The sequence below is a fragment of the Leopardus geoffroyi genome, chromosome X (genome assembly GCF_018350155.1).
Source record: "Leopardus geoffroyi isolate Oge1 chromosome X, O.geoffroyi_Oge1_pat1.0, whole genome shotgun sequence".
NCBI classification, from domain to species: Eukaryota; Metazoa; Chordata; class Mammalia; order Carnivora; family Felidae; genus Leopardus; species Leopardus geoffroyi.
In genome coordinates, this window is record NC_059343.1 from 33,900,725 (window position 1) to 34,189,082 (window position 288,358).

General features: G+C 41.9%; 2 protein-coding genes across 5 annotated transcripts; one reads left to right on the plus strand and one right to left on the minus strand.

Annotated features, from left to right (window-relative positions):
• Positions 1–38,738: 38,738 nt before the first annotated feature.
• Positions 38,739–106,798, minus strand: LOC123595313 (ferritin light chain-like). 3 transcript variants are annotated; one of them, XM_045472875.1, is made up of 4 exons: positions 106,614–106,798; positions 100,257–100,335; positions 39,765–40,136; positions 38,739–39,118 (listed from the first exon to the last, which is right to left on the minus strand). In XM_045472875.1, exons 1-4 carry the CDS (start codon positions 106,668–106,670, stop codon positions 39,099–39,101), a joined length of 528 nt encoding a protein of 175 aa, XP_045328831.1. In that variant the 5' UTR covers positions 106,671–106,798; the 3' UTR covers positions 38,739–39,098. The 3 variants fall into 3 exon arrangements, with proteins under 3 accessions (XP_045328831.1, XP_045328833.1, XP_045328832.1); XM_045472877.1 differs by having other exon boundaries at positions 106,610–106,797; XM_045472876.1 differs by lacking the exons at positions 100,257–100,335; positions 106,614–106,798 and having other exon boundaries at positions 39,765–40,346.
• Positions 106,799–106,916: 118 nt separating this feature from the next.
• TSPAN7 (tetraspanin 7) lies at positions 106,917–232,452 on the plus strand. Of its 2 annotated transcripts, XM_045472873.1 has the most exons (8): positions 106,918–107,042; positions 207,868–208,056; positions 212,029–212,103; positions 214,449–214,544; positions 216,153–216,308; positions 222,212–222,295; positions 231,135–231,210; positions 231,475–232,452. In XM_045472873.1, the coding sequence occupies exons 1-7, from the start codon at positions 106,962–106,964 to the stop codon at positions 231,201–231,203; spliced, it is 750 nt and encodes a 249-aa protein (XP_045328829.1). In that variant the 5' UTR covers positions 106,918–106,961; the 3' UTR covers positions 231,204–231,210; positions 231,475–232,452. The 2 variants fall into 2 exon arrangements, with proteins under 2 accessions (XP_045328830.1, XP_045328829.1); XM_045472874.1 differs by lacking the exon at positions 222,212–222,295 and having other exon boundaries at positions 106,917–107,042.
• The last annotated feature ends 55,906 nt before the right edge of the window (positions 232,453–288,358 follow it).

The following is a 288,358-nucleotide window of genomic DNA, read 5'->3' on the forward strand; positions in this document are numbered from 1 at the left end:
ATAATGGCAGTAGGGAAGAATACTTCCCACTTGGGTACCTCTTGGTATGCTCTTACTCAAGTATAACTATGAACGGGCAAGTGTAGCAATTCTAGCTTCAGAAAAGTATGATTCCCAAAGGCATAGATATCTCAGGAGTGAAAGTTTTGGTTATACTATCAAGTAAAGCCAAAGACCTAGAGAGATGATAATTGAGGGTGAGAGAAATTTAGAATAGACAGTAAAGGAGAGAGATGATGAAATCTAATTGGAGCTCCAAGACCAACTGTAACAACAGTGGTTACAATTTGCCCCACTAACCCTATTTTTCTGTGTTTTCCCCTCAGGAAAAGAAGCCCATGATAACCATGGAGGATCTGTTCCCTGAATTTGTGGGAGGTAGATCTGTGCAGCACAAGAAGTAGACAAGCAGCCATAAGAATGCCCCTTTTAGACCTCTGACTGTCAGGAGTGTAATTGACCCTATCACCCAGTGGCTCCCAGCCAGTGAATGAGTATAGTAGGAATACAAAGGCATGCATGTTCCTGGCAGATGTAGGATTCCTATGACAGGCCAACTTTGGCTCAAGGACTCCTGGAGAGCCTTGTTGAACTCTCTGAAAACTGCACTGAAGTCTAAGACACTTTCACCTAACCTTTCTTCCCTTCCTCTCTCCTCGATAGGGGGTCAGATCAGATATCCTCAGTCTGACAGCTCTCCTAGCCTCCCTTTTTCTGCTCTCCCCACTCATATTCCCTCACAAGCCTTTCTCTCAATAAATCTCTTACACAGCTAATCCCACCTTAGAGAACTTGAATCAACATAGCTTTCATCAGATACTCAAAATTTTTGTGACCTAAAAAAGGTTATGACCCATATGTCTGATGATGAGTTTGCATTCTGGCCTTAGAAGAACCAGGAACAGGATTTGGAAGAGTCCTTGACTCAGATCAATGGTCTCATTCTTGCCATGTCAAGGTGAGTAAGATTGTGCTGATGCATCTGGGAAGATGAGTCAACACTAGGAATAAATTTAGGCCCAAGAGTGATTTCTCTTCTCTTTGGCTGGGCAGGTCACCCTTCCAACAGAGTCAGCCTTATTGTATAAACTACAGGGATTCAGTGGAATGTCACAAAAGCAATTAAACTAGAGAAATAGTCTGCTTTAAATTTACTTATTAAAATAATATATTAAAGAGAATAAAATCCTTCCCAAATCATCCAACTAGCAATGCTATCAGTCATTCCAAGAACTTGAAATGTACTACGAACACAATGGCTTTCTCCATCTTGAAAAATGCAGTGATGAGGGAAGATGATCACAAACTATTTCCGGAGAAAATTAAATACATACATTTTAGGTTTTAGACAGTTAGCTTTTTTATAAAATGTGTGCTCCCCAACCATACGTGAGCTTTCTCCATGACATTAATTGTGTTTTGCTGGCAGGGAAGGGGACAATGTCTACTTAATAGATCTGTTACCCATGGGGGAGTGTTTCACAGTCTGGCAACATCCTCTTCTCTTATTTGTGACAAGACTGATTCAGAGTATGCTTCCCTGACCCATTTATTCATGGGTATGTTATCAAGAATAATCTTAGGCTTTCTAGTTCACAGCATAATAAAAAACAAATGAACCCAAGCAAAATTCATACTCTGATTTCTGTCCCACTCTTGTCCTGCTAATATTTCCTGGGTCTTTGCTCCTCAAAACAGCAAAATAAAAACTTTATTTTCAAAGATTTCAGTCTGAAATCTCTTCGGATGTCAGTCCAACTTAAAGTAGCTGAGAGTATGACTCTTCTAGGGTAACGTGGAGGAGAGGAGAGGCTGAAGATGGGGTCTAGGACATAGGTGGAGTGGAATCTTTTTCAAAGCACAAAAAGTCCCGGAGTGCCCAGGTGGCTCAGTTGGTTAAACATCCGACTCTTGGTTTCAGCTCACTTCATGATCTCATGGTTCGTGAGTTCAAGCCCTGTGTCAAGCTCTGCACTGACAGCGTGCAGCCTGCTTGGGATTCTCTCTCCCCTGCCCCTCACCGCCCCTGTCCTGTTCATTCATTCATTCTCTCTCTCTCTTTCTCTGTCAATAAACTTAAAAAGAAAAACATTCCACAAAGCACAAAGAGTCCCAAACGACCCTTCCTCAAGAATAATGTCACCGGGGGGGGGGAGCATCCTGGGGTTCACAGAAGGATATTAGGATGAAGAGACTGCTGGAGTGTCAGTAGCTTGATCCATAGCTGATCTAGTTGCCAAAATCATCTGGGCATTCTCTTAGGGACAAAAACACACCGGAGGTACGTGCCATCTCTGCAATTTAATTAATCAGAAGACCCAATTCACCAAGTGACCCTAGTGGAAGCATCCAATCTCTGGCACCTAAGATCATCCATTTGTAGACTAAGACTAAGATGATGTTACTTATCTCTTCCTTATTCCATAGTTTCTCATGAAAAGGAAAGATACCTTGATTTTAATTCAATCAGGTTATAATGGCCAAAACAAAGTGTCAAACATGATTCACGGGAGTCGTTCAACATTAACTATGTTGGCTTTGTATTCACCAAAACAAACTTAGTATCCCTACCAAAATACTACTAGTATTTTTCACAGAATTAGAGAAAATAAGCCTAAAATTTGCATGAAACCACAGAAGACCCTGAATAGCCAAAGCAATCTTAAGAAAGAAGAACAAAACTGCATGTATTACAATCCCAGATATTACAAAGGGGTAGTTACCAGAACAGTAATGATACTGGCACAAAAATGGATGCAAAGATCAATGGAACAGAATAGAAAACCCAGAAACAAACTCATACTTATATCGTCAATTAATCTGTGACAAAGGAGGAAAAAATATCTCTTCAATAAATGGTGTTTGAAAAACTGGACAGCTACATGCAAAAGAATAAAACTGGACCATTTTCTTACTATATACACAAAATAAACTCAAAATAAATTAAATATCTAAATGTGAGACCAAAAACCATAAAACTCTTCAAAGAAAACATAGGCAGTAGTCTCTTTGACATCAGCAACATTTTTCTAGTTATGTCTCTTCAAACAAAGGAATAAAGACAATAATAAACTATTAGGACTCAACCAAAATAAAAAGCTTTTGCACAGTGAAGGAAACTATCAACAAAACCAAAAGGCAACCTACTCAATGGGAGAAGATAGTTGCAAATGATATATCTGCTAAGGCATTAATATCCAAAATATATAAAGAACTCATACACCTCACCAAAAGAACCCTGAATAATCTAATTTAAAAGTGGGCAGAGGACCTGAATAGACATTTTTCCAAAGAAGACATGCGGATGGCCAATAGACACATGACAAGATGCTCAGCATCACTAATCATCAGTGAAATGCAAATCAAAACCACAATGAGCTATGACCTCAGACCTGTCAGAATGGTTAAAGTAAAAAATGCAAGAAATAACAAGTGCTGGCAAGGGTGTGGAAAAAAACAAACCCTTGTGTACTGTTGATAGGTATGCAAATTGGTGCGACCACTATGGAAAACAGTATGAAGTTTCCTTGAAGAGCTAAAACTAGAATTACCATATAATCCAGCAATTCCACTACTGGGTATTTACCCAAATAAAATGAAAGCACTAATTCAAAGCAGTATATGCACCCCTATGTAGCATTATTTACAACAGCCAAGATATGGAAGCAACCCAAGTGTCCACAGATAAATAAATGGATAAAGAAGATGTGGTGTATATACACAATGGAACATTACTTAGCCATAAGAAAGAATAAAAGCTTGCCTTTTTGCAACAACATGGGTGGATCTACAGGGTATAATGCTAAATGAAATAAGTCAGAGAAAGACAAATACCATATGATTTCACTCATATGTGGAATTTAAACAAAACAAATGAACAAAGCAAAAAAGAGACAAACAAAAAACCAGACTCTTAAGTATAGAGAACAAACTGGTAGTTGCCAGAGGGAGGTTGGTGGAGGGATGGGTGAAATAGGTGAAGGAGATTAAGAGTACCGTTATTGTGGTGAACACTAATGTATAGAATTGTCAAATCATTATATTGTACACCTGAAATTATTACACCTTACTATAACACTGTATGTTAATTATACTTGAAATACACACACACACACGCGCGCGTGCGCAATAAAGCAGTGCTACTGAAAATGTGCTTTATGGACCAGAATTGGTCCCTGGCCTGTGAACTCTTTTGTAACCAGTCTGCAACAAGTACACAAACTCAGAATATGTATTTATAATCTTTTATAGAAATTTAACATTGCCATATTTTTTAAATTGCTAACATTTATTAATTTTTGAGAGACAGAGAGAGACAGAGTGCAAGAGGGGTGGGGTAGAGAGAGGGAGACACAGAATCCAAAGCAGGCTCCAGGCTCTGAGATGTCAGCACAGAGCCCAATGTGGGGCTCGAATTCACGAACTGTGAGATCATGATCTGAGCCGAAGCCAGACACTTAACCGACTGAGCCACCCAGGCGTCCCATCATTGCCATATTTTTTAAGTTCATGACCACTGTACTCATCTTGTTGAACAGGGAAAGACAAGACTGGGTGCTGAGCTTGCTGGGATGAGTCGTATATAGTATGAACTGTATACTTGTGCTGGGCAGCAATACACAAAAATAAAAAGCTGACATCTTACCATAGAGGGTTTGAGAAGCACTGCTCTAAATCAGGAGTTGGCAAACTAAGGTCTGTGAGTCAAAAGCTACTGGTCATCTACCTGGTTTATATAACTGTTACTAAACAAGCCTTGTCCATTCGTTTACTTATTATTTATCCTGCTTTCATCCTACAGAGGCAGACTTGAGTACTTGTAGCATAGAATTATGGCCGTCAAAGCTTAACAAATTTGCTATATGATCCTTTAAAGAAAAGGTTCACTGATCCTTCCTCTAAAGCTATATATATATAATGAATTTTATTTGACTATAATCAACACAAAGAAATGCATTTTACTACAGAAACAAGTAGACATATAGATATCTATGTATCTGAGACAAAAGTTTTACAAACAATATTCACTCACACTACATTTGATGCAGTCTTATATGTGTATTCTGTTCTGCTCTGCTCTATTTTTAAACGTTTATTTATTCTGAGAGAGAGACAGCAAGCACACAAGCAAGGGAGGGGCAGAGAGAAAGGGAGAGAGAGAGTCCCAAGCAGCCTCCACGTTGTCAGCACAGAGCCTGACATAGGGCTTGATCTCACAAACCAGGAGATCATGACCTGAGCCAAACTCAAGAGTCAGATGCATAAGTGACTGAGCCATCCAGTTGCCTCTGCTCTATTTTATTTTAAAAACATTGGATGCACATAACAAATTAATAATACAACCCATTATAGATTTTCACCCATAATTTGAAAATTACTGCTTGAAATCCCATAGCACGTGCCTGGCACAAAGATGGCACATAGAAAACATTTACTGAATAGTTCATTGGTATTTACTCATATCAGAGTTATTTTTCCTCCAGGTCATATCGGGTTTACTGATATTTGGTAGGATCTCCAACTTCTAAGTTCTCCCTCGTACCACAGGATGCAAAGCCTGGAAACTATGTTCCCGATTCCTTTGACCCAGTTAGATTTTGCTATTACAGAAATTGAAGGTGGAACTAAGGAGGAGCTCTTATTCCCTAACAGCAGGCACATGGGTATCAACAGATGCAGTAAGCATAGGATTCTGCCACGCTTCCAGTCATCCACCTGAGAATTATTCTCTCCAGTGCGACAGTCAGTGTTACCTGATTTCATGTACATTGTTGGTTCATTAACATTGAACTAATGGCCAAAGCACTGTAACTCATGCCTGAATGAAATTTATCCAACACGGGTATTTTCCCCATAAAGCACATCACAGCCTTCTTGCACTTAGAAACACTAGCCAGAACTTCAACACTATGCTTGAGGGCTATTTTAAACCACAAAATCACTGACAGAAGCACAGAAATGGGGAAAACATGGCATTACATGGCATTATATAGTCTCTTTATAGTATGCGATCTGAAACAAGAAGGCAGAGCATTGCCATGTTCAACCTCAGCTAGGAACATGCACGCCGAGCGAGCAACTTAATATTTTCACTGCTCTGCACATGTCTGTGAAAGACAGCAAATGCACCACCAGAATTCATTTTGGTGTTACAAATAAATTTTAGTGAGTAGGCAACTTCTTTAAATTTTTTAATGTTTATTTGTTTTTGAGAGAGAGACAGAGACAGAGAGAGAAGGAGACCCAGAATCCAAAGCAGGCTCCAGGCTCTGAGCTGTCAGCACAGAACCCGATGGGGGCCTGAACTCACAAACTGTGAAATCATGACCTGAGCCGAAGTCAGACCCTTAACCGACTGAGCTGCCCAGGCGCCCCATGAGCAGGCAAATTCCTAAATGTGGAATCATGAATCCATTTGTGAATTATGAATATCAACTATATATTATGGTCACACTAGTTATTAAGTGACAAAAATAATTAGGTCTTTTCATGGATAGTAAGAGCAAGAGCTCTGGAAGAATTAGTTGGAGAGGAAAAAAGATTTGGAAGTTGGACAAGATTTTGTTGAAGAAGATTGTTTAAAATCAACTTAAAGGAACTGCAAGGGGCCAGACAAATTAGATTTGTTACAGGGTTTATCTTTCTCTAGAGCCCCAGGAGCTCAGGATTCTAACCAAATCTTGACTCTTACCATAGATGTTTTAGTCTGCCAGTTGGCAGATGGGATGAACAACAGGGTCACTACAGCCTTCATTCTGAAGACTTTATTGGAATTCACTGCAACATGAACCTGCTTCTTACTGGTTTTCAAAATGAGGGAGAACTTGAGAAATCCTGAATTCTGGGAGCATCCTTATGAAGTCTGATCTTTTGTTCAGGTCTATTAAAGAATTAGACTGGTGCCTCTGGTTCTACTCTCCACTTCTCTCCATCCTGCTGTCTGCCCTAGGAGCCAACTTTTATAGACTGCATCAACAATCTCCTTTGTCCTCTGGGTCCTGGTTATCCAATGATAGACACCCATAGATCATAGAATGGTAAGGGAGTAAAGTCAAGGTATTTATCCCTCTGATTGCTTCCCTGCTGAGTTGGCCCAGGTTGACAGTGGTTACATTTCATTATCCAAAGGGCACGGCTGCCATTAGGTGGCCTTCTCTTGCAGCTCCAGCTCTCTGTTTAGGTTCCAGGAACTGCTCTCTTTACCCCTCTAGGCCTAGGGTTAATGGTCCCCTGCTCATACAAATTCTTGAGTACTTCATTATTTTGTGTTGGTTTTCTTTAAATTTTTAAAAGTTTTTATTTATTTTGAGAAAGAGAGAGAGAGAGAGAGAAAGAGAGATCACATGCACACACACTAGAGCAGGAGAGGGGCAGAGAGAGAGGATAGAGAGAATCCTAAGCAGTCTCCCACTGTTAGTGTGGAGTCGGACGCAGGGCTTGAACCCACGAACTGTGAGATCATGACCTGAGCTAAAATCAAGAGCTGGATGTTTAACTGACTGAGCCACCTAGGTACCCCTGTGTTGGTTTTCTTTAACCATGCCCACACCTCAGTAAATAGTCCTTTCATTAAATTATCCTCATTATCTTTTTTGGTCTGTATGACAATAAGGTCATATTGTTTCCTTCTGTGACTTGATTGATGACAGTGGGTTCAGGTGCTGTCAGCCTGAGCCTTCCATTGTCAAGGTCCCTGTTGACTTCCACCTAATGATTTCTTACAACTTTGTAAGATCGTGGGTAATTATATATTTGGTGTGCTTCATTATTCTTTCCGATGCTCAAATTGTCCCATATTTCACCAGCAGGAACCTTTTTGTCATGACTCCAATATACTTTGATAGTTTCTTTGCTTTCTAGAACAACATGATGTCTCTGAGTCCTTTTATACATTCCTGCCCCAGACTTGGAACCAAACATTACTCTAAGGAACTCTGATTCCTTTTTGTGGAAAATGCTATTTAGAGATCATAAATGGAATTTTAGGGGTCCTCATTCCTACTGGGTTTTCATTGCTCCTATACTTTTTCAGTGAACAGAATTAGGAAATAGATGCATTTGTAGAAAGCGAAACACAAATCATGAGTTTATACTGCCATTTCCAAGTAAAATCTAAGGTTACAGGGGTCTTAACTTGATTTTATATTTGTATCCCTTTTCTCTTACAGTGAAAGTATTTATTTGTAATTAACATAATTAATAATTTGATTTACACTATTTCACATATCATTGTCCCCCAAACAACAATAGTTTAAAAAATAAGTCTATTGAGTGCAGTATAAGATTTCTTTGGGGGGTTATTTGGTCTTTAGAATATATCCCTCAAGGAATGTAGAAGAAATGCATTTTAAGTCACTTGAAATATTTCTGCGGTTAAGCTACCATATTAATCTATAACTAAGTTCCATCATTAAAGTTTGTTTTATATTTTTGAGGTGCTTGCTTTTTATTTTAATTTAATTTTTGTTTTTCTTCGTATAAAAAAAATCTATGATCCCAAAGTCAAAATGATAGAATAAGGTACATTCAGAGAGTTCTAGCTTCCATCGTGGTTCTTGCTCATATATTCCCTCCCTCCTCCTGTAAGCAAAATTCTTCATTAGTCCCTTCACTGAGGGGCATTTGGGTTATTTCCATTCTTTTTGCTATTGCATAGAGTGATAAAAGGAGCACTTTTTTTTAATCATGTCAACTTGTGTTTTTGTTAGATCTAGAAGTGGGACTGCTTGTACAAAGGGTAAGTGCATATGTAATTTTTTAGAGATGTTAGAAATTCTTCTCCAAAGGAACTGCATTTCCAATAGCTCCATAATGAGAGTGTCTGTTTCCCCACAGCCACACCAATGGAGTATGTTGTCAAATCCTGAAAGTTTTTGCTCCTCTCACAGGTGAAAATAGTATCTCAGTGTAGTTTTAATTTTCATTTCTCTTATATGATCAAGGTAGAGCATCTTTGCATACACTCGGGGGCATTTGCATATCTATTTGTGTGTGTGTGTGTGTGTGTGTGTGTGTGTGTGTGTGTGTGTATGTCTTTTTGAGAGAGGAGAGATATGGATGCTCTTTAAATTACATAACACGTGTGTCTTAAATTAGGTTGCCCAGAGGTAGACCTTGAGACAAGGATTCATGTGTAAGTGAATTGTTAGGAGGTACTTCCATTAGACACATGGAGAAATAGGACAAGGAAGGAAAGGAGGCCAAGCCAGGGTGTGATAGCAAGCAAAATTCCAAGGAATATTTCTTTGGGTCAATCTCAGAGGGGAGTTATGGAGACAGTATAAAACACATCTAAGAATTGTCCCCATCTGGGGGCAAGGTTGCTATAATATTAATTCTCCTCACTGTTAGTTACTGGGTAAGTGCTACACTCAGGGGATATAGCTTCCCAGGCACTTCCAGCTTTCCATGTCTCCAAGCATATCTAGCTCCAGCTGCCTAAGGGTAGTCCGCCAAATAAGAGTGTTAGCTGCGAGTGCTGGGAACAAAAGACTACATAGGGACAGAAAGCATGAAAATCGTAAATGGATTGGAGGAATTATGGGCAGAGCACGGGAAGTATCTGCTTCAGTGATCACCCATCCCACATTTGGGGGGGGGGGTGAGCACTGTACAAAAGGGACACTTATCAGGCATGATTTCAAAATCAACACTGGTGCCTATGATAAATGAGAGAGCATTGCTGCCATTTTATTTACTTGATTTGCCTTCATAACTGTTGGCTAATAACATGTGGTAAAAGAAAAACACAGTGTATTTTGTACACCCAGTTTTCCCTAGTCACACAGTGTTGAGTCAGGTGGCTCCTGTGAGGCTGCCTTAGAACTTCCACAGACACCTAAGCTAATTCCTTTGTGTGAAATCAACACTTAGACCTGTGTTGGAATTAAACCAGGGTCCCCCTGACAATAGCATGAGAAATAAACAGAGCCTTGTTTTCCAAGCTAATGAGAGCAAACAGCTCTATCCCAGGTGGCCTTCCTTAGAGGTTTTGCAACTGTATGATAATCATACACAGGCCAGAGGTACAGTTCAACAATCCTGAATGAGAAGAGAAACCAGAAAAGGAATAGAACAAAATGTCTTGCTTGACACTATCTAGTGTATTAATCTGTGGCAAGAAGTTTACTGACAAAGCAAACAGAGTTTACCTATTAGGACTCTGACGCTGGACTCCATGTTTTGATTTGCAGGAGGATATAAAGAGCTGTGAGGTCTCAACATCGCAGAGAGCAGAGAGCTGTTCCTAGTTTCATCTATTTTCTTAAAGCTTAAAATTAGTGAGTGGGAACATAGTAATGGACCCACAGTGTAATTTCTCCACATCCATTTTTTTTCCTTGTCAATTCTAACGTTGAACCTAGGTCAATTTTAGGGTTCCTAATTTGTCTCAATTTGCCTGGACTTTCCTGGTTTTAGCACCGAAAGCCCTAAGTCCAGAGTAATGTCTCAGTACAGAGTAGAAGGGGATAGCTGGTCACTCTAGCAATTTCTTGAATAATTTGGGTTACACTGAGGGTTTAAAACTGGGATTCTCAAATTTAAAGCACATCCAAACTCCTCTGGATAACTTGGTAACATGCTGATTCTGATTCAAAAGGTCTGGGGTGGGGCCTGGGAGTCTGCATTTCCAGTTCCCAGGTGTGGCTGATACTACTGGTCTACAAGTGGACCACACTGAATGGCAAGGGTCGAGAGCAGGCAAAATATTGATGCTGAAGTTTTGCTACAAATCTCCAACGTTGGGAGAAATTTTAGTTCATCTCTGCTTTTAACTTAAGGAAAGAAAAGTGTGTGATAATGTTATTCCTTTATGAATATTTGTAATAAGGAGAAAGAAGTTAATTTATTTTCCCATAGTGTAGTTGTGTCTATGAAAAACAGTTTAAAGGAAGGGTGTTCAACTTACAACAAAGCAACCTTTAACTGATACAAACATTAGAGATGATGGTTGTTGCTCTACTTTTTGTGCTGTACTATTCACCTTCTATTTAGTTCTGTTTTTTGGATTTTTAACAAATTTTAAACATGATATTTTCAGATAATTTTAATTTCATTAACATATCTGTGTTGCCCATTCCTATCACAACCACATGTGGGTACCACCTGTACCTTCAAATGGAGTTGTATATTTTTAAAGTGATTTCCTTATTCTTACTTTACGGGGACACATTTCTTAATAAATCATATACATTTCATATATAAGGTAGGAAAGTGCTTAATAAGGATTATTCCTAGATTTATTTCATCAACTCCTTATCTAAAACTTCATTTATGTACTTTTATTTGGGCACACTTCCCAATGAGAAATCTCCTTTGAACAACACACTTCATTGATGCCATAAGACAGCTTTGATTACGGGAAATAAAAGCTTATTTTGAGGATTCCTAAATATCACAGCAGCAGGGCTTGCTGTTATTAATCTCCACTTCCATCACTGACATGATAACCAATACCTAAATCTATACCATGCTCTTCCAATGAATTGTCTAGAATTATTTCTTGCCAGCTTTCTCAATTATACGGTAGTCACTGTTAGTCATATTTGGTCAAGTTTCTATTTATTTTAGGAGAGGAGTCATAGAAAACCTCAAGCATTATTAGTCCTATCACAGTTAAGAGATATACTCTCAAACCCACCAACTTTATTGGATTTCTAAATCTATTAATGGTTAGTAATTGTGTGTGTGTGTGTGTGTGTGTGTACTAACACGTGTACAAGTATAGTGAAGTAAAAATACACACTACTCTGATTTATTTCACTTAGCATAATACATTCTAGTTCCATCTATGTTGTTGAAAATGGTAAGATACCATATGATTTCACTTATATGTGGAATTTAAGAAGCAAAACAGATGAGCATAGGGGAATAGAAGGAAAAGTAAGATAGAAACAGAGAGGAGGCAAACCATAACAGACTCTTAAATACAAAGAACAAACTGAGGGTTGCTGGAGGGGAGGTGAGTGGGAGGATGGGCTAAATGGGTGATGGGCATCAAGGTGGGCCCTTGCTGGGATGAGCATTGGGGGTTATATATAAGTGATGAATCACGGGGTTCTAATCCTGAATACAACACTGTATGTTAACTAAGTTGAATTTAAACACATAAACTTTTAAAAATAAATTTTTAATTTTTTTAAAAAATAACTTTTGTCTATAGTAAGATAAGCCCAAATAAGTTTATTTTAATTTTAAAAATTTATACTCTACCTTGTACTAGAAATGACTTAACATAACTTGCATGTGTGCATTTCAACACAAATAAAATAGCAACCATTAAAAATGGGGTGAAAAATAAAATATATCAGAGGATAAAGTGAAACTAGGTAAATGCAGAAGATGCCATAATATTCACATCTACCATTTAAGTTTCTAGAATAAGATACAATAGTGTCAAAGAGATAAAAGCAAGGCAACTAACCTAGATCTCGCACAGGACTAGTTCAATATAATATTTCATCTTGTTCCGCTGGCATCGGTGCCAAAAACCAACTGTTTGTCCTAAGAAAATGAAACTCCTCAACCAACTAAATTGACATGCTGTTTACACCCACTAAAATGTACCTATTTTAAGTATATATTTTGATTAGTTTTGACAAATTTACAAACCTGTAAATCACAATCAAGATGCAAACATTTCCAAAAGCCCTAAACACTCCCTTGTGCCCCATTCTAGTAGAGCCTCGGCACCTCTAGGTCTGGACAACTACCGATCTGCTTTCTGTTAATATGGATTAGATTTGCCTTTTGTAATATGTCACATAAATGAAATCGTAGAATACGTGTTCTTTTGAGTTGGACTTCTTCCCTTCAGCATAATATCGCTCAGATTCAGCCATGCTTTTACATGTATCAAAAGCCCACTTCTTTTTATTACCGAACAGTATTCTATAGTGGGGATATATGTTTTGTTTATCCATTCACTAGTTGATAGACAAAATGCTGTAAGAAAAGGATATATGAAACAAACAAAACTGTACACCTGTCACTTTCGCTTTATGAATAACAGAAGATACAACGAGAGTAGGATTCTTGCTAAAATATTCTTTAACTCAACAACTAAACTTCTGCCTCATTTTCTCTCTCTAGGCCTGTTGCTCTTCTAATAATCAATACTTTCATTATACAAATGTAAAATACTTTAGATTTATGTAAATTGTCACTGGCAGAAATCAAAGCATGCCATATTGATCAACTTTGGCTCACATATCATCCCTGAGTGGCAGGCAGATGGCAGAATCTATTATCCTCCCTCAATTGAAAAGGAAACTTCTGGAAGTAAACTAATATTTTGGGCTGTAACAGAAATTTGGGACCAAAACCAGGTCCACAATATTGAGTTCCCAAGCCCAAAATTATTCCTCTACTCTCTTCCTGCACCTGAAATGTCAACTGAGAAAAGAGGCAGAACTGAAATCAAACAAAAGCATTTATTTGGGGTCTCATAACTGCAATTCAGGAGCACAGATTTGGGTGGCACCCCAAATTGTGTCCTACTAGGGACACAAAACCCAAAAGTCAGTTTTTAAAGACAAAAGAGAATGTTTGTATATGCTGCTTACAAAGAATTCTGATTGGTGTTGGTGGCAGAAAACTAGTCTTGCTTAAATATAATTGGTTGCTAAGGCTGTCACTAAGCAAATGTCTGTTACCATAGCAAGTTGCAGGTGTTTGTGCAGGGTCCTTGGAATATCTGCAGTTTGACCCAGTTCGAAAGTTCATGGTTCCACCCAGTGAGGACGAGCATAAAGCCCACATCCTTAATGGCCTCCTGGCTCCATCTTTAAACCCCACGGACAGAAGTGATTCCATTTAATTTCACCTTATACATTATCCTGAAAGGGGTGAGGGATTGGACTGAACAGGTGAGGCATGGCCCCCTTCCCCTCATCCTTACTCCAATCACCTCTTCTCACTTCAACCCAAGCACTGGTCTTTAACTTGTTTTATCTACTGAATTACCATGTAAGATTTCATATGCTAAAATGGTTCTCAGGTGAAAAAAAATTGAAAACCCATTGAACCAAATCATCCTAGGAAAATAAGGATTCTATTTTTTTTACTTTTTTTTTTAAAAAGATCTTTATTTATTTTTGAGAGAGAGACAGAGTGTAAGCAGGGGAGGAGCAGAGAGAGAGAGGGAGACACAGAATCCGAAGCAGGCTCCAGGCGCTGAGCTGTTGGCACAGAGCCCAACGCGGGGCTCGAACTCACAAACCGTGAGATCATGACCTGAGCTGAAGTCGGAAGCTCAACCGACTGAGCCACCCAGGAGCCCCTAGGATTCTATTTTAAAATACAAACTCTCAGTGATAATCATAATGCCTTCCACTTATGTGATACTTCTACTTCTTTAAAGACCTTGCACAGACATTTCATTTGGGCAGAAGAACAACGTTAATCAATAAAGGCAATCAATTAAGAGTATGCATTCACAAATGTGTTAAGTCCAGTTAACATTTAATTATCTTTGTTAATAAGAAATGAACGCAGTATGTGCATGCAAAATCCACACACAAACTAAAAACTTAATTAGAACAAGTAGTTTCTAACGTCTTTCTCATTAAACTTTGCCTGGAAGTCTTCTAAAGAGTATCCACAGTCCTCCCCCCACCCCACCCCCCACACAAAAGGCAATGTATGTGGGTTTCATTTCCTGTCTCTCCTGCAAGAGTGCAGTGGTGGTGAAGTGCAAGAAGAATCTTGGGAAAGCAGAATTTTTTAAACCCTCAAAAATGACTTTCCAAAAACTGATTGCCAAATCATTTGACATGTAAAGGCATGTTTTTTTAAAAGTGACTTAAAAGTCTTCCAACAGGCAAGTATTAAAACCTCAACAACAGCATGGCTTAACTTTGGGCCATTACTGAGACCAAGAGGAGAGGCAGGCCATAGCAAGAGCAGAGTAACAACTGATTCCAATTTGCCTGGACAGTTACAATTAACAACCATTGTCCTGGCATACCTGTTAATAGCTCCTTCTTCCACTCTCACAAGTGTCCTGATGTGGATAAATTCTACGGTTACCCTAGCTATAAGGAAATACCTAGTGCTAAGCACGAATGATGCAAGTGGGGACATTCCCTACGTTTTTTTTTTTCTATTTCTCCTTCCCCAAAAGATGCTCACACTGACATCAAGCATGATCTAAATTACAGATACAATGAGACTTCCTCTCCCTCCTATTCATTTCCACCATCGATTCGCAGCCCTGTGTATTTGCTGGAATTATTAAAAATACTGATGCTGGAGAAACATCTTGGAAACTAAATCAGTATCACTGGAGGCGGGCCTAGTCACCATTACTGTCTCAATGCTTCTCGGATAATTTTAATGTGCAACCAGGGTTGAGAACCACTAATTCTGACAGATATCAAGCAATTATTTCTATTACAAGGCACCTGAGAATCTCAGTGATGTTTGAAACTTATTATCTTCTTCGGGAAGAAGGATGCCCATGCCCACCACTCTTAACCAAGGACCATAGTTCACTCTCCTTTGCTCCATCCTCTGGGTGGCCAAAGGTCCTGTTCATTCTTGTTATTCTCTGTTCACAAAAGAATAAATCATTCTACTTTTTCCTCCGAAATCTTCAATGCCTGCAGTGACAACATAACAAAGCTTGAATTGTAAAAGTCCAAATGAAGAGCCGTTTCCCCTGAGATAAAGCTCCTGAAGTAATAAGTGATAAAAGCATTTGAAGGGAACTTCAAGTTGGCCACTCATTATTTGACGGAACCTCTGACATTCTGAAAGCCTAGCAACTGAAGCTAGGTGGCAGTCCTGCTTAGGCAATTAAAGACGACACCATTAAGACAATTAGAAAGAAGATCCACACAGACAAAACCAAAAAGAAGTTACCACTGATCTAACACCAGCATGGGATCAACAGGGCAAAATGAACTTGCTAACACCGTGCCTTTAAATATAATCTTCCTTATCAAAGTTGGAAATTTTCCCTAAAACTGTGGACAACTCTTGAATTTTGGGGATGCTTCTCAATATTCTCCATAACTTTTTTACATTCCAGTTTTCTGAAGATGCCCTCTCAGGCACCATCGCTCAGGCATGTCTCTACAAATGGACACTGGCTGGTACTTTATCTTCTATAAAATGAAATAATGTGAAGAGATTATGGAGAATATTGAGAAGCATCTGAAATGGTAAGGTACGTCATAGACAGCCAAAGCAGTGGCAAAATGTGATTGTTTTAAAAGAACATTACCTGTATGTCTATAAAGATGTTTACCAAAATATGAATAGCACTTATCTCTAGGTGGAAGGACATTTTTATGTTCTTCCTTGTGCTTTTCTGCCTTGTTTAACTTGTTTTATAATAAGCACGTTTCCTTTTATCCTGAAAGTTCACTGTTTTTATGAGTCATAATGTCCTTTAGCTCACCAATGTCCATTAGTGATTAGATAATTAGCAGATCATGACTGCTTTCTGTCATGTTTATTTTCAGCCCAAGGCCTGCTTTACTTTAATTGATGGCTCCCCTAATTAGAGTTGTTAATGGATGATGCCAGTGTGTGTTCATCCCAGACAATCAATAGATTGTGCTTGTACTCACTCTAATTTGGAAAGCTAACCAGAAGTTGATGTTTTTGTTTACTTGCTGTTGTTTTGAGGACTGCCCAATACGTGGCTAGGGTATATTGAGTTGTGTAAATTTTACACATCCTAAAGTGTTTAACAAGCTGTTTTCCAGAGCACATGTAATTTTAGAAATTAAAAAACAAACTGTTGTATCAAAACTAAGATCTCAAAAATATTTTGTGATTCTTCTAAACACATATGCATTTAGTTATTTGAGTTAAGCACAGTACATTAAGAAGTACAGTTGGGAATACAGCTGATAGGAATGCCTGATCAACCTTTCTCAAAAATAATGCTTTGATGTATAACCAGATGTTGAGTTGTATTTTTCTGTTGCCCCGGCATTACAGCTAAGGCCCAAGGTTGATGACAAAAGGCTAATTAGTATCCTAAATCTAAGTTCATCAAGCCATCTACAGTTGGGGCTAGCCACACCCAAGCAAAGAATATAAACTGGCGATGTAAAAACAGACACTGTCATCACCCACCCTACCCCATCCTTCTCCTAGTCAATATAAAGGGAAAACTCGGGGAAGAGCCCATGGGCCTTTAGTCTATGAAAAATAAGCTGTTTTGACCCTTCACCATTACCATACACCCTTTCTCTGGGTTAGGGCAGGATACTTCCCTTTTTCAAAGCCAAGGTGGGGGCTTCAAGAGAGTTATTTATAAAGTTATAGATGATTTCTAGAAAAGGAGACTGGAATTTCACTCTCTTAGTGGATGTCTCCTTAGCCAGAAGATTTGTTGAACTGTTGTGTACTATCAGAGGAGGGAAATGAGAATTGGGAGGAGATGGAAAGTTAGGGGACTACCAATAGAGTCTATCAAGCAGGAACAAACTCCATTTAAGTTCATGTTTCCAGAGAGGAATAAAAGATGGATTCCACACAGACAGAAAGAAGACGAAACTGGGAGTTCTTGTCCTACAGCATGGAAGGAAAGAGGCTTGGCTGCTAAAGAAACTATCTAGAATGTAGCCCAGAGACAGGAGATAAAACCTATAAAGGAAAGATTAAAAGACAAGGAGGAAAATAACTAAAGAGATCATGGGTGAGAATTTTCTAGAATTGTTGAAAAACACTAAATCTCATTATTAAGTCTTAATAAATCCCAACAGGATAAATAAAAGGAAATCCACACCTTCATATGTTCTAGTGAAACTATGGATTAACAAAAACAGAGAAAATATCAAAATCAGGCAAAGAGAAAAGGCTAATAATCACTTATAAAGGAATGGCTATTAGATCAATAGCCACAAGTGAAGTCAGAAGGCAATAAAATAATATCTTTAATATTCTGAGGGTTAATAACTGTCAAGTTAGAATTTTGTACCCACAGAAACTATATGTCACAAGAGCACACTTTACACACCGTATGTTAGCCAATTTGACAATAAATTATACTAATAAAAAGAAACTATATTTCAAGAATACAGATAAAGTAAAAAGATATTTTTAAGCAAAAATTAAAAGGTTTTTATCAACAGATCCTCATTAAAGTAAATCCTAAAGGACTGTCATTCAAGCAAAAGAAAATAATCTCAGATGTGAAATCTAAAATGAAAGAAGGAAAGATAATGAGTAAGATCCAAATTGAATATACAAAATAATAAAACCAATTCAATATATAAAATAATAAGACAAGTGAATATATATAGATAGTAATATCTAACATTTAAGCACATAGGGAAGCTGAGAAAGAGGAGATGCACCTCAGTTCGTTTGATGACTACAGACGTAGTCAATATATACTCATGATCATACCACTCAGCAAACTCAAGATAAAAGGGACATTCTCTAACCTGATAAAGGACAGCTATGAATATTGATAGCAATTATTGCACTTAATGGTGGCAAAATGAAGGGATTACCATTAATATGAGAAAAAAAAGACAAGGGAGACTTATTACCACTTCTAGTCAACATTCTACTGGACATCATAGCCAGTGCAATAAAACCAAGAAAAATATTTTAATGTACAGGAATTGAAAAGGAAGAAAAAGCTGGCTTGATGGCAGATGATGTGATTATCTGTGTAGAAAAGCTGACATAATTTATAACTTATTAGGGTGAAGAAGAGTTTAGCAGGTTTCCTAAATTAAAAAAAAGTATAAAAGTCAATTGCATTTTTACAAACAATCAACAATCTGTTAGAAGATGTATCTCCTCTACTTCTTGAGTCTTGTTAGGAATTTTATTGCTTTGTTTCCGTATTTTACAGTTGCAGTCTACCATCTTACTTTAGTCTGAAGTTAGTGCCTAGTGCCAGTTCACTTGCCATAAAATCCCCATTCATCTTTTGAGGAAATTTCTTATTTTAGTTTCATCAAGAAGATTTCAAAGGACTGTATTTCCTGAATTCTTGTATATCTGAAAATATTTATCTGTTGGCTCTATACCTGCACAAAATTTTAGATGGTTATAATCGTCTCAGGATTCTTTTTCCTTTACAAGTTTAGAGACATTACTGTACTTACTATTTTCTAGGACTGAATATTACTGTGTAAAAGTCAGAAGCTGGGCGTGTGGGTGGCTCAGTCAGTTGAGCGTCTGACTTCGGCTCAGTCACGATCTCGTGGTTGGTGAGTTCGAGCCCTGCATCAGGCTCTGTACTGACAGCTCAGAGCCTGGAGCCTACTTTGGATTCTGTGTCTTCCCCTCTCTCTGCCTTTCCCCTGCTTGCACTCTGTCTCTCTATCAAAAATAAATAAACATTAAAATTTTTTTTAAAAAATAAATAAAAGTCAGAAGTCAACCTGATTTGTTTCCCTTGTAGCTGGCTTTATCTTTATGCTTTAAGGCTAAGAGGACACCTCTTCATTTCTGAGGTCTACAAAATTTGCTAGGATACGTTTTGTTCTTGCCCACTCTATCAGTCAGGGTCCAGTCATTAAAAGAGACCTCATACTAGGTACTTCAATAGAGGGGATTTAATACAGGGAAATTTTCACAGGTGTGAGAGAGCTGACACAACAAAAGGAGAATGCTGGGGGAACCCAGAGATAATACCTGCAGGAAACAGCTATCCCTTCTAAGACTGAGAAAACAAAGGGAAGTCATGATCAGAATCTAGAAGCTTGGAGGAGGGGACTCCAATCCCCAAGGAAAGGGTGCTGCCTAGCTGGTGCTGTCACTTCAGGAATTTGAAGAGACCATGCATAGCTGAACTTCAGACCTCTGAAGAGTGTGCACTCTGCTGCTGTTATCTCAAAGGAACAAGACCAGTCAGTTATGTGGATGCCAAAAGAAGCTGGAAACAGGAACCAATAAAGTACCTTTGCTGGGTCTATGCAATGGAGAGTATCATGCAAATAGAAGGAAAGATGTCCCCTATTCCTGCCCCCTTTTGGCAGAGCCTAACAAGGAACAAGCTGGCAAATGCAAAATGTAATTTGCAGAGCTCTGGCCACAGCATCACCAAGTGGAAAACAGAAGGGTATATTTGGAGCTGTGAGATTAATAACTGGCATGCTCATTAAATGTCAACTTTTCCTGGGATACAGTATGCCATCCCCATCAATATATTCAAAACTCCTTTATTTCAGCAATGTTTTCTTAATTTCAATTTGTGAATTTTTTTATTCCATTGTTTGGTCCTTAGGTTTTCTTCTTGTGGGCTACCGATCGGTGAAAAGAAACCCCCTCATGCAATTATCATATGGTTAAGTTAATTCCCAGTTTGCTAACCATAACATATATAAATCTAGCAGGAGGAAAGTGGCTACACAGGGCAGCGTGGCTTTGCACATCTTACAGAGGTCACCGCCACCACCCCAAACACTAAGCCCAAACACAGGGAAACATAGGTGCCATTGTCACTGTCTGCACAGGGTAGGGCCTTGCTGCCTTTAAGAAGCTTAATTCCATGTTTGCCATCCAGGACGAAACTCTAAAAAAATACTCATAATTTCACAGAGATAGTTTCACTTCCTTCTTTCCCAGACCCATTTTAGAACCACAAAGCCCTTCTCCTGGGGTCTGAGAAAAGAAATCCAAACAATAGAAACAAAAATATATGGGAGATAAAAATAATGTGGGCACTAGTTTTAAGATTCTTTCATTTCTTATTCTATATACAGCTTTTGACCAACAGATTCCTCCTCAAATCCTTACCTTTAGAGGTATCAAGAGTGACTACCACATAAAATTCAATTGAAAGATATTTTACCTGTGTGCTAATGTAACCTTTAGTTAACACAGAAACCAAAGATTAGATGTGGAAAATGCATTTTGTTTTAGGGTGATTGCTTTCCTCCATAATGATGAGTGTGGTGGGTGGGTTTGTGAGCTTTCACTGCTAGTCAGGCATCCGCTATTCCTCACCCCGATACAGTCATCTTTTGCAAATTACTCTCCCAAATGGCAAGCTTCATCTGAAATTAGACACTTTACTAGAGACATTTGAGTAACGATTTGAAAGATTATAAGCTTAAAGGGAATGGTGGAGGGGTGGGGGGAAATAACTACACCAACCATAGGAAGCTGTAATGAACGGCTTTAAACCTGACCTGTGCCTGCAAGGACAGGAAGAATACTTCTTTTCTCTTGACCTCAATCTCTTCTGGTGACACTTTAGATCTAGCTCCATCAATTTATACTTTTAATTACTCCGTTTTACTGTTCCTTCCCTTTGCTTACATTTTTAGGTCTACCCAGTATTAAAAATAATTATATCCTACCTCCCACAAGCTGCCAAACTTGCTGCAATCAAACTTCTTGAAAAAAATTTCTCATAACCTGCTTATTGCTTATCTCCTTGAAGTGTGGATTCCAGTTTTGCCACCCCACGAAAACCACTCACCAGTGTCACAGATGGCTTGCTAGCTGTCAATCTCATTGCTGTATCCTTTTCCCTGTTCCTCTCCATCTCTCTCCATCTTGTCATGTTGCTCTCCTGTAGTCTTCCTCTTCTCCTAACTTTTATGACAGAAGCATTTTGGTTCTACTTCTGGATGCTGTCTTCTGCACTTTCTTCCTCCTCTTGCTCTTAAAGGCTTTCTAGGACTTGTCATTTTTCTCTTGAGCCTTGATGAGCTCATCAATGTCTGTGGTCTCACCTTACGAAAACTACAGCTCAATTCAGTTATTTCCTTAAGCTCTATTCCTATGTTCAGAACTTCGTCATGGACGTCACTCCCTGGATAATTCAACAACATCTCAAACTCAGCAGATCCAAAGGTAAATTTGTTACGTTCTCCCACAAATTATCTCCTTTCCCAAAGGCTGGAAGCCTGTTCTTTGTTCCTCACTACATCTAATCGAGTACGAAATCTGTAAGCTCTCTGCAACATTTGCATGTGCCCCTTACACTCCATCTTTTTTTTTAATCTTCTTCTTCTCAATTTACCTTTTTAATTTGAGTATAGTGGACACATAATGTTACATTAACTCCAAGTGTGCAACTTAGCGATTTGACAAGTTTATACATTATGCTATGGTCACCACAAGTGACCATCTGTCCCATTATGCCATTGTTACAATATTATTGACTGTATTCCTTATACTCTGCTTTCTATTCCTATGACTTATTCATTCCATAATGAAAGGCCTGTATCTCCCCCTCCCTTTCACCCAGCGCCCCCACCCCTCTCCCTTTTGGCAACCATCAGTGTGTTCTCTGTATTTATAGGTCTGATTCTGCTTTTTCTTTGTTTACTCATTTTTTTATATTCCAAATCTGAAGTATTCAAAATAGTATAGTCCTGGCACAAAAATAGACACACAGATCAATAGAACAGAATAGAGAAACTAGAAATAAACCTACACTTATATGGTCAATTAATCTATGACAAAGGAGGCAAGAATATACAATGGGGAAAAGACAGTCTTCAATAAATGGTGCTGGGAAAACTGGATAGCTAAATCCAAAAGGATGACATTGGACTACTTTCTAACACTCTATACGCCATTCTTAACACCACTGCTCTGCTCCTAACCCTCACAATCACTCATGTTGTCTTTTGTAATAATCTTCTAATTTCCTTCCCCTACCCTTCCTTTCTCACTCCAATCCATCATAGTCAGCAAGGTCAAATTAATTTCCAAAACTAGAGCAATGGTCATTTACTTGCTTAAAAACCTTCAATAGCTCCCTAGTTCCTTCTCAATTACGTGCAAATTTATCATCCTTACATTCATGCTTCATCTATGCTTGGCTTTCCCTCCTCTACTCCTATTATACATTCCAAGAAAACTGAATTACTTGCTGTTCCCTATACCTCTCCCTAGGTTCTCCATACCTTGGTTCATACCACTTCCCTCATCTCTGCTTATAAAATCTTGACCAATACTCAATATCATTTTGGATGCTTTCTCGTCTATCTTCTCTTGTAAAGACTTGGTTGAAAATTCTTCCAAGACCCAATCTGAAACTTCAATTACACCAATTATTACATCTTGCAACTGATTATAGATTTCTGTGAACTTGATTTATCTCTCTACTCAGACTAGAAGCTTCATTTTTTAATTGGGTAATATATTGGACAATATCAGTGATCACTTTTTGCCATTTTACTATTATGTGCCCTCTCTCCACCAACATCAGTGTTCTTTAAATGGCCAGGCCAGCACCTGTGGTGGCTCTTCTTTAGAGAGTTGTCCTCAGGCTACTGGAGCTACTTTACCCACAAGGTCAGAGGGCTAGTGCTGGGAGTTTCCATCCTCCCACTGTACCCTGAGGTGGGTGGTTGTCACCCAGTGGATATAGATCATAGCAGTATGAAAGCACAGCTGCCTGACCTCAAGATGATATAACCAGGAAGGCCAACTCACACTAAGGGTTCCCTGCAGGATCAGGCTGAAGTTCCCCCTTGTAGGATCTTTGCTAAGATTCCACCTTTGCTTGCCTTCTTCTCCTTCTCTGCTCCCTGACCCATCTGCTTGCCTCTTAGGATGCTGCTAGGCAACCCTGGCTAAGACAAGTAACATTTTCGAGTACCTGCCACATGCCAGGAACCATGCTAAATGTGCATGTAAATAATTTCATTTAAATTTAACCCTCACAATCCCTCTGAAAGCTAAGTACTATTATTCTTCTGAATTCACAGAGGAGGAAACTAAAGTTCAAGAAGTAACTTTTCCAAGGCTATATAGCCAGTGAGTGGCAATATCAGAAATACAAACAAGGAATCAGAGGCAGCTCAGTCACTTTGCTTTCCTCCTTCCAAAACTGTCAAATGGAAGAGAGCTATCTAAGATGGCTCCCCATGATTCCTCCTTCCTGGTATTCACACCCATATCAATCCCCTCCCCCTCAATGTGAACTGGACCTAGTGATTTGCCTCTAAGAAATATAATATGGCAAAAGTGATAGATGACACTTTCATGATTAGTTATATAAGTCTGTGACTTCCCTTTTGCTAACAGACGCTCTCGCTGGCTTTAATGAGGCAAGCTCTCACACTGGGGAGGCCCATGTGGCAGGGAATTCAATGTGCCCTCCATCAAGAACCAGCAAGGAACTGAAGCCCTCGGTCCAAACACCTGCAAGAAACTGAATCTTGCTGACAGCCACAGGAGTGAGCTCAGGAGTGAATTCTTCCCCAGGGACACTACAGCGACAGTCCACATCTTGACTGCAATTCATGAGAGATCCTAAGCCAGAGGGCTTAGCTAAGCTGGGCCTGGATTCCTGGCTCCCAGAAACTGGGAGACAATACATGTGTGGTATTTTAAAAAGTTTAAAAAGACCTGCTGCCTGGAAAGCAGAGAAGGAGTCAGTCTTGTTATTTTGTGTAATACTTGCAACTTCTGTCTCAGCAACCAAAAGAAATGCTAACGGATAATCTATCAACTGGGGTGACTTTACAGTCCAAAAAACTTAGCTAGGTGGCAAAGCTTACGGTGGTGGCAATAAAGTGCTTGAAAGGCATTAGCTTTCCAGTGTGACTGGTACTTGGTATCCTCAGAACCAAGTAAACAACGAATAAATTATGACTGAGGATGTGGTAAAGCATTTTTTTAATGCATCCAAAGTAAGAGTTTGGTTTTGGGCTTATTGCAATCAATTAATCAATCAATAAGGGACAATGCAAATCAGGCACGAGCTGGCTCATTGCATAATAAGTTATGTTCAGCATCTCCCAGTCATCATCATGTTTTCTAACATGTGCCTCTCTCTGCCCCTGCCTCTCCACCCACATATAGCACAGTTGTCATGTAAATGGATAGCAGCCAAGGATGCTTTCTCCTACTCTTTATTCCCCGTGTTGCCAGGGGATGAAAGACTAAAACTCAGAAAAGACAGAAGTAAAATTGAAAAATACGCAGCCCTCCAACTTTCACAGCAAGGAGAGGTAATAAAACGTAATGGATGACACTGAGGCACAGCCAGCCACTACACGATGGCAGGAATAGAAAAAGTCCGGAAGATAAAGGCAATTGCATAATAGCCCGCAGGGAAAAATACACACCTTGTCCACAATTCTCTTCATCTTTCTAAGTGGTTCGACAACAACTGTCCTGATTTGCCTGAGATTTGCCTGATTTGCCTTGTTCTCTTTAGCACTGAATGTCCTGTGTCCCAGGAAACAGCTCAGTTACTGGCAAACCAGACTGGTTGGTCACCCTAGCAACAACCATTAATTCCCAAAGGGCTCTGCTCCCATTGACATTTGCTTTTTAATTGGGAAGGGAGGTCAATATAAAGCAATTTTCTTCAACTTCCTCTTTGAAAGCTGTAAGTATTCTACTCGCAGGGCTTATTTTTTAAGGCAGTGCCACAAATTCTATTTCTTACACTAAAGAGTGATAACAACATTGGAAAGATATTTTTACCGATCTCACCCAGGTGAAGTACTTGAACTGAATTGTGTGTGTGTGTGTGTAGGGGGGTGTTATAAGGGGGTGGATTTGGAAGACAGAAACAGAAATAATGGATTAAGAATACATTTAAATTATCAGTATATTATTGATGGAATCACGTGGCTGAATACAAAGTTAATTATGTTGGTAGTCACTCTTCATCCCTAGAGATCTGGGCCTTACGATGTAAATTGTATAGCCAGAAGCTATCTCAGAGGTAATCCAATTCAAACCTCTACTGCTGAGATAGCCTTCAAGGAAGCCTAAACTTGTATTTTGCTGCCTGTTACTGACACTGGTTTGGGTAGATCCTAACAGGTGTTCTATGATAAAAGGGTTCCTTGGTCACAAAAGTTTGGGAAATATCAAGGTAAGCAGTATCAACTCAGTTCCTTGATGGCAGAAGTTTTCTAGGCATTTTATATGCTCACAGTGACTCTCATTAAAAAATATACATTAGAATCACCTGGGGAACTTTTAAAAACTACAGATGCTCGGGCCCCACCCAGATCTAGGGAATAAGAGGGAAAAAACATCTCTCTCTGGATAGTTCTGATGTTCACCTAGTTAAGAATCACTGGCTAATGCATACTGTCAATTTACAAGAGTAACAAAATATCTGCAATATTGGCCGTCACAATATTTTCCTAGCTGTGTCTCCTCAGGCAAGGGAAACAAAAGCAAAAATAAACTACTGGCACTCCACCAAAATAAAAAGCTTTTGCACAGCAGAGGAAACCATCAACAAAATGAAAAGGCAACCTACTGAATTGGAGAAGATTCTCACAAATTATATACACAATAAGAGGTTAATATCAAAAAATATATGAGGAATTTATACAGCTCAACACCAAAAAAGCAAATAATCTGATTGAAAATGGGCAGAGGACCTGAACAGATATTTTTCCAAAGAAGACATACAGGTGGCCAACAGACACATGAAAAGATGTTCAAAATCACTGATCATCAGGGAAATGCAAATCAAAACTGCAATAAGATATCACCTTACACCTGTCAGAATGGCTAGTACCAAAAAGATAAGAAATAACAAGTGTTGGCGAGGATGCGGAGGAAAGCAAACACTTGTGCCCTATTGGTAGGAATGTAAATTGGTGCAGCCACTGTGGAAAATCATTTGAAGGGTTTTCTAAAAATTAAAAATAGAAATACCATGTGATCCAGTAATTCCACTACTATTTATACAAAGGAAAAAAAAACACTAATTTGAAAAGATATATGAAGTCCTGTTTATCGCAGCATTATTTACAATAAACAAGATATGGAAGTAATCCAGTTGTCCATTTATAGAGGAATGAATAAAGAAAATGTGGTGTGTGTGTGTGTGTGTGTGTGTGTGTGTGTGTGTGTGTAAAATTAAATATTACTCGGCCAGAAAAAAGGATGGGATCTTGCCATTTGCAACAACACATATGAAACTAGAGAGTATTATGCTAAGTGAAATAAGTCAGACAAAGAAAAATACCATTTCACACATATACGGAACCTAAAAAGCAAATGAACAAACAAAAAGGAACAGACTCTTACATCTTAGATATGGAGAACTGGCGGTTGCCAGAGGGGTGGAGGGGTGGGAGAATGGACAAAATAGGTAAAGGCAAGTGGGAGGAATAGGCCTCTAGTTATGGAATGAGAAAGTCACAGGGATAAAGGGTACAGCATAAGGAACACAGTCAAAGATATTATAATTGTGTTGTATGGTGACAGAAGGTAGCCACACTTATGGCAAGTATACCATAATACGGAATTGTTGAACCATGTTGTATACCTGAAACAGTATAGTTGTGTGTCAATCATACTTCGATAAAAATAAATAGGAATAACAAAAAATAGAAACAGGAAAAATATCTGTAATATATTCTGATTTGAATTATATATATACTTATATATTTTCCTCCCTCTCTCCCTCCTTCTGTCCCTCCCTTCTTCTTTTCTTCCTCTCTTTCTTTTCATTTTGGTCTTGGGAAATACTGATTTACATTCTGAGGTTTTGTTTGATCAATTATTCTAAAAGAAGAAAACAGAAAATTATAATGATATCTGTAAAGAGAATTATTACTTATTTAAAAGCAGACTATCTTATACTTTATTTAACTCTTTAATGTGAAATTTTAAAAACATATAGGAAAGTTCTTAAGAAGAGCAGTATAATGAACTCCCCTTATACTGTCACAAAGTTTCAACAGTTATCAACACATGGCCATCTTGATTCATATATGCCCTAAACCACTTCTCCCCTCTCCCCACCACTAGATTTTTTTGAAGCAAATCCCAGATAATCATATTATTTTATTCATAAGTATTTCAAAAAATATCTTTAAGAGAAAAGAATTATTTTATTTTATTTTATTTTATTTTATTTTATTTTTACTTTAAGAAAGAGAGCTTGAGTCGGGGAGAGGGGCAAAAGGAGAGGGAGAGAGAATCCATGCTCAGCGTGGAGCCCGACATAGCGCTCAATCCCACAACCCTGAAATCATGACCTGAGCTGAAATCAACAGTCGGACCCTTAACTGACTGAGCCACCCAGGCGCCCCAGAATTCTTTTAATTGCAATATCACTCTCATATAAAAAATGAACAATTCTGTAACACTATTGAATAGTCAGTATGCAAACTTATAAGTTAACTTAAGATGAATTGACACGTTAGTGACAATAAATTTTTCTAACCCAGAACACAGTATGTCTTTTTATTTGTTCATGTGTATTTTTGTGTTTTTCAGAAGTGTGTTATAATTTTTTTTCATATAGGCTTTGGACTTTTTTTTATTTTATTTTTTAAAATTTACATCCAAATTAGTTAGCATATAGTGAAACAATGATTTCAGTAGATTCCTTAATGCCCCTTACCCATTTAGCCCATCCCCCCTCCCACAACCCCTCCAGTAACCCTCAGCTTGTTCTCCATATTTATGAGTCTCTTATGTTTTGTCCCCCCTCCCTGTTCTTTATATTGTTTTTGTTTCCCTTCCCTTATGTTCATCTGTTTTGTCTCTTAAAGTCTTCATATGAGTGAAGTCATATGATTTTTGTCTTTCTCTAATTTCACTTAGCATAATACCCTCCAGTTCCATCCACGTAGATGCAAATTGCAAGATTTCATTCTTCTTGATTATCAAGTAATACTCCATTGTATATATATACCACATCTTCTTTATCCATTCATCCATCGATGGACATTTGGGCTCTTTCCATACTTTGGCTATTGTTGATAGTGCTCCTATAAACATGGGGGTGCATGTGTCCCTTCGAAACAGCACACCTGTATCCCGTGGATAAATGCCTAGTAGTGCCATTGCTGGGTCTAGGGTAGTTCTATTTTTAGTTTTTTGAGGAATCTCCATACTGTTTTCCAGAGTGGCTGCACCAGCTTGTACTGCCACCAACAATGCAAAAGAGATCCTCTTTCCCCGCAACCTTGCCAACATCTGTTGTTTAGGCTTTGGACTTTTTAAAAATAAAGTTTTGCCTAGGTATTCTAGTTTATTTATTTTGGCTTATTCTCTGTTTTTATTTTCTTATTTGAGTAGTTGACACACGTTACATTAGTTTCAGGTGATATAGGCTTCCAGTTATTATTTGCTGTTTTAAATGGGGTCTTCCCTTCCGTTATATTTTCTCACTCATTACCATTGTTATATTTCAAGTTTATTAATTTTCATCAACTTTATTAAGGTATAATTTACAGGCAACAACATGCACATATTTTAAGTGTATAGTTCAATGAGTTTTAACAAAAGTTTATGCCCATTTACCATTCCCATGATTGATTTTTATATGGTGATTTTATAACCTGGTAATTTACTAAATTTGATTTTTAACATATATTTTAAAAGCTCTTACTAATGTTTGGCCAGTCACTTTAAAAGGCTTCATATTCCAATTTCTTATTTTTGTTTTACTTCTCATTCTATCGCATCATGCCACAAAGATGTTCCAGTCAATGCTGTTACAGGAGCAGATTTAACGGCAAATTTTGACTGCTCCTAGAGATTTAAATTGTTTTTACAGGCCTAAAGAAACACGATCCTCTTTGCAACAGGTGTCATGCTAAATACAAGTTTACTGATGTAACCAGCTAATAATAATTGGAATGTGAGCTGACTCAAGAATAGAAATCCGGCTCGTTAATATTTGCTTCAGAGAAATAGGCTCAAATGTTCTTCTCAAGTCTCAGTGTGTCCATGACCTGGATGTTTAGAGGAATAAATTTATACTTGATTCCAGTACTAATGTTGTCATTAGAGAATTCCAAGTGACCGCTGTCTGGAAAAATGTGTTTACCCAGCCCCAGCTGTTGTATTTATGAATATTTAGGAAGTGACAGTGACTGGTAATGGTCTCAGTGCCCCCTCCCACATGTGACAATTTATCTGAAAGCTGAAAGGCAGCCAACTCGCTTGCCAAGCTGAGACCAGAAGAGCAGCATTTCTGCATGGCGGTCAGGGCTTTCCAGGCTGAGTGTTTCCTGGAGCCGTCACACTGCAAGGATAGACTGTTACCTAGGGGCAAGGTAATGAGCAATAGAGAGAGCAAGGGAGTCGGGGAAGAAGAGTGAGGCATGCTGGTTGGAGGATAAAAGTAGAAAATAATGCAATTGTCCAGAAGTTCCTAGAGCCAATAGAGACTGTAACACATGAGTTATTCCTTTACTTTTGTCTTAGTTTGTAGTTGTGAAGAAGTAGACCTTGAGCAAAGGTTTGGGTACAAGCAGTTTATTGAGAGAAGAGGTGAGATCGCCAGAAGCACGGCGAAGGAAGGAAGGACAATCAATAAAATGTGTGTAACTGAAAGGGTTACTGCTGTGGGAAACCCAGGGCTCAATTCACTGGGTACTTCCTGAGATACTTTGTAAAACATGTCTCAGAATTGTGCTACTGAACACTGAGGACACTGAGATATTTGTGTGCTAATTTCCATCTCTTACCGGTTCAAGGTCGCTATGAGGGAAGGGGTGAGAGTTAACGCTTGGGCCCTTCTGAACACTCCCACATACAGACCAAACAGAGTGCCCTTTGGCAAGGGGTTGTATGGGAATTATTTGCAAGCAATTTCCAGGGTAGACAAAAGGATGTGGGTGTTATAATTCTATATCACTTGTGATTGTTTTTTTATGTGTGAGTTTCATTTCACCAACGGGAATGTAAACTCTTTGAATGCACGGGCTGCAGCTTCTATTTGTATTGCTTTCTCCATAAATTCTGGCGAGTTCTGTGCTACAGTGAAATAAAATCCACTAAGCCCACCATGACCTGGGGTTGTCCAGACTCCCTCTCCAGACTTTTCTTTGTGGTCTACTTTCTCATTTCAAGCACTCGAGTCATTCCATTTACCTCAAGTGCCTAGAATAGCTCTTATTCCCTTGTCAACACTGATCATCTTTCAAGATGAGCTAAGTTACTCTTCTTTCATAAAAATATTCCACGTTCCACCCAAGTAGAGTAATCCTGCCCTATTTTGCAAACCACTACCTGGCTCTCACCTCTACTATACAACTTATCATGTTGTACTGAAGTAATATTTTTATATGTTAGTCTTGACTACCAGAGTATGAGTTCATTGAGAAAGTAAACTGTGTCACACATTTCGTTATCTGCAGCACTTAGCTCAGTGCCTGGCATAGAGTAAATGCTCAACAAATATTTTTTGAATGAGTAAATGAACATGACCAATAAATACTTCTTGATTATGTGAAACAAGAGGCTGGACATACCTGCTTTGGACACTTCTAATAATATCTCTCAAATATCTGTAGATTTAATACAGAATATTCCCCCAGAATATTGTGCCATTGCCCTTCAGGCAATGATGACCAAGACCACATCTGTAGTACTGGCACAAAAATAGACACATAGGTCAGTGGAACACGATAGAGACACAGAAATAAACCGATGCTTATATGGTCAATTAATCTATGACAAAGGAGGCAAGAGTATATAATGGAGAAAAGACAGCCTTTCCAATACATGGCGCTGGGAAAACTGGGCAGCTACATGCAGAAGAATGAAACTGGACCACTTTCTAACACCATACATAAAAATAAACTCAAAATGGACTGAAGACCTAAATGTAAGACCTGAAACCATAAAACTCCTACTAAAAGAAAATATAGGCAATAGTCTCTTCGATGTTGGCCTTAGCAAATATATTTATGGATATGTCTCCTGAGGCAAGAGAAAGAAACAAAAGCAAAAATAAACTAGCAAAAATAAACTAGCAGCAATGGAAACTATCAGCAAAATGAAAAGTCAATGTACTGAATAGGGAAAGATAACTGCAAATGATAAATCTGCTAATGGGTTAATATCCAAAATATACAAAGAACTTATACAACTCAACACCAAAACACCAAAAAAAAAAAAAAAAGAATAATCCAGTTTAAAAATGTACAGAAGACCTGAATAGACATTTTTCCAGAGAAGACATCCAGATGGCCAATAGACACATGAAAAGATGCTCAACATCACTGATCATCAGGGAAATGCAAATCAAAACCACAATAAGATATCACCTTATACCCATCAGAATGACTAGACTCAAAAAGACAGGAAATAAGTGTAAGCAAGGATGTGGAGAAAAAGGAATCCCTTTTCTGTTGAGTGTTGCAAAACCCCATGCACAATGCAAACTGGTGTGACCACTGTGGAAAACAGCATAGAGGTTCCTCAAAATTTAAGAACAGAAATACCATGTGATCCAGTAATTCCACTGCTGAGTATTTACCCAAAGAAAGTCAAAACGCTAGTTTGAAAAGCTATACGCACCCTAACGTTCATTCCAGCACCATTTACAATAGCTAAGATATGGAAGCAACCTCAGTGTCCATTGACAGATGGATGGATAGAGAAGATGTGGTGTATACATACACACACTGAAATATTACTCAGTCATAAAAAGAACGAGGTGTTGCCATTTATGACAACATGGATGGACCCAGAGGGTATTATCCTAAGTGAAATAAGTAAGACAGAGAAAGACAAACACCATATGACTTCATTGTGGAACCTAAAAACAGACAAAGAAAAACAGAAACAGACTTATAAATAAAAAGGAACTGGTGCTTGCCAGAGGGGAGGGGGGTGGGAGGATAAGCAAAATAGGTAAAGGGGATTAATTAAGAGATACAAATTTCCAGTTATAAAATAAGTAATTCATGGGGATTAAAAGTATAGCATAGGGAATATAGTCAATAATATGTTAATAGTGTTGTTTGGTGACAGATGGTAACTATACCTATTATGGTGAGCACTGCGTAATGTATAGAATTATTATCATTAGTGTGCCTGAAACAAATACGACATTGTATATCAACTATAAACAATATTTTTTTAAGTTAAAAAAGAACACACCTGTAGTTAAGCAAGCTGGAATTTTACTCACTGCAGAGAGAGAACACACATCATGAGGGCCTTTGGGGTATTTCAATAAGGATATATTTGAAAGAAACTATGCTAGGATTTGGGCTTTTGACAGATGATTTTTGGGAGTGACCCAGAAAGCAAAGATTTGCTCTAGATTAGATGCTGTCAGAAAGCAAGGGCAATGCTATGATATTTTGTGAGAAGTATGGTGACTGATTTGGTCTGTGCTTAGGCAAAATTATGAAATGACCTCATTTTGTTTCATTTTATCATGATCTCAGAGTAACTCTGAGTTTGGTAGTCTGTGAGATTGTTTATGTCCAACACGACAAAACAGCCTGGCTGGGAACATCATTTGACCAGCTTGTAATAATATTGAGGTCTAGTTATAAACATCAGATAAGTTTTGAACGTCAGCGAATGCCCTTTTTTTGTGTGATGATGAGTGGAAAGGCAGGCCCAAAAGAAAGGTTGTAAGTGCAGGTGCTGAGAGTATTCACGAGTGTGGAATGAGAGTTGAAAAGAAGGGAATAAAAATGAAAGCCAAACTGAATCTTCCATCCTGTTGTGTGACCTTTCAGGTTGACAGGAGTTTTAAATCCTGAAGCTCTGCATAGTATTAAAAGGCATATAATAGCTGAAAGGAAGAATTTTTTCATCAGAAAAGCAAGTCATACAGATTCTCCTTTGAAAAAATAAAACTGTAAGGTCTGAAAAATTAAAATATTTAATCCAGCAGCAGTATCACTTGTGTAGTGATAAAAGAGTAGGATTTTCTTTTCGTTGCCTCCTTGTTTCGGCCACTCTCTTAAAAAAAATTGTTGACATCCTTTTTGGGGATGAGGAATAGATAAAAAATCTGTAAGTATGTAATTTATATTCAGGAAGAAGAAAACAACTTGGAACTTTCTGGTAGTTAAATTGTTTCTGAAGCCCTGTGACTAGAAATCTAAGTTCACAGGGTCATTTGAAAGCCATTACAATATTTATTCAACAAATTATTTTTGAACAGTAGTTATAGGTCTAAATCATCTGTGACTGATATCTTTTGTGGAATGAATTTTTATTAGATAGAATTTCAAACTTACAGAAACACTGCAACATCAGTTCACCCTTCATACAGACTCGCCAGTTGCTTTTCTTAACTATATGCAAGTTGGAGAAATTGTGCCCAGCTACCCCTAAATACTTTAGTGAGTGTCTTCTAAAAGGAAAAATATTCTGCAACCTAACCACCATGCAACTATCCAACTCAGGAAATTTAATGTTGATGTAAAACCATTATCGAATTAAAATGTTATAAATTGCCTTAATGTCCTTCATAGTTTTTTTTTTTCCCTACACAGATCCAATCCAGGATCATGCATTTAGTTGTTACACTTTGTGGTCTTCTTTAACCTGGGATAATTCCTTGGTCTTTCTCTGTCTTTCTTGACCTTCACACTTTTGAGAATTACAGGCAAGTTGCTTTGTATAATGCCCCTCAGTTTGGATCTGTCTGATGGTCTCTCATTATTAGATTCAGGGTAGGAATTTTTAGCAGGAATATGTGCTTGATTTTAAATCCCAGAATAGTCCCCTCTGCCCACATCTCCCACACTTTGATCGGACACCATACACAGTTGGGGGAACTTTGAGGTCTCCTGGTGAAATATAGACCTTTTCTCGGCTTCCTCTTATGATCCCTAATTTAGCCATCAGAAATGCTAAAATCCTGAGGAGGATGTCTGCTTTTTAAAGAATTTATACTCAGTTGAAACCTTATATTAATTCCAAATTCTTTCTTAATGTGTGGCCCCCTTCCTAATTCCCTATGTATTAGCACCTGCTTCATTATTATTGTGAAGAAAAAACTATTCATTGAGGTGGATAAATGGCTTATGGAGATAAATAACATGACATGAATGTAATAAAAATGTTTCCCTCTTGTAAAATAAATGGCCTTTTTTAAAGTTTATTTATTAATTTTGAGAGAGAGAGTGTGTGCGTGTGTGTGTGTGTGTGTGTGTGTGTGTGAGTGTGAGTGAGTGGGGGAGGGGCAAAGAGAAAGGGAGAGAGAGAATCTAAAGCAGCTCCACAGTGTCAGTACAGAGCCCAACACAGGGCTCCACAGGGCTCGACGTGGTGCTCTTTGCGGGGTTCAACATGGGGCTTGATCCTACGACCCTGGGACCTGAGCCGAAATCAAGAGTAGGGCACTTAGCCAACTGAGCCACACAGGTGCCCCTAAATAAGTAGCATTTTTAACCAAACCCTTTAAGACCGTACATCTTTCTGGAGAGAAACAGTCAACTGCACAGTAGTCCCCCCCCCCCCCACATACACACAAAACAGAGCTTTAAACAGGCCCTAAATAAAGAAGTTCAAGGCTTCAGTGATGCCTGGAGTTTGACTGTGCCTATTCAGTCTCTGCTCCCTCATGCTGAATATCCAAGGCTGCCATGAAATGGAAGGAGGAGGATGTGTGGGTGAAGAGTGGGCAGAGAAGACTCCCAAGAATTGGAAACTATGCGAAGAGTAGCAGCCAGCAGCTAATTAGTTTCAGCTCTGAAATGACCCCTTTGTGTGGCTTGTCCTTCCTGAGAGAAAGGTTAAAATGCTGTCATGCCTGCTTTTAGCAGTGTGGTAATTAAAACAATTAATCCCAGGTTCTAAATAAGGTGGCTTTGCTTATTTGGCTGAAGAGAGAATGGTCTTCCTTCATTTTTTCCCGCTCCTACTCACTGAACATCACGTTCAAGAAATAAGCAAATACCTATATTATACTTCTACACATAGGGCCTATTTAGAGGGAGGAATGATCATTAAGGAAGATTCTAGAATCTAAAGTTATCTATTTTCCTAATACTGAGAAGCAAACTTATTTTGAGATGTTCCTATCATAGCTCTTTACTAAGCTCTGCTGGGATATAAAGTCAGTTGATAAAGATAGCTAATAATTATTGTGCATTTACCATGTGCTGAGTCACAATGTAGAGATTTTACATGGTTTATCCTATTTAATCCTCCCTAAAATCTGTGAGTTGGATGGTATTATCCTTATTGTGATCATGTCCAGTTTATTAGATGAGGAAGCTGGGACCAAGAAAAGTGAAGAGATTAGACCATGACGAGTTAGAGTAGAGGCAGGATTTGAACACAGGCAGGCAGTCTGGCCCAGAGGCCATTGCTCAACCACCATGCTATCTGTATTTCAGATTCCAACTTGCCTACAGTCTAGTGGGTACCATAAGACAATGAAGACAAGATGAATCCATGCCAAATGAGTGGATTAGGCTCATCAGGGAAGATTTCACAGAACAAGGTAGATTTAAACAAGGCTGAAAGGTAGAATGAGTTTGATTTTGGTTAAGAGGGGTATGAAGGGCCTTCCAGGTAAGGGGAGCCACATGACAACTTCAAGTACTGGGACAACAAACTGAATACTTGGGCCAAGGCAGAGAGCTCCTGCAGTCATTTGCAGGAGACCTTTATCTCCTAGGCCTCACACTTCTATAAAAGAGAGGTAACATCCACTCTGGTCCCTAACAGGGAACTCTGAGAGACTAATGTCTATGAAGTGCACATTGGCTGTAGTTCAGGCTGACTGCAATGGCAAGGCAATAGAGCCTGCCATGTCCTTCCCACTTCCCTTGGGCAATAAGCATTGCCCTGGGTTCCAGTCTTCATGGGGTTATCAGAAAAGGCTGAGCCTGCCTCTGGTTGGTCCATCCTGGTTTCTGCTCTTTGTTTCAGCTTCACTTCCTGGAACTACTAGCTGGTTGAAATTAATTCAGGGTGTGGCAGTACGAAGCCCTAACACACTCTCCAATTTGGTTTCATCACCAGTAAAGCTATCTGGATTTCCATCTGACTTCTTATGTCTGTTGTAAGTGATCAGAACTTGGATGAAAGATGAACAGCTGGTACTCCCCAAACTTCCAACAACAGGGAAGTGGTAGAAAATTCCATTTAAAAGATAGATTAGACATTGTAGACCAAGGAGAGCCTTGAAGGTTGGTATAAGGAATTTTTTTAAGTTTATTTATTTATTTTGAGAGAGACATGGAGTACAAGTCGGGGAGGGGCAGAGAGAAGGTAAGACAGAATCCCAAGCAGGCTTTACACCATCAGTGCAGAGCCTGATGCAGGGCTCAAACTCACAGAACTGTGAGATCATGACCTAAGCCGAGATCTAGAGTTGGACACGTAACTGACTGAGCCACCCAGGCGCCCCTGGTATAAGGAATTTAGTCACAGCCTGTAGGAATTATTTACTATAACTCTCTGTGAAAGTGTGCGTGCACGCGTGCGCACACACACAAACACACACACACACACACACACACACACACACACACACACACACACAGTGGTTAGCCATAAAGGAAATCACTGTGGGACCTGAGTCCAAAATAATCTCTAGAGCTTTAATGTCATCAACTCCCCACTTCCCCGCAAATTTGCTAAGAACCTTAAGTCATTTTTAAAAGCCAAACTAAGAGTACAAACTTCCAGTTATAAGATGAATAATATCTGAGGGTCTAATATATGGTGACAATAGTTAACGATACTGTGTTGTATACTTAAAATATGTCAAGAGTGTATATCTTAAGTTTTATCACAAAAAGGTAACTGTGATGTGCTGAACGTATTCATTAATTTGACTGTGGTAATAATTTCACAATGTAAATGTATATCAAATTACCATGTTGTACACTTTAAATATATTATAATTTTAGTTGTCAATTTTACCTCAATAAAACAGTAAAAACAAAACAAAAAAATAAAAGCCAAACTAATATGTTGTCCATACGTCTTCGAATGATTTGTTTGCCCCACCAGTTGCTGTTTTTCAAGAATTAGGTGATGCCCAAGGAACATTTCAGCCTATTTGGGAGACTTTAATAAAGCTTTCTTGTACAGCCCCATTATTGACGTTAAAAGACACTAATAAATAATGACAAATATAATGTCATTATTTGGAAATTTATGCTTGCATCTTTCTTCCCAAACAATCTACCTTAAATTATAGTCTGTCAATTGATCTCACAATATTAGGTGATTTTTTTCTCAATCATTTAAAAAATTTTTAAAAACACTTATTTTGAGAGAGAGAACACGAGCAGGGGAGGGGCAGAGAGAGGGAGAGAGAATCCCAAGTGGGGTCCACACTGTCAGCGCAGAGCCCGATGTAGGGCTTAAACTCACAAACTGTGAGATCATGACCTGAAATCAGTTGAGTCGGACATTCAACCGGCTAAGTCACCCAGGCACCCCTTTTTTTCCTCATTTTGATTTATGTGTTTGAGTGCCAATGTGAAAATAATTTTGATTGAAAGTATATATTTTAAGTACAGAGATCTGAGTTTTAATCCAAATCTGAAAATTGTTAACTGCTTCCTTCCATCTCTTACTGGCGACTACCAGCAAATGGGCAGAATTCCTTTCTCCAGGAATAACTTTTCCAGTACATTCCTTTTCATTATCAAAAGGCTTTGCATGAAAACAGGAAGATATGGTTTTCTCCTTAACTGAGAAAAACACTTGTCCCAATCTCTGTAAAATGTTCTTCCTATGCCTCTGACCCTTGGACGATAAAAGCAATGATAGTATGACTTTGGTCTTCCTGCTCCAGGAAGGAAAGTTGCTGTAGGAAGAGAATTGACTTTTTTTCACTTCTGTGGCTTGAGAACAAGTTATAACTCCAGTTTTTCAAAGTGCATGGAAAATAATACACAATTATTAGATTGCTATCTGTCGGACTATAGATTTAGTGGAAAGGAACCCACCAGAAAAATCCAATGTATTTTTAAAAGAATGCTACATTTTACTGCTTCTCCTTCCTTTGGCTTCTGGAATTTAACCTCCATCTGACCCATCTCCATTCTAATAGTGTAGAGCCACTTTGGCTCTATTAGTACTTCCTTAAAGTTATCTTCTTTTTTCTGTTACATGAACTGCACAGCCAGTTTTTCAATCAGCATTTTTAAAGTTTATTTATCTATTTACACACAACCTTGTTCTAGAAATGGTTTAAGGTGGCTTAAAAGAAACCATAAAATATACCAAGAAATTAGTGACAGAAGAGGCAGAAATGAAGCTTCTGTAGAAATGCTTATACAATCCTACTCATTGACACCGGGTGGACCACAAATTTGGCTCTAAGCTTTCTCACAGGCAGTCAGAAAAGGAAACTTAATCATTTGCAGTGTCCACAAAACAAAAACAAATCAATTACCCAGGCAAAGAACTGTTATTTGCAATACTGAGACCAGAAAGAAATTTCTCTTGAGAGGCTTCATAGACAGGGTCAGTGTATGATGTCATCATCAGTATTCTCGGTAGCAACCTAATTGAAAACATAAAAGATAAATTTCACAGGGCTTTTCTTATTATCTTCAACATAACAGATGGCATCACAGCAACTTGAAAACCGAGAAAGCCATTTTATCAGGAGTTTGAGGGTTGGGGGTGAGCACAAGGTACTCATATCTCCCCTCTGCTAGGCAAAAACAAAGGTAAATTTTAGAACAACGGGATCTAATCCAGTACCAAGAATGGTTTCAGAGAAATTCTAAAACCTCTAAATTTGTATGCATTTTATGAATAGGTAAGTTCGTTTTTCTTAACAGAGAAACCATCGTGTATCAGATCCTCAATGCACACAAGCAATTCACAAAAGCTAGGTACAATTTCTAGAAAACCTAGAGGATTAATCACGCTACCTTTCTCCTATTCTTCACATGTTTCCCCACAGCCTAGCTTTCCTCCCCACCTCCCACTCCTGCAAAAAGTACCTTTTTTGTTTCCATTTGATCTCACAGCATAGGCAAGCTTGTCAGCATGGTTAAAAAGCTGCGTTCTGGCTGAAGAAAGAAGCTCGAGCAGACATCTTGACGCTGGGTAAATGCAGACGGGTTCCTCAAAGGCTGCTGGGCACTGCACGGGAGGCTCCAAGTTGTGCTGCGGGGTGAGCTTTTTGAAGAGATACTTGCCCAGCCCGGCCTGAGGGCCAGCCAGCCTGCGGAGGTTGGTGAGGTGGTCGCCCATCTTCTTGATGACTTTCATCTCCTCCTCTAGGAAGTGGCTTTTGAGGAGGTCACAGAGACCGGGATCTCCGTTGGCGGCACCCAGGGCATGCAGATCCAAAAGGGCCTGGTTCAGGTTCTTCTCCAAGGCCATGGCGGCTTCCATGGCGTCCACGCTGCCACGCCACCCATCTTGGGACAGCTCTTGCCAGTCCTGAAGGAAGGGGCAGCCGCTCCACTGGTTTCGCATCTTAAAGAGACGGTTGGCGCCCTCACGCTCCTCCTCAGCTAACTCTTGGAAGAAGCGGCCCATGCCCTTCGGAGCTACATCGTTGCCTCCTTCAAAATAGAAGCGAAGAGAGAGGTAGGTGTAGGAGGCCCGCAGATGCAGGTTCACCAGGCGCTGGAGTGCAGCCTCCATCTGGGCGGAATAATTCTGCTGGATCTGGGTGCTCATGGTTGGTGAGCCGTGAGGAGCGAAGCGTAAAATATGGTGCTTGCGGGTCTTGGAAGCACGGGAGAGCAAAGAGGATTTCGCCGGAAGTTGTAACTGAAAGGGAGGGCCTAGAGGTGAGAGGTTGGCAGGAATAGGAGGAGGTAGGGAAGGGCTGGGGCTACCCAGTCTGTTCAATCCGATAGACAGTTCTAGAGGGCTGCAGGGTGAACTCTAAGTCTAGTTTTTGATAAGAGTTTAATTCTTTCTTTCCTAATTATTAGAAAGGAGTTTTTACCTCTCATTTTGCCCCGTTTCTTACTTACAAGATGAGGTAAGAACGTTCAAGGTTAAGAATGTTAAGTATCGATAGTGAAATGCCTCCAGTCTTCATTTGTGACTTAAAACTCCCTTGTTTCTTATTTTATAGAGTCTATAGGAATTTATCGTTTCCTGCTCCTAAAGCCTCGTTTACAGGGTGACTATTAGTTCCAGTTTGCCCAGAGCAGTCTTGTTGTCCTGGTGCAATTATTAATAGTTTCCCCTAATAAATAAATAAAATAGCATCCCCGTTCACACTCAAAAGGGTCCTTGTTTGGAATATACATTACATGGTCACCTTACTTATTATTATTAAGAAGGTCAAAATCTACACTATCGAATGAGAAATGGATGAGCTTCTAAGACATTGAATTTGGACATAATTCATTTCCACTTTATTAATTAATCATACCAGTAAGAATCCCATCATAAATTTTCTACTAGTCAGGCTTCATTTTTTCATGTGTTGATGCATTTATTCCTTCTAATAGAAGATCTACTGGATACCGTTTATGTGCCAGGTGTTTTGTTAGGTACTGGTGGCTTCTTGTGATTCCCCAGATATTCCACCGTTAACTTAAACATGTCATGTGAAAGGGAAGTAAAGATGAAAGTGTAGACTTATAAATCCTACCACAATAGAAAATAATCCATACAGGATGAGTTAGCTATTCTCAGTTGGAAGATGAGGGTAGAACTAGATGATCTCATAGGGTCTCTTCCAGGTTTGTGATTTCATGTTTAGCATTTTGTTTTCCTAAATACCACTTGCCTGGGGCTGTTTCACAATTAGAACACTTTAATGTGTTTTCTGTCAAACAGGAAGGCATATGCTATTCAGGATAAACAATATTTGAACCCAGAGAGGAAAGTTTGCACTCAACCTTGGACCTACTTCTAAATGAAAATAAAAATTCATTCTCTTGCAGCTACTTTCTTTTTTTAAAATATTTTTTAATGTTTATTTTTGAGACACCCACACACACACACAGAGGCAGAGAAAGAGGGAGACACAGAATCTGAAGCAGGCTCCAGGCTCTGAGCTGTCAGCACAGAGCCCGACACGGGGCTCAAACTCACAAATGGTGAGATCATGGCCTGAGCCGAAGTCGGATGCCCAACCGTCCAACCCACTGAGCCACCCAGTCTTTTGCAGCTACTTTCAACTTTTATTTTCTATGTTGCTGGAAACTGACATGTTAAAATTTCAAAAAGAGATCTGCAGTCTCCATTCACTGCTGAAGCCAAAATATGGGCATATATCCTGTAAATTGTAAATTTTTTTCACGGAAGGTTGTGCCCAAAAGTATTCTCATACTGCATTTGGAATCTGCAAAAACTGTTAGAATTCAGGAATAGCACATTTTTCAACCCTGGGGGGAACGGGGTAAAACGGAAGTAGTTGTGCAGCCTTTCTAGTCTTGGTTCTAGAGCAAAAAGAGGAGGCTGGAGGTTAGGAGGGAGGGGAAAAACGAAAATTCAAACCCAAGAACAATCCTCACATATACCCAAATAGGAAAGAAATTATACAAGATGGAATACCCTCCAAATGATTGCAAAGAAAATGTTCATTTTTTACCCTGTGCATTAACCCTTAGTCATCATATTGACCTTGTAATAAAAAATGCTGGGCTTAGAGAAAACTTCAGCATATAACATATTATCTGTATTATAACATGTCAGGCTCATTTAATATATTTCAATTTCCTATACATTTATTTGTTCTTCTTGGAAAAGAAAAATGTCTACATAAACCTTCTCAGATGAGATCATTTTCTGCCTTATGCACAATTTGACAAATACTTCCCTCATCATGTTAGAGAGAAGACAGTCAGTGTTGGAACTGTGCTGTGATAGGTGGTCAAGCACATAATTGTCAGAAGCAAGTCAACGTGTGCTCAAATCCCAGCTTTGCCACTTACTATGAGTGTGACCTTAGGCAGGTAGCATAAGCTCTTTGAGCCTTAGCTTGCTTTCTTGCCTATAAAATAGGACTGTTAATATCTCACAAGTATACCACAAGGATTAAATTATATAATACATGAGAAAACATTGCCAAACAAGTAGAAAGCACTTAAAATAGTGCTGTATCATTAATGAATTTTGCAGTAAAATTTTGGGGATCCTCTCAAACCCTGGTAAGTATCAGATTCATATCCCAATAGGTTTTTGATCCAAGCGTCCTCGCTGCAGACCTGTTTGGCTGAATCACTCTTCTCAGTGGCAATGTCCTTTTAAGTATGAAAGCACAGAGGCACAGCCTTGGGTGCCAAAGAGCCAATTCATTTAAAACACGAACAAAACCAGCTTTTCTTACTTCCCATGCCTAAGTGAGATTCAGCAACACCTCTTGAGGTCCTTTGTGGCTCTCTTAGCCGTGGAGGGAAGGGGAGCAATGCCTAGGCAGCAGAAGTCTCTTCATTTTCTCATTTCTCCAGCCCAAGATCATCATCCACTGTAGCAAGAAACATCTAATGAACACCTACTTTATAGGAGAGGTAAGATTATGGAACATCCCGTGTGAATAATAAATTCATCTCCTCTCTCATTCCAATGTAGACTTTGTGGAATGCTTATGTCTTGAGTCAGATTCCTCAGAAACAGACCTTGAAATGAGGATTCCTGTGCAAGTGATTTATTGGGAAAGTGCTCCCAGGGGAGACCAAAAGAGAGTGCAGAAAGCAGCACAGAGAAAGAAAGGAGGCCAAGAAGCAAGGTTGCAATTTCAGGAAAAGTCTGAGCTTCCTAATAATCTCAAGGCTTATTAGCTTTGGAGTGTAAATGACACTTAGTGTTTATTTCAACATGGGGCAAGGCAACTGGATTTTCATAGTCCTGTCCATTGGCTATGGGGATCCCCAGAGAAATATAAATTCCCATGGTCTTTACACAGGTGAAACAACTCCAGTATCTCAAGGGACAGCCAAAGGTCACAGGTGCCAGTCATTAGCAGAAAAGCACACCAGAACTGGGTGCTGAGCACACCAAACTGCCAAAAGGGATCCGATAGTATTTGAGCAGGGCATGTACAGTATCCACCACCAGCCTGCTTCTCTACTTGACCTTGGAAGGTACCGGAGTACAGTGGAAATGAGAAACCCCAATTTGTACATTTTTTTTTAATTTTTTTTTCAACGTTTATTTATTTTTGGGACAGAGAGAGACAGAGCATGAACAGGGGAGGGGCAGAGAGAGAGGGAGACAGAATCGGAAACAGGCTCCAGGCTCTGAGCCATCAGCCCAGAGCCCGACGCGGGGCTCGAACTCACGGACCGCGAGATCGTGACCTGGCTGAAGTCGGAGGCTTAACCGACTGCGCCACCCAGGCGCCCCCCAATTTGTACATTTTTACCATGAATTCAATGGATAAAATAAAGACTTTATACTGTATGTATACCTCTTTGCTACTTCTATTTACAGGGAATATAGGGGTTTTAGAGTCTACATCTGAAATCTCTTCTGGCATCACTGAAAATCTGTAACTCTCTTCAGGTGTCTCATTTTCACATATTCAAGGCCCAAATAGACCCAAAGCTCCAGCTAAGAAACTGTTTGCATCTTTTATCAGGCCCTCTACTGTAATTGACAGCACTCCCTATATTGGAACCGCATATTGATTTGTTTAATAGCTGCACAGAAGTACTTAAAAGTGAAAACATCCCTAACAACGCAGAAACTGACAGGCTGTGAAATGGCTGCTTAAGAACTTGTCATCCAAACTGAACTCACATGAAAACTGATGTTAAAAAACAGCAAAATGGTCTCTGTTGCTTGTCATTTTTCTAAAAGGAACTGTAAGGGGTACAATTTAGTTCTAAGCTGTTCATTTACTTTAGACAAGGGACAGCTTGACACCAGGCACAGTTATAAAATGAAGAGTTTCTAATTTTTCTCTCCCACAACACGCGCATGCACACACGCGCGCACGCACACAGTCTCCTCCTCATTCCACCTGTAACCCCCACTAAACCCTGAAGCACACTGAGAAGCTTGTCCACAGCCTAGCCCAACAGGTCTACCTTGCAAAACCTACCCTCCCTGTACTTCCTATGGGTACCTCAAACAAGCAGTGGTTCTCAGCCAGGGCTGATTTTGTCCCCCAGAAGACATTTGGCAATGTCTGGAGACATTGTTGGTTGTCATAATTAGGGGGAAGGAACTACTGGCATCTAGTGGGTGCAGGCCTTTGTGATGCTATGAAACTTTCTACAATGCCCCAAACATTCTACAGCAACCTGCAAGAAATTATGCAGCCCAAAATATCAGTAGTGCCGAGGATGAGAAACTCCGTGCTAATGGGTAAATAATGTTGGTGTCTTAGTTTGGGTTACCCTAAAAGCAGAACCTGAGATAAGAATCTGAGTACAATGAGTTCATTTAAGAGGTGATCCCTGAAAACATCAGCAGGCATTAAGGTAAATGAGACAAGGAAAAGGAAGAAAACCAATAATGGCTGTGTTAAACAACAGGTTACTCCTATAGGCAGCTAGCACTCAGTCCTACTGGGGAACTCTGGGGGACTATATGAGGCATGCTTTGGGGTTATCCTGAACAAGAACAAGGAAGCTGGAATATTTATCTTCATATCTTATCTGTTATTAGCTGAGGACTGAGGATATTAACTTTCTTGTACTTCCAGACTACTCTTTGAGAACCAAAAGAATGCCCTCTCAGGTAGAGAGTTTGTGAGCTTGTGGCAAGAGCCCATGGACATGTATGGGAATGGTGAGTGCTGAGTGAGTATGGACAGGGGACCAATGATGTATGCTGGGGTTGGTCGTCCAAGAAAACACTCATGGGAATATATCTTCAGTTGCTTTTTCTGAGGATAATGCTTTAGCCAAAAACATAATTCTAATCATGACCACAGTAGGTGTCCCAGATGACAAGCAAGAGTGACATGTTTTAGAGAGATCTTATTAGAACATGTGGTCGGAAGGACTCTTAGAAGCCATGTGTTCCAGCTCTGTACCAACGCATGCATCTCCTTAGAAACATCTCTGGCAAATAACCATCTAGTCTTTGCTTGAACACACCCAGGTTACCAGGAACACAGTAGCTCATGAGGGATACCCATTCTATGTTCAAGAGAGTCACTGGGGAGCCAAGCAGACCTGAGTCTTGAACCTGACTATTCCATTTTTTTCATTTTTTTTAATGTTTATTTGCTTTTGAGAGAGAGAGAGAGAGAGACAGAGCATGAGTGGGGGAGGAACGGAGAGAGAGGGAGACACAGAATCCAAAGCAGGCTCCAGGCTCTGAGCTGTCAGCACAGAGCCTGATGTGGGGCTCAAACCCACGAACTGCGAGATCATGACCTGAGCCGAAGTCAGACGCTTAACCGACTGAGCCACCCAGGTGCCCCAGAACCTGACTCTTCTATTCAATGGCTGTGTAACTTTGGGCAAGTTACTTAACCTCTCTGAGTCTTATTCTCTTTAGCTATAAAACACCAGTAATATTATCTACCTCTTAAGATTATTGTGAAGATTAAACAAGAGAATACAAGGAATTTTTTAAAGGATTATTTATTTATTTGAGAGAGAGAATGGGAGAGAGGAAAAGAGAGAGAGAGAGAGAGAGGGAGAGAGAGAGAGAGAGAAATGTCAGGGCAGAGAGCCCGATGTAGGGCTGGAATTCACGAACCCGTGAGATCATGACTGGGCCACCCAGGAGCCCCAAATACAAGGAATTCAATACAACTTCTGACACATAGTACGTGCTAAATAAACATTAGCTGCCTTCACTCCTTTTCCTTCTCCATCCTCTCAAATCTCTTGTGTCAGCTCTTTGTCTCACAATAAGTTTGATCCTTTCATTCTGGTTCTGGCTTCCAAAAAAATATAAAATAAGTTAATGCCACCTTTCCATTAATCTAAGACCCTCCTTCTCCACTGAAATGGGCCTGGCTTCTTCCACCACTCCTCATGCCACCTGGCTCTGTGGGCCTCTACTCTCTGGTCACTCTCCAAAAGCAAGTGGAGTCCCCCCAAGGAGACAGCTTCAACCACATGGTTTACCTGGGATGAAATACACTTGAAGATCACATCCTTTTAATTTTGATGCATGTAGATCAAAAAGGGCTCTTTATGAAATAGTGTTCTCTTTTAACATAAAGAACAGAATCTGTCTAGTCAGGAAAGCAAGGCAGGAAATGATTTGCTCTTTCCTTATCATGCTCCATTTTAACTCTCTTACAAATGTTTCTTCCAACCTGTACTTGCCCTTTAGCCTCCGTGATAAAAAGTACTTTGTTACTTTTTAAAAGTAAAATTTTAATGTTTCATAGAAAGAAACAAGATTCATATTCCAAATAAGATGTGGCATCATATTTCAGAAGGGCTGGCAAGTCGGCCCTTCGTGGCTGCCAAGAAGTGGGTTGAACAGACCCAGCTTGAGCTGGAAAGAACATCCAGCCTTGAAATCCGAAGTGGCAACTTTTGCAGTACTACTCTCCCTTTCCCTGCTTGAAGTCCCTCAATGCTCCTTCTGGTCCCGCTGACATCTGGCTGGAGAAGAGAGTCACCCAGCAAGAGATTGTGCTTTTCATTACCTATAACATGATCTCATTTTTGTAAAGATATGTGTGTATATGTATATGTGTGTGTGTGTAAAGACAGATAGCAAAATATTAGCAGTGGTCTGTATCTTTGTGTGACCAATTTTTTACTTTTTCATTTCTCTATCATCTGATTTGGGGGCGATGAGAATATACTGAAATTTATTTCAGAAAAATCAGGGAAAAAGACCTGTTTCTATCTTCAAAGAAAAGCAAAATTTTGCTCTCCTGTCTCAAGTAGGTCATATGATCTCGGTCCACAGAGCAATGAATAGGACTCAGTGTCATCTCCTGAAGCCAGAGCTAGCCTGATGCATAGCATTCTCCAGCCTGGTAGGTACCCAGGTACTTTGCAACTGAGAAATTAAAATTCAGGAAAATGAAGGGCTTCTCTCTCATGCCCCCTCCCCTATTCCCTTGGGGCCTCAGTGGTACTCCTTCTACCCCCTACTAATCACCAACAACCCGAGGTTCAGTCTGGGGACTGGGAAAAAAGGAAACTCCCTCCTGGGGCTGACCTGGCTCATTGGGCAGGGATGCTGCCTTATATTTCCTCCTCATTCCCTGCTGGGCCTGGCAGTCTGATTGACGCAAAGGATCACAGATTCTCAGGGGTGATGATTCCTCAGAGGTCATTTGATCCCAGTCCTTATCCCCATTGTCAATGCTTGATAATTACCTGATCATTAACAAGTTAAATGTGGCTACTGGTCACTTTGGCTACTCAAGAGGTTTGAGCCCAAGAGTCAAGTGTGCCCAATTCACTCAGACACCATCCCCAGCCAGTCCCCTCTGCCAATGGTCTAGGAATACAAAGACATGACTCGGCACTTATGCCCCCGTGAATGGGACAGGAGAAGGGGCCACTGACCCATGGTGGGAACAGCACCAACAACAGGTCCCATTTACAGCTTCTGGAACTGGCAATGGCTGTATGTTTGGCATCAGTGCAAACCTCCCCTCCCATGATCCCTCTGCCCCCTCCTCAGGGTGTATGCATGGGGCTGCAGGCCAAAACACAGCACTGTTCAGCAGTTCGAGATAACGAAATATCTATCTGGGCCTGACTCTCTATATAAGCACCAGATGGTAATGATTAAAATTAAATTAAATTAATGTTTGACAGTCCGTGAAGGGCATAAATTGCATGGTGTGCTGGTTGTCCAATCTGTCATCTTGTTTCCCTTGGCTCAGGTCAACAAACAACAGCTGAAAGCTGCCTCTCTGGGTCAAACAGTAGCTTATTTCTCTGCTATGGAAATGGCTGCTCAGTTTACTAAGTTGAAGGCTCCTATGCCGCCAAAACCGTGATTAAGACTCCTTAAAAGGCAGAGAATTCTGTCTTCTCCCTACAGTCTCCAGCAACCATCTCCCAAACACGCCATAATGGCAATCATTGGTTAGAATTCAGAAACAGGGAAATCTGAACCTGGCCTAAGAGCAAAACCATTGCCAAAATCACAAAGCAATCTCCAGCTCTAATGACGGCCTTCTACACGCACATGGTTTCTAGAGCATGTGGGCAGTGCTGATATATTATCAAATTGCAAAAGAATCCATGGTATTACGTTTTAAAATCACCCATCTACCAAGTACTCCCTTCCAAAGAACTTTCCAATTCAGACTTTTGCTCCTTCCCCCTGTGTTATTCAGGAATCGCTGTTCCAATATTTACACTGTCTTTCTTCCTACGTACAACCAAAGTCCCACTTCAACCTTTGTACTTTTGCACAAGAACTTTAACGGAAGTTTCAAAATGTTTAGCATATATTCTTTGGTGGCAAGGATTTGTTTCTCTATGTGTCAGCCAAATAGAACAAGCAAATGAGGCACGCACAAGGCGGTGGAAGCCGGTTTGTACCACCCAGATGGCCCTTCAGGAATCAAACACTTATCTCCCCAGCTACCTGGTGCACCGCTGGCGGGCGGCCCTCAGCTGTCAGCCCACTTTGGAGATTGCTTCTGTTGAAGACAACTGCCTCACCAAAGATCTCATCTCCTTCTGAGGGCAGCTCACGTATCCCAACTCGGGACAGCTCTTAGGATCCTTCTTTCCCTGCTATTTTGTCTGCCTGGGCTTGTGATCCAGGTTATTGCCTGGGTCCTCCCACTTCATTCAGGTCTCTGCCCAAATGTCACTTCATCAGAAAGGCTTCTCCTGATCGTTTTTTCCCAAAGTAGCACACACTCCGCCCTTCTCCACAGCCCCACCTCCATAGCGTACTGTGCCTTTACTGTGCTTTTGTTTTCTTCACAACTCTTTCCTCTACCTGATGTTATTTCGATATTTATCTATTATTTGGTTTATCGTCTCCCCACTGGAATATAAGCTCTATGATGTCTGGGACTTTAGCTGTTTTGTTCATTTCTTTATCTCTACTATTTAGAAAAAGTGCCTAGCACATATATAAAGGATAAATACTTGTATTATTTTGCTCAGTAAATATTTGTTAATCAATGAATGAATGATTAGTCTCCTAATATCTTAGTGACTTCCTAGTATTTACACTGCCTAGCTCTCTCCCTCCACATCCTGAGAATCAGACTCCTGCCAGGGAAGCATAATAGTCAAGAACATAGGCTTTGGCATTAGGCTGACTTACTCCCGTAGTTCATACACGATTACATACCTCTTTAACATTTAGTAATTTTTGAGAGAGAGAGAAAGTATGTGTGCATGAGCAGGGGAGGGGCAGAAGAGAGAAGGAGACAGAGAATCCCAAGCAGGCTCTGCACTGAGAGTGGAGAACCCGATGTGGGGCTCAAACTCAAGAATCATGAAATCATGACCTGAACGGAAGTCAGATGCTTCACCAACTGAACCACCCAGGCGCCCCGCGATTACCTAGCCCTTAAGCTGTGTCAGGCATTGCTCTCGACACTTTAATATTAATGTATTTAAGGCTCACAACAGCCATAAGAGTAGGTATTATTACTATTCCCTTTTTACTGATGAAGATATTGAGCAATAGAGAGGTTAAGTACTTGCCCCAAGTCACACATGTAATAAGAGTCAGAATTTGAACCCAGAAAGTCTGTCTCCCAAATCTGCCACTTAACCAACTGTGTAATTTTGAGTAAGTTCCTCTCTGAATCAGTTTCTTTGCCCATAAAAATAGAGATAATAATGCCTACCACACAGAGTTGTAACCAAGAAATGAGGTGTGTAAAGTGCATAGCAGGGTTCCTGATTCACACAAATACTTAATAAAGGGTAAGTGTTATCATTTTCCCCCTGCATCCCAACAGACTGCATGGACTTCCAAGTGTCACCCCCACTGGACTTTTGTTTCATTTTGGATGCCCTATATTGACCCTTGCTGAAGGTCTTGGATAATATATATCCACTCACTATTCTAATGCTCCATGGACAGCCCCAGCCTCTGTCACCTCCTCCCTCGACTCCACCATAGCTTGCCTTACCCCTGTAGACAGACCTAGGTCCAGGTCCAGAACACTTTGCTAATGTACTGCCTTGTCAGATCCCAGAATAAAATGATTGTTTGAGGCAGAGGCAACAAAATTCACGTGGTATAACTTGCCTTTGACAGCTAGCCTTACAGTTCTCTGGGGTTCCCACTACCCAGTATAATCACTCAGATGGGTCACAGCCCAAATTTGATCAGGTGTAGTAGCCACTTTCACGTTTTTCCCAGACCTCTCTTCAAACAACTCCTTATTGTCACAGCTGCTAGGAGTCCTCATGGCAGACAACTCTTAGCTCTCAGTCACTTCAGGGGTTGCCTCAAAGGCAGTTTCCTTGATGACCTTCTGAGGCTGTCGATATCCAGTGACAAATCAATGTAGGGATATAAATTCCTACCATTTTGGCCCAAATGAGGACAACTCTAAAGGGCCATTGGAACTCCAGAGCTACTTGTGGGTCAGCCGAGGCTACTGTTGGGCCTGCATCACAGCTCAGCTTCTCCCTGTGCCCACTCCTGCTTGCTTTTTCTCCTTTTCCCAGGAGCTGATAACAAGGGCATGCCCTGATAAGCATCCTGCCTCCTGTGCTCTATCTCAGAGTCAGCTTCCCAGGAAGCCCAGCCTATAACACAAGACCTAGTCAATTCACTCATACTATTGTCATGGTCTCTGGATTCTTCCAGAAACTATTAAACCCAGGAAACAAAATGGCCTCCTAGGATTACATCTCCCTGGCCAAATCCCCAACCCATCCCCATTGTTTTTCACTTTTTCTCAAAGGCACGTCTACTCTAGCCTGCCTGCTTACACAAGCATATAAATGAAGCCAGAAAAATGATCTTCCCTGATGCCTATTAATCAATTTCTTGCCTACTGTTCATTGCCTCAGCTCAGGGCTTCTCTTTCCTCAAGGAAATGAGACAGATGATCATGGGCTGCCACACAACACTGGTTCTTTACTTTGACCTCTTGAGTCCTAGAAGGATTTATCAGCAAACAACAAGCTCATTTAACTATAAGTCAGAAGCAGACAAAGAGTCAGTCATTAAGGGAATATAAACAACTAGGTGTTTTACCCATTGTGTAAAGCTGATATATTTATAAATATGCCCTTGGGCAAGGGTCAGCCTCAATGATAGCCCCTTTGGAAGTAACAAATCCCAAACCACTTATTTGTTATGTCTATAGATGACATTTTGATCTGAGTAATCATTAAAATATCTGTACTTTTAATGGCCTATAAAATCTTAACATGCTTCCCTATACCAGATTTCCCACAGTGCAACTGGATGAACCTCATAGCTTCCATTTGATCTTCAAGAATAGATAAATCACTGCTCTATTTAAGTGAGCAGCGCTGTGTTTGATAAGTTTCATGAAGTATAAAAATGCGGCAGCATATAAATGGGTTTTTTTTTAAGATTTTCTGTGGGAAGATATTTTATGTCAGTAAGTAGGTCTTCCTAAGTAAATCCTTTGCTCTCACAGCGTGCAGCCTAATTCTTACAAGGGAATTAAAAGAATACTTGATAGTCTATTGGTTTCTCATGTTAGTTTTTGTTTTATTATGTCCCTTTGGAAATACTGTTTCGTTTTGATCTAAGACTCTGTCTAGATATCCAAAATGTAGCTAGTATTATTAGGCAGGCATGGATACTGATCAATATTCTGTCCTTTATAGTGAACGGTGATATGATTGATGCTGACCTCAATCTGTATGGACAATTACAGCTGTAAAAACAGATGCTATTCTCCCAGGCCCATCCCAGCCATATGTTTTGATTCATGGTGCTGGGCACTTGGCAGAGATGGGCATTTTGTGTAAGTCAGACTCTGATACCCCTGGACTATCTGAAGATTATTTTTAAAAAGTTATGATTCACTGCTGGTGGGGCTAGCTGCCTGTGTTGCCTCCTAGGATTCTACAATTCCTATGGCTCATGCTCTGAGATTTTGCTTTTGTGCCCCAGACACTTATAACAACCTTATTTCAGGCTCCCCATAAAGTAGTTACTTGGATCACTGGAACAGTGAACTCATAGAGACTTTTAAAAAAATATCTGGTATTTTAAAAATCATGGTTGTGAACATCACTATAGGGGAAACTAGTGCAGTTTAACGTCTTCCTATGGGAGCTTCAGATTTATTGGGGGAGACCAATGAAAACAGAATGACGTCTGCCATCATCGAAATAGGTTGGATTGAATGATCACTCACATAACCTGAAAGTGAATCATGGGGGTCCTTGTTAAAATGCAGTTCCCATCACAGATCAATTGAATAAGAACCTCTGGTTTGGTATTGATATCTGAATCTTTAACAAGCTCTCCAAGTGATTCTCATGCACACTAAATGTTAAGAACCATCGCCCCAGAGATGGATTTCAGCCTAGGCATGTTTCCTGCACTGCCACCATTAGTTAGTGGCTCTCTGTGTTTTGGAAGGAAATGGAAGCCTTCAGTGACAATTATCATCAAAATGTGCAATTAATCACTAAAATGATGATGTTTCTGCCCCACCCAGAGCCCCTTTACCAGTATAGTGTACCCATTCTCGGTTGCTGACTCCATCTTACCCAGAACCAAGATTGGCTCTATTTATTTGCTACTTAGCAGCTGTAAGTGTTAGCTGCTAACAGCTCACAGCTGCACTCTTCTCTGGAGAATTGTTCTAAACTGATAGGAGCCACCTCATCCAGAGATGCCTCAGAGGGAACATACCTACCAACACAGCAAATGACTGACTAATATGAAGGAACAAAAGACCAAATCCTTTGCCTCAAGGGAGACCACTCTGTGATATATCTTTGCTCTGAATCCTCCATAAAATCAGGGTGATGCTAGACTTCTGTTGAATCCACTTCTTTGCTTAGTCTCTTCTGCCATTCCTGCTTCCTTCATGTCCTTCCTTGGTGGTTCCTCCCGAGAACACTCCCTCAAGAGAATCCCTGTCTCATTCTCTGCTTCTAGGTTACTCTACTTAAGTATTGTTATTCAGAAGTTGAGGAGGCTTTTCCAAGAGGAAAAAGTTATAGAAATAACAAAAGAGGTTCTGTGAATAAATACACAGATATATATATGAAACAAATAGGAGATTCTGGTTCTAAGTAAAAGGGGGTAACTTTTTACCTAAGTAAAAGGGGGTAAAAGATATACAGGGTAACACTCTGTATATCCCACTCAATGCAGCTATAAAACCTGGAAAGAATGCATAAGGCAGCTAGTTGAGGACACTGAAAAGTCCACAGTAGCATGCAGACTGGGAAAGAGAACAGACCAGAATCCAAAGTACTACCAAACTGGTGAAGAGTTTGTTTATTTTTCCTCTGCTATCCCTGGCTTAGACTCAAGGCAGACCAAAACCTAGAAATGGGAACTAGGGCATGGACAAAAAGAGCTCCAGGAGAAGCCCACTAGTTTTGTCTGGAAAAGGAGGAAGAAGGTCTCTTGATGTTTAGAGAGAGTGGGGGAAATCTCTCAGGCTTCCCGCCACCTTTTCTCTGTTCTCTTGCACTTGAGGAAATCCTAGAGTAGCAGCAGCAACAGTAGAGACAGCACCAGCAATGGGGGCCTATAGATGCCCAAAACTCTGAGGGAGGAGAACCATTATGACTGATCAGAAGACCTGTGTCCCAAGAGGATGTGGCCAATTCCCATTGCTGTTTTTCTCTCTCTTCCCTCCTGCTGCTTGGTCTTAGACATAGGTACAACTGTGAGAAATGCACAGCACAGCATAGTAGCCCAAAGCCCATCTTCCCTGGGTTAGAGCCTGGAAGGTGAGCCCCAGGGAGGAAAAAGGAATGGGGAAATGTTGAAGAGGGTAGAACTTAGGAGAACCAACCCATAAAATTGTTTATTAGTGCCTAAGCTCAGTCTTTAGTTGTGTGTATATGAATCTGACCCAAAACAATACAACAAAGATTTTGAGAACTGAATTATGGGCTAGAACACTGCCCAGATCACAGACTGGCCACTGGGTGGCCACACATGAGATAGAGTCGAATAGTGCTGCAAAGGCTTTGAAACTGAACTGACGTTGGAAACACAACCCACAGATGGCTGGTTGGAATGTCTGGTTTGAACTCAAACCAATCATCTGTTAAAAATATCTACATTCCCCATAAGATTTAAACAATACCCAGAAACTCATAATGCAGATCTCCCAAAATATCCAGGAAAAAATCTAAAATTACTCATATTGCAAGGAACCAGGAAAAATCTCAACTCACACCAATGCCAAGATGACATGTTGGGATTATCAGACAAAAACTTTAAAGCAATATTATTAACATGTTCTAAGAAATAAAGGAGAACACCCTTGAAATAAATGGAAATATAGAAAGTCTCAGCAGGGAAATAAAATATATAAAGAGATATCAAATGGAGGTTTGAACTGAAAAATACGATAACCAAAATAAAAAATTCACAAGACGGGCTCAAAAGGAAAATGAACATAATAGAAGAAACAGTGAATTTATTGGTATATTAATAGAAATAATCCAACCTAAACAACAGGGAGAAAAATATTGAAAAAAATAATAAGCATCGCCTCAGGGGCCTATAGGATAATACCAAAGGTTTAACATGTCATTGGAATACCAAAGGGAAATGAGAAAGAGTATACCATAGAAAAACTACTTGAGGAAATAGTGGTTAAAACCTTCCCCAAAGTGGCATAAGACATAAACCTACAGACTTAAGAAGTTCAATGAATCTCAAATAGTATAAACCCAAAGAAATTACAGACACATCATAATCAAACTGCTAAAAAATAAATACAAAGTCTGGAGAGCAGTCAGAGAAAATGATTTTTGTGATAAGTGTCTAACCTTTTTTTTTGCATATGGATGTCAGTTTCTCCGGCATCATTTGTTAAATAGACTATTTTTGCTCCGTTGTATTGCCTCTGTTCTCTTATCAAAGATTAGTGGACTATATTTATGGAGGTCTATTTCTGAGTTCTTTATTCTGGTCACTTGATCTATTTGTCTATTTGTCCACCAAAACCACACTGTCTTGATACTGCAGCCTTAAAGTAAGTCTTGAAGTCAAGCTGCACCAGTCCTCCGATTTTGTTCCCCTTCAATATTTTGTTGGTTATTCTGAGTCTTTTGCCTCTCCATATAAATATTTAGAATCAGTTTGTCAATATCCATGAATTAACTTACTGCAATTTTGATTGGTACTGTGTTGAATCTATAGATCAACAGATTGGAAAGAACTTACATCCTGACGTTATTGAGTCTTTATCCATGAACATGGAATATCACCCATTTATTTAGTTCTTCAATTTCATTCATTAAAGTTTTGTAGTTCTCCCCATACAGCTCTTATATATGTTTTGTTAGGATTTATTCATTTTGGGGGGTGCTAATGTAAATGGTATTGTGGTTTTAATTTCAAATTCCACCTGTTCATTGCTGGTATATAGGAAAGTGAGTAACTTTTATGTATTAACTTTGTGTCCTGAAATCTTCCTATAATTGTGTATTCGCTCTAGGAGGTATTTGTTGATTCTTTTGGATTTTCTACATAGCCGATCATGTCATTTTTAAACAAACACAATTTTATTTTTCCTTCTTAGCCTGTGTACCATTTATTTAGCTTTCTCATGTTATTGCATTAGCTAGAACTTCAGGCACAATGTTGAAAAGGAGTGGTAAAAGGGGGGACATCCTAGCCTTGTACCTGATCTTACTGAGAAATATCCAAGTTTCTCACCATTAAGTATGTTCGCTGTAAATTTTTTGTACATAGTCTTTATCAAGTTGAGAAAGCTCTCCTCTGTTCTTAGTTAACTGACAGTTTTTATCATAAATTGGTGTTGGAATCTGTCAAATACTTTTTCTATATCTATTGATATAATCATGTGATTTTTCTTTTATTAGTTAATTGATATAATGGATCACATTAGTTGATTTTTGAATGGTGAACCCGCCTTGCACCACTGAACTAAATCCCACTTAGTCATGGTGTATAATCTTTTTATACTTTGTTGGATTTGATTTACCAATATTTTGTTGAGGAGTTATGAATCTACGTTCGTGAGAGATATTTAGTTTTCTTATAATTTATTTGTCTAGTTTGGATATTAAAATAATACTGGTCTCATAAAATGAGTTAGGAAGTATTCCCTCTGCTTCTATTCTGTGAAAGAGATTATAGAGAATTGGTATAATTTCCTCCTTAAATGTTTGGTATAACTCACCATTAAACCCATCTGGGCCTGGTGCTTTCTGTTTTGAAAGGTTACTCATAATTGATTCAATTTCTTTAATACATATAGGCCAATTCAGATGATGTGATTCTTCTTGTGTGAATTGTGGCAGATTGTTTTTCAAGGAATTGGTGCATTTCATCTAAGTTATCAAATTTGTGAACAGAGTTGTTAACCTTTTAATTTCCATGGGATCTGTAGTAATGTCCCTGTTTCATTTCTGATATTAGTAATTTGTGTCTTTTCCCCTTTTTCCTTAGTCAGCCTGGCTAGGGGTTTATTGATTTTATTAATCTTGTCAAAGAACTAACTTTGGTTTTTGTTGATTTTATCTATTGATTTCCTGTTTTCAATTTCCTTGATTTCTGCTTTAATTCTTAACATTTACTTTATTTTTTAAAGTTTATTTATTTTGGGGGGGGGGAGAGAGAGAGAGAGAAAGCAGGGAAGGGGCAGAGTGAGGGAGAGATAGAATCCCAAGCAAGTTCCACTCTAGCTTAGAGCCTGACACAGGGCTCAAACCCATGAACCGTGAGATCATGACCTGAGCCAAGATCAAGGGTTGGATGCATAACCAACTGAGCCACACAGGCACTCCTTAACATTTATTTTATTCTGCTTACTTTGGATTTAATTTTTTCTTCTTTTTCTAGTTTCCTAAGATGGAAACTTAGATGATTGATTTTAGATCTCTTTTTTTCTAATATATGTATTCAATGCTATACATTTCACTTTAAGCACTGCTTTCAATGCATCCCACAAACTTTGATAAATTGTGTTTTCATTCTCGTTTAGTTTAAAATATTTGTTATTTCTCTTCTGATTTCTACTATGGCCCATGTGTTATTTAGAAGTATGTTGTTTAATATCCATGCATTTGGGGATTTTCCAATTTTCTTTCTGTTATTGGTTTCTAGTTCAATTCCACTGTGATCTAAAAAAAGACATTGTATGATTTGTATTCTTTTAAATTTGTTAAGGTATGTTTTGGGCCCATAATGTGGTATATCTTGGTGAATGTTCCATGTAAGCTTGAGAGAAATGTGTATTCGGCTGTTGTTGGATGAAGTAGGCTATAGACATCAATAATATCCAGTTTATTGCTAGTGCTGCTGGGTTCAACTATGTCCTTATTGATTTTCTGCATATTGGATCTATCCATCCTGATAGGGCGGTGTGGAAGTCTACAACTGTAATAGTGGATTCAACTATTTCTCCTTACAGTTCTGTTTTTGCTTCATGGTAAAAAACTTGACTTCAAAGAGAACAGTTTGAAGCTCTGGTTAAGCACATACATGCTAAGAACTGTTATGCCTTCTTGGAGAATTGACCACCTTATCATTATATAATGCCTTTCTTTATTCCTGATAATTTTCATTACTTAGTAGTTTGCTCTGTCTTAAATTAATATAGCTACTCCTGTTTACCTTTTTAGAAATATTTATTTTTGGGAGAGCACAAACAGGGATGGGGCACAGAGGGGAGACAGAGGATCCAAAGTGGGCTCTGCACTGACAGTCTGACGGCAATAAGTCTAATGTGGGGCTTGAACTCACAAACTGTGAGATTGTGATCTGAGCCAAAGCCAGACGCTCAACCTGAGCCACCCAGGTGCCTTCCTCCTTTCTTTTGATTAGCGTTAGCATGGTATTTTTCCCCACTATTTACATTTTTTATTATTGAAGTATATTTATTATAAACAGTGTTAGTTTCAGATGTACAACATAGTGATCTGACAATTCTACACATTATCTTATGTTTCCATCATGAGCATAGTTACCCATCTGTCACCATACAATGCTATTGCATATTACTGACTATATTCCCTATGCTGTACTTTTCACCTCTGTGACTTATTTGTAAGAAGTCTGTAACTCTTAATCCTCTTCATTTATTTCATCCATTCCCCCTAATCCTCACCCCTCTGACAACCATCTTTATTCTCTGTATTTATGAGTCTTGTTTCTGCTTTATTTTTTAGATTCTACATATAAGTGAAATCATATGGTATTTGTCTTTATCTGACTTATTTCATTTAGCACAATAGCTTTTACATCCATCCATGTTGTCACAAATGGTGAGATAGCATTCTTTTATAGTTAAGTAATGTTCCATTGTATGTGTGTGTGTACACACACACACACACACACACACATTTCTTTTTTTTTTCTTTTTAATTTTTTTTAACGTTTATTTATTATTGAGAGACAGAGAGACACAGAGCGTGAGCAGGGGAGGGGTAGAGAGAGGGGGAGACATAGAATCTGAAGTAGGCTCCAGGCTCTGAGCTGTCAGCACAGAGCCTGATGCAGGGCTCGAACTCACAAACTGCGAGATCATGACCTGAGCCAAAGTCGGTCGCTCAACCAACTGAGCCACCCAGGCACCCCAAAACATTTCTTTATCCATTCATCTACTGATGGATACTTAGGTTGCTTCCATAATTGGCTATTGTAAATAATGCTACAATAAGTACAGGAGAGCAAGTATCTTTTCAAATTAGTGTTTTCATTTTCTCTGGGTAAATACCCAGTAGTGGAATTACTGGATCATATCATAATTCTATTTTTAATTTTCTGAGGAACCTCCATACCATTTTCCACAGTGGCTGCCCCAATTTATATTCCCATCAACAGTGTAGGAGGATTCCCTTTATTCCACATCCTCACCAACACTTGTTATTTCTTGTCTTTTTGATTCTAGCCATTCTGACAAGTGTGAGGTGGTATCTCATTGTGATTTTGATTTGCATTTCCATGATGATTATGGCTATATGTTTTCTTTGGAAATATTTCTATTCAGTTCCTCTGCTCATTTTTAAATTGGATTATTCTTTTTGTGGATGTGTTGAGTTGTATAAGTTCTTTATATATTTTGGATATTAATTCCTTAGCAGATTTATCATTTTCCAATATCCTCTCCCATTCAGTAGTTTCCCTATTTATTGTGTTGATGGTTTTCTTCATTGTGCAAAGGCTTTTTATTTTGGTGTAGTCCCAATAGTTTTTGTTTTTCCTTCCCTTGCTTGAGGAGACAAATCCATAAAGATGTTGCTTAGGCTAATGTCACAGTTATTATTGCCTATATTTTCATGACCTTTTTGTGTTCAGGTCCCACACTTAGATCTTTAATCCATTTTAAGGTTTTTTTTTGTATATGGTTTAAGAGAGTGGCCCAGTTTCATTCTTTTTCATGTAGTTGTCCAGTTTTCCCAATGCCATTTACTGAAGAGAATGTCTTTTTCCCATTGTATATTCTTGCATCCTTTGTTATAGATTAATTGACCATAAAGATGTGGGTTTATTTCTGGGCTCTCTATTCTGTTCCATTGATTTATGTGTCCATTTTGTGACAGTACTATATTGTTTTATTATAGCTTTGTAGTGTATCTTGAAATTTGAGACTGTGATGCCTCTAGCTTTGTTCTTCTTTCTCATGATAGCTTTGGTTATTTTGGGTCTTTTGTGGTTCCATATAAATGTTAGGATTATATGTCCTATTTCTCTGAAAAATACTATTAGCATAGGGATTGTATTGAATCTGTAGATTGTTTTGGGTAGTATGAACATTTTAACAATGTTAATTCTTCCAGTCCATGAGCATGGTGTATTTTTCCATTTGTTTGTGTCATCTTCAACTTCTTTCCTCAATGTTTTATAGTTTTTAGAGTGCAGATCTTTCACTTCTTTGGTTAAATTTATTCCTAGATATTCTATTCTTTTTTGGTATAATTATAATTGGGATTGTTTTATTAGACCTAATGAATGAATTTGGTAAAGTTGCCAAATATGAAATCCATATACAGAAATATGTTGAATTTCTATACACTAATAATGAAGTCTCAGAAAGAAATTAAGAAAAACACTCCACTGTTTGCTTTTTAATCTATATATGTCTTTATATTTAAAGATTTCTCATAGAAAACATAGTTTTCATGTTTTTGATCTACCCTTATAGTCTCTGTTAATGGTACATTTAGACCACTGAATTTAAAATGATTATTGATATAGCTGGATTAATGTTTATCATATTCATTACTGTTTTCTATATGTTGCCGTTGCTCCTATGATTGTCTTCCACTCTTTTTCTACCTTTTGTGGTTTTAATTGAGATTTTACATGATTTTATTTTCTCCCCTTTCTTAGCGTATGTTACACGTATTTAACTTTTATTAGTGGTTGCCCTAGAGTTTGCAATATGTGTTTACATCTAATCCAATTCCTCTTTCACTGTACCACTGTAACCTCTGTAACACTACAATGGTCATGTAAGTACTTTATAATAACAAAATAATCCTAATTCCTTCCTCCCATAACTCGTAGTATTGCTGTCATTAATTTCACTTACATATAAGCATACGTAAGCATATATACACACACACATATACATATACATGCAGATAAGTATACATCATTGAATACATTGTTGGCGTTATTATATTGAACAAACTGTTATCTGTTAGATGAATTAAGAATAAGAAAAATAAAAAAATATTTTATCTTCATTTATTGCTTCTTTGATACTCTTCCTATCTTTATGTAGATCTGAGTTTCTGACACATGTTATTTTCCTTCTTTCAAAGAACTTCTTTAACATTTCTTGCAGGAAAGGTCTACTGGCAACAAATTCCCTCAATCTTTGTTTGAGAAAGTTTTTATTTACCCTGTACTTCTGAAAGATAATTTTTCATGGTATAAAACTCTAGGTTGGTGTTTTTCTTTTGTCTCAACACTTTAAATATTTCATTTCTCTCTCTTCTTGCTCACATGGCTTCTGAGAAGTTGGATGTTAATTCTTAACTTTGTTCCTCTATTAGGTAAAATGTTTTGCGCTTCTGGCTTCTCCAGAACTTTATCTTTATCTTTGATATTTTTTTCAATTTGAAAATGATATGCCAAGTTGTATGGTACTGTGTTTTTTGTTTTGTTTTGTTTGTATTTATCCTGCTTGATGTTCTCCGAGCTTCATGGATCCGTGGTTTGGTGTCTGACACTAATTTGGAAAAATTCTAAGTCACAATATTTCAATATCTCTTTTGTTCTCTTCTCTGGGTTTTCTGGCATTACCATTACTAGTATGTTACCTTTTTTGTAGTTGTCCCACATTCCTTGGATATTCTATTCTGTTTTTAGTCTTTATTCTCTTTGATTTTTGGTTTTCAGGCATTCCGTTGATATATCATCTGGCTCACAGATTTTTTTCTCAGTTGTGTCCAGTCTACTAATAGGCCCATCAAAGGCATTCTTCATTTCTGTAATAATGTCTTTTATCTCTTGAATTTCTTTTTGGTTCTTTTTTTAAGATTTCCATTTATCTGCTTACAATGCCCATCTGTTCTTACATGCTGTCTACTTTATCCATTAAGGCCCTTAGCATATTAATCACAGTTGTTTGAAATTCCCAGTCTAATAATTTCAAAACCTCTGTTATGTCTGGTTCTGATGCTTGCTATGTCTTTTCAAACTATTTGTTTTGCCTTTTGGTGTGTCTTATAAGTTTATTTTTTGATAGTCAGATATGATGCACCAGATAAAGGGAACTACTGTAATAGGTATTTAGTAATGTGGTGGTGAAGTGTGGGAAAAGGGAAAGCATTCTATGACCTATGATTAGGTCAGTCTTTTAGTGAGCCTGTGCCTCTGGACTATAAACTTCACAAATATTTCTCAGTTTTTTTTCTCCCCTCCTGGGTGGGACAGGATGGCGAAAGTGTTCTGGAGTTGGGTATTTCACTTCTTCTGCTCAGTCAGGGTCTGAATTAATTCGTTTCCCTTGAGGATAGGCCTGGTTAAGAACAGCATGTTCTAGCACATTTCAAAATGGTTCCTTTTCCCGTTCCACTATTGGAAGCTTGAGGGGATTTTTCTCCGGTATTTACTTTAGGAACGTGGTTGAGCTTCTGGAGGTAAGTCTCACAATACTGTAGGATTTCCCCCATGAGTGGGTCCCTCTAGGGTTTTTAACTCTCAGAGTTTTCAACACTGAACCTTTAGCAATTTGTCAATTACAATTCAGATCTCCCTACCCCAGCACTGGTCCCTACCATGGTTTCTCCAAGTTAGTCTCTGTTCTAGTAAGCTGTAAATCCCTTTATTTGCCTTTCTGTCTCCAATGTTTGGGACAGTAGCTTGTCCTATATCCTTCCTTCTCTTATGGATCCAAGAAGAGGTGATTTTCCAGTCTGTTCAGGTTTTTACTTGTTAGAATTGAGTGGTGACTTCCAAGCCACTTACATGTGAAACTGGAAACCAAAAGTCCCTTGCCAGCAGAAAGTTTCTGAAAGAATTGCTAAAAAGAAGTTCTTCACACAGAAAGAAACTTGGAACTAGAAATGAAAGAGCAACCAAGTGGTAAATATCTGGGTAAACAGAATATCCTCTCCTACTGAGTTCTTTAAAATACATTTGATAAAGCAAAATTTATCACATTTTTCGATGTGTTTTTGATGAGTTTTCTGATTTTTCTGATGAAGTTTTTGATATATGTAGATATGCTACAAAAATGCAACTACAATATAAAGGGTAAAGGGACCTATATGGTGCTAATATCTTTCCACTTAAAATACTAAAATATTGATTCTGAACAGACTGAAAAGTTGCATATATTATAATCTATAGAACAAACATTAAAAATACTATATAAAGAGAGTAAAAAACACAAGAGAAAAAATAAAATAGAATATTAAAACATGTTCAAATAATCCAAAAAGAGGCAGAAAAAGGAAAACAAATAAAAAACAGAGGGAACAATCACGAAACAATAAAATAGTGAGCCTAAATGCAAACATCAATAATTACATTAAGTGTAAATGTAAAAGTAAGAAATTGTCAGAATGGATGAAAAAAATAAAAAGACCTGAGTGTATGCTATCTACAAGAGACTCATTTCAAATATAATGATGTAGGTATACTAAAAGTAAAAAATATTAACTTTTATGCAAATACGCAAATACTAATAAGTGGAAAGATGGAGTGACTAGTAAGAACTACAATAGACATTTTGGCAAAGTGGCACAATCCTAAATCAAAGCTACTTGTCACCAATAATTCCTTAATAAATTATTTCCATTCTTTTCTTGGGAAAATTGTGATTCATCTCACCCAGAGACTTTCCAAGCTTCTAGATGCTAAAAAGCTGCCAACCTTTAGCTGGACAGCTTTTTTGAATTTTCACGGGTTTGAAATTAGAATCTTGCTGACTGCTCTAATCTAATGCTCACTGTAAGAACACAAGACATAACATCTTTCTCCTTCACTTTCCCAGTTAGGTGCAAGGCAATTTTCCCGACAGATCTCTATTTCCTCTAACCAGAATAGATCTTTTTGTTTTTTATTTTCATTTTACCTCCTCTGTAGTACAAAGCTTCACACTTCAAAACTATAAGAAAACTAGGTGGCCATATAACTAACATCACTTGCCTGGAGTCTCATTTGTCAGTTAAGAAACTTATAGCACTTGAGGTGGCTGGGTGGCTCAGTTGGCTAAGTGTCTGACTTCAACTCAGGTCAGGATCTCATAGCTTGTGAATTCAAGACCTGTGTCAGGCTCGGTGCTGACAGTTCAGAGACTGGAGCCTGCTTTGGTTTCTGTGTTTCCCTCTCTCTTTCTCTTTATCTCTCTCTCTCTCAAAAATAAATAAGCATTAACAATATTTTTAAAAACAAGAAACTTATGACACTTGTTGTGATGAGCACTGGGTATTATATGTAAGTGATGAATCACTAAATTCTACACGTGAAACCAATTTTACTATATATGTTAACTAGAAATTAAATAAAAATTGAATTCAAAAATGAAAAGTTGGCCACAAGTAAGTAGATACTATTGTGAAACCTTCTTTTGTAAGAATCATTATTCAGAAGGATAATTTTCTAACATTTCTGTCATATCACACATAAAAAGTGGTAATATTTGTGATGTTGTGGGATAAGTAGGAGGACAGTGCTCATGCCCAGCAATTGGCTGGAGCCATTTAGTTCCTCTAGGATGCACTGAGCTGTCCTGAAGGCTGTAGGGAACCAACACGCTGGCACATCTATAAATCGTTTGTGGAGGCTGCAGTCAGGAGGAGGGCACTATTGTAGCATAAAATGCAGAATCTTGCCATAGCAATCCTTGTGGACTTCCCTTTTGAGTTTCCATAATCCTCGGTGTAATTGTACTTAATCTCTTTTACTTTTTAAATACTTCAAAAAATTGTAAGTAAAAGAGAACATTAAATAATGTTACACAGTGATTTCTTCACACTTGAAAAAATCAGTACAAAGCTATGTATGCTAACTTCCCATGGGAATGATGGGCAGAGAAATGATAGGGATTTTGGACTGGTTTCCTAAATTCTGGAATATTACAGATCCTTTCTGATTTTAGTTTTCTGTTATATAATGGAGATAATAACACATATGTGATATGACTTGTGAATATTAAGATGAGACACCTTATGAAATGTGCTTAGCATAGTGCCTGGCACATAGTGGGTACTCAATGAATACAGTTAGCTTCCTCCTCATTTTCATTCCCTAGAGTAATTTTTGCTAAAGAAATTGAAAGTAAAGAGATATGTCAGCTTTGAAGTCTCTCAGAAGGCTTTGTGGAGGGTTATGTAATGATCTTGGCCTTGAGGGGAAGCTGAGATTTGATGGGCAGTGAAAAAGAAGAAAGGCCTCCCAGGTCCTGGTAATAAGATGGTATGGAGATAATCTTTGAAGTCTCAGGCAGCCAAAGGTAGGATTAATGAATAAAGAATACTTGGTAAGTAGAAGAGATATTGATTTGGAACCTAGCCTCAAGGAAACACAATGAAAAAGTCTTACTTGTGTGGGTGTGAGAGTTGATTCAGGTTAGCCCATGACTACATGGTGAAGTAGGCAAAATTTTCCTCCAGTGCTTTTCCTAAATGACTTTGCTCTTTTCTTCTCTTTCAGCATCACTTCTTCCAAGGACTCCATTATACTACTTATGCTCAACTATCACCTATTTGGGAAGAAAGTGGGCTAAAAATATCTAATTCATACTAAAGAGTTTCTGATCTAATAGGTTAACCCTTCTAGTTCATCAGAATTTTAAAAGAGAGTCTTGGATTGCCTTATGATTAATCAAGAGAAAAGCTCTCCAGTGATTGAATTTCCTGAGTAGGGAAGATATTTTTGATTATAGAGGCTACCCACTCAAATCATACCACAAAGATAACTTCCCACTCCATCTATGGGTGATAAGGACCCTAATTAGTAGACCTGGGTATGCACAGTCTAGACATAATCATGCCTTAATATCAACATTTTAAATGAGGCTCTAGAAGAATTTGTCTGAATTACGCCTGAGTGTCAGGGCTGAACAGTCAGGAGAAACACTACAGGGATTCCTGGATGAGCAGTCCAGGGTACAGAGAAATGGAAGAGCAAGCAAGTGAGAAAAACCAAGACCCAAAGTAACAGTATTAAATCCAAAGGGGGCAGATACATGATTGCCAAGCATCCTCCAAGCTTTTGGAGTTAGGGGAGGTGGGGTTCAAAATAAGAACTGGCCAGGAACAGCTGTTGAGTTCAAGGGGTTATAGTGACCAGTCTATCCATAACATCCATGGCTCATGTTTCTTATTCAGAGACTGCTAGCTGTGACTGCCCACTGGATTAGTTTGAAAGGTTAAAGGCAGAGTGAGTATAAAGGATGCAGCAAAGGACCTGTGATGCTATGGGAAATTTTTAAATAACTATTAGAGAGGAATTGGTAGCTATTAAAATACAGAAGCTATGAAGCTATTAGAATACAGAAGTTATGGAACATGCATCTAGAGGAGGTAGTAAAATCACAATTTAAAGACTCATTAGACACCCATTCATTTTTAAGACAGGATTTAAGAAAAATAATGAGATCTATCTTGTGGTAGTGCTGAGATATGAGCTAAATGACCCACGAGAGGTCTCTTCAAACCCGAGAGATTCTGTTTAAACGTTAGAATCCACCTGCTGTAATGGAAATTAAATCCAATAAGCATTCTCCTCGGAAAAACATTGCTTTATATGAGCAATGCTCTATTTGCTCTTCTATTTCTTTCGTTTCATCCCTTCCAAATTAAAAACTGGCTCAAACCTATCTCCAAAGTAATTTTCTTGATATTAACCCCTAAGAACAGGATTCATAGCCTAATATACCAAGAATGGCAAATAGACTTCATTTTGATAGAGGTTTCCTGAACTTTGTGTTGAGAAATATTTTGAAGCTGCATTCAGAGGGCTCTGTCTGATTAGCAATGCCTGCCCTGCAGGAAGAAGGGATTAGAGTGTGCTTACCAGGTGTTTGCTACTCCTGCAATATAACAACCCAAGGAGTATTTATAATTAAAAGCAATAAAAAGATAATCTAATATTTTAATATTCCGAAGCATATATGATCTCACAGGTATCAATGAGATTTGGTGCAGGGTATAATGGACTCCTTCCAAGTACTGTATATGGAAATAAGGGGCTAGTTATTGTTCAAAAGAAAAGATCCAGCAGAAGAGGAAAAGGCATGCACCAAGAGTAAACTTTTTGCAAAACCACTAGCCTAAGGCTGGAACCCTAAGAAAAACATGTAGGTATGATTTAAAGAGAAGAAACAGAACTTGTATTTTTATGGCCATATAGTACACTGCTTGGCCTAATGGAGGACACAGATAAAATTCTCCTAATATTGATCACAAAAGTGATTTTATAGGCATAGAGCTGAACTGTAATTGTCATCCATTTCCAGAGCCATCTTGTTAATCACATAGCCATACTGCCTAAACTCGGCTGGAACCCGCCCCTTGCAATACTTAATAACTTGTATTTGACAGTCCAACCTACTCAGCTGCCTAATGGCCTTCAGGGTCCAGAAGGTAAATCTTGCTGGTAAAATCATTTCGGTTTCCTCAGGAGCTCTTTCAGGGGATTCAACCCAGAATTTCTCAGTCCCGGAGTCAACCCTCATATCCCCGCTCCACCATCTAAAATCGTGGAGACTGTATGTGGTTCTGGTGGCTATGGTCATGTGGAAGGCTCCCAGCCCAGCATGGGCCTTGCATTTTTCCATCCTCCAATCTGCTTTACCTGAGATTAGTCACAAGGGGTGTCTGTGGTAGTTGGGGGTGAGGGGCCAGGGGGAAATGAGGGGATATTGCTTGAAATATTATTGGAACTCAAAGATTTATTAAATGAATAGTTGCATGAATGAATGAATGAATGAATGAATGAATGAATGAATGGAATTTGGGGGACCACCTTAAATAATGGGAGGAAAAGTGCCTTCTAGCCTTGGAAAAAAAGATATAGCAAGTCAGAAAAATAAAACCAGGCCACTGTAGATAAGACTGGTGCTTTCCTATCCTACTATCACCAACCATCCTCCATCTAAGACAGGAAAACTGAGATATCTTTGCACAGGAGAATTCTCTGTCAGTGGGAGAATCCCATGACCAAAAGGTTAACCTTCAAAATAACAGGGGGAAGTTTATGCAGACTTAATTTGGCAGCACTTAATCTTGGAGTTCTCCAACATGTATAGTATGGAATAAGAGGGCAATGCACAACATCATTAAAGTGTACTGCATGTTCTAACTTTGAACCTGGGCTAGGACAAATAGACTTTTTTCTCTTTAACAATATACTGGTATGTTAAGAGAAAACAATTTCTAAATCTCCAGAGCCTTTAACAACTTCATTTGAGGAAACAACTGTGCTTAGTTTTAGTGACTATAGATGAACTTGAAATTGTTTCTGAAGAAGTTGATTCTGTTTTCAATTTAATGTGTTCTGAATTGTTCGTTTTGGATTTTAAGCTATGCTGCTATTGTCACTTTTATTATTATTTTTTTTTATGTTTATTTTTGAGAGCGACAGAGACAAAATGCGAGTGGGTTGGGGCAGAGAGAGAGAGAGGCACAGAATCTGAAGCAGGCTCCAGGCTCTGAGCTGTCAGCACAGAGCCCGATGCAAGGCTTGTACTCACGAGCTGTGAGATCATAACCTGAGCCAAAGTCGGACGCTCAACCGACTGAGCTACCCAGCCACCCCACTATTGTCACTTTTAAAGAGAGGGAGACTTTGGTGGTGTTTGACCATCTAAGTAAATTAGTGCATAAGGCTGTATGTATAGGCTTCATTTAAAAAGCAACTGGGGCACCTGGGTGGCTCAGTCGGTTAAGCATCCAACTTTGGCTCGGGTCATGATCTCACGGTTCATGAGTATGAGCCTGAAGTCAGGCTTTGTGCTGACAGCTCAGAGCCTGGAGCCTGCTTCGGATTCTGTGTCTCCCTGTCTCTCTGCCCCTCCCCCACTTGCTCTGTCTCTCTCTCAAAAATAAATAAACATTAAAAATTTTTAAAAAGCAACTGTGCAGAAGGCATACAGTCTTAAAAATAAGTGGTGTTTATAATCTGGCACCAGAACAAATTTTGCCTTGGCAAATGCCAATTTTGCTTTACAATTACTTGGGCAATGCTTCTGTCTTTTGCCTCCATTTCAGCTATTTATATGCAAAATATTGTTAAAAGTGAAATTAAATATGTACTTAGCCTCTTCTTAGGTTTTGATTATCATTCTAACTGAAATAACTATCTACTTGGTGAAGTTATATGGAAGAAAAGGGCATTCTCAGCTCCACCTTACTCATCATAACGGACTGCTGTCAACTGAAAAAACATACTTCATACCACCAGCCCTGCTCTACAGAGGGAGCATGTTTTGAATCTAATGCTTTAAGTAGGAGAAATATGAAATCATGTCATCTGGTAATGAGAATGAATTTTCATAGAATTCAGAATACCTGGATATTCTGTAAGGCAGGCTATGTAAGTGCCGGAAAATTAAAGCCCTCATGTCCTAATGGATGGGAACTGGATAAGGACACCGGCTCTCAAGCCTCTCAGGTGGGATAACTCTGAGGTGCATGTCTGCGTCATGGTTAGCAAACGACTTCTGCAAAGGGTCAGATGGTAAATATTTTAGACTTTGCAGCCACATGGCCTGTGTTGCAGCTATTCAATTCTGCTGTTGCAGAGTGAAAGCAACCATAAACAATTCAGAGATGAATGATCGCGGCTGTTACAATAAAATTTTATTTATGGATGCTGAAATTTGAATTTCACATAATTTTTATGTGACACGATTTTTATGACTATTAAAAAACATAAAAGCCATTCTTAGCTCACAGGCTCGGTAAAACCAGGCTGCATCTGGCCCACAGGTTGTAGTGTGCCAACTCCTGTTCTGCATTACCTTTTGAAGTTTCCCTCGGGATTCCACAGTGGTATCTTACTACAAAATTCACCCTTTATTGCTTGCCTTATCTTCCTTGTCTTGCTTCCGCTTTCACCTGCCAGTATTCCTGGGAATAACCTCCCAAATAAGCTGCTTGAACTTGGATACTCGTCTTGAGGTTCTGTTTCTGGGAGAAACAAAACTGAACACAACCAGCTTGGCTGATTCATCGCTGAAATGAACGTTCATGGCTTTGGCACCATGAAGACCCCCAGGAAGACTCCTGCCTCGGAGTATATTTAAGAAAAGGCTCTTTTCATTATATTCTCAGACCGACAGTGCAGTGCATTAAAAATGTATAACCTTTGCCATTCCAGTCTTGTGACTTGTACCCGAGATAAAACCAGGAGTGTTAACACCTGCAATGAGCCCAAGGCAGCCATTTCATCTTGGATCCGTGGCTTTCAAACCCTCATGCTGGGCTTATCAGCAGTGAGGACATCAAGGTGCTTCACAGCAGCATGTGTTGGTGAGTCAGAGTCAGCTGAACCATGTAACAGTCCATAGGAATCCAGGGGTCTTGGGTGTGATAATAACCACTGTAGCAATCTCTGGAGCCATGGGGACTTATGAAATGGGTTTCCTCCCCAAAGCTCCTTGGAAACAACCAAAGGACTGAATTATTTCTAGATCAAGAATAGCAGGTGAGTAGATGGGGCATTCATTTTTTTCTTGGTCCCATTTTGCTCATTTTAGGCAGTAATTTCTTTCTTTGCAAATTGAAAAAGCTTTCCTCACCCTGTTCTATGCTATTCCAGATGGCTATACCCTCTCAACCTGGCAGGTGCCTGCCTGTTGGCGTGAGGCTATGAACTTACTAAGTATGACATTTTCAGATCTTCAGACACAAATGAAGCAATGTAGATTCTTTTATTAATGACAGGCTTCTCTAATAAAAGGACAGGACATGGCATGTGCACTATAAAGAAATCATGAAGTTATGTCTGGCTCTAAAGTGCCAGGGACCTGTGCATCGCCTAAAAATTGATTAATAGACACTGATTTCCTCTAGTCCTACTTGGTATGCAACATACAACAAAAATATAATTGTAAACTTAAAAGAAAAAAGCTGACATTCTAGAACTAGCTCTGGGGTGTTTGTGAGTTCTAACAAAACCCTTCAAAAATGTGTTTTAATTGGGTTTCCATTAGTAAGTCTAATCCATTGGGATTCCCTAATGACTGAGGTAAGTCTTAATTCCCTTTCATCATTATTTTCTCTCTTTCAGTTCAAAATAGAAAGGAAGAAGTTCTCTTTATTAAGATGTGAATTTTAAATTGTGCTTCAGTCCAGCAAAGTAAGCTATCACTGGTTCTTTCTGAGCCTAACCCTCTGGAGGGCTTCATTTTAAAATTCAAATACAGGGAGATTATTTATCAGTGTGGTTTTGGCAGTAACATAATTGCCCCTTGAAGAAAACAAATTGGCAGGCTTGCAAAAGAGGAAGTGATTTTTATTTATTTATTTATTTTGTATGGGAATTAGGTTCTGCAAACAAATGCCTCTGACTACTGGGGCTTAAAAAATGCTGTATGGTGTTCCAATGAAAAAGCAACATGAAGCCAATGAATGCCCATGGTCTCATGGTGTGGGAAGTGTAGCCATGGTAATAAAAACCAAAGTGCCAGGGAGTAGCAAACCAATGCCCAGATCCATAAGCCAGCTGAAATTTCTACCCTAGGCTCCGCATTCCTGCTTGAAAAACACCTCCTTCTTGATCAGATACACAAAGGCATATGTCTCTGTGGTATAGCAGGATGCAGCTATGGTAGAGTAGAGAGTCAACTGGCTCAGGTATGGAGTATCCGGGTTATCTTCCTGCTTATAACAGTCTCTGGGTCCATATGCTGCAGGCAGAGGAGGAGGAGAGAAGGGAGCTATTTCTTCACATCAGCCAGCGTTGCAGCTCTGGCAGTTTTTCATCAATTTGCATACCCAGGAACAGCAGGTATATTTCAGAAGCATATGGATCACTGCCCCACCTCCCCAACACACACGTACCTCCACCTAGGTCTCCCTCCAGGCCCACTCTATCATATACCTTCCCATCTGCTTTTGGATGCCGAAAAATTCACAACTAAGGATTTATTCCTTGGATATAAGGCCTTGTTTCTTAGTAATGTGTATATATAATCCTGGGATGAATAACACCTTAACTCCTTAGCTTTTGAATTTAAACCAACCCACCATGTTCACTGAAATTAACTCCTTCAAAACAGTCAGAAAATTAAATTGAATAAGCTCTATTGATCACTTACACTTTACTGAATACGGGTAGGGAAAGGATTAGGCAAAGAAAGATTTAAAAAGGGGGACACTGTGGGACCTCCATAATGATCAGGTCAATGGAAATGAAAACTGCCATTGTTCCATTCAATCCAACCTCTCATTGCCACAAAGAAAGATGATTCTACACAGATGTTTATTCTTTATACTTCCTAAGGTATATTTTTTCTGTGAATGAAATATCTAATAAAGTACATTTTAAAAATAAGATTCAGATGAAATACCCTGTTTGGGAATGTGGAAATGAAATTCATCAGCAAATTCTTCATAATTTAATCTATTTGGCCAGTAGAGATATTGTTACATGGCATGTCTCCAAGTCCCCAAGCTTATTTATATCACTTTGCTATCCTCATAACATCTGTGCTCTTAGGAGAGTAGGAATATATTTAAGCGAATACTTTTCTGTTCAGATGGGAGGAGATGCATAAAAACATGGAATTGTAAGAACTGTCATATCGTGATAGTGTAGGGAATATAAAACGTTCATCAACAGTTGCTTAGAGCATAACTTGGAGGACAAATTTGGTAATTTTATCAAAATGTCTCACTGACAGAATTTAATGTAGTGGTACTTTTTCCAGAAATTTATTGTATAGGACCACCCTAACAGACAAGGGAACCAAGGTATAAGATATATGGGAGATACAAGGATATTCATCATAACATTGCAAATGTGGCAAACGCTGGAAAAATTTTAAATGTTTGTTAGTGGGCTAAAGAAATCATGGTTTATTTGCATAGTAGAATGATACACAACCACTAAAAAGAATTAAGTAAATTTATATGTACTGATATAGAAAGGCACCCAAGATACTTCATGAAGTAAACTGTAATGCATACTATCATACATATATTTTTCACAAGGCAAAATGGACAGGCACCTATTTATGCGGTTACCTCTGAGGAGAAGGATGTTGCCAGGGGAAATTTTTACTTATCACTTCCTAGTTCTGAACGGTTTGAATTTTCTTTTTGGAAGTGACAATTCATTACATGTATAAAATAATAATATCAAAACAAAGACAAATTAAAAAGGGAAAATGATGAAAGTGAATTGTCCTCTTGGGAACATTCCTAGATACCATTTGGGCCTACATTCTTTCTTTGATGGTGGCCATACTAGATTAGAAAGAGGTCAGAATTGCCTTCCCTAGTGTGCCCTTAACAGGTTATAGATCTGCCACCACAAAGTAACACCTCTCCTATTAGAATCAGTATAAATTGCTCATAGTGCTTCTTGGGGGTAACAAGTTTCATAAATTCATTGCCCCTACCTCACACCCCTATCAGGGGTGCTGAGGGGAGAGGCCTCTAAATTTAGTTCTTTCCATCTTCAAGAGCTGCTGTAAGGTTTGACAAATAAGTTGGTGTTCATCCCTCCATGTTTCTCACTCTATCTCTTATGCAACCTTGCAGAAGAATAAGAAATCTTTTAATCTGCCTTCAATAGGGGGACTCCCTATTTTCCCAGTCATCTTAGCTCCCCTTCTCTGGGCACTTTTCAGCTCCACCATGAATTTTTTGGAGAGGTTTCAGAATCAGAATTGCAAATGGTTTTCTCAGCATGGTTGTGCAGGGATCTCATACGGTGTTACCTGTTTTGTTTCCTCTGCCTTCTTTCCTGATCATCCCACTGCCTGGCCAGCCTTTTGGAACAAGCTCTCCCCACTCCATTTAGCCATTCTTTTCCCTCTGCAAGATACCAAACCTCCAAGATGAAAATGGAAAAAGTTCAGATGTTTCTAAATAATGGAATTCCAGAATAGAATTCAACAGGTCATTAGATATAATCTTGTCCAAACCTCCCATTTTATAAGTGGGGGAAACTGAGGCCCAGAGAGGATAAGCAAGGACTCCAAATCAAATCTCCCAACTTCCATGCCAGCCCTCTCTCCATTTCAGCTGTGTGCAGGAGAGATATTGGAAATATTTAATAGCTGTATATAACTCAGGCACCAGGCTGAAGACCCACCCGAGTGCTGAGGTAGGGTCCTGAAGGCACCCTGCTGTGGTGGACAATAGCTCTTTATTTGCCTGATCAAGGAATGGTTTGTGGGTCTCTAGGGGATGGACAGAGGTTACTGGACTGGTGGATAGGGGGCTTGTGGAGCACACAGCAGCATCTCTTCACCAACCAATAAAGAATTATTTCAGTATAGTGACTGGGACAGTCATCCAAGTGTGTCGCAGTTGTGGGGCATTTGTGTCTATATGGTTCTTTGGTCTAATTTAGATAAAACTTAGGTATGTATTTGTCTTCGTTGCAGTGCTCTGATGTGTAAAGACTCAGTCTCTGCAAAGCGATACGCTGTAAATCTTTCAAAATATAGGCATCAAGAAAATAACTTCCAGGTACTCTGAACAATACACATAATTAACCAAAATCTAAGGGTCTCACACATCCAGCAGCATTAGAGCACTGCAGCCTTTCAGTGTCACTCAAAGATGAAATATTTAAATTGCAAAACAGACACATCCGCACAGAAATGTGAGTGCTCTAAAAATGTATGAGCTGATGCTTATCTGTCTTCAAGGAAAAATGAGTCACAGCAATGTTTCCCTCTGTGCAACTGATTTTAAATTGTGATTTATGCGGTTTAAGAGCAGCTAAGTAGCCCTTGTCAGTAAGACTATCACAAGATTGTTTGATGGAGACCACTTTGTACAAATTACCTAATCAATTCAATTCCCTATCCTCAGAGCAGAAGAATAGGGAATACCCAACCCCAGGAACGGGTGGGGGTGTGTGCATGCAGATGCTCTTTGTTCTCTCACTCAGCGTTCCTCTCTGCAGCTCCTCGGGAGGCACTACACAAGACACGGTGTACATGAAAGCTAAACAATAGGATGTGCAGGAATGTTCCCCCTAAGAAGCCCACCGAAGACCCCCCACCCCTAACGTCTCTCCCATAGCTTGAAATCCTGACATTCCATTTGTCTCTGGCAGTGCCCAAATAAACAAAATGATTCCCGATAAGCCAGAGATACTTACATCTCTTGTAAGTTTCTCCCCTGTGGGAAAATGGGACCTAGGTTCTTCCCCAAATTTATTTTCTCATCTATACATTTAACGGGTTTCAAAAATATCAAAAGTTAAATCACACTTAGTCATACTTTTAAAGAAATAGTCTGTATTAAAAATAAAAAGACTAGATGAATAGAGGTATGGAAGAGGCTTGACATAATATCTGTTGGATGTTGAATGAAAAATTAATCAATATGTTTGTCAATTATACCTCAATATACAATTTACAAATTAACTCCCAGGAACTTGCATATTTGAACTAGGGATTTCTGATACCAAATTTTGCATCCTATAGGATACAGAAAAACAAAACCATACTACATGCACACACACATACACACACACGAGCACATGCACGAAAGGGATTTGTTACAGGGATGCAACCTCACATAATTGTGGAAGCTAGTTAATCAGTCTCTGTAAGATGGTTGTGTTTGCTTCTGATGCTGAAGCTTAAAGTGCACAGAGTGGGCAGTGGGTGAAGGGAAGATGGATATGCAGTGACAGAAAGCAAGAATGAGCTGGAACCCACAAGCACGAGCTGAAGACCTCAAGGAGGGGCTGAAAAACCGTCAGTTTGTGCCTCTAACCTTAATGTAATGGCTTCCCTGTAGAAGCTAGGGACCCTTCATCACCGAACTAAGCTCACACAGCTAGCCCAGGGATAGAAGCAGCTGAGGGAAGAATTAGAGGAGGGTGGAGCAGCAGAAAGCCCAGCTGCTGTGTCACTGCAGTAACAGATCAGTGATGATGTGTGTGAGCTACAGAGTAGCTGCTGTTATCTTCTTCCCTCAAAATCTCATAACAATCTCTCTTTTGGCCCACCATAACCAGGAACGTATAAGAAAGGGGTTTCTGAAATATGTCATTCAGCCTAGCAAAGTTGACGCATTGCAAAGGCCCCATACTAGTCACTGTACTCGGGGAGAGGACAGAAGTGTTAACAGATTTCTGAGTATCTAATAAATAGAAATGAAGGTATTTTTCCAGCAGGGCAGAGAAGAGGGCAAGGGCACTGCAAGGAGAGGAAAGAAGGTATATATTTGGTTAGTCACCCTCCCTCCTTCCATTCGTTAAAAATGTGTACTGTGATGTTGGAACTCCTATATCAAGAGATGTGGTCTACGTTCCCTCCCCTTAAATCTGGGAAGGACTGTGACTATGGCAAAAATGATGCTGCATGGCTTCCGAAGCTAGTTCAGAAAGGGTACTGAATTTCCACTAAGCTCTCCATCTCTCTGGAGGTTCTTATCATCAACTCAATCCCCATGTTATGAGAATGCCCAACCCACACGAAGACATCATGTGTAGATGTTCTAGTTGACATCTCCAGCTCTGATCTCAATACCAACCAACCAGCATCAATCTTTATATATATGAGCCTTCAAATAATTTGTGCCCCCAGTCTTTAAGTACTGCCCCCCAAATTGATGTCAAAATGAGGAAGATGAGCCATCCCCACTGACTCTCGCTCAAACTACAGATTTGTGAGCAAAATAAATGCTGTCATTATTTCAAGCCACCACGTTTTGGGGTAATTTGTTACACAGCCATAGTAACTGAAACAGGTTCTTTCCTGATAGGGTATATAATGACTAATACATAGTTATATGGAATCATACACAATTACCTAAATCATTTTTCTATAGTATTAAACCCACTGACTTGAAGCTAAATTTTTAATTAACACTTTTGTATAAATAATGGTATGTTTTCAACCTTTTATGTTGAAGTAATTGTATATTTGCATGAAATTATAAGAAATAATACACACAGATTGGATATACTCTTCATCTAGTTTCCCCTAATGGTGGTAGCATCTTACCTAATTAGGGTACGATATCACAACCAGGAAATTCACATTGATACAATTTACCAATTTTATTCTGGTTTCACCAGTTTTATACACAGTCGTGTGTGTGTGTGTGTGTGTGTGTGTGTGTGTGTGTGTTTAGTTCTAGGCAATTTTATCACATGTAGTTTCATATGATGACCATCACAGACAAGATCCAGAAAAATTCCATCACAAGGATCTCGTAAGAACCCTTTATAGCTACAGCCACCTCCCTCCCACCATTACCAATACTCCTAATCCCTGGCAACCACTAATCTATTCTCCATATCCATGACTTTTTCATTTCAAGAATGTTATATAAATGAAATCATACAGTATGTAAACTTTTGAGACTACCTTTTTTTTTTTTTTTTTTTACTCAGCATAATTCCCTGGAAATCCATCCAAGTTGTTGTGCATATCAGTATCTCATTCCTTTTTATAGCTGAGCAGTATTTCATGATATGGATGATGTCCCAGAGCTGTTTAAGCATGTACTCAATAAGGAACAATTGGGTTGTTTTCTGCTTAGAGATATTATGAATAAAGCTCTGTGAATATTCGTGTACAGCTTTTGTGTGAAAACGAATTTTCATTTCTCTCACACAAGAGTGAAATTGGTGGGTTGTATGGTAAGCACAATGTTTAGTTTTGTAAGAAACTGTCACACTTTTTTCCAAAGTAGCTGTACCATACATTCCCATCAGCAATGTATAAGTGATCCAGTTTCCTCTGTATCCTCACTAGCATTTGGTGATATCACTGTTTTGAACTTCAGCCATTCTGATGGGTGTAGAGTGATACAGTGATATATTTTGTAATATGATTAGACCAGATGCGCATAAACTCTGTGTGTATCTAACTCTTCTTGCTTACACCAGGGGTATTATATTCTTCAGGGTCTCTAGGCCTAGTGCCTGCTAAGAAACTGCTCACTCTTGTCAAATGTTGGGAGGCCCTCTTTTTTTTTTTTTTTTTTTACTATCACCTCTTTCCCCTTGACCATCCTCTTTGAAATAGAGAAGTGAATGAGTTACTTGGGGTGTATAACTAATGGCTGGCTTTACTTTCTTAGAAGTACAATCATTCCTAATATACATGCAGAGGCAAAATACATTGCTTTGTTCCAAAAAAATATTTAAATAAATCTTCTACAACAATATCCCTTAATGAGGAATGAGGAATTCAAGACAAAGAAAGATAAGGACAGAGAAAAGATGAAATCTGGAATAAAATTAAATATATAAAATGCATAAAGTCTTTTTCCATTGAGTCACAAATTTGTGCATTTGTAGAGTTAAGAGGGTGATGTGGTGAGTTATTTAGTTCATAACAGTCATTAAGAGATACTAAACCAGGGGCGCCTGGGTGGCGCAGTCGGTTAAGCGTCCGACTTCAGCCAGGTCACGATCTCGCGGTCTGTGAGTTCGAGCCCCGCGTCAGGCTTTGGGCTGATGGCTCAGAGCCTGGAGCCTGTTTCTGATTCTGTGTCTCCCTCTCTCTCTGCCCCTCCCCCGTTCATGCTCTGTCTCTCTCTGTCCCCAAAATAAATAAACGTTGAAAAAAAAAATTAAAGAGATACTAAACCAGTTGTGAGCGAAGCAGATTGGGAATAAGCCAATACGGAGTGGGGCAATGGAGCTGTGCTAAAGTGAAAAGTGCATGTCCAGTCTAAGAGGGCGGCCACTTCTCAGCGTTAGCTGATATTGCCATGAGGAAAGAGTAGACCCAATGTTTCCAGATTTTCCAATTTTTTAAGAGCCTACAAGGTCAGATGTGTAGGGAGTTGTCTCCTGATTTTTAATGTACTAACAACTCTATCGGTTAAAATACTAGCTGAACAAAATGCTTTTGTGATCCAGAGTTGGCCTACCACTGCCAACTGAAAACCTCTGGCCTGGAAAAGTAGACAGGGACATCTTATGCAAGGCAATCCTTACAAATATGACCTCTCTCAACTTAGCTTTGGGTAAATATTGAACATCACTGGGCTGGTGGTTATGCTGACATGTGTACAAAATACAGACTGTCTGTGTTGGTCAAGTGTGGTGTCACACGCTTTCATAGTTAGTCAACAATAATAAAAAAGTAACCAAAGACTTGAACAGGCACTTCACAAAAGATATCTGAATTGCCAATAAGCATAGCAAAAGGTGTTCAACATCATTAATCATTAGGGAAATACAAATTAAAATGACAATGAGATAAAACTATATACCCACCAGAATAAAAAAATATCAAAAACACTGGGTGTGGGTAAAGATGTAGAGCAACTGGAACTCTCCAACATTGCTGACAGGAATGCAGAATTTTACATCCTTGTTGTTTCTATTAAAATGTATTATATTGCTTCTTCGTGACCAGCAATTCCATTTCTAAGTATATATTAGCCAAGAGAAAGGAATGCATAAATTCATAGAAAGACTTCTATAAGAATGTTGAAAGTAGCTTTATTCAGGCTATCTATTCACTGAAAATATTCCAACAACAGTCCATCAATAGGCAAATGGATAAAAAACTCCATGGCATATTCATACAATTAATGAGCAATAAAAGGAACTCATTAAGATGCATCCAACAACATAGACTAATCTAAAAAAAACCACAGTAGGTTGAGTGAAAGGAGCCTTACACAAAAGGCTGCATATATGAGTCCATTTATATGGCATTGGAGAGCAAGAAAACTTATGGTAATTTAAAAACTGGTTGTCTCCATGGGTGGAGGAATTGACTACAAAGGAAAGTAAAGGATGGTTCTGGGAGATGTAAGTGTTCTGCATCATTTTTTTTTTCAACGTTTATTTATTTTTGGGACAGAGAGAGACAGAGCATGAACGGGGGAGGGGCAGAGAGAGAGGGAGACACAGAATCGGAAACAGGCTCCAGGCTCTGAGCCATCAGCCCAGAGCCTGATGCAGGGCTCGAACTCACGGACCGCGAGATCGCGACCTGGCTGAAGTCGGACGCTTAACCGACTGCGCCACCCAGGCGCCCCATAAGTGTTCTGCATCTTGAGCTGGGTGACAGTTACATGATACATACATTTGTTAAAGTTCTCCAAACTGTATATATAAGATGCTTGAATCTTGATGTATGTAAATTATACCTCAGTAGTGTACTAAAATAAGAGCTCAGTTCTGATAGAAAAGCTGTAGAAGTGCACTTCCAGCCTGGTCCAACTAACCCATGCAGCTTCATACAGGGAAAAAATGTCAGCCTCCATATTGGCATGTTATACTTGGGTGCCTCTGCTGGGCCAATTCCACACAGAGGTGGTAAAGCACACATACAGAATGACTGAAAGGGAAAATCTTTCTTTCCCAAGACAATACCCATCATACAGAGAGACAGCACATGCTAGCGGTTAAGAAAATGGCTTTGAAGTCAAATAGCATAGATTCAAATCCTGGATCCCCCAAATATTAGCTGGGTGACCTGGAACAAATTAGTTCACTGTTCTGAGCCTCTTATTTCACATCTATAAAATGGGCACAATAATGCCTTCTTCAAAGTGTTGCCATGGGGGTTTTTGTAAAGTGCTTACCTAGCACAATGACACACATAGCCAAGTATTCAAAAAATGGTAGCATTTTACTTGATAGTCTTAGGAGAACCAAATACCTGAACATTTAATCTTCAAGGCTTGTCTACTGCCTTCTTCCTAAAGATCTTTTCACCATCCTAAGACTCCTAGGAAGAGTAACACACCAAGCTCTTAACAGTGCAAGTTACCTTTGGTAAGAAATGGCTTCCTCAGATTCAAGAAGGGTGGGTAGGTTGTAAAGTAATTTACTTGGAGGTAGATGTAGGAAAAGCCCTGCTAAAGGAGAATGTGTCATTTAGGATTCCCTGTTTACAAGTAACTGAAACAAACTCTGATTAAATTGAAGGCAAAAGATTAGAAAGGCATGCTGGGGAGCCTGCAGAAATCAAGGTCACTCTCTAGGCCTAGGGCACAGAATCAAAAATCACCAACTCAATGCAAGAAATGACTAATCAATGCAGGACCTCTGTTTCTGGGCATCAATTGCTCAAGATTCAAAGTCTTAGGAGAGACATCATATTAGCCAAGTTCAGGTCAAATTCTCCATGCTGGCTCTTAAAGTGGCCAAGGCAAGGGACAACTGAATGCCTTTGACTTCCAAAGGGGGAGGCAAGAATCTGGCATTATGTCACACCTCTTGGTGTGACCACCCTAATGAGAGACAAATATTCCCCAAAATAAAACTGGACAACTCTTGGAAAATAGCAGCTGATACCGGGCAGCTGAAAACAATAAATATCTACCAGAAAGAACACAGGGCAGAGCAGTGGAGGGCAGAGAAGGCCCTTTTCCCCCTTCTCAGCTGCTTCTTAATTAGCTGTATTTGGAACTTAATGACCTTTTCAGTGATTCCATTATTAAATTCATCTCAACAACAGCTCTGATCGGCACAGAGGGACCATCCATTTATCTCCTCATTAGTGACCTGTTCTGTATCTCATTGTATTTCTTAAAAGTCTAAGTGCTTTCTGTGAAGGTCAGCAAAAAGCCTAGAACAAATACTGAAGAGTGTCATTTTGTGGTACATATTTTCATACATATAAAAGTTAAAAGATTAGGGTGACTTTTTGCACAAATCAGAGGAAAGCAACTGTACTAGCAAGATATACACAGTAATCATCAGAAGATGGAAATATGGAGAAACTGACTTTTCAGTTCATGTCAATGTTACCAGAATAAACATTTCATTTTCACAGAAATATTACTTTGGCATTGCCCATTCTGGCCTGCTAGCGAAGGAGCCCAAAATATAAATTTGATAATTGTAGTATAACTAAAGCTTATTTTATTTTTTTTAATTTTTTAATGCTTATTTTTGAGAGAGAGAGAGAGAGAGACAGAGTGTGAGTGGGGGAAGGGCAGAGAGAGAGAAAGGGAGACACAGAATCAGAAGCAGGCTCCAGGCTCTGAGCTGTCAGCACAGAGCCTGATGCGGGGCTTGAACTCAAGAACCTTGAGATCATGACCTGAGCTGAAGTCAGATGCTTAACTGACTGAGCCACCCAGGCGCCCCTAAAGCTTATTTTAATTTAAAAAATTTCCCCAGTCTTTCCTATATGCATTTTCCACAGCTTGAAAGAAACCATGTACTGCCATGCTAAAATATTTATTTTATGTTCAATAACTTTATCACCAAAGTTTTTAAAATTTAGTTAATGTGTGTTTTATTAAGTATTTGTAAATGTTGACAATGGCCTTTTTAATTTTGACTGTTATAATGGCATAGCTTGCTGACTCAGCTTGGAATCATTTGACCCTGTCAACCAGTTCCAAATATACTTCAGCTCCTTAGGCATCTTTACTTAGTAAAATCCTTGTTTTTACTATGACACCAAACTGAACAAAATAGTATTTTCATATTGTACCACAAAACAACTCTGTATTCAGTGTTGAACTTTTTAACTAAATTTTCAATTTAATTAGTAATAATCCCATTTTTTCCCTTTGACAGAGTGAACTTCTAAAAACTTTACTTTGATTCCCTGAATTGAGTGAAATAAAATTGAACCATCATTGATATGAGCAGATTTTCCATTTTAAGCTTCCAATATCACTGATATAAAACTGGCCTCACTTAATTCTTTTAGCATTTCTTCTACTAACGGAGCTAACACAATAACATGTATCATTTCATTTTTAATATGTGTAAATGAAAACTTAGAATGAAATGAATGACATTAATTTAGTAAAATGAATATTTGATCTAAATGAAAAGTGATGTCTTACAGAGTGATATATAAATACATCTTCTGAAGATGCACATGTTAAACAGATGTCCTCAGGCCCAGGCTTCTTAAATAAAGTATTAAGTCTCAAAATAGATATTTATGTATCCCACAGATTCATATCCCTGGATTTTATACAGTCCATTATATTATATTGGCTCCCAAGGTGAATGGTAAATGTCTTCAAAAATTTTGTGCAAATTATATACCCATGATCAACTTTCTTGACAAATGGAAATTCAGTAGTTCATTGTCATTAATAATCATGAATTTCATTTTTTAAGCCTATTGGAACTAAAAGGGTTCATTGCAAAATAAAAAGATTACTAAACAGTATAAAATAGTTGTTTATTAGCATCATACAATAAATGACAAAATTACTATATGAGAGTCAAGCTAATCTCTCTATTGGGTTTGGCAAACTACTACCTATAAGCCAAATCCAGCTCATGACCTATTTGTAGAAATAAAGTTTTATTGGTGCACAGACTCGTTGATTAATGAGTGTTGTCTATGGTTGAAACAGGCACCACATGACCCACAAAGCCTAAAATATTTACTATCTGGCCCTTTAAAGAAAATATTTGCCAACCTTTGCTCTATATGTAACACAGCAAGGCTGGTCAGCTTCTATTTCCTGTACATATTTTATACGCACCTAACCCAGGGTTTCTCCACCTTGGGACTATTTATATTTGGGGCTGGATACTTGTTTGTTGGGAAAGAGGGGGCCATTCTTTGCACTGTGGGAGGTTTAGCAAAATCCTTGATCTCTACTCTCTAGATGCCTCCCATTTGCAACAACCAAAAATGTCTACAAGACATTGTCAAATATCCTCTGGTGGGCAAAATCACCCGCAATTGAGAATCACTGACCTAAACTATAAGTTCTCTCTGATCCCACCAATTAGGACCTGACAGTTTCGTGCATCTTGCAGGCTGTGGCTTAATACATAACAACAGACTGGTACTTCATGTGGCCAGCCAGGGCAAAGCAGTGTCAAATACTTTCCCCACTACTTTCCAAGGCCAGTGGGCGTTAGTTGTTTCTCTTCACTGATGAAGCACACTTCATCAAATCATTAAGTGCCCTGCATTCTGTCTTTGGAAAGAGCACATTAGTTACTTTGTGTCTAGAAAAGGTCAGGAAATGAGCACTGGGTTACTGCTAACCGTTTTCAGTTCCAAGTATGTGTTACACTGAGCACTTGGTTCACTGCCTATATATCTCACCCACTACTAGAGAAGGTTATGGCACAAGCACTAGGTATAAAGTTTCAAACTGTGAACTGAGTGAAAGAATAGGCAATGCATAACAAATCCACTACAAAATTCCTATTTTCTTATCTTTGGATTCCTTCACTTGTATTGCACCAAGAAACTTTTAGCATCTTGACTTCATTTACCCTGGCCCCCTTACTGAGTTCAACTGAACAAACCATTGGAATCACTTCTGGCATCTTAAGCTAGCACAGTGAAATCAGAATCTCCTTATAAGAGCTTCCTAAATAATGAATTTAGACTGATCTAGTGTTTTGTTCTGCCTTCCTTCCTATGGCATTCACTGAATCTATTGTGATAACACAACATACATTAGTAAACTCACAATTTGCCAACTGGAGCTAGCTTTGGTGTGACAAAACTCAGAAGCAGTTATCTAAGAAGTCAAAAGAAATTTTCTATCCTTTTAAAGGCAATTTTCTCGGGGCGCCTGGGTGGCTCAGTCAGTTAAGTGTCCAACTTTGGCTCAGGTCATGATTTCGCCGTCTGAGGGTTTGAGCCCCGCGTTGGGCTCTGTGCTGACAGCTCAGAGCCTGGAGTCTGCTTCAGATTCTGTGTCTCCCTTTCTCTCTGCCCCTCCCCCGCTCGTGCTTTGCCCCCCCCCCCCAACTTAAATAAACATTAAAATTTTAAACAAACAAACAAACAAACATTTTTAAAAAATTAAAGGCAATGCTCTCAGCAAGGTTGTTACAGAGTCTTCAAGGAATGAACAGCTTCATCAACCAGGAGAGGAAGGAAGGCTCTGTGGGGTTTGGAGTACTTAGTTATCTGCATTCTACATGTCTCCATTCCAATTCTGGGGATCCTACTCTCTCCAAACACAAATATAACTTTTATGTAAAATATCTAGTAAACCAATGTTTTTTATACAGCAGCCTAAGAATAAAAATTTGAGTTTTGTTTGAGCTGTCTCAGCCTAGAGGCAGCATGCAATGAGATTCTTTGAATAAAATCATCAAAATGCCACAAATTTCTGCTTTTGCCTTGCTCTTTTCTTTCTTTATATTGGCAAGCTCAGCTAGAAGAGACTGACACTATAAAGTTTGAATTCCTTAGGCCTTTCATATCATTCTAGTCCAACTGCCCCTATCGCCCTTAGAACCTTATCCCAAATGAGCATGTTATTCCTAGTGAGCAAAGATAATAATTTAATTGGCTTTTGTTGTTGTTGTTCTTGATCAATGCATGTCTTGGACTAACCCAGTGCCAGTGGTTTTCAGAGATATCAATGACAATTAAAAGAGATAATTAACCTGACATTTCCTTTTTTCTCCTGAGGATCTGTTACCTGCAGCCACTTCCTATATGACTTTCTTGATCAAGTTGACTATTAAGCAGAAAAGTCACTCATTAACGCTTCGAGAAATTGCTCGGAGGGCTAGAAGCTAAACTTCCCGGAACAGAACTCAAAACCATACCGCAAGACAGACTTGAAAAACTACTGCCACCAATCACTAGAGGAAGTCCTCATGGCTGCTATCCTGAAGCCAGATCTAAGGCAGGCACTCAAGTTGCCAGCCACCAAGAAACTACCATCATTGCCACTACTATTCGTTAGACACCGCTCCAGATGAAATGGAAGCATCACAGACTGCTCACTTATAAACCGACGTTCACATCAGATTGACAGGGTCTAGGTCACACTCCTGTATACTAGATGCAAGTGGGGCTGTGAATTTGAGGTTTTACCCCTATGTTGGAGGACCTGGACTCAGGTATGGGGATTTCCTTTTTCTGTTTATTTACTGGTGTGTAATATACCATCCAAAAATTTAGTGGCTCAAAGCAACAACATTTATTTTGCTCACAAATCTGCAATTTGGGCAAGGTTTACAGGGGGCAGTTAGTCTGTTTGGCTCAGTGTAACTGGGGGCTAGAATCGCCAGCAGCTCATTCATTTACATGTCCAGTGACATGTAAAGCCAGTGACATGAAAGCCAGGCTGGCTTTCAGGCTGTGAATTTACCTGAGGCCATTGACCACATACCTAACATAAGGTCCTCTCCACTAAGAACCAAACTACTTACTCCTACACAGCTTACTTTCTAAACTAAACTGACTTCACTATTCCATTATATTTGTTAACATGACTTTAATATTCTAGTAGGCTGTTGTCCAAGAAGATAAATTTGCAAATAAAATTATTGTTCTTTATAGGAACTTTCTGAAAGACCTATCACTCTTCAATAGAAGAGTTTATATACGCCTCCAGCCTCAAAATGTTCACCTTGTTGTGACCACCAATCCTATGATTCTTACCCAAACCTAGTCAAGCCCCTATAGTGAAAGACCCACTTTAGACCAACTCTCATAATATATCACTAAATATACTGTCTTCCCTGTCTGAGACTCTCAGATTCCATTAGGTAGTGTTTTAAGCAACATGCTCAGCTTTGTCTCATCAATGTGTTGTTCTGGTGGTATTTGGGAAGCCAGAATTTGACACTATGGGGCCTGGGCTTCTTAACAACATAATGATTAGGTTTCAAAGGTGAGCATCGCAAAAGAGAGAGCTATGTAGAAGTGGCATGGCTTTTAATAATCCAAGGTCAGAAGCATCATTTCATTATTATTTTTTTTTTTTTTTACAGAGAGAGTGTGTATGCATGCAAGCAGAGAAGAGGGGCAGAGGGAGAGAAAGAATCTTAAGCAGACTCCACGCTAAGTGTGGAGCCCAATGTGGGGCTCCATCCCATGACCCTGAGATCATGACCTGAGCCAAAATCAAGAGTTAAGATGCTCAACTAACTGAGCCACCCAGATGCCCCCATTTCTGCCACATTCTAGTCAATGAGGTAATCACAAATCCTCACCTATGTTCAAATAAAAGGGGATTAGTCTTTCCCTTTTGATGGGAGGGATTACAAATTTTCAGATAGGTTTTAAACCATCACATTCCCCAACTATTCAAAGACTATCCAAAAGCTAATGGTCAGCTATGAATATGAGAACTATGATGGATACCCTCTACAAAAGGTGTCCACCAAAATATTGACAATGTTTAGGTTAGGGAATAGAATTACAGAAGGATGTTTCCTGCATATATTTTCTGAACATTCATCAAGGAACACATATTCCTTAATTTCAAACTAAGATATACAAACATATCCTCAAATCTAAGTTTGATACTTAAAAAAATGCAGGATAAAAAATCAGAAAGAATACCTGTCACCTAAAGTTTAAAAACATTTTAATGGCTTTATTGAGATATGACTTTATATCATAAAATTCACTTGTTTTAAGTATACAATTAAGTGCTTTTTAGTAAATTTATAGTTTGTAACCACCACCAAATTCCAATTTTAAGATATTCCCATCACCCCAAGAAGACCCCTCCTTTTAGTTAATCCCACTTTTAGTCAATCTCCATCCTCCCTACTCCCAGCCCCAGGCAACCACTACACAATTTGTCTCTCTATGGATTTGCCAATTCTTGTACAATATGTAGTCTTTATGTTTGGCTACTTTCCCTTCACAAAGAGTTTTTGAGGTTCATCAATGTTATAGAATGTATCAGTCCTTTGTTCTTTTTTATTGCTGTATAAAATTCCATTGTACGGATATGCCACAATTTGTTCATTTGTTGTGCAGAAGGGCATTTGGATTGTTTCTGGTTTTTAACTATTATAAATAATGTTGCTACTAACATTCACATATGTCTTTGTGTGAACATCGGTTTCATTTTTCTTGGGTAGATACCCAGGAGGATTGCTGGATCATATGGAAAATGTGTGTTTCCCCTTTTAAGATACTGCCAAACTTTTTCCAAAGTTGCTGTACCATTTAATATACCCATCTGTATTAAGTTCTCATTTCTCCATATCTTCCCCAACACTTTTTCATGTCTGTTGCTGATTGTAGCCATTCTTGTGGATGTAGGGTAGTGTCTCATTTTGCTTCTTATTTGCATTTCCCTAATGACTAATGATATTGAGCATCTTTTCATGTGCTTATTATCCAGTTATATGTCTTTTTTGATGAAGTATCTATTCAAGTACTTTCCTCATTTTTAATCATGTGTCTTGTTATTGAGTTGTAAGAGTTCTTTATATATTCTAGATATAAGACTTTAATCAGATATATAATTTGCAAATATTTTTTTCTAGTATGTAACCTTTCTCCCAGTCAGGAACCTAGATTTTATGCTTTCGGTAGTATAATTATCACCAATTATTTGATTTTGTGCATGGAATGCACCACATTTGAACCAAATTAAGTTAATGAGAAGGTGTGCTCTGGAAGAGCTCTGTTTCTAAGGTTTGAAATTGAAAAGGCAATTGCAGTTGCCTCTTTTATCTAGAGATTGAGAATCAAAGCATAAGAGCATATTTTCCAAAATGATAAACTAAGGGGTCTTTTGAAATAAGCATTTGAATAAGCATTATTCAACGATAGTAGTCCTAGATTTTAATGTCACAATTGAAATGTAAATCATTTTAACATTTTATCTGCATCTGGCATCAATGTAAAATAAAGCAGGTGGCTCAATTCAGCAAACATTTAGTGAGCATCTGTTAAATGAGGCCCTGTGCTAGGTGTGGCAAGGAATTTAGGGATGAGAATAATTGCTTAACTGTGGTTTACTAAATGAGGTAACCTCTCACCTAAGTGGTGAGAGTGCGGGACAATTTTATGAGTTGCAACTGATACATTCAATTCTGTATTCTACCAGTGAAGAGTAAAATTGTATAAGAGGATATAAGAATGAAAGTCTTTCTGCCTCAGTTTTGGCTGAATCCCCAAAGGACCAGAAAAGCCAGTAAATTCCAAATACGTTCATGTGCCCAAGGACTTGTGAAGAGAATGGAATAAAAGTAATGTTTTTCAATCCTTAGCACATCATCTATCTTGAAGACACATAATTGGCTTCAAGGGGGCTGCTCAGCCTCACATGTGCCTCTGGGTTTGGGAGACTGATGTCTGACACTCTGAGAGACAAGTCCAAATGTTGTGAAACATTCTTTTCAATTATTAGTACATTTCCTTATACAGAGGGGAGAACTGAACATGTGCATTTTACTGTTTTACCTCCAGCTTCGACAAAGTGGGTATTTTGTTGCATTGCTTGTTTATCCTACCAGTGTTTGAACATAAATATTCATATTTCCTCCTTATTTTACACAAAAGTTAGCATATGCACTATACTGCATCTTGCCAATTGTACTTAATATATTTTACAATTTGTAACATATCAGCACATAAAATCAGCCTCAATCTTTTCATATATGCATAGCATTTTTATTGTGTGGATGTATCATAATTTCTTAAACCAATCCTAACTTGATGGACATTGGATGGCTTCCAAGCTTTTAAGTAGTACCAAAATTTAAAAAAAGCAACAATGAACAACCTTGCATATACATCTTCTTATATATGTGGTAGATGAATGTTCATTTTGATGCCTGTAAAAGGTTTCCCGGTCTCCCCACCTGCCTAGAGACCGTATATTACCTATATAATCTATTCAGCTATGAAGCAAACACTTGACAGAGTAAGTGACATGTACATGCACATATGTACATGTCCAGAAGTATAATTCCTGGGTCCCAAACTGCCTGTGTAATCTTGATGAATATCGCCAAATTGCCTTTCTTAAGAGATACGTACTATTTTCCACCAGATATGTATATGGGTGCTTGTTTCTTTGCATAGTTTTCAGTGACCTCAATTGTTTACTAAAACACACACACACACACACACACACACACACACACAAAACAAGAACTAGTTTTATAGTCCCTCAGCCAGAATCAGCTTTATTTTTTTTTCCCCTCTGTGTAGGCAAGTTCATTCTTCTTCTAGTTTGCACTCAGGCTGACCCAAGTGCAAATTGGTTCTTTCTAAATACAGGCCTCAAGTTATTACATTTCTAAGTGTCTTTTCTTCTGGTTTCTGATATAATTTGTGTCACGTGATACATTTCCTTTTAACTATTTCTTAAAAATTTGAAATATTTGACCCATCAGGACAGAGTGGTAGTAGTTCTAAATGAAGAGATAAGCTCATGTTAATACATACTATAAAATCATTCCACTTCCTTATTCAAAGAAGAATGGCCCCTCGAGGCTGAATATTATCAAATTCTACCTTATTTTTAGACATATTACCAGTTTGTGAGATACAAAAAGCTAAAAACCCTCACACATTTAATCCCAGCCACCATTGATTATATATATCAGCTATTTTGATAAACTATATGCTAGAAAGTATTAGTCTCTTTTTACCCAAGATGAAGAGAATGAAAATGCACTATTTGCTTAAGGTCAAAAAGCCAATGGATGGCACAGGAAGTAGAATGGTGGTTGCCAGGGGCTCCAGAGAGAGGGGAATGGGGAGTTACAGTTTAATGGGAATAGAGTTAGTCTTGCAAGATGAAAGAGTTCTGGAGATGGATGGTGGTGATGGCGGCTCCAGATGCAGTGAACTATAAATATACTTAAAAATGGTTATGGTGGTAAATTTTATGTTATGTGTATTTTATTACAATAAAAAAATCGGGGGTGGGGGAAGCCAATGAATAGTGAAGCTGAATTCGATTTCATTTCTATCCGATCTCTTCTTTCTACTCATAGCAATGATTATCCTCATGTTACAGATCAGGGGACTAAGGCCCAGAAGGACTGAATCGACTTAAGTCCCATAACTCTCAAGTGTCAGAGTTGGAATTCAATCCAACAGAAATGATTTTACAACCAGAGGCTAAGCATAGGAAGTCAAAATAAAATCAAGGGCTCATCTAACCACTTGGGGTCGGGTAATCTTGAGTTAATCACTTCACCTGTCTGGGCAGCAGTTCACTCAATTGTAAAATTAAAGGACTGATATAGATCAGAGTCGGGGCTGTTTCTCAATTCAACGTTTTTGACCATGACTTATAGTAAGACATGTTTTATATTGACCCAGCATGTGCACGTGTGTGCGCATGCACACATACCACCTCACCCTAGGTGGGATTTCCCAGAAGCAGACCTTGACATAAGGATTCGAGTGCAAGTAATTTATTGAGGATGTGCTCCCATGAGAAACTGGTAACTGGTGTGGGGGTAGAAGAGGCAGAGCAGGAAAGGAATAGAAATCAACCCACGGTAAGATTTCAGCTGAAGTCTCAGCCTCAGCCTGACCTCATGGGGAGCTCTGGAGCATAAAATATAGCACAGAGTTTGACTCACCTTGAGGCAAGGGAGCTGGGCTTTCACATTTCATTCCTAGTCAGTCACTGGTTACAGGCCACCAGAAAGATGTAACTTCCAGGTATTTCAGCCCATGGTACCTGTTGTAGCAGACCTAAAGGTGGCCCCCAATGATCCCTGTCTTATGGTATTCACACCTTCGTGTAGTTCCCTCCTAATCCTGTTCCATGGCCAGTCTGTGTAGCCAATAAAATACAGCAGAAGCGATGGCATGTCACTTCTGAGATTAAGATATAAAAGACTGTGGCTTCCATCCTGGATTCTCTCTTTCTTGGATCACTGCTTCTGGAGGAAGCAAGGTCTCCTTTTATGAGCAGTCCTATGAAAAGACGCACGATACAGACTCTCATAACAAGGAACTAAGGCCTCCAGGCAACAGGCAGCCAAGAACTGAGACTTGAGTTTGAAGGCAGAGCCTCCAGCCCCACTCAAGCATCGAGCAGGCTGACTGCAGCCCCAGCTAAAGGGCTCCACTGTGCTCCTGGGACACGCCCCAAGCCAGAAGCATCCAGCTAAGTCGCTCCTGGTTTCCTGACCCTCGGAAATGATGTAAGGTAATAAATGCTTGTCATTTCATGTCACCTGGTTTTTGAACACTTTGTTAGGTAGCAACAGATAAATAATAACAATACATTAGGCTAATGTGCCTCCAGTAGCTGAAGGGTAGTTTCCCAAGAACTATAGGGAAGATTGTTTAGAAGAGAAGCACAAAGACATGGAGGGATGGGCAGAACCAACAAAAGAGACCTGAGGGGATGTGGGCAGGACATCAATCACGTCTGCTATTATTTTAAAACAAATGTTTCATGAAACAATACTTAACCTTACTACATGCGATGCATTTTGATAATTTCTATCTTATCATATTCTCACTTGCTTTATTAAATGACAGAAGTGAGCCCTTAAACTGATTTCAAAATCCACTAACAGGTTGTGAACCGCAGTTGAAAAACAGTAAACTTAATCATCTTTGAGGTCTCTTTTGGATCTAAACTTTCATACCTCGGAGGCAGCATGGCGTTCTTTTAATTTCTTTTTAATGTTTATTTATTTTTGAGAGAGAGACAGAGACAGAGTGTGAGTGGTGGTGGGGCAGAGAGAGAGAGAGAGAGAGAGACAGACAGACAGACAGAGTCTGAAGCAGGCTTCAGGCTCTGAGCTGTCAGCACAGAGCCCAGTATGGGACCCAAACTCATGAACCGCGAGATCATGAGCTGAGCTGAAGTCAGACGCTTAACTGACTGAGCCACCCAGGTACCCCGCAGCATGGCATTCTTAAATGAAGACTAACATTTATTGAGCCCCCATTATGTCAGAACTGTTTCTTTTTTTAAGTGTATTTATTTATTAAGAGGGGGGAGGAAAGGAAAGGCAGGCTCCACACTGTCAGAGCAGAGCCCAATGCAGGACTCAATCCCATGAACCGTGAGATCATGACCTGAGCCAAAACCAAGAGTCAGATGCTTAACTGTGCCACCCAGGCGCCCTGCCAGAACCGTTCTTCACATACACTGCCTCATGGAAAGACAGTAAGGTAGGTACTATTAATATCCCCATTTTACAGATGTGAAGACTGGTAAATGGCAGAGGCCAAAAGGAAACCCAGGCAGCCTGACTCCAAAATCTACCATCAAGAGTGCAGGCTCCTATGCCAGATTGCTTGGGTTCAAATCCTAATCCAGCTGATCCCTATATGTCTCTAATTTTGATGATGATATAAGCCAATTACTACAAGCCAGCAGTCTAGTGATGGGGATACTTCTAACAAAAAATGTTTAGAGCCAGGGTTCTGTATGTCAGCTGAATTCAGAGGTTAACTTATCGATCATCAGCTCGATGTTCTGCTCTGCTTTAGCCATGCTGGCCCAGTCTTCACCTTAAATATAGCCACTTGTACACTCAAGTAAGATGGGGCTCTGGCCTGCGTTATGTAACATCTGCATGCCTGAATGTCTAAAGTACATATCACTATAACTAGATAGAAGGAATTTCAATGCACTCATTTTTTATGTATTGGTTCATTAAAGTGCAATCAAATATAATTCTCTAATAAATGAATCTAAGCTAAAACAGATGAATCACAATTATGTAGAAAATATTCCTACTGGAGTCAATGAATGCTAATTAATCTTTGGATTGCTGAAATAAATAGGGTCCAATAAACATTATGATATAAATGACTAAAAATGGTGAAAAAACAAAAACAAAAATCAAAAACACAAACGGCACAGAAGCTGCATCCCTCCAACTATCACCTTTTTGGCTGAATTCTTCTAAGCCAAGTCTCCATTAATTACACTTTTATGTCACAGGAATGCAGTATTTATAGGTATTGAAGTCAGCATAAAAGCATGATATCCTTTCAATTAAGATTATCAGTAACCAAAGATTCATGTATCTGCTGAATTATCTAGAGCTGGACACATGCAGGGGATACATGTCAAGAGGATGTTCCGGCAGCCGCTGAGTGGTAAGGTGACTTAGAGTATTTAGGGAGAGGACAGAAACAAAAAAAAAAATGGTTTATATACGACTTCACATGCTACTGCATGATTGTGGACTACAGGGCAACAAGAGTGACTGCAACCTGGCTTGGAATGCTTTTAGGAGAGGTAAGACCCTGATTTCTTGTCAACCATTTTTTTGAGGAAAAAAAAAAGTCACTTTGAATATATTGCTAAAGAGGGAGTTACAGAAGGTATCATGACTCCACCAGGTTGAATATCAATCTAGATGTCCTGAAAAATTAACAATTTGAAATTTTTTCTAATTATAAACTTTTTTAAATGTTTATTTATTTTTACTTATTTTGAGAGAGAGAGAGAGAGAGAGAGAGAGAGCATGTGCACAAGCGCGAGTGGGGGAGGGACAGAGAGAATGGGAGACACAGAATGTGAAGCAGGCTCCTGGCTCCGCAATGCCAGTGCAGAGCCTGACGTGGAGCTCAAACCCACAAGCCGTGAGATCATGACCTGAGATGAAGTCAGATGCTTAACTGACTGAGCCACCCAGGCACCCCATGAAATTTTTTCTAATTATAAAAAAAAGCATGCTTTCACAGAGAATTCAGCAAATGCAGAAAATGTAAAAAATAAAAGAAAAAAATCACAAAATGAAAAGATATCGGGATTATAAAATGATAATTATCACTGTGTGTGTGCCTCCAAATTGGCATCATACTATATGTAGTTTTTATAATTTCATTGTTTTCACTGAGAAACATGCTATGGGAATTTGCCTCATTAATTTGATGGCTGCACAGAATTCCATTCTATGGACACTGTAACATTTGTGAATTCAATGGACACTAAAGCATTTGTAATAGAATCCAGTCAAGCAAACACAAATCACTCTATACATCTACAGCAGAAACAACTTAATGCTACTGACTCGCTACAAAGGTATAAAAATGCTTTAAAAAATAAGGAAAAAGGCGTGTATCTATTACATAGCTATTGCTATTTAACAAACCACTGCAAACTTACAGATATAAAACCAAAGTTATTTAAGAAAAAATTCTGTGGTTGACAATTGAGGCTGGGCTCAGCTAGTCAGTTTTCTGTTCTCAGTTAAGGTCCCTCATACATCCATGGTTGAGTGTGCATTGGCTTTGCTGACCTTGGCTGGGCTCCCTTAGATATTTGAGACCTCAGCTGGGACAAGAAGGCTGGCTAGACTCTGACATACATAGTTTCTCATTCGCTGGCAGGCTAGCATGAGCTTATTCCATTAGCAGTCAGGAGGCTCCAGAGAGTAAGCAGAAGCCTGTGAGTTCCCATGAGGCCTAGGCTGGGGACTATCATAATGCCATTTTCTCTGCATTCTGTTGTTCAAAGTAAGAAACAAGGCCAGCCCAGATTCAAAGAGTAGAGAAACAGATTCCACTGTTTATGGGAGGAGTTTCAAAATCACATGGCAATAAGGTATGGAAACAGGGAGAGAAAGAATTCTGGCCAGATCTGCAAACAACTGATCACAGTGTGTCCTACCTAGAGACCAGAAAGCTGCTTCCACTCTTGGGCTGAAGCCCACAAGCTCACACTTAATGCTGACCTGTGAGAGGTACTATTGCTGCTTCTTTAGGAGATGCGGCCATCACTGAGTAGAAACTCAGCAGTCCATAACCTTACTAATGCAATGAAAAGTGCACATAAAACATTCTCCAGGACAGATCACATGTTAGGCCACAAAACAAGTCTCAATAAATTTAAGAGGACTGAAATCACATCACACATTTTTTACAACCACAACAATATGAAACTAGAAATCAGTTACAAGAAAAAACTGGAAAAAACAAAAACATGTGGAGGCTAAACAACATGTTACTAGACAACCAATGGGTCAATGAAGAAATCAAAGAGAAAATTAAAAAAATACATGGAGACAAATGAAAATGAAAACACAACAGTCCAAAATCTTCGGTATACAGCAAAAGTAGTTCTAGGAGAGAAATCATAGCAATATAAGCTTACCTCAAGAAACAAGAAAAATCTCAAACAATGTAACCTTACACTGAAAGGAACTAGAAAAAGAACAAAGACCAAAGTTAGTAGAAGGAAGACAGTAATAAAGATCAGAGTGGAAATAAATGAAATAGAGACTAAAAAAGTAAAAATAAAAAAGATCAATGAAACCAAGAGCTGATTCTCTGAAGAGATAAACAAAACTTTAATCAGATTTGTCAAGAAAAAGAAAGGACAAACATAAATAAAATCAGAAATGAAAGAGGAGAACTAACAACTGGTAGCACAAAAATTCAAAGGATTATAAGAAACTACTATGAAAAAGTGTATGCCAACAAATTGGACAATCTAGAAGGAATGGATATATTCCTAGAAACACACAATCTTCTAAAATTTAATCAGCAAGTAGTAGAAAATCTGAACTGATCAATTTCTAGCAATGAAATTGAATCAGTAATCAAAAACCTCCCAACAAACAGAATTCTGGGACCAGATGGATTCACAGGTGAATTCTACCAAACATTTAAAAAAGAGGCACTACCTATTCTCCTCAAATTACTCCAAAAAATAGAAGAGGAAGGAAGCTTCCAAATATATTCTACAAGGCCATCATTACCCTGATGCCAAAACCAAAGACAATACAAAAAAGAGAAAACTATAGGCCAATATCTCTGATGAACATAGATATAAAACTTCTCCACAAAATATTAGTACACTGTATTCAACAATACATTAAAAGAATCACCACATTGGGGCGCCTGGGTGGCGCAGTCGGTTAAGCGTCCGACTTCAGCCAGGTCACGATCTCGCGGTCCGTGAGTTCGAGCCCCGCGTCGGGCTCTGGGCTGATGGCTCAGAGCCTGGAGCCTGTTTCCGATTCTGTGTCTCCCTCTCTCTCTGCCCCTCCCCCGTTCATGCTCTGTCTCTCTCTGTCCCAAAAATAAATAAACGTTGAAAAAAAAAATTAAAAAAAAAAAAAAAAAAAGAATCACCACAATCAAGTGGGATTTATTCCAGGGGATGCATGGATAGTTCATCTGCAAATCAATCAATGTGAATACCACATTAACTGAAGGAAGGATAAAAATCATGTGATCATCTCAACAGATGCAGAGAATGCATTTGTCAAAATCCAACATCCATTCATGATAAACAAGTGGGTTTACCAGGTACATACCTCAACTTACTAGATGCCATATATGAAAATCCACAGCTAGCATCACACACAATGATGAAAAAACCGAGGGCTTTTCCTCTAAAATCAGGAACAAAACAAGGATGTCCGCTCTCACCACTGCTATTTAACATCGTACTCGAATTCCTAGTCACAGCAATTAGACAAGAAAAAGAAATAAAAGCCATCCAAATTGGTGAGGAGGAAGTAAAATTGCCACTATTAGCAGATGACATAGAAAACCCTAAAGACCCCAGTAAAAAACTAGTAGAATAAATTCAGTAAAGTTTTAGTATACAAAATTAATATACATAAATCTGTTGCATTTCTATACATTAATAATGAAGTAGCAGAAACAGGAATTAATAAAACAATTCCCTTTACAATTTCACCAAAAAGAATAAAATACCCAGGAATAAACTTAACCAAGGAGGTGAAAGACTTGTGCTCTAAAAACTACAAAACACTGGTGAAAGAAAGTGAAGTTGATGCAAACAAATGGAAAGATAAATCATGCTCAGGGATTGGAAAAATATTATTAAAATGTCTGTACTATCCAAAGCAATCTAGAGATTCAAAGCAATCCCTATTAAAATACTAATAGCATTTTTTCACAGAAATAGAATAACCTCAAAATTTGTACAGAACCACAAAAAAAAAAAATAGCCAAAACAATCTTGAGGAAGGAAAACAAAGCTAGAGGTATCACAATCCCAAATTTCAAGATATACTATAAGGCTATAATAAAACAATATGGTACTGGCCCAAAAATAGACACAGATCAACAGAGCAGAATACAAAACCCAGAAGTAAATCCACATCTATATGTTCAACTAATCTATGACAAAGGAGGCAAAAATATACAATGGGAAAAAGACATTCTCTTCAATCAATAGTGTTGGGAAGACAGGACAGCTACACGCTGAAGAATGAAACTGGACCACTTTCTTACACCATACACAAAAATAAACTCAAAATACATTAAAGACTTATATGTGAGATCTGAAATAATAAAACTCATAAAAGAAAACATAACAGTAATGTCTTTAACATTGTCCTTAGAAACATTTTTCTAGATATGTCTCCTCAGGCAAGGGAAATAAAAGCAAAAAAGGTCTATTGGGACTACACGAAAATAAAAAAAACTTTCGCACAGTGAAGGAAACCATCAACAAAATGAAAAGGCAACTTACTGAATGGGAGAAGATATCTGCAAATGATATATCTGATAAGGAATTAATATCCAAAATACACAAAGAGCTTCTACAACTCGACACCAAAAAAACCAATCCAGTTACAAAATGGGCAGAGTACCTGAATAGACATTTTTACCAAGACACCCAGATGGCCAACAGACACATGAAAAAATACTCAACGTCACTAATCATCAGGGAAATGCAAATCAAAACCACAATGAACAATCACCTCATACCAGTCAAAATGGCTAGTATCAAAAAGACAAGATATAACAGGTTTGAGTGACGATGTGGAGAAAAAGGAACCCTTGAGCACTGCTGGTGGGAATACAAGTTGGTGCAGCCATGGTGGAAAACGGTATGGAACTTCCCCCCAAAAATTAAAAATAGAATTACCATATAATTCAGTAGTTCCACTACTGAATATTTACCTGAAGAAAAAGAAAACAGTAATTCAAAAAGATATATGCACGCCTATGTTTATTGCAGCATTATTTACAACAGCCCAAATATGAAAGCAACACAAATGTCCATCTATAGATGAATGAAAGAAATAGTATGTATTCCCATTTGGTTGAGATATGAAGGGATTATTCTTAAGTCATAATTATACATTCTTGTATTGTATCCCCAAATACACAAAAGTTTTATCTGCCTTTCCCTATGTCCAATAGCCACAGGATAAAAAGGAGATCCCAACAACAATTTTTCAAAAAGTATTTCTAGGGTTTAGCCGCTATACAGTGTTTGGTTTTAATAATTTATTTTTTTACTACAAATGTAATACTGCTTGTAAAAAAATCAAGTGAGCATTTTCAGTGGTGAAATTCCATTGTAATACAACTCACTGCTCAAAGATTGTCATGTATTCTCATCCTGATTTTTTTGTGTGAACATTCTACTACATTTTATTTTTATACTTAGGAATGTATAATTCTCTCCTACAAGTTGTTTTTATAACTAAAAATTATATATTATGTATTATATTTTGATGTATTATATATATACATGTATATACAATATATATGTATATATTATGTATTATATTTTGATTAAATATATTTAATATTAGAAACCTAGCTCATAAAATTCTATAGTATAGATATGCTAAAATTTATTTTATGGTTCACCTTCCCCAGTAGAGTATACTCCCTGAGGACAAGGACCTGGTTTGGCTTGGTCACAGCTATATCCCCAGTGCTTAGAGAAGTGTCTGGCAAATGGTAGGCGCTCAAAAATTTTGTAGAATGAATGACTGAATGTCAAAACACTATTGATGAAGAGTTGTATTCTTTCTTACTATTCCAGTAATGCATTTTGCAATTCCTAATCTTCTAGTGGTATTTTATACATCTATTTATTTTTGTAGGGTAAAATCATAAAAGAAAACAAAACAAAACCGAAGAACTGCAACCTCTCTCAATTTCCTCCCAACACGTTCAGGAAGTCCCCAGTGTGAAGGGAGGTGGCACTTGAATCTATAAATCTGGTCTTCCCAGCTACCACCTTGTGCTGCCACTCTAGTCTTACCAATGTAGTCCTGTTACTAAATGGCATTGGCCTTTTCCTTCATTTTGGCTTGTGCTATTTGAGGAGGCTGTCTGAATGTCTTATGTTTCCACCCCATGTTCTGAGATATTCAACTGCTAGTCTGTCAAAATGAGAACAGTACCCTTTGTCCCTGCTAAGTTTTCATGCAGCAGGCTACATCGGCTATAAAACTTCATGCTCCCAGTATCTTCATGAACTTTTTTTTTCTCATTTAGCTTTTTTTTTTTTTTTTTTTTTTTTTAACATGTGCTTCTTCCCCAGGCTTGGGGGTAAATCCATTCAAGGAAAAAGCATGATTCATTCTACATCCTCCTCCATGTCCTATCGAGCTGTCCTCAGAACAAACCTAACCCTCTGATGCTTATGAAGGTTTCTTAAACCAAATTGGCATACTTCATATCTCTCCTCTCTTTGGGTGCATGCTTTCCTGAGTGGCTTTTGCAAACATACCTTTCACAGGTGCCGTCTCAGTCATGCAGAAATTTCTGATACCCAGGGAGAAAGTCATCTTGGTGTTCAGGTAAGGACCCTGGAAACACAGAGATATATTAATAAATATAGAAATTTAGATGAATGGGGGTGCCTGGGTGGCTCAGTCAGGTAAGCATCCGACTCTTGATTTCAGTTCAGGTCCCAATTTCACAACCAAGAGATCAAGCCCCATGTCGGGGTCCATGCTGACTGTGGACCGGGTTAGGATTCTCTCTCTCTTTCACTCTGCCTCTCCCCTGTTCGTGCACACACCATGCATGCTTGCTCGCTCTCTCTCTCTCAAAATAAACATCTTAAAAAAGAAATTCAGATGAATGCACATACACTCAAATTTCATCTAAGCAAGTTTTCAAACAGTTCAAGGTTTTCTGCCTATTAAGTCCTACAACCTTAGTGTTTTAAACTTTTGGGAGGGCCTCCTATTATATATGATTATTTCAAAATTCTGAGAAAGAGAATAAATACAAAAAAGAGGAAATAAAATCCTTTATAACCTCACCGGCCAGATCTACTGGCGTGAAAATTTTATACACATTTTTAAATGTTATCTCTATGCCCAAGGTGGGGTGAACTCACAACCCCAAGGTTAAGAGTTACACGTTCTACCAACTGAGCCAGCCAGGTACACCAATTTGTACACATTTTCTTCTAATTTCTTTTCTATATGTTCTTACATAGTTGAGGTCATATTGCATATATATTTTTTGATGACTTTTTCTTATTAGAACAAAAAATTTCCCTTTGTGACTGCACAAGTTCTTCATACACATACTTTGTAATAACTGTAAGCCAGTCCCTTGCCTGGATGTACCATATTTGGGGATTACACATTTTAAAAGCTTCCCTCCAAGTTTACTGAAACTAAAAGTCGTATTCTGTTCCTCCTTTTCCTTCATTACCCCAATCCACTGGGTCCTAGAGGCTGTGTATTCTTTTTTTAAATTTTTTTTAACGTTTTTATTTATTTTTGAGATAGGGAGAGACAGAGCATGAACAGGGGAGAGTCAGAGAGAGGGAGACACAGAATCTGAAGCAGGCTCCAGGCTCTGAGCTGTCAGCACAGAGCCCAACGTGGGGCTCGAACTCACAGACCGTGAGATCATGACCTGAGCCGAAGTCGGCTGCTTCACCGACTGAGCCACCCAGGCGCCCCGAGGCTGTGTATTCTTTTTTTTTTTTTTTTTAATTTTTTTTTTTCAACGTTTATTTATTTATTTTTGGGACAGAGAGAGACAGAGCATGAATGGGGGAGGTGCAGAGAGAGAGGGAGACACAGAATCGGAAACAGGCTCCAGGCTCCGAGCCATCAGCCCAGAGCCCGACGCGGGGCTCGAACTCACGGACCGCGAGATCGTGACCTGGCTGAAGTCGGATGCTTAACCGACTGCGCCACCCAGGCGCCCCCCGAGGCTGTGTATTCTTAAGCAGGTTCTTTTATCCACGCTAGGGGTTTCAATCCCAGCTAGACCATCTATGGAGCTTTTAAAAAATACTGATCGCCGTGGCCCCACCACAGACCAGGTCAATCAGAATGTCTGGGGGCCGGCGCCCAGGCATCTGTGAGTCTGTGAGCTCTCCGGCAGATTTTCCTGCTGCCGGAGTGGAGACACACTGCTCTGGCACCTCCTCCAGCCTCACTGCCATTTGCCGAGGTCTAGCCCACATCAAGTCCCAGGCAGGTGACTGCAGTTGCTTCCTAACTCCAGTTCCTTTCCTGAATGCTGGTCAGGTCACGTCACTCCTACTGAGAGCCCCTCCGATGCTCTCTACTGCCTACACAAGAGTGTAACTTGCCTGGGCAAGGCTCTCCTCCCCTGCAGCCCTACATTTCTGCATCCTTTCCTACTCTATGTCCTCTGGCGCACCTCACCACTCTTCTACGTGTTCTGCTTTGTTTTATTCCTGTTGTGCCATAGCCTGTAAGGATCTCCTTCTCCTTTCCCAATCACCGCCATTATTTTAGTCACACTTCAAGGTCCATCTCAAACATCCCACCCTTCTTCGATCAGTCAACAATCATCTACTGAGTGACTACTGTGTGCCATCTATTTGGTCAGCACGTTCTGAGTTGCTACTTCATCTAGGTGGTGGGGATGCAACAGCGAATACAACAGACAAAAAATACCTGCCATGTGGAGCTTAGTGGGGGAGGCAGACAACAGAACAAAAATGCGAATAAGAACGTGGTAGGTAAGTGCCACGTAGGGGATTAGAACATATAGGACTGGGTGGCTATTTTCATCTGAAATGGCCTTTCTGACGAGGTGACGACTATGCTTAGGTCTGAATGGCAGGAAGGAAGGGAGCAAGCATTCAGAGTTCGGGGGCAAAGCATTCTAATGATGGGACCAACCAGCATGAAGGCTTTCAGGTGGAACCAAGTGTGATTGAAGAACACAGAGAAGGCCAGAGAGGCTGAAGCACAGGGGTAGAGGGAGAAATTAACAGGAGAGGACGTCGCAGCCAGCTCACGTGTGCTTACTAAGTCAGGGCAAAGGGCTGAAATTTGATTCTTTGTACAATGATGGGAAGCCACGGGAGGGTTTTAAGCAAGAGAGTGACATGATATGGCTTGTGTTTGAATAAGCTCACTCTGGTTGCTGTGTGAACAGGATTAAGGGGGTGACGGTAGCAGGGACCAGGGAGGAGGCTTGGTGGGCAGTCCGGTTCTCCTTGAAGTACTGCTGAAGTTAAGGCAAATGAAACTCAAAAGCTCCCCTTACTTCAGGCAAAATATTAAAATTCTTATTATTATCTACTGGGGCCTGGATGGGCTGACCTCTCTCCAGCCTCCCGTATGCCGTCTTTGCCCCTGCTATTGAGCCTTGCTGACTCTGTCAGCTCTCCAAATGCAGCATTCCTTCAGGCCTCAGAGCCTTCAGGCTTGCTGTGGTTATTTGTGTGATAAAATATACATAACATAAAGTTCTGTATTTTAACCATTTCAAAGTGTACAATTCAGTGGCATTGAGTACATTCACGATGGGGTGTCTAGCTCCAGAACTTTTTCATCACCTCAAGAGGAAACCCTGGAACAGCTAAGCAGTCATTTCCCATGGCCCCTGCCCCCAGCCCAGGCAACCACTAATCTGCTTTCTATCTCTATGCACTGGCGTGTTCTGGATCGTGCATACAAATGTAGTAACACAGCAAGTGGGCTGTGTGTGCCGCTTCTTTCACTCAGTAGCTTTTCAAGGTTTATCTACATTATAGCGTGTGTCGTTACCTCATTCTCTTTAATGGCTGAATAATATTCCCAGGTATGGATCGACCACATTTTGTTGATCTGTTCTTCAGCTGGTAGACGTCAGCTGGTAGACGTTTCGGCTGTTTCCACCTTTCAGCTGTTGTGACTAGTGCTGCCGTGAACAGTCATGTATAAGCTTCTGTTTGAACACCTGTTTTCATTTCTTTTGGGTCCATACCTGGCAGTGAAATTGCTGGGTGATAGGGTGGTCGTGGTTGTTTTGAGCAACTGGAGATCAGTGAGTCTTAAGATGTTACTAGTTTCCTGTGATTGTGCTAACAAAGTACCACAAAATGGGCAGCTTACACGACACAAATTTATTGTCTCACAGTTTTGGGGGCCAGAAGTCTCAAATCAGAGTGTCAGCAGGGCCATGGTCCCTCTGAGGCTGGGTAAAACTGTTTCTTGCCTCTTCTACTCCTTGGCGTTCCCTGGCTTGCAGCTGTATCATACCAACTGGTCGTATGCCCCTCCCACGTGTGTCTCTGTGTCTTCACACGGACCCCTCCTCGTGTCTCTTCTTCTTTTAAGGACACCAGTCATACTGGAATAAAGGCTGACCCTCCTCCAGTACGACCTCATCTTAGCTTAAATAATTGCACCTGCAACAACCCTAGTTCCAAGTAGGGTCCCATTCTGAGGTAGTTAAGGTAGAACTTCAACATACCTTTTGGGGGACACAGTTCAATCCATGACAAACTGACAGAAATTACTGTGCATCTGAATCTCCTAGGGATCTTGTTAACATGGGCTTCGGGTGGGGCCTAAGGTTCGGCATTTTCAACAAGCTCTCCCAGCAGATGCCAGTGCCACTAGTTCAAGGGCAGGGTGACCAACTTTTTCTGGTTTGACAAAGACTTTCCTGGCTTTAACAATGAAAACCCCGAGTGCAAGGAAACCCCTCAGTCCTGGGAAAACTGGGATAGTTTGTCCCCCTATTGTATCACCCAGACCATAATTTGAGTAGCAAGGATTTAGCTATCAGCTATGTTAATTTACCCAAGAATTACATTATTGAATATCATTATTGAATATTTACTTTTAATTCAATGTATTATTGAATATTTACTTTTAATTTGTTTTTGCTGGAACAGTCCACATTTTCAAGAATCTGGACCTAAAAGTTATCCCTAGAAAGCTCAAAACGGAAATCGTTGACCTGATGGACGCCGTCTGGGAATATCACGCGTTAACTCATGAAATTATCTATGATGCTCAGCAGTGTCCCTGTTAGGTTGAAAACTGAGATTTCTGACTCCGTTACAGAGTAATTAGGCATGGGCAAGACCTTTTGAGGCTAAGGGTGGCCACGGGGCTTGAAGTGTTCACTATCCTTTTCCTGCTGCTGCCTGGGGACTGTAAACATGTAGGAGAAAGCTTTCTGAAGTTGGCTAAAGGCCATTGCAATAAGGACAGTATCCCTCAACTCTTGATTCCTATCAGGACCACCTGAGACCTCACCCCACAGCAAACGATTCAAGCCACCTGGGATTGGGCACAGGCAGTCAGTGTTTTGCTTTGCTTTTTAAAAAATAAGCTCTCCAGGTGATGCAAATGAGTAACCAGCGTTGAGAATAATTGTGCGGGAACTGCCTTTATAACACAAACCTTGCCAATCTGCTCCTAATCTTTTTTTTTCACCTGAACCCATATCCCTCTCCACTCCCCTCTATGCCAACATATCCTTTTGTTATGGTTGATCATTTCCTTAAGCAGGTTCTCCTCTTCCTCCTGTTTGAGTCCTGTTTATACAATGACCTCACTGACCTCAGACCATGTTCAACTTACTGGAGGTAATAATTATTCCTGCAACAACTGACCTTGGCTGGCTTTCCTCAAGCCTACTGACTGCTTTTTTACTCTTTCACAAAAGGTGTCCTTAACATTATCCACGGTAGAGTTAGCCTGAGCTAGTGTTGCTATTTTGACCGCAGAATCTCTCAGGAATCAGGCTAAATCTCCCACAGAATCTGTACTGTGTGTTCCTCTACAAACCAGCCACAGGAAATCAGGGTGGAGTGTACATTATTTTTTTATTGGGGTATAATTCACATGTCATAAAAGCCACCCTTCTGAGGGTACAATTCAGTGGGTTTTAGTATGTTCACAAAATTGTGCAACCATCACCACTAATTCCATAATATTTCCGTCCCTCCAAAAAGAAACCCCCTACTCATTAACAGTCACTCTTTATTCCTGCAGCCCCTCCCCCTGCAACCTCTATTTCTGTCTCTCTGGATCTATTGTGGACCTTGCCTCTAAATGGATTATTCAACACTGGTCTTTTGTGTCTAGCTTATTTCACTTAGCAGATTTTCCAGGTTCATACATGCAGCATAGATAAGCAGTACTTCATTCCTTTTTGTGGCCAAATAATTTTCCATTGTATGGATTTACTACAGTATGCTTATCCATGCATAACTGATGAACATTCAAGTTGTTTCTGCTTTGGGGTTACAATAAATAGTGCTACGATATGTTTTCATACTTTTTGGGTACATATCTAGGGGTAGAATTGCTTGGTCACACAGTATCTCTTATGCTTAGCTTTTTGAGGAAGTTCCAAATTGTTTTTGAACATTATTTTTTTGACCTTGATACAGCTCTCTTTCCTGGGTGTGAGGTGGTTTGTTGGACTTGTTAGGGTGGGAAAAATGGTTCTCAGGCATTTTAAACATTTTTTTCTGTTATCTGCTAAACATTTTATGTGCAGGAAGAATGGTACCTTCGTACAGAAACATGCCATTCAGCATCATTTCAAAATGTGACCTCTAAAAAATGGCGCTCCTGCGGTGGCCAGTCTTTGGGGTGTCTGAGCTCCCAGGTTCCTGACCATCCCTCCAGCTGTAACTCCGGCCACCTGTCACAGTCTGTTCCTGGCACAGACAAGGCTTGCTTGTTCCAAGGACACGACTACTGGGCCACTTCCATCCGAGAAGGCCTGGTGGGGTGTCTAAATGCAGAAACGTGCCCGCTTTTCGGGGATACCCATAAAGCTCGCGTCGCCAGGTGCACACAGCCCTGCAAATGTAAAAGCCTTACGGTGCATAAAGCAGAAACTTACGTGCCTCGGTGGCCTGGAAGAGATTGTGTTGACCTCCGACCCCGCCCCCAAGCTCTTCCATTCCCTCCCCGCGGCCCTGCCCGGCTCTTCGCCTCGGGGGGCGGGGGGGGGGGTCTGAGCCTGCGCGGGCTTGCCAGCGCGGGCGGCCTTCTCAGCATGCGCAGTCACTACCAGCCCAACTCCTTAAACGGGCGCCCCGCGGAATGCGCGCTCACGCACGCGCACGGCCTCATCTGCGCGTGCACGGAGCCTCTCGCGGCACGCGCCCCCGCCCCGCCCCGCCCCGCCTCCTCCCCCCTCCCGCGCGCCCGCCCGCCGCCCGCCGCCGCCGCCGCCGCCGGAGCTCTGTAGTATGGCATCGAGGAGAATGGAGACCAAACCTGTGATAACCTGTCTCAAAACCCTCCTCATCATCTACTCCTTCGTCTTCTGGGTGAGTGGCCACGCCAGGCGGGTGGCCGGGCCTCCGGCCGTCTATCCTTATAGTGATGCTCGGAGAAAGGAAGAGGGGTGAAAAAACCCAAACCAAAAATCTAATCTCGGTCCCCTGCTTAAGGAAATAGGTTCAGGGGGCTGGGTTGGGGCTGCAGGATGTCGGGGTGCAAGCTTGGGGCTGCTGGGACCCTGGACCCCTCCCGGCGCGGGCTGCAAGGGGCTGCGTGGTGGCGGTGACTGCAGGTTGTCGATCTTTCCAAATTTGTTTTAATGCGCTGATTTATTTTTTTAAGCTCGAGGGATAGAGTCAGCCTCTAGGGAAAGTTGCGGCTTTATTCCTCTATTTTCCTCTCTGGACACCCCTCCCCGGCCTCCCTTACGATCCTGTTCGCGGTGTCTCTGGGAGCTAACCTGGCTGGGAGAGGGCGCGGGAGTACTGGGTTTGATCCCAGATTCCCGGTTATTCCCAGCCCCGCGGGGCTGCGGGAGGGAGGCGCCAGGAGTCCTGTGCCTGCCTGGCTGGGCAAGGGCGACCAGGGCCCCCCAAACGCACTGATGGGGAGAGGGCGCTGCAGTCGCACGGAGACGCACTGACCTGAGAGGGTCTTACATAAACTAGGGGCATCTTTAAGCTTTCTCAGAGACCCAGGAGGTGGGTCTTATGACCCTTTTCCCACTCCCCTCCACCCTTCCACTCTTCATCTGGTCTTTCGGTCATTGCGTGTACCCAAGCCGCAGAGTCCTGGGGGAGGACCCCTGCCACTTGGTGACAGCAGTAGCGCCCCAACTCTACTCCCCACCTAACCGGTGCTGCTCCCAGTCCTTGAAGCTCAATGCAGAAGGGTGACGTCAGCCCCTCAGCTGAGGCCTCAGGGGGCTGTGTGGTGCACCTCGCGGAGGGATGCGCCCTTCTGCGCGCGGGGGTAGGTGGAGGAGGAGGGGGGGCTCAAGGCTTGTGCCTTACCTCATCCTGTTTGGCAATTCGTGGGATCAGTGCAGGGCTGACACTGCAGTGATTCACTTGGAGGGGTGGGTGGTACCTAAAGACCGTTCCCTGTTGTTTCTCTTTCCATGTAGAAACCCCCTCCCTCCCCAAGTTCTGCATTTCCACACCAAGCCACAGCCACTCTGCAGGAGAATGAATGTCTGTTACCTCCTTCCTCCCACCCCAATAATAATTTGGGTCATTTCACCTTCCCAGGCAGTCATTTTGAAACCTGAGGCTCTGTAGAAAAAGCTAATCCCGCCTTTGGTCGTTTTTCTCCGTGTCACCCCCCACCCCAATTAGCCCTCATTCTGGTTTGAAACTGGGCACAGTACCGTATGAGACTCGGGTTGACGGTGAGGCAAGCTGTTTGTAAATGACCAAGGCAGGAGCTGAGATTTATTAAGGATGAAAAAAAAAATCTCTAATGTGCCCCCCCCCCCCCCCGCTGGCATTTCCTTGTCACTGGCATTGGTGATGCTTCAGATCCAAGAAACTGTGGACTCTAGGGACCGGACATTCCAAGAGATCTGCAGTAAGATAGGATAGATTAACTGGTATATCACACAAGACAGACACAGAAACGGACTTTATTTGGACTGAAAACGACACAGGTTGAAAATTTAGCCGAAACTTTCCAGTAGCCATTCCTGGGAACTGGTTTAGCCTTTTGTTTATTTCCTTAAATCTCTGTGTTTGGCACTTTAGTATTTACTTGACTTCCTATTTGTTACTGGAGTAAATCATATGGGTGATTATTTTGAGCTCCCTGAAAAATAAGATTTACAGTATATAGGGAGTGTTCTTCGGCATCACTGCGGGCTGGTACAGAAGGGAGTCTTCTAGACTGAGGCTTTTCATATGATCTCTTTAACTCTTCTTGCTTACCTCCCGCTCCCACCCCATGCATATAATTACTTAATGCTCCCTAATAAATCGTAAACAAGCACTGTATTTTATGTCCCCTGACGTTCGTGATACCTGCGTTTTAAGTTTTTTATAATCTCAAATAAAATGTTTACCTGGAGCATTTTCAGTAGTTTAAATAGCATTCAGTAATCATTTCACAACCAAAAGAATGAGATCTCTCCAGATGCAAGAGTATTTTAAATAAGACATTGTCGTTAATAAAGTGTTGTTCAAATGTCATGTTTCCATTGTACTTTGAATGCTGGTTGTTGTTTTTTTATAAAACACCTTATTGAAATGTAATTCATATACTATATAATTTACTTTTTTAAGAATGTACAATCCAGTGGTTTTTAGTATATTCACAGATAAGTGCAACCATCAGCCCGGTCAGTTTTAGAACATTTTCATCATTTTTAAAGAAACTCCATACGTTTAGCTATTCTCCTCCTCCCCCTCCCCTCCCCAAGTAATCACTAATCTAATTTCTGTCTCTAGATTTCCCTATTCTGGACATTTTATATAAATGAAATCATATAGTATGTGGTCTTTGGTGATTGGTTTCTTTCATTTAATGTAACGTTTTCAAGATTCATCCATGTTCCTTCTTTTTATTGCCAAATAATACTGCATTGTATGACTAGATCACATTTTGTTCATCTGTTTGTCCATTAATGGGCATTGGGGTTGTTTCTACCTTTTGGATATTGTGAATAATGATGCTATAAATGTTCACATACAAATGTTTGTGTGAACGTATATTTTCAATTCTCTTTCCTGGGAATTGCTGGGTCATGTAGTAACTCTATGTTTAATTGTTTGAAGAACCGCCAGACTGTTTTCCAAAGTGACTGCACCATTTTATATCCCACCCCCCACCCCCAGCAGTGTTGGGGGGTTCTGGTTTCTCCACGCCCTTGCCGACATTTGTTATTATCTGACTTTGTGATTCTAGCCATTTTAGTAAGTATCTCATTGTGGTTTTGAGTTGAATTTCACTGATGAGTAATGATGTTGAGCATCTTTTTATGTGCTTCTTGGTCATTTGTATATCTTCCTTGAAATGTCTATTCATATCCTTTGCCCATTTTTTATTTGGGTTATTCATTTATTATTGAGTTGCAAGTGTCCTTTACTTTTTGATTCAAGTCTCTTATCAGATATACCATATGCACATATTTTCTCCTATTCTGTGGACTTCCTTTTCACGTCCTTGATGGTGTCCTTTGAAGTACAAAAGTTTTTATTTTGACAAAGTCCAGCTTACCTATTTTTCTTTTGTTGCTTGTGTTTTGGGTGTGCTATCTAGGAATGCTTTGCCAAATTCAAGATCATGAAGAAAATGCTGTTGATTAGAGTGATTTATCAATTCAGTAAATACAGTTGACAAATTTATATCTAGAACTATGTCTGGCACATTGTAGGTACTCAAATATCTGTCAAAACTTCTGGGGTTAGGTTAGGTAATTAACTAAAAAGATGACCTTAGTCCTTTTAAGTGGAAGATTAGTCAGAATTGTTTCCTTTGTGTTCTTTGTGAATTGCTTTCATGGGACAACCTCTCTTCTCTTCCGTTTAGATTTAGGACCAGAAGACATTCGAACTTAAAATGATGGTAGACCAGTAACGTCAAGAGGTGGATGCACCTGAGTGTATACTAAAGCAGAAATCTAATGTAATGGAAGAGAGATCTTTGTTTTATCTTGTCTCCTCTTCTGTCTACAATCATTCTCCCTTTCTGAGGTATTCCTCTAGAGCAATGGTTCTCAACAGGTGACATTTTTGTCCACCCATCTCCTGACATTTGGCAGTGTCTGGAGACCTTTTGGGTTGCAGCTGGGGTTGGAGTGCTATTGGCATCTAGTGGATAGAGGCCACAAGGGCTGCCGAACATCCTATAAAACACAAGACAGACCTCACAACAAAGAATTACCTGGTTCAACGTTAACAGTGCCTGCAACCTCTATACTATTGGACTTTATACAGTAGTAAGTCCTACGAAGAAAAATAGAGTCTTATGCAAAATTATATTTAGTAGTGTTTGGAACCGCCAAACCAGAGCATGCTCAACACAATCCCAGGTTAGAGGAAAAACAGTCTCTATAGTGCACTGTAGTTCTTTTTTGAAGATAAAAGGTAGGTAGTTCTTTATATAATAGTGTCTAAAAGGATAAGATGATTTGTCTTCCAGTAAATGACATCACTTGAATGCTAGGTAAATGGATCATTTATTTTTCTTGGTTTATATGTCTCATTTTCAGATTTATAGAAGAGGAGGAAAAAACACACCTAGGAGTAAGTTATCCTGTGCTTCAAAGACTAGTAAACAGTGCCTGGCAAATAATAGGTTTACTCAGGAAGTACTGAATGAATGAATGAATGAATGAATGAAATTTTATTGACTACTCTTAGGCTCATTTATTTATTTCAATTTACCTTAATTTGTATATTAAAGTAATTGGGAGGCTTTTCAAAACAGTCTCCTTTCCAGTCTACCTGTGGTGATTTAAATGTGTTCCTGACATTAATACATACAAACATGGGACAGAGGACTTTCTAAAGAATAGCTTATCCTAATGATAGTTCAGTTATTATATTTTTATGGTCAGCTAGTTTCACAGACATTTTAGTTATCTAAAATTTTCGTTGGAATTTAATGTCTTAAACTTGAATAAAAAAGGTATCTGTTTTGTCCTAATACAAAGCAAAATGTCTCTTCTTCATGACAAATATAATTATTTTCAACAACAAGTGGGGCAGTTTTTTAAACATGCCACTTATTAGGTAAATTCTGTTTTGACTTATCATTTTTAATGTATTTTAGACACTCATGTGAGTTCTAAATCCACGGCATCTAAATCCACTAAATAATGTGTGAAGAAAAATATCCTTCACTTCATTCCAGTGTATATTAGATTTGATTTCTTCGTTAAATATCCAGGGACCTAATTAGCTTATCAGTAATGCTATCAAACTGTCTTATGGAAAAATATGGGTGCTTCTTTTTTTTTTCACTTAATAAGCATCACCAATCTTTTTTGGGAGGAGGATTTAAACATTTTTTTATTTTATTTTCGAGAGAGAGAGTGTACAAGCAGGGGAGGGCGGGGGAGAGAGAGAGAGAGAATGAATGAATCTCAAGCAGGCTCCATGCCCAGTGCAGAACCAGACATGAGGCTTGATCCCACGACCCTGGGATCATGACCTGAGCCAAAATTAAGAGTTGGATGCTCAACGGACTGAGCCACCCAGGTGGCCCCTTTTTTTTTTGAGAGGAATTAAAAGAAATGGTCAAAATATTTTTCTTTTTTATTTTATCATCTAGAAAGTTTAGGTCCTTGGGTTAAATAGAGGAGAAAAATACCTTAATGAGAATTCCCTAACATTTTACTAAGTGTTTGAGTTTTGGCACATATTGAAGTTCATACTTACTATTTTGCATGTGTGTGTAATTCAATAAACAGTCATTAGAGGGCTTTTATATGCCAGGTATTTCAATAGAATGTTTACCAACTTTTGCCAGCTGCTGCTTTTAGCGTTTTACCTTCATTTTTAGGTAATGCACTTATTTTACTACTTCTCAACTAGTAGGTGTTATATATTGTCTTCCCACTATGGAAGACAAAGATTAGCTCTCCTACCCCTTTCTCCCACACTCACATCCTTTCTTTATTGGGATAGACCCCAGTGTATTATTTATCATTATCATATATCATTCTGGTTAGAGCAGTAGCCAGTGGTTACATTAATGTGACTAGGTAAGCCTATTCATAGTTGAGCCATTTAGTGTGTATATTAGGATTATGTGCACAGATTTTTGTTTCCTCTGTTAAAAATTGCCTTGTTTTATATCCTTTGCTTGTCCCTCTTCCATGTTTGCTCCTAATTTAGCCCCAGACTCTCCCCCAAGAGCTGTGTATCTTCACTTAGTATGTTCAAATACTTCATGAATCCTATCAGCTCCTATCAGAGACCTTTCTCCTAGAGCATTCTGACCTTCAATCTGGACTAGTGTTCTCTGGTCCTTTGAAACAGCCAACATCATTATAATCTCCCTTTACCATCATCCTGGAAAATCCAGTCTCCTTTTATGTTGGATCCTCAGTTTCCTATATGTCCTGTTTTTCTTGGTTTGTTCTTTCATTTTGTTGGAGCAAATCATCTAGTAACTTTCTGGAGAAGGATGCATGGGAGGTTAATATTTGAAGTCTTGCAGGTGTGAAAATCTTATTTTTCTCTTGCATTTAATTTGATAGTTTGGCTGAGTATAGAATTCTAGCTTATAAATCATTTACACTCAGAATGTTACTGTCTCCTCTCCTCCTCCCAGTCTTCTTACTCTTTTTACTGTTGAAAAATCAAATGTTAGTCAAATTCTTCTTAAATTCTGCTTTTTCTTCTCTGAAAGCTTTTGTAAATTCTTATTCTTGGTGCTCTGAAATTTCATCAGAATATTTCTTGTTATATATTTATTTTCATTTCTCTCCTGTGCATTCTTTCAATCTGGCAACCGAGGTCCTTCAGTTTGGGGAAATTTTCTTGAATTATCTTTTTGGTTACTTTCATTTTCTCTATTCTCTCTCTCTCTTTGAATGTACCTTTTAGACAGATTCTCTAATTTCTTTCCTCTTTTCTACCTCTTCATCATTTTTTAAGATTTTATTTTTAAATTATCTCTACATGCAACATGGAGTTCCAAGTCATGACCCCAAGATCAAGAGTCACATGCTCCACTGACTGAGCCAGCCAGGCACCCCTACCTCTTCACCTTCTGGGACATGTCACCTACTTGATCTTGCCTGCTATTGAATTTTTCATTTGATTTATATATTGATTTCTAGGAGCTCCTTTTTGATATCTGAATATTACTTTTCCTATCATCTTACTCTTATTTCGAAAATGTAGTATCTTTTTAAAATCCTTTTGGCAATACTGATGATTTTTTTTTTAAGTTTGCTTCTTCTGCATGGTTTCCTTCAAACGTCTCTGTTTTCTGGCATATTATAGACTTACCTCAAATTTCTGGCAACCTTTTGCTCTTTGTTCTGTGCGTGTTTAAGAGTAGAACACTAAAAAGCTGATTGGAAACCCCTACTATATTAAGTGGGAGTTTGTTGATTTTTAAATTGGGTGATTTGGCTGGACAATTGAGTTTGGAACCAAGGTCAGTATCTTTAGGTCTTTTCCCTTGGCCCGATCAGATTTCCTACAGAAGCATCTTCCAATCATCTCTTTGCATGAAGAAGATTAAGAGGATGGGAATCCAACATGGCGGAGAAGTAGGGGGACCCAAAGTTCCCTTGTTCCTCAAACACAGGAGTGTTGAGGCCAGAGGACTTGGAATTCCAAGAGACCAGGCTGCAGAGCGACAGAGACGTCTCCAGGGGCCCACGGGGACAACCTGGCAGGCCATAGGGTTACTTCAATGAACAAATCAAAGCACACCTGGTGGAGGGTCCAAACCATCACTGCGAGTAGGGTAATAAAGCAACCAGAGTTATAACAACAGAAAGCATGTAACACACTCCAAAAACACCTGCTAAAGGGCTGGGCCCTGGACAGTGTATGACCTCTCTTTAACATTGTAGTGCTCACAGGTGCAGGATACATAACAAGCCTTTAAAGCACATAAAGGACAGAAAACTAGCCCAAATGACAAAATGGAAGAATTCCCCTCAGAAGAAATTCCAGGAAGGAATGACAGCTGAAGAATTGCTCAAAACAGATATAAACAATATATCTGATCAAGAATTTAGAGTAATAGTCATAAGATTAATCACTGGGCTTGAAAAAAGCATAGAAGACAGCAGAGAATCTATTGCTGCAGAGATCAAGGAACTAAAAAATAGTCATGATGAATTAAATGCTATAAATGAAGTGGATGAAGAAGGTTAGAAATTTGGGTGTCTTCACATGCAGTATATAAAACTTTGTTAAGCCCCTATTTTAAGTATACAATATATGTCCACTGTGCTTTTGTTCCACAGTTCAGAGACCCTCTGTTTCACCCTCCCTGGAAAATGAATCTGAGTCTATGCTGGAATGGTAAAAGGCCAGAGACAGAAGTTGGCAAGGATCTAATTACTTCACAGAAAGCCTTTTTTTTTTTTTTTTTAACCAGATCCTCCTTATTTTAGCCCCGTTTCATCCCCAGTTCCAGGTGCGCTTGCGTGCAAATATTTTGTTCTTGGCTTTTCTCATAGCTGCCATGAGATTTGGCTTTTTCTCAGCTTTCAAAATGTCATTGTGGTTGTCTCCTCTTCCATTCTCTTTGTTATTGTGGGTTTTAAAAATCCTTTTAGTGTCATTTCGGTGGAGTTTTGGGAGATCGCCAAGGTAAATGGATGTGTTCAATCCATCATCTTTAACTGAAAGTCCTTTATATTTGTATCTCTTCATTGCATGGTACTAATTAAATACGTAGTTGATTGTGAGTGATCGACTGGAGCATCTAAAATGGCGATAGTTGGGCTGTGCTAGTAGATACTGGTATCTACTTTTCAATTTTTACAAAGCTTTTGGATGTCAAGGGGAGTGTTCTGGGGACTCGAGTTGGATTAAATGGAAATGAAGCTCTGAAGGTTGCTGCTGCTTTTTCTGCTCCTTTCTTCCTGCCAGGTGAAGGCCTTTGTGTCTTCTGACCTAATTCAGACCTTGCTGAATTAATTGAACGTGGAAGAACCAGAGTTCAAAATATGATGTTAAACGGGTTATTGCTCTGCTGTCTTTCTGTTATGACATGATAACCCTTCATGTTTATTATAGGATTTGTACGTTGTAATCTGAAGAGTCTCTTCTTAATCAACTTCACTCCCCATATGCAGTATGCAGTTAGGATATGTGCACTACCTTTTACAGCGTTTGGGGAACATTAGTCGTTTCCACTTAGTAGTTGCTTAGAAACTAGCTGAAATTTTGTCCAATTAGAATGAAATAGTTTCCTCAATTTTAATTATAGCTAGAGTTCTTGATGTGACCTTACCATGAGCTATATTACTTATGATTCATGGACTTGTTCAGCGTTATATACTGTTTTAAGTAAGCACCTCACAGGGTGCTGAAAGTTGAAAGTCATCTCTGACTGCGTTTCTTTGTTTAAATGTATTAAGCCCTTGACATGGGTGACTAAGGCACTGCTAAACCAATTTGAAACACACTTTAAAAATATATTCTTATATCTTTTTCTCCTCTGTTCCCATAACAGCAGCTTCTGATTTGGGTTATCTCCTCATGGCAAGCAGATCGTTGGATTACTCTTCTTAAATTTATTTTTTTTGGCTGTTATCCCCCTTGCCATGACAGAAGGCTTTTCATTTTTGGCTCAACATTTTGGCCTCTTTTGTATAGATCCCTAATATCCGTCAAGTAAAGGACATAGTGGGGAAAAGATAGGAGAGGGTTTTTCTTCGTTTTCCCTTTTTATTATTTGATCAGTTGTGCAGGAAAGCATGTCAAATAGTTTGGTGGTAGAATTAAGGATCACAGTTCTATTGTGGAAGATTTTCTTTAGTGCTTTCTGGAAGGCACAGTGGGCTTTTTCATCATCTGTTTTAGGAGAAATTACATGCCTTTTACTAGAAGATGCAGTGAGTCAGATACAGATACTAGTTGAACAATCTAGATCAGTGGTTCTCAACCCTGTATGCCCATCAGGATTGCCTAAGGAGACCTGAAATACATGCTTAGGTTCCCACCCTAAGAGATTCTGATTCAGTTGGTCTGGAGTTGGGTAGCACCATTTGGATCTTTCACATAATCTCCTAGGTGATTCAGCTGTTCAAGTAGGATTGAGAACCATTGATTCCAAGAGAACTCAATATATAATAGCAAGCCTGGTTCATCTCGACTCTCCTGGATCTGGAGGTAGCTAGGGGATATCTAGCTGTTGAGTATCTAGCATTGGCTTATTGATTTGTTCTGCTTTGCTTCAAAGTCTGAAGCTAGGTTTCCAGTGTCTCTTGGTAAATCAAAGTGACCTTGTCCCTCTTGGGAGACCCTGCTAGCCATACCTAACTATAGGAGCGCTTATCAGAATCACTAAGGGACTTTTAAAAACACAGATATGTGGTCCTGTCTCCTGAAGTTTTTATTTTAGTGGGTCTAGAGATTGGCCTGGTTATGTATTTTTTAAAACCACTCCCAAGGTGATTCTGATTTCTGGGATGTGACTCTAGTCCACGATGCAGTTTGTTATAAATTCTTACCATATGAATGCTTTCCTGTGATGTGATCTGTAGTACCATAAAGCTAGCTTGAGAAGATTCCACAAGCAAGACATAGCCCAAAGGTCTCCAATTGAACTCTTGGAGTTTGGAGTAGTTTCATTTCCTCGAGGGAATCTATTTCTGTTCACATTTGCACTGAAAAGTTAAGAAGCCCTCTGCCAAGAGATCAGACTATTATCCAATATATACAACAAAAAGTGAAGTAGGAGAGAGAAGTTTATGAGTAAAGTAGATTTCTGATCTTTTATGGGAAGTGTGGTGGTGTTTGGGGGTTGCTTTGGTTACGGAGGCATGAGTGGTTGACCTTGGCCTTGGAACCATTTGGGTGAGACTGTTGTTGATTGACTCCAGAAAATGTGTTCACTGCAGTGTCTGCTGCTGCTTGGTTGGACTCAAAGTGTGTGAGGCTGTCATTGTAACTGGCTTTCAGAAGAATGATCCCTGAAGCAAGTTGAGTTGTCACTGATAATTAGACTGAGGTGAATTGTCATTGATCAAATAGGTTTGAAAGTGGGTACTGGTGGTTGCTAGTTACGATGCCTATTGAATAATCAATTTGCTTCTCCCCAGAAGTATAGAGACTTTTGTTCTCGCCTCAGACTGCCACTTCTTGCTTGGCAATGAAAGGAAGTTGCTTCTGCACTTTAGTTCCCACTCTCCAAACATTGTCATGGTGTTGTACAGAATTTCTGGGTCAGTTAATTGTTCTAATCATTCCACAAAGATTATTTTAAAGTTTATCGTTTCCAGGGATTGTTCCAGGACTTCCCAAAGGTAGATTCTGTTGCACTGAAAAGGAACCTAAAACTTGATAATGAGTCTGAGTGGTAAATGGTCCTTTCACATCCTCATCATTACTTACGTTCCATTTCTATTTCTGATGAAACTTTTGAGGATTTATTGCTTTGCTCCACTTCTGTTTCATATTCAAAACTGTACCAGTCACTTGGTATTCTTTTAACTATTGCCCTCTGTTGTAGGGGGCTTGAAATCAGTCCTGTGGGAAGCCTTGATTTGGAGAGTTGATGTATGGCCTTAGGCAAGTCACACAAGTGTTTCTGAGCCTCAGTTTCCTCTTCAGAATTGAGATTTGTGCTTACCCCCCTTAGTCAGGTGTTGAAGGCTAAATGACATTCAAGTGCTTTGTAAAGTGTGACACATACACATTTTGCCAACATTATTCCTTATGGTGTAGAGTGTTGCTTTTTTCCTAATATCTTGCACATGGGAGGTATTATGTCAATCTTTGTTAAATGAGTAAATTGATCAGAACTCTCCCAATCCTGAAAATCAAGGATGATTAACTCTTTGGATTTTATAGTTTGTGACCAAGGAGAGCTGGGATTGCAAAAGAGTTTGAATAGGAACCAAAAATATAGTGAGTTTAGGTTGCTGAGTGTAGCTGTCATTGAGATAAGGATATTCTTACATAGGATAAATACATATAAATCTGTCACTTAAAATTCAACCAAGCATTGATGACTTATCTTATTATTTTTTTAAATAAGCTTTTAATTTTAGAACAGTTTTAAATTTACAGAAAATTGTGGAGATAGTACATAGTTTCCATTTATCGTACAACCAGTTTTTCCTATTATTAACATCTTATATTAGTATGGTACCTTTGTTACAGTTAGTGAACCAAAATAAATACATTATTAACTAAAGTCCATACCTCATTCAGATTTCCTGAGTTTTAACCTAATATCGAATTTAGGCTACTATATTACATTTAGTAGTAATGTGTCCTTAGACTTCTTTTGGTTGTGATGGTTTCTCAGACTTTCCTTGTTTTTGGTGACTTGACAATTTTTGAAGAGTAGGGGTCATATACCTTGTACAGTGGCCCTCAGTTGGGATTTGTCTGATGTTTTTCTCATGGTTACTGGGGTTACGTGTTTTGGGAAAGAAAACCACAGTGGTTAAGTGCTATTTTCATCACATCATATGAAGAGTGCCCACTAATAAGATGACTTATTGCTGTTGATATTGACCATGATTATCTGACTGAGATGGTTTATCAGGTTTCTCACTGTAAAGGTACTCTTTTTCCCCATTTCCATACTGTGTTCTTTGGAAGAAAGTCACTATGCCTAACTCACACTTAAGGATTGTGGAGTTATGCACCACTTCCTTGAGGGCAGGGTATCTATCATTATTTTATTAACAGAGACGATTTCCGTTCAACAAATGTTAAAACCAACAGTAAATATTTGTTCAAAAAACAGTAAAATATTAAAGACATTTCAGTTAGTTGGGAACTAGACAAGGATTCTTGCTTGCCATTATTATTTATGATTTTGGTTAATCTAGCCACTGCAGTAAAATAAAAACAACTTAATGTTGGATCTTTTCATGGATACAATTGTTGTATACTAAGAAACCCAATAGTTTTTTAGTTTTAAAAGAAGACTAACAGAATTTGGTAAAGTGGTTGAATACAAGATAAAAATACAAAAATTAGGGGCACCTGGGTGGCTCCATCAGTGACGCGTCTGACTTCAGCTCAGGTCATGATCTCACGGTTCATGAGTTCAAGCCCTACATTGGGCTCACTGCTGTCGGTGCAGAGCTTACTGAAGATCCTGTCCCCTTCTCTTTCTGCCCCTCCCCCACTTGTGCTCTCTGTCTCTCTCAAAATAAATAAACTTTTTAAAAAATACAAAAATTACTTGCTTTTCATTATTTTAACATAAGCCTTAGAAAAGGAGAGGGAAGAAAAACTTCTGGTCTTAGTAGCAACAGATATCATAACTACTTTAGAATAAAGCTAACAAGAAAGGCAAGGCTCTTTTTTTAAATTTTATTTATGTATTTATTTTTTTAATTTACATCCAAGTTAGTTAGCATACAGTGATAATGATTTCAGGAGTAGATTCCAGTGATTCATCCCCTAGGTATAACACCCAGTGCTCATCCCAACAAGTGTCTTTCTTAGTGCCCCTTACCCATTTAGCCTGTTCCCCCACCCACAACCCCTCCAGCAACCCTCAGTTTGTTCTCTGTATTTAAGAGTCTCTTATGTTTTATCCCCCTCCTTGTTTTTATATGATTTTTGCTTCCCTTCCGTGATGTTCATCTGTTTGGTGTCTTAAATTCCACATGAGTGAAGTCATGTGATATTTGTCTTTCTCTGACTAGTTTCGCTTAGCATAATACCATCTAGTTCCATCCACGTAGTTGCAAATGGCAAAGTTTCATTCTTTTTGAAGGGCATGGCTATTATATGAAGAAAACTAAGGTTTTATTGACGGATATACAATGAGATCTGAACAGATTAAAGGACACTGTGTTCTTGAATGGGGAGATTGAATATCATAAAAATATCAGTTTTCTAAAAATGTGTTTAGCGCCATTTCAAGGAGAATCCCAACAGGACTCTTTTGAGGGGTAGGGGTGATACTGATAAAATAATAATGTTTATGTAGAAGAATAAATGCCTGAAAAATCAAGAGAAATTTTGGGTGAAAAAAGAAGTATGTGCCTTGTCAGTTATCAGAATATACTCTTGTGGCAGACATACTATAATATGGCTGCCATGATTCCCACTTCCTGGTATTCATGTCCTTGTGTAATCTCCTCTATTTGGGTATTAGCAGGACACATCACTTGCTTCTAATAGAATACAACAAAGATGTTCAGGTGTATGTGAATACGTGGTCGTGATTATATTAGATAAGACTGTAATGTCTGTCTTCCTGAGACACTCTGTCCCTGGCTGGCCTTGAAGAAGTAAGCTACCCTGTTGTGATCTGCCCTATGCAGAGGGCCACGTGGCAAGGAACTGAGGGCAGCTTTGGCTAATAGCCAGCAAGAAACTGACATCCCCAGTTTGGTAGCCTGCAAGGAATGAAATGATGCCAACAATAAAGTGATCTTGGAAGCAGATCCTTCCGCATTTAGGCCTCAGATGAAACTGCAGCCACCTGAAACCTTGACTGAAGCTTTGTGAGACTCTGAAACGGAAGACCCAGCTAAGCTGTGCCCAGACTCCTGACCCTGCAGAAACTGTGAGGTAATAATTGTATGCTGTTTTATGCCTCTACATTTGTGGCAATACATAACCAATGAAGCTTTAAAGTCACTAATTGATTCAATATCATATTGGCTTGGAAATAGACAAATAGGTCAGTGGAACAATAGAGAATCCAGAATTAAATTCTAGTGTATGTGGTTTACTATATGAAAAATACATTCATTTTAGTGAGAGATGCTACTAAATGATGCTACTGGATATGTGGAAGAAAATAAAGCTGGAGCCCCTACTTAAATAATATTAAAACTTCCAGTTGGTTTAAACGCATAAATGTAAAACTAAAATCCTGTAAGGAAATGTAGAGATCATATGTACAATATGATCATATGTACAGTCAGACTGCCTTAACCTAGCTGAAGACTCAGAAGAAGCAATCAAAAAACAATGTATTTCCTTATAAAAATTTTTAAAATTCTATGGGGCGCCTGGGTGGCGCAGTTGGTTAAGCGTCCGACTTCTGCTCAGGTCATGATCTCGCGGTCCGTGAGTTCGAGCCCCGCGTCGGGCTCTGGGCTGGTGGCTCAGAGCCTGGAGCCTGCTTCCGATTCTGTGTCTCCCTCTCTCTCTGCCCCTTCCCCGTTCATGCTCTGTCTCTCTCTGTCTCAAAAATAAATAAAACGTTAAAAAAAAATTAAGAAAAAATTTTTTTTTAATTCTATGGCAAAAGGTACAATAAAGTCAATTAAACAGTTATGGTGAGATAAGAAGCTAGTGTCGGACTATTAGCTAATATACTGCTTTCTTTGTCAGGAAAGTCCTGTTACAAAAAATGTATTTACATTCTGATGCAAGCTTCTTCTCATTTTGGACTGATAACAGTTTGCTGATCAGTGCTGGCCCACTGACCATACTTTGGGAGTCACTGCTCTAGGGAAGGGATCAGCAAACCATTTCTATAAAGGAACAGATAATAAATATCTTAGGCTTTGTGGGCAGTATGGTCCCAGTTGCAACTACTCAGCTTTGCCATTATCATGTGATATCAGCATAGACCAGTGTAGCTAAAGAAGCAAGGCTATATTCAAATAAAACTTTATTTACAAAAAGAGATGGGCAGCCAGAGTTGACCCATGGGCTGTGATTTCCTGATTCATGCTCTAGGGAGTACCAATATAAAAAAGGGATAATCCTTAACCTCGAGAGTCAAAGTTTTATATGGGCCTATAGGAGTTGGAGTGAAGCAAGCCTCAACAATTTTTGGTTTGAAAGACCTAGCAATGCCCTATCCAGTAAAGCAGCCATTTGAGCACATCAAATGTGGATAGTCCAAATTGAGATGTGCTCCAAGTACAAAATACATAAATGTTGAAGATTTAATATGAAAAAATCTCTCAATTTTTATATTATGTGTTGGAATGATAATATTTTGGACATAGTAAGTTAAATAAAACATTATTAAAATTGATTTCACCTGTTTCTTTTTCTTTATTTTAGAGAGAGCACAAGTGAGGGAGAGTGGGAGAGGGAGGGAGAGAGAGAGAATCTCAAGCAGGCTCCATACTCAGTGCAGAGCCTGACATGGGGCTCAATCCCATGACCCTGGCATCATGACCTGAGCAAAAATCAAGAGTCGAACACTCAACCAACTGAACCACCCAGGTGCCCTGAGAGAGAGAGAATCTTAAGCAAGCTCCATACTCAGTGCAGAGCCCAATGCAGGGCTCGATCCCACAACTCTGGGATCATGACCTGAGTTGAAATCAAGAGTTGGGCGTTCCACCCACTGAGTCACCCAGGCGCCCCATCACCACATCCACTGTGGCTGCTAGAAAATTTTAAGTTAGATCTGCAGCTTGCCAGTAGATCTCTATTGGACAGCACTGGCCTAGAAGTACTATAATTTTTTTTAAAGTACTGGAAGTTTAAATTAAGTGCTATGGGACCAAGGGAGAGAGTTCATCTAGCTGAGGAATTTGGAAAAGTCATGTGGATGGAATCTACCTTGGAGAATGATGGGATTTTGACAGGTGGTACTCTGAGAGGATCCTGAAGGCTATTCAGATGGAGGAAGTGGCATAAATAGAAGTTTGTAGACAGCAGAAGGCTTTCTGTGTTTGGGGCAGGAGTGAGTTTAGCTATCATAAGGGACAAAACGTGCTACATTTAGGTAAGTAGGCATAGGCCTTATTGTGGGTTGACTGCACAAGTTAGGGCTTTGGACCTGTTTTTACTGGTAGGGGTGGAGGGACTAGGCCATGATTTTGAGCAGGGAGTGGTAGTTTTGGAAGCTGTTTACAGGTAGGTCTACTCTAGAAACAGTAAGTTGGTTGGGTTGGAATAAGAAAGGCAAAAGTGGTGAAACCTGTTTAGGAAAGCATAAAGGTCTTATATAGTGTATAATGAGAATGAAGGATAGAGGACAGTGGACAGCCACTTTATGATGTGGCAAGGATATTTGTGAATGAGTGAGAACCCCAGTGTTATGTGCTTGAAGAACCTGAATGATGATGATGGCCTCATGGAAATGCAGACCTTAGAAGCTGGTTTGAGATTAATATGATGTGTTCCATTTTGCATGTGTTTAGTTGGAGATACCAGTGGATTTAGGAGATAGGCCAGCTCTCAGAAGCTTGCTCACTTGTGTTCTTTGCTGACAGAAATGGCCTTGCACACTTCTTTACTTTTGGCCATCTCTGTACTTCCTGACCCTTCCCACTGCCCACCATGATCACAGCCCACTGGCCAGGAGAAAGGATCTGACCCTTGGCTATTTGCTTGTTGGCTGGTCAGTGGAACTTAAGATGATAAGGCTTGTGGGATCTAGATGGAGCTGTTCTTTTGGAGGCACTTGAACTCAAGATACAAGAGACATGGCTGGTGTAGGGACGGAAGGAGAAAGAAACATAAGGATAAGTAGCAGAGAAAGGAAAAACTTCACTGAGTGGCCTCAGTAAACCCCTGGCCACAAGACTGTGCAGGCTCCTGAACAGCTGTGTGGGAGCCCACACGTTTCCTTCTCGCCTGGAAGAATGGCCTTTCATGGTTCTGGTGAGGTACGACCAAGGAGGTGTGATTCCTATACTCCTTATTCTCTCCTTTTTCCTAACAGTTAAGGCTTCTTGGCTAATCAGGAAGAGTGATTGGGTGGATGTTTTGAGTTGTCAAAAAGGTAGGTTTGGAATTAAAAGAGGAGGTTGGTGTGGAAATCAAAATTGAAGAAAGTCTGTTTGTTCACATAAGCATGAGATCATAAACAGGATTCTTTTCAACTGCATGGTAAGCCCAGAGTTCTACATGTAGCTGATGCTAAATTGCTTGCTGGTAGTGGATGTAATACGTGTAAAAGCGTTCAGCACCAACGGAAGCCCAAGTTTCCAGTAAATCTTGTTTAAGGGTTGAAGGTTCTACTACAGGGTAGAAGCAAGTTATTGGCACATGTTACTTATTAATCTTCTTAACATGCAGCTGCTCTATTTGTGACATGAAGCTGGCAGTTGTTTATATCCTTTAGAGATGTTTTGAGAACAAACAAGTAACTGCTTTGTATGTTGTATTTTTCGCAAGACAGTCCTGGTCTACAGAGGTAGCTAGCCTGACAGTTTTTATAAATGGCTTAGAACAGGTAGCTCTGAATCGTGGCTCAACGAGTGGTTTGGAGGGCTTTGATTTGGTCTAGATGACAAATAGAGGTGAAATGCACTTCTCCACGTCGTTGGAAACTCAGATCAAAGTCTTTTAAACCAAGATGTCAGGTGTGAACTCTGTATATAGCATGTGAATTCTTTTGAGATAAAAAATACAGGAAAAGAGAGGTTCAAAACTGAATATTCTAATAAAAAAGCTATATAAATAACCTGTCTACAAAACAATCTGTATATATGGTTTACCATATTTGTAAGGAAGAAAATGCATGTAGCAAATCCTGGTGAGGGACCCATAGCAGAATGTTACTAGTTATGGTTGTGTGGTGAGATAATTCATGGGTTACTTTTTTTGTGTGCTTTTCTTTATTTTCGGGGGCTCCTTTTCTTCCCCTTGCATATAGCATGAATTAAGAAGACAGTAAATGCTGTTTTAAAAACAAAAATTTTCTGGGGTGCCTGGCTAGCTCAGTCAGTCGAGTACGTGACTCTTGATCTTGGGGTCATGAGTTCAAGCCCCACGTGTGGTGTAGGGTTTAATTAAATTATATATATGTATATTCTGGGTATTTTATAGCACGTAGTTTTCCTTTGTTTCTCAAAGATGGAGTGCCTATTTTTACATCATCATGTCATTTATAATGTAGCAGTTCTTTGCCCTAGTCCATTTTAGCCATTGGATGAAATTGATGCAGAGCAAAAACACATTTAACTTGATTTTTAAGCCTTGTCCCTTCATAATAAAGGAAAATGCCTGCTTCTAGTAAACAAAAAAATTTTTTTCACCATGTATTTCAAATATAATACTAAGACAGGGCATAATATGATAATTATCTTTGTATCTATCACCCAACTTAATCAGATCTTGGCATTAAGCCTTATTTGCTTTGGGTATTTGGTTTTTAAAGAAACATGAAAAAATTACAGTTGATTCCTCAACATGTCTTTGTCATAAATCCAGAATTTATGAGTGGAGTAAGTGTATAAATGTTGTATCTATCATGCATATCTACAATGATTATAAAGTATTGCTTTCAGATTTTTAAACTTTATATACATGAATCACACCATGGATATTGTTTTGAATATCCATGAGCAAAAATTACATTTTTTGCTCAACATTGTTTGACATGTTTCCATGTTAATAAATGTGGCTCAAGGTTAGGGGCTGACAACCCCTATTTGGCCCAGGGGCCAAATCTAGCCAGCCACCTCTTTTGGTATGTAAACTAGGTATTATCTATGGCTGCTTTCACACCAAAACAGCAGAGTTGAGTAGTTGCAACAGAGACTGGATGGCCCAGAAAGCCTAAATTATTTACTATCTACAGAAAATATTTGGGGCGCCTGGGTGGCTCAGTCGGTTAAGCATCCAACTTCGGCTCAGGTCATGATCTCACAGCTTGTGAGTTCGAGGCCCGCGTCGGGCTCTGTGCTGCCAGCTCAGAGCTTGGAGCCTGCTTCAATTCTGTGTCTCCCTCTCTCTCTGCCCCTACCCTGCTTGTGTTCTCTGTCTCTCATAAATGAATAAATGTTAAAAAAAAATTTAAAAAAAGAAAATATTTTACCTCAGAAATTAGTAAATATTTACTATTTTTGGAGAGTTTGCTGACCTTTGCTCTAGTTCATTCTTTGTATGGATATATCATTATTTATCTGTTTTCCTGCCTATGGAGACACTTATTTCCTGTTTCTTTCCAAGAAGCAGTGCTTTGGTGAACAGTGATGTGTGTGTGTGTATGTGAGTGAGAGGGTTTCCAGTGTAGCACATTGATCATGAGACAATTAGGCTTTTCATATATTTTGGTGTTGCTTTCCATACTTAGCAAAAAAAAAAAAAAAAAAAAAAATTCAAGGCATACAGTGGCCCTGTTAGCTGATAGGTTTGTTATTTAGTGGTTTGAGATAGAGAAGATATTTTTATTCTTGATGTAAATGGCTTTTCTCAAAGTCAATTTTTATTGCTGAAGAGGGAATAGTGCTGAGTGGTCCATACAGAGCAAAGGGAGAGTTATGAATGGTCCTGTCAGCAACAAGGGAGTACCCCCTGTGTAGGCAGGTAACTGTATTAGGTCATGGTGATGTTGTTGTCACTATTTATAGTTGCTACTTGATCATTGAGCATTTACAAAAGGACAAGGATAGCATTCAATGCTTCACGTGCATTATTTTATTTAATTCTCATAACAACATGTGGAGATAGTAATTACCGTTCCTCAGTTTGAAAAGAGGCAGCTAAGGTCCAGAGTTTGGCCCAAGGTCTTGTTTAAGTGAGGCTTCAGTTGGGACCTGTCCACCTGCCCTGGCCTGGTGCTTGTTGTCAAGTTCTCAGTGGTAGACCTTTGAAGGTGGGCTAGAGGGTAGAATCCACACTGCTCTGAGGCGCAAATCCTCATCAGTTCCAGCGTTGGCTCCCAGACGTTGGCCAAGGGTTCAAGGCACAAAGAAGCAGCCTTGGCTTTCCAGAAAGGTCCAAGTTTACAACTTCAGCGGGAATAATTATCTTATATGGTTCTTTTGTAGAACACTGAGGCCAGGGCCATCTTTTCTCGTGTTTTCCTATCTATCCTCTCCGCTCACAACTCCAGTTTCTCAAGTGGGAGATTTACTGCTGCTCAGATAAGTGGATGCTGAGGACTGTCTAAGCGATCCTAATGTCAGGCTTGGAGCTCTTCCTGAAACTGGGCAGCTGCCCATTCGCTTCCAAATGTTTGAAATTCTAAATGTCTTTGTCTCGCTCCATTTTATGGCTGGGGTGGGCAAGACGTTAAGAAATCCTGAAAACTTTCATGGGGATGGTCATTCTACTCTCATTAAAAAACAAAAAACAAAACACATATCCCGACAAGACTAAATTACTGTCCCAAACCGCATGGGTATTATTTTTCCTGCTGCTGTGAAACATGGTAAGGATGTGAACTTGTCTCTCATGCCTATAAGCTCCCAACCACTTTGAACAAGACAGAAGCCAAGTCATTAAAAGCTGCTGGAGATGCAGTTTTTTCTTTCCTCCAAAGGAACAAAGCTGAAAGCAGTGGGAATCGTCAGGCATTTTCCTAAGAGAGCTGACACTAGCTTAAATACAGTTATCTAATCCACAGGTAGACACACAGATTAAGCGCATTGGCCCAATTGCCAAGTAAGTTTGTCAGCTGGAGTGAACTTGCTTCCTCCCGTGAACTTACTTTCAAGCAATAATCTGACCGGTCGTTTATACCCCCTATGAACGGCAAGAAAACGGCAGTACCCTGCTTTATAATGACAATAAAAACTTTTTGCCTTGAAATATAATTATCAACCCAAAATTTTCCATGGCTGATGAATATCTGTTGTATAGTCAGGTAACATGTAGGCTTGTGTACACAGTCGCAAATCTCTCAAATCTCCCTTGTATGTTTGCCTTCTGAAGATGTCTGTTAGACATCAATTCAAGGACTTGTAGTTATTCTAAACTCATTGTCAATCGGACCTCTTTTTGCATATTGATTTTTTGACACCACCAGCTCTAAATTTAATCTCTTGTGTGATAGCAATCAAATAGTTTTGAAATTATGAACCTAAGAATTCTAGGAAAAGCCTCTGATGAACATGACTTTATCACATTACTTCCAATTAGCCTGCGAGCTTTGTCATTGTTATCTTCTTATCTGGGCAATTGTAATCATCCTAGACACACAGTTCTGCTTTTTCCAGTTATTGTGTGATTCACGTGTGGACTGCATATGGATGTGTGGAAATGGTTGTGTGTGTTACTTTGTGTTTGAAAAATTAAGTCTTTATGGAAGAACCAACTATAAAGGAGTGTGAAAATACTTAGGTACAGCTTAAAGAATAATTAAAAAAGCAAATACTCATCTAGTTAGCCTCCAAGTTTAAGAACTAGGACAGAAGCCTCCTGCATAACCCTATCACATCTTCCTCTCTCCCCTCTGTAGGGACACTAGACTGATCATTCCCTTGCTTTTAATAGCCGTACCACATATGAATGTACCCTTAGATGGCCTAGTACTTCTCTCTTTTGTTTTTGCCTATCTTTGAACGTTACATACATTGAGTATACTCCATGCATTCTGTGACTTCTTTCACTCCACTTATGAGATCCATCCACGTTGCTACTTGGGGCTATGTTTATTCTTTTTCATTGCTTTATAATATTTCAGTATATGACTGTACCACAAATTATTCATTCTGTTGTTGGACATTTGGGTGGTCTTCAGGTTGCCTTTATGAATACTGCTATGAACATTCTTTTGTTTCCTGTTGAACATCTGTGAAGATGTAAGTGCATCTTTAAATTAAAAGATGCTGCTAAACTATTTTTTCTAGTCGTCATGGATGGGTGAGAATTCTAATTGTTTCACATCTTCTCTAGCACTTAATCTTGTGAAACTTCTCAATATTTTTCCACTTTGGTGGATGTTTAATAGTATTATGGTGCTTTTATTTTGTGTTCCTCTCCTCTGGTTAATAACAAGGAAGTATATATTTTCATATATTTGTTGCCCATTCTTATATCAATTTTGGGGTCATGTTGCATTGCCGCATGAAAAGACATCTGATTTTTTCCCCCTAACTCCTATGATTTGAAAGATTTTTTTAATTTTTTTAAAAAATGTTTTGAATATAGTTGACACACAATGTTACATTAGTCTCAGGTGTACAACATAGTCATTCACCTTCTCTATATGTCACACTGTGCTCACCGGCCGCTAGCTACCATCTGTCACCATCCAATGCTTTTGCAAAACCACTATGTACCTTATGCTGGGCCTTTTGTTCCCATGGCTTACTCAGTCCATAACTGGAAGCCTGGATCTCCCCCTCCCCTTCCCCCATTTTTCTCACCCCCAGCACCCTCCCCTCTGGTGTGGATGTGGAGATAAAGGAACCTTCTTGCAGTGTTGATGGGAATGTAAATTGGTGCCACCACTGTGGAAGATGGTATGGAGTTTCCTTCAAAAATTAAAAATATAAGTACCATATGATCCATTAATTCCACTACTGGGTATTTACCCAAAGAATGAAAGCACTAATTTGCAAGATTTTTGATTAATAAATTGCATTTTTGAGATATGGGTTGCCTGAGTGGCTCAGTCAGTTGGGTGTCTGACTCTTGATTTCAGTTCAGGTCGTGATCTTGCGGAATTGTGGGATCAAGCCCCGCATTGGGCTCTGTGCTAAGAGAGTGGAGCCTGCTTGGGATTCTCTCTCTCCCACTCTCTCTGCCCCTCCCCTGCTTGCACTCTTTCTCTCTCTCTCTCTCTCTCTCTCAAAATAAGTAAATAAACATTAAAAAATGTTTTTATAAATGCAATTGCTTATATTTGTATACAATATATTTGTATATAATTTTGGAATACATACAATCATTTATATACAATACAAAAATATGTAATTATTCTGTCATTTATTCATCTGACTGTTCTTGTTCCTTTGTTTTTCTAAACCTTGCAGCTGAACACTCACCTAGGGCATTAGGCACTTTTTTTTATGTGTGAGAGAGCACAAGCGGGGGAGAGGGGCAGAGGGAGAGAGAGAGAATCCCAAGTAGGCTCCATGCTCAGCATGGAGCCCAATGCGGGGCTCGATTCCATGACCCTAGGACCATGACCTGAACCAAAAGCAGGAGTCGGATGCTCAACCAACTGAGCCACCCAGGTGCCCCAACCTAGGCACTTTTTTACAAAAAGTTTTGAAAATACTCAGTGGGCCCTTTTTGCTATATTTAGTTCCCCTCAGTGGTTTGGAGACAAGACATCGGACTAGAAACTCAGGTTTCTTTCAACCATCTATGTGTCTGATAAAGCATAAATGTCTGTTGCTTTGCCTCAGTTTGCAAATTTGGGAGCTGTTCAGTATTTAACACCAGGAATGCTTTGAATATTTTTAATCTAATTTCTTTTGGGGGCTATTTCCTTGAAATATATTTCTAAATGTGGAATTATTAAACATCTTATTTCTTTTAACCTGGTATCTCATATGTTAGGAGATGAACTGATCAAACTAGCTATTGACCCACAGTCGGTCTCAGCCTTAGTTAATATGCATTTTGTTAGCTTAATTAGTAGGCAGAAGTGGTATAGATTTTTCTTTTAACTTGACCGAAGGTTGAAGTTTGGGACCTGAGTTTTCAAAAGCTGATTCCTTGCGAAACCATTTGTTAAAAGTCTAGTGTATATTTGCATCCTGTCCTCAGAGTAAATGACCAGTTCTTTAATTCCTCTCTGTTCTGCTGGAATAAATGACCAATTTGTGGTGTTGTAGAGTTGGTCAGTGGTGATGATTTATGGCTATGAAACCTAACATATAAGTTAAGGAGAACTCTTAGAAAAATGTGCTTGAGATGTTTCCAGGTTTATCTATGCTTATTAGCCGTGGAGGAAGGCATTGTTAGTATTGATTGCCTGTATTTGAAAGTATCCTAAATAAAATGTTGAGTGACTATTATATCGTATGCCTGAAGCTAATAGAACATTGTATGTTAGCTCAAAGTAAAGTAAAAATTTTAGATATAGAGGCACCTGGGTGGCTCAGCGGGCTCCAACTTCGGCTCAGGTCAAATCTCCTGGTTAGTGAGGTTCGATCCCTACATTGGGCTCACTACTGTCAGCCTGTCAGCACAGAGCCCATTTTAGATCCTCTGTCCCCCTCTCTCTGGCCCTCCCTGCCTTGTGCTCTCCCAAAAATAAATTAAAAAAATTTTTTTTAATTTTAAATATAAATGAATGAATGAATGAATGAATGAATGTTTGGTAGAGCTCACCTGTTAAAAAAAAAAAGTGTTCTAAATAACCCTTAAGTCATCAACATTCTCCATTTTTTTCTTTCTCTGGGATTGTTACCTTTTACCACTAGCTTTTGCTAAATTTACGTAATAAATCCTTACATAATAGATCCTTGTTAGAAGGATGTGATGCAGAAATCCTCAAGGGCTGGGGGAAGCTTGCCCCCAGGGGACATTTGGCAGTGTCTGTAAACATTTTTGGTTGTCACGACTGAAGAGGGAAGGTGAGGCAGAGAAACCCTACTCTGGGGTAAACAAGTTTCTTTCCTTCCATGTCCTCCCCAGTCACTGTTATTTCCATCTTTTATGAGTGAATGATCAGTTCCCACTTATGTTGCATATATATGCAATGCAATTTGCCAATTTAAAGTGTATGATTTGATGAATTTTGACAAATGCATACTGTTGTGCAACCACCCTTGTACTCGTGTTTAGTATGTTTAAATTTTAATTCTTCAAATATGCATTCATTAAATAATACTATATTACAGGGCAGAAGGAAACTTAAAGTAATTAAGGTACTGATGGGTAGCTTGTGACTGATAGGTAGAACATAGGTGGTAATTCATGAAGGATGATGCCCTCGAACTGAGTTCCAAATTTTGCTCCATTATAGTATGAATCTGATGGGTGCTTTATTTTACTTAGTGGGTCATGTTTAGTCCTCTGAATAATTGGCTTAGGGGACAGTTGCTGCAGCATAAGTAGGAAACCTGTATTAGCCTATTATAAAGTACCGAGTTTTGTGTCCACAAATTTCTGTATTCCTTTGCATTTTCTAGTTTTTTTTTCATTGTCGTGCATGCAAGTGAAAATAAAACTGGATGTTTGAAAGCAAACCCAGAATGTATGCTTCTATCCTAAAGGATAATTTCCAGAATGTTGGCTACTTTGGTGGTTAAATTTAACCTCCGTAAGTAGTAGCAGTTGTCTGCGGTAAAGTGAATGGAAACCCTTGCTTGCGTTGCTGAACCACATTCTGAGAGGGGGAGCTTTGCCTTGACCACTAACTGCTGTAATTGGAGCTTGGGAGATGATTCGAGATGAGAATTGGAGTTATAAGTGAGTCTGAGTGCTTGGCAGGTGTTCTCTCTTTTCCCCCTTAGCTCTCTTTTCAGTCAAGGTGGTATTCGTACTCTGGGTTTCATAGGGAGTTTGTTAGTGTGTCTCAAGGAGAAACAGTAACATGAGGTGGGAAGGTGGTCAGCAGTTACTATCGATTTGTGTTCATATTAACGGTGGCATGATGAGAACATAGCAATTCTTATATAATAGCAAAAAATGAGGTAGGGTTTGGAGCATTGCAACATTTAGAGGTATTTAACTACATTTTAATATGATAGGTTATGGCTCAGAACAGCCATAGGAGTCTTGCTGGTTTTATTTGTGGGTTTAGTTTAGGCAAACTATCTACAGTACTGAAATGATACTCTGTGGAAAGGAAAAAAAAAAAACAAAACCAAACATACCCACAAATTTAAAGTGCTGTGTTTGCCGGTTTTCCTCTCTTGGCCTTATGCTCCAATCAAGAAATTGTTGGAGAAAGAAGTCATGTTGAACAATTCTGCCAATTCCACCATGTAATCTTGGGATCGTTTGTGTCACCCGTCATGGTAACCTGAGTATTTCAGAATACTCAGGATGAAAAGAGTCTTCCAACTTAAGAAAACCAGGACTCTTTTGGACCAACATCTCAAATGCTAAGAAAAGACTTTTCTCTGCGGATGTTTGTCCTCAGTCCCTTCTTCTGTGGCCTCGTAACTCAAGGCACCATCTTACCCACTGGTAGTAGAGTTCCAAGAGTGAGTGTCTTGTCCAGAAGAAGTGATATTTTGGAGTGGCCTTATCTTTGTTTTGAAAGAAGGCATTGATAGAATGATCCCAGTTTGTTTTTGCTAACGGACTGTACCAGACAAAAATCTCAGGCGTTTAAATTCCCCATTTGTCCCTACTTCACTGCTTCCTTACTCTTCCCTACTTTCACTGGCCCTCTTGACAGGAAGGGTGTTTTGCTAATGGATATGTGGTTATTTAGCCCCCAGGCCGAGGCTAGGTTAGCAATGGAAGGATGGATTGGACTTTCTGAGTTTAGAATTTCTGTTTGATGGCACTCAAGCCTTTTAGTTGGTTAGCCACATGATTGGCAATGAGCCACTAACAGATAACAATTTGGCAAAAGTGCTTCAAGAGCAGTGGAAAACTTTAAAACCTGGAGGAGCACGACAAATTTGGAATACTTCAATACTAAACAGATTTGTGTCCTGGTGTTTTTCATTCAGCTAGAATTTTCCCATGTCTTTAAAAATTCATTTAAAATAGCATTAAATGGCCACATATTTTTCTATCCTGAGATTCACTTATTTAAGCAATTTTTATGCTGTAGTATATGTAGGTTGTTTCTAGGTTTTCATTAATATGATTAATAGCCTTGAACTTAAATCTTTGCCTTTGCATTTCATTATTTGCTTAAACTAACTTCTTATGGTAGGATTAAATACGAATGTTTTTAGATATTGAAAATTTTTGCTAGAAGAGCTTTCAGCAGGGATGTTTGCCAATATCCTCCTGCTAATTGCATAAGAAAATGTTAATTACAGCACACTCTTACCATTGACAAAGATTTAAAACATTTCAGGATTCTTAGTTTTAAAAACTGAGTAAATTATATATATATATATATATATATATATATATATATATATGTACTTAATTATAAGGGGAAAACTTTAAAAATCTATTTGTATTTTATGAATCGTCTGTTATTTTACTCTGGCCATTTTCCTATTAGTGATGTTTTAGTGTTTTATAAGAGTTTACAAATTAAAGCTATCTATCCGTTTTTTTGTGTGTGTTGCACATTACCTAATATGGCATTCCTCTTGTAATTTATGCGGTAGGAGCTATATAAATTATGAATTTGAAAAAATAAAAAGTAAACTCATATACAGCTAAATGCTATAGAAACGCTTGGTATTAATGCATATTTCATTCTGTAGAAGGACCTAACTAAACATAATCCTAAAGGCACTGTGGCTGAGAATTTGTGATCTGGTCCGGATTCTGCTTTTCTTCAGCACTGTTATGACTCATTTGCCCCCCCCCCTTTTTTTTTTTCTTAACTGCTTCACACCTCATGAGCTGGGTTGAAATTTTACTTTATTGTACTAAGGTCATCGCTCTTAATTGCAGGAAGTTGTTAGTCTTTGCTACTTAGGTCCTTGATCAAAGTTTCCTTAATAATGTCTTTCAACTTCTAAGAAGTTTTCTTAGTTTTGCAATGTCATGGGCATGTTTATTGGGAATGGTTCCTGTCTGTTAGCCTGGCCACGAATGCTTAGGATAGTTGTTGCTCTCAGGGAGTTTATATTCTAGCGGTGGAGAACATGCAGTGAATGTGGAAAGAAAAGGTAGGATTTTGCCATGCATATTTGTTTGCTTGCTTGATGATTTTTAACAACTTTATTGAGGTATAATTGACATACCACAAACTGAACATGTTTAAAGAGTATGATTTAAATTTGGGGAAATGTGTATATCTGGGAAATTATCACAACGGTTAAGAAAGTGACCATATCCATCCTGCCAAAAGCTTCCTTTGCCCTTGGTAATCTTCCATCATGCCACTTCCCATTTCCCATTCCCAGGCAACTACTGATCTTTTTTTCATCACCACAGTTTGCATTTTCCAGAATTACATAGACATGGAATCATACAGTATATACTTTTTTGTCTGGCTTTTTTCGCTCAGCACCATTCTTTTGAGATTCATCCATGTTGTAATGTATATTTATTTCATTTCATTTTTCATTTCAAATTTATTCATTTTTATTCCTGAGTTGTTTTTCATTAAATGGATGTATCTGTTTGTTTACCCATTCATTTGTTGATGGACAGACATTTGTGTTTTTTCCAATTTTTGGCAATTAGCAATAAAGCTGTTATGTATATGTATATACAAGTGTTTCTGTGGACATATGCTTTCATTTCTCTTGGGATAAATACCTAGGAATGGAATGGCTGAGTCATATGGTAGGTATCTGTTTAACTTTTCTAGAAACTGCCAAACTGGTCTCCAAAATGGTTGTACTGTTTTACATTCACATCTACAGTTCCAGTTTCTCCATATCCTCACCAACACTTGGCATGGTAAGTTTTGAAATTTTATTTATTTTAATAGATGTGTAGTGGTATCTTGTTGCAGTTTTAATTTGTATTTCTCTGATGATTAATGATGTCGAGCATTTTTTGTTCTTACCCATATTATTTTATTGTGGTAAAGTACATATAAAATTTACCATCTTAACTGTTTTTTTTTTTTTAATTTTTTTTTTCAACGTTTATTTATTTTTGGGACAGAGAGAGACAGAGCATGAACGGGGGAGGGGCAGAGAGAGAGGGAGACACAGAATCGGAAACAGGCTCCAGGCTCTGAGCCATCAGCCCAGAGCCTGACGCGGGGCTCGAACTCACGGACCGCGAGATCGTGACCTGGCTGAAGTCGGACGCTTAACCGACTGCGCCACCCAGGCGCCCCTTAACTGTTTTTAAGTGTTCATTTTAGTGGCATTAAGTACTTTCACATCCTTATGTAATCATCACCACCATCTCTCTGTAGAGCTCTTTTCATTTTGCAAAATGGAAAATCTCTACCCATTAAACAAAAACTCCCTGTTCCTCCCTTCCCCAACCCTTGGCAACCACCATTTTGCTTTCTTTCTCCATGAATTGGACTACTCTAGGAACCTCATATAAGTAGAAATACATGGTATTTGTTCTTTTGTGACTGGTTTATTTCACTTAGCACAGTGTTCTCAAGGTTCAGCCATGTTGTAGCATATGTCAGAATTTCCTTCTTTTAAGGCTGAGTAACACCCCATTATATGTATATACCACATTTTTCATGTGCTTATTTGCACCTGCATATGTTCTTTGGTGACATATCTGTTTAAATCTTTTGCCCATTATTTTTTGGAGGATTGTCTCTTATAAGTTTGTGTTGACAGATCTTCATATTTTTGGGGTACAAGTCCTTTATTAGGTATATGAATTACAAATATTTTCTCCCAGTCTGTGTCTTGCTTTCCAGTGTCTTCAAAAGAGCTAAAATTTTTTTAACCGTGATAAAGTCCAGTTTATCAGTTTCTTCCTCTAAGGATCATGCTTGTGGTTTCATATCTAAGAAATCTTTGCCTAATTGAAGGTCACAAACATTTTCTCCTGTTTTCTTCTGAAAGTTTTATACTTTTATGTTCTACATTCAGGTCTATAATAATCCATTTTCATTTTGTTTTTGTGTATAATACAAAATGTGGCTCAAAGTTCATTTGGGGGGGAGCATATGGACATCCAGTTGTTTCAGCACCATTTGTTGAAAAGACTTTTTTCTACTAAATTGCCTTTGCACCCTTTTCAGAAATCATTTGCCTATATTTGTGTGGGTCTGTGTCTACGATCTCTGTTTTGGTCCATCTAATTGTCTATACTTTAGTACCACACTGCCTTGATTGTAAAAGCTTTATAATAATTCTTGAAATCAAGCAGTGCTAGTCCTCCAACTTTGTTCTTCTTTTTTATTCCATTTTCTGGAAGTGATTGTACAGAATTGCCATTAATTTTTCCTTAAACGTCTAGTAGATTTTACCAGTAAAGCCATCTGGGTCTGGAGTTTTCTTTGTGGAAAGGTTTTTAACTATAAAAACCTGTATATGTTTTATATGTTTTAAATGTTTGTTTATTTATTTAGAGAGAGAAAGCGTGAGTGGGGGGATAGACAGAGAGGACAGAGAGACAATCCCAAGGAGTCTCCATGCTGATAGCACTGATCTCATGAACAATGAGATCCTGACCTGAGCCGAAATCAAGAGTTGGTCACTTAACCAACTGAGCTACTCAGGTGCCCCTAAATTCAGTTTCTTTAATAAGTATGTATCTATTTCAGATTTTCTATTTTTTCTTGAGTCATCTGTGGTTGTATGTATCTTTCAAGGAATTGGTCCATTTCCTCTAGGTTATCAAATTTGTTGGCATAAAGTTTTCAATAATATTCCCTGATTATGCTTTCAATATTTGTAGAATGTATAGTGATATTTCCCCCAGTCTTGTTGTAATTTGGGTTTTCTCTCTTTCCAGATAAGTCCAGCTAGAGATTCATCAATTTTTTTGATCTTCTCGAAGAGCAATGTTTTGGTTTCATTGGTTTTCTGTGTGTGTGTATGTGTGTGTGTGTGTGTGTGTGTGTGTGCGTGCGCGTGTGTTTATCTTAATGATTTTGGCTCTGATATTCTTTCCTTTCTTCTACTGACTTTGGGTTCAATTTTCTCTTGCTTTTCCAGTTGCTTAAACTAGAAGCTGAAGTCATGGATTTGAGACCTTTCTTCTTTTCTACCATAAGCATTCAATGCTATATATTTTCCCCTGAATACTGTTTTAGCTGCCTTTACAAATTTTTAATATGTTGTCTTTTCACTTTCATTCATTTAAAAGTTTTAACTTCTCTTCTGAGTTTTCTCTTTAACTCTTGGGTGATTTAGAAGTGTGTTATTTTATTTCCAAATAGTTGGGGATTTTCCAGAGGTCTTTATCTTACTGATTTCTAAATTAGTTTCTTTGTGAGAAGAACATACACTATATGACTTGCATCCATTTCTTTGAGATTTTTGTAGCCTAGAATGTAGTCTTGGCAAATGTTCCATGTGTGCTAGAAAAGAATGTATGTTTTGCTCTTATTGGTGTAATGTTGTATGTATGTCAATACTGATAATATTTAAATTTTCTATATCCTTAACTAATTTTATCAATATTTGTTCTATCAATTGAAAGAGGCTTTTTGAAATTTCCAGCTATAGTTCTAGACTCGTCACATTCTCCTTGAAGTTCTATTAGTTTTGCTTCATGTATTTTGAAGCTCTGTTCTTAAGTGCCCTTGTGATAAATTGAACCCTTTTTCATTATGAAATGACCTTTATCACTGATAATATTCTGTGCTCTGAAATGTACTTTAATATTATTATAGCTATTCCAGTTCTCTTTTGACTAGTGTCAGTATGATATATCTTTTTCTGTCCTTTTACTTTTAACCTACTTGTGTCTTTATATGTGCTCCTTATATTTAGCATATAGTTGGGTCTTGCTTTATTTTTTCCTGTGTGACAATCTCTGCCTTTTAACTGGGGTGTTTAGACCACTTACATTTAATATGACTATTCATATGGTTAGGTTTAAACCTGTTGTTTTGCAGAGTTTTCTATTTGTCCCACCTCTTCTTTATTCCTTTCTTCTGCCTTATTTTTGATTATTTTATGTTGGCATGTTGGCTATAATTCTTTGTTTTGTGAATTTTATTGGTTGCTTTAGGGTTCATTGTATACATTTTTAACTCATCAAGGTCTGCCATGATAGTGTATCACCTCACTATTACAAGAGTCTTACAATAGTATACAGTACTTCCGTTTTTCCATTCCTAGCATTTCTTCCTTTGTTTTATACATTTTATTTTTTTATGTACTTTAAACACCACACTTTGTTGTTATTATTTTTGTTTAAACAATCCTATTTTAAAAACATCTAAATAGTAAGGGGAAATCTTACATTTACCCAAGTTTTTATTTCTAGCACTCTTCATTCCTTTATGCAGATCCATATTCTCATCTGGTATCATTTTATTTCTTTCTGAAGTATTTATTTCTACATTTTTCTTGATATAATTTTGCTGGTGATGAATTCCTTCAGCCTTTCTATGTCTGGAAAATTATTTCACCTTTGTGTTTGAAAGGTATCTTTGCTGCTATAGAATTCTCAGTTGATAGTTTTTAAATTTCTGTACTTCAAAGATGTTGCTCCTTTGTCTTCTTGCTTGTATTGTTTCTAATGAGAAATATCTTTATTCTGCTGTATGTAACATTTCTGTTTTCTCTGGCAGCTTTTAAGATTTTTTTCTTTATCAGTTTTGAGCAATTTGATAATGATATGCCTAGGTGTACATTTCTTCATGTTTTGCTTTGGGTTTGTTGAGCTTCTTGAATATGTAGGCTTATTGATTGCACAAAATTTGGGAAATTCTGGCTAATATTTCTGTAAATCTTTTTTTCTGACCCATCCTTTATTGGTTCCTTTTATTGCAGAATGGCATTTAAATATTAGGGCCTGTGCCCTAGGTGCGTTCATTTGGTACTGGCATGTCCTTGCTTCTAGGCCTTCCCGGTGGTTAGGACATACATGTAAACATGTACTAACTATGCAAACACATGCGTTGATATCTTGTCTTTTTTCATTCTTTCATCTTTCTGTCTTCCTTCCTTCCTTCCTATCTACCATCCATCAATATATCTATAATATATGTAAATATATTTACTTACTTCTTTAATCCTAGTATATACTAAAGTAGTTTCAGAATTACTAAGCCAAACCCTTGTGAGAAACACATTTACTAGCAAGAGTAAGTTCTCAGTACAGTTCTTTTTTCAGTCTTAAGTCAAGATATTGTTTTCCACTGTCACTAAGACTAGTTCTTTTCTTCCCTATTCCATTCAGTGTGGTTACATATTCACTTGTGACACAATTGGGCTGTTTTGTTATTGTTTGTATTCCATTTTGCTCTCTTCCCTTAAAACACACACATCTTGGTTGGTTTTAATTATTTATTTATAGTTTTGGTATAGGAAGCATTACTCTGATTCTCAGAGTCGGGACTCTACAAAAAGGTAGACTTGCAAGTGTTGCTCCCTCCTCATCCCTACTGTCCCTTTCCATTGTGTCCTTTTCCATTCCTTCCCATCCACCTCCTTAAATAACCAATTTCTTTCCTTTCTGGTTCAATTTTTTTTTTTTTTTTGGTTTCTGGTTTATCTTCACTGTATTTATTTTGCACAAATGAGAAGACACATGAATGTTTTCTTATATTCCCATTTTTAAGTGAAAGTTAGCATACCATAGATACAGTTTTTGCACTGTGCCTTTTTCCCTTAACAGTTTATCCTGCAAATCGTTCAATATCCATATCAGTGCATAGAGATCTTCCCTGTTCTTTTTGAAAAGTAGTTTAGCACTCCATTGTGGCTGGACCAAGTTTATTTAGCCACCCTCCTGTATATTGGCATTTAAATCATTTCCCATTATTTTGTAATTGCTAACAATTTTGTAATGAATAATTTTGTGTGTAAGTATTTTTGTATTGGAGATATTATCTTAGTGTAGATTCCTAGAAGTGGGATTCCTGGGACAAATAGCCCTTTTTGTCCCTCTGTTCACTTGAAGAATTTCTGATTTGTATCAGAAAGTAGAAGCTTTTCTTTGCATTTCCTTCCTCTCATGATTTTGAGTGAAGTAAAAATAAAGTTGTAAAAGAATGCAAGTGAGGACTTTTCCAACGTGTCTGGTATTTCAAGTACAAGTTTTCTAATATCTAACCTTCATCCCATGAGCATTAGATTCCTACAGTCATCCCCCACTCTTTCTTTAAATCTCTCTTTTCATAGAATTCTCATCCATATGTTCTAAAACGTCCTTAATTTGTAGGTTGAGCTGAGATTTGCTCACTGAAGTGTAATTGTCTGCATTTTATCTTTATCTTGCCATGTTTAAAAATACAACAAAACTGCTGGTACATTAATGATACCTAGTCAGTTGAGGACAGTTATTTTTTCTTAACTGCATTTGGTACCATGTGTGCTGAAGAAACTTGGTTTAAAGAAAGAAGACAACTGTGGATAGTTTTCAAGTGGAATGGAAAATCAAACTTGCTTAAGTGGTGGAGAACCCTATGTTTGGTCTCAGATGGAACTTTGACTTTTTAAATTGTTAGACACAAACTGTGGCCTGGAAGGATCAGTCTTGAGTATCCCCGAGGCCTTTCTTACTCCCTGCCTTCCACAAAATATCTGCCCCTCCGAAGCACCAGTGAACATGTCCTTCTTTTTATCTGCTTTGTTGTTACTTTTATAGTTCTGCAAACCTTTGTGGGAGACCAACGTTCCTCTGGATTATATCCTGGAAGTCAAATTTCCACTGGGGCTTTTACATCAAATTGCTTTTCTCACAGGCTCTTTGGTGCCAGATTTCCTTCCAAAATGACAGGTCGCTGGATATGCACTTCTACTGCCCTTTACTTCCCAAAGTCATCTTTGATTTATAGTGTGTGTTCTGGGGGTATGAGCACATGGCAGTGAGGAGCAAATGCCTTTATCTGCAGATAACAGCTTCCAAATGGTCCCAGCCCCTTATCTGCATGTTAAAATGGACAAGTGGTGCTTTGGCCACTTCTGTCATCTGCCTGCAAATGAAGTAGCCTGTACCTCTTAGATGATTGTCCCTTTGCTTCCTTAATGCTGTGAATGGTTCATTGGGAAGGGGAAAACTCATCTTAAGTCTGAGGTGTTATTTGGAAAATAATATCGAGATTCTAACATATTCGTGTTATGTTATAGATTCTCTCTAACACTGAGAGGCTTCAGTAGAAAAATGAATGGCATTGGTTACTCTAGATTATTTTACATTGGAACTGTTGATATTCCCAAAGCTTCGTTTGTAGTATCTAATACATAATCTTAAACTGAAGTGCTTGTTTGTTTTTTTTTTTAATCTACGTAACTATTGTCTATCGGATGCAGGCCCATCTTGGGGCTGACCAATTCCTGGAGTAGCCTTGCTCCTCAAAGTATGTGTGCAGCATTGGCATCATCTGGGACTAGTTGGAAATGAAGAATCCTCAGGTCTGACCCCAGACCTCCTGAATCGAAATCTGCATTGTTCACAAGATGCCTGGGGATTTAGAGCACAGTAAAGCGTGAGAAACACTAACAGAGAAAATGGGCAATTTGTTTAGGAATCGGGGCATCTAGAATTTACTCCTGTTCCTTTTCATTTGTTTTTTTGAAAAAGGTACCTCTTTCTTAATTGCCCAAAGTTTTGATTTTCTCACATTTAAAAACTTACTTATAACTGGGTTTTTCCATGAAGTGCCTAGGTGGCTCAGTCCGACTTCATCCTAGGTCATGATCTCCCTGTTCCCAAGTTCGAGGCCCGCATCGGGCTCTGTAGTGACAGCTCATAGCCTGGAGCCCGTTTCACATTCTGTCTGTCTGTCTGTCTGTCTCTCTCTCTCTCTCTGCCCCTCCCCCACTCATGCTCGCTCTCTCTCTCAAAAATAAACAAACATTAAAAAATGTTTTTAAATTTTAAAAACTGCTTTATAAGTGGGTTTTTCCAGGCCCACAGGGGATGAGCAAAGGGGTTATTTAGATATGATGTCTGAAGAGACACTTTTGAACTCCTCAGGGAAAAGCATATGACAAAAGATTGGGCATTGTTAGGGACTCACTCTGCCTACCTCCTAAAGTACCTTTGGATAACTTCAGGAAAGGAAGGATCTCTGAGTGATATAGCCAATCCTCCTTATTCATGGATTCTGTATTTGCAAACTTGCCTCCTCACTATAATCTGTCCGTAATCCCCAAATCGGTACGTCTTTTGCAGTCATTCGGAGACATGCATAAAGCTGCAAACAATCTGAGTCCCCCGACACACACGTTCCCAGTTGAGGTCGAACATGGCAGTGCTCTTGCCTTCTTTTTTAAACTCTCCTACTGTAAACAAGCATCCTTTCCATGGCCTATTAAGTGTCACATGGCTCCTGTTTTTATCCCCATTTTGTTGGTGATTGTGCTGTTTAAAATGCCCCCCAAATGTAGTGCTAAAGGGCTGGCTAGTGCTGCCAAGGGTTAAGAAGGCTGTGATGCACCTTGTGGAGAAAATACATGTGTCAGATCAGCATGATTTAAGCATGAGTTGTAGTGATTTGAGCAATGAGTTTGTGTTAAGGAACCAACAGTATATGCTAAATAGGTGTCTTTCAACAGAAATACACATAAAGCGAGGTTGTGTGTTGACTGGTTAACAAAATTGCATGAATCTAACTCTCTGTTTCCGCTAGGAGCAATAGGCCACTATTTGTCAGTTCAGTGTTTGTGGTGACTATATAGCACTTAGCTAAGTGCTGTGAATAATGAGAATCAACTGTACGTTTAAAAGAACAATTAGACTAACATTCCAGTGGAGCATCATTTTCTCCTTTATGGATGATGGTGAGACTAACTTGTTATAAGAAATTTAGCTGTACTCTGTGGGCACAAATTCAAATGAAGATACCTGGTTATTTACCAAAAAAAACAAAAAAACAAAAAAACAAAAAAACAAAACCAAAAAACCAGACTTCACCAATATTTGGAGGCTTTCTTGGAACTGAAACAATGTGATAGGGAAGCTTTCCTCTTCCTCTCTGTGAGGTTGCTTTTTTTTTTTTTTTTTTTTTTTTTTTTTAGGCACAGCATGTGAAACAGCTGTACTCCATTTGCTTTTAGGCCACCAATTTACATGTCAAGCTCATTCTCCTTTGGGTCTGTGTCTTCTTTTACAGTCAACCTTGCTGCAATCTGTGTCTCACCCCCCCTGGATCCAAGATCCTTGTGGCTGCGTCAGTGCAGGCCCACATCGTGTATTTCCTGGACCCTAGATTAATGTTCTGACTGCTCTGACCTCCATCCCACTCTCCAGCATAGCCCACTTTCTACCGCAGTAAATCTGATCCTGTCCCTCCCTGTGTGAAATCGCTCCGTGGCTCCTAGTTACCTTGGGATAAAGTTTCAGATCCTCTGAGATTTAACCTCTGACTTCCTTGCCACTGTGCTTGAAGATCCCGGACCACGTGAAACTCTCCCACCTCTGTGCCTTTGCGTGAGCTGTCCCTCTGCTTCCCTTTCAAGAAGAACTTCACCTACCAAGGAGTTGCCTCTAGGTCTAGGATGCTGAAAATTACCTTTTGTATTGGGATTGTAGATTAAAAAAAATTTTTCCCCCCTCCATTAGGCAGTGAGAACTTTTTATTCCCCTTGATGGAAAGGAATGATTTTGTTCAGTTCGGTGTCACTAGTGCCTTTTATAGGAGCATGTGGCCACGAGGTCACTGGAAGTATTGTATAAATGAGAATTTAGAGGTGAGTCTGATCTGATTAGTGTCATAATAGACTGGTTTTGTATCAGTAGTCCTGATCTGCACCAGTTCTGATATCACTAATCTTCAAGGAAATCCTGTGTAGAATGCATAATGAGCATTTAATCTTGGAAAATATAAAAAAAAATTGAGGGTGGGGAGATTAGCTATGAAGTACAATAGCAACTTGTTTTATGTGGTCAGCTGGTTTAAAAGAAATGAGCAATGCTTAGTGTGGCATATGTTTATTAAGAAATAAAGAACATAGGCATGCCTGGGGGGCTTAGTCGGTTGAGCATCCGATTCCTGGTTTCAGGTCAGGTCATGATCTCACAGTTTGTGAGTTTGAGCCCCACATTGGGCTCCGAACTGACAGTGTGGAGCCTGCTTGGGATTCTTTCTGCCCCTCCCCTGCTCTCTCTCTTCCTCTCTCTCTCAAAAAATAAATAATCTAAAACAAATTTTTTTAAGTAATAAAGAACATAGAATGAATTAATTCAGTACTCTAGATTTTACTGGATTTTACTAGATTTTAATTCCTCCTTTCCCTGACTCATACAATGAGTAATATATAGCAGTCAAAAATAAATTCTATTGCAATGTAGAACACTATAGGTGAATCTTATTAATATGACAAATGAAGTCCCTCAAGATTACATGATAGGAATATATCAATGTTCAACACAAGATTCCAGACAGTGGTTACTTTGGGAGGAGGGAGGCGGGGGAAGCAGAAGGGGATGGGGATAACCACATGAACCACACAGACTGTTCATATCTCTAGTCTCCGTCTTAGGTTGTGTGTGTGTGTGCGTGTGTGTGTGTGTTAATATAATAAACACAAATAAACAAGGCTGTGGGGCACTTCGGTGGCTCAGTTAAGCATCCAGCTCTTGATTTCAGCTCAGGTCATGATCTCACGGTTCGTGAGTTTGAGCCCTGGGTGGGGCTCTGTGCTTGCTGTGTGGAACCTGTTTCAGATTCTGTCTCTCCCCACTCTGACCCTCCCACCATTCTTGCATACTCTCTCTCTCTCAAAATAAACTTAAAAAAAAATAAACAAGGCCATGAAGAGTGGTCATGAACCAAAGATTGTGATTAATATGATTTATCCAATTCTCTTTGTCTGAGTTTCACACTTTTAAAAAGTCCCTATTTGGAAATGTTAGGGGAGCCTCCATCCCTTTATCCTCTCTTGAAGTGAACCAAGCACATATGTAAGAATTTTAAGTATTTCACACGTGGAAGAAAGAGAATAAAATGACCAAATATAAAATGTAATATCAATGGTAAATTCAAAGACAATAGGCATTATGAAAATGAGAAAATAATGGGAAGAATACACAAGTAGCCCATCTTGTTTGAGTCAGTCGAGTACTGGAGATGTGGGGATGAATCGCAATCAGCTTTAATGGATTCCCCCATTTTGTGGCGCTCTTATGAGCTTGTCCTACATTTTCTTGGCAGCAGGAGGAAAGCACAGGGCACTATTGAAAGAAAAGCAACTCTGTGAGGCCCGTGAGAAAAATATGCATCCTATCTCTTTCCTGTTGCCTACCACAGAAAAAGAGCCTTGTTTCCCAATTTTATGAGAAATACCCTTCATGAGAAAACGATTTTGTTTTCCATTTCTCCCAAGAGCACTTGCTCTCATGCTCAATTTCTCGTCAATCGTGCCTTCCCTTTTCTGCTAGAATCCTTGAAACTGCTTTCTAGTAGCAGTTGGTGCAAGACAATGTGCATTTATTTTGGTGGCAGCCTTTTCTAGTTTTCATGCCAGAATGTCTGCCTGCACAATGAGCTAGTTTTAAGGCACTTTAGATTTCAGCTGATTCCCAGTATCAGATGTGAACAGACAAAATTCTATGTGAATTCTCTCTTTTGGCAGGAGCCTTGGTTACCCTCTTGGCGGAGTCCGGAGAAAGGAGTCCAGCGTTGCCTGGATTCCTAAGTCATTTAAAAAAACTATATCATGAGGGTCTTCTTGTCTCCTTGGTGATACGTGACCATTTTCCTCCTAGAAGAGCTATTCCATGTATTTTTAGTAACAGCAGGAGAGGATAGATATTTGGGTGAGCTGTGTACCCAGCTGGAAAGCCTGTGCAGACAAAGGCTCTTAAGTTTCCCTTGATCTTGTTTTTCTCCCCAGCCCCCTACTTTCTTGTTTTGTAAAGCACAGAAATGGAAGGCCCACTTGTGAAAAGCATCTCACTTAAGGCTCACTGGCCGCCATTCTTTTCTGTGGCCCTTTGTTATGTTTCTTCCATCTGCAAGGGAAGCTCTTAAGCTGTGCCAGCTGTTGGTCACTTCCAGAGATACCATGCTGTTTCTGTCACGTCTGTCCAGCCCCACCAAGAGTGGAATCTTACTGTTCGATGACCTATAAACAGGAGGCCTGAATAGAATTTAACCATGTTTGTATGTTTTCCCAGCCTCATTCCTTTTGTTTACGCAGCTAACAGTGTCAGAGACTTAATTGCCTGAATGAATCCAGGTAATTTCAAACTAAAAGTGATATCCTTTTTGCCCAATTAGCAGGAAAGCTGCTTTGTGTTCTTTCTCATAGCAATAGATATTATGTCCACATTCTCTCCCATCTTCCAAGCCTGGCCTTCTCACACCTTAGCAGTAGAGGTCTCAGAAGTGATGCACACGCACACCTCACGCCTCTGCCTACACGACGTGGGCTGGAGTCCATCGCCAAGCCCAGAGTCACTGTGACTCGGGATGCGACACGAGGGCTTGGGGAGGAGGCATGACTTACTGGAGCCGTTACTGTAATGGTCTCCCACGGTGGACTTCTGAGTCGCCAGATGCTTTCAGTAAAATGGAAGCAGAGCTGCTGGTTGCTGGGATTTAGGAGGAGAGCTGAGGGTGGAGGAAAACCCAGTTGCTACAGTGGTGTGATGGAGGTGCTTTCTGAATGAGAAATCATAAGACGGTCGGGTGAAGGGAGTTTTACGAAAAGTGGCTTTACTATGAAAGGCAGTGGATAAACGTACAGACTACTAGACCAGCCTCCACGAAAATTGAAGAACTCCTATATGGCAAACACTGGGAACGAAGAAGGAAAACACAGCTGGGGACATTATTGATAATACACAAAGGGGAAATACTCCTAAAAATTAACAAAGACAAATATGCCAATGGGAAAATCAGCAAAGGTCACAGAGAGGATATTTACAGAAGAAGAAATATCAGCATCCACAGGGCTGCCAATAAACATTTGAGAAAGCATTTGTTTTAACCAGTAACCAAAGAAAGGCAAACGAACGATACATTTCTGACAGATGTCGATTGCCGATATATTTTCATAGAACTTATGTAAGATGAGGGTACAGGAATGGAGAGACGGGTGGAGGGAGTTGCAGTTTAGAGGAGGCCTCTCTGAGGTGGTGCCTTTGGGACAGAGGCCCGAAGGAAGTGAGCGCACCCAGGGCGTGTGCTCTAGAAGCATTCCAGGCTGAGGTAAGCGCCAAGGTGAGGTCCTGACATGGACGCAGGCAGTGGGAAAGCCAGCTAGTGTGTGGCTGCAACCAGCTGGGCTGGGGAGTGGTGGAAAATCTGTTGATATATATACCTAATGATGCAGTCAGACACATTCAGTGTGATAAGTGAAAAAAAGAAAGAAAAAAGCGACTGTCAGAGCCTACAAAATCGACAAATCTTTGCAAATCGTATATCTGAAAAGGCACTTGTATCAAGAATATATGAATAGCTCTTACAAGTCAATAGTAAAAAGGCAAATAGTACAATTAACAAATGGGCAAAGGGTCTGAATCGCCATTTCTCCAAAGCAGATAGCCAGAAGGCTAATTAGTGCATGAAAAAGGCTTGGTATCATTAACCGTTAGGAAAACGCAAATCAAAATAACACTGAGATACCACCTCACACCCCCTAGAATGACTATAATAAAAAAGACAGAAATGCCGAGTGTTGGCAAGGAGGTGGAGAAATTGGAATCCTCATATATTGCTGGTAAAAATGTAACATGGTGCAGCCGCTGTGGAAAACAGTCTGGCACTTCCTCCAACACTTAAACGTGGAGTTACCATGTAATCAGGCAATTCCACTCATATACATACACCCAAGAGAAATGAAAACCTACCTGCACACAAAAACTTGTGCACGAACGTTCGTAACAGCATTATTCATTAACAGCCGAATAGTGGAAACAACCCCAATGTTTATCAACTGATGAATGGATAACTCAAATAGGACATATGCATACAATGAATATTATTTGGCAATTAAAAGGAATGGTACAACACGGATGAACCTTGAAAGCGTTATCCTAAGAAATGTCCCAAATAGGCAAATCTGTAGAGACCGAATGTACATTAGTGTTTGCCTAGAGCTGGGGAGAAGGGGGTACTGGGGAGCAATAGCCAAAGGGTGTGGGGTTTCTTTAGGGTTGCTTTAAAAATATCGACATCTTTTTATGCATTTAATTGATCTTTTCAAAAAGGACACATAAATAGGAATGTTTTAGAAAAAGCAATGGTAAATGGAGAAGAGAATTTTGAAGAGGCAGCACCTAGCTCAGCCAAGGAGGGAGAAATGTGCAAGATAAAGATAAAGCATTAGTTGACTTTGGTCTTGGTACCTATAAGAGCCATAGCTATAGCCTTCCGCAAGGTATTAGTTCGGAGTTTTTAAGTACAGGCTACTATGTGGTAAGCAAGATCTTTTGGTCCGGGAAGCTTGAATCCGAAGTCTGCCATATGGGTAGTCTACAGCCTACAGGTGATGAATACAGCAAAAGACATCTGCCCCTGACATGTCTCTCTCACCGCAAGCTACTGCTGTGACTCCCCCCCCCCCTGCCCCCAACTAAGGGCAGCCACCGTCACAAGAGAAGGCCTCTTTGTGAAGATGCATCTGAATTGGAACTTAGAATCTGTTTTTTGCCTAGTGGAAACATTTTTAAATTATTACATTTTTCAGACTCTCAGCTTTATTGTAAATCTATTGTGATTAGACCTCTAAGACCATTTATAACATTGTATGAGGAAATGGGTCTGGGTTTCAAATAGATGATTTAGGTGATCTTTCGGGAAGCCAGCTTTTTTGTGAGATAGAACTGCCTATATAGTTCAGAGCCCTTCTCCACGTCTTAGTGTGGATATAGGTAAGGGCAGCCTGAGGAAATAAGATAAGGAGCTCCAGGTCTTGTAGATTCATGCAGTCAAATTCCTATTCTAGTGTTTGCTGCTCCAGTGTTCTGGGAGCTGAGGTCGAAGTCTGTACTTTAGCTTGTTAAATGTGATTTGCATGCCGTCGACATCTCGGAACCCCCGTGTATGATGAATTTCATTAATCCAGTGATTTGTAAAAAGAGTCTGAATTAAACCCTTTTCCATGCTCCAGAGACTGTATTGGGCCGTTCTATATTGGTTGCCACAGTTGTGCCAAGGGTAGTGATGTAAAAAAGGAAAAGACAGCTAGGAATGAAAGATAATCCAGAGACCTGCAGGTACAATATTGCTGATCTTGAAACAGGGAGAAAATAATGTAGCTTTATTTAGATGTCTCATCTAGAATAACTGCTTTTTTCCTCTAGTTTTGTGAAGATAGAAAATTCTACTCTCATGTGCTTCCATTTTTTACTCTGTAATAGTAATTTTCACTTAGAGTGTTGGTCTAACATGCCTGGAGAGCTCATTAACATGCAGATACCTGGACCTCATCCCTAGAGCTTCTGGTTCAATATACCTGTGTGGGGCCAGGAAATTTGCATTTCTAGCAAGCACCCATGCAATGCTGCTGAGCAACCACACTGTTAGTAGCATTCATCTATAAAACCTAGAAAGCCACTTTCAGCTCTAATATTCTGCAGTTCTGTGATTTCATATTCTGACATTTGAGGCATATGCTTGGGACCAGAAGCGAGCACTGACCATTAAATTGCAGTGGTCTCTAGGGACTCACTTTCTTCCTGACCCTCCCCACAGAAACCAGATCATATCCATGCTAGTGTCTACAAAAGGACTGGTTTCTGCTCTGATTTTAACCTTGAGGGAAAAGGCGAGGAAGAGGAGAAGCCAATTCTGAATTGGAATTAAGATTACCAAGTGAGTCCTAAATGGCTTCAAGCTCAATCTTTTTGCTTCCCGAGTATCCCCAACCTCTGGCATCCCCTGAATCATCACTGATTTAGCCTGCCCATCCCTGGTGGGGAAGGATCCCAGCCTTTAGGAAATTCAGGAGAACTGGAGGAATAAATCAAAGGGAGGAAGATGAAGAGGGCAGAGAAAGAAATAAGTCAAAGTAACTTGGGGACACTAAGATTTTAGTTCCTTTGAACATTTGTTCCTTATAGGCAACTCACACTTCCAGGAAAGTTCTCAAGATGCCATTTAAAGAGAACAAAGTAGGGTCTCGAGAATCTACCATTCCAAAATAACTTGACTGCCGGCCACCCGGACAGGAGGATCCAGTGTGGGCAGCCTGAGAATACAGTATTGGGTTTAAATTGTTGAATTCTATTGCCTTTGTTTTCTGGCCATTTCTTAGTGGATAAAGAGCCATGTAATATTTTCCTTTCCTAGATGTTATTCCTAAAGCTTATTATATATAGTTCTTGAGGAAGGGGGGAGAAATTAAAAAGTGGTCTGCTCTTTTTTTGTTATATATCCTTTATTATTTAGTATGTCTATTGCATTTTAGTTTTGAACTTTTTTATATTTTATTCATTCCTTTAGTTGTACCAGCCATACATAACTAAATACTTAGAAATTACTCCCCCAAAGAAAAATTCCCACGATCCCATTAATCAGAGGTTACTAAGGTAACTTAGTATAGCCTTCCATGCACTTTTCTAATATTGTATGCTTATTTTCTGCACAGATGGAGTCCTGCTACCCAAATAGTTTAACTGCCTATTTTTCACTAACTTTATTGCAGATACTTTTCCATTTCTCTCAATACATTTCTATGTCCTAGGACTCCCTTTAGGTAATCAGTGCTCCCTGGTACTCTTGTTCCCCCACCCCTTTTTTTGCCATTAAGTAATGTAATGACCTTTCTTGCATGCACATTTTCCCACGTGTGTCCAGTTAACTTCCAAGAACCAATCCTTAGACCCTGAATCCTGGGTCAGAAGATATACACTCTGAATACTTCTGATACCAACGGAGAAGTGTTGGGTCTGTTGACACACTCTCAGCAGTGTCTGATTAGTGATCTGCATGTTTCAAAATGAGTTTTTATTCTTTTTAAGAGGCTGCTTCATGGCGTTAGAGAATTTAAGTGTTGGTTTTGGAATGAGAGCATCAGCAAGCTGAACATATTTGAAGTGTCGCTGGTGAATATTACTCAGAGCTCTCTCTTGACGCAACTGTATTTAGGAGGTGCACGTATGAAAATATCTTTCCTCAAACACCATGTTATGTTTATTCTTGCAGTTGAAAAGCTCATGCAGCCAAATGTCTGTTCACACATACATCCCAAGACTATATTCAGTTTTGATCTCCTGTTTTAAATATCTTTTAGAATTAATGGATTTCTGTGCATGGTGCTTGGCATACAGTTTTTCTTTTTTTAATTAAAGTTAGAAAAATTCAGGGACCTCTGTTTCCTACAACAGTACAGAGAGCCCTTTGAAAAAATACTCCTTTATCTTCTGAGTGGAGGCAGGGACGTATTCCTTTGAAAGGAAAAACTTGGAATTCTAAAGCCATTCTTGCCAATTCCTGCAAATACGGCACTCAGATTTCACACCAGGTTATTAACAAAGACACGGATGTCTGAACCGATGGAGAGAAGGGTGGACACAGCAAGAAAGAATGTTGCTGTGTTATGTTAAATTTCCCTCTTGGACCTCAAAACTGCCCCCTTTACCAGAGCTGGATAAAGTTCCATTATAAAAATAAGAGGTAGAGCAGAAAATGTGAGGGATGTTTGTCCCAAAAAATGTGCAATTGGCATCCTGAAGAAACTTTTATCTGATTCTGAATTATTTTAGTTAATACAATTGCCAATTTCTTTTTTTAGTTTCTCTTTGGAGCTTGATAGAAACTGGTTCAACGTTTGACTTCACAGACATTTCTGAGGCATGTTCTGTGTCATAGCCATTGTTGGAAGCATTCTATAAATATCAACTGATTTAATACCCACCATCCCGTAAGGTCTGGGTACGAATATGAGCCCAGTTTGCAAATGAGGAAACTGAAGCACGGATCAATTATATAAGTTGTCCAGTACTCAGCCAGTGAGTGACAAAGCCGGTGGTCAAACTCAGGCAGCCTGACTCAAGATTCTGTGCTCTTAATCACTTAGCTGTGCTGCCTGGTGTATGTAAGCATACACACTGTGTTATAGCAGGGATGGGTTTTAGGACATGTTGACTTCTGTTTTTGACAGGACAAAACTGGTCACGATTATTTCCTGCTAGACCACAGTGCTCATCCTTGACTGCATGTCGGAATCACTTGGGAAGCTCTGCAAACTCACAAAGCCGTGGCCACACCCCTGGCCCAGTAAATCAATGGGACCCAGACATCAGTAGTTTTTAAAGCTCCCCAGGTGATTCAGCAGGAAGCCAAGGTTGAGAAGCTCTGATCTAGGAGCAGGGGATTACTGATGGCCATTACTTTATCAGAAACATTGATGAAAAAGAACACTGTGGCAGTGTCTTGATTCACTTCACTGAGGCTTCTAAGAGGTGAACTGATTCGCAAACAAGCACTCTTGTCTTAAGGGGAGGCAGTTCAAGTGTGGGAAAAATGATTCCTTCTGGAGATTCTGGTTCTGAAGATGGTTGAGAAAAGTCAGGGGTGTGCATCCATCTGTGCTAATAGAATTTCGCCAACTCTTTCACTTTATTGCTTGGATGAGTGGAATGGATACCCTCGTACTCCAGTCAGAGGACAGTTGGTTTGACCCTGTATGTCTGCACCTCCATGTGAACCCTACAAGAGGTGAAGTCATTGGCAGTAGGGAAGGGAGGCCATGTCTCAGCTAGATTGCTGAGTGGCAGCCAGAGGCTTGGGCTATGATGTCCTGAGTCTTCTGCGAGAGCTGTAGACCTCTGTCTTTCTTTCTTTAACTGGACAGAGAAAGGGAGCATGGAACACATGAGAATTCGGAAAGAGTTTTTCTGTCGGAGCAACTTTGTGAAATCGAAGAGCAAAATGCCTTTCATAAAAAATGATTTGTGGTCATGGTGGCGTGAGCATAGCATACGTAGCATTTAAGGAAATCTACGAGGTGTGGGTCAGTAGTGAATAGTAAGTATCTCTCCTGTTTGTTCTGCATCATGCTGGGAAAGTGAATTGAGAATTGCCGGTGTGTCCAAACAAGACTAAACCATGTCAGGGAAATGGTGAACACAATCTCTCTGACTCGACCCTTCGGTTTGTCTCAGAAGCCTGTCAGTAGTGGTAATCCCACTGGTAGAAGAGCGCCGAGGCATTTCTCATTATGGCTATACACGAAAGGTAATTACAGAGGGTCCCGTGTCTGTTTGTTCCTGTTGTAAAGTGTCTTGTAGAGTTGCATTTCTGTGACTGCTGTCTTGGGGCATATAAAAGGAATGTGATGACTGGAATAGACTCTGTCTACTGCTGTTTTGGGGGACAACAGAGACAAATGGCACAGATTCTATGGAATTTGTAATGTAATCTGTGACCCAAATATTTTTTTTTTAATTGCAAAATGCATCCCAAATACGGAAGAGTGTTTTGCAGCTATAATACTGCATGAAGAATACTAAGGCAAATACCTATGTGTCCACCCCCCAGTTTAAGAAATAGGACAATAGCTCCTGAATCTTCCCCTGCACCTTCCTCCATTTGCATGAAACTTCCTTCCTTCCAGAGATAACCAGTGTTCTACCTTATGTGGCCCATTTTCTTTTTAGTGTTCCCATGTATGTGTGTATCCCTAAACAATACATTGCTTTCTAAAAAAACAAAAACAAAAAACAAACAAAAAAAAAACCCAAACAGCAGCAAGTGGCAACCTAGGTGTGTAAGGAAGGGAAGCCATTGCTTCTATTTGAGGATGGTCCCAAGAGAAGGTAGTCTAAGCCAAGTCTCTGGAAGAAGTGTGGCTTCAGGTTCTGTGCGGTTATTCTGGGGGACCTTGGTGGGCAAGGGCACGAGTGAGTCCCCAGGAAAATGGGGCTCTCTGCCATCAGGGCATGTGATGGTGCTGTAACGTAGTGCCAGGTACTAGAGGCCTAGCAGGAAGGTGGTCAGGGGACAGGGGCGGCTCTGCCTTTCCTGCTTCTCAGCTCTCCGGGGCCTGCCTCCATCTCTCAGAAATAGGTCAAAGCACAATGCTGCCGTGGAGTGAGATGAGAGTCCTCTGCCGATGCAGGCAGCACAGCATGGTTGGGACAACCACCAGTGGCCCAGGGTCAAGAAGAGCAACATGGAGAGGATTTGGGCCCTGCTCGCCTGGTTCTGTCCACCAAATCGTCAGCAGCAGGCATCTTGTGAGAACCGTCCTCAGTGTGCCCATCTCTGCCATCACGTTGCTCCAGCCTGGATTGGTTGCCCTCTTCTTTTGGGGCCCAGCTCCCATCCTGGGGTTGTCCTTCACTCTCACCCGGGACACCCCCTGGCCTCTCTCCTGCGTTCCAGCTGCTTTTCCTTCAATCTTGTCTTCCCCTTTGCTCATTTTAGTGACGCACATCCTCCAGCAACCTGCTGGGAAGGGGTGCATGGGAAGTACATTTTCTGAGGCCTTGTGTGCCTGACGATGTCTCTTCTACTGTCATGCTTGATTGGCAGTTTGGAGATAGAATTCCAAGTTAGAAATCAAAGTTCTGAATTACCACATTGCTCCGTTGTCCTCAATTTCGACTCTTGCTGTCGCAAAGTGTGAAGCCATTCTGATTCCTGAAAGGTTGTTTGTGACCTGATTTTTTTCCCCCCTGGAAGCTTATAAAGTCCTCTTGTCCCTGAGGATCTGCGATGTCCCACTAATGGGCCAGGGCATAGATTCGTTTTCATCCGCTGTGCCAGGTGGTGTGTGCCTTGCTATGTGCCATTTCACCCTGACACCTCAACTCCTTCAGTTTGGGAAATATTTCTTGAATATTCTTTTCACTCTCCATTTTCCTCTTCTCATTCCACAGCTCCCATTTAGGAGCTGGACTCTTTCAGTTCCCACATTTGCCCATTTTTAGTCTCTTGGTATTTTCTCTAATTATGGAAGATACCATCTAACCCTTCTATTGTTCTTAATTTCTCATACTACTTTTTAGATTCCGAAAATGTTTGTTTTGGCTTTTTAATTGGGGGGGGGGGTTGTTTGTTTGTTTATTTACCTTTTCTTATTTCATGGAGACAGTATGTTACCTCTCCAAGGATATCACTGATAACATATTTGCCTGAGTTTCCTCTGAGCTCAGTAGCCTCTGTTCCCTCCAAGTTAACACTTTTCTGTTTGCTTGTTTTCATCTCTGTCACCTTTGAGAGAGGCTTTTCACAGGCATCCTGTGGTCTTCGGTTGTTTGGGGGACTAGAAAGCTGTTGTGAAGTTCTGATTGGCGGGTGGAGATCTGGGTTGGGCATTTTGGGGAAAACCCCAGTGTCGATATATTGAAGTCTTTCCCCTTGAGTTGCTTAGATGCCCCCAGAGAAGCCTTCCCGTCTCCTGCTGGGAGGAAGCGCCTCTGGTGTTCAGCCTGGCAGCTCGTGCAGAAAGAGCACTGGACTGCAGGTTGTCTCTGCATTCAGGGCTCAGTGTGCTTTTAAATCCGGTCACTTAATGCCCCTGCTTGCCCCAGAGTACCCATAGCCCAAGTATGCCTCCCGAACCAGAGGCCCCGTTTTCCCCTCTTTAGGAACTGATCCTCCGGACGTTTGCCTGAGCAGGGGAGGGACAGTGGAATGGAGCAAGGAGCTAATAGGAGCAGCTTCTAAGACTGCTTTCTATCCAGCCCGTTGCTCTTCCACCATCCTCTTTATCCGCCCCCCCCACCCCCCAATTCCACTTTCCTCCCTGCTGGTTTTAGATCAGTTCCCCCCCCCCCACCACCACCTCGACTGCCACCTGCTGAGTTGGTTGCCACCCCCATCTGTTTTTGCAGCTTCTGAAACTTTCTTGCTGTTGCCCTCTGTCCTTTTCTCCTGGGGTTATCTTTGAAAAAAGCAATTCTTTTATATGGTCTTAGTGGGGTTGCAAGAGAGCGGAATGAGGTGCATGTGTTTAGTCTACCAGCTTAACCTAGAAGCTGGAACTTCTTTCCTTTTTTTTTTTTTTTTTTTTTTTTTTACATTATCGGATCCAGTACATTTTTGACTATTTGAAGCCAAGGGCCAAGTCTGTTAACAAGGTCTGTGACCGTTTACCGAACACCTTTGTGCCAGGTGCTGCTGAGCCTTTGCATGTGCAGACACGCAAGTAGGAATGGATGTTATCCTTAGTTTACAAAAGACAAAACCGACACTCAGATTAAGCAGTGCACCCAAGGTCACTGCTCAAAAGTGGCGGTGCTGGCATCTGAATCCAGTCCAAGATCTGGGTTTTGAAACCCTGTGAAAGTTTTTAACATACCCAGTGTTTTCCTTAGACCAGGAGCTGATTTGAACTAACGCCTCTGAATTCTATGAGGATCTCTGAGTTAATTGGACTTTGAAGGAGGAAAAATATTCTGGCATGTATTGGGTTGAGTAACCTTGCCTAGGCTTTTGAAGAGTGAATGGGGCACCCACGAAGCGTGAGAAGCATCTGCTTTTCCCAGCTGCATCGTCTCCCGTCTCCCGCCTCCCTGCTAGCTTGGTGTGTGGCTGAAGGTCATTCACAGACGCTGTTGTGCCAGCTGTCTGTAGAACAAAGCGTGCATGGTTTTCTAGCCCACCCAGTAGAATATGTGTCCTACTGGTGAGACTGTGCTATAATGAGGGACTTATTTCCTGCGTGGCCACAAAGCTAGGTAACTCATTGCCCATTCAAGGTCATGAGCACCAGCATTTCATTTCCCTATTGACAGTTTTGCTTTTTTCTGCAACAGTGTGAAGCCATGGATTTGCAAAAGAAATACAGCCGTAAATGGGGGCTTTAGAGTCTTTACAGATTTAATTATTATGATGGTATTTTGCAAACCTTTTTCAGACTGAATTTTTCAGACCGTATTATGTACCCCCCCCCCCAAAATTATGCTTCAAACCTAAAAAGTTGCCTATAACTTTAAGTATGCACTGGGTAGATTTGCATATTTGACTATATTGGAAGTATCGGTAAACAATGAGACCTTTTTTCCCCCCTGAATGTTGAGAGTGTTATTCTTATAATAGGTTTCAGCTTGAGTGAGCTTTCTAACCATGGCTGCTTGCTTGTTAAGAATAGGATTCTATTTATATTCTTTCCCATAACTATAGCTGGTCCTTTGCCTAGAAGAATGTAATATAAAACACAAATAACTGAAAATAAGGTTTCTGAAAGTGCAAAGTTGTATCAACCTGCCTCTGCCTATGAACCCTTGAAATTAGCTGGGGTGCCATTTGAATACAGTGTTTTGAGCCAAATTGTTTTTAGTCTCTGCAGAGAGAACCCTTTACATTTCAAGGGATTTAACGAGTGCTGGAGCTATTCCAGCTGCTTTAAAATGCACATTTGGGGCCTTTTTCTGTTCCCTCAAGTTCTAAAGAAAAGAATATGCTAAGGACACTGTCAAAGGCCTTACAGTGTTGGCTTTCACATTCAACTAGATCTTTACCTAGGAGAGGATAAACAGATGCCTTGAGTATTTTATCTTGAGAGCAATAAAGGGCTTTACCTTGTATTTTGTTTTTAACGTTTTTCATTAATGAAGGGAAAATATTTAGGTGTCTCACTTCAGAAAAATCTGCTATACCAACACCAGATTTTGAGTCAGAAGAGAAGTTCAGAAAACCTTGTCAACACAGACCTGCGGTCCCAAGGTCATCACCCCTTTAGACCTCGTGTGAGGGGGCTAACCCTGGAAAAAGCCTGGACTTTGGAGTTGGATGTTTGTTTTAATTCTGCCCACACTTTGCATTCTTGGACTTCTCTGGGCTTGTTTCTGCTTCAGTAAAATGGGGATAAATCCCAACTTGCATGGTTCTTGTAAGGTATAGACAGAGTGCATGTAGAGGGGGGCTGCACTTCTGCAACTGGTGTATCACTGGGGGCCCCAGTTATAATATAGCACAAATTGACAGCATTTACTACCTGCTGGCCTCTGTTTTGAGGATTTTATGTGTATTAACTCACTGAAGCATCACAACAACCTTCTACGATAGATACTATATTAATATCCCCATTCCACAAATGAGAAAACTGAGGCACTGAGAGTTTTAATGTGCTCAGAGTTATATAGCTAGTAAGTAGTGGAGTCAGGCTTTCAACCCAGACAGTCTGATTCCAGAGCCTGTGTCTTAACTGCTACCCAGTTAGTGTCGTTTCAGTGGTGGCTGAAAATATGTTGGATTGTGGTCATTGGTCAGGTAGAGTTGCTGTCTCATTCATCTTTGTGGCACCCATTGCGTGATGTATGTATTAGTAGGTGCTCCATAAGCGTTTGCTGAATGAGTGTATGAAGACATTTCCAAAACTGGCTGAGGTGGGCCAGTCTTGCTGCACAAAACATGTTCTTTTTCAGAACCACCTTATTCATTTTCCCTGAGTCCCTGTCCACCTCCTATGAACTTGGAGTACCAGGGCCAAACCCTATGTCAGTACTTCTAAATGTTTATTTTTGAGAGAGAGAAACAGAGCAAGCACAAGCAGGGGAGGGGACAGAGAGAGAGAGGGAGACAGGATCCAAGCAAGCTCTGTGCCGTCAGCACAAAGTCTGACGTGGGGCTTGAACTCATGAACCGCGAGATCATGAGCTGAGCCGAAGTCCGATTCTCAACCGACTGAGCCACCCAGGCGCCCCTATGTCAGTACCTCTACTGAGCTTTCCATAGCGTGGCTGGTCTCCGGAGCCAGCCTGGCCCTAACTGCCTCCAAATGATGCTGAAGAATTTGCTTGGTAAATGCAGATCTTTTAAAGCGATTCCCCTAGAGCAGGCCTTGGCACGGTGATTCAGTGAAAGGCCAGATAGTAAATATTTTAGACTTTGCAGACCATAGGGCTTCTGTCACGACTTCTTCATTGTAGCTCAGAAGCAGCCACAGACGATAAATAAGTGGATGGGTGTGGCTGCGTTCCAAGAAAACTTTATTTACAAAAAGAAGCTGGCTGGATGCATTTGGTCTGAGAGCTGTCTTTTGTCAACCCTGCCACAGAGTGCCGGTTTTCCCACTTTGTAGTGGTGAAGAATCCCCTAGGGTATACCTCTTTAACTAGAGATCCTGGGCGCTGCCCCTGTTAAAAGATAATATTCAGGAAAAAGTGAAATCATTTCTTTCATGCAGATATAAAAATGAACACGTGTTAACAATTTTATTTTGCTCAGATGAGGGAACCCAGCAGAGGCTCTAAGCAGTTCAAACGCAAAAAGCAGAAATGTATCTTGAGTGAAGGAATTGATTTGCAAATGGAGGCAAAGCTGATTTTTTTTTAGGCTGGGAGGAGGGAAGCCCATCAAAACTGGACAGTGACAGAGTTTTTGTGTCACTCAGTCACCTACAGCGCAGAGAGTTGCAAAATAGCTCAAAGGCAATGAAAGTGGGGAGGCAGATCATCTGGAGGGGTGTGCCATAGTAGACAATGCAGAGTCTTCCTCTGAAACACGTATTTCTACACCCCTGGGAGACTGGTTCTGTAGGCCTGGTGTTATACTCAGAAATCTGCATTTGGAACAGATCTCCAAAGCTTTGATCAAGCAGGAAGGCTTCATGCAACACTTCGAGGAACTCCGTACACAAGTCTGTTGTTTGTGTGTGTGCCTCTTTTCCCCAAAATACCCATTTCTGCTCAGTACTCCCCTCCCCTGATTTAGGGAAATCAATCCTCACCTTGTGAGATTCACCCATCCATTTGATCAGAGGGGTGACAAGTAGCTTCTCTGTTGTAGGGACAGGGAGAGATTGGATATTGGGGCAAACTCATCCTCATCTTCTACGTTTACTGTTTGTCTGCACGTGTCGGAGGACCAAAGGGATGGTGTGTGGAGACTTAACCCCAATTGATCACAAAAGTAGTTTACAAGGAGGCGCCTGGCTGCTCAGTTGGTTGACTGGCCAACTCTTGATTTTGGCTCAGGCCATGATCTCATGGTTCATTGGTTCAAGTCCCGCATCAGGCTCCACACTGACAGCACAAAGCCTGCTTGGGATTCTCTCTTTCCCTCTCTCTTAAAAAATAGTTTACACAGACTAAGGAAAGGGTGTCTGCAACAGAGGATGAATGAACTTTGAAAGCTCTCAGTGCAGTCTTAGGAAGGGGGAGGAAGGCAGACCAGGAGAATGCAGCCCAGCCCTGGGAGGGACAGTCAGGTGGGCAGACAGGGAAAGCATGAAACATGAAAGTTAAACAATCAATAAGCACGTTAGGGAAGTCAGAACACATTAAGTTGGCAATCCATTATATAGCTACTTTCTTGCAGATCTTTAACTGCCAACAGCTGTTCTGCTCTATCAACTGCTGTTCCTCCCTGGACCGATGGGCAGTCCTGGCTTGTGCATTTCCGGAGGATGGGGAAGTTCAGAAAAACCCCAGACCGTCAGCTGGTTGACTTCCTTCTTACTAGGTTTTCTGCCTGTGTGAAAAAATAAAGGGACGGATGGGTGGGTGTCACTGATACAAGGTTTGTGGAAATTACCGTCAAGTCATGGTGGTTGGAACGTAATTTCCCTCTGATATGCCATCCAGTGGGAGCCGTCCTTTGTGTCTGAGAGTGAGGGTGGGAATGTGAGGAGGGGTGCAGTCCCCCCAATGTTTCCCTCCAATACCTCCAGCTTCTCAGACTGTGTTCCTAGTCACAGGGCTGCATAGAAAATGGTACCATTTCATGCTAGCAGGAGAATTCCCAGTGAACTCCCTTGCTCAGTGAGTTCAGTAGTTTAAAGGGAAGACCGTTTTCCATCAGGTAATCCTCTGAAAGATGCTGCACTAGGACCAGGGGCTTCAAGGGACAGCAACCACAGATCCTGGCTGTGTGGGGTTGGGAGTGGGTGGGCAGTCACCCCTCTGTGGATGGGGGTAGGTGGGAAGGCCTGCCTGGTGGCATATACTTGACACGTGGTTGTGTTACACTGATAGCTGGGTGGCTTTGCTTCCTGACCTTGAAATGCCAGCTTTGAGCACCCCAGGCTCCTTTGACATCTGTGTCTTCTCGAAGATTCCGTCTGCATCTTGTCTTTGCTTTGACATCGTATCTCAGAGCTTGCCTGTTTTGCTGGCCCTGTCGAGTTACCGCCTATTCTGAAATCTCAGCCACCCCAGAATGCAGTTTTCTGCTTGTGTCAGGAGCCTAAGTGATAAGAATGTCCAGGTGGTGGCCCCTGCGGCCCCGGAGATATCCCAGGCCCCCTGTGTGACCAAGAGGGGCAGGGGTGGCAGCAGCCATGGCCGCTGCTGGGGACCAGCTTGCAGCAGGAGCGTAACACCAGAGTCTGCCCTGCTGGAATGTGCGATGCCAGAGCGTGAACCTCATGCGGCTGCCCCGCCCCTGCTGTGTTGGCTCTGCCTGGAGTGCTTGATGCCTCGGAAAAGAACCCAGCACCAGCCTGCTGCCCTCCGCTCCAGGAGATGTTCTTCCTGCCCTCGGCTTGTTTACCCTTAAAGGGCACCTGAGACGGGAAAGGTTACTGGTGTTGATTAGCTAAGGCAGAGCCTCGGGCTTGAGTCCCTCTCCGAAAGCTACCTAAAAGGGTTTTCACGTTGTTTCCGAAACAATCCTTTGCCACTTATTTTTCAGAGTTACCCACAGCAGCCTTCAAGGGGCTGATAGCTGTTTGAAAGGCAGGAGCCTGTTTTCAGGCAGAACATATTGTCATTTTAGATTCACAACCCAGAGTTCCTAATTTAGACTGGGAATCTGAGCAGCACTGGGACTTCCACAGTATTGACATGCTCTATTTTGTATTCGTGGGTTGTCAACCCAGAACATTCTGGAACTAAACTGTAAAATTCTGTACGGTTTAAGAATGAAATTTTAGGATTGACTGGGGCCTTTCCTGCACTGTATACATAATTTTATGTAGGGGGGGTGTAGATAGTAATAAATACAGAAGTTTTAAAAACCTACATTGGAAGGTGACACAAAAAAGTAAAATTTCTAAAGCAGTGAGCTATCGGAACCAAACATGTAGCTATTCAGACTTTACTGATTTAAAGATAATATATTTTCTTGGGACACCTCGGTGGCTCAGTTGGTTAACTGTCTGACTCTTGATTTTGGCTCAGGTCATGATCTCACAGTTGTGAGATCGAGCCCTGCATCAGGTTCTGTGCTGAGCGTGGAGCCTGCTTTGGATTCTCTCTTTCCCGCCCTTTCTCTGCCCCTCCCCTGCTCGCTCTCACTCCCGCTCTGTCTTTATCTCTCAAAATAAACAAATAAACATTTTTAGGAAATTAAAAAATAAAATAAAGAGAATATATTTTCCCATTCTTTTTGCTGAGACAGTTGTGTCTTCTGTGCCACAGAAATGAGTGTCGTGTATTTACTGTGGTGCAGACGCACTTGGAAGTCTCTGAGGGACATGGCAGGGGTGGATACACCCATCTGCCGGGGTAGCAAGGTGGAAGCCGTGTTTTGGGGGGAAAACAGCGGGACGGGGAGGAAAGGCAGATAGGGGAGCCGTGAGTGGGGTAGATTAACTTCTTCAGGGCCCGGCTTTTGTCTTTGACTCCCTTCCTGGGAGACGGGCCCTGAATCTTCAACGCAGGATAACATGTGGCATTTCAGAGTCCCCTTCTTAGAGTCGTCGCTTTAGAAACTGCTTACCTCTTTTGTTTGATGTTGACAACCAGATTTTTCTTAATCCTGTGTCCCAAATGAAGTTGTTCCTATGGACCTACGATGTCTGTCTACAGAAAAGTTATTTAAAAAAGGATCAGAAGCCTCATTCCCCAGCTCCAGCAGTGGTCTGGTCTGGTCTGCTCCATAGAGAGTTGGCTGTGAAGTGTGGGCAGTTCCCCTGTTGTCCACTGTGAGTGTTCCAAGGAGCCACCCCAGGTCCGGAATCCACAACCTCTCCAGGCACAAGAGACCCACCGTTAGGCACAGCATAGACAGAGGGCAGGTGTATGCATGCAGGTATGACTTGATGGGACATTTGGTAAGGAACGAAGAGTGTGGGAAAGCTTGTGACCCATCTCTGCCCCTTGGTGTCCTGAACCCGCTGACTCATGGAGGACAGGGATGTGCTTTTCATCACTGTCTTCCCGACATTGAACATGATGCCTGGCACATAGAAGCCCAATAGATAGGAACTTAGAGGCTGCCAGAATCAGGGATGTTTTCTTTCTGGATAGATCAGGAGAACCTATAGATCCAAGGGTGTCGGATTCTGTGGCAGTTCATGACCAAAAACTTGTTGTCTATGTTCTAAGAAACAGACCAGTCTATTGCAGGAAGACTGAGGATATACAGATTGGATATCAGCAAAGACTGAGAGGTTTAAAATGACATTTAGACATTTTAACTTACCTGTAGAACATACTACTTCACTGGTCTTCAAGCAAGATCAATCCATCATAAAGAACTTTACGTTTCATTTTTAAAGATAATACTTTTCTTTAAACCTTCATTTGACAGTAGTTTTAAAAATCCTGGGCGGATATACCTGGTCATTCTGTCTTTGGTAGTCTTTTTAACTTTTAGGAAGTAATCCCAGTGAACCACACCTGAGCCTCTGAATAAGATATTGTCTGCCATTACAGCTATCTGGGAAGAATTGGGGGGCACCTGGGTAGCTCAGTCAGTTAAGCATCTCACTCTTGATTTCAGCTCAGGTTATTATCTCACAGTGGGGAGATTGAGGCCCGCATGGGGCTCCACACTGGGCTTGGAGCCTGCTTGGGATTCGCTCTCTCCTCCTCCCCCACTCACTGGTTCCTGCAAGCTCACTCACTCGCTCTTAAGGAAGGAAGGAGGGAGGGAGGGAGGGAGGGAGAAATTTCTAGACCCTAGCTATTCATGCTACTTTTTGAACAACCCATCTTAATGACAGCACAACAGAAACCCAGCTAGACAAAGGACAAAGATTAAAGTAATAAGATCTAAGATGATAAGGAAAAGAGTAGAAGGTCAGAGGAATTCTCATCAAAATATTTCAGACAGTCTCCTGAGCCCAAACTGGTAATGGTGGTTGGCTCCAGGAAAGGGAACCAGGAGATGAGGAGTTCTGGGTAGAAGGCAGATTCCCTTCATCGTATGATCCTTTTGGGTCCTTTAAATTTTGTATTACATTCATTTATGCTCTTCCAGAAATTAATTAGCTAAAAACAAATGACAGCAGCTTCCCGATGAGAAAAAGGGAATAATTGCTGTGTCATTTGTCTTTGGGAAACGTAGCAGCCAAGCTCTGATGGTAGCTGCACTGGCCCATCCCACCCGGTTTTGCTGAGGTAATTACTTTCCAACAAGGCTTATTGCACAAACAGATGCAGAATTTTAACCCGGGGGATGCTGTATAGATAAGTGATTTCTGCATTTACACTATACTCTTTGGCTTTGTATAGCTAATAGTCCATACATTTCTAATTTATAAAGGCAAAAAGAATCAATTTAATATAGTACTCTGCTTCTGGATCTCTGAAACGAGTCTGAAAAATTTCCAGATCACCAGGCCTTGGCAAAACTACAGTATATTGATTATTGGTCTTAAAATTAGTTCTTTACAAGATTTGAAAGTTCTCATGCTTGGTTCTAGGATCTAAGCTTCCTTTGATTTGCCTGGGGCCGAAAGGCTCCAAGTAACTGAATTTCCTTGGTGCTAAGAGAAAAGCTATAACTTTGCTTAAGACTCCGACTGGTCTGGGGGTGCCTCGGTGGCTCAGTCAGTTAAGCATCTGAATTCAGCTCAGGTCATGATCTCGGGGTCTATGAGTTCGAGCCCCGCATCAGACTCTGTGCTGACAGCTCAGAGCCTGGAGCCTGCTTCAGATTCTGCATCTCCCTCTCTCTGCCCCTCCCCCGCTCATGCCTCTGTCTCCCTCTCTCTTTCTCTCAAAAGTAAATAAACAAAAAAATTAAAAAAAAAAAGACTCCAACTGGTCTGTGATACCTTGCATTAGATCAGGTTTGAGTGCTACTTAGAAAGGTGGAGGAATTGAGAACCATGTTGGCAAGTTCACCTTCAGTAAAGTGTAATGTAAGATGGGGGTCAGGCAAAGGTAAATAGGCCTATTTCATATGCCTGTGATTTGGGTTTCCAGAACTTGTGCCGTTCGCACTTGGTTCATTTCTTTCTTTCCCTGATGAAGAGTGTGTAAGGTGTGACCCACAAAGCAGTATGCGGACCTTAGTTGTGCACCCATTTCTCTGTGTTTGGGATAGCCTTGTCTACTGAGGATAAGAAGCTGGCTTTCTCTCATTTACATAACAAGTGAAAAGATGTGGAAGACAGAACCAAGGATTTGAGGTCTTCAGAGCCCAGTTCTCTTCTACAACCTCAGATGGCTGGCTCTGAGCAAGTCTCATTTGTAGAGTTTTCCATCTGTACCTTCAAGAACACCCCCTCCTCATGTCCCAGGGAGGCCGTAGAGTTGTGTCTAAGGAGACCCCGTGTGAGGCAGCACTTGATAAACAGCAAAGTGCGATCATCTTCAGTTTTATTTAGTCCCATTCGTAAGCGTTACCGGCAGACCCTCTGATTTCTGAGAAACTTGGCTTTCACTGGGATGAAGAGACAGGCTGTTGAAGCTAATGCCATGTGGTAAGTAAGATCAAAGACCTCCCCGGAACTCAGCTTCCATTCCTCCAATTAAGCAAGAAGAGTATTGAATTTTAATCAATGACGATTTTTAAAGCTCACCATACATTCTAGGAATTTTTCTTGCCTTGGCTTCCAGAGCGCCCCATTCTCTTGGTTTTCCTTACAACTCACTGTTTTCTCAGCTCCCTTTACTGGTTCCTCCACTTTCTCCATACTCTCTTGTTGACCTTACCCCATCTCATGACTTTTTACATACCACCTAAATCTCGAAAACTCCCAGACTTTCTCCTGAAATCCAGACTCGTATCCCACAGACTTCTCTACTTTATTTCCAATTATTATGTCCCCAATCTGAACGGATCTTCTCCTCTCAAAGATAACAAAGAACCAGTTCCACCTATAGCTGTATAAGCTGCTGCTCCTTTCTTTCCCAAATTATTTTCTAGATACATCTCCGACCTCTGCCCCCTCCCCACCAAGTGCCTGTGGTAGAGTCACATAGAGGAGAAGTAAATATCGTTAGAACTGAAATATGCTATCATCCACTTTACTTATTTTAAAGCTGAGGACACAGATCCGAGGCATCACAGCCAGGTTTCATAAATTCTTGTTCTCTTGGCAAACAGCTGTATGAGCTTTGGAGTGGTGTGTGTGTGTGTGTGTGTGTGTTGTTGTTGTTGTTGTTGTTGTTGTTGTTATATGAGCTTTGGGGTGCTGTGCGTGCGTGTGTGTGTGTGTGTGGTGGCTGTTTGTTTTAGAGCAATGCAGTATAGTTCTTTATAAAGATGGGATAGCCCAGGCTGGCTCTAGGCTAGAGGTATGACCAAATAATATATTAGCCGTATTTTATACATTCAACATTTCCATTTTCTACTCTGGAAGCCACAATACCCAGCCCTCGAGAGTGCTGTTATTAAAAACGTTGAGTCATAAAGCTGTATCAAACCTACCAGCTAGAGGAAATGGTGCTGCCAGACTGGTTCTCACGATGCTCATCTCTTGAGACCCTTAAAACCAGATTCATGATGAAAGGTGCTATGGAAGGGCAAATTGCAAATTATTGTGTTTATTTTCAGGTTATTAAACTTTTTATGCTGGCAATAGAGTCACTTCTCAGCTTTTTGACTAATAAATGTTGACGTACTAGGGTCTTAATAGGGCTTAGTAAGCTCACAGGTCTTTAGAAATAGGTTTCGGTTTTAGTGTTCTCTGTACTAAGAAACATTGTTTAGAAATAGTTTCTGGAGCCCAAAAGATTGAGACAAGAAGAAACAAATGATCAAGGCAGAATTGTCTTGCCTGATTATAAGTAGTGTATCTAATATTTCTGTATCTTACTGAAATTAAAAAGAAAACCTATAATATTGAGTGTCCATTCTTCTAAGGTGGTGCTTCTCAACCTTAGCTGCACATTGGTATCACCTGGGGCGCTTCAAGAACACTGATGCCTGGCTCCACCCCCCAGAGATTCTAATTCAATTGGTTTGGGGTGTGGCCCAGGCATCAGGATGTTGCAAAGCTCCCCAGATGATTCTAATGTGCAGCTGAGGGTTGAGAATTCTTTTTTTTTTTTTTTTTAATTTTTTTTTTTCAACGTTTATTTATTTTTGGGACAGAGAGAGACAGAGCATGAACGGAGGAGGGGCAGAGAGAGAGGGAGACACAGAATCGGAAACAGGCTCCAGGCTCTGAGCCATCAGCCCAGAGCCCGACGCGGGGCTCGAACTCACGGACCGCGAGATCGTGACCTGGCTGAAGTCGGACGCTTAACCGACTGCGCCACCCAGGCGCCCCGAGGGTTGAGAATTCTTGTAACAGGGACTTGAAAATACTTTGTGGACACCTGTCCTAATTTTTTCTTTTCTGGAACAATTTTTGCTTTCAAGAACCTCCTTGGAATTTTCCATATCTTCTACTCACTTGTGGAAGATAGGAAAATGAACAGTAGTTCCTCTTTGACTTTAAACATTATACTTTTCCAGAATCTAGAGCACTTCCTGCATGTACATAGCTAGTTAACAGGGCATGGAACAGATACATTTCAAACCCTACTCAGTGTAGGAGACTCATTAGTGTCTCTCTCAATATGTCTAAATTCTGAGACCAGCTCACCATCACCTAGCCAGTAAGTTACAGGCCTGAGATTTGAACCCTGATCTTTCTGACCCCAAGATTTGTTCGTTTAAGGACAAAGGGCAAAGTCTATTAGGATCCACCAAAACCCATTTCATCTTCTTGCTAGGCACACAGCTGGACCACCTTTCCTGGTGTCCCTCAAAGTTAGGTGTGGCCATGTGACTGGATTCTAGTCCATGCAATGAAAGCAGAAGTAACATATGTCAGCTCAATGCCTGGCCTCCCCAGATCATCCTCCATTCTTTCCCCATCATCTGGCTACGAGTGAGGACCACCTTTGGATGGCCACCTGCCAAATAGCCACAGAATAATTCTACATGAACGAGAAAAATGGCATTAAGGGAGAGATCTGGGGTTTATGTGTCTGAGCAGCTAGTCTTCCCTACCCAAAAATAAGTACTGTGTATTAATGACTCTGTGGAAAGGGAAAGGCTGACTATTAAGTGGAGAGGGGAGAAAATAATGGAGTAGAGATCCCAGGATGTGGGGTCCAGAGCACAAGTGGAAGCGTTAGTCTTAACCAGGTGAAAGGACCTATCTTTGATTTTGACAACTGGGAAAGAGAAGCAAGTGTGGAGGCAAGTGTATTTGGAGGTGTGGAGGCAGTTACGGCAATTTTTTTTTTCTGATGGCTTCAGTTTTCCTTGTGATGTCTAAGAGATAACTCATCTATGGGAACTTCATAAGGCAGGGTAGGTGGTTCGAGGAGATAATGTTTGAATAAGCCCTTGTGGAGAGTGGGAAATAGACACAAAGAAGTTAGTAGCAGTTGGCATCAAGAATTCATTAAGGATGGGCATCATGTGAATTTGTCATTGCAAACACTATGTTTCTTCTTCACTGCTATTTCCTCAGTGCTCAGCATTATGCCTGGGACATGGCGGGTTTTAAATAAATGGTTGAAGAATAAATATGGTGACGCTAAAGAAGTGAAAGCTGGAAAAGTGGAATGGAGGTGAAGATCATTGACATTGGGGGTACCTCAGGGCTAAGAGGCTAAAGGCACAAAGTCACTCTGGATGAGAGGGCATGGAGTAGAGGAAAACTGTCAACCAGCTGTCAGTCTTCAAGACTACAAAGGGATCGGTGCTTTAATAGGAAAAGGCAGAGCCTGGTATGTGGTATAGCCACATAGTCTGAGCATCAGGGAAGAAGGGATGGCATTTGTGAGTGGAAGGGCAGTGGTCTGGAAGTGGCTTTGGGTAATGAGAAAAGTGCTAACAAGCTTCATGGCCATGGATGGTGGGTACTTACTGTGCGTGTTTCTAGAGTCAGATGGTGATCACTGAGGTGACTCTAATGATCTTAGTTGGGCTTACTTGTATGTCTGGGGGTTAGCTAGCTGTCAGCTCATCTAGGCTGGGGTAACCTGGCTGTGTTCTGTGTGTCTCTTATCTTCTTCCTGGGACCAGGAGACTACCCTGGGCATGGCTTTAACATAGTGATGATGGCGGATAGGAACACGAACAAGCACCCTTGTTCAAGTGCTTTTCAAGTCTCTGCATGGGTCATATATGCTAACATCCTGTTGGCCCAAGCAAGTCACAGAGCTAAGCTTAGAGTAAGTCATAAAGTTATATGGTAAAGGGTATGGAGAAGAGAGAGAGAGAGAGAGAGAGAGAGAGAGAGAGAGAGAGAGAGAGAGAGATTGAGAACCCAGGGTCATTTTTGCAGTCTGTCACACTTTGGGAAAGTGGGTGAAGAGAGGAATTGAAAAGACTGACTAGAAGGGATTACATCTAGGGGTAAGCAAGGACGACTTGTGGGTAAAGCAGGTGTGGTGAATGGCTATAGAAGCATCGGTTCCAGTAGATCTCTGATCGAGGTGGAAAATATAAGCCCTCTCCGGAAGAGCATGATCCACTTATCCTCTTAGCCTTGGCCTCCCCATGTATAAATGGGGATGTTAACATTTTTCAGATTAAGATTACAATGAGGTAATACATTTGCAAACATTTGGTAAATGATGAACTTAAAATATGGTGGTAGGTGTGCATAGATCAGCTGACAGCTGGCCACCCCCAGCATGTGAATAAGCCCAGTCAAGATCATCCAAACCACAGAAGAATGTTGGGGCCAGATTATCAGGTAAAGTCTGTATAGATGTCTCAAACCCCTACCAACATTTCAGTGACCCAACCACAGGTCTGCTAAGAGAGAAAAAAAAACCATTTCCTTTATCATTAGGAGACTATCAAACCGAGTAACTTTTGCCCCTGGAGTGGAGGGCATGGATGACTGATACCAAGTAGCACAGAAGAATACAGACCGTAAATCAGAAATAATGCATGGCTCCTCTAGAGGGCAGTGCCCTCCACCCAGCCACTGCTACGTCCTCTAGTGGCCGCAGTAGCACGTTAAAGCTCTTTCAGAGAACCTGCTCAGAGCCCCCTGGACTGGAATCTGGGAAAACAAGCCTGCCTAACTTCCAGAGTGGCTTGCTCTAGGCTGGCCTCCCTTGGCTAAAGGTGAGCTTCCCTACTGATTAGGGAAGTCTTTTCAAATGTAGGAGTGCAGACCCTATTGTGTCCTCTTGGGCACTGTCCAGAAACAGGTCTGTTGGCATTAATCCCAAGTTCTCTTCTTCTCATGCCCCTCCCCAGTGCCCACCATGGGGCAAGGGGGACTGTGTTAGTAAGCGTCCTGCAGGTCCCAAGCCGGGTATGCAAATTACTCTGGTGTGATCTCATATCTATGAGGACCCATCTGTGACTCCAGAGAGACTGTGCCAAACATGACCTTTTTCATCCTGGGAGCACTTGGAGTGACAATTCTGGTATAAATACATACATACATACATACATACATACATAAAATCTGCAATCTTCTTTTAGTGAACAGGGAAGTAGCCCTTACCTGTGTGTGGTGTGGCCAGGTACATTGTGCCCATCTGCGGAAGCTTCCAGATGAATGTCCTGCATCTTGACTTCAGTAGCACAATAAAGATCCTTGCATGCGAGGTTTTATTATCTGCCATATTGCTCTATGTTTCATCTCAGGTCAACATTAGAGCTGAATGTCAAACTTCTTGTTTTATATTCAACTGTCAGCTAGCTGTCCTCATTGTTTTTAAACACCTCTGCCCTCTTGACCATTTCTTGGTGGATTTGGAACGCTGGGTCATTTCAAGCATTTATATTTGTGAATGTATTGACTTGGTTCTCACATTTATTATTTGGTTTTCATTTGGCTTTTGTTTTTTGGTATTTGATGGCACCATCATTAAGATAGCTCTGTTCACTGGGGTATGTTTATTTAAGTTGGTTCTGTAAAACTGACATATGGGAAATGTCAAAAAACCGGGATCTATAATGAGAAGTTACTGCCCGTTTATTTTAGAAATCTTAATGTAGCTTAGTGCTGGCCCACCAGCGTTGACCATGAAGATCCCTCCTGCGAGGTTTTAAATTTTGACCAGAGGCCCACTTGTTTACAGATTTGCTTCAACACAGATATATCACAGAGACTTGGCAGTTTCAGAAGCTCAAAAAGTATAACCAGTCTGTTCTTTGCCTATTTGTTTAAGGAAATGCCTCTGCCACTGGGCTTTGGTGCCTGGAGCAGGATTTATCAGGACCAGGGTGGGGACTGTCATTCCAGTGTCCCGAGGGGCTGGGAACAATGATCACAGCTCTAGTGAGACACTGAAGCGTTGTCCCTGGCTCCTCTGGTTGGGCCCTTTCATAGCTCAAAATGGGGAGTCCGTCCCTCTCCTTTCCTCAGCCACCACCCCCTGCTGGGAATGATCGCTCTGACTTGGGCCCAGGGTTTCTTTTCTCCTTCCTAGATATGTACTTTACTCCTTCCTCTGCGAGCATTTCTGGACCACCTGCCCACTGGCTTTCCTGGGATGTGGGGCTGGCAGTGGGAGAGGGACTTCTGTTGAGAGAGGTATCAAGAGTACCTCCCGCCTCTTGCAGAGTAAAACCAGGAACCTCTGACCTAAGGAAATGAGTGCAATGCAGGATGTCTTGCGTTCTTAGAGTTATTTTTAATGGCCAGTAAGTTTTAGGTCTCAGATGGTCTTTGGGTTTGGGCTAAGTAGCACAGATAAAGTGAAGCACTACTCCATATATTTCAAATGCTTTTCCCTTTGATACTTTTTTTCTCCTTAAAGAAAGTCTGCAACGGTTTTGCTCAAAAGAAATATAATGCGAGCCTGATAGGTCATTTGAATTTTCTAGTGGCCCACATTAAAAAGTAGAAAGAAAGAGGTAAAATGAATAAAATCTTCTGCATTTCTTTATGTTTAACACAAAGTCTTTGAAATCCAGTGTGTATTTTACACTTACAGCACATCTAAATTTGCACTGGCCAAGTTCAAGTGCTCCGTGGCCACCATGGCTACTGGTTACAGTAGTGGATGGCACAGACCTACAACATCAAGGAGGTGATGTGGTACAGTGTGGAGAATCTTCCACCACAGTTCCCGTTTTGTTGTTCCTGTTGTTGTTGTTGTTGTTGTTGTTGTTAACAGCAGCATTTTGATTCAGTTTGGGGCAATACACTTGAAGGGCTTAAACTGCATCCACAGTTGTCACATCCTTCACTTGATGACCCTTCAGCCCGTTTTTTGAATAGCATTGGAAGAGAACTTGTGGAGAACCACTGCTGTTTCTGAAAGAGCCTGGTAATAGCAAACAGCAGAGTCACAATAGCAGAAACATTCAGCTTGACTGCAACGTGGGACAGTGTTCATGTGGCTGCATGTACACGATGCAAGCCTCGCCTCTTCTGTCTCTTCCTCTCGTGGAAAAGGACTGGACGTGTGATACTCAGGGCAAAGATATCGAAGAGCATTAGAGATTTGGTGCTGCTTAATGCTGTCTTACCCGAGGGCCGCCAATGCTCTGAGGTATGGCCAGTATGACACATGTATGTAGGACTTCCACAAGTGTGGCCTTCTCACTGTCTTGTTTCCCCCAGACTTATTTCATCTTCAGGTCCTTGCTCAATTTAGTATTTGTTACTCTATAGTGATAGAGTGCATTACCAACCTTGTTTATAAACTCTGGAAACCAGGACATTCTCATCCGAATGGCATTGGCTATTTATTTATTTATTTATTTATTTATTTATTTATGTATTTATTTATTTATTTATTTTGCACAGGGAAGGGGAGGGGTGACTCTGGAATTGGCCTGATTGTATAGCTGCGGCCAGAATGAGTTTGCTTTCCAGCTCGCAGTATTGTACTATGGAAGGTTTAGGATTCTTGTGGTTGTGCTGGAGAAGAAAAATGAGGCATTTTCAAAAGCTAGAAAGAACAACAAATGATGGTTTTCATTTACCCATTCCAGTTATTTGATGCCTATTTACAATCCAAAATGTCCAAGTCAGTTTAGAAAATGGTTGCGTCTTTCATGTAGCCTAAAAAGTGTTGCCACGCACGGTTGCATTGAGGATTTGGATATATTGCCAAACGTGTGCTCATTTCAAGGAGAAAATATGTCGTGGTCTGTAGCCGTCTTTATATTAATGATTTTTGAAAACAAGCCATGAGTTTAAAGAATGGTAAATGAACAGGCCTCTCCTAAGAAATCTTATTCTAAATGGGTTTGGTGGGTTTTGTTTTTGTTTTTGTTTTTAGTTTCTGTTTCTATTTTCCCATGTGAAGACTGGATTTACCTCCATCTAGACTCAAAGTTGGGCCTAATGGTGAGGATTATGCCACCTTGCTATGCCCAGGTAGGGACTGTTTATGGATATAGCAATATTCTCCATATTATGTGGTACGAAATCCAAACACATTTGCGAATGGGGACCAAATAGTTTTTGTGTATATCTCTACTGTTCTGATGTAATGATATGTTATGGGTACAGTATACTTTTAGACCCTTGTGGGGCCAGCATATCTTTCTTTTTTAATCCCTATTATTTCGTCTTTCAACTTTTACAGCTGTCTTTTTGTTGTGGTCTAAGATAGATTCAGATGATCTGTTTTTACTCCAGAGTGACCTTGAGAAGGCTCCTGCGACACAGCACCACAGTTGTGCAGGAATGCCCCACCTGTGATGCCAGGCGAGCAGTGCTCGTGTTCATATCTGCACAGTGCAAGAGTGGAAATCGAGTACCAAGAACTAGATAAATCTCGAATACTAGTCTTGAAGCCTGTGTTGTCCATTTACACATTTCTCCGGGGACAAAGTGGGACAGGTAGTTTTTTTTCTCTCCCTTTAAGTTGGATATAATAAATGACTGGTTTGCTAGAATTCTTCCTTATTCCTAGGAGTAATACGTTTTGGAACATGAACTACTTTTCTTAATGTTTTTAATCCACCAACCTTAAAAGTAAATATTTTCCATCCAATTATCTTTGAACACCCGTTATGCGTTTTCTTTTCATTCTGGCATCCTAATAGTGGTGGTCTCGGGGCATTTTATGGCAGGGAGTTTGGAACAACTTAAAGGAAAACTGGCTCTGATTGGCATGAATCTGTGGTTTTTTTTATTGCAGTGTAGTTGACATCCAATGTTACAGTAGTTTCAGGTACACAGCATAGTGGTTCAACAATTTTATACGTTATGCAGTGTTCACCACAATAGTTACTGTCACCATACACAGTTGTCACAATATTATTGATTGTATTCCTTATGCTGTAGTTTACATCCCTTATTTATTTTATAGCTGGAACTTTGTACCTATAATTCCCTAATTCCCTTCACCTATTTTGCCCATCCCAGAACCCTGTGGTGTATGTATATGTGCATGTGCACGCACGCGCGCACACACACACACACACACACCCCGTGGAATGTTACTCAGCCATAAAAAAGAATACCATCTTGTCATTTGCAACAACACGGATGGACCTAGGGGGTATAGTGCTAAGTGAAATAAGTCAGAGAAAGACAAATACCATACAATTTCACTTACATGTGGAATCTAAAAAAACAAACGAACAAACAAAAACAGACTCGTAAGTACACAGAACAAACTGGTGGCATGGATGTGTCTTTGAATCACCATAGTCCTTTCGGGAATTTCAGGTCCCCACCTATTTTGCATAGAGACCATTTGAATAAGCATTGCCTCACTCTTTGTTTTGATGTGTTTCCAGAATCCCAGGTTTAAAATGGAACAATTGCTACGTTTCAAGGTATCTGTTGCTCCCCTAATTTGGGAGATGTGGATTGAGGAAAGAGCAGTTGCTTCTTGGCTCTGTGATCTGTTATACCTTAGTGTCAAATTGGACATACTTACTTACATTCTCAGCTTTCATGTTGTAACATTACTTCTCCAAGGCAGTGCTTTCAACAGGTATAAAGCTTCCAAAGGCTTTTCTGAGTCTGGTACCTCTTTGACATGTCTTATGCAGTTGTATCTGTAGGTCTCGTGACTGTGTTAAACTCCAGAAAAGACACATCATTTAGAGAACATTCTCTAGTGGATTGGTTCTAAAATTACACCTGCCTTAATTGGTATAAGCTGCTTGCCTTCTAATTGTGCTAATGCCATTTAAGTTTCACCGGAACGGCATTCTGAAGTTGCCCCAGACAATTGCTCTTCATTTTGTATCTGTAGCGATGATGATGCTAATTGGTAACATTCCACTGGACAGAGTTGAAGAATCCCGTTAGTATTTATTTGTTCGGTTTGTGTAAAACTCTCTTACACTCACCTCCAAAATCCGTGGCTGTTAACCTTTTTTAGAACAGTTTATTTCTGAGCAACTCTGTTAGAAGATATTCTAAAAAGCAGAATCATTTAAATATTAAGTTTGAGCTGGGGGCAAAGAGACTTGTGTTAATAAGCGGAACCAGAGTTAATTTAAACTACTAATTCTGCTGAGCTACTATAACACCAAGAGTTCCTTTCTGGCTGCCAGCAGGCAAATGGAAGTGAGGGTTTGAAATGGTTGGCCTTCTGGCCTTTAGTTAATCTTGGAAAAAGTTGAAGTCCAGTCTGATTTCATGACTTAATGCTGTGATATTCATTGACTGCCATTCGTCAACATTGTACTGTCAGGAAGGTATCTCTTCCAAGTGTCACACATGTGACTATCTACAAAATGGCTTCTATCATAGAGGAATCCTGTAAGGCTTGACTATTGAGTGATGATTTCATTGTTGTCATCACTGTTATTGAGAAATTTTTTTTTCTTTCTTCTAGTACTCAGGAACACAAACCAGAGCATTAACGGGTAAAGAGGAAGAAAGATAATCTGTAGGAGGGTAAACCTTGGGGGAAGATATGTAACCATATAGGGAAAGAAGACTAAAGGTCATTTGGTCCAGATTTTTGTTTTGTTTTTTTGTTTTCCTCATTCTTTTTTTTTTTTTTTTTTTTTGACTGCATAAGTCTCTTCTGCTCTTCCGTGGGTCTCTAGAGATGGGGAGCAGACAACCCCAGCAAGCAGTCCAAGGCAATGTGGTATAGGACAATGTGTTTTGTTTTAAAAACGCTTATCGCGGGGCGCCTGGGTGGCGCAGTCGGTTAAGCGTCCGACTTCAGCCAGGTCACGATCTCGCGGTCCGTGAGTTCGAGCCCCGCGTCGGGCTCTGGGCTGATGGCTCAGAGCCTGGAGCCTGTTTCCGATTCTGTGTCTCCCTCTCTCTCTGCCCCTCCCCCGTTCATGCTCTGTCTCTCTCTGTCCCAAAAATAAATAAACGTTAAAAAAAAAATTAAAAAAAAAAAAACGCTTATCGCTTTAACAATCATTTATGTTGGGTTCTTCAATGATATCCACCAATTTGCTAATTTAATTTTCTTTAACATGTTGTTAACTAAGCCCTGCCCTCAAATTTTATTATATTTGAGATGATTGCTAGATGCCAATGTCAGATGTAGCTCTTTCATATTAGTGAAAGATTGAGGTAAGAGACACTATTACCCTAGTTCCTGGTGGTTAATACTTGAAAATATACAAATGAGGGTTTTTAGAATCAGTCATTCTCCCTTTGAATTAAAATTGATTTGCCTACTAAGTATGTATACAGATGTTCTTAATGGAAAGAAGCAACTGACAGAAAACTCCTTGAAACCAGGTAGCTGATAGCAAAGGCTCCTAGGGTATGTGAAGACCCGAGGGCGAGGAAAAGGGCACATGCCCTTAGAATCTAAAAGCTCCAGCAGACCTGGATAAGACTTCAGAAAATAACCACCATCAAGCACTCCTCTATCATTCCCCAACTCATGTGCATATGTGAATAATGGTAGGAGTTTGAAGACAATTTTTCGATATCATTTTGAAGATCGGTCTTGATGATTTAAAATAGAACCAGTGTTTTTGGGACTTGGCACTTGCCCTGCGGCCCTGTTAAGGCTGTGACTCCCCTGCTTCTGCATTGCACCCAGCAGATCCCCATCCAGTTCGTCTGACCCAGCCCCAGGCTCTATTCCATCTCTGTCTGAGATCGGCTAAATTCTAGAAGGGGGCAGGAAAGCGCCCTGCCATGGTAGCAGCATTACCAACTCCTCCATCTTCTTAGGGACTTTATTCTCAGCATCCAGACGTTTTCCCCCTGCTTGTCCCCTTTTCTTCATGAGGGACCTCACATTGACTGACACAGCTCTTTACTTTACAGCATCCAGACGGTCCTCATAAAACTTCTTTCTAGAAGGCCAGGGACATGAGAAAATTCCGAGTCAGAGGAGTGAGAGCTAGCACTTTGAACCTCAGCTGTCTGATGTTGCTAAACCTCTCTGCTGCCTGAGTGCATAAGCTGATAAGAAGCCAGGTCAGGAGGGATCCAGGAAGTGAGCCCTTCCCCCATGAACAAATGTGAGCACACGTATCTAGGACACAGGCCACGAGAGAGGCAGCATGTGGCCCACCGGGCAGGATGGTCAGCCCGGATTCTGACTCCGTGGTGAACTTCCAGGTGGTGAACCCCGCCTCCTCCTGGAACTTCAGGATCTGCTGAGTGGGCTCTATGCAGACTCTTAATACTACCGTTCCAGACTCCCCTTCCTCTCCTTGTTTGTTAGCAGCCTTACACAGACATGCATCTGGGGGTACTTCTATGACTGGGGACTTTCCTCCATGAAAACCCGTGACATCTTCACCTGGAACTCTGAAGGTTGGAAGAGAAAAGAGCTAATGAATGCAGTCAATGAAATCAATTTTAAATTAATTTTAAAGGAAACATACCCTACTTTGAATTTTCTGCATAGACCTATTTTGAATTTTCTACTTTAACTTGGGTGGAGGCGTTTTCTAGAAGAGGCTGAGATGCCTTTAAAGAAAGAAAAATATTGTGGAATGACTCTTACGTTACATTTTGCCAAGATTTTAGAGGCAGAAGCAATGTCCTAAAAGGGTCTTCTATACTATTTCTATTTCCCAAGAAAGATGATATAGGTCTTTGGTTAAATTTCCTATGAAATAGGCCCCATTTCTCATTCTCTGTTGACAAAGACTAATGATACTTTCTAGAAACATCCTTGCCAGAAAAAGAAGAAAAAGAAAGCAAGCTTTGGAATAATCTAAAATACTGATACTGATACTTAATGTTTATTGAACACTTAATATGTGCCCCATACTGTGTTACTTCATTTAGTCCTTAGTACAGTCTTCTGAAAAAGGAGGTAACATTATTTTCATTTAACAGATAAGGAAACTGAGGCAGAGGATAAGTAAGTTGCCCAAAGTCCCACATCCTAAATGGCAGACAGAGTGGAACCCCAACCCATTTTCTAGAACACTGTTCTACTAGCTATGTGGGCCCTTCCAGGTGAGGTGGGCTATGGGTCGGCATGGCCACCCCATTGCAAACTCCAGGGGGTGCCCTGCAGGCCTTGGTTTATGAATAGTACCCTACCGTGAAGTTATTTGCAGACTTCCTATTTCTAGCAGAGGATTTAATTATTCATTTTCAGGCAAAATTTTTGAAATTCTTTACTGGCAGCCCCACTAATTCATATGCACTTGCTAATTAGGGGAAAATATTTTTGCCAAACTGAAATGTGTTGTACCCCAGCTTTAAGACAGGCCACATTTGGGCCAAATCGTGCAAAAACCCCTTGTTGTTTATGATTAGAATAGCTAAAGTATACTTCCCCTCTCCACTCTTTAGTAAGACAAACCACTTAGCAGTAGAACAGAAGCTGTTTCTTTTATTATTTTCTTTTCCCTTGGCTCAAATTGCTTCATAACCATTACTCCAACTTTGAGTAAATGACCCTTATGCATTCTTTTCTCATAGAAAAACAGTTGAAACTGCACATTACCCTCTGTTCCAAACAGTTGTCCCTGTTTACAGTCAAACTTTTTGCACTCAGGAGCAGCGAGGCGCTAAGCAAATCCCCGAGGTATTTTTTGGCTGAAAATCAGCACAAAGAGTAGATCATGGAAAAAGTTGGATTCCAGCCCCAATGCCATCATGTTGAACAGAAGTGGAAGATGACACCAAGCATAGAAGACAGCTCTGAGGCACCTGGTGGGATGGGCCAAGCCAAGGAACCATGGGCCTATGCCCCTCGTGACTAGCAGTCAGTATGAGGACCAGGCAGGGATTTTTTTTTTTTTTTCCAGTACTTTCTGCAATAAAACCATTGTCCTGTTGAAGAGACACCACAGGGCAAGTTGCCAAGATGTCACAAAGCATGTGGCTGTAAGAAATTATCCCTTCATCATTCCTGCATCCTGACTTTCTGGGAGGTTTTGCCTTAGCTGGCCACACTGGAAGTTCCTGTGTCCTGGTAGGAGTTCAGCTTACTGCTGCTTTTGGTATCCTGCAAATTGGCCTATGGGTATTCTCACAAGCAGATTTCCTTCCTGTAAAATTCCAAAAGTGCTGTTTTTAATTCATATGACCTGTGAATTCCTATGAATACAGCTATTCCGATGTTGCTTTAACCTTGTGTACCGTGGCACATATTTGCCTCCTGTAAGAATCCTCCCCCAGTTGACTTCCGTTTTACATATTCAAGGTCATGACCATATCTAAGAGATAGATAATCTTGTGTCTTTGATCCTAGGCTTAGAAATGTCATGACAGTCACTGCTTTAGTTCCATACTGGGTCCCTTGAGTGGCCTGGTTCAGCAGTGATTGTTTTCCTTCCTGTGCTGCTTAGTTATCGTTGGGGATGCTGAACTCACTTTTTCCTTCCCAGTACCTCTTGAAACACGGCCATCTTTCCCCACAGGAGAGCAAGCCCCTGCTGATAGGAAATCTTTCCACGTGCACATGCACACAGCAATTTGCCAGCGTGGACGGCTGCCAATGGTTTTCTCTAGTTGCGAGGAGTTTATCTTCCCTGGATGACACTGCTGTGCCACACAGGTGGCCTGCGACATAGTAGGCTCCTCATTGTTAGAAGCTTCTTTGTGGAGAAGCGCCTCTGGTGTGCTTGGGGTCCCCATAGACATTTGTGATGGTTGACTTATGCAAAAAAAAAAAAAAATGATTTCATGTTGCATTGATTTTTGGCTTATTGTGAAGCACGGGATGTGTCAAGATTAGGGTATACCGTAGGCCCCTCAAGAGGTAATGGATTACCTCAGCCCCAGGAGGGCTGGCTGGCAGTTACATCAGACCTGGAGCCCGCGGACAGTCCCTTAGAGCCGCTCACCCTTGATTGGCTTGTTGAAGGATAGTGTTATGGATTCCCCACTGTGTACCCCCACTCTATAGGGCATGGCCTGCATCCCTGGCTAACTCTGTAAGCGGAGAAGAAAAGGCAACTCCCTAGAGCTGCACCTTAGGGAGCTATACCTCCCTCCCCACCAACTCCCCAATTCTGGCAAAATACTGTAGCCTTTAACCTTCTGTCTGTTGTTTTAAAATTGAAATTATATTGACTTATCTCCTTCTCTCTACGTGTGGTGCTCTCCAAAACCACAAAGCAGGCTCTCCAGGGGGCAATCTAAGTGCTACCTATGAAAAGGTTTTTCACTAGAGGAGAAAATATCAGCATGTGTGTTCGTAGTGAGAGGGAGCATTGCTTTGAGAAACTGTCATTTAAATTGTGTATACTGGGTTAGGGCTCCTGGGTGGCTCAGTCAGTTGAGCAGCCGGCTCTTGATCTTGGCTCAGGTCATGATCTCACGGTTCGTGTGATCAAGCCCCGCATCAGGCTCTGTGCTGTCAGCGCAGAGCCTGCTTAGGATTCTCTCTCTCTCTCATTCTCTCTCTCTCTCTCTGCCCCTCCCCTGCTTGCACATACACATACTATCTCTCTCTTTCTCCAAATAGCTAAATAATCCTAAAAAAAAAATAAAATACATATACAGGGTTTCGGTATAAACCTTTTTTCTTGTGTAGATCGATTGTGTTTAGGTGTGAAGCTCTGACTTAGGGGTCCCGTCTTCTTGGTCTCACATCGCCTCCTGCTCCCGTCAGCTTGCTTTTGCAGTTGGCCCAGCTCCTGCTCTGCCGAGCTTCAGTTGTGGGGGATCCTCCTTAATGACAACCTGGGGCACTGCTAGGTGTTCAGTCATCATGACCACAGTGCACTTTCTGCAGCAAAGGATGTGCTCACGGACTTAAGATTCCCTTATGAGTTAAAACAAATTGGTTTTGTATGAACGGTCAGTTGATAAGAAAACTCACTGAACCTCAGCATGACGCTCGCTAAGCATTTTGGTTCATTGATCCTTCTCTCTAGATCCAGGAGTTTATTTTTATTTCTTTCTTTTTTGAGAGAGAGAGCGCGCATGTGGGTGTGGGTGGGGGAAGGGGATGGGGGGGATGGAGAGAGAGAGAGAGAGAGAGAGAGAGAGAGAGAATATGAGAATGAATAAATCTTAAGCAGGCTCCATGCTGAGCGTAGAGCCCAACATGGGGCTTGATCCCACGACCTGAGACAAAATCAAGAGTCAGACACTCAACTGACTGAGTCACCCAGGTGCCCCCAGATCCAGGAGTTTAAAGTGGACAGAAATCAGAGGCCGCCTGCCGGGAGAGGGCAGGCTTTGGTATCTAGCATTTTCATGCTTTAATAGGTGGGGGGTCCCTGATATGTGTGGAGAATGCATTTAGCTAGCTACACAACACCCTCTGCCTCTGACCTATGGCATGGGGAAAGAAATTGTTCTAGCAAGCTCTTCTGAGCCACATTTACAAGGTCCTCTTAAAGGCATATTTATTTAGTCTTTAGAAGGAGAATGAGGGTAGAATGGTAGTCGCCCCAGTTTATTGGGCACCGATTGTTAGGCATGGACCTAAGGGATTATGGATTACTCTGTCTCTTCCGAGAGCTGCTCACCCCTCTCAGGTGGCTGTCGTCATCCTCCTTTTACAGAGAGGAAAACTGGGTGTTAAGGAAATCAAGTCACTTAGCCAGGGTCACATACCTGAGCAGTGGAGAAGTGATACATACCGATGAGGCCAGACCATGAGCCCGGCCCTCACCTTGCCATGTTGTCTTGTTGGGTGATTGTGTATTCCCTCCTGCCTGGAGTGTTCCCTCCTTCCCATTCCAAGCCATCAGAATCTGTTCCATCTGGTAGGCCCTAGTCTGAACGTTAACTTTCTGGAAGCCCCTTTTGCTTCTCCTGGTGAGAAGTGATTTCCTGTTTTCTGTACCCATGTGACACGTGGTTGTGCTTCTGTGGTATGTCCCATTCTGCTGCATATTGGTTTATTGTTGTCAGATATGAATTTTAAATGTTCTTGGATTGGAATTCTCAATGGATGGTTCTCTTGCTACTTCTTTGGTTTTGGGGGAGGGGGGCGGGGGGACCTGCTGTCTTCATCAGTGAGGCCTGCTTTGGCAATTTCTGGTTCAGGCTCAACCTTTCCTTCATCTCTGAGCAATGATTGTTGACCTTGAGGGATGAGAAGATTTTTCTTCACTCTCAGGGTAATCATCATGAAGAGATCTTAAATGAAGGTCATGAATTTTCTGATTGTGACTGTATTTGCCAGTGTGATTCTTTTAGAATCTTTAGCCGTGACCAGGATAGGCTTTTTGAAATTATGGACACAAGCAACAATGCATGTTTCTACTCCTGCTTCCTCCCCAACCCTGTTGAAAACTCACAAATAGCATGACAGCAAAATATGGGAAAAAAGGGGCAATTCCCAAGATTGCATCTTACCACCATTTTTCCAGGTATGGAAACAGGCTCAGGGAGGTGGTGCTCAAAGTTACAACACTCCCTGTCTGATAAAGCTTGAACTGGAATCCAGGCCCACCATGCCCTCCGTGCCCCAAAGTTCTTTGTCCACAGCATTTGTTGTTCAAAGAGCAGCCCTGGAATTTTGTAGGTGGGATGAGAGAGATACACTTTGAATTAGTGTCTCCTGAACAAGCTCTCCCCTTCTTTGCCAAGGCTGACTTGATCAAATCGCTCACACTTTGAGATGAATTGCTCTTTTATTGCCTGTTAAGGTATTTTTCTCTCTCAAAATGTTAAAATTCAGCTATAAAATCTGCCTTTTAAAGTGAAATTTCAGGGACTCTGACATTTACAGGGGAAGGAGCAATTACCTCAAGATCACACCTCATGCTTCTCAAATTACTTAAGTAGGAGACCTGTGCCTATGAGCAGCACTGGTGAGCAATACATTCATCGAGCACTTTCCAAGTTTTAGGCGCTAAAACTAGGCGCTTTAGTTCTATTTCATCTAATCCTGACCACACCTCCACGAGATAAGTATGTTATCCCCATTTGACACATGAGATAAGGGAGGCTTTGCCCAAGGTCACACCCAAGTTTAGGTTGTCAGGGGAGCTGGGGTCTGTGGATTAGTCTATCAGTCTCTCGCTAGAGGATTTGTGTGTGAATTCTTGGCCTTGCAGAAGGAGCCCAGCCTCCTGGTGAGAAGTCCGAACTATGTTTGCAGCCTGATTGATGCTCAGAGTGCAGGTTGCCTCTCTCAAGTACTTCTCCTGTCTGCAATTCTGAGGAGAGGCTTTGAACTTTCTCAAGTGAAGGCTTGTTCCTTCCAGATGTTTGTTTGGGGTTGAAGAACAAGGAAAATTGTGTGAAACTAGAGGCACAACCGTCCCTGTGAAAGCATGCACTTCCTTCTCGACTTGCCGAACCCACGTTCTGGCTTTTTATCTCCAGGACGACGTTGACAGAGTCAGCTCGGAGGGATGGAGGCCGAAAACCCTCTCTGACGGAGGTGGCAGTCCCCTGGCCGGCTCCACCCAACAGCAGAGCTCTCTCTGTGGTGCCATTTCCTTGGCGTACCTTTCAGAGCACTTTCCCACTTGGTTCCGGAGTGTTTCCCATTTCGTCCCTACCCCATGGTGCAGATACTGTCTTCCTTGTACAGAACAGAGGCTGAGGCTCAGATCAAAAGTGGCAGAGGTCAGATACAAAAGGCAGAAGTGGGTTGTTTTTTTTTGTTGTTGTTCAAAAAAGTGTTTTTTTTTTTGTTGTTGTTGTTGTTCTGTCTCTGGCATGCTCTAGTGTGTGTATTTGTTTTGCAAGAGTGAATTTGTAACTGTCTTCAACCCTGTCCACCGAGATTCCTGGGGATTAAAGGGAATACATCTTAAGGTGAAAGGGACCATAACTTTGGCAGCTGTGGCTAGGACATCTCAGAACTAAACTTAGGACTTAGGGTGACCATGACAAATTGAAGAAGTCCACAGAATGATGTTGAACAAGGGCAAGTGGACAATATCCTCATGTGGGAAAAGCCACCCAATCTTGTGGTGGGTATTTATATGACAATTACACGGTGCTCATTGCTGTGCTGAGTACTCTTCTGGGCCCAGAAAAGGCTGTAAGGTTTCCTCTACCTTCTAGCTATAATCTCTTTGGAGAGGTAAGACCTAAAACATGAAACAAGGAACGAGTAAGCATCTCACTATAAGTGCAGAGTGGCCTTTGTAACATAGCGTGCTCAGAGAATTTGGCTTTGGAGTGACAAAATGGAGAGGGAAACAGGTTCGGTAAGATCCCACCTCTGACCTAAGGAAGCTTCTGTCAGGGCGCCTGGGTGGCTCAGTCAGTTAAGTGTCCGACTTCAGCTCAGGTCATGATCTCACCGCTTGTGAGTTCAAACCCCGCGCCGGGCTCTGGCCTGACAGCTTGGAGCCTGGAGCCTGCTTCGGATTCTGTGTCTCCCTCTCTCTCTCTGCCGCTCCTCCTCTCTAACTCTGTGTCTCTTTCTCTCTCAAAAATGAATAAACACTAAAAAAAATTTTAAGGAGGCCTGTCTCTACTGAGAAAGTACACATGTAAATGATTAAAATATAGTGTCATCATGTAATGGAAATGGACCCCAGAGTAGGCAGCTGGAGGGCAGCAGTTAAAACCATAGACTAGAAAGATACTGCTGGGGTTCAAAGCTCGGTTCTGTCACTTATTGATTATGTGATCTTGGGCAGCTCATTTCACCACCCTTTACCTCCATTTCCTTATATGTAAAGTGGGGAGTGATAACAGTATCTACTTCATGGGAGGTAAGATTGTGATAAGGATTACTTAAGTTCACACACACATGCACACGAGTTCCAGTACACGGCAATGCTCTGGCATTGGTGGGGAAGGAACCTTAGCTGGAAGACGGCAGGGCAGAGGTCAGCAAAAGTTGCACAATGCGTCCTCACCACAGGGTCTTGCAAATGTCCATGAGCCGTCCAGGCAGACGATGAATAACGACGCAAAATGACAAGTCGGGTTGTAGGGAGCTACGGCTGGGGGGGTGTTCTTGTAACAGCAGATTGGAGTGGAGGGGAAGTGGGAGAAAATATGGCCCAAGTTGGGCTGTAAAAGAGGAATAGACCCTGGGTAGGATCGAAAGGGGTGCTTTTCGGGTTGGAGACCATGTCTGAGCAGAGGTATAGAGTTAAAGCTGCTTGTTCAAACAAATATAAGAGAGTCTGCAAATAAGGTCACGAAGGGGACATTTTCAGCAATGTGGCTGGTTGCCGAGACTTGTAGGGAAGTACCTAATGCTAAAACATGGAATTGAGATTTAGCCTTTAATAAACTGCGGTTTCCCCCATCTTACTAAGGAAAGCGACAATGTCGGGATGGAGCTGAGCGTGAGAGGAAAGAAATCAGTGACAAGGAGACAAAGCAAATCATAGGTCAAGGAGGGAGACTGGGGAATGTCAACCGGCTTTGCTTTGGCGGTAATGAGTGGACAATGATGAGAAGGAAGGGTGGAAAGGCTGGTATCTTTGCTCTTAAAAAAGCCCGGCTAACTCCCTGGAGTTCATAGCACCCCATGAGTGCTCTCTGCTTCTCTGACTCCGGCGGTATCAACAGATGTCTCCAGCGAGTGTTCAACTGTGTTGACCTCAGTGAACTATGCACAGGAGAGAGATTTTGACTCAATAGGGTGATGTCTAGGCTAAAACTCTTCCGAGTCACCTATTTTGGGGACCCTTTTGCTGAGAAGTGCTGATGCCTCTGACCTCGAGTTGAAGAAACAGCAGCGTTGTTATTCTGGTGGCCTTCTGTGGCGTTAACTCTTTCTTCCAACCTTGTGTGACCCAACGACAGTGCCTGGGGATGGAGAGAAGGCACATTGATATCCAAATAAATCTTCTTCTTTGGAAGATTTTATTTTTAAGTAATCTCTACACCTGATGTGGGGCTCAAACTTACAACCCCGAGATCAAGAGTTACACGCTTTAACCTGAGCCAGCCAGGCACCCCGACCCACCGATACATCTTTATACAATATATACCATGGCATAGTTTTTCAGTAATTTAACAAGTGCCCCTTCTGATTTGTATCTTTTGCATTTTGTTAATAACTTTCAAATTTCAGAATAAATCACCGATTGTCACTATAAACGGTCCTGATACATCTATCCATGTCCCCCAGAAACTCTTTTATACCCTCCTCTAACAGAAATTTCTTTTTTAAAAGAAGTTTTTTAATGTTTATTCATTTTTGAGAGACAGAGACAGAGTGCAAGTGGGGGAGGGGCAGAGAGAGAGGGAGACACAGAATCCGAAGCAGGCTCCAGGCTCTGAGCTGTCCGCACAGAGCCCGACGTGGGGCTCGAACTCACAGACCGCGACATCATGACCTGAGCTGAAGTCGGACGCTTTACCGACTGAGCCACCCAGGCGCCCCTCTAACAGAAATTTCTTAGAGGCCTTTAAAGGGGACACTTTGAAGGAGTCCGTGTGGACGAATGAACGAACGACTTGGATTCTAACGTTGGCTCTGCCTCTAAGTAGCTGTGTGCTCTTGGGAAAATATTCCTGCTTCCCTGGGCCCCAGTCTTCCCATGTGTAAAATTGTGGGGGTTGGAGTAGGTAGTGACTGATGAAGATAGTAGCTAATACCGACTGAATGCTTCTGATGCACGAGGTAGTGTTCCAAGTACTTCATCCAGTAACCCCATTGACCCCCATTTCACTGACCCCATTTTGCAGATGAGGGAAGGTGGTTTAGGACATGCCATGACCCGAGGATTTGCAGTGATGTCATCCCACTCATGTACATTCCTACTCTGACCATACCAGGTTGAGCCCCTTCAGGGCTCCTGCGATGTGTGGAATCTCCTGAGGTGGCTGGCAGTGAGGAAGGCACATGCTGGGAGCCCTCGTTGGCTCCCAGGACCTTCTAGTCCTGCTGCTCTGAGAGCCCGTGGCTGCCTGGCTGGCTCTCACATCCTAAGGCAGAGCCACAGACGAAGGAGCCGAGAAACTCCATGCCTCTTCCAAGAGCTCAATTTAAAACGATTTGTTACTATGGACTCAGAAATGAATGGAAACAAGCTTTTTCTGGAGAAGGCAGCAATGGCCATGCAGAAAGTGAGGTGATGGGTATCCTCTAGCTGCAAAACAGTTATGGTTTATTTTTCTAAAAGCCAGCGCAGACCTCTGGATTCATAACAATCTAGATGTGTCACAGACTCAACGACTCTCCCAAGAGGCAATTCAGAACATAAAAGGATTCTGGGCAGTGCAGATTCTTGGTAGCATTCATGGCTGTGGAAATATTTGGAAGAGCTTAATAATAACAACAGTACTAATCATAAAATAACAATGGGATAACCACAGTTTTTGTTTAACATTTCCTGCTTACCAGGCCCGAATGGCTGCTGAGCACATTAGACATATTATCTATTTAAACCACTCATCAACCCTCCGGAAAGTAAATCGGAGCCATGGAGCACAGAAAGAACTTGGAAGCAGAGTGGTTTTCTTGGTGTCTGCCCAACTTATGTGACACTTCGAGTACTTCTTGTCAATCACCTGGCAGTGATCTGGCAAGTTCCAGATTTCTATTGGTCAAACAGACATACACGCCTGGTTTTGAATCCAGTAATAGTTGGTGCACTTTCTAATGAAGCCTGTCAAGACATTAGAACTCTGGGGAAGGGGTGCCTGGGTGGTTCAGTCGGTTGAGCGTCGGACTTCGGCTCAGATCATAATCTCATGGTTTCTTGGGTTCGAGCCCCGCATCAGGCTCTGTACTGACAGCTCAGAGCCAGGAGCCTGCTTCGGATTCTGTGTCTCCCTCTCTCTCTCTACCCCTCCCCTGCTTGTGCACTCATGCGTGTGCTCTCTCTCTCTCTCTCAAAAATAAATAAATGTTTAAAAAAATAAAAAAAACGCTTTGGGGAAGAGTCTTCTTGTAAAGAGCACAGACACAGGACTGCAGAAGTTTTGCTCTAAGATCATTTGTATTCCATGTTCACTAGAGACAGGAAAAGCTGCAAGGTTTGGGAGCCAAGTGGGATGGGGCCGTGGCTTTGAGTAGTAAAAGGTGTTTGGCAATTTGGCTCCTACAAATTAACATATATAGCTCTGGGAATTTGTGGACATGGCATTTGTTTTTGCTGTTTCCCTGAGGGTGGCAGTGCAACAGAGTAGCATACTGGGAGGGCTGGGTGCATGTGACACAGGGTTTCTCAACAAGAGGTGTCAGACGCAAGATGAGAGAGGCGGGTGCAGTTGGAGAAAGCATGTTCACAGTGATCACTGCTTGAAAGAATATTTGAAATTCCACATAATCTTTTTAGTAATGTTTATTTATTTTTGAGAGAGAGAGAGAGAGAGAGAGGAAGGGAGGGGCAGGGAGGGGCAGAGAAAAAGAGAGAGAGAGAGAATCTCAAGCAGGCGCCTCACTGTTAGCGCAGAACCCCATGCGAGGCTCAGTTTCATGAACTGTGAGATCATGACCCGAGCCGAGATCAAGGGTCGGACGCTTAACTGACTGTGCCACCCAGGCGCCCCAAGATCCCACATGATCTTAAAAGAGGGCATGAGCTTTTCTGTGCTGTCCAAAAGGGGTGTAAGTTTAAAAGTAAGAAGCTCGAGCGATGTATATGCTATAATTATATACATTTGTGTGAATTGAAAAGCCCCTAAATTAAAAAAAAGAAAAAAGTTGTGTTAAAATGCGTTTGGGTGTCATTCAGTTGTTCAGGTTCTGCCTCTGAGAAGCATGCAACTTCATCGCTTCCACCTTGACTTTTGGGATACTCGTACCTTCAGATTGCCAGAGAAAGCCGTGGGAGAGCACATTGTCTCAGTGCGTGGTCCTTCACTGAGGTCAGGGCTTGCGCTCCCCTGTACTCCACTTACAAAGAGCAGCACTGATGTGTATCTCGAAGATAACTCAACCTGAAAACTGTTCTGACCTGGGGGGAGAATTAAGCATGCCCTGGGGTCAAAGGTAGACGTCAAAGTTTGGAAAGGGCTGGCTATAGATTATCTTCTAATTACGCCCACTCAGAAATGTAAAAGTTAAAAAAGAAAAGAAGTATCCTCACTGCTCTACTCTAACACAGAAATTGCTAGCAGGTCAGTTTTGCTAGTCCGAGCCCTTTAGTTAAATTCTGTAAATTATTCCCCTGCTTGGATTAAGGGTTGAGAACACATACAATTAATACATAAACCATCACAGTAAATCTGTCCTGAATTTTACTGAAATACGTTTTTGCAATACAGAATTTTGTGTCACCGGATTCTGTTTTAACACTAAACACATATTAATTTCTAGAAGGTACCAACTGGATTGACAAAATAAGCATTTCTTGAGTTGATGCTGTAAGTGGGGCACCATAGCGGGTGGTCCTGGAAATATAAAACACAATGGCTCAGTTCCTACCCTCACCTGGTTGTGTGCTATTAAGATGACAAGACAGGGGCATCTGGGTGGCTCAGTCGGTTAAGTGTCTGACTCTTGATCTCGGCTCAGGTCATGATCTCATGGTTCTTGAATTTGAGCCCTGCATCGGGGACCTCGCTGATAGCATGGAGCCTGCTTGGGATACTCTGTCTCCCTTTCTCTCTTTGCCTCTGCCCTGCTTGCGCTTGCTCGCTTTCTCTCTCTCTCTCTCTCTCTCTCTCTCTCTCAAAATAAATAAATGAACATTAAAAAAAAAAGATGACAAGACGAACACCTGCGAAGTGTGAGACAGATGGAAAAACCACAGTCTGCAAAGTCACATAATTGTAGCAGTATTGATTGCTTGGTTTTATTTTAACTCTTTGATTTTCGCTCTTTACCCTCAGCGTTTGATTACCAAAGAGCCCTAGACACTGGATGTTAGGCAGGCATGGGGCCCTGTGCCCTGTGGCAGGTTGTCTACTCTGAGTCCTGTACACTTGGATGATGTTGTTAATAAACTCATTTTTCAGGGGAACTTCACAGTTTAGAGTATCAGGCCAGGCACAAGTCGGATACACAAAATAAAATGAATTAAAGCAAGGAACGCTAACTGACAAAAGTTCATGGCGTGGTATAGTCAAAAGGACTTGGCCTGTGAGTCAAGGCTGTGGGTTTAATCCTGTCTCGGTCACTTACAGACTGTGGGACTTCGGTTAACACTTAATTTTCTCTGAACCTGCTGCTTCATCTTGCAAGGCGGCATGCTGATCACGTGACCCTAATGGGGTTCTTACAAAAGTATTCAGTGGAGTTCTATGAATGAAAATACTTTATAAACTATAGAGCACATTATAGATGTGATGATATTTTAATCTTACTTGTTACCTAAAATTCAGGCACCATTTTCTTCCTCCTGCCGTCTCTCATGGTTATATAATAACTTTCCTTCACTCCTTCTTGTCTGCTTGTGTTTTGAGATCGTCCCTGAAAACACACCTCCATGAAGATGAGCATCATCTCTGTTACCCCTCCCGATCTTCCTGTCTGTCTCGTCCCCTCCAGGGATAGCTACTCTTATGATTTCTATCACACTAGGTTAGTTTCAGTTTTTGCAACTTAAGTGAGTCAAGAATCAACACATGCCAATATTATGTTATTCCCGTTGTTTAAGGAGGGACCCTGATGCGATCCCAAACTCGCTTGCTTTTTTTATTTACTATATGATTTACTTAAAAAAATTTTTTATTACTATCCTCTAGCATTGTGGAAGGTGTTAGTTTCATATGTGTTTGAGCCTCAGGCTCTTTCTTTTCCCCAAATGAATATGTTAACAGATTGACACAGCGTGACAGCCCTTCCGACATGGTACTCTCCATATTTTCCCATTTCTCTCCCAACAACCAAGCCCTCATTCTCGAGTTGGTGGAGTCCCTGCTGCGGTACTGGAAGCCACCATCGTCTGAGCTGGCAAGTCAGAAGAGGGATGGTATTCAACCAGATTTGGCCGACGCTCAGTGTAGGCATGAGGGTGTTCAAAGGATCCAGCCAACCCCGTTGGATTTTAAGAGAGAACTACTTCAAATGGTCCTTCGAAGAGTAGAGCGAGTGGGGCGCCTGGGTGGCACAGTCGGTTAAGCGTCCGACTTCAGCCAGGTCACGATCTCGCGGTCTGTGAGTTCGAGCCCCGCGTCAGGCTCTGGGCTGATGGTTCGGAGCCTGGAGCCTGTTTCCGATTCTGTGTCTCCCTCTCTCTCTGCCCCTCCCCCGTTCATGCTCTGTCTCTCTCTGTCCCAAAAATAAATAAACGTTGAAGAGTAGAGCGAGTACTGCAGCGGCCAGATTCCCTGACGATCGTGTCTTCACTTGAGGTTACTTGGCATCGAGCCTCACATATGGTCAGGGGCCTGAGCCGTGTTTGGGGGAGGAGATGAGGGAATGATCTGGCCCCCCAGTAATTGCCAGTGCTGCATGCACTCCCAGGGCACCCCAACTGGGTGCCCAGGGCTTCCTCATGTAAGATGGTTCTAGCTCCTCAAGTGGGGTCTCCCCAGGACCTCTCCTGGACAAAGGGTTGTGCTGGTCACAGGACTCTCTCAAGAGGCAGTGATTTGGTCTTCCATTGGTGTCTCCTGGTGCTGCATAGATTAGAGTGTTTAAATGAGGCTGATGGGGCACCTGGGTGGCTCAGTCAGTTGAGCGTCTGACTCTGGATTTTGGCTCAGGTCAAATGATCCCACGGTTTGTGGGTTCGAGCCCCATCTTGGCCTCTGCTCTGATAGCACAGAGCCTGCTTGGCATTCTCTGTCTCCCTCTCTCTCTGCTCCTCCCCCTCTCACACGCTTTCTACACCCCAGAATAAATAAATAAACATGAAAAAAAATTTTTTAAATAAATGAGGGTACAAATGTAGACTGCCTCACAGTCTCTCCCTTGTTCCCGGAGGGGAGGGATGGCCAAGTGTCTCAGTGGCAGGCATGGGAATCAGTGGGTTGCCCTGCTCCCAGCTTTTTCTGAGCGTCTGTTCTCCTAGCTCCTGCTGATAAGATGGGGCACGGGGACATGGTCCTGTCCCCGTCACAGCTGATTGCATCAGAGAGGTCACCTGACCTGAGGTCGGCCCCTCAGATTCTGTCCTCCACCAGTTGGAAATCAGTATCCAGGGCTGCTTCTCAGTCTCAGTTGGATGTTTGGATCAGGAGGTGCTCTAATGGGAGGCTCTTGTCACTGGGTAGAGAGAGCTAGTTCCCCAAGAAGGAGAGGAATGTGGTAGGCGTGCAAGAGAGGCACTTCCCAGAGCCCTTGCTGAGGGGGGGGGGGGGGGAAGGTAGCTCTCCTGGCTCCCGTCCTTGGAGTTACCGGCTGCTTGTGCTGCCCCTTACGATGCTTGCAGCCTTCCAGAAACCCCCCTTTTGCTCAGGGTGCCTTGCATGGCTTTTCCCTGTAGCCACACCAGCCTGTCGTTCACAATACATTCTGATTGAACAACACAAGGCAAATGAGTTGGAAGAATAATTCAGCAAAAATAACAATGCCTACTGATTTCAGGGGGCAGTCCCATGGTCACAGTCACTCGCAGTGCGTACCAGGACTTTGGATGGCTGTTGGCTTTGGGGGCAAACATATGGTAAGATCCAGTGGCTTCCCCCATGCCAGGAAAGCGTGTCCTTGGTCATTAGCTTGTGTGCAGTACAGGGAGGTCTCAGCAGTTCTGGCCCCTCAAATGTCCCTTAAGGAGCGGTCAGCAGGCGGGTCACTTTCAGCACACGCTGCCTGTCAGTGGGGAAGGATTGCTGCTGCTTGCTGAAAAGCCTAGCTTTCTAAAATAAGTTGCTGATGGTGACTTTCTGGGGAGGAGGGGCTTTCGTCTGTGGCTTCTGAGTTGGGAGGACCCAATTACCAAGTTGTCCTTTTCTGAAGTGCTAATTTGCTTCAGACCACAGCAGTCCTGTTTGTTTCTAAGCACAATGGAAGCAGTGCAGCAGCCTGGAATGCCACTGCCACACTCGACTGTTGGTGTCTCTCCAGTCCTTTTCTGCCTGTCGGGTCCCCTTCCCACCTCTCCATCCCATGCCCTCTCCCCACAACCTGAGGGTGCAAAGTGGAGGTGCGCGTTGACGTGTCCTAGATGAGACCTGTTTGCTACAAAAGGACTCTTTGTGATCACACATAGTTGGCAAAACCAAGCGCAAGGTGTCACAGGATGTACATAGTTAATAACAGCGTCAGGAGGGACTCCTCTGTTTGTGGGGAGTGGGTTACGGGGATGCGGTAAGGTGTTCACAAAGGCCTAGAACACCGGGAAAAATGCCAGTCACAAGAGATCTGTGGAAAATCCTAAGCACGTTCACAGGAGGACGAAGTGATTACTGTCTTGGAGTGTCGGGAAAGGCCTCTCGGTGCAAAGGGCATCGCAGTTAGGCTTGGAAAGGCAGGCACAACCTGGCTGGGCGGCCGTGGGGCAGGAGGGCTGGGCACGTGGAACCAGCAGGCGCCACGCAGGAGCAAGCTTGCCAGGGGCAGCTGTGTCATGTCAGGGGTAAAAAGTGGAGCTGTGTTTGCCCCCATCACCAGGACCAAGAGCTAATTACATAGCTTTTCCAAGGAGCTACGCACCCGTTTTATAGGGAATAGATTTCTGGTGCAATGCACCATTTACTAATAGCACCTTCTTAGATACTTTCTTTTTTTGCTTCCAACGTCTGTCAGGTTTTTGACAGAATCTTTGTCTATATGTGAAAGGTGGGAAGGTTGCCTGTACAGGTTTTATGAATTTATCTTTAGCCAGCTTCACTGATTCTTAAAGTGAGCCAGGATGTTTGACTCTAGGTGAGAAAAGGTTGAGAGTGTGTTTGCCTAGGGAAAATAAAGGCATTGTGATAATAAAGCAAGAGCTCCTTCAAGTGCCGTATCCCCCTTTAAAGAACCCAGCTCGTTTTCGTTGCAACCTCATTACACCGAACAGGTATTTCTGTTGGTCTTCATGTGACAAAATTATGTGACCTATCACTTCTTCTTTGGAGATCAAAAGAAAATACAACTTGGAGTCTGGGAAAATGGTTTCCCTGGTGCCTGTGTTGCTAACGCTCCTATTCATTCATGTATGAAAATCCAGGGAGATAATTGTCTGGGAAACACACAAAGCTTCCGGGACAATAGTCAGGATCAGAATGACTTTTCAGGCAATTCTGCCTTTCCTGCTGGCTTCCCATCCATAGGACTTCTGTCCCATGGTTGCCTCTGGAGATTCTGTGGGAGTACCCAGAAAGCTGTTTACCTTCTGTTGTCACACTTCCCAGGGCGACCCACTCCATTTTGGGCAATGCCTATTATTAGAAAGTTCTTCCCTGTATTGAGACAAAAATCTGCTCCTCTATAACTTTCCCCCATACTGGCTTAAATATAGACTTCTGAGGACTGACCTAGAAACACAGGCACCACATCTAACACTGCTTGCAAAACAAATGCATTCAGAGCTCCAAACAAGTAATGTATAAATAATCTTCTGGGGCACGACCCCATTCATAAGTTGGCACGTGCCCAGTAGTGGACATGGCAGGCGTGTGCCAGGAAAGGAGAAGGGAGAAGACCGATGCTCGCAGGGTCAGTGTGTAGAGCCCATCTGTTCACACCCCTGCCTTTCCCCGCGTTTCCTGCATGCTGACAACTAGAAACTGCTTTAAAAACGCGTGGAGATTGGTCCAGAATGCTGCTTTCCTCACCATTCACCTTAAGAAGCTCCTGGGGGGTGTACAGAAAGCTGGGCTTCTCTCTACATCACTCCCCTTCCTGGACCTCAGCCCTGGGAGCTCGCTGGTTCTGCTCACGCTGCCGCGGGATGCGGGGAGTCGTGAGGGTGGGGGGAGCTGCCTTCCAGTCGCACAGACAGCAGTCTAACTCTGGGCTGTACCCCTTCTTAGCTCTGCGACTCCGAGCAAGTAGCCAAACCTCTCAGAGCCTCGGTTTTTAGAGCCTGTTTTTCATCTGCAAAACAGAGATCAAGAGTAAATGTGATGAAGCATGAAAGGAGCATGCCGTTTATCACAGGCATGTACACAGGTGACTGATTCCGGTCCGTGCTCTTGGTTTGTGAAGGACGGATCACCTCCCCCTTCCAGGCTGTGGGGCAGGCAGATACGTCACCAACCGCCTCAGCTGGCAACTCAGCCCACCACTTTGGGTCCGCACTACTTTGAAAGTCACTGTCTCGGACTTCCACAGCCTCAGAGTGGGTTCCCCTCATATGTATATTTCAGCCACAGCTTCTTGGTGTTTGGATTTCCCCCCTCCCCCGCCCCAGGGTAAAACCCAGAACACTTTAGTTTCCTAAACTTGTCCCAGAACGTGCTACAGTTTTCTGTTTGCATCTTTGATTCTTCAGATTGGCGGTCCTCGCGTAGATTTGTGTGTGAAGTGTGTGATATTTAACACTTCCGGCTCATCCCAGCATACACATCAGGATATTTAGTCCCCATCCTGGTTCGTTTAAAGTATCAAGCTGTAGCTTGGAGCAGAACGTGTTTCCGTTTCTTATAGATTTGCGTGCTTGAGAGAGGAGAAATAATGGGATAGCCTTTTAAAATAAATCAGTTAGTGACTAGGCCTGCAGGTTTTTTTTTGTTTTTTGTTTTTTTGTTTTTTTAATTCTGGCCCCCAGATTCTTAGGGTTGAGAACCAACCTGGCATTGTTGCCAGCATGGATGACACTGGCTTCTGGGCTTTTCTTACAGAGGAGTTAGGGGCACAGGTCAGCTACTTAAGAGGATGTTAAGAGAAGGCAGTGGTTGCGGGCCAGGGCTTTGAGTGCCTGTTCTGCCACTTAGTGGGGATGACCTCAGGCAAGGTTTATAGGATTATTACGAGATTGAGCTGGACAGAGCATTAAAGCACTTAGCAGCGTGCCCGGCACACAGTAAGCTCCTCCACCAACCGCCACCCCCCCACCCCCCGCCGCCCCTCACTGTTGTACATTTTTTGAGAGACAAAGCGTGCTGGCATAAGCACTGCTCATTCTCTTGACTCCTAACCATCAATTATTGACCTCATGGAGTTATAGGATGTTAGAGCCTCGAATTACATTTCCATTAGTGGATCAGACCTAGCCATGCCCGGGCTCTCTCATTTAGTCCCCCTTGTGGTCACAAGCAGACGTTTGCGAAGCGGTGTGCTGGATCAGAAACGAATTGGCCAAGGAACGGGGTTTTATCTGAGTAAAGCTGCCTGGACCCTGAGAGTCAGGTCCACTATTTGGTTTCTTTAGTGCAATGTCAGTGACCATAGGTCTTCTGTCCTTCTGTCCTCCAAAGCTCACACTGGCCTACCAGCCTGTCATCTTGTAGTCAATCACTTCACACATATTTACTGAGCACCTACTATGGGGAGGCATTTGTCTTGGCTTTGGGGATACATCAATGAAACAGGCAAAATTCCCCACCCTCATGGAGCTTAAATTCATTTGGGGAGACAGACCAAGAGAGTAAATCAAATAGCATTTGGAGATGGTAAGTGTGCTGGAGAAAAATAAAGGATGAAAGGGCATAAGGAATGCCAGAGAGGCAGGGTTCTAGTTTTAAATCGTGTCGTGAGGGGAGGGGCTCGTTCTCACTCAGAAATGAGAGATCTCTGAAGTCCAGGCAGAGGAAAGAGCAAGTGCAAAGTCCCTGAGGCAGGAAGCAGGCCAAGAGTATTCTGGAGGAGCAAAAAGGCCCAGGAGGGCTAGAGCCGAGTAAGCACGGAGGGAGCCACTGGAGGTCCCATCAGAGGAACCAGGGAAGGGTGCACCGGCTCCCGCTCTGCAAAGTGGGATGTGTGGAAGGTTTTGAGCAAAGGGCAAGGGTAGAGACAGGGAGAGATGCCAGGGATGGTGGCTGGGCCCAAGTGGCAGTGGTAGACATGGCAAAGTATTCTCTTTGTGCGTTTCTGGAATGACTGAATTATTTTTCTTTTTTTGCCAAGAACATGTGTTACCTAAAGTTAATTCCTGCAATACCCTGTCAATATCAGACATCTGAATAGTGCCCATGTCTCTCATTTGGTGGCAGTGTCACATATGCGTGCGATGTGGATATTTGAATATTGAGAGGAAGGTTAAATAAGTCACTAATAGAGATGAGTTTTTGTCTTCCCTTGAATCATCTCAGGGGAAAGTTCGGACCACCGAAAGACCACCACCACCTTACCATTTGCGTAAGAATCTTGTTATTGAACAGGTGGTTCTACTCATTTAAAAACGGGCCCTCTTCTGGCATTACGTCTCATCAGTGCCAAGTTCATCTGAAAAGAGGCAGGAGCTCGCCTAGCCCCTCAGCCCCCATTAACACAAAGCCAGATCGAGCACAGGCCTTCAGGGATTGCCTTGCTGTCTACATTCTCGCTTCGTGTTTGCTTTAGATGTGTATATATACATGTAGGATTGTTGGGGGTTTTTTGGTATTTTGAAGATGATATGTAAAAATTTTGCAAAGAAAATTTTCCCTTTTGCGCATAATGGAACTCCAGGAAAGCAAAACCTGTTCAACAACATAATCATGAGGGAGACCTGTGCTGTTCAGCCACAGATTGGCATTTAGAGTCATATGTATGGAGTTGCTGATAGGAGTAGTTTATCCACATTCGTTCCCACCCAGCAACTCCCAAGGACATGGCCACTGGAAGGGAGCTCAATTTGAAGACGAGATCACCACAAGATTCAGTCCGCATTTATTGATCTCCCGCTGGGTGTTCACTGTGGGCACAGTGACTGGCTTTCAAATTAAAAAAACAATGGGAATCATCCTCAGACAAGCAGTGATTCTATTAAATGGGCATTAGGACAGAATGTCTGAACGACCTGTTGTCTTGTAAGATCAGACCCAGGTTGTGTGTGGGTGAGGCTCCGGTGGGTACAGAGGAGGTGACTGACCTTATTTCCTCCCACAAGACTCTGCAAATCATAATATATACACAATTAACAACACAAGATGGGATAAATGTGCAGTCAGCAGAAACTTTCTGTCAACAGGTATTAATAATATAGTTGCAGCTCTTGTTTGTAAGCTTACACTGACATGGTATTTTTTTTTAATACCTCTTCTTATTAGTGTGGAATTTGATCCATCTTTTCACAGCACTGGTCCGCTCATAGGTCACCTGAGGAAAGGAAGCACAGCCACCTGCTCATGACACTAAGGCTGTTTGTTGGTGTCCCTGGTGCTTACCTGCCTCTGTGTGTGTGTGTGTGTGTGTGTGTGTGTGTGTGTGTGTGTGTGTGTGTCAACTGGGCCAACAGATTTTAAATCTGAGCGAGATCAACTTGGGGGTTCTGTGGAGGGGGTGTGGCACAGAGGGAATCCCCCAGACATTAAGCTTCTGTCACTTTAGCCACTGCAGCTGCTCCTGATTCCTAAGTACACAAATCTCCTCCTAAGTGGCTTCGCTGCCCCAATTCTTAATAGGCACTCACCTATATGCCATCTATTTATATATCTGGGTCATCCGTGCAACCAGAGGTATGAGCTACGCCCAGACAGACTTAACCTCTGCTTTGTTCACTCGCTTCTCTTACATGCTCCTAGAGGCTTGAAGTTGGAGGAGGATACTCCCTGTTGGCGTAAATCAAACACCCAAGTCCAGTGGTCAACATTTTCAGGGAGAACTCGACAATACTTACCAACGGGGGAAAAAAATGCCAAGAAGCTCAGAATAAGCTGCCCTTAAAATTTCTCCCTGATACAACGGAACTTTTCTCAACGTGCTGATAAGCATGAAGCGAAATTCTTTTTGGCTTCCGGGGCCTTCCTTTGTGGATTTGTTTTTTGTTTTGTCCTGGTTTGGTTGTTTATTTGTTTGTTGTTTGAGAGGGAGCAGACCTAAAGTCCAGAACTTTAGGACCTAAAGTTGTTTGAGAGGGAGCAGACCTAAAGTCCAGGACCCTGTAGTAGGATATACAGGGTCCCTAGTAACATGTTGGGACATTTCCTACGACCCTTTGTTGAATAGTGGAATTAATATAAGGTGGAACCGGTTGGGCTAATTCGAAAGGGGTCTAGTAATTGAAGTAGTAAAAGGCTGTGTGAGTGAAGTGGTCTTTACTATGATTTTAGCAGCTGTGTCACCTTGACTTCCTGTGGTCGGCCTACCTCCACCATGTCTCCACCACGTCCGGACCCAGTTTTTAATTCAGGAAGGACTGCCAACAGTGATCCATTTCCACCGCTTCCTGGGCCCCTAGGACATTAGAGATTGTCCAGTCTCCAGCCAGCCACCTGCTTGGGGGCCCCTCCCCAGCTAGACTCCCGCAGGCTGAGTACAAAGCTCGGCCAGCACAGGCCCCGGGTGAACGCTGTTGACGAGCGTGGTCTGCACCCTAGCTAGTGGCGGGGCCTGCTCTTGGCCCCTCTGAGGGATGCTGGGCAGCTCAAAGAAGCACGTAAAACTTTCGCACTGGAAGGGCTCCTGTAGGTGTTCCTAAGGCCAGTCCCGTCATTTCACAGAGAAAGAACGAAGGCACAGATCTGCGACGGGCGGGAGCTGGTGGCTGCATATTTAAGGCCTCCGGGAGGACAGGAAGCATTGTTTGATGGAATTAAAGCATTCCTGGAGTTGTTTCCTATGACACGATCAGCCGCTTCACTACGTAAGCCTAAGTGAAGAAAGGCCTGTGGTGAGCCCACAGCCAGAGCTGGAATTCCTGACTTTTCATAGGGCTGTTCAAAGCCCTTTTCATATTTTCCGAAGCATCTATGTAGGATCCGTTAGACAGTGTGTGCATCAGACCCTGGCTGCTCAGTGACAAGATCCAAGCAGAAGCCAGAGTTTGTGACAAGTCACTGTGCGCTCGTGACCTAACTCCTGGAATTTGAATTCTAGGAATCGGCTACAGGACGACACAGTATTGAAATATAAAATGCAATTGTAGTGGGCTTTACCGGGTATACAAAAGACTACCGTGCCTGCCCGTTGGCGTACTCGGGGCCCGTGAACTGTGCTGGCCTTCTGTTTCCGAGAAGTGTTTAGAAAAGGAAGAAGTCCCTTTCTTCGAGTCTCCCACTTCTCCTGTTGGAAGCCCCCTTCACAGACTTGTGCATTCGGTTCTGCATCTCCTCCCGCTTCCCCAAATTCCGGCACCAGTTCCCCACATTCTAGTGATGGCATCCTTCCCACCATCCTCTGCTTCTGTTTCCTAAGACACAACGGTCCCTCAGCTGTCACTTGCGGCCTCAGCCCTGACTTGCCTCTGCGACTCTCTCCCAGACTGCAGTCGCACATCCACGGGTGCCTTCTGAATATTCCCTGCGGGGCCTTTGGTCACCTCAAATCCAATAGAAAACAGGGCCAGGACCGGATGGTCTCTGAGTTTCCTATTGGTTCTCAAACCCAGGTTTAACAAACCCGTGTTTAAGATCATCTCAGTTCTCTCCCTTTCCTCAAACTTCCCCATCCGCTTTTAATGATCGCACTAATCTCCCCATTATGTAAGTTGTATAATGTGTGCTCTCTTCCACATATACTGTAGCCACAAAAGCCAGGGAGCAAAAGGGTTGAATTGGCTGACATACTCGCTGAGAGAGGAGCAGCTCAGAGCATATGTCTTCACTGCTCTCAGGATGACACGGGCATCTTCATATAAAAAGTAAGGCTTGTTGTCATGCTAGTGACCCTTATACATTTTTGAGTGTCTCTTTAAAACTGCGATGCATGACCCCCTGGGCAGCTTTTTCTTTCCTTGTCTTCCCCGGCAACCAGTTGTCACCTCGGAGAGCTGGCGGAACACCAGTAGGCGTGGAGTCCACAGATGAGCCGACTTTCCTACTCCCACTGCTGATGGTTTGTCAGTCACGGGGAGGACCTAATAAACTCTCTTGTGTTCCTTTGCCCAATGGGCACGTCCCTAAATAGATTTCAGAGTGAATAAGCACGACGACGTGGAGATTCTGATTTGGTGCATCACAACATTAGAGCTGCAGGGAAGCACTGGACATCAGGCCTCTCCACCTCCTGATCTTACTGAAGAGGGGACGGAGGCCCAGGAAGGTTAGGTGAACTGCCCAAAGTCACACAGCTGATTTGTGACAAACGGCGGCCCCAGCCCTGGTATCCTGACTCCCAGCCCACAGCTCTTTCCTTCACCTGCCTTTTAAACATACCGGCTCCCCTGCGGCCCCTCATCTGGACAGGGCTCTCCAGCCCCCTGGAAAACCCCAATAAATTCCGCCTCCTGGTCCAAAACAGTGTTTTCAAAAGTACTCTGTTATACAATCTTAAGTTGTAAATGTGATGGATCCGCACCCTTACTACTTCAAGTTTAAAGAGAAAACCACGACGTGGTGGAAACTGCTGATTTGTCTGCCTTCCTGTGTGTTTTATCCACATGCACAAAATCAGGTCAGAACACCTTCCAAGCCGTGCAGAGATGCCCTCCCCCGCAGCCTCCTCAGCATCACGCTTCAAGGAAGAATAGGCAGAAAGCACAGTTTGCTGGTTCCTTCTGAAAACCTAATTCCTGAGGACCCTCTATTTTCAGGATTTAATCACTGTTTTAATTATTACTTAGTTGTATTTATTGTAATTACTGTATGTATGGAGTTTCTGTGCCATGTGGTTTTTCTGAGGTATAGAATCGTCTGGAGTGGGGGAAGAACATTTGACAATGCCTCTGCTCTGCACGGAGTCGCCAGGGGTGAATTAACCTATAGACCCCTAGGATGAGTGAACCTTGGCTTTCACCTAAAATGCTATCTAGCTGAGATTTCGGCCCACAACTTCTCCTGTGTGTTTCTTTAGGCTGGCTTTAGTTCCTGTGCTTTGTATCCCATTTGGCTTCTTAGGATGGGGTGTCTTCAGGGCGCCTGCGTGGCTCAGTCGGTTAACAAAGTCGGTCCAACTTTGGCTCAGGTCATGATCTCACGGTTCATGGAATGGAGCCCTGCCATCGGGCTGTGTGCTGCCAGCTCAGAGCCTGGAGCCTGCTTCGGATTCTGTGTCTCCCTCTCTCTGCCCCTCCCTCCATCTCTCTCTCTCTCTCTCTCTCTCTCTCAAAAATAAGTAAACATTAAAAAAATTTTTGTTGAAGGATGGGGTGTCTTCGAGAGAGCTTGTGCTTCTGTAAGTCAATTTTTCATTGTCTTTTCTTTAATTCCATAACACATGGGTTCATGAGCCCCACCTACAAGAACAGATACACATTATTCCAACGGTGACACAAGCGTGTATTTAGCAACTCATACAGTTAAAGAAATAAAAAATACAGGGACTTTGCACCGTCAGAACCATACCAGGCATAGCCTTTCACGGTAAGACAGGAGCTGCTGCTGCTGCTGCCGCTTAGTCAGAGGGCTGTGGTCTGTGTGCAGAAGAGGCAGCGGGCCCAAGTTCAATGCCTGTGGGCGCTTGAGAAACATAGAAGCGCTGTATCTCTGGCTCCTCTCTGAGGATCAGGACGCTGCAGGGACAATTGAGAGACTTCCCTGCATTAGCTGTGTTGACCTGGCGGGAGCAAAGGACAGTGCTGATCTCTGCCACTGCTACCCCAGTATCCACTTTAGGACGAAACCAAACCTCAGTAAGTCTCTTCCAGAGCGTTTTGGACACCCCGTGATATACTGGCAAACCTACCCACGGTATCCTTTCAATGTAATTTTAAGGTAATGTGAGCCATCACATTTCCTAGTTCTGATTTACCTTTTCTACTGCTACCATTATAGGTTTTTTGGCCTCATCGCCAAGCCTAAATTAGAAGTAGCGGGGGTACATCGCTATCTGTATATCTTGAGCTGCACAGGAAGCACACAGAATATGTCGAGCCGCCCCGGGATGCTAGGAACGATATGAGACTGAGACTCAGCCTGGCTACTGCCGGCAGGCGCTGGGCCTGCCCTCCTGGCTTGTGGTTGACGTGAGGGTGTATGGGAGGCGGCGGTACCTTCCCCAGGCCACTCGTGTGGGCTCTGATCTCCAGGCTCTGATCTGTCCCCTCTAAAGCCACACCGTTGGCTCCTTGCTAATGGAGTCTTCCGAGAAAGAAACATAACTTCCTTGAGAAAGCTAAAGCAGTGACACAATGATTGGCTTAGAAAGTTCAGGTCTCTGAGGTGCCCGGACACAGAATTGCTTTGGTGAACCCTGAGCCTCGCGTGTGCTTGTAAAGGTACACGCAGGGGTGAGTGTGCGTGGGTGGGTGCTGACAAGAACCAAGGAGAAAATGACACAGACAACGAAGACTTTTGCATTTGGCTTGTCTTTGTATGTTTCTTTTCCTTGGTAAGAAGCATTATTATAGTAGGCAAAAAGAGAAAGCACTAGATTGTGTGTTACGGAGCTTCAGCCCTTTGCCGGTAGTTTTTTCCTTCAGCAGCCTGGCACTTTCGTCCACCAGCACTGCCACCAGCAAGTAGGGTTTTACTCACTGCAGGGCGCACCGCAGCCCAACCTTCTCTCCCTTGTCCATCTCATCGTTTCTTCTTTGCCCTTAGCATTATGATTTCCCCGGATCACAGCACCTGCCTAGATTGGCATTCTTACCATTTCTGAGAGTTCCTAGCAGAGATTCAGAGAGTATGGCAGGGAGATGGCTAACATGAAACTTCTTTCCCCTCCTCACATCCACAATCGGCTGTGTATCCGTCCGTGCAGCAGACACACAACTCCTGCCCTCGAGGGAGGTCACAGTCCTGGATGTGCACAGGAGGAGGAAAGGGCGCAGCACGACGATGGCATAAGTTCTGTGTAAGGAGGCTGGGAGGCGTGGGCACAGTATGCTGAACGAGCTTAGGATGTAGATAGGTAGTGATAGGAAGGGGAAGAATTCTAGGTAAGGGGATCATCACGAGCAAACTTTGAGAAGCAGTAAAGCACAGGAAGTACACAGAGAACAGCTCCATTTTACTGGAACTACACAGAGTGCAGAAAGACTAAGGAGGGAGATGCGGCTGCAGAGGCGGGTCCTGTTTGTGCAAAACACCTTGCGTATGTGGGGCTCGGGCTTCCAGACGCAGAGCTGGTCGCTCAGGGATCTTTGAGTGTGAGAAGAGCAACACTGGAGAAGGTCTTTTCTCTCTGGGCTGTTCTTAGATTCCTACCAGAGAGGTGCTGGGTGGAGAAAGGGCTCCTTAGAGGGTGAACTGACCTGGTCAAGTTCAAGATACTGGATGGCTTTTCTCCCATACAATGTGGCACCCACAGTGTTGTGTTTCTTTGCGTCCATTGGCAGTCTTTAAGAGGTACCTCTGAGGTCTGCAAAAATAGCCTTTTAATTTTAATGTAATTTACATTTTATGAAGATTTTAATAAGTTGTTATCATAGGTTTTGCACCTTACGTGAGAGAGGTGTCCTATACAAAAACAGTGATTGCATTCTGAGAAAGTACTTTTTGAACGGAGGAAAGGGATAGAAATGTTGATACCGTTAGCCTTAAAAGCCAGATTTCTGTTAACTTTGATATACTGCATTCACTATTTGTTATGATGGTAAGTGAACTTGATGAGATGACTGGTCCCAGAAATCTAAGCTATCAGACTCTCATGTTTGGTCACTAAAGCCATCGCACCCCAATAGCGACTGGCAGTAGGTGTGTAGAAACGAGCTGCTCAGTGCATGTCTGAAGCGTTACTGAATCTTCGGAGGCAGTCACATGAAATAGCAAGTCTGTGGATGAGACTTATATTCAGCCTGAACAGCGACTGGCATAACTGAGTTTTTAGTTCTGTTCAGAACATTTATGCTGTGACATCTACAACATTAGGCAGATAACGGTAGAGTGGGAAGCAGAGGCAGAGGTTTTTCTCTGGTTCCATTTTAAGGCCCCTCACAGTATTCACCCGATGGAGCAGCTTTGTAAGTATATGACATTCAAAGGACTCTTATGAAGAAGAGGTTCTAAGACTCAGAGAAATGAAATCTATGTGTTTGGCAATGAATATTTAGCGTTTCCTCTGTGCCTGGCACTGTGCTAAGCATTGAGTGATAAAAGCTCAGGCACTATCCTTCGTCCCTAGTGTTCACTGAATTCTTACCCCTAATGAGCGGAGAGTTCAATTTTGATTCTGGGGGATAAAAAGCATTTTATGTTTCCATTTTATGCTTCCATGTGGCAGAAGAGGCTGTTCACGAGAGGTAGTTTCTTTAGCAGCCACCAGGTGTCAGCAAAGGACTTGAAACTCTTGACCGCGTCTGCATTCTTGGTTTTCTGAACTCCCCGAGGCCCCCATTGGAACTTTTCAAAGGCAGTAGACCTGCACTGGGCCACCTTCGCCTAAATATTAGTGTCAAATACTTTCTCCTCAATATTGCATCACATTTATTCACCTTTCCCTTATAACACTAGCACTAGTCCCTCGATCTTTTTCTGATTTAAAGCTTCTAATTCGGTCTTTTCACAGTGATGGTTCTACAGAGTAGAAGGCAATCGTGGTGGGGGTGGGGGAATATCACCAAGCTCTTGCTTTTTCCACTCATCCCTTCCACCAAATAGAAGAGAAACAGTCTGATGGTGGAGCTTGGTGGATCCAGACTGCAGAAGGAGTTTTCAGAGTGCACAGGAGAGAGGCCCAGGCATCTTCACTGGCCCTGCCATCTGGTTCCTCGTGTAGCATGCATTTGGGACAGTGTGTTGATTGACAGGGGAAACCTTGGCATGGTGGGTATTGGTTTGTATCATACAGCTTTGCTCCCGTTTCTCATCTCATCACGCCCCCTCGCTGGGATGGCCAGGCGGGACAGGAAGCAGAGGCATTTGGTATAGGACATTGGGCGATAGGGTGGGACAAAACTGGGGAAGGCTCTCCCTGGACACCCGGGCTTCTCTCAAGCTTCATGCAGTGTCAGAAGAGGTGGCCGTTAGAGGGATGTCAGTTTGAATGAGCTGCTAAGCTACTGGGAAACTGAAGGAGAGACCAGCTGGGGAGATAGAGACAGAAAGTCAAGTGCTGGCTTTAGCCACTGATGCTGCTGGGTTGTGTGGCCTGCAGGGGAGGGAGAGTAAGGCATAGCATGTAGCCCCAAGTCTACCCCCTGAAGTAAGGGCCCGATTGATGCAAGGTTCTGCAGTTGAGACATGCTGTGGGGATTTCCTTTGGACCGATCAGCGGGATTTGCCAAATCGCATTACAGCTAATTCCAGGAACTACTCAGATGCTTCTGTTGTTTTGTATTGACTAAAGCACTGTAAATAAGGAAGTGTATCCATAGGGATTCAAAAGTATTTTGAATGTTTTACTTTTGTAGAGATCTTTGCTCTAATAGTGAAAGAAAATCATCTTGCTCCTTACAACATCATGCGAAATGTCCTCAAAACATACCATATCCAGAGGAACCTGGCTAGCTCAGTCTGTAGAGTGTGTAACTCTTGATCTCAGGGTCATGAGTTCAAGTCCCACATTGGACATGAAGCCTACTTTAAATTAATTAGTTAATTATTAAAAATCGTACGAAAGCCACACAGGCTATTAAAGAGGGTGGCTCGGCACTGAGCAGCGGCTCTCCCGGGGAGGGCTCTCACACCTGCATTGGCGTGCAGTTTTAATTCTCTTTAATTTTTTTACAAGTTTATTTACTTATTTTGAGAGAGGACAGGGGAGGGGCAGAGACAGAGGGGGGCAGATGATCCAAAGCGGGCTCCACGTGGACAGCAGAGAGCCAGATGTGGGGCTCGAACTCATGAACCGTGAGATCGTGACCTGAGCCGAGGTTGGACGCTTAACCAGCTGAGCCACCCAGGCGCCCCGCATGCATTTTTTTCAAAACAGTTTTAAAGACAAAGTTTCTTATTATCAGCTTGACTTCCAGTTCATGTGATAACTGCCTGTGGGTTTGTGTAAGGGACAGGTCGAATCGTACAAAACAAAAGGGTGTTTACACTGTGATGCCTTTGAGCCACCCGTCTCCCACATTTCCCACTGCTCCGGGGACTCCTGCAGCAAGCGCCACTTGCCCACGGGAACGTGAGTCTTCGCGTCCAGGCCACATCGCCGCGTCGATTCCCAGCTTCACAGTTTCACGCTCCCTTCTCCTCCCTGCTCTTTTCAGATCACTGGCGTGATCCTGCTGGCTGTTGGAGTCTGGGGCAAACTCACTCTGGGCACCTACATCTCCCTGATCGCCGAGAACTCCACAAATGCCCCCTATGTGCTCATCGGGACCGGCACCACTATTGTGGTGTTTGGCCTGTTCGGATGCTTTGCGACATGCCGTGGTAGCCCGTGGATGCTGAAGCTGGTGAGTGTGTCACAACATAATACTGCTTTTCCGATGACTTTTTGAAACCACAGAAATCACACGAAAGTGACATGGCCCTTCTTGAAGCCACAGACAAGACCTTCATAGGCGTTGCCTCTAATCTTAGTCCAGACCCTTGTCTAATCCACCGTCTAATGCCCTAGAGGGCAAAACAACCCCAAACACAGCTTGGCACACACACGCAAAAAGCCAGTTCTCGTCCCTCGAAGTGGGTGGTAACAGAGCAGTGGCCAGTGGTTCCACGAAGCCATTTATATCCTCATGGCAAGACGCCTTGGGTTAGTTTTGAAGTGTTTCTCCCAAGTCTCTTCAGGTATGTGACTTGCAGCGTGGGCGGGCAGCACCCCTAACATGAGCAGCCTTTCCTCTCCAAGTTCCCACTGGAGCAATACTTCCTGCCTCCTTGAACTTGGCCGTGCTTGGCTGAGTGGACACACTCTTCTCCGAACCTGCACACCCGAGCTCAGTGCTATGGGAGTCGAGCTAAGCCAGAGCTTCCCCGCTCGACAGAAGGTTGGCACAGGAGCAGATTTTGACTGCCAGCCCAGCGCTGGGCGCCTTTACTATAGTAGGACACTCGGCGTGATGTTCCCCAAAGGGCAAGGGGCAGGCTGCTGAAAGGCTGTTACCATGATTCTTAACGTTCTGGTGGACTCATTGCCCAACTGTCTACTCCCTGCCCGTGCTCACTGCCTATGCTAATAAGAGTTCATGTTCAAGGATTTTATAGATAAAAGGTAGCAAGGGCCTCTCCTCAAAAGAACAATTTGTTTGAAGAGATTGATTTCAGATGTCTCATTTTGTGAAAGGGGAGAGTGGAGAGTCTGTCCGTGCCGTGCTGCCCATACTTCCTTGTTTAGCCCTAGATTAGGGGACATTTCATACCCTCTAGTGACAGAGATGGGTGTGAGGATGACTCTCTCCAAAGGAACCACCTTCCAAACTGGCACTGATCAGTCCCTCTCTCGACAGCCTCACGGAAGTAGTGTTTGATTCAGCCACTTCTGTCCTGCAGACCACGCAGGAGGTTGATGGCCTGGCCACCACTGATTCTTCCGGGTTGGTGGAAAAGCCAGAGTGAGGCCACATTGAGGCATTTCTGCTGCTGTCACCTGCTACTCTATGCTGGCCTCCCGAGTCTACCTTCTAGTACTTCTGAGAAGCACTAGGATTTCTTTCTGTCTGGTGTGATAGTCCTCAATTCTGGATGCCTGCTTAAATCACCTGGGCCGCTTTTGAAAGACACCTTCACCAGGGTCCCACCTTCAGCCAACCGAACCAGACTCCACAGCCGCGAGGCCAACCGCCACAGTCTCTAAAAGCCATTTAGGAGATTCCATCCTACAGCGAAGGTTGAGAGCCTCCCGTTCAGTACAACGAGTCGCAAGGGAGGATTAACTTGAAAGGACCAGAAAAGAAAGATGGCTAGGAATTCATCCGTCCGAACAAGAAGGGAGGAGACCTGGCTTACGTCTCTAGTGGCCGAGATGTAACCTCTTTGGGCCTGTCCCCATTTGTGAAAGAACAGCATTGGACTAACTCACCAAGGTTTCTTCCTGAGTGAAGGGGGATAGCAGAGGGGACACAACAATAGAACGGTTCTCTCTGGACTCTGCTGAAGGTGGTTTCAAACCACTCTGCCATGTTCTCCTAACACATGCGAGCTCACTAGCAGGTGAGCCTTTGGAGAGAACTTCTTGAGGTTTTGTCTAGTTTTTAGCTTTGGCCTTTAAAAGCCATCAGCTGGTGTGGGGAGAGCTGGGATGGGAACCCAGGGATGTCTCCTTCCAAAGCCAGGACGATTTCTACTACGGTACTTTCATCTCGAGAAAACTCACCCCCTACCACCTGTATGTAGTGTGCGCTCTTCACAGTAGGCTTTTGGCCAGGGCCTTCTGAAGGAGAAGCAGCTGTTCTCTGGAAGCTCCTAGAAACCGGGAACTTCCCAGCGACAGGAAACTGCCGATCTGGCTGATAAGAGCGGAAGTCACTTGATTAACTGTCTGTCAGTCTAGAATTTTATGGTCCTCATTTAACCTCATTAACTGCAAAACAACTGAAGATAACTATTTCCACTTTATGGAGGCCCAGATTGGCTGCCTCTTTCCTAAGAGTTAGCCCACAACAAAGCTAGGACGTAAACCTACGAGGACTTCTGACTACAGAGTTGAATGTCCTTTCTCCCACCTGCCTCTGACAGTTACTTTCCCACAGGACTTTCTGGTGGATTCTAGGCCTGGTGTGAGACTCTCTCTAGAGTCAAATGTGTTTCTTATTGCATTTTATAGTAAGTTGAGAGACAGATGTCATGTCCATGGGGAGTTCTACTCATAACTGTGTTCGCTATTTTGTTTTATGTTTTTTAAAGTCTATTTATTTATTTATTTTGAGAGAGAGAGACAAACAGACAGAGAACCAGCGGGGGAGGGGCAGAGAGAGAGGGGACCGAGGATCAGAAGGGGGTCCTGTGCTGACAGCAGACAGCCCGATGTAGGGCTTGAACTCATGAACCATGAGATCATGACCTGAGCCGAAGTTGGAAGCTCAACTGACTGAGCCACCCAGGCGCCCCTGTGTTTGCTAGTTTAGTGGCCATGCTTTAAGTGTACGTAGAGACTTTTGTTAATATTTGCTACAAAACTGGCATTTTAAGCCAATATTCCCTCCTTTTAACATGTGCCACTAGCTGAGAAAAGTAGTTTATGATCTTATGCACATACGTACTTTATAAGCAAGTAACATGACCATGTACAGTCGATCCAAATTCTAAAGCATCACCTAGGAGCATTCCAAACATTCCATTTTATTTTGAGATGAGAAGAAACAGATTGTAAGACATATGCCTTGTAGGAAAAGAGTCACTTTTCTTTCCTTTTATCTGCTTTTCAAAGTCACAAAAATGGAAACCCTTAATGTCTCATAAGTACCATGTAATTCATCCCTGAACTTAGGCACACGTGTGTGCACACGCACACACACTCAACTTGGAAAATAAGAAGCACTGAGGGTTTCGGACGCTTATGGAGAGTGTTAGTAGGACAGCTTCTTTGCTTTTTAAAGATTATCGACTCCACACACTGTGCAGAACAAGACAGGTACGGAGCCCACCGGCCCCTGCTGTAAGTGCTACATTCAGGCACGATCACCATATCGAGGAAGAACGTTGACCTGTGCGCGTTCTGGTCTTTCTTTCAGGATGGGATTGGTACAGTCACAGAGGAAGGGGTTTGGAAGCCATTTTATTAGCTTTGCTCAAGAAAACTGGAGGGATTTGCCCACCTGAAGAGAAGCAGCAGGTTGGCACCATGGCTGTGTTCCCACATATGAAGGGCGATTGTGGAGAAGCAAGGTTGGGCTGGTGCTTCTAGCTCTTGAAAGCAGTTCTGACACCAGGGAGTAGAAGTTGCAAGGAGGCAGACTGTGGCCAGGAGAAAGAAAGCCTTTCCAGCAATTGGAACGGTGTGAAAACTGAATGGGCTGCAAGGGGCGCGTGGGTGGAGGGACTAGGCTGGGCTCACAGATGCTAGAGGAAGGGTGCTTGCAGGTGCCGGCTGACCATCATGACCAAGGTGGTCTGAAGGACTCCCGGACGGGGCAGAACGGTGTCCTGCGACCTCCAGAGCACTTTCCCACTCGACGATTCCGGCATCACAAATAGTGCATACCTGAGTTATAAAAAGCCCTTCCAGATTTCTCCTGGTTGAGCCCAGTCTCCGGATGTGCTCTCCTTAGCATGTGTGGCCCAAAATGCTCGCGCATATTTAAACAGACACGTTTCTATATTGAGGCTCATGTGGGGAAATCTGGACAAGGGTATTTTTAAGCTTTTCCTAAACTTTGGAGAATATGAGGATTTGTGTGATTCCCTGTGATAAGAAGTTAGCTACCCGGAAGGAACACTCATTTCCATCCTGACGTGTCTGACTCTGTCCCTGTGTGCTTGGTTTTCAGTATGCCATGTTCCTGTCCCTGGTGTTCCTGGCTGAGCTGGTAGCTGGCATTTCAGGGTTTGTGTTTCGTCATGAGGTGAGTATACACGAAGTACAGAACTCACTGAAAGGGGCTTTGGGAGGAGGATTTCTGAAACCTCTCAGAATGTGTAAAGGGCACATATGGGCTAGCTGGCATCTCCGGTGGTATCGCTGTTTTCCAAATGTCACTTAATATGGGCTGAAATGCCAATAAAAATCTAAATGCCGCAGGAATTTCGCCAAACTCAAAACCTTAGTTGTTGATCCTCTATTTCTTGATATAGCTACTGCATGAAATGATTCTCCACCCGGTTTTAAAGCGAGTGACCTTCAAAGTAGATTAAATACTCCTTTTAAAATAGCAGCTTCAGCAAGGCCCAAGATTTCTGTGATTGCTCGGTATCCCCCAAACAGCCTGGGCTCCCCTGTCTCCTCCCCAGAGCCCTGGGGGCCACCCCCTGCCAACTGGGAGGGTAGAAACGGAGGCTAGATGCGAGGAGCCTTGTGGAAGGAGAGAAGGCAGTCGTGATCTGAAACCCCTACAGCGCTTTGTTTCTAATTCACATGTCCTATTTTAGACTTCTAAAGCTGGAGAAAAAGGATTTCGAATACTGTTTTGTGATCGTGATGTAGTTTCAAGGACACTGCTGGCTGTCTGGTATCGTGTGTGGCCATTCTCACCCATACTCTCACTGTGGCTGCTCTGTTCAGACCACGGGGAGCCTCTCAGGCAGAGCTAAGACGTCCTCATGCTGTCTGTAGCCACCGTGGTGTCGCCTTTCAGACACGTATAGTGGTGATAGGTCAGGCAGGGTAGGTGCTACGATAAAGGGCTGGTTCTGACAACCCCCTCCCCCCGCCCCAATAGGCTGTTAGCACACCCTGTAAATAACAGTAAAGCCACAAGTAGATACGCGCGTGTTAGAAAGGAAAAGAAGTGCAAGACAGAGGTGGAAAAGACAATGAGGCTGTTGAAAGTCTGGCATGATCTGTCCCAGACCCTGGTTCTGTGCTTTACCAAGTTCAGTTCCCAGTCAGCTGGCTTATGCACTTTCTGCCCCTTTCCCCTACTTGCTGTAGTTTTCCCCTTACCAGAGGTGCAATCTCAGGTGTCAAGGCTGACTTCTAGAACCCATCTTGTGCAGGTGCCGTATCTGGAATTAGATTCCCCATTCTTATTCTCAGGTGAGGTGAAACCTGATGAAGTCACGGCCTCGGCAGCCCTAGAGGTACCCCCAGTGGGTGTGCGAACCACAGATGCAGCCAAACCCTTGCCCCCTTCCCCCCCAATATACTGCCGTGACTGGGCTCCACTAGGGGTGGGGGGTTCTCTCAGTGGTCCCTGATACCCAGTGCCTGGGCCCCCTTATCTACCTCCCCTCGGTGCATCTGAAACACTTAAGGGAGCTGGAGGGAGGGGGATGGGTCGCAATGCCACTCTGACCACCGGCGAGTGGAAGTCTTCAAAGCGGCCCGGTTCTATTCTGTGTGCACCTGCCCACAACAGACAACGCAGGTGCAGTGACATGAAAGGACACAGCCAGGTGTGGCATCCACCATGGCTTAGAAGCTCCATGTGACTAGTGCCCACTGATCTCTTCTTTATCCCATGGGCATACCGTCCAGTATTTCAGCAAGGAACATGCCTAGTCAAGAGAGCCGCCATACTTAGCCCTAAGCTTCTCAGCAGGCAGTTATTGTCATCTGCCGTCCCCCCGACTCCAGAGTCATGTGGGCAATTGGGGGCAGTCTTACCCTAAGTGTGGAGTTGCCTGGTAACACGCCTGAGACCCTACCTTCAGCAGGTTTCCAGGGGAACAGAGATCGAAAGTTACCCCACAGTCAAATGCGCTCGCAGAGGAGGGGAGGGGTTTTGTTAACTACTTAGTAGTAAGAAAAGTTCATATATTTTAGCCTCTCTTTTTGGCCCCTATAAGGACAGGTAAGTGAAAGTTGGTTGTGCCCTCCCCCTGTATGTTAGAACAGGGATCTGTTTCCCGTCACAGCCACAGCAGGCTTCCTGCCCTCCAGTGGCCTGTCCTTTGTTATTCTTCTGAGTAAGGGCAGGAAAAGTTATGGACAGAAGGGTGGGCATCAGTCAATTCGAAGACAGTAAGTAGAAAAAGCCAGGCCTGAGGTTGGCCACTCACCCTCACAGCCCTCTCAGAAACTGGCCACTTCACTGGGTTCCTCTGGATTGGGGATGAGGGGAATGTTCTTTCAAATCCCTCAGCGAATTTTCTGAGGTCTTTTGTCTCAGAAAACAGGGCATTCCCTCCCTGGCCTACATTTATTCAGAGATTTTTTCAGAAGAGGTCATCTTGGGGTAGAAGTGGGCATGAACATGAGTCCATTTGGGCGGCAGTGGACCAGAACCGCACTCCCCCTTGTCTTCCATAGATCAAGGACACCTTCCTGAGGACTTACACGGACGCCATGCAGAATTACAATGGCAACGATGAGAGGAGCCGGGCGGTGGATCACGTGCAGCGCAGCGTAAGTCCCAGGGAAGGAGACTGGGCTGGCCACCGCCCATGACGTCAGGCCTTCGGCCTGGGGGGCTGCTGGGGGCGGGGGGCCGTCAGCCTTTGCTCTTGACTCCCGCTCTCCGGTCCTGTGTCCAAGAGTTCACACCCAGCACTGGTCCAGGGGCCAGTTATCCGGGCCATTGGTATCAAGAGGGTCCCCTGCCTGTGGCTTGCCTTTCGTCAGTATGAATTAGGAACACCCCAAGGAAAGCTAGCTTGCCCTGAAAATAAATCTGAAGCCTCGAAAAGGAGGCAGTGGGTGTAGGCAGCCTTGCTGAGCATTCTGGAAGTGGTGTGTATAGGCTGGGTGGAGAGCTCAGATGAGCCGTGTTTACCGGCATGGGCGGTGTAGTGGGGTGGGCAGGGGGCCTAGGAGAAGCCGAGGGTCTGGCGGGAGTGGGAAGGCCCTAGGCTGCCTGATGCTTTGCAGAGGAGATGAGGAAAATGGCGGTCTCGTGCCTGGAGGTGCTCAGGGGGCAGGTGCCGGTGCTCAAGCTGATGGCCCATCTGGAGCACCCGGGGAAGTTTTGGGTTTGGGGTGTTTTTTGCGTGTTTTTTTTTGTTACTTCAGAAGCAGTATTTTTTTTTTTTCTTTTTGGTATTTTGATAAAAATTCAAACTTAACCGAAAAGTTGCTAGAAGAATGTAAGGAACTAGCTACCTTTTACCCAGTCACTTTCCACTTTTGCCCCATTTCCTTGAATGCTCTTTATGTCTGGGGTTGGCACATCTTTTATGGAAAGGGTCATATGGTAATTAGGCTCTGAGTGTGGTACAGTCTCTGTCACAGCCACGCGGCTCTGCTCTTATGGCACAGAAGCGGCCATATTGTGTAAATGGGCAGGCGTGGCTGTGTCTCAGTGAAACTTGATTTACAAAATCAGGCAGCTGGTAGGCTGTAGTTTACCAACAACAGCTCTCTCTTCCTCTGTGTACATCATTCTCCACCCTAAACCATTACTTACCAGTAGAGATCTTATATATCTATAAGGTCTAAAAAGAGCTTTTTAGTTTTGTTAATGTTTATTTATTTTTGCGAGAGTGTGACCACGAGAGGGGGAGGGGCAGAGAGAGAGGGAGACAGAGGATCTGAGGCGGGCTTTGCACTGACAGCGGAGTCCGAACTCATGAGCCGTGAGATCGTGACCTGAGCCGAAGTCGGCCGCTTAACCAACTGAGCCACCCAGGCGCCCCTAAAAAGAGATTTTGAAAACCATTTTTGTCTCGGCTTCCCCATCAGTATCCTGATTTAGTTGATCTGTACCTTCAATAGCACCCAACTATTGATTTTGATGCTGATCCAGGCCAGAGAACCTACTGCTTTGCTTTGTGGACTTGGTAAGGAAGCCAACACAAAACGCAATCTAGGATTGACTTCCTTTTTCTCAGTCCAGTTGAGCCTCCCGGTGAATATAATAGTTAATGGAGTCTCAGCTCATCTGTACTCACCAAAGCTGTGCCTGTTCACTCAGGGCCTCGGCCCGTGTTTCTCTTCTAAACGGTGCAGGGTTGTGAGGGAGGAGACCGCTATGTCTTTGACCTGCACCCTTTGGCTCTTCCCCTCCCCCGTTAACAGCTGAGCTGCTGTGGCGTGCAGAACTACACCAACTGGAGCACCAGCCCCTACTTCCTGGAGCGCGGCATCCCCCTGAGTTGCTGCATGAACGAAACCGACTGCAATTCCCAGGATCTACACAATCTGACTGTGGCGGCCACCAAAGTTAACCAGAAGGTACACTTCCTGTCAGCCCTGACGGGATCCGTGGTGAATGTTTGGGGGAGGGCTTTTTGTCGTTGTTTCTATGGAACTGTGACAAACGGGTTAGAAATGTCGTCCAGGAGAGAGTGCGGGATCTTTCTGCGCAGCCCTTTATTGCCTGGGAGAGGCACTCGAGGCTGTCCGCTCCTGAAGGAGTGAGCTGTGAGTCAGCAAGAAGCTACCAGGCGTAGTTAGGGAGGTTTAGCTACGGTTCCTGTTCACCCTGGTGCGGATGTCAGACAGGGAATGTTGCCTTTCTTTCTGGCTGTCTTTCTTCTGCTTAATCTACCTTCTAAACATGGAATTATTCACAGCTGGGTGCCAGTCCTTAGCAGGAAGGGGGACTAGAGTTGACAGACAACATCTGCTCCTGCCAGGAGGGTGGCCTTTATTTTAGGGCGTTCTCGGCTCTAGGAAAAGAAATCAGCAACTCCGCTTCAACTCACTGTCAGAATCCTGACTCCCAAAGAAATCCGAGAGAGGGAGAGGGAGAGAGAGAGAGAGAGAGGAAAAGACGGGCTAAAAGAAATCTGCAAGGTAGCATGTACTAAAAATGAAGTAAATAAAATTTCAGTAGTCAGAGAAAAAAGGAAGACCAATTCTGTATCCCACTTCACAGAGAATATGATGAAGGCATGATAAAACTGTGTGAAGGGGGTCTGTGTTCTTAAATGTTTAGAGAAATTCCAGATAAATAATATGTTTTGGTAAAACAGAAGGGAGGGGAAAAAAACACCCTATTGTTGACTTTACCTGCTGTTCCGCAGCCATCGGGTAAATTATCTTTTCTTACTAAGATAAAATTCTGTTCTTGCAAGGTCTTCAAAACTTGATGTGATCTGGGCCAACTACTGAATAATTCATAGAAGATAGCCATGTTCTCAAGATTAGAATGTTAAGAAATGGTTTCTATATTTTACCCATTTAATGTTGGTATTTGTAGCATAAATGCTACGGAGCATTGTTGCCATTCTAGAAGCTCATTCTGTCATTCTGGGCTTATCGCTTGCTACTGGTGTCGTGAGGTTAAGATGTTCAGTACTGACTGCTTCCACTTCCTGTCTTAGCTCAGAGGACATCTGCTCCTACTGGAATTTTCTTATGAATCCAAAGTGTGAGGCTTCCTTTGCCTCTCATCAGTAAGGTGACTTCTGGTTTCCTTGTGGACATCCCCACTGAGCCCCCATAGATGTTGTTATGCTGCCATTTTACGAAGCGCCAAGCATACCCAGCTGCAGTGGACGCTCCAATTTATAAAAGATAAGAAATGCTTTTGGCTGTGAGACGTTGGCATAGCAAAGTCTCAGGAGGTCGTTTGTTGAAGCAGGCAGCCATCAACCTGGATAAAGTCTTCCATTACAGCGAAATTTCCTTTGTGAAAGGTGGAGATCTACAAGTCAGGAAGGAGCATGGGCTCCGGAGTCAGACTCCAGTTTAAATTCTGGCTCAGCCACTTGCTGGTTGTGCAGCCCTGATCGAGTGACTTACCCTTTCTCCGTCTTCTTTTTCACATCAGTAAAAGGGAGATAATCATCCCCCCCACCTAGGATTGATATGAGGATTGAGTGACATAAAGTATCTAAAGCACAGTGCCTGGCCCAGAGTATAGACAAGAGAAACGTGAACTGCGATGTTAAATGTTAACTGTGACGTAAACATCACCCTGATGATGGTGAGGTCTGTCTTCCACTACACCACACCGTGTCCTTTATTAGGAAAGATACCACAGGGCCCCGGCTGGAGGGTCTTTTGTTACTATTCAAAAGCCAGTTGAGAGCCGTAGCCTGTAGTGCATCTCTGTGATCCTTAGAAAGAAAGATAGGGTAACATTTTTTCCATTTCATTGATAACCTACAAATTGACCTCACTCCCTGCCTCCCCACCCCACCTCCTGCCCCCATCCTGCTTTACGTTTTCTTGGCCACCTCAAATACCTGGAAAAGGTGCTTAATTCCTCCGACCTGGCTTTCTCCGTGGAGAAAAAGTGAGTGAAAACTGAAATTTGTCTACTAAGTCTTATTAGATAGTCCCATTCAATGCCCACACGAACCACTGAGATAAGTTCTTGGGTCTGAGGCTCAGATACCCCACCTGTAAGAGGCAGGAGATGGGGACGACATGAAGATACTAATAGCAGATACTCATAAGTGTTAGCCACCCCCCAGCTCCCTCCCCTGGGAGGCTTAACTACTGCCACATTGTAGTTCTATGGAATCCTGTTGTCTAGAATAAATATATTCTAAATCCCTGTAGATCTTTTGGTGTCTTGAACCCTATGCTTTAATAGCACAGAAGGATGACTCTTGGCTCTTTCCTGGCAGTCTGAGAAACCTACCTTGTACAAATAATGGGCAGAGAGCAGGGGGGAGGTGAGAACAGTTAAACAGGATGTTTATTGTTTTGTGTGAGGGATGGAATTTATTTTGGTTTTGTTAGCAGGATGTTGAGATAGCTGCAGGTTCACATGGCTAAACAGCATTGACTGAGCCCCTACTCCATAGGAATTCTTGACCTTTTTTTTTTTTAAAAATTTTTTTTTTCAACGTTTATTTTATTTTTGGGACAGAGAGAGACAGAGCATGAACGGGGGAGGGGCAGAGAGAGAGGGAGACACAGAATCGGAAACAGGCTCCAGGCTCTGAGCCATCAGCCCAGAGCCCGACGCGGGGCTCGAACTCACGGACCGCGAGATCGTGACCTGGCTGAAGTCGGACGCTTAACCGACTGCGCCACCCAGGCGCCCCGACCTTTTTTAAGAACAAGAGGAAGTGAGATGGTTATTCTGGTTGGCCGCTACTGATACACCCCTTCCCAGAACCTGCCTGGGACGAGCTGTCTACTCCTCATATCAAACATCTGCCACTGACAGCTGTTTCCCACTGGCGACTGTGTTGATTTCAACATGCTGAGAGGGCAAGCAAATGACCTATTCTGTTTCTGGATGTTTCCTAGGACACTTAGCAGGTCTCTGTAGATTTATCTCACACCTGGACCACCAGGCTTTCATTTTCGGAAATTAAAAGGGATTGTTGTGGGAGGGTAAGATCACGGTGTAGTGGGGACCATGGCGTGGGATACAAACACGGCCTGTCTTCTAATACCACAGCAGTCCTTGTGGTCTGCAGGTCTGTGCTGAGATCTGGAGGATGGGCCTGTGGGTCCACGTGGTGAGTAACGGAGATGAGTCTAGAGATGGAAAGCATTTATTTCCGCCTTGCCCTTACACTGTGGAGACAACAACAAAAAAAGCGAAATCAGTTCCATCCTTCTCATTTTAAGTAACCCTCCCTCTGACAGGCTTCATTAATTTGCTTTCTTCTGTGGAGTGAAAAACCATGTGAGAACTTTTCTTCTAGAAGAGTACTCTTCAAGCTTTAAAGGGCATGTGAAACATCTGGAGATATTGGTCACATTCATTAAAATTCATTAAAAATGAATAACCTGGGGATTTGGCAGATTCTGGAGTCTGGAGTGAGACCTCAGATTCTGCATTTCTAGCAAACTCTCAGGTGATGATTGCTGTTGCTGCCCCTGGAAGAGCCCTACTTTGAGAAGCAAGGTTTGGAGAGAACGATTTTGTCACAGTTGCCCTAATGGCGGGAACCTCATTTTTCTGGTTTCACTTGCTGATGTGGCGTGGGCTTATCAAAAATGTGATTGATTGTGGAATCTCCTACAACAGAATAGAAATCATGCATTAGCAAAATGCAGAATCCAAGTTCATAGGAAAAATATCTATGCCAAAATATATTGCAGAGTAAGAAACTCACCCACCTGGTTTGTATGGTTGGGTTTGTGTTTTCATATTTTCAGCTGACCTAACACTGGTGTTGGGCTGAACTTCATTCCTCCACCCGACCGTCAGTGGCCTGGAGAAGATACGGTCATGACGGCCACCTCAGCAAAGCTCTTAGTTGCTACCATTTGGCAAAGTGTTCAAATATCCATCTCTCTTCTTTTCTCGCCTTGAATTCTTCCTAACCCAACCTGTTCTCCCTTCCACCACCTTTTGAAAAGTAGTTTGGTTTTATACTTTCACTAGTAAAAATGATATCAGCAAGCAATCTTCTACAATAGAGAATCAATTTGCAGAACTCCTCATAAGCAGTCATATATCTCCTTTCCCACCCGCCCCCAGCCTTCAAATTTGCGTCAGCTAACCAAGAAGTGTAGTTTTCCCATTGCATCAAAAACGTGTCAAGGGCACCGGGGTGGCTCAGTCAGTTAAGAGTACGACTTCAGCTCAGGTCATGATCTTACGGTTCGTAGGTTCGAGCCCCACGTCGGGCTCTGTGCTGTCAACACAGCTCTTGTCCCCCTCTCTCTTCCCCTCGCTGGCTGGCTGTCTCTCTCTCTAAAAAATAAATACACATAAAAAAAGGAAACATGTTAAAGCACTGCTGCTACGTTAATGTACTTCTCTGCAGACAGACTAAGGCTACATAAAATATCGCTCATTAGAAGGTACAGCATTGGTAGAATTTTCGTAAGTTACGAGAAATATTACAGTGTTAAATTTTGAGTTTAAATATGGGAGACGTGTTTTTTTGTGTGTTCTTCAGATATTATTACAATTTAGTGTATCTTTCTTGATAAGCAAGAATCCTTTTTGCCCCCTTTTGAAATCAATGTCTTGATTTTTGCAGACTTTAGACATTTAAGTAGAAGCCCTCTCTCAGAAAACTGGAAAAAGACCATGTCTTCTGAGTCTGTTATGTCAGTTCAGAAATCTAGGTTGATGTGGTCCAATTTCAAATCAATATACACACATGCATGCATGCACACGGGCACACGCACACACAGAGTTCAACCTGTTGGGTACTTAACAGGAAGAGTCCACTTTTGCCTTTGCATTATGGGCGATACACAAACTGTGGTGCTTGCTACCTAGACTAGGTTGATAAAATGTAATCCTGAAAAACAACAGTGAAAAAACTTGTTCAGCAACATTGTTGAACTCCAACCAGATCGTTTATTTTAAAGAAAGGTGATTCACATTATCAGTATCAAACTACCATTGAAATTGGTAAAACTTGTGTTGGTTTGAATCACGTTTGAAGATTTCATAGTACGTTATGGGGAAATTCACTTCATTTTATGGATAAAGTCAACTGACTCCAGAAATGGGAAGTGACTTGTCCAAGGTCACATAGTAAATTTGTGGAAAAGAGGACTTTCAGACATAGGTTTTTCCCTGTTTTAAAAAAAAATAAAATAATGATCTCCTTAGGAGGAACCCCAAAAACACCATAAAGGTGGCAGGCATTCAAACACCTTCTCTAACCAGATGATTTCACTTTATTTTTCTGAGATGTTGCCATTTGTTGTCAAAATGCTAGTAACTATGTTTGTGATGCTGAGTCTTTCTGTGCAAGGATGTGGAATGCCTTTGTATCCTTCGAGTCTGCTTCCCTACCTCTACAGCATTTGCCTCATAGATCTTACAGATTTCCTGTTATATTTCATCCTACTATGGAAACATTTCTGGCTGAAAGTATATATCTGGGACTGGCTTTAAAATAATCCAGCCAGGGGAGGAGAGGTGAGGAGCTCTAAATGAAACAAGATTGGCCACATGTTAATTGCGAGGTTAGAGAAGGAGTTACTTCGGGGTTCACTGTACTACTCTCTGTGCCTTTCTGTATGTTTGGAATTTTTCTGATTTTTTTTTAAGTTTGAAAAGAATGCTAATGAGAGTTCCTAGGGTGAGTTGCAGTTGTACTTGCTGACTGCGGGGTCAGAATGTTTGCTGGGAGTGTCGCAAGTTAACACAGCCCAGTCTGGCCTGGGTAAAACACATCTCTGAGGCCACCGCTCGCTCTCTCTCTCTCTCTCTGTCTCTCTCTCTGTCTCTCTCTCTGTCTCTCTGTTTGCAGGGTTGTTACGATCTGGTGACCAGTTTCATGGAGACAAACATGGGGATCATCGCTGGAGTGGCTTTTGGAATCGCGTTCTCCCAGGTAGCCTGCGTCATTGTGCGGTCAGGCCTGTCCTTCCCCAGCCTCCTGCCCTGGCCTCCCTCCCTGGTCTCCGGATTCCCCTCCTGCCTCCCTGTTCCTTGGGGAAGGCTGATAGATGGGGTCAGAGCTCCTTGCTCATTAGTCCTCAGGTCATCTGTTTATTGATTTTCCTTTTTCAACTTAAATGAAGTTTTGCCATCAAGGGAATATCGGTTACAGTTCAACTAATGACTAGCTCCAGAAAACAACTTGCTTCTTCTGTAGGTCAAATGGAGGTTAACTGAACAAAGTGCTGGCTTAATTGGAGCATAAACAACTCCAAGCATCAAATGGCTGATCTGGATTTGGGGGAGGCTTTTTTTTTCCTGGTTGACCTGTCCCGGTTTTGTTCTTAGTTCCTGTCGATTATGCACGAGACGTCTCCTTTTCCAGAAAGTCTACATTTAGCAAACTTCATCTTTGTGATCATTGTTTTACTCCTAAGGACTATTGGTTCTTAGAGGAAACTGAATTTTTGTATATTAAATTTTATATCCCTATATCCCCACCCAGTGTCTATAAAATAGTAGGGGAACTAATTCTGCACACGAAGTGAACAACACATACTCAAGGATGGAACAAGATTAAACTAAATCTAAAAATCTAAATCTAAAAAATTTGGCTCTCCTCCACAGGCCTCTGATCTCGCAGCCAATGATACATTGTTGCTATGATATTGCTATGGGTAGAAGGATTGGCATGTATACTCAACAACCAAATGAAAACTTTATGTATGTTTAACTCGGAATTTTTTCAGACCAACAGATCGTTTTTCTAACAAAGCCTAATTAATGTTCTCTCTCTCAGTCCTGTCTCCACCACTCTAATTTCCGCTGCCCGAATTCCATATTGGCTCTCTCAGACTATGCTTCCCTCTTCCCGACGCCCCCATACCTCCTTCCTTCCTGCCTCATAATGCAAATGTACTTTTTTTAGCCAAGTTTGTCCTTGAGACTTTTTTTTTAATTTATTTATTTTGAGAGAGATGGCAAGAGTGGGGAAGGGGCAGAGAGAGAGACAGAGAATCCCAAGCGGGCTCCGTGCTGTCAGCACAGAGCTCCACACTGGGCTCGAACTTACAAACTGTGAGATCATGACCTGAGCCAAAATCAAGAGACGCTCAACCAACTGAAGCATCCAGGCACCCCCATCCTTAAAACTTTTTATTTTTTATTTTATTTTATTTTTTAACCTTTATTTATTTTTGAGGCAGAGAGAGACAGAGCATGAACAGGGGAGGGGCAGAGAGAGAGGGAGACGTAGAATCTGAAACAGGCTCCAGGCTCTGAGCAGTCAGCACAGAGCCCGACGCGGGGCTCGAACTCACGGACCGCGAGATCGTGACCTGAGCCGAAGTCAGACGCTTAACTGACCGAGCCACCCAGGCACCCCCTTAAAACTTTTTAATTGAAACATGGCACATATAGAAAAATGCATTAATTATAGATGTGCAACTTAATAAATTAGCACAAAATGAACACACCTTTATGTTACACCTGTGTAACCTTCACTTAGATCAAAGACTAGAACATTGCCCTAGTAGTTTTTGCAAAGAGAGGGTTTAGGCTCAGGTGTGTCGAAAAGCTTTTCTTCCTCAGTGGTTACAAAATCCCGTGTGACATTTTATGTCACAAGAGCGTGTGGAATCATCCAACAGGAGTGTGTGCTCCTTCCAGCAGTTTTAAAATTCTTTTACCACACTTCGTTTTTTGTAGCTCAGGAAATGAATTAAACCCTCAACACACCAACACACAGACACAGAATGATACCACAAACAGTGCCAATGCGTCTCCAAAGACGTTTCGCAGAAAGTTGCCGCCCCGCCCTTTCTTCCGATTGCTATCATACTTGAGTGGTAACACTTCGGTGACATATCTGTAATGGCCAGGGGACATTGTAGAGGCTCCAGGACGTCATGTCCGATATAGATGTGCAAGGTGCACTTGAGGGCTTGTACGTCCAGTTTACCACATGTATATGTGGTGTCAGGTTAACGCCTCCGACAGGCTAGGCTTGTGCTTGGTGACTGAGGACAGCTGTCCCATCGGAAGAAGGGATATAGGTCTCCCCTAATGGCTATCCTAGAACCGTAAAGGAACATGATGTCAATACTCTCCATGGGGAGAAGAGAGCATCACAGAGCCTGGAATCTCATGAGTAAAACCTATCATCCAAGAATATTACTGCGTAGCCATGAGGGGGCACAGGGGATTCTCCTATTTTCATTAGTGAGGTGAACCAAGTCATGAAGGATCTGATTAAGACCTCGCTTCTACTTCTCTCTCATGCTTCCCTGTGGAGGGGTGTGTGGGGATTTATGCTTTAGACCAATTGCCTGATGAGCATTAAGCTGTCTGCACTAACCTTGAAGAAATCCCCAACGTGGGGATGGTCGAGTTTGTTCTGTGGCCCTCTAGGGCAGTGAGAGAGGGGCCAAAGCCCCTCAAGGAACCCCCAAACAAACTCTCTGCAGGGATTCTAGGTCTCATCGAGGTCCCACATAGTGGTTGGGGTGAGAAAACAAAACACAAAGCCCGGTGGCCTTGCATAGCTAATACCATCCACCTACGTGACCAGACAGGTGCAGTGGTACAAGACTTGGGACCTGCCATGCTCAACTTGGGGCAGGGAGAAGAAGAGCCATCGCTGGCTTTTACTAGCCTGATGTGCTAGCAGCTGCAGTTTTTAATGGTGCCAGCAGCCTCGGGGCTCCTGGAAGCTGGAGTTGGCTTCCAGGTACCAGTAGATCCATCCATGGCCTCTCTGGAACAGTGGTGGCCACTTACTAGATGCCTATTCAGGTAGGACCAGCAATACTGACTCTAGTCAACAACCCAGAATGGAAGCTTTAGCCACAAGCGTTCAAAATTTTGAAGATCAACGCCAGAGTAAAACTCAGCAAATGTTGGCTTGTTTAGATGAATCAGTCATGTCAGCCTATGTCTTGGCCCTCCTATACTAATGGAAGTTCTACTGAGTAGAGGCCAAAGTATGTAGGAAAGAACAGAGCACGCTCTCATGTGCTTGCCGGCTCTCTCTTTCTCTCTCTCTGTCTTCCCCTTTCCTCACCTGCCCTCTACCTGCTCCTTGCCCTTTTCCTCACCTGCTCTTGCGACATCCATCATTCTCATCTGTCGGGAAAAACTGGCCTTGCCCATCTGTTGTGTCAGAAATTAAAGGTGGTATAAAGTACAAGGAAAACTAAGCCAAGTCTAGCCTTTTAATACACTGTGCAAACTTGGTCCTGTTAGCCATGTTAGCTAACTTAAAGCCCTTGAGTTCTGTTTGTGGACAGCAGGAATTGGGCAGGCATTTGAGGCTTCTCTCCACAAACTTCCATTGCCTGAGCCCTCTCAAGGGAAAGCCCGCTTGTCTGGACTGGACGGGCAGGTCCCACTGCCCTAGAAATTTGTAGCAGGAGGTTGGAGTGTTTTGAGAGGGTATCTCCTCCCTGCATCTTTGAAAGCTTCTCTTTTACTCAAGAGAGCTTGGAGAGACACACACTCAAGCAGAATGTATGTGCATATTTGTGCATGAGAGAGGAGAGAGACTAGGAGGGAGAGATAGAGCGAGAGAGAAACGGAGGGAACAAAACTGGGAATATCACCTCCCCTGCTCCTAACATGGCCTGGAAGCCAAAGGTGAGGCTGTCTGGGTCTGGACACTTCATTTGTGACGCCCCTTCCCACCTTGGTTGGCTTTCTGCTGTGTGTTGCAGGGGAGAAGTGGTAACGCTTCTGCATCCAATGTAAATAGACACAGGGCTTCACTAGGCTGGATTAATTCTCCACATCACAAGACATTACAGTCCTGAGCGGGGTCGGTAGAGGCGTTTTCCAGAAGGGGGGAGATTTGAATGGCTTGCTTGAGATTAGGCTGCTCTTCTAGATCCAGGATTATAATTCTGACTTCTCTAGCTGGCCTGCTATGTCAGATCTTCGGGCCAAAGATCCCTCTTGTGTGGCACCTAAGGGAAACTCATTGTGTGCTTTGAGTCTGTGGGATTGAAAGCAGGAAGGTACTCATCACAAAATACAGATCCTCCTCCTACCCATCCATGCTCTGACCCTCACCCCTGCAGAGCCTCCCCCAGGGCCCATAGGCTGCTGGGATGATTCATTATGAACCAGGATTTCTTTTCTGGGACCTGTTGCCCTCTCCCATGTAGAGGGCAGGACAAAGCTGTTGACAGCCTGGATGACACATGGCCAAAGAAAGTTAATGGAGCTATTTACTTACTCCTCTTTCAGGCCTGATATGGTCCCAGATAGCATTTGTACAGTTTTATGTCAAACCAGATTCCTTGGCACTTTCCCAAAGACTTGGAAGTTCTATTTAGTTTCCCACTGAAGTCATTAGCGTAAAATCTCCACAGGCATTATAAAGATCTAAGTTTTTGATCTATTGCTTGTCACTTTCTTATTAAGAAACTTTCTTATTAAGAAAGTTGCCTTGGGCACCTGGGTGGCTCAATTGCTTCAGTGTCCGACTTCGGCTCAGGCCACGATCTCACAGTTCATGGGTTTGGGCCCAGCATCAAGCTCTGTGCTGACAGCTCGGACCCTGGAGCCTGCTTCGGATTTTGTGTCTCCCTCTGTCTCTGCCCCTCCCCTGCTCACACTCTGTCTCTCCCTCTCTCTCAAAAATAAACATTTAAAAAAAAGTTGCCTTTACAACTTTGCCATCCTCCCTCCGCCCCTCAGCTATCAGGTCTTGGGCCACATTTGGTTCCCATGCTGATGGCAGGGAGGACGCCCTTGGCCTATCTCCTCTTACATCGCTTGCCTTTGCTGACATGGGCAACCCACCCCCCAGCCCCTCTCTCCCACCTCTAGGAATGTGCCCTGTTGCTGTGATTTGCAGAGCCCCAGTGATGCAATCCACATCCCTAGAGCTTTGTGGCACCGAGGCCACTCAGCCATCTATGTGAGAGCGCCTTGAGAAAGCCTGGAGTCACCCTTTTGTTAAGTAGAGGGCCTTTTTTCTCTCTCCCCCCCCTCCCTAGTTTCTCAGTTCTTGAAGCAGCAGAACCTCCCAGAGGTTTTCATGACCCAAAAGAAAGTAGAATATAGTACCGACAAGGCAGAGAGTGGGAAAAATAAAAGGTTACCTCCAAAAATTAGAGACTAAAACTCCATAGGCTGTATGATATTAGGCATTTCACCAGCCACAAGAATGGCAAGTGGTGGTTCTGGGGTCTCCGTCCTGAGGGGTTTCCAGCATAAGAGACCAGGTCTTCTTTTCTTCCTCCGTCTGGGGTTTAAAGCAGGAGTCTGTCCAAATGCCTACGTACTGCATCCCTAATACATATGAGGAGGGTGGTCCTCAAAGGCAGCCCGGAACCCCACAGAACATACCTCTGCTCTTTGAGGTGCTTTTTACATATATCTAACCTGAGAAAAAGTATCATCTAAATAAGGACGGACTTCTCCGTCTAGTGGCAAGCAAGCATTTGTCCTCCCCCTGAGTCTTCCATGACTTTGGCTGAACAGGCTTTCTGTTATGTACCCCCCAAATCATTTGGTAATAGCTGCTATTAAGTATAGGATGCTTCCCCCCAAACCCTGACTTTCCCTTAATTGGTACTTACGGAGGTGAGAGATCAAAGTTTCTTGCAAATATGATTAAAAATGCAGTAGCAAATTTAAAATCAGTAACTCCAGGGGTGCCTGGGTGGCTCAGTCAGTTAAGCGTCTGACTTTGGCTCAGGTCATGATCTCACAGTTCTTGAGTTCAAGCCCCATACTGGGCTCTGTGCTGACAGCTCAGGGCCTGGAGCCTGATTCGGATTCTGTGTCTCCCTCTCTCTCTGCCTCTTCTCTGCTTGTGTGCTCTCTCTCTCTCTCTCTCTGTCTGTCTGTCTCTGTCTCTCATAAATAATAAATGAATTAACTTAAAAATAATAATTTTTAGAATCTGTCTTTTTCCATGGGCAAACAGGAAGGTGTGTTTGTGCCCCAGAAATATACACTAAAGTAAGTTTAAAAGCAAGTAGCTTTTATTTGTGCCAATATTTTTAAAAGTTACTGTTTCTGTGAGAAGGTATGTCCAGTGCTTAAGAATGATGCCGTTCCCGTTCTGGAAAAAAAAAAAAAAAAAAGTGGAGGCACATGCTCTATTTCCTTGAAATCAGAGATTTTGGATACAAGCAATACTTAAACACTCTAAAGAGATTTCGGGCTGTATGGCTCATGAATTGCCACAGAGGCCAGGAGCGTCGGAAAGTACTGAATTCTAGCAGCGTTGCAAACCATGAAGCATAATGGTAACTATCGTGTTTCAAGCACACATGAGCTCAACGAGAAAACACGAAACTGATAAGCTTCACAAAGAAAGAAGAGTTTAGGAACTCGAAATCAAATGAGGAGATGCCCACTGAAAGCCCTCTCTCTCTGAAGTTTGCAAAATGAAGCAGAAAAGAACCCCCAGTAATGTGAGACGGAGGAGGTATTCTGGAAAGGACAGGGTCTAGGCTGAGCTGTAGGGGTGGGGGACAAGGAAAGGGGCTGTCCTCCTCCAGGAGAACAGGTGGAGCTCAATGTGAGTTACCAGTGTGGTTTGGGGGAAGATTCTTTCTCCTCCCCTGAGCCCGTTGTTTTATCTGGAATGTTGGGATGGTAACATTGTACAGGGGGGTGGGAAGGGTTAGAGAGCTGGATATACTCGAATATGCTATTCCTCTAATGCTCACATGTTTTTTTGGCGGAAATCTGGGTTTTAAACATTCCCACTATGTTCTGGTATGGCAGTGGTCCTGGAAAATGGCAGTTCTAATGAAAAGGGACGAGCTACGAGGTTCAAAGTCCTTACAATCATTGGTGGGGGGGTGTTTAATGTGTCACTTGCCATAGAATTCTCGAGGTTACAGCCATGGTTCCTTTGGTGGTTTGGTGCCATGTGCACAGGACTGTGTATCTTGTGGCACAAAATGAGGTTGGCCAGAGCGTTGGTAGGAGGGAGGGCGAGCACAGTAAGGTGGTGGTTTTTCCTTACCTGACAGAGGCTATAGTTTTTATATTTCACAGCATGGTTTTACTTTTGAAAAGGAAGATAAGAATCTAAGATTTCAGCAAGAGAGGTAGCCAGATGGACGGGAACCTGAACGGGTGGGTGGAAAGCCAACAGAACAGAGGTCAACACTGGGACCTGGTGTGGGCTGCACGTGTTCCGCCTGTAAGATAAGGGCAACTACCTGGACTGCGCTGAGTGCTTCTCTCACCCAGAAGCCTTGTTTAAACACAAACTCTTTATCTTTTAAGTTTATTGATTCAGAGAGGGAGGGGTAGAGAGCGAATCCCAAGCAGGCTCCTCACTGACAGCACGGAATTCGATGCGGGGCTCAAACCCACAAACCGGGAGACCATGACCTGAGCCGAAACCAAGAGTCGGAGACACTTAACCAACTGAGCCAGCCAGGGGCCCCTTAAACACCACTTCTGGGCCCCACGCCTCAGAGTGTGGTCCCACAAGTCTGAGGTGAGGCCCTGAGAATTTGCATTTCTAACAAAGTTCCACGGCATGCTGATGCTGCTGTCCTGGGGCCACACTTGGAGTGACACTGTGCCAGATTATCTGTAAAGGTCATTCCCACCTTTGATCCAGTAAAAAAAAAAAAAAAGGCCATTTGCTTAAGGAGAAGGGACTCCATGTGGCCAAGAGAAGCTGCAGGCCTCTTATCTCGAGTGCACAGTCAGGTTCCTGTCCAAAGAATGCTGATCCTCCAGAGTCAGGAATGAGAATTTTGGTTTCCAATAAGCAGAACAGATGTGCTTGAGGATGTTTTGATGGCGTCACGGCAGCTTTTATCAGATCCACCTGTGCTACTGAAGTCAAAGTCTTGTGAGGAGGTGGGGATATCCTGCTCTCTGTTGTTCCAGAGCCCCTAAAACCTAGGAGTTGGGCCTTCAGTGTGGATGGGCTCGTTTAGGCCTAAAATATCTACATGGTTAGAGACAAAGAGAAAACCCTGATTTCCCCTTCCCCTCCCTAACACCTCCCTCTCACGAGCCATGACTTTCTTACTGGCAAACTCACCTGGTCAAGAAGAGTGTCTCCTTGTCTCAAGGAAAGAACTGTGCTCACGTCAGCCAGGTATGGCTGAGGGGGCATACCACGTTGAGATCTCTTCCCAGTGCATGTGTTTACAGCTTTGAATTAAATGTTGGCCTTTTTGTTAAGACCTCACGGATTCTGTGGTCCTTCAGTGTTTTCACTACTCTCCTAACACGGGAACAAATTTAAATAGTGCTTATGTGTCAAAAGTTGCTTTCAAGCGGCCAGAGCAAGCTGCAGTGGGACCTTATGGCCAGTTCTAGAGCCTCCAGCTGTCCTGCCTGAGCAGCGAGACTCCCGAAGTCTTCGACCCCACTGTTGAGATCACCTCTGATCTTTTTCTCTAGTGCCCTTTTCCTCACTCACATGCAAAAACCCTCAGTTGTCAAAAATTACATCCAGGGGTGGAGCCCATGGGTGGCTCAGTTAAGCGTCTGACTCTTGCTTTCGGCTCAGGTCATGATCTCACAGGTTCGTGAGTTCGAGCCCCAAGTGGGACTCTGTGCCGACAGTGTGGAGCCTGCTTGGGATTCTCTCTCTCTCTCTCTCTCTCTCTCTCTCTCCTTCCCTCCCTCCCTCCCTCTCTGCCCCGCCCCCACTCATGCGCACACACGCCTGTTCGCACGTGCTCTCTCTCTCTCTCTCGCAAAATAAACCAACATTTAAAAAACATTACATCTAGAGGGTCATAGGCGTGTGTCGTTCAGTGACTTGAGACTCTGGTCTTCGTTTCTCGTTCTGGCACCAGCTGATCGGCATGCTGCTGGCCTGCTGTCTGTCCCGGTTCATCACGGCCAACCAGTATGAGATGGTGTAAGGAGAAGGTGAGTGGATGTGGGGAGCGTTCAGTTTCGGGGTTCTCCCTTTGGGGCACATACTACCCTTCAAAGGGGCAAGGGTACCGCCTGGCCACTTAACTACTTGCTCGCTGGGGCACCTGTGCATGTGATGAAACCTCGTTTCCGTGGTGCTGGGGAGGAGATGTGGTCACTGCTCTTGTGCAAAATGTAGTGCCCTTTTCAGCCTGTCACCTTCTTTTCAGTCCTTATTAATGGTGAGTCACTCACATATTTTCATTTCTCTCATAGTCTTTCAAGAACGATGGCCTAAGAGACCTGTTTTAAAAAGGAACCACGGCAATCTTTGAAAGACTTGCAAAGGATGTCAGAGCACAGTGCATAACACACCTGTCCCGCGCTCCCTAACCCCCCACCCAGCGTGCACCTGACCCGCCCACACAGTCTCTGCTCCGCCTTCCAGCCCGCATCATGTGTAGCGTTCCGTTTTGTGAAGCCCCGTGTGCCAGAGTGTAGCCAGGTTCCCTGCATCCGGTCCTAGCGGACCCCACCTGAGGCCCCGTGCGCACCAGATCCTCCATCTGTACTTGGTCCGACTGCAGCTCATTGTAGGTGACTGGTCATCCCACCATCACTGGCCCGGCCGGGCCCTGCATGTAGTGTGGAAGGCTCCTGCTAGCCCTTCATCCTGATCGATAAACGCCATACCCCTTGATGTAGATAAGCAGCTAGCTAGCTGTTCTGGCTTAACCTCCTTTGGTTTGGTTTTCCCTTTACTAAGGCTCTTACTACCTTCTTCAGGCTGCCTAGGATATGTAAAGAGATACATCAGTAATTGTCCATGCAGAGAAAAAAAGCATGCGTCACGCACGAAGGGAACTGCTGAGCGTTAGGTGGCCTCCTCCTTGCTCATTATTGTTACATGCCTGGGTATGTGTAGACAGTTTAGTGCACCTATGCCTCTCGGTTGAAACCTGTATAATCCTGTTACCAAGCCGTATTGTTACTTCCTGTGAAGGAAATATTACTTCTGTTTCTCCCCAATTAATTGCTATTGTGTTATTTTACTTCTGTATTTTTTCTTTGCATTGACATTACAGACATTGAGGACCTCATCGAATCAATTTAAAAATGAGTGTGAAGGGGGAACAAAGTCAAAATATTTTTAGAAGACCTTCAGAAACAATGCCTCTGTCTAGCATGCCAACAAGAATGCATTGATATTGTGAAACATTTGTGATACATGTATTAATAAATAGAATCACTACAGCTTGCCTTGTTTTGTTCTTTGGTTGTTGTGTAAGTTTCTAAACACGTATTTCTATTTCATCTTGTTCCACGGGGGATTGGAGGAGGACCACCTTCCACGCTGACACACGGCTCCACGCATGCTCTCACCCTACCGAAACAGCCTCGGGCAGTGTCAAAGCTGAAGGGTTAGGTTTTTTTTATGGACACTTCAGGAACTTAAAACATTTATCATGAACAGGATGTATTACTGTTGGCCACAAAAAATAGATGCTTCGCATTATTTCAGGCTAGAGGCAGAAAGATTTCAGCGGTTTTCAAAAGTCTGAATGTCATTAAAACAAACCAACAAAAAAAGGAAATGAGCATCAATTCTCTCCTTTGTTGTTTCTAATGAGCGTGTATTTTTCCCTTACTTTTTTCTCCTCTGGATTGAAGGAAGATAGTCTAGAGAAGAAATGACATCATACCATGCCGTCATCCCCATGCCCTGCTTTATACTAAAGTATGGAATCCTTATATTTGGTTAAAAGAACGTTTTAGCAATAGGTACAGCATATGTTATCTGCGATCTGTATTTTCCTCCTGATGAGTCCCCTTAGGGGGAAAAAAAAAACTAGTAAAAGTATATATTGATCCCAAAAAAGTAGAGCTAAAAAGCCCCCTCTTCTCTGTAGAACAACCTGTAATGAGGACAGAGATGGCATTCTAACCATATGCATTTATTAGCCTGAACATACATCGGTGCTTACAAAGGGCACTGTCCCACACCTTCAGATAGTTCATCTTCAAAAGATCAACATTTTTAGGGTCGCCTGGGTGGCTCAATCGGTTAAGCGTCAGACTTCAGCTCAGGTCATCATCTCATGGTTTGTGGGTTCGAGCCCTGCATTGGGCTCTGTGCTGACAGCTCAGAGCCTGGAGCCTGCTTGGGATTCTTTGTCTCCCTCTCTCTCTTCCCCTCCCCTGCTCACACCCTGTCTTTCTCTCTCTCTCTCAAAAATAAATAAACATTGGGGCGCCTGGGTGGCTCAGTCGGTTGAGCATCTGACTAAAGCTCAGGTCATGATCTCGCAGTTTGTGGGTTTGAGCCCCGCGTCAGGCTCTGTGCTGACAGCTCAGAGCCTGTGGAGCCTGCTTTGGATTCTATGTCTCCCTCTCTCTCTGCCCCTCCCCCACTCACACTGTCTCTCTCTCTCTCTCTCTCTCTCTCTCTCTCTCTTCCAAAAATAAATAAAAGTTAAAAAAAAATTTTTAAAGGTCAACATTTTGAGAGAATTAAGATCTTTCTGAGAGTTTCTTTGGGTTTTTCTCTAACTTTTTGTGTTGTATCTTAGCTCATTAATATGTGCTAAAAAAAAAAAGTGCTGCTTTAGTTGCTTCAGTTTTGGTTTGCAATTTTGGTTGTATTTTATTCTAGACATTTTGCAGTTTTCTTTAGGATTTATGCACTGAATCATACAGGAATTGTTTTGTTTTCTAAGTTTCCAAATGGGTAGAGTTTGAGGCTGCATTTTTGTTCAAAACAACTCGGTTTGTGAGATAAAGATTCTCTGTTATTTGCTGAGGCTTGCTTTGTGCCCTGGTATGTGGTTCCAGTTTGTTCTGTGTGTGCTTGAAAGGGATGTATATTTTCTGATTATAGGGTGCAGAGTTTGAGTAAGGTTGTAAATATACTCAAGTAGTAAATTTTAGGACTGTTCAAATTATCTGCGTTCTTAGGAATATTTTGTCCATTTGACCTATTGGGTTCTGAGGACGATGCCCTAAAATCCCCCACCGTGACTGTGGATTTTGTCGATTTTTGCTTCATGTATTTTTAAGCTATATTGTTAGGGACATGCAAGTTCATGATTATGTCTCATTGATGAATTATTTCCTTCGTCATTATCAACTGACCCTCTTTATCCCTAATTATGATTTTTTTTCTTTTAAAGTTCATTTTGGCTGACGATTACAAATGTTAAGATTACTTTTCTTTTGATGAATATTTGCAAGGCTATTGCTCCAGACCCCTCTACTTCCAGCCCTTTCTGTGTCATATTTCAGATGCATCTCTTAAACAGCATGTAGCTGCATATTTTCTTCTTTGGCTCAATATGAGAAAGTCTCAACCAAAAAGCTTAATCCAGTTATGGATTGTGATTATGGATATACAGGATTTGGTTTTATCTTTAGCACATTTGTTTCCTGTCTACATTTCTTTCTTGTTTCTCTTCCCTGCCTCTTTTTTTTTTTTTTTTTTTGGAAACTATACATTATATTTATTCTTTTAGTGGTTAATCTTAATTTCTTAATGTGTGTACTTGAAATATAAAGCTTTTTTAAATTTTTTAAATGTTTATTGATATTTGAGAGAGAAGGAGACAGAGCACAAGTGGGGGAGGGGCAGAGAGATGGAGACAGAATCCAAAGCAGGCTCTGAGCATCTAGCTGTGAGCTGTCAGTGCAGAGCCCAACACAGGGCTCGAACTCACAAGCAGTGAGATCATGACCTGAGCCGAAGTCCAATGCTTAACTGACTGATCCACCCAGGTGCCCCGAAATACAAAATTAATCAGAATCTCTATCTTCTTCCAAAATAACACAAAGACCTTGGAGTGTGTTAATTCTAGGCACTTCTCGCTTAAATTCCATGCTTCTGTTGCCTGACATTGTGTTTCTACTGTCTCCCAAAATGAATCATGACCATCACTGTTTTTAGGGTTTATTTAGATTTACCTACCTGCATACCAGTTTTTTGTTCTGTTTTGTTTCTTTAACCACTGTTCCTTGCATCTCATCCTTTGGGGTTCAATTTTGGGTTTGTTTTTTTTTTTTTTTTTTGAAGTACATGTTTGTTAGCTTATCAAGGAGTTTATTTATATGTGCTAAATTATCTCAATCTTTGAAAAATCGGCATGTCATTTGTACTCTTTTTTTTTTTAATTTTTTTTTTCAACGTTTATTTATTTTTGGGACAGAGAGAGACAGAGCATGAACGGGGGAGGGGCAGAGAGAGAGGGAGACACAGAATCGGAAACAGGCTCCAGGCTCTGAGCCATCAGCCCAGAGCCTGACGCGGGGCTCGAACTCACGGACCGCGAGATCATGACCTGGCTGAAGTCAGACGCTTAACCGACTGCGCCACCCAGGCGCCCCTCATTTGTACTCTTAAATGATAGTTTAACTGGGGCTAAAATTCTAATTTGGTAGTTGAAAGTATTCCTGGCCTTTCACTGTTATTAATAATAAGTCTAATTGTTCATTTTCAGGTCATTTATCATTTCTCCCTAGTTGCCATTAAGACTTTTTTGGGGTGCCTGGGTAACTCAGCTGAGTGTCTGACTTCAGCTCAGGTTATGATCCTGTGGTTCGTGAGTTTGAGCTCCGCATCGGGCTCACTGCTTTCAGCGCAGAGCACGCTTCAGATCCTCTGTCCCCCTCTCTCTCTCTCAAAAAAGAAGACTCTTTTTTTCCCCAGCTTTATTGAGATATAATTGACATATAACATTGTGTAAGCTCAAGATGTACAGTGTGATACATGTATACATTGTGAAATGTTCACCACAATAAGGTTGGTTAACACATCCTTCACATAATTCCCAATTTTGTTATTGTCTTGGTGAGAACATTTAAGATCTACTTGCATAGAAACTTTTTTTAAATTTTTTTTTAACATTTATTCATTCTTGAGAGACAGAGAGACAGAGCACGAGTAGGGAAGGGGCAGAGAGAGAGGGAAACACAGAATCCGAAGCAGGCTCCAGGCTCTGAGCTGTCAGCACAGAGCCCGACGCGGGCCTCGAACTCACAAACCATGAGATCATGACCTGAGCGGAAGTCAAACGCTTAACCGACTGAGCCACCCAGGTGCCCCGAAACTTTGAAGTATACAGTACAGTATTGTTACCTCTATTCACCACGCTGTACATTACATCCTCGGAACTTACAAAAATGAAAATTTGTGCTCTTTGACCAACATGTCCCCGTTTCCTCCACCCCCCAGGACTAGGTCTTGTTCTTTTAATAGGTGTTGGAAAAGATAATTGCATGCTGACCTCCCTTGGATAGCTGAATCATGGTTAATACTGGATAGCCCGGGACATCATTGCATGTAACACCCTGGGAGAAAATAAGCATCTTAATACAACAGTGATGCTAGCCTCGTACTCTTGGGTTGAGTGTTTTAATACTTTTAATTAATTGCCAACTTTTCTCTTTCTAAATCTTAATGAAAAAAAAAGGGGCCCCAAATCATTGTACAACTCTCTCTTTGCCTTTGATGATCCTCTTCCATATATAATGGACTTTCTATCTTCTATGCCTCTTAGAGCCTTTCATTTTTTTTCCCCCGTGTCTTTATTTCTTGGAGAGCATCCTGGATAACTTCCTCAGTTATGTCTTCCAGTTCTCTTCTCAATTTTGTCTCATTATTTGTCATTTTCATTTTCTTTTTTAAAACTTTCTGTTCTTTTTCTTTGATGGCCTCTTCTGCCGACTTCTCATCTTGTCTCTAATACTCATCTATCATTATCCTTTCTTTCAGATATTCTAGTATCTAAAGTTTGCGGGTGCTAATCCTCTTGTATGTTATGTTTGCTGACTATTACTCATAGTAGATTGTTTTCTTGTGTTTTGAGTTTGTGTAAGTAAGCTTCTCTTCAGTGAGGATTTTTGAAAATACCTTCTTATTTTGGACTAATTTTCGATTTAGGCAGGAGTTGCAATGACAATACAGAGATTTCCTGCCAGTCCTCCTAATGTCAACACCTTACATTATTCTCGCATATTTAAAAACCAACACGGGTACTGGTACATTGCTATTAACTGAACTCCAGACTTCATACAGATTTCACCAATTTTGCTTCTAGTGCCCTTTTTTTTTGTGTTCAGGGACCCAATCCAGGATACCACATTACATTTAGAGAGTGGATTGGTTTTTCTGTGGTAATACCATGCCATCTGGGTTATAGAATTGTCCCTGCAGAGAGATTTTGCATTTGTTTAGCCAGGCACCCAGAAGTTTTGTTGATCCAGAACCAGATTTTATAGTTGCTTCTCAGCTTGTGGAATCCTATACAACATAGATAGTGTAAATTTAGACTGCACACCTGTATATGCTTGTTATTTCTGTAGGTTTTTTTCTACTTTCCCCTTCACTGTATTTATGCAAGGTCATGAGATACAGATCATTGCTCAGTGTGGGCCCAAGGATATGTCTCTTGATCCCTTGTAGGGGTTCAACTCTCAAGGTATTGAGTATGTTAGGTCCAGTATCCCACCACACCCTCTACCCTGGTCATTGATGGAACACAATTCATGAGCCTGTTGCTCTAGCTTTAAGTTTCTTTGTTTCTGTCTCTTGGTGATTCATCTTTGTCTTTAGATGTATAGTTAATTCTTTTTTTAACTTTTTTAAATATTTATTCATTTTTGAGAGATACAGAGCACAAGTGGGGGGAGGGCAGAGAGAGAGGGAGACACAGAATCCAAAGCAGACTCCAGGCTCTGAGCTGTCAGCACAGAGCCCAACGCAGGGCTCGAACTCACGAACCTTGAATCATGACCTGAGCCAAAGTCGGATGCTTAACCGACTGAGCCACCCAGGTGCCCCATGTATAGTTAATTCTTAAACATATTTTTTATCCAGTATTTGAGGTTCTGCCTAGTGTATATGGCTTCCTTTTACCCCCAGTGTTTCATGTTGCCAGGACCTATACTCTGTTATCTGCAGTGTATTACATGTTGTCCCCTTGTTCTCTGTTTCATTTGTAAGTAATTTCACTCACAGTTGCTTAGGATCTTTTACTAGTGTTCTTGAGGGTGAGGACAATGTCAATACTGCCTTTATATCCCCACAGTGACTAGCAAAGAAGAAAGACCATTTTAGGTTCTCAAATTACTTTATAAATAACGAATGAATGAACTCCAAGTCCTTAAACTATGTGCCAGAAGCTGAACTGGTCCTCTGGACATATATTGTCTTCGTTTATTTTAGTTGTTCCTTGAGCCCTATTTGTTGTTTCATCTCTAGAATTCTGTGGCATTCTTTTTTTGCCTCGTGTCTTGTTTTCCATTTAATGTATTACTATTTTTATCCCATGGATTTGTCATAGTTTCTCCCACTGTCCTCAATATAAATAACTTTTCATGTCTTGAGTAGTACTGGTGTGATCCAACCTGGATTCTTATTTAGATTTATAGTTATAATCCTCAGATTTTGGTTTCTTGGAGGAGGAAAAGTGGTGGCCTCTGTCTCCTAGTAGAACCTTCAAGATAACCTGCATAAATAGGCTAAGAAAGACTCAATGTGTGCACAGAAAGTGTGACCTGTTACCCAGTACTGATTGTTGCAGAGAGCTACCGGGCTAGGAGGAATTCATTGATCTGTTCTTGGATCCTTTTGACCCAGGATGTGTGATGTGTCCATGGAGTAATAGAATTTAATCCAAAGAAGAGTAATAGGAGACCTACTGGATTTAGACTATGGGGTATGTGGAGAAGATGTTGATTAATTTCTATGTATATAGCAGATCATGCAAGCTACTAATCTTTTCAGTAGAATAATTTAGGTTTGTACCCTTGATAGTGAAAAGGTCAACGTCACACCTTCTAGGAATACAGTTGTGCTAGTTTCCTCTTTCTTTATTAAACATTACCCCATCACGTAGCCATTCAAATAACGAACATTTATTATCACAGTTTCTGTGGGATCAGGAATCCAGGTGTGGCTTGGACGGGTGCCTCTGGTTCTCAAGGTGTCTCATGAAGTTGTAGTTAAGCTATTGGTTGGGGCCGTGATCTCCTTTAAAGGCTCAGCTTGGGGCAAGGTAATCAACTTCTAGCCTCATTCAGGTGATTGTTGATAGGCCTTGGTCCCTCGTCACAGGGGCCTTCCCAAGGGTTGCTCCGGCCCTCCCTAGGGGAGTTTGGCAGCTGACCTGCCCCAGGATGAGAGGTCCAAGAGAGAGGGAGTAAGAGAGAACGTTTAAGACAGAAGCCACTTTCTTATAACCTAACCTCAGAGGTGACATGCCATCACTTCTCTAAAAGGAAGTCAGGGACTAAGTCTAGTCCATGCAGAAGGGAAAGGAATCACACAAAGGTGTGAATGCCAGCCGGCTAGGATCTTTGGGGGCCATCTGACAGGCTGCCTGGCACAACTAGATTTGCTTCCCTTTGGGACTTACTGAATGACACGCACAGTTAACCGAGAACAGCAACTAAACTAAGGAAGAAGGGTTCTGTACAGGTAAGTTCACACTCCACTGTCATGAACCTTGGTGTTTTCCACTATCTTCATTTTTTCATGACTGGCCAAGGCTTGCTTTTTTTTTCTTTTTTTTCTTTTTTGCACCGCTTCCTCAAATATTTTTCTTTAGGAGTTAGAATTCCTTATGGCCAGCAAAATCAAGTTTTGCTGCAAGTTTCCAAATATATCAAAACTATTTTTCCTTATCTTGGAAGATTTTCTCATTTGTGCGTGTCTACTCTCTTTTGGGAAAAAAAAAATCCTAGTAATTGTCTCATTTCTGTACTGCTACACACCTCTTGGTAAAAGAACCCTGAGGAGAAATCATTAAAAGTAGATGACTTGGTATTGGATTTTTAACCCTTTCTTCCATTACCTTTACTTCGTGAGGATCCTTTTAAATGATGCTTGGTGCAGCGAGAGGAATGGAGCAGTGGGGTTGATATTGGTTCTATTTGTAATTTCTTTGGTAGCAGAAAGGTTACATTTTTAAAGGGACATTGATGAACCGATAAATGAGTATGTCCAGAGTCCTCTCCAGAATAGCAAGCATCTAGAAATCATTCCAGGCTCGAAGGCACTTGTGATAGTCTGGCTGTGCAAGTTTGTGTGCAGGGGGGTGGGGCATGTTGGGGCGCTATGGCAAAGCATGGGAAATAATCTTTTTTCAGGATTGAGTCCACGAGACCTCAAGCCTGGGTCATCTGCACGCTCTCCTCCAGGGCGATTTTATCCATCCCTGTGACTCCCAGCAAACATTCTGACCCCGCAGTCAGCAAGTGCAACTGCAACTCACCCTAGGAACTCTCATTAGCATTCTTTTCAAACTTAAAAAAAAACCAGTATATGCTGGTGACTTCCATCTTCATGTAGCCAGCTTACATGTGTCTCTGGAGCTACAGATCTGTTCAGTTCAGCTGTCAACGACCACTGGGCTGAAAGAATAGAAGCCCAGAGAGTGGTGACGGCAGGGAGGCCGACTCGGACAGCAAATCAAGGGAAGGTCCAGACCAATCTTGTTTGGACTAAAAGAAACAAGAACTTTTGATGGACTTTATCAATGCAATCATTTCATAGATATTTATCGAGCACCTACTATGTGCCAGGCACACTTCTTTTTGTAAAAATTTTTTTTAATGTTTGTTTATTTTTATGAAAGAGAGAGACACTGAGTGCTAGCGGGGGAGGGGCAGAGAGAGAGGAAGACACAGAAACCAAAGCAGGCTCCAGACTGTCAGCCCAGAGCCTAATGTGGGGCTCGAACTCACAAACTGTGAGATCATGACCTGAGCCGAAGTTGGACGCCCAGCCAACTGAGCCACCCGGGTGTCCCAGCACACTTCTGAATATGGGGCTACAACGGTGACAAGACAGAGCAGGCCTTTGGCCTCGTGCGACTTAAATTTTTATGGAAGCAGGCAGATGATAGATGTGTGAATGAACGAAATTAGTGATATATTTTAGAAAGAAAATGAAAATGGGTGAAGTTGATGACATCAAACGGTCCAACTTGCGCTATATGTTTGAATTTGTTTTTGAGCTTGGGCAGTCAGTCTCTGACACCATCTCATTGGAATTAATTTAGATGTGAGCTGAGGTCCACCTGAAGCTTTGGGTTGGGCAGTGTGCTATAGGTGGCTGCGTGGATGGATGGAAACCAGCCATTTATGGTTATGTAAGCCAGGCTGAAAACCTCCCCCCCCCCCCCCCCCCGCCGATAAGAACCCTGAAGACACTTCCGCAAATTCAGTTAATCACTAATCAAGGTTATTCCCTTGCAAAGCAGAGCTAACTTCATACGGAGGAGCATAACAACTGTGCCCGTGTGTGCACATTTCACAAGGAGTGTGCGTGCTATAATCATGGTTGACTAGTTTCGTGGACGAGCTCTGGCCCTTCCCCTGCAGAACCACAACGTTTCTATGTGTTGTGTATATGGGGCTTGCCAGTGAGATTGGAGTTGAAGAAAGGGTTTCATAGCTTTCAGAAGAAAGTTTGAAAATCACGGAGTTAGATCATGATGCTACACAAAATGTGGCCTAGATCAGGGGTAGGGCTTCACCAGGAGCTTGTTACGCGCGTAGAATCTTATGCCCTGCCCCAAATCTGAATAGGAATCTGCATTTTAACAGGATCTCCAGGGGATGCATATTCACAAAAATTTGAGAAGTACTCATTTAGGCCACTGGTTTCCAAACTTGGCTGTGCGTTGGAATCACCTGAGAGTGAAACCTTCCCGGAGGATTCTGATGTACAGCCAAGTCTGAGAACACTGATTTAGGCCACAGACTGAACCCTAAGAATGATCAGTGTCCCGAAAATGTGGGCTGTCTGGCCACCTGGAGAACCAGGTTTATAGTATAAGTCAATTCACTAGAACCCTCTACCAGTGGGGTGAGGTGACAGCCTCCCACCGCACCCCAGTCCAACATCCCCCTTGTGTATGGAAGCTAGTGCATAATGAATGGAGAATGGCTATTCTTGTAAGTGGGCGGGGGGAGTGGTGAGGGCATTGAGGATTCCTTTCCAGCAGATCGTATCATTTATCAGCTGGTGTAGACAGCAGCAAGATCTCATTTATATGCAGCGATTTTCCCTCTTCACCAGGGATTAACTCAGTAGAAACACTCAGACCAGCCTGCCTGCTACTCACCCTATCCAGTTTAAATTTATTTTATGTAATTGTATGCAATAATTTATCCGTGAGATTCCTCCAGGGGAGGAAGCCACATGGATCGCTCAAACCGCGGAAGGCAGTAAACAGAATGGCCTTATGCATTTGTTAAGTCGTAAAGCAAATAGCAGGGGATTGTTGAGGGAGGGGAGAAGGTGGCTGAACATTCAGAAGAGGATACCTTTTGGGGGGGCGCTTCTTCCTTTCACCTCCTCTGTCTCCCAGAAAGATGGCTCAACAGATTCATTCTGCATCAGGCATTGCCGATTTTTTTTTTAAATGAATACTGAATCACGGAAACAGGCAAGCACAGACTCTACGTTTTAAATTCCAGTGTGTTCCGTTCTCTGTGGTCCCAGAGTTGCTTTAACAGAACAAGTGGAGGGCAGCTAAGAGAAGGTGTGTGTGAAGTTCTGTTTTCTTGCTCAAGAAGCAGGCCACACCGAGCTTATGGCTGTGGGACATGCATGCCGGCCCATAATAACAAGCGAGAAGTCTAAGCCAGTACCTTCAGCAGGAAGGTATTCTTCCATTTAATTGATGAAGGTGCTAAGGCTTCCGAGAGTTGTGATCTTCCAAACCCAGCGTCCACGACAGCTGAAAACACCAGAATGTGCTTATGTTGCAAACCTGGAATTCCTACCCCAGACAGGAGTGCCATTTCACACAAATTAATCGTGGAGATACCCCCTGCCCGTCGACAGGTGCACATAGGATCAATGGGGAAATACAGAGTAGCCAAACCACTTGGTGATAAATTATTACAAGTGATTCTCTATCCACCCAGTTCTTTTGACCTAATAGCATTTCGTTTCAAAAGAGACCCTGACCCTTGGGGCGCCTGGGTGGCGCAGTCGGTTAAGCGTCTGACTTCAGCCAGGTCACGATCTCGCGGTCCGTGAGTTCGAGCCCCGCGTCGGGCTCTGGGCTGATGGCTCAGAGCCTGGAGCCTGTTTCCGATTCTGTGTCTCCCTCTCTCTCTGCCCCTCCCCCGTTCATGCTCTGTCTCTCTCTGTCCCAAAAATAAATAAACGTTGAAAAAAAAAATTAAAAAAAAAAAAGAGACCCTGACCCTTCTTTGTTAGAGATCTGTGCTGGGCCTTCTTCCGAGGAAGAGACAGGAAGTCCAAAACCTGGCTGTCTGCCCCAGAGCAACCCTTAGTCCATCAAGCTGTTCTGAATGAAGAATTGTAATCTTCATTCTGTTTTTATTGTGGTAAGAACACATAACATCTGCCCTCTTAACAAGTTATAAGTGAGCAATACAGTATTGTTATCTATAAGCATGATGTACAGATCTCTAGAACTTACGCATCTTGCTTAACTGAAACTTTCTATCCATCGAACAGCAACTCCCCACTTCCCCCTCTCCCTAGCGCTTGGAAACCACCATTCTACTTTCAGCTTCTATGAGTTTAGACAAACCTGTCTGCCATAAGATCCTTGTTATACAGGAAATCGTGACTTGCTTTGAGGATTCTCTAATTTCTTTTCATCTTCCTGATTCTGGCGTCTCCATACCGTCACTATTATTAGGAAGACATGCTCCCATAGGTACAAAAATGGTGGGGGGAGAGGGAAGACAGTAACATCATTGCTGTGGTATCAGCTAGAACAAGGATTGAGATGATCAATAGACTTTATTTCAGGCCCTCCCCCCAAATAATTTTATATTAGCCATACAGATCTTTGGGAGTAAACAATGTGTATTAATCTTCCAAATGTTCACTTCTTGATTCTGATTGCAAGAATTGGGAAGATATTTGGGGAGCACAGGTGCTTTGGGATAAGGATAAGTCTAGGCAATCTCTAGCCTTGTTGAAATTTTAAATTTAAAAGTAAATTGCAAGGGGTGCCTGGGTGGCTCAGTCGGTTAAGCATCCAACTCTTGATTTCAGCTCAGGTCATGATCTCATGGCCTTGAGACGGAGCCCTGCATTGGACTCCATGCCAGGCATGGAGCCTGCTTAAGATTCTCTCTTGCCCTCTCCCTCTGCCCCTGCCCTGCTCGCTCTCTCTCTCTCTCTCTCTCTCTCTCAAAAAAGAAAATAAATTGCAAAAATGTTAGTGACTACACTTACGCTCAGTGGTGAGCACTGAGTAATGTAGAATTGTTGAAACATTAGGTTGCACACCTAAAACTAACATAACGCTGTATTTTAATTATACGTCAATTTAAAAATGCTGAGAGAAAAAAACGAATAAATTGCAAGAAATTTTTGAAACTTTTAAAACAGGGATTTCTTAATGTGACAGTTTTCCTGGGATGGGTGGTCATGACAAAGAGTAGAGGGAGACATAAAGCCAAAGTATTGGGCATCACTGCCAATGAAGAATTTCCAAAAATGAAGTCACGATGGCTCGGAAATCATAATATAAACCAATGAGAAATCCAGATTTTTAAAAATTCCCTTCACAGAGTCCTCTCTAAGATCACATGTTCCAGGCCACCAGTAGCTTTTCCTCATGAGTCTTCGGTAAGTAGAGTCCCACTGGCATCTTCCAGGACGTGTGTTTGTGCCTTTAGGCCATGTTGGGAGGAGAATCCTCAGGGCCAAGACATTTCTCTGGACTGCTATTCACCCACAGCCTGGTTTCTAGATCACAGTTGAAACACAGTGATGAAGTCTGAGCTGTCAGCCCAAAGGCTGGTAGTGAGTTGACTTCCACGCAAACATCAACACAACCTTATGCTTCTCCCTCTAGTCTCCTAAAAATGAGGTTCTAAAAAAAAAGTACAATCCCCCCAGGAAAGCCCAAGGGTGACTGCCACATGTCTTCCAAACCTACTCACGACCTGCCCCCTGCCTCTCAAGCCAGCAACCTGGCACAGACCAACTCCAAAAGTTTCATGGGAAAAAGAAAAGGGTCATTAATAACTTCACAGGCAGGGGCCAGCAATGAGGATAAATGTGCCCTTTCCCACAGAGTCCCATGAGATTTGTGGGAGATAGTATTTAAAGTTCAAAACAACTATATGTTAAAATTAATCTGGACAGGCAAGACGGTGAGCATCAGTCAATCAGTCATATCTGTTGCCCTTTAGGCAAACAGTCTGCACCGTTTTTCATTAAAAGGTAAGATTATTATGAAAGTTTCTTGGCCATACCAGGGACATCTATCCAAATTCAGTGGTACCTTCTGCCTCATGCCTGACGTAGAAGGTGTGACACAGAGGGAAGTGAAGCCAGCAGCTGGAGAGGCGGCCTGGGGGTTTTGTATCTTCATGGAGAAATACAATCACAGCCATGAGGCCAGAGCTCCTGAAGTCTGTCTACCCACCTTGGCAAGGTGCTCTCACTGGAGAGAAAGAAGACAGTCACTTTCATAGTTTCTTGCCTTTTGCCCAATTTGGGGTTTCTCCATCACCAGTTCAGCTGAAGAAAAATCAAATAATCCCTTTTTCCTGCTTTCTCCTGCTTTCTCTGTAGGAAAGCAAGTCAAAAAATAATAATAATAAATTTAAAAAAAAATTTTAAATAGGTATATTTTGTGCCACTGAGTTCTGAGTTGATTTAAAAAGTGAGTGAAATTTGGGGCACCTCGGTGGCTCAGTCGGTCGAGCATCCGACTTCGGCTCAGGTCAGGATCTCGCAGTTTGTGAGTTCCAGCCCCGCGTCAGGCTCTGTGCTGACAGCTCGGAGCCTGGAGCCTGTTTCAGATTCTGTGTCTCCCTCTCTCTACCCCTTCCCCGCTCATGCTCTGTCTCTCTCTATCTCTCAAAAATGAATAAACATTAAAAAACAATTTTTTTAAAAAAGTGAGTGAAATTCTTGTGCAGGTTAGCAAGAATTGTGTCACCTTTTCCTACGTAGTTTATTCAGGTTGTAACAATGTATGAAGGGTGTTTAAATTCCTTGAATTCTTTTTTTTTTTAATTTTTTTAACGTTTATTTATTTTTGAGACAGAGAGAGAGCATGAACGGGGGAGGGTCAGAGAGAGAGGGAGACATAGAATCTGAAACAGGCTCCAGGCTCCGAGGTGTCAGCACAGAGCCCGACGCGGGGCTTGAGCTCACGAACCGCGAGATCATGACCTGAGCCAAAGTCGGACGCTTAACCGACTGAGCCACCCAGGCGCCCCAAATTCCTTGAATTCTTAATACACCTGCTTGCTAACGAGTCATTTCTATTTGAACTAGTAGTCATTTCCATATATGCTAGTATATTTTTTTAAATGTTTACTTATTTATTTTGAGAGGGAGAGAGCATGAGCAGGGGAGGGGCAGAGAGGGAGAAAGAGAATCCCAAGCAAGGTCCTCACTGTTAGCATAGAGCCTGATTCGGGGCTCAAACTCATGAACTGTGAGATCATGACCTGAACCAAAATCAAGAGCCAGATGCTCAACTGACTGAGCCACGCAGGTGCCCCATATATGCTAACATTTTAAAATTTTGCTCCACAAGCAGTTGTGTGCTTTTCCCAGCTGTGAGATCGCAAGCTCAAGCCACTGAAAGAAGGGAGTAGCTCTGTTTTTAAACTTCTCATGAAAGTGTAAGAGACACACAGAAAGTGCTCATGTCATAAACATGTTTTGATGAATTTTCTCAAATGAAACCTACTCCTATCACTAGCACTCAGATCAAGATATAGAATGTTCCCAACGCCCCGGAAACTCCCTCATGTTCAGAAGAGAATGTCTTCTTTTTTCTTCTAACTATGGTAAGGAAAATAACATAAAATGTTTTATTTTAACTGCTGCAAAGTACACAGTTCAATAGTGTTAAGTATAGTCACATTATTGCGTGTTCCATCTTACGAACTTTTTCAAACTCTGGCAGATCTGAAACTCGGTACCCATTAAACAACTGTTTCCCCCTCCCCCATCCCCTGATAACCATTCTACTTTCTGTTTCTTTCTGTTTCATTTTCTTTCTGAATGTGACTACTTTAGATACCTCATACAAGTGGAATCATACGGGATTTGTCTTTTTGTGGGTGGCTTATGTCACTCAGCGTGATGTCCTCAAGGTTCATCCATGTTGTAGCAGGTGTCAGGATTTCACTCCTTTTGAAGGCTGAATAATGTTCCATTGTATGGATAGACCACATCCTATTTATCCACTCATCTGAGGATAGACATTTGGGTTGCATCCACCTCTTAGCTATTGTGAATAAGGCTGCTATGAATACAGGGCTACAAATATGAGAATTTCTTTCAATACTAAAAATAGCTAGCACTGATGACACTAATGTCAGGAATTTTTCTAAAGGCTGTATATACATGATTTCTTTTAATCTTCACTGTAATAATATAAATTAGGAAGCACTTTTGTTATCCTTGTTTTATAGATTAATGAACTGGGAAACAGGAAGGTTAAGCAACTTTCCCAAGGTCACTACCACCATGCTATATTGCCTCTTTTTTTGGGGGGGAGGGAGAGTCTCAAATATATATATATATATATATATATATATATATATATATATATATAATCTGTGTTACCTGAATAACTATAATGATCATTACATTCTCTTTTTAAAAAAATTTTTTTTCAATGTTTATTTATTTTTGAGACAGAGAGAGACAGAGCATGAACAGGGGAGGGGCAGAGACAGAAGGAGACACAGAATCTGAAACAAGCTGCAGGCTCTGAGCGGTCAGCACAGAGCCCGACGCGGGGCTTGAACTCACGGACCGTGAGATCATGACCTGAGCCGAAGTCCCGAAGTCGGACGCTTAACCGACCAAGCCACCCAGGCGCCCCACATTCTCTTTTTTTAAAGGAAACATGCAATAACATTCTAATAGCTGTTTCTTACATATCAATGAGCTAAACACTGAAGACAAAACTATTCACAGAAATTTAATTCCTGCCTTCTCAGAGTCCTAGGGCTATATCAACATGGCTGTTGTGAAATTCTACAAAAACTAATAAAAACTATATGTGACCAATTGTGCAGCTCTGATTCATTTCAGCCAACATCCTCATTCAAGGTAAAGTTGCTGTCTTACAGAACTTTCCAGATTATTAGAGAGCTATGCCCAAGCGATGGGAAAGGTAACCTGTTACAAAGAACACCGGAGGTATATAAAATTACAGATGTACATCAAAGTGAGAGAATGTATCTGCAACTGGAAGATGATGACTTTTTATGAAGATTCCGCTTCAACAGGTTCTTAGAAAATAGATGGAATTCTATGCGAGAACAGAGGAGCATGGGCTGCAAAGCAGGAAGAAGTCTGTCAACATTGAATTGACCATGACATTCTATATATTTTTAAAATGAGCCTTACCTTACACTGGTTTGACCAATATAATGGGGTCCAAATGCCCCTGTCCCTGTTTTAGGCCTAAACCTTGCAGAAATTCTGTTAGCTTCTGTTTTTGCATTCTTGCATCCCAGTTATCAGGCCAAAACAATGCCCGGGACAGATAACCAAATGACTTGAGACCACAAAAGAGAAGCCTTATAGGGTGAGAGGTTATCTTGGACTCTCTAGCCCCAACATAATGTTGCTACAAAGTATCTCCCATGAAGTATGGCCCATGTGTGGGCTCATAAAATGTTCAGGTCTCCCAATTACGGTCCCCTTTAATTAAAAACATGAGCATTCCCTCTTGGAGCCCCCAATTTCTTTCCATTTTGACTCATTTACAAACTGCAATATCATAAAGCATATTTATTAAGCACCTGACCTTCTAAAGCTACTTTTCTTGCTTTGGCCAAGTATTTCAGATATGCTATATGTTGGAAAGAAGAAATCAAAATTAGCTTCATGTACTCAATTCTATAAAAAGTTATTAGCAATTAATACGGACTTAAGGGGGAGGGGAGTAATTAGCCCTCTTGCCCTGAAAATTAATGGGTCCTTTTCATTATACTCCTAAGGGGTATTTTGCCCAATAACATTCCATTTCAGATTAATGTAAAACGAAAACTACATTCTTTGAGAATGCCAGCTACAAAACGGTTACAAACCACAAATCTCACCAAGATTAACAGGGAAGGAAGATCAAGCAGAACAACGAACTATTAATAATTCCAGACAGGATGAAGGTAATAAAATCAATGTGCCAATCACTCCACCAGAATAAAGAAGCCACAGTTTTTTTCGAGGGCATGGCCAGACTTAAGCAAAGTCAGAGTTGATACAGGTCTTTACAGGTTAACCTATAGGTAGTTACTGGGTAGTTGCAAAATAAATGAAATACACTCCATAAACTCCGATTTTACAATGCACGGGCCACTATACAAAGATACTCCGTTTTCTTCGTTTCTAGGGAAAACTGTCTCCCCTTTGCTGTACAGAAGGCCAAGGTTAAGTGTAGCAGCAACTCCGAGTGAACCACTAGGGGGCAGAAGCAGACAAGCTGACCACCAGGTTACCCTGAGAACCCACTCACCCTGGCAGTGACTTGAGATAGACTGCTGATAATTGCCCCCTTTATGTTAACTGGAGTTTGAATTTATCATCTTTCCTTACTAAGAACCAGAAACCAAGATAAAATCTCCTACGTGTTCCCTTTTGTGTCTGTTCTGATGCTGAAGTCACCATTTGGTGAGAAACACTGACCCAGGGGCCACGAGCGCAGCCTGCCCAAGGACAAGACGATGTTGCTTCATTTTCTGTTTCTCTCCAACTGCAGTCGTACCGTCTTCTTCATCCCCCAGCTACTCGATTTATTCTGGCTTCTGCCTGCGGTTACCCTCATCGTGTGGCAACTTGTGGTCTCTGGGATCCCAGAAGCAATATCCAAACAAATCTGGTTTATAAGGCAACCTGTTGCCACACACATTTGATCTATTCCACAGTCATTTCATAACAGGTGTAGAGTTCGCTTCTCCTGTTCTGTAACACCATGTTGAAGTCTAGCCAGGAAAAGTTGCAAAGGAATGAGTAAACAAGTATCCAATATATGTCATAAATCACGGCATTCGTGCCAATATCTGAAACCTCCACCCCGTGTCAAGGCACAAAGACGTACCTTCTATAAGGCAATAGAAGCTGGATTATGAAATACCGTAAACGATTTTGTTCGTGCATCGCTGCCATGGTCTATGCACTGAGGTGTAAAATAAACACTGATGTTCTTTCAGTCAACAGACTGGGCGCTTAATATGTGTCAGACCGAAGATGCATAAAATCTGAACCCTGACCTCATGGAGCTCTCAGTCAAGTTGGAAGCCCGATACGAGAAAGGAAAAATATCATAAATAAATAGAATATTGCATTCTGTGCGAAACCACAGTGATTTGGATGGGGCATTGCTTAGCTGGGAGTGGGGAACCAAAGTGGGGGGATCAGATATCAGAAAAGGCTCTGCTTCCTGGGGAAGGGCACCCTGAGTCTACTGTTAAAGGATGAATAGAGGTGGCCAGGCAGAGAGAAGGTGGAAAAGCGTTAGATCCAAGGCAGACACTTGAAGCAAAGGCAGGGCAAGAATAGGATGCTGCGGTGGTGGGCGGTGGGCGGGTACCATAAGCAGTTGTGCGTTGCTGCTGTGTTCTGTGGCAGTTGTGAGAGACACAACAGGAGGAATAGACAGGGACTGAGTTCCACGGGCCTCATCCACCAGGCTGAGAACTGGGGACTTCACCCTGCAGCCAACAAAGGGCTGGTGAACTGTTTGAGCAGGGGAAATTGATCATTCCGGAAGATTTGAGGGAAGATGAGATTAAGGTCAGAGAGACAAAGTAAAAAATGGCTACAATTATCCAGAGATGATGCAAACCTTAGCTAAGGCACAGAGAGTTGGAAAGGGGTCACATTTGTCAGAGCCTGGTAATTGATTGGATGTAGGAAGGGGGGCAAATGAGGTATCAGGGATGACTCCTGGATCTCTAGCTGGGATGACGGGGAGGGTGCTGGGGACTCCAGTGGAGACAGAGGACTCGGGAACAAGATCAGGGCTGGGTTACAACAATCAGTCAGGTTTTAGACAGGTTACATTTGGGTGCCTCAGAGACATGTAGCTAGGTGCGGGTGTCTGGAGGGCATAGGCGTATCAGCCAGGGGAGCCTGAGTTTGGCTTCAGAGGTTGTTCAGGCTATCCTCTCAAGTCCCTGGTGGCAGACAATATGGGATGGATGAGATTCTCCCAGAGCAGAAGGGCCGGGACTTACGGTTGGAGTACCCCAGCATTCAAGGGATACATGGGACCACAAAGGATGTGGGTCACCAGGCTGGGCCAGAGAAGGAATGGCCAGAAGCAAGCATCTCGTGGCAGAAAGTTTTGAGAAGGGCCTCACACCACATGCTAGAAGCATCCCAGTGTCCTGCTCATGCCATTCAGTTAGTAAATATTTTTTTTTTAATTTTTTTTTTCGACGTTTATTTATTTTTGGGACAGAGAGAGACAGAGCATGAACGGGGGAGGGGCAGAGAGAGAGGGAGACACAGAATCGGAAACAGGCTCCAGGCTCTGAGCCATCAGCCCAGAGCCTGACGCGGGGCTCGAACTCACGGACCGCGAGATCGTGACCTGGCTGAAGTCGGACGCTTAACCGACTGCGCCACCCAGGCGCCCCTCAGTTAGTAAATATTGCAGTGCTTAGCATTGTGACGGTCCCTGTGGGGGGAGGAGGCCGCTAAGGACTCTACCACGGGGAAACAAAACTCACTCATCAAAGAGGTTAAATAAAGGCCTAAGGAAGAGGCAAACGGCTGGGGAATGTGAGGTCTAGAGGACTCTGTGGGAGTGAAGGGACCAAGATTTCAAAGAGAACAGGACCTGGCTGATGTTGGGGGCTAGATGGGCCATGGGGGGAACTCCTCCAAGGAAAGGGGGCGTGACAACTAAGCTCAAGAGGAGGACAAGATAATGTCTACTGTGGCTGGGGCAGCTACTTCTCATTTAGGAGCACAGACAGAGCTTCCTGGGAAGGTAGCTCAAAGCCAGGTCGGAAAGGGCACGAATGCCCCCTGGGGGAGTTCAGAGTGTGTATAAGGGAAAATGGAAAGTTCAGTGCAGGAAAAGAATTGCCTTCATTAACCAAGTGTGTATTCTCCAAAGAGGAGTAAGCAGAAATGTTTCTGACCTGCAGAGAGAAATGAAAGCAGTGTTTTAGAGAAATTAATACAATGCCAGTGTATCTTTTATTTTCTCATTTCGAAATAATCTGACAAATCAAATTTTCATTTTATATGCAGAAGGTGTAATTTATCTGCTCTTTCTTGTTGTCAAATTTCCCGGTGACTGTTATTTTCTGCCTCACCCACAGACTTCAAAAAGAAAATAAAGAATAAAATTCTACCTCAGCAAGACGTAGCGTACGAGACTCTATAAACTTTATACTTTCATAGTAGCTCCGCTCCTTCCGAGGGCCTCAGAGAACCCTATGTCCAGATTCGTCAGAAATCACTAAAATATGGGCACATTAGTCAAGTGAGTGATAAACTGTAATATCAATGTAGCACTATATAGCAAAAGGACTTCCTAAAATGTGATTGTATCTCACCCTTATTTAAAACCCTTAAATCTTACAACTCGATAAAAGAAAGGGTAACAGGGGCGCCTGGGTGGCGCAGTTGGTTAAGCGCCCGACTTCAGCCAGGTCACGATATCGCCGTCCGTGAGTTCGAGCCCCGCGTCAGGCTCTGGGCTGATGGCTCAGAGCCTGGAGCCTGTTTCCAATTCTGTGTCTCCCTCTCTCTCTGCACCTCCCCCGTTCATGCTCTGTCTCTCTCTGTCCCAAAAATAAATAAACGTTGGGAAAAAAAAATTTAAAAAAAAAAAAAAAAAGAAAGGGTAACAAGTTAATGGAAAAATGGGCAAAGAGCATGAAGAGGCAGTTCAAAGAAAAAGAATTGCAAATAGCCATAAGTACATGAAAAATGCTCGCCTTCACTCCTACACTTCACTAACATTTAAGGAAATCCGTATAAAAACAGACAAATGACTGCTTTTCACATCTCATAATGTTCGCCATGGTCCTCTGTTGATGAGGGTGTAGGGACTCTTGTCCACTGTTAATGGCAATGTAAATTGGTAGGTCTTCCGGGAAGGACAATTTGGCATTTGCTTTCACATTGCAAATGCATACGCTCCTTGACCCAGCAATTTCACTCTTAGAAATTTCTCCTACAGATATGCCTGCACGAGTGTTTCAAGATGCGCATAAAAGGATCTCCAGTGCAGCATTTTTGCTGTTGATTTTTCTATTTCCCTTTGGGTTTGCTTTTTGTTTCGTTTTGTTTTGTTGTTCAAAAAACCAACTCTAGATCATCCGGTAAGAGACGGCAACGGTAAGAGACTGGACACTGGAAAGTCGTAAACTGAATGGTGGAGATTGGGGTGGGCTGTCGTGGCCTTGGCCGTGATCTACACCCTGAGAGACCCTCTACCTCTTCCCTGAACACTCTAGTTTGTTCCTGAAAGCCTGGCCACGAAGTGAAGAGCTGTTTCATGAAAAGCCACCTATATTCATCTCACTGGGAAAATCGTGTTGTGCTCTAATCCAACCTCAAATACTCCAAAATGTTTTGCAGACAGAAAAATAAATCCGTTGAACTATGAAAACAAGTGGATGTAAGCAGTAAACATTCAGTCTGCAAGTGTGCAGGTAATGAAGGCCCCGTGTTCTTGCCCAAAGGGGAAGAGACTTAATAGTGGATGGTGGGAGGTGGCGTGGGGGGCAAAAGAGTCGTTCCTTGGGAGGTGAATGCTGCTTTCTGTGCCATTTTCTTCACTTTTATGTGGGCTCATGGTTATCGTGCCCTGAAGCTACTCTTAAAAGCAAAGTTAAAGCGTAGAGAACCATGGTAGGGGTGAAGCAAAGGCTCGATCACGTGGAAATGGCACACGTGAACTAAACCCTGAAGATGTGCGGGAGGGGCTGATGCTTCACTTCTCTTGCTTGGGCTTCATTCAAACATGGTGCACAGCTCAGAGGAGTTCTATAGGATAATCTCTGACTAGAAACCGTTACTCGAGCAAATTGGTGAGTATGTCTTGGCCTGAAAACGTAGTGTCAAAATTCGCATTATAGCGCATCTATTTAGTACGCTTTGTGAGGGAAAAGTCATTATACCAACCCAGAAAAATGTGATGTCTCCCCCCCCCCCCCACACACACACACAACATGGTGTGGCTTTTCAGGAGCAGTTCTAAAAAAGACTGGTAATTCAATGGAAAACAAAAGTTGAGGTACAACGTAGTACAATATCCTTTTAGACAGGACACATACCCATGGTAATTATGAGTTTCTGGAGAGAAAATTACAAGAAACTGTAGTAGCGGCCTTTTTGGAGGAGAGAAATGGGGGCAAGAAAGACTTATGTGTGCTACTTAAATTTTTATTATGGGATAGTAAGATTTTTATAATAAAAAAAAGGCTAAATAAAGAATCCTTCAGTGATTTCCCACAGACTAGAGAAAGCAGTTCAGGTTTGAGTTCAGGTATTGACCTAGAGAACGCTACAGGATCTGCCCACACAGGCACCACCCATGCCCCTGTGTGCCTCATTATAGCCCCAGCAAACCACTTCCTCTTCCCAGAATGCACTGTGCATCCCAGAACTTCTGGGGTTTTGTGCCGTTTCCTCTCTCTGAAGTGCCCTTTCCAAACCCATCTATCAGAAAACTCCCTGTCTTCCTTCAGGATCTAGTTCAAGTGCACCTTCCTATTGGATGTCTTTCCTGACCCTCCCAAACCCCAGTCCTTCCCAGGCAGGTATGCCCAGGTGTGTTTTCTCTGGGATGAATGCCTGTGGTTCCACTGATGTGCTATGAATGGCTCCTCCTAGCCATGCCCAGCTGCTTGGACCACCATTTTCCAGTCTAAGGAAGGAGCAGCTTAAGGTAGGCTACGGGATGCATGTAATCCCTGCCCTAGTCTGGGTGCAGGGTTCACTCACAAATGTCATGGCATCTCTCCCAGCTTTTATCCATCAGAGTCAAAGAGCTGCTTCCTGGATCCTTTCCCTTAAAGCTGTTAGACCTGAAGCCAGAGGCTTATGTCTTACTGGCTTAGTTCATCCTAGAATCTGGGGGGATGGGGCTCTGACTTCTGTGGGGTCACCTGCTTTATTTTACTTGGTAAGGTAAGGTAATTCTTCAGAGCAAAATTCTGCTGGGTTAATGTTGACCACTGCAAAGTTCATCTTAGATTCACAAGCAAACCCTCCCATCTAAACTTGGCACTTGCATTCAGTTTCAGTTTTAATTGTTTTTAACAAGGAGAGAAAAATCCATCTATAGAAAGAAGTTTCTATAACATATGTAGAGGTCATGTCCTCAGACCCAAGGTCAAATGATTCCCAACAAAAATATAAGAAATATCCACTATAGAATAAGCAAGAGTAGTCAGTGAAATTCTGAAAAAGGAAAATGATACAAAGACACTAATCCTACCAGACACTAACCATATACAGGGATGTCTCAGCAAATTGAAAAGGTGCTTGAATAATGAATGAGATCAATGGAAGAGAATAGGAAGTCCAGAAATTAAGCCAGGTAGGTACATGATATCAGAAATAAAGATGGCTCTCTGATTGGTAGGCTCATGAACATTTTGGACTACTGGGTTGTGATCTGAAAAACCACAAAGTTGGGTCTGTACCCCAGATTGTATGACTGCACCCTAGAACAAGCCCCAAAGGAATCAGAGACTTACATGTAAGAAAGAAACCATAAAAGCATTTCAAGAAACATGGGTGAATAGGTATATAACATACAGAACCAGTGCGCGCGCACACACACACACACCAAACAATATAAATGGCCCCTCAAACATGTAAAAGGATACCCAGCCTCAGTCATAATTATAGCAATGTACGTTAAAATCACACTGAGGCATTATTTCTCACCTCAGATTGGCAAAAATATGAATACACCACAACACATTCTATTGGTGATGTGTAGGGCAGCAGGTATTTTCTTGTACATTACATGTGGAAATGCAAATGTTATGACCCATATGGAGGGCAAATCAACACTGTCAGAATTACAAATGTGTTTATCTTTTGAACCTATTGCTCAGACTCACCTGCGACACGAAAGAAATGACATATGTTCATGATCATTCATTGCAGTACTGTTTGTCATTGCAAGAGATTGGGCACAACTCAGTTGTCCGTTAATAGGAGACTGAATAAACTTTGCCATATCCACACAATGGAATACTATGCAGTTGCTAAAACAGAATGGATGTATTCTTCTCTAGGTACCAATATGGAAAAAAGCTCTAGGGTATATCCAGTGAAAAGGGGGGCAGAACATCATCTGTAGTATGCCTCCTTTTGCATAAGAAATGGAGAATATAAGAATAATTATTCATATTTTCTTGTATTTGTGTAAGGAAGCACTGGAACCCGATAAACTACTATGACTGATTATCAAAAGGGGACAGGAGAGACAGAAGTGGATGGAGACAGAGGTAAGAGGGATAGAGCTTAATATGTCTTTCCATATTACTTTAACTTTGGGCTATTGTGAATATACTTCCTTCTCAAAAAAAAAAATAGAAATAACATTTGAAAATATACTCTGTAGAAGACTTTTGCCAAAGGCAGAGATCAATAACACAAGAGTGGAGTAGAGCTTATGCCTTCGAAGAGATCTAAGTTAAATGTGTCTCACTGTATTGTTAACTTTGCCTCCTCATTAGCATCTACTGCGATCATTCGCTTGGTGTGATGGCTCTGTCATCTGTCAAACTAGGATGTCAACATTGAAAGAACTCTGGAGAATACTAACAATACATTATTAGGTCCACAGATTAGAAAAATATATCCATAGAAGGTACAATCTATATTTCCATCAATTATTCATTGAGAATCCATATGGTGGAGGATGGTTGACTACTTTGTGGGTAAATAAAAATGTGGTTCTTGGCTTCAAGAAAATGACATCTGATGATCAAACAGTGATTAGACGAATCGTTTCCAAGTGCAAACTTACAACCAAGATTTCCTCACTAAGATGAAGCTGTTAAACATCATGATAGTTAGGGAAACGTACCTTGGAATCTTCTTCCAGCTCAATGGCCCCGAGGCTGATTTTTTCCTCCACTGTACGAACTCCAGATTTTTCAGTGGTGTTCTGGATCAGAAGACTGTCATAATTCAAGCTTTCCTTTTCACATCTCTATTAACATCATTTTCTTCATCTTCATCATTGAAGCTTGCTCTGTCCTCTCTCTGTCTTTTTTGCCAGCACGTCTCTCTCTCTCTCCCCATCTCTTTGATGGTGTTCAGTCACCTAGAAAGATGTGCAGTGGCATTCACAGGCAATGATTGGCATCAGCTTTCCCTCATTATTCTGCCATAGAGTCAGCATTGAAATCGATGGGAAACCAAGTGCAATCACATGAAATTGATTGTCATTTGGGTCCTATTGATTATCCTGCCAAATCTACGACAAGAAGAATAGCTGTGCTGGATGGCAAAAAGGCAGTGACTACCCATGCTTCAGCTGCCATTTGAGGTTGGCTAAAATGGCATTTGCCCACGGATCTAGATCAGAAAATAAGAAAGAGAGGCCCTTACAAAAGAGCATGCCGGTGAAGGGAAGACATTTATTCTTGCCCACTAATAATGCCCTCTTCAACTCACCTTCCAAGATAATCATTCAATAATTCTCCTTTTTTCAACTCTCAAAACTGAGAACTGGGGACTTCTGGGACCATCTTTGACTGAGTTACTACAGATGATCCTTCCACTACAAACACACAGAGACGCTGGATAGACTATATCAACGATAACTTTCAAATATATAGCTTAGTTGGAAATAAAGGAAAGCAATCCCTATGACTGAAAAATTAAGAGGAATCAAAAGCAAGGCCCCATGTGTTTGGGGTGGGTTTAGGGTACAGCATTAGACCCAGATATAGGTCCTTATGGCCAAGCATTGGGATTTAATGGCCATATAGGGACAAAAGATGTGACCTTCTTTCCATGCAAGACAAGTTAAATTTATTTCATTTCATAAAGCCAGAGTTCCAAAAGAGCTTTCCCCTCAGTGAAGGTAGATCAGAAAAACTTTCCTGATTGGTCCAAGGATTTACCAGGAAGGACATGTCTGCCTGAGCCTCTAGATGGATTTAGAAAAAAAAAAAAAAAAGTTTGTTGTAAGAAAATGAAGGCACTTGTGCCACAAGTGGATGCAGAGTGTGGATTTTTCACTATCCATATGGTATGAGAAGCCCTAAAGTGAGAAATCAATGTAAAAACTGGTTCCAGACCAACAAAACCTCCGAGCCACCTGGCCGAGGGAAAAAGGAAACATCCTGTAGGGATTCTTCCACAATCCAGGACACATGGGACTTCAGAAATCGTGATGGTTGAAAAAATATTCTTGGTATTCCCCCGAGGGGTGGGGTCTATGCTTCTTCACTTAATCCCGGAAGGCTTGTGAGTCCTTTGATTAACAGAATACAGCTGACGTGATGCTACGTGATTTCTGAGGTTAGGCTTAAAAAGGCCTTGAAGCTACCACCTCGTTTGCTGAAATATTCATGCTGGAGCCCTAAACCACCCCATAAAGAAGTATCTTCATCCTGAGGTTGCCATGATGGAGAGTTCACATGTAGGTGCTCCCACCTATAGGTCAGCTGAGCTGTTGGCTGGCAGCCAGAACGAACTGCCATCTTGGATGCCTAGGGAGCCATCTTGGATGCCTAGGGAGCCATCTTGGATGCCTAGCCCAGTACAACCTTCAGATGACTCCAGGCCCAGGTGGCATCTTATTGCAACAACATGAAAGAACTCAAGCAAGAACTGCCCAGTCAAGCCCTTCCTGAATTCCTGACCAGCAGAATTGTGAGCAACATAAAATAGTCATTTGACCCCACTGTGCTTTGGAGTAATTTGTAGCAATAGATAACCAAAAAATGGGGGAAGAAAATCTCTGGTGAAGAGATGCTCACTAACACAAATTCTGAATGTGAGAAGAAATGATCCTCAATGAGGGGAAGTCCACAGACAACCTGCAGGGGGATACTGAGAGCTGGGAAGAATGTAATACTCTGAAAAAGACTACATGTGAGGTGTGTGAAAAATATTAAAGAAGTTTGACATACACTTTGTTCATGAGATTGTAGAAGATCGGGCAGGTTCGTGCATTGTTGATGGAGCACCAAATGTTGGAACCTGTATGCATAACAATTGGGGTTCATCTATCAAAATTAGAGTGGCACCTGGGTGGCTCAGTCGGTCAAGCATCCGACCTCGGCTCGGGTCGGGATCTCGCAGTCCTTGAGTTCGAGCCCCATGTTGGGCTCTGTGCTGACAGCTCACAGCCCGGAGCCTGCTTCACATTCTGTGTCTCCCTCTCTCTCTGCCCCTCCCCACTCCTCTCTCTCTAAAATAAATAAACATTAAAAAAAATGAGAAATGTAGTTACCCTTCGACCCAGTGATCCCAGTCTGTGGGATCACTCGATCCCATAGATAGGCGTGAGTGCACGCAAAATGACAAGTTGTCCACTCCAGTACTATCTGCAAGAGTAAAAGGCTAGACAACCCCAGGGCAGGGTACTGGGTAAACTAAGCATGGTGTACTCACACAATGGAATGCTATGCCATCACAAAAAAGAATGAGGTCATGTTTTTCAGTGCACAAAGTAAAACAGGACACCGTGTACATAGTATATGATGCTACCCTATGGTAAGAAAGGGAGAAAATCACAATATATACTCAAAAAATTCTTACATTTGGAGCACCGGGGTGTCTCAGTTGTTTGAGCGTCCAACTTCGGCTCAGGTCATGATCTCATGGTCCATGAGTTGGAGCCCCACGTCGGGCACTGTGCTGACAGCTCAGAGCCTGGAGCCTGCTTCTGATTCTGTGTCTCCCTCTCTCTCTGCCCCTCCCCCATTCATGCTCTGTGTCTCTCTCTCTCAAAAATAAATAAACATTAAAAAAAATTTTTTAATTCTTATATTTGTATGAAGAAACCCTGTGAGGATACACAGGAAACTAATAAATGAAGCTACTCACTGAGGAAGGAATATGTTGTTCTGATTTGTAAATTTTATGGATAAAATGAGACTTCAAACGAGACACTTTTTTAAAAAAATGTTTATTTACTTATTTTGAGAGAGAAAGAGAGAGACAGAGAGAGAGAGGAGGGGGGAGGGGCAGACAGAGAGAACCCCAAGCAGGCTCCATGCTGTCAGCACAGAGCCTGATGCAGGGCTGGATCTCACAAACTGTGAGATCATGGCCTGAGCCAAAATCAAGAGTCAGATGCTTAGTGTACTGAGCCACCCAGGCACCCTTAAATGAGACCTTTAAAATGATAAAAGGAGGAGTCAAAACCATAATGAAAGAAAAAGAAAAAGGAGAAGTATTTTTAAAAAGAAAATGAAAAATAGAATCATTAAAATTAAAAACTCAGTGGCTTATGTTAGACCCAGCTGGAAACAAACCTGTGAAAATGATTCATAATTCATCAAAGAGAGACAAAGAGGTGGAAAACAGGGCAGAGAGATTAAGGAACACAGAGGCAAGAATGAGAAGGTCCAACATATACCATATACCTAATAAGAGTTCCAGAAGGCGAGATTAGAGAGAATGGGGTAGAGACCATCACTGTGAAACTTCAAAACACTAAAAACAAGGAGGAAGTTGTAATCAGGGGAAAAAGACCAAGGAACAAAAACTAAACTGAAAACAGACTGCTCATCAACAAGAATAATGTCAAAAGACAATTGAATACTATTTTCAACTGTTAACCTCAATTCTATTCTCAGCTAGATTTGCATTCCAGATTGAGTCAAAAGAAAAACATTTTTAGAAGAACAAGAAGGAGAACATTGACCACTTATGGACCTTTGTTGAAAAACCTCTAGAGAAAATACTTTAGTAAGGAGAGAACCCAGAAGGAAGAAGTGGGATGTAAGAGGCAATGTGAGTGGTTATCGCTCAACATGGCATTCAAATCTAAGCAAGTGTTAACTGTAGAACCCATAATAATGATAAGTGATAGAAAATTAAAAACAACGGGCCACTAAGTACTAGACAACAAAAACGTGGAAGGTGGGAGGGTTATGCTTGGACTTTGTGTTCCGAGCTCTTATCTTGTTCAGGAGGAGGGTACAGATGCTAACTTTTTAGGTCAAATTGTGCATGTTAAGCACTTAAGGGTGCCCAATAAAAGAATAGAAATGGAATAACGGGTGCCTGGGTGGCTCAGCTGGTTAAGCGTCCAACTTCAGCTCAGGTCATCATCTCATGGTTCGTGGGTTCGAGCCCTGCTTTAGGCTCTGTCCTGACAGCTCAGAGCCTGGACCCTGCTTCAGATTCTGTCTCTGTCTCTCTCTTGCTCGCTCCCTGCCCCTGCCCCACTCAGGCTCTGTCTCTCTCTGTCTCTCAAAAATAAATGAAAGTTAAAAAAAATTTTAGAAATGGGATAACAACTTCCAAACCAGAAGACAAAACAAGAGGAAGCAATTTTTATTTTTTATTTTTTTAAGGAAGCAATTTTTAAAAGATCAATTAAAAGAAATAACAAAACAGGAAACCAAGGGAAGGCATGGTACAAGGGAAGTAACCACAAGAATATGTGTGAATTCAAAAGTTATAAAATAGTTTCCTGCCTTGGATCTTTTTAATCCAGAAAAACTCCTTGAATATGATGACAGAACGGGGCTGAAAGTAAAGGGATAAAGAAGAAAGACGTACCAACCAAAGAATAACAAAAAGAAATCAGACATAGCAATATTTACATCAAATGAAACAATCTTCAAGTCAAAAAGGCATTATTTGAGATTGAGTAGCTCATTACATAGTAAAATAATAGAACAGGAATATATAATAGTCATCAGCTAGTATGCATCCAAAAATAGGTCTTTAAAATATATGAGATAAAAAGTCGATAATGCTGCATAGACAAATTTAAAACTCCACAATTAGTGGGAATTTTAACAAATCTTTTTCAGAAAGCTATAGATCAAGAAGAGAACTTAGTGCATAGGGGAGTCAAACAACATGATTCACAAGCTGCATCTAATGGAATGTGTAGAACTGAGGCCAACGACCCGTGAATACATATTTTCCTCAACAACACCTGACAATACATACAAAAACTGACTATATACTTAATTATAAAAATGTGCCCAAAATGTCAAATAATACCTCACTACCAGGCAAATGCTATGATATAGAAGTCATTATACTACCTTCTGGCACCTATCATTTGACTTATTGAGTGTTTGCTCACGTGTGTGTGAACTCACGAAATGTGCACATCTTTGGAGGAGAAACGGAGAGTGAACGTTTTCTAAAACAAGAAATAAAGGTCATTTTCCCGTTTGCTGGAGATTCCGTCTCCTGTGATTCCATCATCCGTGTGTTGATATTTTTCATTGTGTTATTGAGCTGTCCGTCAGAAGGGGGCTGCTTAGTTTGTTTTCCACATCTATGAGTGAAATTTGTGAGCTCTCAGTTTGACATGAACTTGAGGTTTTGGAAGCAAGGGTGAAATGTAAGGTAGTCGACAGAATAAGAGTTCTTAGAAATACCTTTTTTCCTCTTCCTTGTCAACATATTTAAACATTCTCATGAGTTTTGCAGGCTTACTAGCAAACGATTGAAATATAAAGAGACTCATTGCTTTATTAAATATCCCCTGCCCTTAGTCCTGTGAACTTGACAACAGAAGAGAACCTGTATTGGCAGAATGGTGGCAAACAGATAATGAATTGAGTCTGACCTCTTTCTCTAATCATAGGCTGAGATGCTCTCCACTGGCATAGTAGAAAGATGTCTTTGTTTTTGTTCCTTTTTACATGGAGCTCAGTACAAAAATCTGTAGTTCTCAAGCCTATTATCACCGCTGTGCATGTATGACAAGTTTAAGAATTAGGCCTTGTTGTTGTTTGTTGTTGTTGTTGTTGTTGTTGTTTTTAAGTTTCAGATGTTATAATTTCCAAACAATATTCTAATTGTACATGACTGGGGCTTGGGATGAAAAAGCTCTTATCTATGCGGCAGGAAGCTAAAGACTTGTTCTCCAAATCGGTCCCATGACTGTAGAAACTTTGGGGCACTGACCCAATTTTAGAACATCGATACAAAGCTTATAGTATCAATTGATACACAATGTTGAGACTCGTGAACCTGTTCTCTTGGGCCAAGTTGAGCGCATATCAAGAATGTAGACCTGTACTTGTAGGCAAAATACATGTGGAGACACGCAGATTGGGTGATGTCCATTAATCTGTCTAGGGCCACCCAGCTGGTGAATGACATTTGACTCTAGCTGTCCCTTATTCCAAAGCTTATGTTCTTCCCACTACATGATTCCACTGTATGTTCTACAAGCTGTGTATTTGGAACTAAGAGCTTTAAGTCACTCGAAGATACATTTTTGTATTAGCAACAGAATCCTTATCTGCCTTGCAAAAGAAAGCCAGTGTCGTGGTATCATTGGAGTTTCCAAAGCAGCTCCATTCATCCATATTTGGGAGAATGTATAACCAGTCTTATCGAGTTTCGTGTAGCAAACCAAACAAAACCAAACGTAAACACATCTTATGTTTCAGTTTGCAGCAAATGGGATCTATAACTTCATTTACTCACTCATTGGTCCCTTTCTTTAACAAGTATTTATGAAATGTCTATTGTGTGCCCAGTATGACATTAGATATTACAGAAGATAAAAGGCAAGTAAAGATATGGCTGCTATCGTGGAAAAAGCTTAGAATTCAGCTGGAGAAAAGCAATATACACACAGGCACTTGAAGACAAAGCAAGTGTAGGATAATTCTCCAATAACGTATAGACAAATATGAGACAGTGTGGTATGGACTTCAGAATTCAAAAAAAAAGAAAAATGTCATTATCAACTATTTTTCAGGAGGCAAGGCTTAACTGATAAGTAGAATCATAAAGACTTGACAACCGTGATGTCATTCAGTTAGAAGGACAGCTTGCCTTTGGAAAACAACGGGAGCCAAAGTCACAGTGCAAGAACAAGCCTTCTCTGACCTCCTAAATTGACCCGGGTTTCCCCCTTCTGGTCCTTATTTGAGCACTCATCACATTTTCCGAGAACTTAGGAGGCTGCCTGCCTAGTTTCCAATAAACAAGGGCTCTGTCGTCTCATCAAAATATGTCTGACACGTGGTAGATTTCACATATATCTGACAAATGAGTGAATGACAGGTGAACTTGGGCTGTACGAGAAGGACTTTTGGGGGGCATTGTGTATTATGATTCTAAATGCTTTTGATATGTGCCCTGCTACTGTGTCCTATTCTGCCAAAATAAATAATGCCGCATATACTGAGTGAAGATTATATAATACCCCCTCGTTTTATTTACAACATAAATGTTTTTTTTTTTAAAAAAACAAGCATGTGTCTTTTTCCAGGTGTTGAGTGGGTAGCTCTCATCGGCTCTAATTATCCCAGAGTTTACCACTTGGTGAGATTTGAAGAATGTAATGGCCATATTCATGTGCCCCACTCACAAGACTCATGCATGGAACTTTATTCATTTTGTGAAGGTTTTTACTTTTTGAGCCAAATTTTAAAATTAGTTTAATATTCATTGCTTAAATGAGACCCCATGTGCCCTGCTGAGGACAATGACACCACTTCCTCTCCTATTTTGTACTTCAGCCTCTGAGATAATACGCGCCTGGATAAGACCAGTGACAGAAAGTGGTCTTTGGAAATTTCACGTGGTACTCAGCTAATGGTTAATGATACTGAATTAAGTGCATCAGATCTAAAAATTGTTATACGGCTTCCAGCTGGGGCAAGATCATGATGGCAATGTACGTTTTCGATCTCTCCAAATCCTCTCATAACAGCTAGGATAGCAGAAGACACACGCCATGGACAACATCTTCAACAAAAGTAAGTGACAACACGCCCCGGAACTCCAGAATATGCGTGGGTAGCTCCAACCCCTGACAGCAGCAGGACCCCTGTGGGTTTAGTAGCTGCGCAGTGAAATGGAGTCAGGACAGTGGGGCGTTCTGATCACCCTGAGAGACTTAGGACACAGAAATTGCCAGCAAACGCTTCCACAGAAGTATTCTACTTTGAGTGGAATGTTCAGTAAGTAGGTCTAGAACAACCCTGGATGACGTCTTCAGAGTTTTCCATTTGCGGGGAAGCCTGGAAAGGACCACTAAGAGGCTACAGGAAGGTCGCAGGGTACTAAGGTGAAGAAAGCCCCCAAGAATCTCAGAAATACTCGAGAATAACCCCCACCCGGAAGAATGGAGACGCTTCTTGAGGAAAAAGAAAAATTCTTTTTGGGAGTGGAATCCAAATTGAGCAAGCCGGAAACTCTGGTGGGAGAGACAGAAGTTTCACACAGCGGCCAGGAGAGGTCCAGAGGGGCCGCCTTTGGATCCATGCGGGGGACTACACACAAAGGCCATGTTGTTAATACTCCTCAGCAGGACCAGTGACATTGTGTACACAGCACAGCGCAAAATGAAAACCCAGGGCCCCTTGTTCACAAATTATTTAAAAATTTCAGCGTGAGGGCACCTGGGTGGCTCAGTAGATTGAGCATCTGACTCCTGATTTCGACTCAGGTCATGATCCCAGGGTTACGGGATCGAGCCCCACATCGGGCTCCACTCTGAGTGTGGAGCCTGCTTAGGATTCTCTCTCCCTCTCCCTCTGCCCCTTTCCCCAGTTCGTGTGCTCTTTCTCTCTCTCTCTCTTTCTCTCTCTCTCAAGTAAAAAAAAAAAAAAAATTAATTTCAAGGTGAGAGCACAGCATGAAAGCCTTGCTTCCAAGTCAAAGCAGAGAAGGAGCTGTGGAGCATGCAAGCTAGAGGAGAGCAGCTCTGCTTTGCCTACCCCCTCGTCAGGACCTTTCTCGTAAAAGCACGGGACTGTCTGCCTCATTTAAATATGCGCAATAGAGTCACATTGTGAGCAAACCCTTTACAACAGGTATTATAAGGAAAAAGAGGGATGAATCAAATAACATATCACCAGATAATGAAGGCACAGCAGAAAAACAATGGGCCCTAGTGTGTAATAATACAAAATGAGGTTAAAAGAAAATAAGAAAATGATCAGGCTATCAAAGAACCACATAAATCAGAAAATGGCAAGGCTCTGAAATGCTACAGCTAACCAACAGGAGGGTGTTCAAAGAGCTTTTGCATCTTAGGGGAGAATTAGCAAATAAAGAAAAAAACATTCCAGGGGCACCTAGGTGGCTCAGTCAGTTAAGTGTCCGACTTTGGCTCAGGTCATGATCTCACGGTTTGTGGGTTCGAGCCCCGCGTCGGGCTCTGTGCTGACAGCTCAGAGCCTGGAGCCTGCTTCAGATTCTGTGTTTCCCTCTCTCTCTGTATCTCTCTCTCTCTCTCTCTCTCTCTCTCTCTCTCCCTCTCTCTCCTTCAAAAATAAATAAATATTTTTTTTTAAAAAAAGAAAAAAACATTCCAGAATCAGACTCAGAGCGGTGCAAGAGTGAAGAGACCCCACGTGAAGTACAGTAAGGGAAACTGAGGCTAGAAAAAGAAAACAGAGCAAACAGAAATAAAATCCTTCTCTGAAGAGCCAATTTCATAATCTTGAACCAATTGAATCTTGCCCCCAAAACACCGGGTTTAGTTTTGTACTTTACTTGTTGAAGTTCAATTAATCTTACCCAAAGAGGTGACAGATAATTAATTTTTTAAAAACCCCGTTTCAAGTAGATATTCCTGAGACCAATTTTGCATTCACAGTCTTTGCAATTCATTTGATAACTCACAAACATTAACAAAAACATTTTTAATCTGCTTTTCAAAGGGAACATCTGTGCATTATTGTTTGTGACAGTAGCTTTGTTATAGCAAGTGAAACATCTGGAGAGACTTGATTACTTGTTGACAGAAACTCCGATGCAAAACACAGGTGAACGGCAATGTATTCTCAGTGGGGCTAAAATGAATAAGCTGAGCCAATGGGGTTTGACCTAAGCTAATAAACCGGAACGCAGCAACGTTGGGGCCCTTTATTTCTGAGCCATTCCTTATGGTGAGTCTGTACCTGTGGCCAATGTTGGTTCCTACCTAACTTGAAAGAACAAGAATTAAGACCTTTCAGCGTGTGGCTTTTACTCCGGATGTTCGGAGTGGCCCGTTCAGTGTCCCTGTGAGCCCCCTGCCAGAAACAAAGAAAATCCAAGTCTCAATGATCCAGATTGTTTGAACCCATGTTGATAATGATTTTTCAGTCTTTCTTTTTAATACCACTTTTCAGTGCACTTGGTTTCTGGGGTCAGTTGGGTGATAGTCTTATTTGCCAATGAACAGCTCTAGGGCTGCAGAGATAAATAGATGAACAAGTGGCTTCTAAGACCCCAGAAGGTGATTTATTGAGCATTCTAACTTTATGATAGCTTAATGAAGTAAATAATGTAGTGCACGTGAAGGTGCCTAACAAAGTGCTTAATGCATGCCTAAGAACTCAGTAAAAGTTGAATCTAAATGTGGAAGACACTGCTGATTATAAGCACAAAGGCCGTTTCCATCTCCTTTCTTGATGGCAGAGAACATCCCATCCCAGAGACGGAAAATGCCAGCTTCTTGCTTTCCAGCCTCCTTTGCAGTTAAGGCATGGACACGTGACCCAATCCTGGCCAATAAGAACTGAGGAAGGGGCTGCTGGGGAAGCCTTCCTCCCTTACAAGAGATCTCTCCTGCGTAGAAACATCTCCCTTCTTTAGCTGGACACTGTTGTGTTTCCATTCAATGCTTGGGACCCAGACAGCCACTTTGCAACCATGGGAGGCAGAGACAGGCTTAAGTACCTAGCTAATACCCAGAAGAGGACAGAGCAGAAAGACAGAGGGGATCTGGGTCCTCAGTGCACTATGGAACCACTGAACCAACATCTAGATTTTTTTGTATATGAAATAAGAAGTATCCTGATATTGAAGCAATTTTAATTGGTTATTTCGTCGTATGCAGCCCCAAGCATTATAACCACTATATTGAGGAGCTCTCTCCTTTTCAAATATTTCAATAGAAACTAAACCCAGTTTTCCTTCAAGGTGCCTGACAAAATGTGCAACAATAGGTTGCCACTGTGGGGGGGGGGAGCAGGTCTTCCCCCCACCCCAAGTCCCTTTCTACACTCACCACTACTTGTCCTCAAATCTTCTTCATCCACAAAATGGGGGTGGTTCCTGTTGCTCAACTCACTGAGTGTTTATGGTGACTGGTAACCTAATTGATTTGTGGTCCCCAAATTAAAGGCACTAGAAAAGATTTTCTAAAATGGTAGTTTTCCGTATGAGTTCTGCCCAGGCTGTGCTGTAATTTATGGATGTGCTAACAGGCTAAAGGACAAAGTGATCTGTAATTCACCAGCGGAGCCCTGAGAGGCTGCATAATGTACGTTCCTCCCCATCATCACACGAGTAATAACCATCAAACACACTGTGGGCAATGAGTGACTCCCTTGCTTCGGCGCTTGTACCCTGCTTTGGATCCGAGCCCGGTGCCCAACAGCCTTTGGTGATGACATCCCAAAGAGACCAGGAGTCCAAGCCTGAGGAGAGCAAATCAGCACTGTGCCTCACACAATCCAGCCCAGATTGAAAAGTAATGAACAATTACAGGGTATCAAATTAATATTTAATGAAGATGTAAATGATGAGAGTCAATACTGAATTGCTCGGTGAAATCTATTCCAGCAAGAGAAAGCCGCAGTGGTCTGTAGAGGGGAACTGTCTTTCTTATGAGCCATTGTTCTTTAACTTCTCTCCAGCTCTAGCTGAGGCCTTGGCCCAGATTCCCCAAACAGCTGACAGTTGCAGCTCGAGTGAAATCAATCTTAGAATCCTCCTAGCCATTTTATTCCTAATTTCCCTCCTTTGTCCACCCTTTCTCTCTGTTCAGACTGTGCACTCAGAAACAAACTCCACGTAGGGTTTCTGATATCAGACTTGCCTATTGCCAACATCCTCTCTGTCCCTCTGTCAGCTGGGGGTCTGCGCCGCCGAGAGGGGCATGATGACAATTCACCACCTCTCGGAGCGCGGATTGCTGCTGAGCCCACTTGTGTCAGAGGAACCTGCCAATTCCTCAGTCAGAGTGGGGGGGGGAGGGGTTGGTTTGAAGGTGCTGGTCCATGAAATAACAAGGGAGAAAGGGAGAAGGTGCCAGAAGCAGGGGAGAGAGGCTCATGGGCTACCGGGGGTAATGAAGAATGACGGCTGGTTGCACAGGACAGTAAGCCCCTTAAGGGGCCAAAAGGTTCCAGGGGCTATCTCTGTTGCTCGTTTACTCTTTGGCCCCACCCACAAGAGGCAGTAACAGTGCTGGGGGCTGGAAGCCAAAAGTTTCTGAGAAAAAGAGTTCCCCAGCCAACAGCCCCTGCTCCCGACCAAGGAACAGATCGAAAGATGAGGAGCCAAGCCCAGAGGCTTCTTTTCTATTTTCCCAGGTTGGGCTAGGAAAGAGCAGCTCCTTCGTCCAGCAGGGAAAAGAAAGCATCGCGCTTGCTGGTGCACCACAGCCCTCGAGCAGTCTGTAGAAACTTCTTCACCACGTTAGGGGCTGAACTGCATTCCCAGAGCAGCCAGGCTCTGACCTAAGCAGTGTGGAGGCCTCAGGGAGACTGCCCAAGCCCCAGAGGAGGTGGGCTTGCCTCTCTGCTCATGATCACGTCTGCCCCTCCTGCCGCTGTGGACCAGCCCCCCCCCCCCCACACACACACACACACCCTGCCCCGCTGTGGCCCCAGGGAGAGTCTGCAAAGAGGAATCCCAAGTACCCAAGTACGGCCGCTGCCATTGGAGAATACACACTCTTGCTCACACACCCGTTCTCCCTGCTCGCGAATGCTCACCGCCGACTGGAATGGTGAGAAGGGCCGCTCAGTCACCCTGTCATCACCTTTCAGAGCTGTTGCTGTGCTATCTGGTAGCTCAGCGGGTGGCTTTCTGTCTTAACCTATTTTATTTGTGAAGACTGATTCTAGGACCTACAAGACTCTTGGTCTCACGCTAATTTTTTTCTTTCTCTAAACAGACTTGTGAAGGCTCAAGTGAGGCTACATGTCATAGAAGATGAACTGCTTTACCCTGCAATGCTAGAAACAGAAACCACTCTAGGTATTTAAAACACAGGGGGATTAATACCAGCAGCTGGTTACATGGGTCAGAGAAGAGTAAGAAGTCAAGGAAGGGCCCACAGGCAACACGGAGATTAGCCACAGCAGGAAGGTGCTATGCCCCTAGGACTAGGGGGACATGGGAGAAGGTGGTGTTACCAGAAACCAGAAGCTATGTTCATATGGCAGGAGCTAGACCCATACTGGAAGCTGCCAGCAGGGGTGCTTATATTTGTAAGTAACAAGTTATCTAACCCCACGCTTAGCAGCTGTAAACAAGTTGATCGCCTTACAGTCTCTGCAGCTCAAGAACTTGGGAGCAGCTTAGTTGGGTGGTTCTGGTTCAGGGTATCTCATGAGGCTGAGATCAAGGCGTCAGCTGGGGCTGCAGTCCTCTCAAGGCTCAACTGGAAAGGATCTGTTCCCAAGCTCATTCATATGGACATTAACAGATCCCAAGTCTTCACTGGCTGCTGGTTGAAGACATCAGTTCCTTGCCACATGGGCCTCCCCTAGGGCTATTCACAGTATGGCGCACTCGCTCCCTGTCGAGCAAGGGCTCTGAGAAAAAGAGCATCTGAGAAAGGGAGAGCTGGATGGAAGAAGTCACAGCCTTTTTGTGACCCAATCTTTTTGTGACAGCACCCCAACACTTCAGCCACATCCTAGTCATTAGAAGGGGGCCACTTGGTACAGCCGACACTCAAGAAGAAGGCACTACAAAGGGTGTGAATACCAGGAGGCAGGATCACGGGGGCCCTCTTAGACTAGGCCTCCTGCCACAGGACGGTAGCCACAGAGGCACAGGCAGCTCTAGGTTTTGGGGGGCCCAAAGCTCAGGCAATCTGGAAAACCCTTTTTAAGATAAAGAATGCAAAGTTACAAATCCAGAGTTACACTCAAGACCAGCAACTGCTGAAGGTACAAAGGAAATGAGGCCTATCCATACAATGAAATACTATCTGGCCATAAAAAGGAATGAAGTACAGACACATGCTATGGCATGGATGAGCCTCAAAGACATAGTGCTCAGTGAAGGAACCCAGTCACCCACTTACTACACGATGCCATTGATATGGAATGTCCAGAACTGGCAAATTCATAGAGACAGAAAGCAGATTCCTGGTTACCAGGCCCTGGGGTAGGAAGCCAGGACTGACTAAAAAAACATGAGGGAACCTTTGGGGGTGATAAGAAATGTTCTAAAATTGGACTGTGGTGATGGTCGTACAACCCGATACGTTTACTAAAAGGCATCGAAGCATACACTCGCAACGGGTGATTTTTATGGTTTGTAAATTATCTTTCAAAAAAGCTGTTACAAAATTATACACACAGGGCCCTGGAAGGGGCTTGCGTAAGTGAGAGGCCCTGGGGCTTAAGCTTCATTAACTTTTCAGGAAACTTGTCTCAGCAGAGGAGACAGAGCCAGGGCGGGCGCTGCCTGAGGCAGGGAGAGAATGGAAATGGCCAGGCTTCTCCCCTCCGGTCCCTGTGTCTGCCTCCTGCTGGCCCAAACCTGCCCAGAAACTGGGGGAATGGAGTGCATCGTCATACAGAGTGGAGGAGGCGTAGGGCTGGGAGTAGATCTGAGAGCCAAGAAGCAAATGACAGGCTCATGGACCAAACCCCGCGGTGGTACCTCCGCACCCTACTGCCAAGACGACTCAGAACAACTCTGCTCTTTTGGTGTTGAGCCATGTCTTGAGGGGAAATCCAGAGAAAACCCACGATTCCAAATGAAGGCCTAAGCTGTTGATCGTTTATCATCAGACAACACAGAACACTGGATTTGTTGGTTCCCTTGTCATTCACTACTCACCTGAAGCCTGGAAATCATTTACTTGTGCATATTGGAGGGTGGAGAGCAGGCTTTGGGTTGGTAGGAGGAGGGGAAGGAGGAGATAACTCGAGCAAGAATACTGGATATGTTAAATATTCACTATTGAATGGATTTCCCTGGCAGCCCTTCTCATTTAACTCTTGCAGGCAATGGGGGCCAAGGGCAGGGTGGGGGGCACAGTGGGCCCCAGGTGCAGGCAAAGAAGGATGCCTTGTTGGTGGGGAAATCAAAAACAATAATAAAACCTACCACAAGTTGGTAGCTTTCATTATCAACATGTACACGTAATTCTTTTTTTTTTTTAATGTTTGGATTTATTTATTTATTTATTTTGAGAGAGTGATAGAGAGAGAGCAGGGGAGGGGCAGAGAGAGAGGGAGACAGAATCTCAAGGGCTCCGCACCGTCAGCACAGAGCCCGACGCGGGGCTTGAACCCACAAACTATGAGATCATGTCCTGAGCCGAAATCAAGTGGAAATTAACCGACTGAGCCACCCAGGGGTCCCCAGGAGCCCCTCAACATGTACAAGGAATTCTAAACAACGTCGGTGATAATACTCTTCCCTTCACCCCCCAACCCTCGTATCAGGTCCAGTTCTAACATTGCGGAGGTCACTGTTGAATTTTAAATAACATGTATGTGAGCTTTGAGTGAGCATATTTTCATTACTTACCCATTAACAAAGACTGTTTGCGGCATGGAAGGTGATGCAGAGAAGCCCCAAGGATACGTAGACAGCCGACCCTTGTGGACTCGGTCACGCGCCTTCAATCCTATGGTAAGTTTGAGTGGGTTGGATACCATTTGCGCTCACTTTGGGTGCAGTCTGTGTCTCTAGTCGCGGCAGCACTGCACGTTCCTGCTTTCAGATGGTGGACCAGAAACACACAGGTAGCACGGTGACTGCGAACACAAAGAAATAGCACTTGAGATGCTTCCATCTGCCATTCTAGGTACAAACCATTCTTTGAACCATGTGGTGTTCACTGCATTAGGGGTGTGTCTTCGTGTGGCATCCCCATCTTTAAAATACATATTAGGGGCGCCTGGGTGGCGCAGTCGGTTAAGCGTCCGACTTCAGCCAGGTCACGATCTCGCGGTCCGTGAGTTCGAGCCCCGCGTCGGGCTCTGGGCTGATGGCTCGGAGCCTGGAGCCTGTTTCCGATTCTGTGTCTCCCTCTCTCTCTCTCTCTCTGCCCCTCCCCCGTTCATGCTCTGTCTCTCTCTGTCCCAAAAATAAATAAACGTTGAAAAAAAAATTTAAAAAAAAAATAATAAAATACATATTAATACAGATAAAAAAAATATGAGTCCAGTTTTTTTCCTTTTTGGCATGGTGGTATTGATCTCTATTTTATTTTATGGTTACTAGAATGGAAGTCAGATAAAAGAAAATGTTTTCACTGTGTTTCTTTGCTGGCCATTATAATCATTTGTTTCATTTCATGATTATTACTGAAAAAGATTTTGTCATATAGAGGAAGACAGTGTTAAAAATGATCTGCTCTAGGGCGCCTGGGTGGCTCAGTCAGTTGAGCGTCGGACTTCGGCTCGGGTCATGATCTTGAGGTTCATGGGTCTGAGCCCCGCGTCGGGCTCTGCACTGACGCTCTCTCTCCCTCTCTCAAAAATAAACATTAAAAAAATTATTTTCAAAAAATGATCTGCTCTGGGTGGCAAATACACTAGGTATGCTACAGCTTGTAACCAAAAGGTGTGACCTCCCCACAAATAATGAAACTGAGGCTCAGAGAAGTTAAGAAATTTGCCTAAATTCACAGAAGTACTAAATCAGAGACCAAGGATTCGAACAAACATTGTGCAGTCAATAGCATGCATGCTTTATATTTGTGACGACAACCATACGAGTGGGTAGTATCATCATCCCCATTTCGCAGATGAGGGAATTGAGGTACAAAGAGGCCAGATGACTCAGCCAAGGTCCCACAGCTGTAATGACAGCACAAGGATTTGAACCCTGTGGTTCTGCTCCGGATGCTGTCTGTGTAAGCTTTAACCTACGCTCTTTCCTCATGAGCTGAGGTTTACTTCTACAACCCTGCTCAATTCTATGGCCGCTGCAGCTGAGCAACTTGGACCCACTTCGGTGGGTGCTGTCGTCTACCGTACACTCCCACCAAGAAGGAAATCGCCCGGCAGGTGCCTATGGGTGCTTTCTAAGGACACAATTGCGGTATGTTCTGAATTTAGCTCAATTCGGTGATTTACCACAAGCCTGGAGAAGGGAAGGATGAAAAGGAAACCCGACTTTTAAGAAATTAGGATCCCTGGGATTCGAAGATCCGTTTAACTGCCCCAGATGTCTTTACAAGCTTTCCTAAAGGTGAAGAAAATTGCATGGTGCTTCCGTCACAGGTAATACTGCCCCGCAACACTAGATGGCAAAATGGTGCTATGTTACTGTCCTGTGAGCCGGAAGAGCCTGGTATAAAAGTCTTCCCCAAAAATCCCAATCCACTGAGCTGTCCTTTAAGAAAAAAAAAAAGTTCATTTTTGGAAAACAAAGTTCTATATGAAGTTAGTATCTGAATTTTTTGAATCATTGTTTAGAAATGGACCGTTTTGAATTGCCCAAGTCTCCCAGGCTCTATCAAATAGGTAAATAGATGTCTCTTTGCCTAATGGCCAGCTGGTCAAAAGCTACCTCCTAATTGATCAGATAAAGACGGGAAGATAACAGAAGATAATGGAGATAGTATGAAATGTACTTTCAAAAGCTGCATGTTAACATAAATGTGACATAAATGTGACAAATGTATATGGCACAGATGTCATCTGTCATGGCCTCTTCTGTTTAAATAAACTTAGAAGCAAATAACAAATTGGACATGCTGCTGTTTCTCATTGCATTCATTCAAGAATAAGCACCTCTCTTATGTACAAGGCAGTCACAGCACAGAATCCAGAGTTCTACTCTGGCATTTTAAGAACCCTGTGTTCTAGAGGGGGACAAAAGACACATGCATGGGTACGGCCAGCCATCGGCCCCCCTGAATCACTCTTTCTCCAGAGCCTCACAGTTAGAGCCGCTGGGCCTCCTCCCCTCTCCCACCCCGCAAGCCTTGGGACCACCCAGGGTCCCGACGGGGGCAGGCAGCACATGAACATATGACGACTGGCCCCATCCAGCAGGGGCTCAGGGCCAGCCCAGTCCGCAGTATTGCTCTCAGAATTGCCTTGGCAGATCAAGTCCAGCGGAGTCCCTGCCTTATCAGAGATGCAGAATACCTAGTAGCAGAAGGGAGAAGAGAATCATGGTGTATAGCCACCGAGGAGGAGAATTGGTCCAGAAAGTTTTCTAGAACCTTGCCTTGGGCAACGGGGAGAAGGTGGTTTTCCGGGCACGCAGTATCATCCACAAAGACACAGAGGAAGAGAACTCTGTCCTGGACAGGGGAGTCTGCGAGGCTTAAAGCAGCGGTGCTTGAATATGGTCTGGCCAGCAGCAGTTGGAGGTAGGGAACTGTTAGAGATGCAAACTCTCAGGCATCACCCCAAACCCACGGAGTGAGAAGCTTTGGAGGTGGGGCCTGGCCATCTGTGTGTGAAACAAGTCCCCCCAGGTGATTCTGATGCAGGCTCAAGGTCCAGAAGCACTGGGTTACAGCACAGGCCCTGCCACGGGGGTTCATAGACAAGGTAAGCTACCCAGGGGTTAGACCTTGAAGGGCCTTGCGCTAAAGAGATTGTTTTTTCTGTTTGTTTAATCTTGTGCGGTATGGGAGCCACTGAGGGTTTCCAAGCACAGGAGCGATCACAGATCTGTGCTTCGAACCCGCCAGTCTCATGCCGGTGTGGAGGAGGGGTAGAGAGAGGGGAGAAGCCCTCCTTCAGGGAATCTCTAGCTTCTCCTCTGCCTTCACTGCAAAGCTCTGGCCCTGGCTCTCTCCCTTTTCGCTAGCCTTGTCTCCTGGTGAGCCCACCACCCTCCCAGTGTCAGCCACCCCCCATCAGCAGGTGACTTCCAAACCTACCTCTTTAGTCTGTGACTTACACCTAGCGGACCGGCTCCACTTTCTGGATAACCTAGCTGCTTTCTCACACTCAGCACAGCCACATCTGGACTCACCGTCCCCAGATTCATTTCCTCTCCTGCCTTCCAGACTTCTGCCAGTGGCAAGACTGTCTACACTGCCTTTGGGATCATCCCCAAAGCTTCTTCCACCCCAGACTCATTTAATCACTGCCTATTCAGCATTCCAGAGTCTTAGGCACGTGCTTTTATCCCAACACACAGACATGAGTGTTGGTGTCCGGAGGGGAGCAAAAGTAGGCCTCATTTGTATATGTATATGTGTATATGCAGGCGCCTGGCAGAGAAGCTGGGTCGGGTAGAACACGGGTGTTCAGTGAATGAAGGAGTGAATTCTGCCCCTCAAAGGTGAGGGAGGAAGCAGAGAGATGCATGCAATGCCAATTGGTCTGCGGGCCGCAAAACCCACAGAGGGTCCCTGGTAAAGCTCGAGGCGCGTGCGGCCAGGTGGCTCGAGGGGGATTGCTTATGAGGAAGTGGAATTAGGTTATAAGAAATTACAGAGGGAGTGGCACAGGCAGCAGGTACAGGTAGAGCTTTCTAGAAGACCGGAGATGAAAGGAAGGGAGATGGGTTAGCATCTCATAGGAGTAGGGAGGTAAAGGGAAGGGTATGGAGGGTGATTGTTAAAGGTAGGGGAAACTTGAGTATGCAATTCAAGAAAAAGCAAAAACAAAAAAAAGACAAAAAACAAAAAATCAGTGGAGTAGGAAAGACTTAAGATGACAGAGAAGGAGGGGCACCTGGGTGGCTCAGTCAGTTGAGAATCTGACTTCAGCTCAGGTCGCAGTTTGTGAGTTTAAGGCCGACACTGGTCTCTGTGCTGACAGCTCAGAGCCTGGAGCCTGGACCCTGCTTTGGATTTTGTGTCTCCCTTTCTGTCTGCCCCTCGTGCTCGCTCGCTCTCTCTCTCTCTCTCTCTCTCAAAAATGAATAAATATTAAAAAAAAAAAAAAGATGACAGAGAAGGATTGAGGCAGTGCTTAAACATCACAAAGACAAGGGGTGGCTGAGGCCATGCACAGAGGAAAGGGCTAGTCTAGAAGATTTGGCTCAGAGGTGTCAGCAGGTGGGCCGAATTTATGGTTTCTGAACCATTTCGGTGCTGAGGAAAAGATGGAAAAAGATCCAGAGGCGTACAGGTGACGAGAAAGAGAAGTCAGCAAGTTCACAGAGATGTCTGTGATGCCGAGGAGAGGTATATGGAGGCAGAACAGGGGCGGTGGCCTTGGACAAAATGGAAAATATCTGGCACATGCAGAATCTGTCAGTCAGCAAACGGCCCCACACACGAGCTTCCAGGCTTTGTCCCCGCTGGGCTCATTGCCTATATTGCTTTTGCTCCTCACCTTGCCTGTTGAAAGCCTTCTGGTCTTCAAGGCCTGGGACAGAAGTCACTTTCTCTGTGAAATCTTCCTTGACCCCCTTCCTCGCCCTTCCCCAGGTACAGCTGTTCTCAACACTAATAGCATTTGGGTAGTGCTTCACAGGTTAAAGGCGATAATACATACCTTCTCTTACATACGTTATCCTAATTAACCACTCTCTCCTCTGTAGCTATATAGCGCTCTCTTCACTACAGGGATGCAGTGCTTTATCAGTTCACGTTCCCCCAAAACTCCATGATAGTTTACGAGAAGCCAGGGTCGTACCTGACTCACCTTTGTAACCCCTGTGCCCAGCATAGCACCTGACCCATATTAGAAATGAAAAGTCACGCGTTGAGTTAAATAAATCTCTATTTAAAATATACACTTCATGGGGCGCCTGAGTGGCTTCAGTTGGTTGACCGTCCCACTTCAGCTCAGATCATGATCTCGCAGTTAGTGAATTGGAGCCCCACGGTGGGCCCTCTGCTGTCAGTGCAGAGCCGCTTCAGATCCTCTGTCTGCCTCTCTCTCTCTCTCTCTCTCTCTCTCTCTCTCTCTCTCACACACACACACACACACACGCACACACACACACAAATAAGCATTTTTGTTTAAGTTTTAAAATATATCCTTAAAACAAACCTACTGATTCTTCCAGACCCAGCCCGATAGCAATTTATTCTCACCCCCGTTAGTAGTATCTTCTCCAGGTTAAAGAAACACAGTTCCTTCTACCTGATTCCTGAGAAAATGTATCTTCATTCTTTAGGTTTCGACGTAATTTTGTTCTCATTTCTCGAAATTCTTCTGAAACCTTCCAAGTTGCGGGGCTGGAAACGGCCTCAGTGAGTTCTGAACCACCAGTGCTTCATCGCTTCAGGTTTGGCACCGGTTTGGCATTGGCTTTGGAGAGCTTTTCCTTCTAGTTACTCCAAGCTATTAACAGGCACAACGAGGTTTTTGCCCTTAAGTTCCGCTAGCATCCCTCTTCGTTGTCAAGCACCAAGGGCTTTTGTCTTAAAAGACACGGTAAAGAACCATTCTTTTGCCTGAGATCAACCAGTGGAAATTCTAAATACGCATTCTGTTTTAGGTACAGCCCAGCGACTTCAGTCTGTCGGCTTAACCTGTGGCATCCACGTGGGGAATGAAACAAACAGAATGACCTCCTGAAAGTCTAAAAGTACGAGGACAGGCTGCCCTAATCTAAACTTCACCTACGATTTCCTAGAGTTTGTGCGATTCCCAACAAAAAGGTGATGGAAGCCATGGGGGGTTTTTGGTTAACATTTTTTAAGTTCATTTTTATTTATTTTGAGAGAGAGAGAGATAGAGCAAGCAGGGGAGGGGCAGAGAGATAGAGACAGAGAATCCCAAGCGGGGTCTGCACTGTCAGCACAGAGCCCAATATGGGGTTCGATCCCACAAACTGAGATCGTGACCTGAGCTGAGATCGAGAGTCGGACGCTTAACCAACTGAGCCATCGAGGTGCCCCTGGAGGCCATGTTTTAACACTGTGAGTACCACTTCACTGATGGCCACCATGTTCTAGAAGCCATTCTTGCCTCCCCTTCTTACTGTTGAAATCTGCTGGGAGAGAGGGTTTGTGGTGAAAGGGTTCTCAGTGTTTCCCAACCAGCCACACACGAGGCTCACTTGCATATGTTAAAAATCTGCATCTCCTGACCCTCACTCCCCTGAGATGCTGAAGCGATTGATCTGAGGTTGAGCCAGAGAACATGTATTGTTTTTTTAAATCATTTAAAGTTGGATTCTCTCAGAATCGGACCTTGGGACAAAAGTGTGAGAGCAAGTTTGTTCAGGAGAGAATTCCAGAAAATACTGATAGGGGAGTGAGGAAGGGGAGAAGTCCAATAAGGCATATGTTATTGAGCAGGCCACCACAGTGGGAAACCGCAGTTCAATTCCGCTAGAAACGTGTGGGGACAGTGAAGATCACATCTTAGAAATATTTCACCCACAGTGCAGATAAGCTGGGGCATATGTCAACTTCCATTGTTGCCTCCCTGGCACTCCCAGCCTGACTTACAGGTAAACCAAGGGGGGCTCTCTCTGGCAACCAGAGAAAGCCCAAAGGCAAAGAGATGGGGATGTGGTCGGTTGGATGCCATCTGGTTGGCTTGCACAGAGATGGGGAATGTCTAGGGATACAGGTGGGCACTAACAGAAGAGACCAGATTCAGGATATCTCATGAAGATTTTATGCAAAAGCTCAATAGGTTTTGTTTTGTTTTGTTTTTTTTTACCCTTTTTTCCATGATCTTGCTGACCACACTCCCTCCTTTGACGACCATCAACAAAGGTGACAACTCCAACATTTTACATTGAAATGGATTTCAATCCACTCTAAAATTTCAGCTGCAACACTTATTACCAAGCAACTCATGTGAACAATGCTCAATTGACAAGAAATGGTTAGATTAGAGGGAAAGATAAAAGCACAGTGTCTCATCTATTGCTAGAGGAGAAGGAGAGAAGGGTCATAGTCCACATCGAGGTGTCTCAATTGTCTCAGCAGCTTATGAAGCCAAGGACACTGACATTTTCTATGCATCAGGACTGCCTGGGATGCCTTCCAGCTGCAGCATTGGGACCTTAATAAACGAGCCATATTATGTTTATACTTTACTGTTTAAGTAATGCTATTTCACTCTGTGTAAAGCCACTTAAAACACCAGTGGAAACACATGCATGGACCATGAAACAACTTTAAATGGATAATCAATTTTTATCACATATTGAGGGTTAGACTGGTATATCTGAGTGAATTATGAAAGTCTGTATGTGCTCTGGCTAGGAGTGTTTGCATACCAAATCTTTTTCTTTGTCACAGAACCAATGTATTGTAAAGGATTTGGGAGTTTCCAAAATCTAAGACTGAGAAGCTTTCATTCTGAAAGAATTTTCAAAATTTTAAAAACACAGGTGTATTTTATTTGGGCTAACAGGTAAAGGACTGTATTGAAATGTCTTAATTCCTTTGTACAACGATCTTCCCCTAAAGTAGATGGGATGGGATCAACAAGTAAGACACCAAGAAGGTACGGCCAGCATGCACATGAGCTTATTGATAAAAAGTCTAGAGTGCACAGTGTGCCCTAAAACTTATGGGCATTGTGTTAGAACAAACATGAAGAATTTGTTTGTACAGTGCTGGGCAGGATGAGAAGATGAATGTGCTCAAGGAGAATTTGGATCGATTCATGGGTAGCAGAACCTTAGCAGTTCACTAAGGGCAAATTAGGCAGGTTCAAGTTACATCCCTAACTTCTGAAGATGATGTCATGGATGCAAATTGCCAAATTCTTACAAAAGAGTGGTATCGCCTTCCGATCCGAACCCAAGATTGGGGAACTACTGACAGGTTGTGACATTTCATAGGTTAACTAGTGGATGTCAAAAACGTCCTAAAACCTGAGTTCCCTGAACCACCAAGAAGCTATCAGCTCTTTGATTTCCCAGGTTCCCCGAAGCACTTGTCACCGCTTTTCAGGTCCCAAAAGTAAATGGAATGGAGAAGGTACCCTGTGACTACTACCCTCCCCACACATCCCACAAAACACACACCAACTGTGACCTAAGACTTCCTGAAGCACTTCCAAAACCAATTTTATCCTCTCTTCGTAAATGAGGACCCAGAATTGTGAAAGGCAACAGGCTAATCTCAATTCTTCAATTAACGATCCATGCCTCATCCAAACATTCATTCATTCATTCATTCATTCATTCAGTATGTTTGACCATTCCAAGTGCTAAGCAAGGTTCAGGATCAGTACTCCTGCCAAAATATCCTAATCACTGTTTGGTTTCACTTTTTTTTTTTTCTTTTTTTTTGAGAGAGAGAGAGAGAGAGAGAGAGAGTGCATGTGGGCAAGGAGGAGAGGGACAGAGAGAATCCTAAGCAGGCTCCACACACAGCGCAAGAGTCCAATGCGGGGCTCCAACCCACAAACCGTGAGATCATGACCTGAGCAGAAATGAAGAGTCGGACACTTAACCGACTGAACCAGTCAGGCGCCCCTATAAACCCAATATTACATAAAGTTTGACTACATGGCATATCAAGGGAGACTATTTCAATCCAGTCCCCATTTGATATTTACCATGTGACATGTTCACACACTCAGGCAAACCACAGGAGCTACGTGTGTTCCTTAAATCTGAACTTTAACATCATGACACGTTCCTACTAAGAGCTCTGATGCTGTAAGATAGGATTTTGTGACAATTTTAACTTGCATTAATGGATTGCATTAAATTGTGGGATACTTTTTTAATCATAGTCTGACCTGTGTGCTGAGGTGAATAAACATATGTCTTAATGTAAAGCACGCTTACCTGAGAAAGAACATTCTGGTTTTATTTTAGGTCATCATTCACACAGATCTTTTCTAACTCATACTATTTTTCAAAATGTTCATAATCCTCTGATAATTTATTTCTATTACCTCTGCCCCCTTTATGATTTGCAGGTCAAAAAGAGGAGGAGGAGGAGAGGGAAGAGAAAGAAATTTAAAGAGACTGAATTTGTTATCAAAGAAGAAATAATTTGTGCATAACAAATGTGCATTTAGCCAACAAATGACTTAGGTCAAACGTTTATTTTAAGTGATAAGTGTACTGGGTTCATTAAAAAAGTAAATGCCTGTACTATTCATTTAATCTATATAAAATTCATTACCAATAATTTATAGATTGGGCTTTTGAGAAAAATAACTAAAAACTTCAATTAAAAAAAAAGTTGCTCTCAAATGATGAACATTGTGATACTCTATAATGATTTTTGTTAAATCAAGGAGTATTTTGAGTACAAAAGTAATGCATCAGAAGTACTTTTTTAAGGTTTCATTTTCAAGCAGTCTCTACACCCAACATGGGGCTCGAACTTACAACCCCGAGATCCAGCGTTGCACCCTCCACCCACTGAGCCAGCCAGGCACCCCTGCATCAAAATATTTTAAAAATGAACATTGGAATAGCTCATTCCTGCTTAGTAAATGTCATAGAAAAAGAGCAAAGTTATATTTTCATTTACTTTCAGCCTGAAACTTCGTTTCAGTGCAAAATTGGCATAAAAAATATAAGAAACACACAAGGATTTTTTTCTTTAATTTGAGAGAAAGAGAGAGAGAGAGAGAGAGAGAGAGAATTTCAAGCAGGCTCCATGCTCAGCACATAGTCTGACACGGGGCTCAATCCCAAAATCCTGGATCATGACCTGAGCCAAGATCAAGAGTCAGATGCTCAATTGACTGAGCCACAGGTGCCCCGGAAACACACAAGGATTTAAAGAAAATACTAAAATATGAAAATGATTACTGTTACTAAAGCCAACAAAGTATAACATTCTAAAGTTGTTTTTAAAAATTTTAAGGTTGTTTATTTGTTTGTTTGTTTTTAATGTTTTATTTATTTTTCAGAAAGAGAGAGAGAGAGAGAGTGTGAGCATGAGCATGAGTGGGAGAGGAGCATAGAGAGAGGGAGACACAGACTGAAGGAGGCTCCAGACTCTGAGCTGTCAGCACAGAGCCCAACTTGGGGCTTGAACTCATGAACATTGAGATCATGACCTGAGCCAAAGTCTGATGCTTAACCAACTGAGCCACCCAGGGACCCCTGAGTTTATATATTATTTATTTTGAGAGAGACAGAGACAGTACGAGTGGGGGAGAGGCAGAGGGAGAGGGAGACAGAGAATCCCAAGCAGGCTCCGCACTGCTAGCATGGAGCCCAATGTGGGGCTCGAACTCACGAAATCACAAGATCATGACCTGAGCCAAAACCAAGAGTGGGATGCTTAACCAACTGAGCCACTCAGGCGCCCCGAAAGTTGTTTTATATCCCACGTCAATTCCTCAAACTCTGAGTCTAATCTCTTAAAATAACTCACTGGTAGATAATAGCAAATAAATAAATTCATTCATTTGTTTAAAAGCAATTTTAAGTACTTCCGTGTCTTGTGTGTTAAGCACTTTGTGGGCACAGTTGAAGGGGGGTTACAAAAGAAGTTACAAACCATTTCTAAGTTGTAATTAAAGTGGGAAGCAATATACAGAAAACAATCAGAAAATTATAAAGTGACACATGGATAAGGACAAATAAAATAATACAGCATACCCCGCATACATAAATGCAGAAAGGACATACATAGAAGTGTCTGATTTGGGGCTAGAAGGAGAATTTACAAACTCTAGTGATTGGCCAAATGACAAAAAGACAAATACACACATACTCTATCCACACATACACACACATACATATCATCAGACATTCCTGTTGCTTCCACATTACACTGTAACCAGGTATTTTTCTAGCAAACACTCTATCCGCTGTTGTTTCTATTTCCAAACTCTCCAGTTGGAGTTGAATAGCAATTCAGCAGTGGTCAACAAATGGTGAACTAAGAGAAAATATCGGAGAGTCTTCCTAATGGGGAGATCCCCATGTACCCCAGAAATCAACTTCAGCCCTTCCAAATTCATGCAAAAGCCCTCAGTATTTGTTTCCAATTATTCCACACTAGGCAAAAATGCACAATATTGATATGGTCTACCTTAATAGTCTTCTTCCTCGTGTCTCTAAACCCTAACACATCTATAACATTCATTTGATGAATAATAACATTTCAGTGCACTAGGTAATACATATGTTTTTTATTTGCCACAAAGAACTGTATTTCCTCAACTGATTTATGTACCACCTGGACAAAATTATTTTTATTATGGTTTATTTCATTTTCTCCAGCATCCACAACTGAAAAACACTTGTAAACTTCCAATGACAACGCTAAAAAAAAAAAGTCTTGACATTCAAAATCAAAACCCCACATTTCTTCAGAGAACCCCAATGAAAAACGCAGCTGCAGCACTTTTAAACTAGCAAATTCAAGGTAAAACCGAACAGCCGCCTATTTTTTGCTGTGTCTCCTTATGGACAACTGGATAAAATTCACAGACGGTTCCAAATTTTTCCCAAACATAGATAACTGGGTTTACAGCTTACATAAGGGACTTGTAAAGAAACTATCCAAACCATAAAAAATTATCATGACATAATAACAAAGCAAGTTAATGATATTTTCTAATCACATGACTTCATTTCCTGAGTTATACTTCATCTAGGACCTGAGGAAAAACACAGGGAGTGTTCTCTGATTTCGAAGTTAAAAGTATTTCTTCACAGATCATTGCGTGGGACATCATTTCAGTGCCTTCTACTGAATTTTCTTGATAATTTTTTAACCAACAACATTGCAACATGTTAAAGCTCACAATTCACAGAATGTTTGTAAAATATCAAATGTTGGAGGCCATTAGCCTAATGAATATAACATGGACTCATTTTATTCCTCCTTTCCTGGAATAGCTTTGGATTTCCAACATTTGTTAGCCATTAACTACACTTCGCATCTAATACTTCATATGTGTATAATGCATTTTAGAGTCCACATGCAAAACTAACTTATTTGTGATCCTATAACTCTACTAATGGCCCTGCCCAATAACCACTAAGGTCAAACCCCTGCTCCCCCCACCACCATTCTGAACAATTACTTCTGACTTGAGCTAAGCAGATTAACAGGACTCCTCACCCAAGGATACTTTCTGTGCCTTTCAAAGTCACCCAAGCAAAATTCTCCAGAATCTTCTCTCAATGGTTCATTGTTTTGTTTTTTCTGTTTAGCTCCTACCTAAGTCAACATTTGTATTACTATAATCCTTCCTTCAAAACCTGGTGACACTTTAGTTATTTTTGCATGATTCTGTGAGGTCAACCAAAATAGAGATGCTCATTTGCTAATGAACAGGCTCCCAAATATAGGCTGCAACACAGACACACAAACATGCACACTCACAATGTCGGTGTTTTGTGACTCAGGAATGCCTAACTTATGAATGCCCTTATGCATACAAACAGCTAACCGGTAATGGCATCAATTTGCTTTGTAAGTAGCCCGAAGAGTCTTCTCTATTGCCCAGTCTCATTCTGTACTCTGACCCACAGACTGTGGGAAGGGGAGAAAGAGTGAGGTATTCTGAATTCCACCAGGTCACATGCCCATTTGTAAGTTGTGGATTTACAAAGTAACTTACAAGGTAATTACACATGCCGTTGCCCACTCCCACTGGCACACACACTCATACCCATGCTCACAAAATGGTGGCTATCTGTAGGATCTCCATAAAAGCTCACTCACATGCAGAGTGTCTTCCTATGTACATTATGAATTGCCCAGTAGCTTCTAGAGCCTTCCAGATACATTCCACAAACTGATTTGGGTTAAAAACTAGAAACAAACAAACAAAATTTGGGTCACAACCCCAGGACAAGCAGCATACAGTCACCTGGTGGGGGGCTGTAGGCCAGTTCCCAGAACGGCACAACCCAACTCTCATAACAGCCAGTAAACCCTACTGCATGGGTTGAGTCATTCCTCAGTGTGCCTCTAACAAACAATGACCCTTTCTCTGCAATCAAGCCTCTGTGAAGGTATTTTAAGTCCCAAACCGCCAAATGGATAATCATTCTCATTCATCTATTGAAGAATGAATTTATTCTACATCTATTGAGCACCTACTGTGCTCAAAACTGTGTTTTGTCTATGGACAAAGAGGACACACACTCACACACACACACACACACACACACACACACAGACACATGACCAGACCACAGAAAATATAATAGTTGCTGTAAGAGAGGCTCAAATGGAAATGAGAATTCAGAGACATAAGATATTGCTTTGATAAGCCGAGGGATGACTTCACGGAAGAAGTCTTGGTTTGGCTATGCCTTGAAAGCTGGGTGTGAATTCAAATGTGTAGAAATGGGGCTGGGAGAAGGGGGGTGGGTGTTTAGGCACCGAAGTGGAGAAAGTACAAAGTCACTCGAAGAGAATAACATGATCAGAACACAGTGTACATGATGGGGCAAAGAGTGAACCAGACAAGACCAGGAGCTGAAAGCAGATGTGGGGAGCACTCATTAACAATATGAGGAAGTTGGGAGGGGCAGTGCAGTCACAAAGCAGGGTTTTCATCATTTCTCTTTAAACTGTTATTGTAACTGTGAAATATACCAGCATTTCTGAGAAGTGTATAAATCATAAGTGTATATAGCTAAGGGAATTATCATAAAGCAGGCACCTATGGACCCAACCCAACCCCAGGTCAGGAAACAGAACACTGCCAGTGCATCAGAGGCCCACTCTTTATGTGTCCTCCTAAGTCACTATATCACCCCCTCAAGGGCAACCACTAGCCTGACTTTTACGATAATGACATCATTGGTTTTCTTTCTGGTTTTATCACCTAGGCATGCACCCCTTAAACATAGTTCAGTTTTTGCTTGTTTTGTGAGCTTTACATAAACAGGCTAATGTAGTATATGTTCTTTTGTGTAGCCGGCTTCTTACATTCAGTGTTGTATTTGTGGGTTTCATCCACATGCTGTGGTATCTGTATTTCATTCATTTCCATTGCTCTAGAGTATGCCTTTGTGTGAACATACTATTTACTGTTTATTTATTTACTATGGATAGATATTTGGATTGTTTCTGGCTTGGGGCTGTCATGAACAGTGCTTCTGGGAAGCTTCTTAAACCTGTCTCTTGATGCATAGGCTATCTCCCAATGTCTACAGGATCGCAGCAACACATGAAAATGGAATAGCTTACAGAGAGGCTAGTGACAAGGAAACTCTTCTGAAGATCAGGAGACTAGTTGAGCAACTCCTAACTAGTGTTGAGGAACTGATGGGGGATGTTCCCTCGCTGGTCAAAACATCACTAGGCAGAAATTCTTTGGCTTCCAATACTCAAACCTTAGTAGGAATATTTTCTCACTCTTTTTTTTCTTTTAACATTGGATTGTAGGAGCAAGGAATTGGAGTCATCATAATCCTAGGTCCGTGATAGACTCTATCTTTGGTCCATTCATGGCTTACTTCAATTAATTTTCCACTTTGTTTATTTGGTTAGTTTGAATAATGTAATAATCACCTGCAAGCCCATAGCCACAAACAAAACCTAGGACCTTAGTAATAACTCCAGCTAACTCTATGTTTCCCTTATCATTCCATCCTCTGGATTCTCCCTACCTGGAGTAGAGGTGGTTTTGAGCATTACATAAAGCCCTCAAGAAAGACTATTGACCCCAAGTAAGTATCCATTTGTGCTAGGCAAGTAGAAAAGAATATTGATTTCATTCTCTTTATGTCCTGTTATTTCCAGAGAGGCAGATAAATGATAAAACAATAAGTTGTGTGAATCATGTGAACACGCATTCTTCCAGGACAAAGCAAGCAATTGCAAAGGCTTCACAGTTTTGTCGTATGTAACTACTCATTCCTTTTAGAAAGGTTTCTAGCAGAAATATAGCTTACACCACCACAACAGACTCCGGGGTAAGCCAGAAAATCTGAGAACCCTAATCCTGGATGATAAAATTGAACAACGCCATGGAGTTCAGATTCCCTTTTACGTGTTGTGCCGCCGAAATCGCTTGGTTTTCACCATGAGTACATAGCTTTGGTGGAATGAGTAAAGCCAGACAGAGTAAAGGAATCTGAACATTGCGGTTTCAAGAAAAGGACGATAAACCCAATATTACAAAGTTACAGTAGATGGTGCTAGACGGGTGCAAAAGATTCCAACAGTCATTTGGGCCACCTTCAAGATTTCTCCTGAGCTTAGCAGTTTAGAAAATGTGCAATTTAGACTTATCAATTCAGGAGAGGCACTCAGATAAAACA

What these genes read in the sequence shown, in the direction of transcription:
- TSPAN7 (XM_045472873.1), top strand. Translation starts at nt 106,962, where the DNA reads ATGGCATCGAGGAGAATGGAGACCAAACCTGTGATAACCTGTCTCAAA. An exon ending in CCACCAAAGTTAACCAGAAG is followed by an intron (nt 216,309 to 222,211) that starts GTACACTTCCTG and finishes CTCTGTTTGCAG; the next exon opens with GGTTGTTACGATCTGGTGAC. An exon ending in TTGGAATCGCGTTCTCCCAG is followed by an intron (nt 222,296 to 231,134) that starts GTAGCCTGCGTC and finishes TTCTGGCACCAG; the next exon opens with CTGATCGGCATGCTGCTGGC.
- LOC123595313 (XM_045472875.1), bottom strand. Translation starts at nt 106,670, where the DNA reads ATGGAAGAGCTTGGGGGCGGGGTCGGAGGTCAACACAATCTCTTCCAG. An exon ending in TGAGACGGCACCTGTGAAAG is followed by an intron (nt 40,137 to 100,256) that starts GTATGTTTGCAA and finishes TCTATTTTGAAG; the next exon opens with GAGGCAACGATGTAGCTCCG. An exon ending in TGGCCCTCAGGCCGGGCTGG is followed by an intron (nt 39,119 to 39,764) that starts GCAAGTATCTCT and finishes GTTTTCAATTAG; the next exon opens with GTTGCTACCGAGAATACTGA.